Raw genomic sequence first — 252,223 nt, forward strand, 5'->3', positions numbered from 1 at the left:
GGCCTGAGGGGAGCTTGAGGAATGAGGGCTGGGGGAGCGCCAGGGATGTGGAGGAGCCGGGGTTGGAAGGGCCATGAGGGGTTGCGAGAGTCCTGGAGGGGCTGCAGGTGCACTGGTGTGCCCTGAGCTCAAGGGGTGGTTTTGGGGCAGCCCAGGGGGCTCGGGGAGCCCCTCAATGGTGTGCCCTGAGCTCAAGGGGTGGTTTTGGGGCAGCCCAGGGGGCTCGGGGAGCCCCTCAATAGTGTGCCCTGAGCTCAAAGGTTGCTCTGAGGGTAGCAGGATAAATCAGGATAAACGTGAGCTTAAAATGTACCACTTCCCCCAGCGGTCCCTGTCAGCCGGCAATTTGAACTCAGTAAAACTGAGAGACATGAAGAGCACGGAGGAGAGGGGATAAAATAAGCTATGTGGTTTGTTTTTCCTTAAAGCATCACTGATTTGCATCATAGAGAAGTGCAGAAGCCTTTCTTGCTTTGCCTTTAAACTTGCTGCTGGTATTTGAATCCAGAATGTTTTTCTGCCCCTGGATTTGATATTCCATCCCCTGTTCTGTTCACAAACTGCTGCCCTGTGACCCATTTCCCTTCATACAGGAAGGATTAAATTAATACAGTCTTTTTCTTTCGCAGTGACTCCTTTCCACATCCCAGACTGTGATGGATTGATTCAGTGACCCAGCTTACAAGGAAGCAGGCACTGTGAAGGCCTTTCAGGAGAGATGTGGCCTGAAAATGGCATTAGATTGTTGTGCTGGTAAATAAGAGGTTGAAGTGGAGATGTTTTAGAGTTTTCAGTGCTTAAGAATAGTGATAATAAATACAGATTTTTACAGGAGTGATGCTGGAAGAGTGGTAGGAGCTAAATAGAGCTCTTAGGTTATGAAGCACTCATAGCTGTGCAGGGAAGAGCCTGGTAGGATAGAGTAAAATCCTTTATTCCATCTGTGGAAAGGAGTAGCTCAGAGATACCCTTGTGTTTTCAGATGAAAGAAAATCAGCATTGATCTAACCTCCTACATCACTATTTTTTTTCTTTCTTTTTTATTTCTTTTTTTTTTTTTTTCTTTTTTCCTCCTCGATTCTCCTGACCTGGCCCAATTTCTGTTTTTTATTACTCTTATTAACTGGAGAAGTCTCATCCTCTTCTCTGGTTTGTGACATGAGCAGAACCAGCTGCAGATTAACAACTCCTGTGAGTTTTGTTTTCTGTCAGAGCAGATTTCTCAGCACCAGCACCTGGGTGGTGAATCCAGCTGTGAGGCTGCTCCCAAAGCAGCCCTGGGTGCTGGGAAAAGCTTGTGCCTGTCAGTTAGTCAGGATTTGGGTGTTCTCTTGGGAACCCTGGGGGCTGGATGTCGATTAACCATTGACAACATTTCTTTATTAGGGAAGAAAGTAAAAATATAAATAATGCAGTACACTAGAACAACACTGACAGAGTCAGAGCCCAACCTGACACCCCGTGGGTCAGGGTGCTGTTGCAGTCCCATTGGAATTGGGGCTCAGCCCTCCTGCAGTGTCAGGGGTGGCTCTGCTGGAGCAGGATCCTGTAGAAAATCCATCCCAGGAAGCTGCCACCAGCACCAAGTGCCATCACTGTGAAACAGAGAGAGGAGGGAGAGGAAAATGACATTTTGCAGCTCGTTTCTGTGCTGTGATTGCCCTGGTGGTGTGTGAACCCCGCGTCTGTGCCAGGAGCACGATGAGGTTCCTGCACCATATCTAGGTCAGTGTGTGCTGCTGTTGTCCTGGCGACTGAGTGACCCACTTTCCCCTCATTTGTGGAAGCAGCTGCCAATGGGGCCGGGGCACGGCCAGCACAAAGGCACAGCACCTTCCTCCTGCCTTTGTCTGCAAGCTGGCTCCTGCACAAACAGGGCTTTTTTTAATTTTTGTGTTTCTTGCAGAGAAAATCCCTCATTTTCTGAGCCATTCTCTTATTTGATAGGTGAGGTGTGTGGATGGGTTGTGCTGGTTCTGCTGCCGTGGATGGCAGTCTGCACATCTGGAATTTGATTTCTGGCAGAGGCAGGTTCATTATCCAGGATTTGCATCCTCACATCACCTTGCTGTGGATGAGGGGCACAGGGACTCTGAGATCTCCAAGGAAATCAGGGATCTGATGGTGTGGGTGGACCTGTGGATCTGCAAGGACTAAAATCATCCTGTGCTGTGGCAAACTGCTGCTCCTGCCTCTTGGTTGCCATGTGCTTGACTGGTTTCTGTGTTCCTCAGATGAGGAATTCTTCCTTCTTCCTCAATTCTTCCTTTCTGTTCATTGTGTTTCTTGCATCTCATTCATAACAGGTGGATAATTAGAAATATTTTTGGGCTGTGTCTGCCCCAGGAATGATGCTAGCTTTGAGGAGAGGGCTTTTCTCCTCCAAATTTATTTTTGTGCTTCTTGCAGAGAAAATCCCTCATTTTCTGAGCCCCTCTTTTTTTTGATAGCCGAGGTGTGTGGAAGAGTTTGAAAAAGGAGCCTGTGCTGTTTCTGCTGCCGTGGATGGCAGCCTGCACATCTGGAATTTGATTTCTGGCAGAGGCAGGTTCATTATCCAGGATTTGCATCCCAAAGAACAATCCCTACATCACCTTCCTGTGGCTGAGGGGCACAGGATTGCCTGTTCTTCCTCAGAACAACACAATCAATTCTTCCTTCCTGTTTGTTGTGTTTATGGTGTTGATTATCCACCATTCATAACAGGTGGATAATTAGAAATATTTTTGGGCTGTGTCTGACCCAGGAGTGATCCTACCTTTGAGGATAGGTAGGATCCTGCACACAACCCTGAGGAATCCACAGAGTGGGATGAGCACGGGGTAGGGACAGAGCCTGGAAAACATTTCTGTGTGGATTTTCCTCATCCCTGAGAGGGCAGAGACAGAAAAACCTTTTGGGATCTGGCTCTGGTGAGCCTGTGAGAGCAGCCAGAGCTGCTGCATTTCTGTGGTGAGCAAAGTGAAATGATCTGGATGGCTCCAGTGTAAAACCTGGAAATGTCATGGTGTGGATTTTTCCCTGGGGAAAATTCTTTTATACCCCCTGAGACTTGGTGATTTTATTCTCTTGGTTCAGCAAAATTTTCTCCCTTTTTAAAGCCAAAACAGCCTGAGGCAGCCACCTGGCACTTGTGTGTGAATTATCCTCATCCCTGAGAGGGCAGAGACAGAAAAACCTTTTGGGACCTGGCTCTGGTGAGCCTGTGAGAGCAGCCAGAGCTGCTGCGTTTCTGTGGTGAGCAAAGTGAAATTGTCTGGAGAGAGATCATGAAGATCATGAGAAATCATGAGAAAATCATGAAGATTTCTCTTCATGGCTGTCCCCAAAGTGCACTGAGCAGGGCTGGGGAGCTCTCAGGGTTTAGGAGTGAGCAGAGGGTTGCAGACAGAAGCAGGAGCTGGTGCCAGCCTGCAGTGCCAGCCTGCAGTGCCAGCCTGCTCTGTCCCTGCTGGTTGCTATGGCATTTCCATTTCTGCTCCTTTGCAAGGGGGATTTGTGGATTTTCCCTGGTTGCTGAGCAAACCTCAGCAGTGTGGAGTCACCACTAATGTAAAAACAGGGATGTGGGGAAAATGAAGTTGGATTTTTAGACGAGTCTGAACATCAGGGAATAACAGAATGGCTTGGGTTGGAAAGGACCTTAAAGACAATCCCATTCCAATGTGAACAAGGACATGCAACTCTGATTGCCAGAACTCTGCAAGAAACTGAAATATTAAAAATCTCTTGCTAAGGGTTTCTCCTGTGAAAAACCTGGGGATTTTGGACCATGGATGGCCCAATAAACAACTTGGTCTTTCAGGACAAGGAACCTCATGACTGCAGCTGCAACATTTCAAGCCTATACACTGCCACAGAATGATCCCTCATGTTTTAATGGCCTCTTTTATGGTAGAAATTCTGTGCAAATCAGTCTAATTAGGAATAAATTACCCCTGAAATATATCCAGTGGGATTTTTACATGGCTTTTTTTTTCCCAGTTGAATACAGAAATGAAAATATTCTATAACCCTCATGTCCAGGTGTTTGAAGGTGATGATCCACCTCAATCAAGCCACCTCAGCCTTGAAATCCAGACAACTCAATCATACAAATGCATTTTATTCAAAGGTTCTAGGAAATTGGTACAGCAGTATTTGACTTCTGAGGAGATGGAAAGTCTATGAGTGTCACCATGATATTTTCAGAAAAATCCCTTCACCAGGATTTCTTCTCCTGGCAAGATGAGAAGCCTCAGCTTCTCCATTATTTGCCCCTCTGGAATGTGGTTTGGAGAATTGTTTACCCAGCATGTGAATTGGTTTTGAATAATGTTTTTAATCAATTGTTTTTAATTAATTGTATCAATTGTTTTTAATTAATTAATAAATAATATATAATTATATAATATATAAAATATAGACAATGTATATATTTTATATATTATATAATTATATACTTATATACTTATACTTACTTACATATACTTACTTACATATACTTATATTATACTTATATATACTTTTACTTACTTACATATACTTATATAAGTAATATGTAGTATATGATATGTAATATATAATAATATTATATATATTATATTATATTATATTATATTATTATATTATATTATATTTTATTATATTATATTATATTATATTATATATATTATATTATATTTATATAAAATAAAATAATAAATCAAGCCTTCTGAAACATGGAGTCAGATCCTTGTGTCTTCCCTCATCCTGAGACCCCTGTGAAAACCTGCTCCCCCTCCTTGGGAGGCATTTTTGTGCAACTCAGAGCCTTTCTTATTTAAAATGGAGTCTGAGGGAATGATTTCCACCAGGGAGAAGCTGAGTTTTGCAATTCCCGAAAATCTGAGTCACTGCTGCCCACTGCCAGCTGCCATTCAGGAGCTCAGTCTGGCAACTGCTCCCAGTGGGCAGAGGAAGTGGGAAATGTCTGGGCATTGTCCAACAGGAGAAGTTCTGCACACACACTTCTGGATGGGAATGCAGCTTGTGTTGTCCAGGATTTTGGGAAAGAGCAGTTATAAAAAATAAAAAATTCAGTGTACCATAATGCACTTAATTAAAGAGCACTGCCCAGACAGAACTGTAATGGGCAAATCAAGAGCCTTAAACCTTCATGCAAATGAAGGATCCAAAATGAAAAAAAGAAAAAAAGACGCCAATAATTTTTTTTTTTTTTTTAATTTTTAAAGTTTAATGATAATAAGATGGTTATAAAAATAGCAATAGAATTAGAGTAATAATAATTTGGACAATTTGAATTAGGACAATATGAGACAATAGAAACAAAGAGTTATGGACAGTCTGGGTACCTCTTTCTGGGCAAAATAAGCCTGAAAAAGGACACAGTTAACAGAGGATTAACCCTTAAAAACAATAACCTGTTGCATATTCATACAGCTCATACATGATGCATAAATTCCATTCAAACACAGGATTCTGTCTGGTCATTGTCAACTTCTTCCTCTGAATCTTCATGGGTGAGCAAGGTGGGAAGAAGTTCGTTTCTCCTGATAATGGGGCAATAAATTCTCTTTCTCTGAAAGATTCAGGTGTCCTGTGGCTGCTACCTCGCTGCAATTCCTTTCTTTAAAAAAAGTCTTACATATCATAGTTTCTATTTAAACATTTTGTTATAACCCAAAACTATATTTACCACACTACTTAAGAAAATTAATACAGCATTACTTTCTAATACAACACATATAATATTCATTTGAATATTTGCAAAAAGCCAATCATAAAATACATGCATTTTTCACAAAAAGGACAAAAAACAGGATAAAAAGGGGACTTCTGATTGAGAGGAATGGCAGATTTGTCTTTCCAAACAAGCTGGGAGATAAAACCAGCACTGGGAGATAAAAGAAACAATGGGAAGGATTCCACTGATTGATGAATGGAAAAAGAGATATTTGCTTTTACAAATAAACTTTAGGTTTGCTGATTAAATTAAATTAGACATTGAAAGATGAAAGAAACATGGAGAAGCAAAACCCCTAAATTCTTTAAGAATTAAAAATTAAAAGGGAGGGTTGTAGATTAGAGGGAAATCTTTGGTATCAGGGATTCTGGGAAGTGTGAACCTCAGAAATGGGGAAAGAGAGAAGGAAATTGGGATAAAAAGGAAGGCTTGCATCCTCCAAAAATTTTAGAGATCCCAGGGGATGCCCCATGGCCTCTCCCTTTATTTCAATAAACTCAAAGGACTTCATTGAAATAAAATCTCTGTCTTCTTTTTGGACATAAACCTCTGGTGTTTGTGGGTTAATTTTCCTGTCACAAAAGCCCATAATCTATAATTTCTGTGGATTTTTGCCTTTTTCAGGCAACTGAACTGAGCATGTGAGAGACAACCAATATCAGCTGCTGTGCTTTTCCTGGTTCTCTCATGAAATGAGATTTCAGGGGCTGCTGTCTGTCCCTGGCTGGATCCCTCTGGCATACAGAGGAATAATTAATGAAAAATTAGTAATCTGCATTTATGGGCTCCTTTTGCAGACAACACTTGATTAATCTCCACAGTTATTTACCCAAATAAGAGGAGATTAACCAACATCCTAATCTGTCATAAATCAAACGGGCAGGGAGCCTTACAAACAGCACAGAGCCTACACTGGGGTTTAGCCTACATTATTCTAAATCTAATTTAAGCCAACACCAGCACTCTGAAAATGGATTTTTAGGCTGCATTTCATGGCATCAAAATCTGGGATGTTTTCCCTGTTTCTCCCACTGCATCTCCCTGCCATTGTCGCCAATTCTTGTCACACACACAAAGAAAATCAGTGGCACAGAGGTCCCCAAGCCTGCAGAGGTTTTTTTGGGAATGCCAAGAGCTGCCAGCTCCATTGGGGGAAATGTAGAAAATAAAAATGTAACCGCTAGCAAAGAGCCCAGCAAGACAGAAATCAGAAGGAGAGAAGAAAATTCCCTTTGCTGAGGGACCCTGCAGCTGCCAGGAACTTGTGATTCCTCTGAGGAGCACCAGGGCTGGTGTGAAAAACGCCCAATCACTTGTTTTTAAAATTTTAAAAGTTTAATAGCAATAAAATGGTTATAAAAATAGTAATACAATTAGGGTAATAATAATTTGGACAATTTGAATTAGGACAATATGAGACATAGAAACAAAGACTTAGGGACAGTCTGGGTACCTCTTTCTGGGCAAAATAAGCCTGAAAAAGGACACAGTTAACAGAGGATTAACTCTTAAAAGCAGTAACCTGTTGCATATTCATACAGCTCATACAAGATGCATAAATTCCATTCAAACACAGGATTCTGTTTGGTCATCTTCAATTCTTCCTCATAATCTTAATGGCATCTTCGTGGCTGAGCGAGGTGGGAAGAAGTTCTTTTCTCCTGATAATGGGGCAATAAATTCCCTTTCTCTGAAAGGTTCAGGTGTCCTGTGGCTGCTACCTCAGTGTGAGTCCTTTCTTTAAAAAAAGAAGTATCTTACATAACATTGTTTCTATTTTAACATTTTTTATCACTTTAAACTCTATTTACCACACTACTTAAGAGAATTAATACAGCATCACTCTCTAACACAACACATATAACATTCATTTGAATATTTGCCAAAAGCCAATTATAAAGCACCCGTTTTTCACAGCTGGGATCACGGGGCAGCAGCAGTTTGGAATGCCGACTTTTGGGGGAGCTCGCTGTAATTTGCAAATCAAAACCAAACAAAATCAGACAAGGAAATCTTTTCCGGGCACATTCTGGATTTCCTCGGGCTATGAAAATGCTGAAGCCTCCGAACATCTCCGACTCGTTTTCCTGCATTCCAGGGCTATGGCCTACCTGTACCCTGAGGCTACGATGGAATCTCTGTCTCACACCGATCCTCCCTGACACTCACCAGCTCCTTAAACAAAAAAAATCCCTCCCAGATTCGCTTTTGGCAAGCCAAGGAAGCAGATAAGGAAATACAAACTGTGGAGAGCCTGGTTCAAGCATGGCTTAAAGAAAGAGGCCATGAAGGGATCCAGCTAAGGGAAAAAAGCAGCCTTTCCCAGGCTTGATTCTGTAAATAATTAAGGTTCTCAGCCACCTTTTATATAAACAACAAGATTCTCAGACCGTTCTGTCCTTGGCTGCTACTGGGAACAGACAGTCAGTCTGGGAATAGAGATGAAGGTTTTGAGAACCTTTCATATCATGGTGGGAACACTGATCTTGGTTTCAGTAAACTAACTTCAGGTATTGGAAACAAAAGGAGGAGCTGAAGTTTTCTCTACAGCCTATCAGGAGCTCAGATTTTGCAATATGCATGAAGTGAATTAACACTGTTATAAAAAGTGCCTGATTGATGAATAAAGGGGAGTGATGCTGATCAATAAAGGTGGATCTCTCCCTCCGACTTCAATAACAAACTGCATTTATTTGCTGAGGATAACGTGCGAAAGATGCAAATGCACAAGCGTGAAAGACAGCCCAGACTCCGAGGTGTTGCTGAGCTTTGATCTTCGCACCATCAGCATCTTTTTGTGGCAGATGTCAGCGCAGAGGCGAAGCGAGGGCCAGCCGTGACTCGGGATGGCAGCGTGGGCAGGATGGAGGAGATTCCTCATTTTCTGCCTTTCTCGGAGCCTCCAGCCCCCAAAAGCTCCCTCACAGCGCGCTGCCCTCGGAGCGGGACGGAATCCTCGGCTGCGAGGTGATTCTGTGGGCGTTCACCAGGTAATGTCGGTGTCTGATGGAATTCCAGCCCCTCTCATTGGCGTTTCCTTGCTGGGCGCCGCGGGATGCGCCAGAGCCTTGGGGGCAATGCTGGGAGCATCCTAAAGAGGAAAATATCAACGCACTGTGCAGAGGGTTTGGCATCAACAGTGGGATTTCTCTGTTCTGAGTGGTTTGCCTTGTCTGTGTCCCGTTTTCCTCACACTAAATCCAAACTCCCCTTGAGACCTTTCTGGGAAGTCTTGTATAGATGTATATTCTGATTTCTCGTTATTTGGACGAAGGATTAAAATTTGAGGCCGTAGGAAATGCCATTTTATCCCAGATTTACCTTCCTTAGCATCCTCACAGGAACCATTTAAACCATTTACACCCTCAGTGAAAAATGCATGTATTTTATGATTTACACCCTCTGTGTAAAATACAATCATGTATTTTATGATTGGCTTTTCGCAAATATTCAAATGAATATTATATGTGTTGTGTTAGAAAGTAGTGCTGTATTAATTCTCTTAAGTACTGTGTTAAATATAGTTTTAGGTTATAAAAAATTGTTAAAATAGAAACTGTGCTGTGTAAGATGCTTTGTTTAAAAGAAAAGACTTGAAGCGAGATAGCAGCCACAGGACACCTAAATCTTTCAGAGAAAAAGAATTTATTGCCCTCTTATCAGAAAAAAAGAACTTCTTCCCACCTCGAAGGCGCTGTTAGGATTCAGAGGAAGAAGCTGACACTGATCAGACAGAATCCTGTTTGAATGGAATTTATGCATCATGTATGAGGTGTATGAATATGCAACAGGTTATTGTTTTTAAGGGTTAATCCTCTGTTAACTTTTCCCAGAAAAAGGTACCCGGATGTCCGCAACTCTTTCTTTTTATTGTCTCATATTGTCCTAATTCAAATTGTCCAAATTGTTATTACTCTAATTGCGTTACTATTTTTTTAACCATTTTACTACTATCCAACTTTTAAAATTTTAAAAACAAGTGATTGGCGTTTTTCACGCCCTCTAAAGAACAGCACAAGAACCATAAAACACAGAATCGTAGCTAAGGGCCAGAAAAAACTGAAACACACCAAGCTCTAATTTTTAATGCTTTTTTTTGTGCCCTTAAAGCACCATGAAGAGGCTGCAGGAAGGAGCAGGCATTTGGCAGCTCATCACCTGGCAAGTGATAAAAGGAAAAACTTCTGTAGGGCTCAGGAGGCTGCCAAGGTAACTTCCACCTTTATCCTCTGGGTCTTTCTGCTTTGCTGCATTATATAATTCGTTTATTCTTTGGACAAAGCGTGCAATAATGTAAATATTGGCGTAATAACAAAAGGAAAAGTGGAAACCAAGAACAACTGGTTGCTCTGGCTTGGTGCTCTCGCACGGGCTTTGCCCTTTCTGAAATTCCTCCCTTTGCCCTCCTCTTTTTGTTACCTCATTTACTGTGAAGAATTATTAATGCTCTGTGTAAAATGATCCCCTGGGTTTGTTTGTTTGTTGTTTTTTTTTTCTTTTTGTTTTAAATTACAAACACACGAGGCCTGTGGAGCTTTCCCTATCTGTGGAGCTGATCTGCCGCCATGGAAAAGCTGCAGGCACCGGGTTTGGCTCTGCAAGAGGGAAAGGGAAACCTGTCAATCCTCATGAAATGCTGAAACAGCAACTGAAACATTTGCTTTTCCCAGCAGGCACCCGGGGCCTCTTTGAGGATTAAACCTGCAGCTAAATTTAGCCTGGTCTCACTGGAGTCGGTATCAGAAGTTATCAGATCAGGACATCTCTGGAGGGAATGACGTCTGTCCCTGCGGGCTGAGCCCTGCCAGGCTCCTGTCCTGGAGCTGGGAATGCTCTGTGGAGCCACAGACTCCGGGGGAATAATTAATGAGAAATTATTTATCGTGGGACTCTTCATAGGATGTGAAAAACCTGCTCTCATCAGCCTGCTCACTGAGCAAAATAACCCTGACCTGAATGTCACAGGGCAGAATGGTTAAACCACCTGAAATATTGTCACCCATTCTTTTCTGAGCTAATTTAAGTGCAATTTACACTCTCATCTGCTCTAAATTAAGGAGCGTTTATGAACATTTTAAGGGTTAAATCTGTGCGGAAGAGAAACCCTTCAAAATATCTTGTCAGTATCAGAAGTTATCAGATCAAGCTCCTGTCCTGCCCTGGGTTGGGAACTTGGAATATTCTGTGGAGCCAGAGACTCCAGAGCAATAATTAATGAGAAATTATTTATTTATTATTTATCCCCATATCGTGGGACTCTTCATAGGGTGTGAAAAACCTGCTCTCATCAGCCTGCTCACTGAGCAAAATAACCCTGACCTGAATGACCTGAATGGTTAAACCACCTGAAATATTGTCACCCATTCTTTTCTGAGCTGGTTTTTACAGTTTAAATGCAATTTACACTCTCATCTGCTCTAAATTAAGGAGCGTTTATGAACATTCTAAAAGAGTCAAACCCTTCAAAATATCTTGTGAGTATCAGAAATTATCAGATCAAGCTCCTGTCCTGCCCTGGGTTGGGAACTTGGAATATTCTGTGGAGCCAGAGACTCCAGAGCAATAATTAATGAGAAATTATTTATTTATTATTTATTATTTGTTTTTTATTATTTATTATTTGTTATTTATTATTTATCCCCACATCGTGGGATTCTTCATAGGATGTGAAAAACCTGCTCTCATCAACCTGCTCACTGAGCAAAATAACCCTGACCTGAATGACCTGAATGGTTAAACCACCTGAAATATTGTCACCCATTCTTTTCTGAGCTGGTTTTCTTAGTTTAAATGCAATTTACACTCTCATCTGCTCTAAATTAAGGAGTGTTTATGAACATTCTAAAAGAGTCAAACCCTTCAAAATATCTTGTCAGTATCAGAAGTTATCAGATCAAGCTCCTGTCCTGCCCTGGGCTGGGAGCTGGGAATATTCTGTGGAGCCAGAGACTCCAGAGCAATAATTAATGAGAAATTATTTATTTATTATTTATCCCCATATTGTGGGACTCTTCATAGGGTGTGTGAAAAACCTGCTCTCATCAGCCTGCTCACTGAGCAGAATAACCCTGACCTGAATGACCTGAATGGTTAAACCACCTGAAATATTGTCACCCATTCTTTTCTGAGCTGGTTTTTTTAGTTTAAGTGCAATTTACACTCTCATCTGCTCTAAATTAAGGAGTGTTTATGAACATTCTAAAAGAGTCAAACCCTTCAAAATATCTTGTCAGTATCAGAAGTTATCAGATCAAGCTCCTGTCCTGCCCTGGGTTGGGAACTTGGAATATTCTGTGGAGCCAGAGACTCCAGAGCAATAATTAATGAGAAATTATTTATTTATTATTTATTATTTATCCCCATATCGTGGGATTCTTCCGAGGATGTGAAAAACCTGCTCTCATCAGCCTGCTCACTGAGCAGAATAACCCTGACCTGAATGCCACAGGGTTAAACCACCTGAAACATTGTGACCCATTCTTTTCTGAGCTTTTTTAGTGTTTTTCACTGACCTTTTCCATCGGTGGACCATGCCAATGGAAATTCCCTTTTCCAGTGCAATTTACACTCTCATCTGCTCTAAATTAAGAAGTGTTTATGAACATTTTAAAAGAGTTAAGTCTGTGGGAGAGGAAGGGAAGGGAAGGGAAGGGAAGGGAAGGGAAGGAAGAGAAGGAAGGAAGGAGAAGGAGAAGGGAAGAGAAGGAAGGAAGAGAAGGAGAAGGAAGGAAGGAAGGGAAGGGAAGGGAAGAGAAGAGAAGAGAAGAGAAGAGAAGCCCTTCAAAATATAAACAGGCTTTGCAGATTCTTGTTTGGGTCGATTGGCTGTCATAATTTCCACCTCTGAACTCTGGAAATAAATTAAATTATTTCATCCCTTCAGGAAAACACCCCACTCCCATTTTCTTTCTGTTTGGAGCAGAACCTGAAGGAAGGGAGGGTCTGGAAAGGGCAGCTCAGTGTCCCCACAGCTGAGGTTAAATTTTCAGCTTCTTCAAATCCCATTTTTGCCCCTTGGGATGAAGGACAGCAGGCTGGAATTGCACCAGCCTGGCAGTGCTGAGCCATGGAAATTCAAGACAAGTTCCATTTTCTCTCACTGGGAAAGGCTTCACCAAATGGAACTTGTGATTCCTCTGTGGGTTTTTATTCTCAGAACCAATCCTGCTCCTGTTGGGCACTCTGAAGTGTTCAGAGCTTAAATTTTAACCTCCTTTGGGATATTTATTCTCTCTGTGTTTGATTAGAAACTGTGATTTGATTCCGTTTGATTTGATTCAGGGTCCAAAGACTCTGAAGAGTAAAGAATGAACTCAGAGGGCAGACAAGCAGTGAGTATTCAGTCACACTAAATATTCACTCATGCAGAGAATTTTGATTTTTTTCCAGTTTTCAATACTGATACTCCACATAAATCTGCTGGAACTCTGTGTGTGTGTATTTACCAGTCACAGGTGAATGCCCTCCTCCCTCTTACAGTGACAAAAGGAAAAATAGAGACATGGTATAAACACCAAAGGAGGCAATTCATTTTTTTTCAAGGAATAAGGAAATCTCAAGGGAATAAGGAAATTTCTAATTTATTCTTATATTTCCAATTTCTTTATTTCCTTCCCTGAAATCTAAAGCTGTCTGCTCTGAGAACAACACCACAAACAGCATTTATTTCCATTTATAACAGTTTCAGGACATTCATTCTGATCTCCTCCTTCCACCAGAACCATTTTGTGCCCAGGTCCTGCTGCCACAGAGCTCCTGTGTGGCTGGGAATAAAACAAACACAGAGATTTATTTCCTCAGGTGCCACTGGACAACCAGAATCACTTCACCATTTTTTTTATTTGTTGACAGCTTTTATAAAACAAAATTCCCCTTGGATCAGACGCCTCGTAGAACATTTATTTCAGTCTCGTGCATGCTCGTGACACATCAGGGTCCAGCAGAGCTGAAAGCAGAATTCCTGCTCTCTGCTCAAGGGGAGGGAAACTCACAACATTAAGGCACTGTCAAACCCCAAACCCACACATCTGACTTTTCCTCCTGCTTGCACACACAAGGAGGGTTTCTTATCTTTAATCAATTAATTAACCATCAGCAGTTTTGAACAGGGACACACACACACAAACCCTCTTTTCTCTCCAATCCCGTTTCCATTCCCAGCAAGCAAAACCTCAGTGCCAGGGATGGAAAATGCCCAGTGCTGCATCCCCAGGTTTGCCACTGCCCCTGGGGTGATGCCAGCCCTTGGAAGATGCCGTTGATAAGAAGAAAACCAGTGATAAGAACAGCTTTGGACTACTCTAAAAGCCAGTGTAACACAAACGAGCTGGCAGAGCCCTCCTGAGCCACGCAGGGCAGTTCAGGTTCTTCACTCACTGGGCACAAGCTGCATCCACAGCCCAGCAGTTTGGCCCCAGGGCACCTGCAGAAGGTAATCAGGATTTTCAGCTGATTTTTATCAGTCCTTTAAGGTAGTTTTATCATCAGCTGGTGTGAAATGCCCTGCTTCAGCCTTTTAATGTGAATTTAAGAATGTAGGAAAGGTTTTTTCCTGCCCCCAGGGAGTGTTCAGGATGTCCTGGAGCACTCCAGGATCACCAAACCAGCTGTGGGCTCAGGGCCACAACTAAAAGTTCAAAAAAAAAAAAAGCCAGATTCAGGTCCTTGCCTTAGGTGCCCTGGCAATTACAAATAAATAATAATAAATACTTACACTCACACACACTCTTCCTGCATCCCAGAGGGTCACAAACAAACCAGAGCCATGCTTCTCCCCTGGTTCAAGGTTTTGAGGTTGGGCTGGGACTCAGCAATGCCACACAGAGCCCAGCACGGTGACAGTGCCAACACAGCCTCAGAGCTCCTGCAAACACAGGGCTGGCTGAGCAAATCAATGGCCTGACCATCAGAACCTGAGGGAGCTGAGGTGAACAGGGTTTGGCTCAAAGGCCACGTCATTATTGCATTTAAAATGTCACATGATGTGGAGATATGGCAGCTGTGGGAGCTGGGATAAACCAGAGCAGGCTCATACCAGAACATTTCATTTCCTTGAGTATGAAACCTGATTTTCACATTGTGGCCTTAACAGTTTGTTGTTTTGGCAGACACTGAGAAGGTCAGTGAAAATTCCAAGGAGCTTAAGAGTTGCAGGAGCACAAACCATTCATAAATAAACACAGTGAAAGATTTTACACCAATTGAAAATGCTGCATCAGATTTGCTGCCAGTTTGGGAAGTGGCACCCACGTCCCACCCTGGCACAAACCTCCAAATCCCTGAAAACCTGATCAGAATAGAGAGAGGCAGAGACCAAGAAGCAAGCAGCAGCACAGAGAGCAAAAATGAAATTCAGGGACCCAGCTGGCAGTGTCCTGGCTTCCCCCTCTCCTCTGGGAGTCTGAGAGAGAAGGGCTGGAGCATAAAGGAGGTCACAGGTGGCTTTGAGACTCAGCTCTGGAAGAATTTTCTTGGCCTATTTTCTGCGCCGTCGCTTTTTTTATTCAGCTTTCTTTGCCTTCCTTTTCCTGGTGCCTTCGTTCAGCTCCTCTTTGGACTTGGCAGGAGGAGGAGGAGGAGGAGGGTGGGAAACCTCGTGGTGGTCGTGGTGGTGGCTTGGGTGGCCGCTGGGGACAGAGCCAAAGAGGACAGGGCAGAGGAGGTTCTCCAGAGGAGCAAAGGGTGAGGCGTGGGAGTGAGTGGCCGTCATGAAAACCTGCCAGGCAGAAAGCAGCACCCAGAGATCACACAGAGCAGGGAAATTCTGACCTGAGAGCATCCTCCTGACCCCACAGAACCTCCCTGCTGCTGCACGACCCCAGGCACGAGGAGCTGCTTGTGTGATGGAGGATTTAGCATTGAGTTTCCCGAGCAGATCCTACAGCCAGTGAATCCTGCAGTGGCTCAGGAAAGTGAATATTCCCACTTGAGGTTCTGTCATTTGCTGCTGTAAACTTACCTTGCAGACTATCATGAACATGCTGAAAAAGAAGATGAGGTTGGCTTCAGAGATGGGGAGCCAGTGGGTCTGCTGCAGGGTGAAGAGGACTGTGCCATACAGACTGGCCTTTGTAGGGCTGCAAGAGAAAAAAAGGAGATTTTTCTGGAAGGTTTGCACCCAGCCCTGCCTGGTTCTTTCATTCCATTCTTCACCTGGCTGGGAACTTCCAGGCTGCTGACTTACAAGGACATATGAAGAATTTCATTTGTTTCAGGCTTCCAGACCCCACGCAGCAGCTGCTCAAAGTTTGACATCAAGGCCACACCAGAACCTGGCAGAGAGAGAAACCTGTCAGGGCTGGAGCTGCCACAGGCTCTGGAGCCTCAGGGGGACAAAGGGCTCTTGACATTCTCCCCAGATTTAGAAGGCAGCCGAAGCCAACAGAGCAGGGCAAATGCTCCCCTGACTTTCCACCAAGTGGATCCTGACTCAGGGAAAAGGCATTTGCCTCTTGCAGACACTGATGCTCCAGTGCTTGCTCCAAACACACCCTTAAAGGAAAACTGACTGGCAGAACGCCCTGAAACGCCCAGGTGAGGTCAGAGCTCACAGGAGAAAGAATAAAGAACTCCTGACTCCAGCTCTTCAACCCCCCTGTGAGGCTGCACAAACACCTGCACGGTGAGAACCGGAGCCCACGCCTGTCACTGTCACATTTTCTGAAAAATTCCTTTGCTAGGATTTCTCCTCCTGGGAAGCTGAGCAGCCTCAGAGAAAAATGAAAACAATATTATCTCCTTTGCTTCTCCTGTGTTTTGCTGCTTTGGAATGTGGTTTGGACATTGTTTACCAACAGATAAATGTTTGATTGGTTTCATGTGAATTGTTTTTGCTTAATGACCAATCACTGTCAGGCTGTGTCAGACTCTGGAAAGGGTCAAGGGTTTTCATGATCATTCTTCGTAGCCTTCTGTCTGTATCCTTTCTCTACTCTTTAGTATAGTTTTAGCATGATAAAATATGATAGAATATGATAGAATATGATATATATAATTTCACCTCTGGAAGGAGTAATGGGTTTTCATGATCATTCTGTCTGTATCCTTTCTGTATTCTTTACTATAGTTTTAGTACAGCATTCTATAATATAATAATTCTGTTCTATTCTAATTGTAATATATATGATATATTATATAGATAGTATATATTATAATAATTATATTATAACTCTATTTAATTATATTATATATTATAGTAAATATATATTAGTATATATATTAGTAAATATATATTAGTATAGCATATAGTATTACAGTATATTCTATAATATAATAATTCTGTTCTATTCTAATTGTAATATATATGATATATTATATAGATAGTATATATTATAATAATTATATTATAATTCTATTTAATTATATTATATATTATAGTAAATATAATAAAATATAATAACATTTTATTACATTACCATTGTAATATATATTATATATAATATAGATATTAGATACCATAGTAATATAATAACTATACTGCAATATATCTATTAAAATTATATTATATATTATAATATATAGAATAATATATAATAGATAATACAATATTATATATTAGAATAATTTATAATATAATAATTATATTATATTATATTACGATTGTAATGTATATTATACGTGGCATATTATATTATATTAATATAGAATAATGTATAAATATGATATTATTGACATGACACAATATAATTTATAATATAATAATTATATTATATTACAATTGTAATGTATACTATACACGACATATTATATTATCTTATATTATCTTATATTGTATTATATTATATTATATTATTCTATATTATAATAATATAGAATAATGTATAAATATGATATTATTATGACATGATACAATATAATTTATAATATAATAATTATATTATATTACAATTGTAATGTATATTATACACGACATATTATATTATATTATATTATATTATATTATATTATATTATATTATATTATATTATATTATATTATATTATATTATATTATATATTATAATAGTTTAGAATAATGTATAAATATGATATTATTATGACATGACACAATATAATTTATCAGCCTTCTAAGAACACGGCTTCAGATTCCTCATCCCTGCCACCATCGGGGCACCCCAGAAAACACAACACCCTCCCTGCTGCTCCCCCTGAGCTGTCCCCACGCTGTCCCAGCCCTCCCTGCAGGCCCTGGAGCACCCCAGGTGTCACCTTTGAGCCACCCCGTGGCCACCATGACGAACCAGCCGTGGTGGTACAGGTGGTGAGCGTGGTGCACCCCGGCCGAGATCTTGCGCACCCGCACCACCTCCTTCATGGCCACCAGGATCAGCTTCACGGGCAGGAAGCTGACACACTTGTAGAAGAGGTTCATGGGGCAGAAGAATATCAGGTACCTGCAAAAAAAAACCAAAAAACCCCACGGGTTTGTTCTGGTCTGGGATGTGCGGAGGGTGGCGGGTTGAGTTGTGGCAGGTGAAGGAGAAGGAAAATCTAAAAATAAAATGTTTCTGATTTTATAGCTAATTCTGAAAGGAAACCATCATGCAAAAAAGCCTCTCTACAGGAAGAGCTGAGTGAGCCCTCAGTAACTCAGAGGGCCCTCACTACTAACACTCTACCTTGAATAAAACTCAATAATTTTAATTCAGAATTTTTTAGAGTTTTGTGTCTTGTACATCTTGTCTTGTACATTGTGTCAGAAGCATCAGTTCATACAGAACAAGAAGCTACATATACTGAAATGATATTACAGACAGAGGAAAGATATCAAATACTCTTTTTTCCAGAAGACTGCCATATTTTTCAGCCCTGAAAGCAGATATTTCTCTTTATTTCTCAAGTGTAGAAAACTAGATGGCTGAGGGATTAACCCCGAGACTTCTGTTTATGAAAACTTCATTCACAATATTTCCCAACAATGCTCATTCTGCCAGGCAAAAGCACCTACAGCCCACACACACTGGGGAAATTAAAGCCCCATTTGTGCACAACAAATAAAATGCCCCCAAACCTCCAGGATGTGCCACCCCTTGCCCTGTGTGGGACCCGTGGGTGCTGCTGCTCCTGGCTCAGCAGTGCCTGCTATGAATAGAAGTGCCCCAGCCCAGATAATCACAGCATTAGGCAACTGGGCAGGGAAACTGGGAACCAGAGCCAGGAGCGCCTCAAAGGCAGCCTCAGCCCACCTCTGGTGTCCCCAGTTAATCCCAGTGGGATCAGAGCCGTGTCCCACAGGGAGAACATTTCCCCCCACACCCCACAGTGTAGTAAACCCCTCAGGTTTAGCCAGGGCCCCTTGGAGAACAGAATGCTGACACAGCGGCAAAGAAGTTTCCTGTCTCCAGGGACATCCGCCTTGTACCTTATCCCTATAGCCATGTAAGGCAATATTGTGTTAAACCCTACCATTGGTCACTTATGGTCACTCTAACTCCTTTGCCATTGGTCAGGATTGGATCCAGGGGGTATAAAAGTAGCACACTGTACCCCTACTAACTGGGAAGAAGAAGAGCTGAGACCCTTCACGGACCCTACAATAAAGCCATACTCGTGGAACAGCCAGCGTCTTCTGCTTCTCCTCTCTCTACCCTCTGCTGGAGCCTTAGGCCAAGGGAAAAGCTACCTAGCAAGCAAAGCTGAAATCACAAGAGCTGCCTGATCACTAAGAGCTGAATATTCCCTGCTTGCTAGGGGCTGACCCGTGGCCTTGGTCTGAGAGCGAGCTGGCTTCTGGCACCCAGTGCCCTTGGGGGCTGAGCTCTGGAGCTGTAACAGCTTGCATAGGATAAGACCAAGAAAGGCTCATTTACCACAGGGCACTCACCACACTGCTGTGGCCAGGATGACGCTGGAGTTGTGGCTGAAGTAGGCGACGGGAGCCTCTCCCAGCAGCAGGTCAGCCAGGATGTAGCTCCCAAAGCAGTGGAGCATGGCACAGAGCCAGGAGGCAAAAGGGCTCCTCCGGGACATCTCCACGGCTCCTGTGGAAAAAATGGGGAATTACAGAGTACCACTGGTGGAAGGGACCCTCAAGGCCATCTCAGAGAGAAGCAGGAACTTCAAGATCCATGTGGTAGATAGGGTCAAGCGTTCAGAAGATCTCCCGATGTTACAAGAAGACAGGGCCCCTGTTCCCTTAGATAAGAAAATTAACATAAGAATGCAGCCCCCCAAACCACATGCCAGTAATTTTCCATTTCTACCCAGTAAATTTCTATTGAAGTTGGAGGGAGAAGACCCAACTTCCTTGTTCAGCATCGACTCCGTTTATTCACTCAATCAATCACTTTTTATAACCGTGTTAATTAAGTTCATGCATATTGCAAACCCGAGCTCACAATAGGTCAGAGATAACACACCAACTCCTCCTTATGTTTCCAATACCAAGATTTGTTGGTATTGGAAGTTCTCAAAATAAGTTCTCAAAATTATTTTTGCTTTCCCAAAACAGCCAAAGATAGAATATCTACTTGTTATGAGAAAGCTGCCTGAGAACTCTGGTATGCAAGGTTCTCAAGGCCTTCATGTTTGTCACTTTTACTTGTAATTAAAAACAACCTGAGAACTTCTGCTGTTTACAGAAACCGGCTGTGAGAATTTTACTCCTCACAGCTGCCTTCTAAGCCATTTCTGAAAAAATCTCCAACAAATTTCCACTCCTTACTAACCATAAATAGTAAAGACAGACCCCCTCTGACGTAGAGAAGCCCCTTAGACTATAAAACCCCACGAGAAGAGATAATAAAAGCCTTTTTTGACCGTCCACCACATTGGTGTCTGCGTGCTCTTTAACTCAAGCGACCCTAAAGAATTTAAGTCGCCTTTGCCTTGTATCAAAAAACAACAGACCCAGGAAGACAGCGGCTGGAGGTGCGAGATCTCCCACAAAGCAGCTCAAAGAAAAGCGCTTGTAAAACAAAACACCAAAGTGTGAAACCCAAACAAGCACCAGAGATGGCCAAGAAATGATCACAACCTGCAGATCCCCCAAAGAACAGAGCCATTAGAAGTTGATGAACTGGCTGAGAGATTCTCTCCTTCATTCTGCTACCATAAAGAACATTTTTTTTTCCCCTTGAAATCAGTGTCTTTTTACAGTCTAAAAATAAAATGCATACTGGTACCATTCTCTCCACTGCTTCAACCTAGGTGCCCTCAAGAATTCATGAACAATCTGTTCAGCTCTTTCATTCATAAGATTACCTGCAAAAATAGAACAGGAATTCTTAATCTTTATTTGAGAGAAGGGGATTTGAGGGTTCTACCCCACTCCTGTGCTAGTCTGGAAATACTTTGTGGTCTCCTCCCACAATCTGCTATGGCCTTTTTTTAAATTCCTGTAGCAATTTTCGTCCACCTTTGTACTTTTTCAGGGAAACCTCCCAATAACATCAATTCTGCGAAGTTCTTTCATCACCTTAAAATACTCCAGAATTTTTTGTGATTTTTTTTTTTTCAGATACAAAACTGTTCGGTGAGCAGACAAAGAGTGAAAACGTTAAAAATGTTATATCAACACGATTACCTGGTACCCTTTAAACAGCAGTAAGTGGATCAGCATGAGCCAAAGCTGTGAGTGCCCAGGCTCTTCCATCCTCGGGGACATTTGAACCAGCTGAAAACACAGCGGCAGCGAGACAGCTGCAACAGCCGGGACACGAAACTGGTTCTATAGGAACCTGAGGTTTAGCTTGAGGCTTAAATTTAGCAACACTTGTTTTTCCTTGGCTCCACGAAGCCATGCTGTCTCCAAGGGGGAAACAGGACGGTTCTGTCCTGACACTGATCCCCAGCCCATAGCTGTGGGATGGGAGCAGTGCAGGAATCTGGGGAAAAGCACACCCCGGCCTTCTCCAGTCCCAAGGGGATTGCTGGGCTTGCATATGTTTAAAAGCTATTTTTGTGAGGGCTGCCTGTTAATTGCTCGGTTCAGGGTTCCATGCTGGAAGGCAGCTGGGAGTGATCAGGGCTGGAAAGGCAGCGCTTGTTTACAGGAGTTTAACAGGAACAGCGCGTGGATTGTACGGCTCGGAGGTCACACAACATGAGGTTTGAAAATCACTCCTGAGCTCAGGGGTGGTTTTCCCTTCAGTCACTGTGTAATCACCGGGGAACTGCTCAAAACAGAGCATGAGGAGCGCACACATTGTCAAAAACAGAGGGAAAGGGGCGTTCGGGAAAGAGCGAGGCACAGCCAGGCCGTGACAAAGGCAGAAGGTGAAAGCCAAGGCACGGGTCTATCGATCTGTGCAAGATAAGCCCAAGAGAACAAATAAAGCAAGGTCAGTTATGGTTCCTGAGAACAGCTCAGGGCATGGTCCAGAGGGTGGGAAAAAACCAAGGTTTTACTTCCAGCCTTTTTGTATATAAATAGGAGGAAGGTGCTGCCATAGAAATATTCACGCCAAGGGATTGGCCAGAAACGCAACTCTGAGTCCTGGGGCGGCAGCCAAGTGACCGAACTGAAATACCTCAGTGCTGCCGGAATCCAGCCTCAAATAAAACCCAGGATTATTGCTCAAAATCAGAGTCACGGGTTCGCGGGGGTTTTTCCTGCTTTATATTTAGGCACAGGTGTCGCAGCTGTGACACCGCCTGTGACAGGCGGCACAGGAGAGGCACGGGCAGGTGTCAGGACCTGTTGGTGCGGGCTCTGTGCTGGTACCGGAGCTCCCCCCGGGGCCCCCCGGCCAAGGGCCGCACTCACCGGGCTCGTACTTGAGGTAGAGGACGGAGATGATGAAGTAGGCGGTGTCGAAGAGCGGGAACACCGGCAGCGCGGCGAAGGCGGCCGCCAGCTCCCCGAGGGGCAGCGCCTCCGCCAGATCCATCGCGGCCCCGGAGCGCGGCTCTCAGTCCCCGGTTCTCAATTCCCTGCCCCGGCCCGGCAGCTCCGTGCGGGAGCTGCGGGGGATGCGGCCGGCGCTGCCCGGGCCGGGCCGCTCGCTCCCCGCCGTGTCCGGGCGCGGAGCCGCCGCCGCTGCGGAGCCGCCGCGGGGAGCGCAGGCGCCGCCGGCCCGGGCAGCGCCCGCCCCTTCCGCTTCCCCCCGGCCCCCGGAGCCGCCGCCGCCGGAGCCATGATCGGGGATCTGCTGCTCTGCGGGTACCGGGGCCGGGAACCGGGAGCGGCTCGGCCGGGTTTGCCTGGCCCGGCTGTGCCTGACCCTGTTCCTGTCCTGCTTCTCGGCCCCTTTCCCCCTTCCTGACGCTTCCCATCCCCGTTCTCCCTTCCCGACCCGCTTCCCCGGCCTGACTCCCTTTCCCCGTCTCACTTTTCCCGTCCTTTCCCCTTCTCCCCCATCCTGACCCTTTCCCCGGCCTCACTCTTCCCGTCCTTTCCACTTCTCCGTCCTCCTGACCCTTTCCCCGTTTCCCTTCCCCGACCCTTTTCCCATTCTCCATCCCCGTTTCCCCGTCCTCACTCCCTATCTCTCTCTTTTCCCGTGCCTGTTTCGTTCTTCCCTTGCCTTCCCTCTTTCCTCGTCCCCCTTCCTCCCTCCCCAATTCCCCCTTCCCCATCCTCATTCCCCTTTCCCGACCCTTTTTCCCGTTCCCCATCCCCTCTCCTTGCCCCTCTCCATCCCCTTTCACCATCCCCGACCCTTTCCCCATTCTCCATCCCTGTCCTCACTCCCCTTCTCTCTCCCTCTTTTCCCGCGCCCCTTTCGTTTTTCTCTTTCCTCGTTCCCCTTCCACCATCCCCAATCCCTCCTTCTCCATCCTCATTCCCCTTCCCCAACCCCTTTTCCCCATCCCCTCTCCTTGCCCCTCTCCATCCCCGTCTCTCCCGCAGGACGCTGCTGGTGAACGCCGGTGCCGTGCTCAACTTCAGGCTGTGAGCGACCGGGGAAGGGCGGGCAGGGGAACGGGGAGGGTTTTTTTGGGGTTCACCTGCCTGACACGCCCCCTGTGCCCCGCAGGAGGAGGAGGGACACGGAGGGATTCGGAGAGGAGCAGAGGGAACCCACGACCGGTAACGGAGGGGATGCGGGAGACGGGCACGGCACACGCACAGGAATGGGATTTTCTGGAGGAAATCCTTGGCCGAAACACAAATTTTCCACCTCTTTTTGTTGGATGTGAATTGCTGTGGGGCTGGAGTAACTGGTTTATTAATTGTAAACTGAAACGAGAAGTCTACAAAAAGCACATTTCTTTCAGCATTTCTGACCTGTAGGTACCTGTGCTATAGAGGTAACGCTCTGCTCACTCCCTGATTGCCATTTCCATATGGATCTACCTGTGTTGCTCCCTTGTAGCTCTGTTTGCTGGTTAAAAATCCCAGAAAACATTTTCTGGTCTTCCCTTTTTCACAGTGTGACCCGTTTTTATAATTTTTTGGTAATTTTCCCACATCTCCTTACAAAGTTACACCAAGCAGAGCATCCATCCTTCACCTACAACCTCAAATTTCAATCCAAACTTTTTGTTGTGTTTTTTAATTTTTTTTTCCCCTCTCAGAGTTGCTTGTGATTTTCAGGCAGAGCTGAAAATATGGCTTTTCAAGTGTGTTTTTCATATCAAAAGCTTCTCCTCTTGGATTCTAGGTGACAATATCAGAGAGTTCTTGCTGAGTCTCAGGTATTTCCGAATCTTCATTGCCCTGTGGAATATCTTCATGATGTTCTGCATGATTGTGTGAGTAACCCTGTGCAGCATCTTCTCACTTATTGGCACTTTTCTTGCACATACATCTCTTTTCACATCTGTCTCTCCCACTCGATTTTTCCACAATTCTTTTTCACTTCTTTATTTCGATTTTCAAATATGGGTTGATCTCATGGGGGTTTTTATGCTAATGTGAGCATCTGTAGTGCATGAAAACCACCTGTGCCAGCACCTGAGCCATTCAGCCTCATGCTGAACGTTGTTTTTTGGGTGTTACTCAAAACAAAAATCACCTGGGTTTAAATTTAGGGATGTTTTTCATTTGGGGGTGGGGGTGGAAACCCACCAAGTAAATCAGCCTTGCACTGGTGTGGCTGTTTCTCACCTCCTTTTGTTTAATTTTTTTTTTTTAATCCTCCAGGTTATTTGGATCTTGAAAGCCACTCATGGACACGTTGGAAGAAACTTTTGGCTGGCAACAAACTTTTCTAGAAGTAAAAGATCCTGCTGCTCTCCAGCTGCAGCCCCGTGGGGAGCTGGGACACGCTCGTCCCCTCCAGGTTCCTGCTCTGCCAGGGCTTGGAGCCACAACCTTCACACAAATTATCTCAGCTTCACTCAAAGAGAATTTGGACTTGGTTTTCTAAGCTCTGAGTGGAGAGCAATGGAGAATTGAAGCCAATTTTAAACCTCTGCCTTGCCAGTCCCAGCTGGGGCTGTGCCAGCTCGAGTTGCCCCTGTCCAAGTCACACTCCTGAGTTCTCAGTTTTGTGTAAAAGTTGAGCAGAGTGTTCTTGTAACTTCTCACTATTCCATTTGTTTTGTTGGAGGTGTTAAAAAGGAATATTCAAGGGAAAAAAAAAAGTCCATTCTCACTTTCTCCCTGTTTTTCCAGAAAAAAAAAAACTTTTTAAAATAATATTTCAAAGATTTTTTTTTCCTAAGCAATATGTAGGGGATTTTGAATGGGGGAAAATGGCAAAAATAATTCTCTAAGCCAATGTCAAGAGATAATTTTGGAATAATCTTGGATTTGGTTGAATAAAGTTCTGTTTAAGGGTAAAATATATATTTCATGCCGTGTTCATTCTGTTACAGGAGAAATTGATTCTGTATTGGTGTATTTTGGGAAATTGTAGCTATTCCTGTAATCTGTCTGGAGTCTTGTGTTATTTATATTAAGTTGGGCTTTCTGACCAACAGCTTTTCCCCAGAATCACCAAAATAATTTAAGAGAGTGAAGTACTGAGTATCTTTTAAATCAAACTATAAACTGTTAGTGGGGCTTACACAGCTTCAGTTTCTTCAACTGTTGAGGAGAAATCTGATTTAAATGATTCCCTGGATAGGTTTTAGGGAGTATTTTGAATTTTTCCTGATTGGGAGATGCAAGTGTTGGGCACCTGCAGCATTTTACTTGAGTCATCCTCTTGGTTGAACTGAAGTTTTCACCTTAATGAAACATGACAGGGGAAGGGTCATTTGAGGGAGGCTGTAATGAACCCAGAAAAATGTACAGACAGGTTCCTTCAACTGTGGGTTGAGCCATCCAGAAATATGTACAACCTTTGGTTAAATTTAAGCATATTTATTGCCTGTAATTTTGGTATATTTTAACCCTTTCCTGATTCTTTAGAATGAGACAAAAAAAAAATGTACTGGCAAATACAACACTGTGATTTAACCAATATAATTCTTGGAAAACATTTAGTGCCTAATCTTCATTAAACCCAGTGTGAAGAGAAGGGTGGATGTGGCATCACTGTGTGTGTGAGACCTGCTGGACACCCCTGGGCTCAGCTTTTTTAATTCTCCTTAGATAAATGATGACTTCATGATGACAGAGTTCTACTGACAAAGGAATTCAAACAGTTTTATCACCCTGCACACACCGTGTGGCTCCAGAGCGTGCTGTCCCCACAAGACTCCAGTTGTGATTCAGCTTTGAAGCAGCTGCTTAAAATAACGAAATCATAAGTCAATTTTGAGCTGCTCTTAAATGCCGTGAACCACTTCTACGTGCTTTGCTGAGCACAACACCCCTCACCTTCCCGGCCTGCAGGGGGTTTATTCCCATTATTTATTGCCATTATTTATTTCTCTCTGCAGGGTTCTTGGTGGGGGTCCACTCTCCCCTCATAGCTCCCCGCGGCAGCGCCGTCTCCTCCAGCTTCTTCCTGCTGCCTCCATGTCCTCCAGCATAGCCCCTGTCCCCTCAGGGGTCCCTGTTTGCTGCCGCCATGTCACCCCTGTCCCCTCAGGGGTCCCTGTTCGTCTTCGCTGTCCCCATGTCCTCCAGCATGGCCCCTGTCCCCTCGGGGGTCCCCGTTTGCTGTCCCCAGTGTCCCCTCAGTGGTGCCAGTTCGCTGTCCCCGTGTCCTCCAGCATCACCCCTGTCCCCTCAGGGGTCCCTGTTCACTGTCCCCATGTCCCCTCAGGGGTCCCCGTTCGCGATCCCCATGTCCCCCAGCATTGCCCCGTCCCCTCAGGGGTCCCTGTTCGCTGTCCCCATGCTCCCCCCCTCCCCTCAGGGGTCCCTGTTCGCTGTCCCCATGCTCCCCCTCTCCCCTCAGGGCTCCCCGTTCACTGCCCCCATGCCCCCCCCGCGTAGCCCGGGTGCCCGTTCGCTGTTCCCATGTCCCCCAGCGTCACCCCCGCGTCCCTCTCTCCCCGTGTCCCCCTTTCCCCCCTCACGGCGCCCCAGCCCCGCCCCTCTCCCCGGACGGCGCACGCGCGTTCCCGCCGCCGCCCGCCCTCCCCCGCGCACGCGCGGTGCGCGCCCCCGGCGGTGCGGGCAGGCGGGCGGGGGCCGGGGCGCGGCGCGCGCACGTCACGGCGTCGGGCGCGTCCCAGGGAGCCGCGCGCGGCGCCGGCCCTGCCCCCAGCGCGCCCCGCGTTCGGCCCGAGCGGAGCGGAGCGGAGCGCTGGGCTCGCCCGCTCCCCCCGGCCCCCCGCGCCGCCCCCGCCCCGCGGGGAGCGAACATGCTCCTCCGGCTCCCCGAGGCCGCCGCCGCCGGCGAGTGAGGAGCCGCCGCCGCCGCCGCCCCGGCCCGGCCCGGCCCCGCCGCCCGCCCGCCCCGGCCGCAGCCGCAGCCGCCCCGCTTCGCCCAGGCAATGACAGCGGCTCCGGCCCCGTCCCCGCAGCAGATCAGGGACCGGCTGCTGCAGGCCATCGACCCGCAGAGCAACGTGAGTACGGGCCCCGCGGGCCCCCGCCGCTCCGGGCCGACCCCCGCCCGCCGCTCCCGCCGCGACGCCTTTCTCCCCCTCCCGGGGCCTCCGGGGCTCCCGCCGGGGCCGCCCCGGCCGCCGCGGAGCCTCCTGTGCGGGCGGTAGCGCGGAGCTCCCGGCGCGCCGTCTGCCCGGGGTCCCGCAGCCGGCGGCGCCTCCCGCCCGCGCCCCCCGGGCCGGGAGCTCAGGGCCGCCCCGCTGGGGGCTCCGGAGGCCGCTCCCCGCCCGCCCGGGGCCGCGGCCGCCCCCGCCCCGCCGCCGCTCGGCGCCCCGGGCCCGGCCGGTGCTGCCCGGCCATGCGGCGGGCGGCCCGGCCGCCTCCCCACGCCAGGCCGCGGCTCGGGCGCGGCCTGCAGGGGGCTCTGGGCCGGCCCCGCCGCCGCTCGCCGGGACCTTCCGGGGCGCCCACCTGTTCCTCGGGCCCTGCGGCCGCTCCGGCCGCGACCGGGGGCACCCCGGGCTGCGGGGACGCCGGGAGGGCTCCGGCGGTGGCTGCGGGGCTCTGGAGCTGCTCCAGCACCGAGCAGCCTCGGTCTTCGCTTTTATCCCTTCCTGCAGCGCCGTAATGAGCTTATGGGCTCCTTCTGGGATGTGGTGTAAGCACAGAAGTCAGCGTGTATTTTACCTGTAAGTGGCCTTAAGCGGCGGTTATCCAAAGGATCATTTGCTCCTTTTAAGGGTTTTTTGGCTCATCCGAGCAGTTCTCCGCTTAGGTGTTTATTACTGTGAGAGGACTGCAGGGCCCTCAATCTGTCCAGTTTTTGAGTCTTAGATCAACATTCACTGCCGCAGGATGCCGAGGTGGGTCTGTCTTGGCCATCTGCAGTTTGTGGGGGCAGCCTCTGGTGCATCAGGCTGAATGTGTACATGTTATTTTAGGGTGAAATGGTGCTTTGGTTCCATCAAAGTCATACCTGCTCCTGTCCGAACAAGTGCTTTTTTGTGATAGACCTGCATCAAAGTGCTAAAGTAGCCAATAAAGTTATTGTCATTTGGAACCCCTCCCGGAGCAGCCTGCCTGTGTCATGGGGACTGAAGAAAAATCACTCTGGCCTTGTAGGTTCTGTAGAACTCCCTGGGCTGGGCATCTGAGGGGAGCTGCAGTGTTACACATTGGAGTAACAGTAACAAATCCTGGTGGTAATTGTGAGCTGTTAAATGTCAGCGTTGTCTGAGTTTGCAGTACTTTAACGTGGATCTTGCTGAAATGTCAGTTAGTGCACTTCATGAATCCTGTTTGCTCTGAGCTCTCTTTCTGTGGCTGCAGATTTTTCACTCTATGCGTGAGACCGAGTGCCAACCTACTTTAATAAAATTCTAGCAGATCTGTGGTGTCTTTTGACTTGAGAACTGTCAGCTGCAGTGGTTACCCTAATTCTGGTGTTACTTTGTCAGACACTGTGGCTGGGCAGAGCTAAGCAGCCAGGAAGTCATTTTTGTGATGGATACTCTTCCCTTTCTCCACACGCTGATGTTTCAGGACGCTGTTGTGTTGTGAGAGGACCCAAAATAACCAGGCAGCTCCCTGCTCCCAACAGGTCAGTAGCCCCTTAAATTTAGGAGTGATGTATGTTAAATTATAATTCTACATACTTGATACTTATCCAGGGCAATAATCGGTGGCAGAAAAATCAGCCCATTGTTGCAAAGTGCCTGTAGGCAGGGTCTGTCTTCCAGTTTAACCTTTTCTTGGAGGAGAGCAGAGGTGGTGTAGCTGAGGTTCATTGTGCAGGCTGAGAGCTCAGACTCTTGGCTCCAGAGCACATGGAATATGTGGTGGTGTTGACTGTTCACTACCTGGCACGTCACTGGCACAGAGGGAAGAAAAACTTACATTTTGAACACGCTTAAAAAGCAGATTTTGAGTTTAATCACAGTTGGGCACCATCATGAGAGTACAAGGAGCTGCTGTGGTGTTTTCCTGCTGGGAGAGTCAGTGCAGCCATGAGCTGCTGGGCCTGCAGGGACTCATGGAAAGCTCCAGCTGCTTTCTGCTGGCTCTCAGAATCCTCTCCTGACAGCATTACTTGTGTTCAAACCTACAGCAGACATTGTTGCCACTGACTTCCTCATTTACCAAGAAGGTCAAGCTTTGAGGCCTAGATTTAATTCAAGTTTTTCAGTGTGTGTGTTTCTGGAGAAGGTGAAACCTCAGGTGGGCAAAACCAGCCCAGTTCTATGGGGCTGAAGAGGGAGAAGATTGTTGGTTCTTCATGGTGCTTTACTTTAGGGGTCTGTAAATTTAACCTTCACTTAAATTCCCTAACACAAACTGCCATTGTGGATATTTATTCTGAGTGGTTAGTTGGATCTTGGTCAACTCACAGGTGAAAAAAAAAAACAACCAGGACATAAGTTTCTCTACCTCTGTTGGGTTGAACTGGTCAAAAGAATGGTTTCCCCAAGCTTGCAGAACCTGCTGGCCTCAGGAAATCATCTCCTGTGCTGATTGTTCATCTCCAGCTGCTCCATAAAGCCCTGCTGACTCGGGAGCAATATTGAATTTACACACGTTTAGCACTTGAACCTCCTCTAGTAATTGCTGCAGAATGTATTTATAACTTAGTTTCTCACACTTAGAGGTTACCTGTGTAAATTCTGAACTATTTCAAAGGAGACCTATAAGAAATAAGCTATTTTTAAAAGAACTTACATCATCCTAGAAGCCACCCGGGATGTCTGGTATTGTGTCTTCATTTATTCAGCCTTTTCTCCTCGAGGAAACATATGGGCAAACCACTTCTGCTCCATGACCTAAGCACTGAGTACCAGCATCACTTTCCTTCCAAGGCTTCTGGGAGAACATAGCAGGAGGTGGAGGAGAGCAGGAGTTCTGTTCTGTGAGGTCTCACAGGGAAGATGTTCCTTGATTCTGGTGGGAACAAAGCTGAGAAACCACCACTTCAGAACCCCTTTGCCTTGGTAACTCGTGCTCTGTGCTGCTGGGGGAGTTTATTCCCTGATAAAAGTCAGGAGTAATGAAAAATGTTGATTTTTTTTTGCTCTGTGGACAAGCCTGTCGTTTCCAGCCAGCTGCTAGAATTGTGCTTGCAATTAAATGGTTCCTCATGCTGAATATGTAGCAATCTGTTCCTGTTTTTAAATATTAGATAATAACTTCATTATTTGCCATTAGTACCCCTCTGTGACACAAACCCAGCTTTGGTTTGAGTGAGAGCCTGCATTGTGTGCTCCCTGTGAGCTTGGGCTTGGCTCTAACTCAGCCTGTGCTTCGTGCAGTACCTCAGGACCTTCAGCAGTGGTCCATGGCCTCAATTATTAATAATTAATTAGCCTGTGTGTTGGAATATGTTGGGTGGTGCATTGGCACGGGCTGATCTCCCAGCTGGCACAGATTGCATGGTTAAAGATGCTTTAAAGGCTGTTTTCTCTGTTGGTTTTACCAAGGTGCAGGAGGCAAAGCCCCCCTCACCAGTGCTACAGGTGCTTTCCAATAGTGTCCTAAGAAGGTGTAATAAAATAAATGTAATAAAATAATAAATATATGTAGAAATCAGGGGAAGCTGCTGCTTCACTTCCTGAGGGTCCCAGAGATTTCTTTGGGTGCAGAAGTGTTCTGTGTGGGCGAAAGTAGACTAGGAATGGCTCTTGCTTGAGCTTTATCCTTTTCTGTGAGCCCTAATGAGCTTAGCAGTTTTGAGGGAGGTGCAGAGAACCTGTTGTACCTCTTGCCCTCTTTGTCCCTTTCCTCACTTGCAGCTCATCTCGTTCCAGCCTCACATTTTGTGCAGGAGGGCAGCAGGTTGTTCCAGGTGTGTGACAAAATCCAGGGGGCTGGGGAGCATTTCTGAATGTGCAAGGTCTAAAGTGTTGTTATCATGTCAAGCTTTAGTTTCAGATAAAGATTTGGGCCTGATGGAGAGAGTCCCATTGCATTCAGTTTTTTAATAATAACTTTAAATGAGATCTGTATTTCTTAATGCTCTTTATTATAAACACTTGGATTCACTTGAATTCACTGTGTGGGGGTGGTGATGCAGTTGGTTTGAATATTGCTTGTCCAGTTCTTTCTGAACCAGCTTATTTGGTTTAGTGGCAGTGCAGGCTGTCACTTCTTGAGAGGAGTTGGAGATTTAAAAACTTCTAATTTACACAGTGCCCCTTGTAGCAGTGAGACCATTCTGAACTTTGAGGCTGCTGAGAAAAATCTGAGTGAACAGAGATATCAGAGAGGTCAAAGCAAGGGGAATGCCAGACTGCTTTTCAGTTGTTAATTCCTTGAAACTCCCCAGGTTGCAGTGATGATGGCAGTAGTCATTTGCTCTGAAGCTCTAATTTGAGTGTTTGTTTCGGCAGCAGTGACAATTTAAATAACACCCACTTCTTATTCCTGCTACACACACCCATTTTATGTGCACACGATGGTGTGGTGAACTGAACCGAGGAATTGATCAGGGTTTAAAGAAGAAAAAAAGCAATATATGGATCTTTTCCTAGGTAGTTTTTGATGTAGCTCAATTATTTGATAAAATTTCTGGTGCATCACAAGTAGTTTTGGCAGCAGAATTGGGTCTAAAAGTGTTTAAGTGAGTTTGGAAGCAGCAAAGAGCATCCTGTGAGGGTGGGGAGGCTCTGGATCCCTGGAAATGCCCAAGGTCAGGTTGGACAGGGCTTGGGGCAACCTGGGACAGGGGAAGGTGTGGGAGGGGAATGGGATGGGATGGGATGGGAGGGGATGGGATGGGATGGGATGGGATGGGCTTTAAGGTCCCTTCCAGCCCAGCCCAGAGTGTGATCCCGTGAGGACTGGAATGCTGCTGCTTCCTGGGTGCTTCCCTGCTGCCTTGGGAGCTGCAGGAGGGAGGTGCTGTCACCTGGAAAAGTCAACCACGCCTGTCTGGGTTTTTTGAGGTGACAGTGGCTGCCTTCTGGTCAAGTTGCACTTGCAGAGCCTTTTTTTGTTGCTGTCACTTGCGTGTGGCTCACAGATGTCTGGAATTATCCTGTGTTTGTGGGCATGCAGCAATGCAGGGGCTCTGAATGTGTCCTGGAATAACTGGGAAACATCTTCACAGCCAGCCAGGAGGATGCTCCTGAGTGCAAGTCATGAGTGAGCTCTGCAACTCATGAGTAAACCACCACCTTCCACTAAAGGCTGTGTGGACAATGCTCCAAATGATCAAAAATTGGATTGATTTGGCTTGAATCCCTGAAGCTGCCAGTGGAGCTGGGAGAGCTGCTGGGATCACATCCCCACCTCCAGCTGTTGTTGATCCCTCCCTTGTGCTGACCCAAGCAAGGAACTCACCTGGCCAAGCCCTGCCTGAGCAGGGGCTCCTCAGGGACCCCTCCCCATGGCCCAGCTCCTCCTGGGCTCACAGAGGGGAATGTGTGGCAAGGAGAGGTCACAGAGGTGGTGGCAGCTCAGGCTGTCCTAGAGCAGCTTGAGCCCCCTCACATTGTCAGACTGGATCATCAAAAAGCTTTTAAAATCCAAATGATAAAACTTTGCAGCAAGCACCCATCTGCACGTGCTGTATGTGAGTCCTTGGTGGGAAACAAACCCTGAAGCTCAGAGGCTGCAGGGAAGGAACTCATGAAGACATTTTTATTGCTGTAGCCATGAAACAGCTCCTGAATGGAAGAACCAACTTTTTGTAGGGAATATAAATACAGGGAACAACCTCTGGCAGTCACCAGGAGCCACAGCTTGGAACAGGCTCCTTCCAGGAGAGATGTGCAGGAACAAACTTCCCAGAGAGCAGAGGGGCTGTGGTTGGTGCTGCTCTGATTGGGGATGTTCTGGACCCTGTGTGAGGCCATTGGAGTGCACCTTGGCACACCTTGAGCCAAGGGAGCTGAGCTGAGCTGAGCTGCCATCCTGGGCATGGGATGGGCATGGGATCCTGGATCAGCTCCTGCTGCCAGGGCACTGGAGCCTGGCACCAGAGGGGCCTCAGGAAAACTCTGCAAAGCTCCCACTGCAGAGGGACCCAAGCTGTGCCTTGGGAAACAGGAAAACTTTCAGCTCAGGCTGTCTCAGAACTCTGGGGCTGGGCTGGGAATTCCAATTTGTCTTTTTGGGGTGGTTTCTCTGATAAGTTGAGGTGAGCCCAGTTTAGGGGTGGTAAGCTGGGCATGGGTGCCTCTTTTTGGGGTTTTGCTGTGGCCACAAGACATCAGCACTGTCATCCTGGCACCTTTGGCTCCTGATCAGAGCAGCTCCACTGCAGCTGAAGCTTTCTCTCCCTCTAAAATCCTTTCCCAGTTTCTTCAAGAAGCTGCTGCAGGTGACAATTAGGTTTTTTTTTTTTTTCAGGAACCACAAAAGTTTCAGGAGAGGGGAAGGAGGAATTGATTCTGCCTACTGCAGAAGTTTGATGTTAGTCAAGATTCACAGCTTTTAAGGCATAGTTACCTCAATTTATTAAGCTTGGAGTTAATTTTAACTTACTATTAAATTACTACTTCAGTGTAGTTTTTTTTACATAAAAACATGTCTGTTTTGGCTGATAATATTTTACTGCTATCTCTTCTCACCAGTTATGTGCTGATAACACCAAATATACTCCTTAGGTCTGTGTAATGTGGGAGGATGTGGCCCCACTTTTACACTTGGTTTTTAAAGAAATAATTTAAGGTAAAGGTAAGTAAGTACCTCATATTCAATTTAATGTAAATGTAGGTTTGTTTATTCAGTGTTCTAACAGCTAAATTACTCTTTCTGAGGGTAATTCATGCTTTTGGTGTTTGGAATAATCTTTAAGTGCCAGCAAATTGCTTTAATTTGAGGTACAATCTGCTCAAACTCTGCAGAGAATTGGTGTTTTCAGGGGCATGGCTTTCACAGGGCAGCCATGCATGCCCGAGTGCGATTGTTAATATCAAAGTGTACAATTTTCAGCATGTCCAAACAGTCAGTGGCAGCAATTTCTGCTGAGGAGTCACTGGAAATAAAACACAATTAGCAGTGTTTTAGTGAACAGCTTCTAACCCAGCAGCTGGGGAGGAGGGATCCTGCATCCAAGGGATTCAGGGACACGCTCAGCTGGGCGTGTTTTCAAACTTGGAGACTGCAGAGGTGGAAGTCTTGTCTCAGAGTGACAGCCAGTGCTTCTGTGAGCTGCTTTCTCACATAGTTTCCATGCAGGATCAGCTTGCAGAGTATCACAGTTATAGTACAGATCTGGAGGCTTTGATTTGTATTTTTTTTTAAGGAGTGTAAAGCTGTGGAAGGTAGAGGAACATGGGGTTTTTTCCCAGGTGGTGATGCACAGTCATAAATTGTCTTTGGTGAACAAATTTGCAGCACATCTACAAATGGCTGGAACTCAAGGCATCACTTTCTGAGCAGGTCAGTACAAAAAACTCCTCGTGCTCTGAAAATTAACTGCAGCAGGAACTTGTCATCCTGAAAATTCCAGGAAAAGCATTATTTCAGTATTTAATGCTTGGAGAAACCACAGCTGATTCTTGAATAGAGTTGAACACAGTGAGGTGAAGATGCAAGAGGTGATGTTTCAGATTTCTTTGTGAAATTGGGTCCCTGCAGCTCATGGATTTGGATTTATTTGGATTGAACCCCTGTGCTTGCACTGCTCAGGAGCCTGGCTGTGTCCTGGAAAACTCAGGGTCCCTTTGAGGAGGAGTTTGTCTGTCAAAATTGGGGCTTTGGGGTTTTGAATTTGTATTCTCTTTGCTGGACTTTTCTCTATATAATTTGGCATCCTGAAAGTTCCAGGAAAAAATAATATCCCAATATTGTATTTAATCCTTGGAGAAACCACAGTTGATTCTTGAATAGAATTGAGCACGGTGAGGTGGAGGAGGAGATGCAAGAGGTGATGTTTCAGAATTCAGATTTCTTTGTGAAATTGGGTGCCTGCAGCTCATGGATTTGGATTGATTTGGATTGATTTGGATTGATTTGGATTGGTTTGGATTGATTTGGATTGATTTGGTTTGAACCCCTGTGCTTGCACTGCTCAGGAGCCTGGCTGTGTCCTGGAAAATTCAGTGTCCCTTGTCTTGTGAGGAGGAGTTTGTCAAAATTTGGGCTTTGGGGTTCTGACTTGGTATTCTCTTTGCTGGACTTTTCAAGACAGGCTGCCAAGGGGCTTCAACCTCACTGGGACTTTCTGAGCTGGAAATTGAGAGGTTTTTGCCCCCAGGTTAGAGATAAGCAGGCCAGGTTGGAGCTGCCCCATCCCTGGAAGCGCTCAAGGCCAGGGACAGTGGAAGGTGCTCCTGCCCAAGGCACGGGGATGGAATGAGATGGATTTTAATGTCCTTTCCAACCCAAACCACTCTGGGATTCCACAATTCCATATTCTGTATTTAAATATTGAAAAAATGCTGCTGAATCCTGAGTTCTCTGCTCCTGCCATGACCACACAGGGCACTTGGCTGGAGTGGAGCTGCTTTTACAAACCCTGAGCTGAGAATGCTCCATTCCCACCTTCCTTTATTCCCCAGCCAAGGTAGAAAAGGGAATTTTGTTTCCAAGGAGCTGCTGAGGATGTGTCAGTGGCTGGAATGGCCCAAAATCCTCCAGGGATTGCTGAGGGGCTTTGCTTTGCTGAGAGGTGACATCGTCCTGAGGTGACACAGCCCTCAGGGAACAGAGGTTTGGAAATGGCTGCCTGGCAGCAGTGTTGAATGCAGAGTTTGGACAGCAGTAATTCTAGCAGATTTAAATTGATTTCAATTGATTAGCAGATGTAAATTGATTTCAATTTTTTTCCTTCCATATCCATAAAATTTGTTCGTGGTGGGTGCTGACAAGAATTCACTATTGGGAACAGTTGTTGGAAGGATACAGTGACTTCTCCACAAACTTTCTCGGTTTGTAACACTTATTTTTCTCAGGTTTTGTGAACAAACACACCAGGCCTAAACTCTCATGAGCAGTCACATGAGTATCTTGCATTTCTGTGTGATTAAATTAATATATTCCACAAAGAATTCAACATTGTATTCACCTCAGCCTTCTCTATCATTTAAGGAATCAGCTGAGAAACTTGCCTAGAAATTTGAGGAAAGTTGGCCTGCAGCATTTAAAGTACACTGGGATGGTGGTAAATGGTTTTACTTTTTAAAAAGAGTGAAAATTCTGTGTTGTGGGGACATTAGTAGGGCCTTTCTGCATTGCACTCAGATATAAACTGCTCTCTGTTAGCAGCTTTAAGGGATGGGTAAAATAATATTTAATAAATATCAATAAAGGGGTTAATAACAATATTTAATAAATATCAATAAATGGATGAGTAATAAATATCAATAAAATGATTAAATAATATTAAATAAATATAAATAAATTATACTCTAATAAATATTGAATATTTATTAATTATATTTATTGAAATATAATTTAATGAATATTTAATAAATAGTTAAGTATCTGGGTAGATACTTTAAGAGATGGGCAAAATAATATTTAATAAATATCAATAAAGGAGTGGGTAAAATAAAATATTACTTAATAAATATTAATAAAATGATCAAATAATATTTAATAAATAAAATAAATGAAATTTTAATAAAGACACTTTAATAAATACTAAATTAATTTATTTAATAAATACTTAAGTGTGTGAGTAGGTACTTTAAGGGTTGGGTAAAATAATATTTAATAAATATCAGTAAAGGGGTTAACAATAATGTTTAATACATATAAATAAAAATATTAAATAATATTTAATAGATATAAATTATATTTTAATAACTATAATTTAATAAATATTTATTTAATAAATATTTAAGTACCTGGGTAGATACTTTAAGGGGTGGGTAAAATAAGGGGAGGTACCAGCAGTGAGTTCAGGTGAGTTCCTTAAGCAGAAAGCCCCAAGATGAATCAGAAGGGGCACATTTTAAGGCTGGATTTTCTCCATATTCTGTATTATTCTGCCTGAATAATCACCCAACTGCATTTCTGGCTCGTTGAAGTAGCACCAGTTGTCCCCGTGACTTTGCACAGCAACCTCATTTTCTGGCTCTCTCAATTTTGAAGCAATCATTTTGGACTTCAGTTCGTGGCTTATAATAAATAGTAACTCCCAAGATTTGTCTGGTTGAAGTTTCTGTACAGGAGGAAGAGGAGGAGAAATGATTTTCCTGTAGAAAAGGAAAATTTATCATAGTTTGGTGTGGGGTTGAGGGGTTTGAGGGTCAGTGTGAGGTGGCTGAAATGGTGACAGTGCAGGAGTGGGGACAAACTTTGGGCATTTTTGGGGTCACATGGAGCACAGTGCTGGGCAGTGAGGTTGGAAGTGTTGAATTTTTAGGTCTTTTACAAAACAATTTTTAGGTCTTTTACAAAACAATTTTTAGATCTTTTACAAAACAAGCCGTTTCCTAGGGTTACCTGTATGGATCTTTTTGAGAGGACAATCCTGAATTGCTGCTCTGAGTTTAGTTTGGAGTAGATGGGAATGGTGGGATGTGATTGTGCTCCTTGAGTGTGTCCTGCAATGCTGGAAGGGACTCCCTGTGTTCCTTCTGGACTTGTCTAATCTGCTCTTAAATCTCCATCGAGGCTCAGGAGACTGTGCAGAGATTATTTGGCAGCTCACTGGTTATTTCTGTATGCAATCAGTATTTGTCTTGTTGCAAATTAGGCCACTGAGCATAAAAACAGTTGATTAACATTTCTTTATTATGACTAATAACTCAGAGGAAGGTTTATTTCAAGCTTCATGTGTCTCTTTGCTATTTTTTTTTCAATGTGGTATGAAATGAAAAGTTCAACTTTATGTTAAGCATGTTTTCAGAGCATGGTTATCCTGCTGTCCTCTGACCTGCTCTTGGTGTATGTTCTTGCACTGTTGCAGTTTGATATAAAAATGGAATTCCAGCTGAATTTGATTCCTCTGCCGTTCATTACAACTTGGAAAACAACACCAAATTATCTTGATTGTAGTGTGCTGTGGTGGATGCCACCAGGAGTGGCAGTGGCTGCCTGGGGTTTTGCTCCGTTCCTTCAGCAGGAATTTTTACCAATTAAATCTTATTTCATGGAGCCTCTTTGGCTAAAATCAGGCTAATTAATTTTTATTTGTCCACCTTCACAGTCTGGTGGGGTGGGTTTGTTGTGGGGTGTGGAAAAAGAATTTAGGGGATGATATTGCAGTGAATCTTTGTAAATCTGCAGCTCAGGGCTGGCACTGCAGGCACGTTTCCTATGGTCTCACACAAAATGTTTAGTAACTGTTGAAACCAACAGGTTTTTCTTTCTGTAGTAACAAAAATGTCTTTCAGTTGCTGGCTAATAAACGTGAATGGAGAAAAGTGTTTCACTGTTGCTGTTTTCTGTTTGCCTTCAAGACATTTTCCTGTAGCACAGGGAGCTGGGGGTGTGCCTGCTGTTCATAGTTTGTATTTTACTTTTTACTACCCCTTGTACCTCCTCCTCCAGTGGATTCTCCTTTTGTTGGGTGGTTTCTCCTGCCTGGGGTTTGTTCCTGCTGAGCTTTGGGTGCCTCCCTGGGGATGGGGAGAGAGAATTTGAGAATTTCTCCCTGCAGAGCTGGGATTTGTGTCTGGAGGCCCTTTGTGCTCTCTTGGCTGCTCTGGTGTCTGCCCAGCTCAGGTTTGTGCACGGGCACTGCTCAGGGAAAGATTTCAGCTCCACTGGTTCCTTCACACTGCAGAATTGTATTTCTGACCTTCCTCTCGTTTGCTGATCCTGCCTTTGTAAAGCATATACAGGAGAGTATCTGTATAATCTTAATTTGCCATTAAATTAAGCCTCAGTACGAATAAAATAGATGTAGATTGGTTTGATTCTTTAAAGTAGACCTGGGAGTTGGAAATCTGGAGGTACAGGTGATGTTTCCTGTGCCTGATCACTCTTTGGACTCTTCTTGGTGCTCAAGGAGCATTTTATCTCCCCCTTGTTTTGCAGCAAAAAATTTCTGATCAGTTTTCAAAGCATGAATTTCTCTGTCATAGAAGATTCTCCAAGTGAATGAATTATTGAATTATTTTCAACCCAAATAATTGATTCCTTCATGTTTAAAGATGTGTTTTACCAAATACCATTAGAAAACTGGCTTCCAGATTTAAGAATATTTTTGTGTACTGGTTAATGTTGGAGCTTTGCTTGACTTTCAGACATTTTCAATAATGTGAGCAAAGTAGTATGTTGTGTTTTACCAAATACCATTAGAAAACTGGCCTCTACCTTTAAAAATATTTTTTGTGTACTGGTTAATGTTGGATCTTTGCTTGGCAAACTGGCTTTCAGACATTTTCAATAATGTGAGCAAAGTAGTATGTTGTGTTTTACCAAATACCATTAGAAAACTGGCCTCTACCTTTAAGAATATTTTTGTGTACTGGTTGATATTGGAGCTTTGCTTGACTTTCAGACATTTTCAATAATGTGAGCCAACTAGTATTTAGTGTTTTACCAAATACCATTAGAAAACTGGCCTCTAAGAATATTTTTTGTGTACTGGTTAATGTTGGACCTATGCTTGGCAAACTGACTTTCAGACATTTTCAATGTGAGCAAAGTAGTATGTTGTGTTTTACCAAATACCATTAGAAAACTGGCCTCTACCTTTAAGAATATTTTTGTGTACTGGTTAATATTGGAGCTTTGCTTGGCAAACTGACTTTCAGACATTTTCAATAATGTGAGCAAAGTAGTATTTAGTGTTTTACCAAATACCATTAGAAAACTGCCTTCCAGATTTAAGAATATTTTTGTGTACTGGTTGATATTGGAGCTTTGCTTGACTTTCAGACATTTTCAGTAATGTGAACAAAGTATTATTTAGTGTTTTACCAAATACCATTAGAAAACTGGCCTCTAAGAATATTTTTTGTGTACTGGTTAATGTTGGATCTTTGCTTGGCAAACTGACTTTCAGACATTTTCAATAATGTGAGCAAAGTAGTATTTGGTGTTTTACCAAATACCATTAGAAAACTGGCCTCTACCTTTAAGAATATTTTTGTGTACTGGTTGATATTGGAGCTTTGCTTGACTTTCAGACATTTTCAATAATGTGAGCAAAGTAGTATTTTGTGTTTTACCAAATACCATTAGAAAACTGCCTTCCAGATTTAAGAATATTTTTGTGTACTGGTTAATATTGGAGCTTTGCTTGGCAAACTGACTTTCAGACATTTTCAATGTGAGTAAAGTAGTATTTAGTGTTTTACCAAATACCATTAGAAAACTGCCTTCCAGATTTAAGAATATTTTTGTGTACTGGTTAATATTGGAGCTTTGCTTGACTTTCAGACATTTTCAATAATGTGAGCCAACTAGTATTTAGTGTTTTACCAAATACTATTAGAAAACTGCCTTCCAGATTTAAGAATATTTTTGTGTACTGGTTGATATTGGAGCTTTGCTTGGCAAACTGACTCTCAGACATTTTCAATGTGAGTAAAGTAGTATTTGGTGTTTTACCAAATACCATTAGAAAACTGGCCTCTAAGAATATTTTTTGTGTACTGGTTAATGTTGGATCTTTGCTTGGCAAACTGACTTTCAGACATTTTCAATAGTGTGAGCAAAGTAGTGCATGGTCATCTTTTTGGTATGTTGTGTCTGTGAATAGTATCTGGTGTTCCCTATCTTTAGACAACATCATGTCACACTGGGGCTGGGGGGAACTGTTAATAGATCAGCTGCAAGGGAACTGAACTAAATACCAGCAGGTTGTAACCTGAATTCCAGCTTGGTGTGTTTGGTCTGTCCCTTTGAACAAATGACACGACAATTTTCTGTTGCTGTGTGTGTATGATCAGTGTCTGGTGTCTCATAGTTCCTCCACAAAATGCTAAATAAACTCTGCACTGCTGTATTGCTGTTGTCACATTTAAATAAAGCCTGCTGTGAATAGCAACTTTTCTCTCCTCACTTCTTATTCTATATTTTAGATTATTGTGAAGTGGGTTTTGTACAAAAGCAGTGGTGGGGCAGGGGTGCCATCACCCCTGGCACCTCTGACAATCAGCTCTGCCTCCCCAGCCACATTCACCTGCAACCTGGAATGTTCTTGAACATTTTCCTGCCCTCCCTGAGGAGATTCATGGCCCTGGAGCAGGGGAAAGACAAAAAATGTTCCTGTGAGCTTCTGTCTGGAGCCTACTGCCTCCAGAAACTCCAGCTTGGCAATGGACGCCTGGATTTGTGTTTGTAGGAAGAAAAAGATCCCTGGATCTCCCCAACCATATTCCCCTTCAGTCTGGGATTTTCTTGAATATTTTCCTGCACTCCTTGAGGAGATTCATGGCCCTGGAGCAAGAGTAGGACAAAAAATGTTCCTGTGAACTTCTGTCTGGAGCCTACTGCCTCCAGAAACTCCAGCTTGGCAATGGACACCTGGATTTGGGTTTGTAGGAAGAAAAAGATCCATGGATCTCCCCAGTAAAATTCCCCTTCAACCTGGGATGTTCTTGAACATTTTCCTGCACTCCTTGAGGAGATTCACGGCCCTGGAGCAGGGGAAAGACAAAAAATGTTCCTGTGAGCTTCTGTCTGCCACCAGAAACTCCAGCTTGGCAATGGACACCTGGATTTGGGTTTGTAGGAGTAAGAGATCCCTGGATCTCCCCAGCCATATTCACCTTCAATCTGGGATTTTCTTGAAGATTTTCCTGCACTCCCTGAGTAGATTCATGGCCCTGGAGCAAGAGTAGGACAAAAAATGTTCCTGTGGATGTCTGGACCCTGATGTTGCCAGAAACTCCAGCTTGGCAATGGACGCCTGGATTTGTGTTTGTAGGAAGATGATGATCTATGGCCCCCTCAGCAAGATTCCCCTTCAGTCTGGGATTTTCTTGAATATTTTCCTGCACTCCTTGAGGAGATTCATGGCCCTGGAGCAAGAGTAGGACAAAAAATGTTCCTGTGAATTTCTGTCTGGACCTACTGCCACCAAAACCTCCAGTTGGCAATGGACACCTGGATTTGGGTTTGTAGGAAGAAAAAGATCTGTTCAGTCTCCCACAGTGTCTCCACTTCTCTGCTTGCTTCTGTCACACTGCTTGGTGCTACAGGTGGGACAGTGCTGCAGAACTTTCTCTGAAAATATAAAAATTTGGATATTTATGGATATTCTGATGGAGTAGTTTAGTATGATGGGAAATCCATTCTCTGCAAAGCAGTGTGCTGTGCTCACCATGCCCATGGTGGAGCCAGGCTGGGATTGTTGTGAGTTCTGATTTCAGGAGGGTTGATGGTGTCACACTTTGGTTGTAGAGGATTGTCAGTGATGGGCAACTCCAGGCCAAGTTTAAATATCCTTTAGAAACTTGTGAAAGCTCTAATGTGACTCAGAAGGATGATGTTACTGTATTAAATGATGCCTTTTTGAATTTTGTGGTTGAAAAGAGCCTTTCTGCCTGAAAGGCAGGGATCTGCATGAGCAAGGTGTTTTGGAATTGTGCATTGAGTTTTTCATGTTGCACAGAAAGAGCTGCTCCTTCTACTCCAGGTAACTCAAAGCTGGTTTGTCATTTATCACAGTCTAGTCAGGCATGCAGAAATCTTTGAAAACATCCCTGTGAAATATTGAAAAAAGAAAATCATTGCTTTATCTGAGCGTCTGCAATAGGAAATTTCTGTACCATTTGTTTTTCAGGCTGTGTGAGAGAGTGCAGGCTGTGCTGTGTGTGCAGGCAGGGCAGGAAGGTGCTCTGGGGGTGCTCATGTTGATTTTGGGGTCTGGGCTGGTGTGTAAGCAAAGGAAGGGAATCAAAGATCCCACAGAAAACATCCCAGCACCTGGAAGGGGTGGCAGAGTTTGGATGGGTGCTGAATTTGCTGCTGCTTTCAGATTTCCTGTGGAAATGGAACTGGGAGGGAACAGCTCAGCCTTCCCCAAAACCCCTCAGAACTGCTGTGTAACACCTGAAATCAGTCACTGACTTACCCCTGCTTTAGAAATGCTGAAATAAGATCAAGGTAGCAGTTAAGAAAAGAAAATTGAGCTTCTTGATCTTTTCCTGAGAGTTCAGAAACCGCTGCTTTTGTCTGAGGCTGGAGTAGAAGCATTCAGTGCTTAACTTGGAAAAGATCTCAGCAATAGTGTGGCTGAATGGCTGGATCGCTGAAGGAGCCTTGCATGGAATAAATAAGATTTGTTTTCTGTGCCTGTCATTAGGGTTGGCTGGAAAGGATTATCGTGGATGACTCAAAGCAGATGTTCTCAGTAAACTTTGAGTGAATTAGTGTGTGTGCCCTCAGTGCTCTCAGCATGGGAGAGTTTGGAACACCTTATCAATTCCTTATCAATTATTTGGAGCTGTTTGCTGCAAGATCCTAAATGGGGGTCCTGGAATTGTTTTGGGGGGTACTAAGGGGTTGCAGTGTGAGCAGAAAAAGAAACTAAAATGTGAATTCCTGAGTTGCTGACCTGGGGCTGCTGAATTCCCTGTGCTGCTCTGCTCCCTTTACCTGTTCTGTTCCCAATAAGCATCTGCAGTAGCCCTTTGTGTTAATAAATGATCATTTCTGGTGCTGCTCAAAGCAGCTTTGCTAACATTATTGTCGCTTTGGTTATGTGGCAATGCATGAATTTTATTGTTACAGTTGGTTTAAGGTGAATTGGTGTGCAGGATGGGTGTGCTGCTGTGAGCAGGTGATATTTGAGGTGTTTTAGGAGCTTTGTCACTGTATTTAACTGCACTACAAGAAATTTCATCATCTGTGTTATTTTAAAATAATCAAATATGATTTTTACTATAAGCTCCTCTTTATGGCACTGCTACCTTGATCTTATTTCAGCATTTCTAAAGCAGGGGTAAGTCAGTGACTGATTTCAGGTGTTACACAGCAGTTCTGAGGGGTTTTGGGGAAGGTTGAGCTGTTCCCTCCCAGTTCCATTTCCACAGCAAATCTGAAAGCAGCAGCAAATTCAGCACCCATCCAAACTCTGCCACCCCTTCCAGGTGCTGGGATGTTTTCTGTGGGATCTTTGATTCCCTTCCTTTGCTTACACACCAGCCCAGACCCCAAAATCAACATGAGCACCCCCAGAGCACCTTCCTGCCCTGCCTGCACTCTCTCACACAGCCTGAGAAACACACAAGGGGAAGGGAGGACGAGTTGTTAAACGTGCTTGAACATTTTATGGATTTATTTTCAAAGAATTAAGCTTCCCTACAGGTCAAACACAAGAGAACAGGAGAGGAGCTGCAGGCAGCTGTGGGGTGTGAGGGGTCGGTGCTGTGCTCAGCAGTTGCTCGGTGACAGCCCGTTCTCAGTTGGTTACAATGTGTGAGGGCTCCACAAGGGCCGGTTTGTGCTCCCGCAGGGGCTGAGGGGGCGAGGCCGCTGTCGGTGCCCGGGGTTGGCACCGCTGTGCCCAGGGCAGGGAGGGGATCCGGGCTGGCACTGCGGCCGGGCCGGGGCAGCTCCGCTGAGGGCACGGCTGGGGCTGGCAATGCCTGAGCTGGGCGTGCGCGGGAATGTGGCGCTTTCCCCATCTGCACCTGCTGATAAGGTGAATTTTGCCATCTTTTTTTGCCATCATAATCTTTTTTTGCCATCAATTCTTCATTTAGGAAATGAATATTTGGTATCGCTTTCCCCATCCTCATCTTCTGATAGGCCAATAACCTTTTTTGCCATCAGTTTTTTACTTAGATAATGAATATTTGGTCTCACTTTCCCCATATTCACCTTCTGATAAACCAATGAACCTTTTTTTGCCATCAGATTTTTATATAGATAATGAATATTTGGTATCATTTTCCCCATATTCACATTCTGATAGGCCAGTGACTCTTTTTTTATCATCAGATTTTTATGTAGATAATGAATATTTGGTATCATTTTCCTCATCTTCACCTTCTGATAGGCCAATAACCTTTTTTGCCATCAGATTTTTATATAGATAATGAATATTTGGTATCATTTTCCTCATCTTCACCTTCTCATAGGCCAATAACCCTTTTTTGCCATCAGTTTTTCATGTAGATAATGAATATTTGGTCTCACTTTCCCCATCTTCACCTTCTGATAGGCCAATTACCCCTTTTTTTTTTTTTGCCATCAGTTTTTCATGTAGATAATGAATATTTGGTCTCACTTTCCCCATCTTCACCTTCTGATAGGCCAGTGACCCGTTTTTTTTGCCAGCATTTAGATAATGAATATTTGGGGATTACCAGTAACTGCAAAAATAATGTAGTAGTTAATGGTGTGTGCAACAGAGCCTTTTTCACTCTGGTAATTCATGGTCTAAAATATGTGGTGGGAAGGAGAGTATCGTGTTTTGCAAGTTTAAAAATATTTGTCTGGAAACTCCCAGAATTGAGCTTTAGAACCAGAGCCCTTAGAACAGTTAAAAACTGAAAAAACCAACCCTGATGTTGTGTATTGCTTAAACTGTGGTGCTAAATTGTCCTTCCTGGGCTCTGAGGGCAGGGCAAGGGTTGAAACAGGGAATAAAGTGCACTGAAGTGAAATAAAAACTAAAATATATAGAATATATTCTATATAATTCTATATCAGAATAGGTGCTCTTGCTGCTCTAAAAGTTAAGCAGAGTTTTACCAGGCCTGACCTCATGGTAGGGCTTGAAATATCTGCAGAATGAAGAAAGAACCAGGACAAATTAATTCATCTTTGGCCTGGAGTTGGTTTTACACCCTATAGGAGTTGGAATCATTCAAAGCCTGCATGGACTTTAAATATAAATTTGATAAAATTGAATGTAAAAATCAGGACAAGTGTTTGACCACTAACCGGGTATCTCCTAAATAACACAAAAATTCTAAATAGCATTTAACAGTCCTAAAGGGATGGATAAAATATGGTGTGAGCCCAAGGATTTCTAAAGGGAGGAGATTTCAGCTCCTGGTGTTCCCATGGGATCTTAGTGCAGGGCTAGAACTGACTTGGAAAAACCAATTCTTACACAAATCAGTGTTTTAACAGAGGGGTTGTGCTGGGAGGGCAGAGCTGCTGGTGATGATGATGATGATGATGATGATGATGAGGTTTCAGGATGATGCAGGATCCCTGCAGAGGTTCTTGCTGCGAGATTTTTCTCACATGCACTTCACATCCAGTTGAGTCATAAATGCAATTAAGCAATAAATGAGACTGTGATTCAAGTTTTCCTTTGCTTATCTTTTAAATCTGTCTCCAAAGGCGAATTAGAAATTCCAGCTTTCAGCTCTCTTAACATCAGGTAATGGAAACAAAGATCTCTCTATAGGATCATAAACTGGTGTGGGTTGGAAAAACTCCCCAAGATTAAAGAATCCAACCCAGCAGTGCCATGTTTGCCCCTAAAACATGCAGTGTGTGGTTTCTGATGGAAACCATGGAAATCAGACATGTGCTGAGGATGTGACCAGAGAAGCTGATCCTGGAGCTGATCCTGGAGCTGATCCTGGAGCTGCTCCTCGCCTCCTGAGGGGATGTGGGGTTGTGCAGTTCCTCCTGCCCGTGCCCAGCCCAGCCAGGGGTGGCTGATGGGCTGGGGACACCTGCTGGGCACAGCCCGGCCCAGGGAGGGAGCTGCAGGCTGGGCCTGCTGTGTGCAGAGCAGGAAAAGTGGGGTTTGCCATCAAAAAAATCAATTTAAATGATTCTGGGAATGGAACTGCAGAGCAGAGCCCTGGGTCAGTCTGCACTGAGGTCTCAACTCCACATTTGCCACTGCTGCCCCTGCTCTTGCTCCCATCAGGTGTGCCCAGTTATTCACTGATGCTTTGCACAGGGGTCTCAGAACTTTGTTGCTCAGTTTTATTGCCACTGTTTCCTTGGGTTTTACATAAGAGTGTGTTTGTTACAGCTCCTGCAGTTTCCAACTAGGTCACTAAAAGTGTCCTTGTCCCTATTCCTTGAACAATCAGCTCCCTAAAGCCAGACAGTCTGATAGCAGTTTGTGATTAATGCTCCCAGCAATTATAAAGTGGAAGGTCTTAAATTACATTTGTTAACTAAGACCAGTACATGAAACATGAAGTGACTTTGTCTTCCTTGTTGCAGATCCATAACATGGTGGCAGTGCTGGAAGTGATCTCCAGCCTGGAGAAATATCCCATTACCAAAGAGGCACTTGAGGTATGTCACCCTCTAAACATGATTTTTTTATATGTATAAAAGGACTTTTCCTTGCCTTTCTCATTTCCATCAGAGCTTTTTCTGGAAACAATAGATGGATTGCAAAGGATTCACAATTAAGATATTATTTTGTCATCTAGCTGAACACAGGGATCCTTTCTGGGCCCAGATCAGTATTCTGGGCAGCACAGTTCCTGTTTGTGCAGGCCACTACATTAATCATCACTTGCCACTGATTAATTCTGTTGCACTCAGCAATATCACCCTGCACTTGTGGTCACCTTTGTAGACATTTGGTGACAAAGCACCTAAAATCTGAACCAGGAAAATCAATCTTAAATGCAGTTAAGCAGGTTTCAAGGCCTGATATTTGTGGTGAGGTCAGGTGTAGGGAGAGCTGAACTCTCACTGGTCACTTGTAGAAACAGCCCAAAGAAGTTTTATGGCTGAATTAGAGATTTCTTTTTCACTCTTTGTATTGAAATTAGCGGTGTTCTTGCTTTTAACTGTTGCTTAATTACAACTCCGCCTGTATTTCAACATATCTGTGACAACAGGTTGCATATTTCTCTCACAGTCTGGTCTGTGTTCTCCTTTGAAGTACTTTCCTTAAGAAATCTGACTTGTGGAACAATTCTTTGTTTTCAAATGTGCTTTGGGAACAATCAAACATTTCCTTCCGCTCACGAAACCACCTTGGGACTCCCTGGGAATGGTGCTTAAATGGCTTTTTCATGCATTTCCACAAGGCTGGAGAGTGAAGGGAGAGGAGAGAGGTGGAGGAAAGAGGTAGGACACAACTCACACCTGGTAGTCAGGTTTGTCAAATGGAAATCTTTATTGTTAACAAGTTGCTGTGACAGGCAAAGATCCTGGAATTCTTTTCTCTTGGCTCTCTCTGCAGATCTTTTACTTCCCTTGTGATAAGCACACACCTTTGGGTGCTGCATTTCCCCTCAAATCTGAACCTGCACCTTCATTCTTATGGGTTTTCCTCATTAAAAAATTCCTTTCTGATGTTTTCCCAGCTCTCCTGCTTTTACCAGGGAATAAAGACAGCGTGACTTGAAACCTACAGTCAGTTTCATGTGGCAGAGCACTGGACTAATCCTTTCCAAAAAGATTAACTCAACCCTTAAATCTTTAGTGTTTTTAACCAGGTGTTTCTCAGCATTACAAAGCAGAACCATTCCTTAAGAATTTTGCTTGGAATGATGTTTGTAAAGCACCTTGTCTGTCTTTGTAGGAAACCAGACTCGGGAGGCTTATCAATGAGGTGAGGAAGAAGACATCCAATGAGGAACTTGCCAAACGTGCCAAGAAATTGCTGAGGAATTGGCAGAAGCTGATAGAACCCGTAACCCAGAACGAGCCAGTGCCAAGGGGGCTGCCCAACCCGCCAGGATCAGCAAATGGAGGTGCCCACAACTGCAAACCAGACTCGCAGCTCCCTGCTGTGCCCGGCGCCAAGCCCATCAGCGAACTGAAAAGCAGGAATGACATCCAGAAACTCAATTCTCCAAAAACAGAGAAACTGGGAAATAGGAAAAGGAAAGGTGATCACAGGGACGGGCATCAGGGCCCTCCTCCCCCAAAGGTCTCCAAAGCTAGTCATGAAGTATTACAAAACTCTTCACCCCCTCCAACCAATGGGATTGGAGGTAGTCCTGAAAATTTTCCTAGTCCTGTAGACATAAACCTCCATGCAGGGCCTGAAAGCAGCAGGACAGATCTCAGTGAAAACGATAAACACAATAAGATCCCAGTAAACGCTGTCAAACCTCACACCAGTTCTCCAGGACTTGTAAAACCTTCAAGCACTTCCTCGTTACTAAAGACTGCAGTGCTTCAGCAGCATGATAAATCAGAAGAAGCCACGGGCCCCCACCAGCCCAAGAGCCCACGCTGCTCCTCCTTTAGCCCCAGGAACGTTAGGCATGATACTTTTGCTCGGCAGCACACCACGTACTCACCAAAGGATTCGATGCCCAGTCCATCTCAAAGGTCTCAGCTCGCGGACGCCGCGCCGGTGCCGTCGCCGCCTCCATCCCTGATGCAGCCATCCACACCTCCCGTGCCAGCCAAGAGACTGGAGTTCCCTGCTCAGGCGGCCCCCGAGGTGGCACAGCACTGGCAGGAGCAGCAGGGAGCCCCCGAGGGCCAGCACAGGCACACAGCAGGGACACTTCAGCAGCAGCACACGGCTCCCGGCTGCAAAGGCCACCCCGGGGAATCGCACACGGGCTTCCCACAGGACGCTTCCAGAATGGACAGTGACGATGCTGCTTCAGGGTCTGATAGCAAAAAGAAGAAAAGGTACCGACCCAGAGACTATACAGTCAACTTGGATGGGCACGTGATAGAAGGGGGTGTGAAACCTGTGAGGTTAAAAGAGAGAAAACTCACTTTTGATCCCATGACAGGACAGATAAAACCTTTAACACCGAAAGATCCTTTGCAGGTAGAAATCCCTGCACTAACCGAACAGCACAGGACAGAAACGGAAAAGCAGGAGCAAAAACCCAACCTGCAAAGCCCCTTTGAACAAACGAACTGGAAAGAGTTGTCCAGAAATGAAATCATTCAGTCATATTTAAACAGACAGAGTAGCTTGCTGTCTTCATCAGGAGTACAGACTCCAGGAGCTCACTACTTCATGTCTGAGTATTTAAAGCAGGAGGAAAGCACTAGAAAAGAGGCTAGAAAGACTCACGTTCTAGCTCCTAACAGCAAACCTACAGACTTGCCTGGGGTCACCAGAGAGGTCACGGGCGATGACCTCGACAGAATACGTGACCACAACTGGCCGGGCGTGAACGGTTGTTATGACACACAGGGTAACTGGTATGATTGGACACAGTGCATATCCTTAGATCCACACGGGGATGATGGGAGATTGAACATCCTGCCTTACGTCTGCCTAGACTGAGAGCAGTCCTGCTAAGCACGCTTTTCCCACCTGCACTTAGCAGAACTGGCAGACACTGATGCCACTTCCAGCTGGAGAGAGCCTCCTGTCCTGGACAAACAGGCCCCACGAGCAGAGGGGGGGAGGGAGCTGGGCCTTTTCCAGCTCTTTCCTTTAAATTCTCCTTTTTGTGAAATGCTGCTACCAGTTTACTAACAATTGCAAAAGGAAGGCATACGAAGGTTTGATCAGTTGAGTTTAAAACTCTTATAGCGAGCCAGCTATAAAAAGTGTTAGTCCCCAAGAAGTGAAGAGGATTTCCAGCACTTTCTGAATGCCGGAATCTTATTACAGGCAGGTACAGAGAAAACAAAAAAAAAATTGTGGAAGTTACCTTAACAAAATATGCATCTATTTATTTGACTTGATTTGGGTTTTTATTTGGCAGTGAGATATTCGAGAGACAATGTGCAAAAACTGTAGTTTTATTTCTATCACATCTCTGAAACATGATTGAGTTAAGAGTCATGTGGTACGGAGATTGGGTTTTAAACAGCAGGTGTTGCACTGCAGGCTGGGCCACCAGCTTCAGCTCAACATTCCATAGGCATCCACATATTTTAGTCTGGTTTCAGTTTAAATCCAGTCTCTGAGAAATGCTGCAAAAACTAGATGTTTAACGATATTTTTTGATCCCACCACCACCAGCCAAATATTTTTCCTCCTTTTCCCTTCCTGCAAACTTATAGGTAAAAAAGTAAAAAGACAAAAAAAACAAAAAGACAAAAAGAAAAAAAAAAAAAGAAAAAAAAATCACCTTTTTTAGAATCTAAATGTAATGAGGGTGCTACAAGTTTGTAACTGTACTGTGAGAGGGAAAAAGGAAGCCTGTTTGTATGCTGGAAATATACTTGTTACCATTCCTTTAGATATTGTTTGCCTTATGGATATCCATCATAAACGCAATTTGCAAAAACAAAGAGCCTTAGTGAATGTACAGTAACTAGACTTCTGTGTTCCTGGGATGCAGAAGGGAGCAACTTTGCTATTTGGTCCTTTAAGTGGACACGTTGTGATATAAATGTGGAAATAAAAAAAATTTGCACAAACCAGTTTGTGAATTATTTATATACACACTCCACTCGTTTTTGTCCCCTAAGTCTGCTCAGTTCAGCCCAGCCAGGGGAGCCCTGGCACCAGGGACCCCTCAGAGCAGGGAGGTGGAGCTGAATCCCTTGGACACTGCCCCAGGGAGAACAGGAATGTCTTCCAAGAACCTCGCTGTGCTGTCCAGTCACACAGGGTGGATCTGTTTTAACTCTGGAGACTGATAACCCAACTGCTGATAATGTACCTCAAAGTCTAAAGAGATCAGATTTCATCTTTGTAATGTTTTATTCCTGTTTGTTACAGTGCTTTCTGAAGCAGCCTGGGGTGTAGAAAGTGAAGGATTATTTCTATTAACTGTAATTGCTTTAATATTTGGGACTGTGCTGTTTGATGCAGTCCCCACTGTTGGGTTTTTGTTCAGGGGGTTGGGGAGGGGACACTATACCAAAAATATTCCTGGGTTTAGTGATGTTAACTCTGTTAACTCATCTGTGCTGGAGGTGAGCCCTGGCAGGAGCTGCCCTGCCTTTGAGGGTAGAGTGAAGCTCTTCCCTGATTTTTCAAAGGAAGGTGCTCCTGGCCAGGCCTGCATGGTGTTGGTTCATTCCCTGGAATACAACTGATGAAGTCTGGTTTTATTTTTAAGTCATTCTTGTTCATCATTTATGATCTGACTGTTACTGAAATGTGTGGGTATCTCAGAAATAACAATGTCTGTGTGCTTCCATTTCTGAAATCTGAGGTCTGAGAGTGAAACCAGAAGTGGTTACCAAAAAAATGCATCCAAGTATATTTTCAGTTTACTTCCATTTTGTCCTTCTGCAGTTGCTGAGGTTGAGCAGTGTGGTTTAGAGCTCCTGTCCTGCAGCTCAGATGGGATGGCAGAGGGCTAAGCTGCTGGTCATTTTGGAAATGCTTAAGTTTTGTTTATGTAAAAAAAGTACTGTGCATCTTATCTCCTCCTGCCCTTCCTCCCTCCTTCCCTGAATGGTCCCATTTAGGAACAGGGTCCGTGCTCTTTGGAGGCCTTTGAATTCAGGAAATGACAAAGTATTACTTGATAAATTCCATCTTTTTCTCCACTGCTTCCATTTCTGATGCAATTGATGGCCCTTGACTGCACTGGGTGAGGTGATACCCAAAGCTCATCACAGCTTTCAGATTCCACCCAAACTGCCTGTGCTGGTGCTCCTCTGTTTGGGGAAGCATCAGGAATCAGACCCAGCCCTTTCCCTGGTGGTACAAAAACTGCTGGAGAAATTCCCTCCCAATGCAAGCTTTAAATCTTGTTCCTTGCTGAGTTTGTTGCTGCTGTAAGGGGTCAGCTCACTTGTGTGTCCTCCAGGGTGAGATGAGGCTTGACAATCTTTATTTCAGCATGCCAGTATAACCAGTTCTGTGAGCTCCAACAAATGTGAATAAGTTTACAAGGTGATATTTTTTTGTCAATTTTGTAAACAAGTTCAAATGAAGTTTACCATGTGCGTACCTGCTGTGTACTCTCATTTGTGCATGACTCAGTTTCTCTGCTACTGCCTTCTCCTACCTCTCTTGCAAAATTTCTCCTTCTAATCCTAAAACCTGAAGTTAAAACACTGCCATTTCTTCCTTGTGACGGGATGACACGAAATGGCTCATCAGCAAATCTCTGGGGAGTCACCATCACCTAAAATGCGTGTTTTTAAGTGTCTCTTGACAGGGTGCATGGATGAACCGGGCTCTCCAACACCCCCTCCTGCCTGCCAGGTACTCACCCATCCTTTACCCCGGCCGGCGCTACGCCTTCCTCGCTTTAGTTTTAAAGGTCGGGAGCGCTGGTGTCGGTGCCTGCGAGCCCGCGACCTTCGCTCCGTCCCTGCCCGGCGCTCCAAGGGCCGGTTCTGCCTCCCTGGAGGCGGCTCCGCTCCCCGAGCGCTGTCCCGGCTCACGGCAGCCCTGGGGCTCCCGGGGCCATGAAGGGCCGGTACCGAGGGCACGGGGGCTGTGAGGGGCCGGGCCCGGCTCACGGCAGCTCCCGGGGCCATGAGGGGCCGCGTCACGGCAACCCCTGGGGCTCCCGGGGCCATGAGGGGCCGGCACCGAGGGCACGGGGGCTGTGAGGGGCCGGGCCCGGCTCACGGCAGCTCCTGGGGCTCCCGGGGCCATGAAGGGCCGGTACCGAGGGCACGGGGGCTGTGAGGGGCCGGGCCCGGCTCACGGCAACCCTGGGGCTCCATCGCCTTCGGACCCCGGGGGGCCGGGCCCGGCTCACGGCAACCCTGGGGCTCCCGGGGCCATGAGGGGCCGGCACCGAGGGCACGGGGGCTGTGAGGGGCCGGGCCCGGCTCACGGCAGCTCCTGGGGCTCCCGGGGCTGTGAGGGGCCGGCACCGAGGGCGTGGGGATCCCGCGGGGCCGGTCCCGGCTCACGGCAACCCTGGGGCTCCATCGCCCCGGAGCCGGCACCGAGGGCACGGGGACCGTGGGGAGCCGAGCCCGGCTCACGGCAGCCCCTGGGGCTCCATCGCCCCGGGACGGGCACGGAGGGCGCGGGGATACCGCGGGGCCGAGCCCGGCTCACAGTAACCCTGGGGCTCCATCGCCCTGTGCGGGGCTGGGCCCGGCTCACGGCAACCCCTTGGGCTCCCTCGCCCCGAAGCCGGTACCAGGAGCGCGGGGATCCCGCGGGGCCGGGCCCGGGCCGGGCGGGGCGGAGGCAGCCAAGCGCCGGAGGAACGGAGGAAGTGACGCCCGGGTCCCGCCGTGGCCCCGCGGCCGCCCCGCCCCAGGAAGCGACGCGCCGGGGCCGCGCTGACGTTCGGCGGCGGCTGCGGAGCGATGGCGGCGCCGCTGGCGGCTCCGGGCGGCGCCGGGGCCGGTGGCGGGCCCGGGGCGGGGGCGGCGCGGGGCGGGCGCGGGCCGGCGCTGCGGGAGGGGGCGCGGGTGTCGGCGCTGTGCCTCGCCTGGTACGGGCTGAGCGCCGGCGGGAACGTGGTCAACAAGCTGCTGCTGGGCGGCTTCCCGCGGCCCGTCACCGTGTCGCTGTTCCACATCCTGGGGCTGTGCGGGCTCCTGCCGCCGCTGCTCCGCGCCTGGCGCGTCCCGCCCGCCGGGCCCGCGCAGCTGCCGCCCCGCGCCTACCCCCGCTACATCCTCCCGCTCGCCTTCGGCAAGTACTTCGCCTCCGTGTCCGCGCACGTCTCGCTCTGGAGGGTGCCCGTGTCCTACGCGCACACAGGTGAGGGATGCGGCTGTCCCGGGGGTGTCCCGGGGCCGGCTGTGCTCGTACGGAGGTGCCCGGGGGGTGCCCTGGGGGTCAGAGTGGATTCGTGCCCAGGGGGGTGACCTGAAACCCGGTGTGTGCCTGTATGGGCACCTGGTGCAGTGTCCCGGTACCCAGTGTGGGTGCCCAGTGCAGTGTCCCGGTACCTTCTCTGTGCTCCTACAGCTATCCATTGCAGTGTCCCAGTACTCTCTCTGTGTTATGAATGTCCAGTGCAGTGTCCCCGTGCCCAGTGTGGTGTCCCAGTACCCACCCTGTGCTCGTACCGGTGCCCAGTGCAGTGTCCCCGTGCCCAGTGTGTGCTGTTGGCACCCAGTGCAGTGTCCCAGTGCTCACTGTGTGTCCTGCAGGTCCCCAGAGCTGTGCCCCTGTCCCCAGTGGGTGCTGGCAGCAGATCCAGGGGCAGTGCCCCAGAGTGTGCCCTGTGGGTGCCCAGAGCACCAAGGTCCTGCTGGTACAAGTGTCCAGGACAGTGACAGGGATGGAGCACCCATCCTAGGCTGGGCTCCATCCCTGTGCTGGTGGTGGTTGCTGGAGCTGTCCCAGTCCCCAGTGATGTTTTCGTGGTTGCTGGAGCTGTCCCAGTCCCCAGTGATGTTTTCTTGCTGTCCCCAGTGAAAGCCACCATGCCCATCTGGGTGGTTCTGCTGTCCCGGATCATCATGAAGGAGAAGCAGACGACGAAGGTGCGGACAGGTTTGCTGAGGTTTCTTCTCTTGGTGCTGCTTGGGGGGTTCTCTGCTGGCTTGGGGTGGATCTTGTGACTGGAATTAGATTTTTAAAATCCCTTTTCCCTTTATTGTGAGTGAACAATGACCAGGGTGATGCTGTGTGATGCACTGGAGTTGTGTCTACTGCAGTCACTTAAATTTCCTTAAAAAAAAATGGTTGATCCCTAAATCAGCAGGATGTATAAACTGGTGGAAAGCTCTTAGCAGATGGAATTTACCCCTCTGTCCGTGCTGCAGGTGTACCTGTCCCTGATCCCCATCATCACTGGGGTCCTGCTGGCCACGGTCACAGAGCTGTCCTTTGACATGTGGGGACTCATCAGTGCCCTCGCTGCTACGCTGTGCTTTTCTCTTCAGAACATCTTCTCAAAGAAGGTACAGCTCTGCTCCCAGCCCTGCTGTCACCCTTCTGCAGGACAGGCTGTCATTTCTATTACATAAATGGATTTTTTTTAGTTGGCTTTGCAATCAGACAAGCCCAGAGGGTTGGTTGTTATTTTGTGTGTTCCCTGCAGCTCTTCCTACCTGTTGAAGCTGTTACACTGAGTTTATCCTGAGCCCTTTCTTTACTCTTCAATGTGGATTTTTTTTTCTGGTGGCAATTCAATAGTGCTCAAATTAAACAGTTCATGTAATGCATCTTGTTATATCAAAATCATTCCTCTGTGCTGAGCAAGTCACTGTCAACACTGAGCACTCCTTGCAACCACAGAAACAAAATTAAAGTGTGTGGTTTGGCTCTGCTTAGTTACAAAATGGTTTCTGGTTTGTAGAGCTATCAATATATATTATTACATTATATATTATATTATATTATATTATATTATATTATATTATATTATATTATATTATATTATATTATATTATATTATATTATATTATATTATATTATATTATATTATATTATATTACATTATATTATATTATATTATTTATATTATATTATATTATATTATATTATATTATATTATATTATATTACATTACATTATATTATATTGTTATCTTATATTGTTATATTATAATAATATTATAATAATATATATTATAATTATATATTATATAGATTATATCAATTAATATTAATTTTAATATCTTGTTAGTACTAAGAGCCACCACTCAAAAAAACATTGTTTTTCAATAAGACTTCAATTTTCTTTTGGCCACCCTAATGGGAAATAAATACTATAAGGATATTTACTTATTTTCCTAATTTACCTGCCCCCTGGAGCAGTTTGTTTCCTGACTGCTGTTCAATAATGGCTCTTGCCAGGTGTTGAGGGATTCCAGAATTCATCACCTTCGCTTGCTGAACATCCTTGGCTGCCACGCTGTGTTCTTCATGATCCCAACCTGGGTCCTGGTGGATCTTTCTTCCTTCTTGGTAGAGAATGACTTGGTAAGTGCAGAATTTGGAGAACTGTTTGCTATTATGAAAGAAAATAGAAACAAAACCCCAAACAACTCCAGCACCCAACCAGAAAAGTGCTCTGAAGCGTTTCAGTGTGGAAGGAAGTGTTGTGAAACACCTGCAAGTTGTTTCACAGGAGTTAACAAAGTGTTTATTGTGAGAACAATATTATTATTATTATTATTATTGTTATTGTTATTGTTATTGTTATTGTTATTGTTATTGTTATTGTTATTGTTATTGTTATTGTTATTGTTATTGTTATTGTTATTGTTATTGTTATTATTCATGTCAGGGTTAGCAGGGGCAGTTCATGGACAGCAGAAATGTCAGGATTTGGGAGCTGGAGGCAGAACAAACACTCCCAATGTGCTCCTCTGGTTTCTCTGAGCTGGGAATTGCATAAAGCAAAGAGCTGGGGGCCTCTCCAGAGCTCAGTGCAGACATTCCTGCTCCAATGGCAGCTCAAAGTGCCTCAGGCTGTGTTTGTGTTGTTACCTGAAACCCAAGATAATTTTTTTCCCTCCTGCTGTTTACTTTTCCACAGAGCTCCATGTCCCATTGGTCCTGGACCTTGATGCTGCTTATAATCAGTGGATTCTGTAATTTTGCCCAGAATGTGATTGCCTTCAGCATCCTGAACCTGATCAGCCCCCTGAGTTACTCGGTGGCCAATGCCACCAAGAGGATCATGGTGATCACCGTGTCCCTGATCATGCTGCGCAACCCCGTCACCAGCACCAACGTCCTGGGCATGATGACAGCCATCCTGGGGGTCTTCCTCTACAACAAGGTGGGCTTTGTTCACCAGGAAACACAGCTGGGGCAGCCCAGCAGCTTGGAATTATTGTTGGTACGAGTTGAGCGAAAATAGACAACACAAAAGGCACAAAGTTCCATTGGACAGGGGGGATGAGCACGGCCCAAGGTGGAGATTTGGGTCACAGCAGCTGCTGGGCCTCTCACACAATCAAATTTTGATCTCCAGCTCTTTTTGAAAAGTAACTCAGAATCTCTTGAGCAAAAGTTTGGCATGTGAGAGGAGTGAGGTTTTCATTAGAAGGCACTGATATTTTAAGGTTGTAACAAAAAAAGTGATGTGGCTGTAGAACTGGCTGCTTTTTCTGGGTATGGAAATGTGTCTGGGTGGTATCTTAGGTGATATCTGAGAAAATCTGCCTGCACTGAAGGGTTGTGAGGCTTTGGAAGGGGCTGCCCAGGGAGGTTTGGAGTGTCCATCCCTGGAGGTGTCCAAGGAAGGCCCTCAGTGCCACAGGGATGGGGCAGAGCTTGCACTTGGTCATCTCAGATTTTCCTGTGGGAATCTTTAAAATCAGAGGGTTTTGGGAAAACTGCAAAAGGGAGGTTTTAGAGACAGCAGAACTGCAATTAGGGCTAAGCAGTAGCCATGAGATTTGTCAGCAGAAAAGTTCTATGAGAAGAAAGGACAGCTAGAACAATGGTCTGTGTATTAATGCTTGGCTAGAATAACTCTCTAAACTACAGAAAAGTTTATCTAGTGAGATATTATGGACTTCTAGTAATAAGTAATATTATTAGAGTAATATTACTGATTAATAAAGTAATATTAATTAATTATTAAGATAATATTAATTAATTATTAAAGTAATATTAATTAATACAGATTATTAAAGTAAATATTAATAAATTAATACTGATTATTACTAAGTAATATTAGTATATTAGTGAGATATTAGGAAGTTTTAAGCTTAATAATGGAGCTCTGTGCATTGAGTTTGAAGGCTTGCAAGCAGATGTTGTATTTGAAATAAGCAAGAATTGTTTTAACCAAAGGTAGGTGTTATTATAGTGACTGAATAGAATTGCTGTCAATATAGAATATATACTATAAGAATATGTACTATAGATTATATACTATACATATAAATACTGTCAATATACTATTCTATTCTATAGTGTATACTATAGAATATACACTATAGAATATACACTATAGAATATACACTATAGAATATACACTATACAGATATAAATGCTGTCAATAAAGTTTTGCTTTGTGTGATTGGTCAAAAAATCACTTTTAAGGGAGTTGTAACATTAAGTTCTTTCTGAATATGTGAGCTGAAGGCATCTTCCCATTGCCATAACCCTGTAATGAGGCAGATGCTGGAAAATAAAACAGCTTGGGAAGTGTCCCCAGCAAATCCCATCTGTGATTTGTACACAGAGCCCTGCCCAGCCTAAATGATTCTGTGACAAACTTTCCTTCCTTCCCCAGACAAAATACGATGCAAACCAAGAGGCAAAGAAGCAGCAGCTTCTCCCAGTGACCACTGGAGACCTGGTGAGCTTGGAGAGGCACCGAAACGCTGCTGAGAAATCCCAGAATGGACTCGCAGCCTTTGGCCAGCACGGGGACTTCCTGCGCAGCAACGCCCTCACAGAGCACTTCCAGTTCAGCAGGCAGAGCTACCCCACAGCCTACAACCTCAACAGGTTTGACATTTAGCATCTCCTGGCACACAGGTACAGACTGTGACATCAAAGTGTCCCCAGCATTATCAGAACACTTCCAGTACATCCATGAATGTCACGGAGCCATTGGGGTGTGCAGCTTTGCAGGGCAGGGCAGGGGAGTGGTGCAGGAGCTGCTGGGCTGAGCTTTAAACCTGGGACAGCCAGACCTGGAACAGCTTTAAAGCAGAGCTGGAACAGCTTTAAAGCAGAGCTGACACTGGAACCAGCCCCACCGAGCAGGTGCTGCTGAGGTGGGAGTGACACTGCTCAGTGCAACATCTGCCTCTGCTCCCTTCAGACTCTGCCAGCTCCTTGTTCTCTTGGCAGCTGAATTCTGGCCAGTATCTCCTTTCCATGCTGGTAATGTCACCTTTAACTTGTTCTCTAATAACGGTTCAATGATTCTTTTAATGAAGAAAACAAGGGGTGTTTGTGCTGATCAGGATTTGCCCGGGGAGGATCAGCTGCAGGCAGGTAAGGGCGAGTTCATCTCCAGCATCTGAGCAGCTCCTTGTGGATTTTCACAATTCCTGTGCCTCTGCCTCCAGCCCTGGGTGGGAAAGCAGAGGTGTTTCTGCAGGAGCAGGCAGTGGAAGGATTGATTTCTCCCAGAACTGCTTCAGGAAAAACACAGTTCTCCAAATCACTGCTGGTGGCAGAGAACAGCCAAGCCCAACCTAAAATCATCGTTGTTTTCTGAATCGTGTAGTCCAGACATTGCTATCCCCTGGCCATGCAGGAAACTCCTTCAATAAAAAGTGTTTGGAATAACATGATTTTATTTTTTTACTTGCTTCACACCTGTTCTTTCAAAACTGTTTTGTTGCTTTAGAAATTGAAAGGTGAAAGATGTTTTGTTCTCACTTTTATGCTCTCTTATATGAGTTATATCTTTTCAATGCATTGATTTGAACAATCATCATTATTCATTGTTTCTTAAATCTTTTTAGCCCCTAATTTGGGTTTTTTAAATTTCTTCATCACTGCTGTTGGAGTAGCTGTGTGGGTTTAGGCTGACTTCCATTTCCTGCTGAAAGAAATTAAATTTTGTACCCTGTGCTGTTCCTGCAACTCCCCTGGCTCGAATAGGAAATGAAAGAAAAACTGAAAAACCGTTTGAATCAGCAGTAAATAGATAATTTATGGCTGAAAACTGATTCAGAATCAATTCTAGACAAGGTGATTGTGTGTGTCAGGTACAGATTTGTGCATGGAAGGGATGAACCTTGGCTTTCCTTCCTTTGAATGAAATTCCTTGGAATGAAGTGAGACCCAACTTGGAACTTGGGTTTTGCTGAATCAGAATTTTCTGTCCTTGCTTTAGTAAAAGATTTTAGGGGCCTTCTTTCCTTGCCAGACTGTTGTACAGTGAGACTTTGGTAGCATAACTTTTATGCTTTTAACCAGAGAGGTACCAGGGACAAAACCCAGGGTGTGTCCCAGAACACTCCTCTTATTTATTGCTCTCAAATGACCATTTCCATGATGTGAGATGATGATTTGGCTCCTTTCTGGATAATAAAGGATTTATTTTTAAGTGCAAAATCAAGCTGATCTTATTCTTTTGGCTGCTGGGGTGGTAGTTACACGAACAGCATGTGAGAGGAGTGAGGTTTTTGTTATTCCACCAGAGTCCAAAAGAGGAAATGTTCCTTCTGAAACTTAAAAATGGGTTAAAAATGCTGCTGCTGCTGGGTGTGAGCAGAACTTCTTGCCTTGACTGGAGTTCAGTGTTAATGCCAGCTGAGAATTTGGGATTTTGGCAGAAAATCTAAATAAACCTGAACAAAGTCATGAGGAAATCTTTCCTTCAGGTGAAATTTCTTCTGCCTGTTCCAGTATTAATGAGTGTACAATTACTTCTTTTGAATATGGGGAAAATGCCAAATGTGGATTTCTAGGGCTCATTTGCCAACATTTCAATGTTTTTACTTACAAGTAACAAGGATTTGGTGCTGATTGGATTGGTGGACTCTGGATTTGGATTTGGTGAACTCTGGATTTGGATTTGGTGAACTCTGGATTTGGATTTGGTGCTGACCCTGCAGAGACTGATTTGAGGCTGAGCTTTCAGGAGGGGCTGAAATTTTCCAGCTGCTCTCAAAGGCTGGGACCTGGTGAATCCTGCAAACCCTGAATTGTGTCTTTGTGCCTCAGTTTCCCTTTTAGAAAAAGGAGATGATTCTTCTTTAATCTTCTTTTTAGGGGGGAAAATACCAGAAAAAGTGGCAGTGGGGATGTGCAGGGATCCTCTGAGTTCATCTCTCCATCCTCTGCTGTGCCAGGTTCCTACAACCTCAGCTGCCACAGGGAATAAATACAAACCAGACCAGATGTTTTATTAAATATATTCAGATTTTTTTCCTTTTAAAGAACATAACCAAACCTTTTCTGGCCAGTGTTTTCACAGTGAGCTTGCCCTGCACACTTCCCAGAGAAGATTTAAGCTCAGTTTTTTTCTGTAGTCTTGCCAGCAGCTGAAAGTTTCCTGTTCAGAACTGTCCCAAATTCCAGTCTGGCCCAAAATGAGGATTTCCCAGGAGGATAAAGGATCTTTTTTAGGGCTCAGGAATGAATCTGCTCCAGGTCTGTGGGCAGCAGGGCGGGCTGGGTGTGGTGCAGGGGAACATTGAACCTGCCAGGTTCCACAGGGTGGATTTGCTGGATCCCAAATCCCAGTCCTTAAGCAATACTGCCCACATCGAGGGAAAGGAACTTGCTGGCATTGCTGAAATAAATATTTGAATCTTGGAGCTGTGCAAGGTTTTTTGTTTGGCCAAGTGGGATGTTTGTTTTAAGCTGGTTTGTAAATGAGGGGTGTGTTTGGCTCTGTACACAGGGCTGGGGGAAGGACAGAAAAGCTGGAATAAAGAGGGCAAAGTCTGCACAATGTGTACAATGACCCTGTTATTAAATCAAAGGCTTTGGGTTCATTCCTTGCAGGAAGCTCTGGGAGTGTCATAATGGGCACTGCTGAGGAGCTGGGTGGATGTTCTCACTCACAAATGCTGGAACCAGGGTTAGAACTGGACTTCTTGAGATATTTTGATTTTTACTATGCATTTTTTACACAGAAATTCATCACAACATGGAAAAACTTCTTCCCCAAGCAGCCCTGGGTAGTTGTGGAAATAAGAAAACCAAATTCTCCCCACTCCATGTGGGTGTTCTGTTGGCAGTTCCAAAGAGTATTTGGTGCTCTTTAAAAATATTCCCCCTGCAGGTTCAATTTTGGTATTTTAATAATCTGGTAAAATGCTCGTGGTTCTTAAATAACTGAATGCTAAATAAAATGGAGGCAAGACTTAGGCTTTGTAAGTGCACAGTGATTTGTAAAAACAGTGTTGGTATTTTGGGGTCAACTCATGATGATTTCCAAAGCTCAGTTTTCCTTTCTAATCTGTTCAAACCCATTTTTTTTCTGATGCAGCATTTTGCAGCAGAAGGAGTTTCTGCCATGTGGCTCTTTGTGAAACAGGTGCAATATAAATAAAGGGAAAATTTTGTTTTTCCAAGGCTTAAATTTCTGGGTCGTGCTGTGAGCTGTTAAAAATAATTCTGAAATCTCTTTGTGGTGATGTGCAGGGCAGTGAAAGGAATTTGTTAACCCTGAAGTGACAGGTGGTGCAGATACCCAAGGGGTACCCAGCTTTTTTTGTTGGTATTTTATATTAATCTCCTATAAATTGATGGGAATATGGGTGAGTTTCCCAAAAAACCCCTATGTGGAGTCCTGCCCTCCTTCAGCAAATGAACTTTTTGGTGTTGTTTTCCTGTTTAGTTGTTCTGTGATGTTCTGGATGTCCCTGTGGATCCTGCTGGGATTCCTTTGGAACAAAAAGGAGCTGTGACACCGGGACAGAACGGTCACACTGGGACTGCAGCTCCTCCCTGCCCTCACCAGGAGCTCACACAGCTTTTGGTGGATCCCTCTGTGGTAAATCCCCAATGTCACTGGGCTGGGGACACTGCTGAGTCCCCAATGTCACTGGGCTGGGGACAGCAGTGAATCCCCAATGTCACTGGGCTGGGGACAGCAGTGAGCCCCCAGTGTCACTGTGCTGGGGACACCAGCAAATCCCCAATGTCACTGGGATGGGGACACCAGTGAATCCCTGATGCCACTGGACTGGGCACAGCAGAAAATTCCTGATGTCACTGTGCTGGGGAGAGCAGTGAGCCCCCAGTGTCACTGGGATGGGGACACCAGTGAATCGCTGATGTCACTGTGCTGGTGACAGCAGCAAATCCCCAATGTCACTGTGCTGGGGAGAGCAGTGATGTCCCCAGTGTCACTGTGCTGAGGACAGCAGAAAATTCCTGATGTCACTGTGCTCTGGACACCAGTGAGTCCCCAGTGTCACTGTGCTGAGGGACACCAGTGAATCCCTGATGCCACTGGACTGGGCACAGCAGAAAATTCCTGATGTCACCGTGATGGGGACACCACTGAGCCCCCAGTGTCACTGTGCTGGGGACAGCAGCAAATCCCGTGTCACTGTGCTGGGGACAGCAGTGAGTCCCCAGTGTCACTGGGATGGGGACACCAGTGAATCCCTGATGTCACTGTGCTGAGGACAGCAGCAAATCCCTGATGTCACTGTGCTGGAGACACAAGCAAATCCCTGATGTCACTGTGCTCTGGAGACCAGTGAGCCCCCAGTGTCACTGTGCTGAGGGACACCAGTGAATCCCTGATGTCACTGCACTGGGGAAAGCAGAAAATCCCTGATGTCACTGTGCTGGGGACAGCAGCAAGCTCCTGCTGTCACCATGCTGGGCACAGCAGTAAATACCCGGTGTCACTGTGCTGGGGGACACCAGTGAGTCCCTGGTGTCACTGTGCTGGGGACAGCAGCAATTCCCCAATATCACTGTGCTAGAGACAGCAGTGAATCCCTGATGTCACTGTGGCAGTGCCACCAGCGAGTCCCTAATGTCACTGTGCTGGGGCCACCAGAGAATGCTCACTGTCACTGTTCAGGGGACACCCGTGAGTCCCCAAAGTTACTCCCCCAGTGCCACCAGCGAGTCCCCGCTGTCACCCCCGTTCCTGCCCTGCAGTTCCACCTTTACCCAGCAGGCGGCGCAGCGAGCGAGCCCTCAGGACGCTGCAGTTCCTCCCCGTCACCACCAGGCGGCGACAGCAGCGACTGAGATAGAACCAAAATCTCAGACTTCAGTTTGTTAGACAGGAAAAAATAAACACAGAAACTTCGATTTCCTCCTTAGACAACCGATTTTCTTACAAATTCAAGGTCTTTATGCTTTACTTTTATATATATATATATATAAATATATATATATATATAAAAGTTATATTTGTATGTTCAAGAGCTATATGTATCTGTACTCAGAATTCCTTACCTTCTAAAATTTCTGTGTATTATACAGATGAACAGGGTTATTTGGAAAAACCCTCAGTTATTATATAAATTAATATTATTTTTCAGTATGTGTATGAATAAGAAGTTTTAAAGGGAAGAATTAAAACACAGGGACACAGGGAAGCCAGAGGTGGATGGGAAAAAATTCTCATTGAATTCTCAAGCATTCTCATGTTTGGCTTTTAGGTTTTTATGCTGAAGATGCAAAGCAATGAACAGCAGGCTATGAGCATCAGAGGGAGGTGAACAAGGTGAGCACTGAGCCCTAGACTGAACTCAATCCTACTTTTCAGGCCTCCTTCCTTCTTCTTCATCCTCTCTCTCCTTCCCCCTTTCTCCTCCTCTTTCTACTCCTGTAATGACAGAAAACTAAAATGGAAATGTAGAAAGAATATTTAAACTTAATGGCAGAAAGGAAACAATTAAGGACAGGCAGGGTCTGCCAGGCCCCAGATTTATCAGTTCTCTTCAAATCTCACATTGCTAAAAGCAGATTGTCTCTTTAATGATTTTTAAACCTCTCATGAGGTCACCAAAGACTCCACAAACAAAAAGAACCAGTAGCCATAAACCAATTTTATTATTTCTGAAAAATGGAATGTTTCACTTACAGAAACTTAAAAGCGATGTCTGACCAACACCATGTTCATTACAAACAAACAAACAAAAAACCAAACCAAACCAAACCAAAGCTGACACGGGATTTGGCTACAGCGCAGCAGCAGTCTGGCATTTTTAGAATCCCGACCTCAAGGTGACCCTGGGTGAATGAAACTCCCAGCCCCGGGCAGGCGGCAGTGAATCCCCCGGGGCACGGGGGGCGTCAGTAGCGGCGGCTGAAGCGCGGCTCAGCCAGCCGGGGGCTCCTCGGGGCGCCCCCAAACACCCCGGGCACGGCCTGGCCCTGCACGGCCGCACCCTGGCTCCCGGAGAAAGCTCCGCGCCTGCAACGAGAGCGGGGCAGCGCTGAGCGGACAGACAGACACACAGACAGACAGACAGACAGACACACAGACACACAGACACACACATAGAGGCTCCCGGAGAAAGCTCCGCGCCTGCAATGAGAGCAGGGCAGTGCTGAGCGGACAGACAGACACACAGACAGACTGACAGACAGACTGACAGACAGACAGAGGCTCCCGGAGAAAGCTCCGCGCCTGCAACGACAGTGGGGCAGCGCTGAGCGGACAGACAGACAGACAGACTGACTGACACACAGACTGACAGACACACAGACTGACACACAGACAGAGGCTCCCAGAGAAAACTGCGCCTGCAACGACAGCGGGGCAGCGCTGAGCGGACAGACAGACACACAGACAGACACAGCTCCCTGCCAGGGCATCACTGAACAGACAGACAGACGGACACAGCTCCCTGCCAGGGCATCACTGAACAGACACACAGACACACAGACAGACAGAGCTCCCTGCTGGGGCAGCGCTGAACAGACAGACAGACAGACACAGCTCCTGCCAGGGCACATGAACAGACAGACAGGACACACAACACAGACAGACAGAGACTCCTGCCGGGCCAGCGCTGAACAGACACACAGACAGACACACAGACAGACACACAGACAGACAGAGCTCCCTGCCAGGGCGCTCCTGGGGAGCTGAGACAGCTCAGGGAAAATGAGACACAATTCTTCTCTTGGTGCACGTGTGGAATGGGTTATGGAGATTTGTTCAGCAAAGGTGATGAAGAAATCGGAGGGTGATTAAGAAAAGGGTGTTAAGAAATCACCCTTTGCTGAACAAATCTGAACTGGACACTGATGGTGTTTGGAGGGTGTTCCTGGGAAGCTGTGAGAAAGCTCAGGGAAAATGAGAATATTCTCATCTTGCTGCATCTGTTGTTGTGCACATATGGAATGTGTTAAGAAATCACCCTTTGCTAAACAAATCTCCATAACCCATTCCACATGTGCACACAACAGGTGCAGCAAGTGAAGGTAAGAATTGTTTCTTACCTTCCAGTTAAGGAGATTTGTTTAGCAAAGGGTGATTTCATAGCTGGACTCTGGGGATGATGTTTGGAGGGTTTTCCTGAGTAAGCTCAGAGAAAAATGAGAAACAATTTTTATCACTTGCTGCACATCTGTTGTGCACATGTGGAATTGGTTAAGGAGATTTGTTAAGCAAAAAGTGATTTCTTAATTGGACTCTGGATGGTGTTTGGAGGGACTGACCAATTACATCAAAGCTGTGTTGGACTGTGTGGCAAGGGTGATGGGTTTTTCTGAAGAGTAAAATTTAGTATTGGTACAATAAAGTGATTGTTCAGCCTTTTGCAATCATGGACAGAAACTTCTGGGCTTTTTGCCTTTTTAAGCAGACAAAGAATCATTTAGTCACTCCATCAACAGGGGGCACATTCCTACACTCTGAAAGGTGTTTCTTTTATTTGTTGGGGTTTTTTCCCCCTTGCTTATACAGATCAAAGTACTATAAAAGCATTATAAACATTCTGACAGAAGTTCTTACCCTGATGTCCCTCCTCGAGTCATCCCATGGCCTGGTCCTGACTGACCAGGCATGCTTCTATCACCACCTAATTCAAAAAGAGAAAAAAAAAAAGGGAGAAAAAGAAAAAAGAAAAAGACAAGTTTTTGTGTTTCCCTAATACAAATGTCACCTTGTTCCCAGAATTTCATTTGATTTCTCTGTAATTTAACTACCACTAGAAGGTTGAGCAGCAGTAATTCACAGAAAAGAACCACAATCACACTGGTAAGCAGCAAGTGTACCTTGCCATCTCTCATGATCCCGTCCCATCACTCCTCCATCCACATTTCCCTGCCATGTACGATCTTGATGCCCCTCTAACTTTCGACCATGATCTCCCCAGTCACGTCCATCTCTTAAAAAAATAAAAGAACATCTTCTAGGTATGTCCCCTACCCACTGAGCAGCACAGGGTAAAGCCAAACACCATACCCCATGCCAAAGTGTGTTAAATGGTTAATCAAGCTAGAGCTGTAGCCACCCAACCACTCCAAGAGAAACAATGACAGACACTTGCTGAACAGCATCCTTCACACAACAAAACTGGGCTTTTTCCATCCAGAGACATCATGGATATTGTAAAGGACTGGAATACTTGGGCATGGATGAATTCATTGGCTGCCACTCCTCTGTCTGAAAGTCATGCAGCTGGAATAAGCCCAGCTTGATTCACTGGTTTAAAGAGAAACCACTACAATTCAGGTGAGTCCAAGTTCTCTACCCCCACCACTGCAGAGACTTCTCACTCAATTTCCTCTAAAACCTGACCACTGGCCATGAATGAGACTTGTGTAGCCCTTACTGTAGAAACAGAGTGAATCTCATCTGTAGAAATGGAAGTTATTTACAGGAGAAGCAGAGGCAGGAGCTGAGCTAACTGAGCAGCTCTTTACTCACTACAGAGCTTCACGTGGCAATTCCCTGCTCCTGCAGATGCTCCAAGATCTGGAGAGAGGATTCACACTTGTCAAGCTCCTTCTGCTGTCACCCTCCAAAGGCTCACTGAGGAGATGTGAAGAGCCCCAAATCACTTCCCTGCTGTGGGAGGCACTAACCGGGTCTGTGGGGGGATCCCTCTTCCCTCACTCATCCTCCTGTCGGAGCCGTAGCCCCCCCAGCTGTCCCGCGAGTGCCGCTCGGGGCCCCCGTGCCGCTCGTCGGGGTAGTGCTGCAAGGCAAGCAGGACACGGTCACAGACACCAGCACGGCCTTTCTGCTGGTGGGAGAGCCTCAATGAGGCTTGTGGGACTCCAGGTGGCTCTTCAAAAATCATCCAAGGCATTACAGCAGTCCAGGGTGGTGGGTGACAGAGCTGCAGCTGCAGCCATGCCTGGAGTCCCACATCCCTCATTCAGGGCCTTACTAATGGTGCCCCGCATTGGGCGCCACTGTAAGAGCCAAACTCAGGGATGTGGGACTCCAGGCAGCTCCTCAAAATGCAGTTTATTGTATCCAAGACATTACAGCAGTCCAGGGTGGTGGGTGACAGAGCCTGTGCCCACAGCTGTCAGCTCCACCTGCCTGGAGACCTGCATCCCTTTCAGGCTCTTTCTAATGGTGCCTCACGTTGGGCGCCACTGTAAGAGCCTAAATCAGAGATGTGGGACTCCAGGCAGCTTTTCAAAATGCAATTTATTGTATCTGAGACATTACAGGGTCATGGGTGACAGAGCCTGTGCCTACAGCTGTCAGCTCCAGCTGCAGGCAGGCCTGGAGTCCCACATCCCTCATTCAGGGACTTACTAATGGTGCCCCACGTTGGGCGCCACTGTAAGAGCCTAAATGAGAGATGTGGGACTCCAGGGGCTCTTCAAAATGCAATTTATTGTATCTGAGACATTACAGCAGTCCAGGCTTGTGGGTGACACAGCCTGTGCCCACAGCTGTCAGCTCCAGCTGCAGGCAGGCCTGGAGACCTGCATCCCTTTTCAGGCTCTTATTGATGGTGCCTCACGTTGGGCGCCACTGTAAGAGCCAAAATCAGTGATGTGGGACTCCAGGCAGCTCTTCAAAATTCAGTTTATTGTATCCAAGACATTACAGCAGTCCAGGGTGGTGGGTGACAGAGCCTGTGCCTACAGCTGTCAGCTCCAGCTGCACACAGGCCTGGAGACCCGCATCCCTCATTAAGGCTCTTTTTGATGGCACTGCACGTTGGGCGCCACTGTAAGAGCCCAAATGAGAGATGAGGCCAGGGGCTCTTCAAAATGCAATTTATTGTATCTGGGACATTACAGCAGTCCAGGCTTGTGGGTGACACAGCCTGTGACACATCTATCAGCTCCAGCTGCAGCCAGGCCTGCAGACCTGCATCCCTCATTCAGGCTCTTACCAATCCCTCTTCCTAATGGTGCCCCACGTTGGGCGCCACCATAACAGCCTAAATGAGAGATGTGGGACTCCAGGGGCTCCTCAAAATGCAGTTTATTACATCTAAGACATTACAGGTCATGGGTGACAAGCCTGTGCCACAGCTGTCAGCCCCAGCAGCAGGCCATGCTGGAGTCCCACATCCCTCATTCAGGCTCTTTTGATGGCACCGCACGTTGGGCGCCACTGTAACAGCCTGAATGAGAGATGTGGGACTCCAGGGGCTCTTCAAAATCCAGTTTATTGTATCTGAGACATTACAGGGTCATGGGTGACAGAGCCTGTGCCCACAGCTGTCAGCTCCAGCAGCAGGCAGGCCTGGAGTCCCACATCCCTCATTCAGGCTCTTTTTGATGGTGCCCCACATTGGGCGCCACTGTAACAGCCTGAATGAGAGATGTGGGAGTCCAGGCAGCTCTTCAAAATGCAATTTATTGTATCTGAGACATTACAGCAGTCCAGGGTGGTGGGTGACAGAGCCTGTGCCTACAGCTGTCAGCTCCTGCTGCACACAGCCTGGAGATCCAATCCCTCATTCAGGCTCTTATTATGGTGCCCCGCTTGGGCACCACTGTGAGAGCCTAATGAAGATGTGGGAGTCCAGGCAGCTCTTCAAAATGCAGTTTATTGTATCCAAATTATAGCATCCAGGATTGTGGGTGACAGAGCTGTGCCCACATCTATCAGCTCCAGCTGCAGGCAGGCCTGCAGACCTGCATCCCTCATTAAGGCTCTTACTTATCTCTCTTGCTAATGGTGCCCCACGTTGGGCGCCACCATAAGAGCCAAAATGAGAGATGTGGGACTCCAGGCAGCTCCTCAAAATGCAGTTTATTACATCTAAGACATTACAGGGTCATGGGTGACAGAGCCTGTGCCTACAGCTGTCAGCTCCAGCTGCACACAGGCCTGGAGACCCCTCAATTTTGGTTACAATGTATTCTACACTTTTCTTTTGGTTACAATGCATTATATACTTTTCTTCGCTGAGCATCTTGACACAGTAGAACCAAACTATACCTTAGCTTTTATTTATAGCTTATCATAACTACTGTTAATTACCATATTCATGTTGCTGTTCTCCAATCACTAAAAGTCAGTACATTACAGTTTTAGCTAGAAGTTGGTTTTCAGTTTTCTTGCAGTGGATAAGTCTGAGACTTTTTTTCTGCTTGCAGCTTTGCTGACTTGTTTGCCTGTGCTCTCTTTCTGCTCAGTAAAAACATCTTTGAGGTGGGTTTATCCTTTGCTCTAAGCCATAAAAACTCCTAACTAACACACCCTTTGCCTCTTTGGTTATCCAGCAAGACTGGCTCAGCAATTCTTTTCTTCTATATCAAAACTTGCTTCCATCTCTATTCCTTCATCAGACTCTACATTAAAAAATCTTTCTGCTAAGTATACATATCTGTGAGATTTTCTTGTCACACTTTCATTCTTCTCAACATTCTAGGATTGCAAAAATTTGGCTTTTTGGTAAAAAATTTATAGCTGTCTCATTTTTTCAAGGTTCTGCTGTAGGGCATGGCTCATTCCAGATGTTTATTTTTCGCTGGTGGGAGAGATCTTTTTTGTTTGCTAAGGTTTTTTAAGGTTTATGTTCTTGGCTTCAGGTTTTAAATTTTCATATTGAATATCTGCTCACTTCCTACCTCTCTTCAGAAATGAAAGGGTTTGAATCTCATTGTGGCATTGATTTTCACACCTGTCCTTTTACAGCCTTGTTTCATTTAGATAAATGTGAGAGAAGGCATCCATTGCCAGCTAAGTAAGTACAGCAGCTCTCTCTTAACCCCTGAGATGGTCAATCAAAAAGCTTTTACTGCCACACACCACCCTGAAAAGATGCTCCCATCACTCACAGGTTTCCCCTTGCCTGTATTTGAGGTTACCACCCCAGCAAGCAGATAACCTAATAATTTATTTTATGCTCATTAGCACACAAAATTAGTTCTGTTCAAGTATCTCAGCTGAAACGTTTGTGCTGTGTGCACACTGTGTCCTTTCTGCTTTGGGGTTTTTAGCTTTCACCTTCTTTTGGTTTTTAACTGAAGCAGTAATTTGGTTGTAACATACCTGCCCATCTCGATCTGGAATTCCCCTTGCACAGTCTCTCCTGGAACAAAAATGAAAAGTTTTCAGTTGAATCAGCACTGTAATTATAATTCCAGGGTCTGCATGAAATAACACATGAAAAGTTAACTTTCATTAGGCTGTAAATCTGGATGCTAATGTTCAGTGGCAAGATAACTCAAAAGAGTTCATATTTCATAGTATAAAAAGAGATCAAACTAACACCTATCACTGTAATATGGGTAAAAAAAGGCAGCACTGAGGATGGCCAGGTACTCAGTGACACCAAGGGAGAACACTGAGTGAATCTGCCAGTGTCAGAAATGAGTTACAAGCAAAAACAAACAGCACAGTTTTCACCAGAGATCCCTTGAGAGCAAACAGAAATCTCAATGGCACCACACAGAAAGTATTTCCATTCTGTGGTGCTAAAAACCTGCATTAGCCAGGCTGCCAAGATGAAAATAGGGAAAGTTTTAAAGCAAAAGGAAACAGCTAAATCTCAGGGGCTCATAAAGCAACTTCCATAGACCTTGAGAGGAGCTGCTGTATCTCCATCAGCATCATGGCAGACTGCATTAGGACTTGGCAATAATCTTTATGCAGCCTCTATGTCCCTTATAGCCACATTTCTCTTCACAGAGAAAAGCAAGGCACAATTCTTCCCAAGAATATTTCTGAGATTCATATTCTCTGAACCTCAGAGAAAGAAAAAACAATTCTAATCTTATTTGCTGTGGCTGTGTTGTATCAAAGTACAATGCAATATGGAGATTGTTTAGCCAAAGTGATGGTGTTTTGGTTCCTTGGCCTGTCAGGGCCAGGTGTGTGTGTGTGTGTGTGTCAGGACTGTGGGCTGGCAGTCGTGAGATTCTGGGCAGTTGTGTGCAGAGCTGAGTGCTTGGCAGATTCAGTTTAGATATAACGTAATATAATGTAATATAGAATAGAATAATATAGTACAATAAAATAATTAATTAGCCTTCTGATAAGATGGAGAGCTTCTCATCACTCCTCCCTGCCACATGGGTCATCCTGTTTCCATAGTCCCTAACCCACGGAAACAAAGGATTGCAAGCACGTGTGAAATCAGACACGAGAAATGCACAGGAGTGATTCCTTTTACTCTGCTGACACCATCCAAGCCGCTACAAGACACCAAATTTCCCTGAAGACATAGGAAGGAGAAGGAGGAGAAGCAGAAGAAGGAGGAGAAGCAGAAGGAGAAGGAGAAGAAGCAGAAGGAGAAGAAGCAGAAGAAGAAGCAGGAGCAGAAGCAGGAGGAGAAGCAGAAGCAGGAGGAGAAGCAGAAGCAGGAGGAGAAGCAGAAGCAGGAGCAGAAGGAGGAGAAGCAGAAGGAGGAGAAGCAGAAGGAGGAGAAGCAGAAGGAGGAGAAGCAGAAGCAGCAGAAGCAGAAGAAGCAGAAGAAGCAGAAGAAGAAGCAGCAGAAGCAGAAGAAGCAGAAGAAGCAGAAGAAGCAGAAGAAGCAGAAGAAGCAGAAGAAGCAGAAGAAGCAGAAGAAGCAGAAGAAGCAGAAGAAGCAGAAGAAGCAGAAGAAGAAGAAGCAGCAGAAGAAGAAGAAGCAGAAGAAGAAGAAGAAGAAGAAGCAGAAGAAGCAGAAGAAGCAGAAGAGGCAGTGCCTTGCCCACCTGTCCAAGCAGTGCTCCTGGTAGCGGCCGCGGTCGCGGTGGTCGAAGTCGTGGAAGCGATCCTGGCGGCCGAAGTCCGAGTGGTAGCGGTCATCGAGCGCCAGGCGCTTGGCCTCGGGCCAGTAGGGGTCATCCCTCCTGCACACACAGGGCTCACATCAGCAGCAGCCCCAGAAACACCTCCCCTTTCCTGCTCTCTCAAACCTCAGCCAACCCAGGAATTAAAAATCTATGTGTGTTAAGCAAGGAGTCGCGTTTCGGTTTCAGAGAAAATTTGGTTTGCAAAAAACAGCTTAATTTCAGTATGTGGTGATGTGAGAAGAGAATGAGTATCTTTTCCTTTACCATTTACAGTCGATACAAACAACTCTACTATTCTATTAACTCTATTAGTACTACTCTATTAACTCTAATCGTACTACTCTACTACTACTCCATTAGCACAACTCTACTACTCTATTAACCCTATTATTATGACTTTACTACTACTACTCTATTAACTCTATTATTACTACTCTACTACTACTACTCCATTAGCACAACTCTACTACTCTATTAACCCTATTATTATGACTTTACTACTCCTCCTCTATTATTACAGCTCGACTACTCTATTAACTCTGTTATTGCTACTCTACTACTACTACTCCTCCTCTATTATTACAACTCCATTACTCTATTATTGCTACTCTACTACTACTACTCCTCCTCTATTATTACAGCTCGACTACTCTATTAACTCTGTTATTGCTACTCTACTACTACTCCTCCTCCTCTATTATTACAACTCCATTACTCTATTATTGCTACTCTACTACTCCTCCTCCTCCTCTATTATTACAACTCCATTACTCTATTATTGCTACTCTACTACTACTACTCCTCCTCTATTATTACAACTCCATTACTCTATTATTGCTAATCTACTACTACTCCTCCTCTATTATTACAACTCCATTACTCTATTATTGCTACTCTACTACTCCTCCTCCTCTATTATTACAACTCCATTACTCTATTATTGCTACTCTGCTACTCCTCCTCCTCTATTATTACAACTCCATTACTCTATTATTGCTACTCTGCTACTCCTCCTCCTCTATTATTACAACTCCATTACTCTATTATTGCTACTCTGCTACTCCTCCTCCTCTATTATTACAACTCCATTACTCTATTATTGCTACTCTACTACTACTCCTCCTCCTCTATTATTACAACTCCATTACTCTATTATTGCTACTCTACTACTACTACTCCTCCTCTATTATTACAACTCCATTACTCTATTATTGCTACTCTACTACTACTACTCCTCCTCTATTATTACAACTCCATTACTCTATTATTGCTACTCTACTACTACTCCTCCTCCTCTATTATTACAACTCCATTACTCTATTATTGCTACTCTACTACTACTCCTCCTCCTCTATTATTACAACTCCATTACTCTATTATTACTACTCTACTACTACTACTCCTCCTCTATTATTACAACTCCATTACTCTATTATTGCTACTCTACTACTACTACTCCTCCTCTATTATTACAACTCCATTACTCTATTATTGCTACTCTACTACTACTACTCCTCCTCTATTATTACAACTCCATTACTCTATTATTACTACTCTACTACTACTACTCCTCCTCTATTATTACAACTCCATTACTCTATTATTACTATTCTACTCTATTGCTCAAAGAAGTAACAGCTCTAGGTTGTTACTACTCTTGTTCATCCCTCTTTGGGAAAGAAGAGTAGACCCAAACAGGGCTTACAAGTGGACACGCACGGTATTTGCTCTTCTTCAAATTGTTATTAGCGTTAAAAGCAGCAACTACAGAGTCTTTCAGGTGTGAGCCCCCATGAGTGCTTTATCCAGAGGGCTCCCCAGGGGATGTGGCTGAGGAGTTTGGAGCCCCCATGAGTGCTTTATCCAGAGGGCTCCCCAGGGGATGTGGCTGAGGAGTCTGGAGCCCCCATGAGTGCTTTATCCAGAGGGGTCCCCAGGGGATGTGGCTGAGGAGTCTGGAGCCCCCATGAGTGCTTTATCCAGAGGGGTCCCCAGGGGATGTGGCTGAGGAGTCTGGAGCCCCCATGAGTGCTTTATCCAGAGGGGTCCCCAGGGGATGTGGCTGAGGAGTCTGGAGCCCCCATGAGTGCTTTATCCAGAGGGGTCCCCAGGGGATGTGGCTGAGGAGTTTGGAGCCCCCATGAGTGCTTTATCCAGAGGGCTCTCCAGGGGATGTGGCTGAGGAGTTTGGAGCCCCCATGAGTGCTTTATCCAGAGGGCTCCCCAGGGGATGTGGCTGAGGAGTTTGGAGCCCCCATGAGTGCTTTATCCAGAGGGCTCCCCAGGGGATGTGGCTGAGGAGTTTGGAGCCCCCATGAGTGCTTTATCCAGAGGGCTCCCCAGGGGATGTGGCTGAGGAGTCTGGAGCCCCCCTGCCCTGCTCCTCACCTGCTGTCAGGATCATAAGGCCTCCTCATGGCGGATCTGCGCTCCTGCTCGTAGCGCAGCTGCTCCTGCTGCCGCCGCAGCTCCTCCCTCTCCCTCTGGATCCTCTCCTGCTCGCGCCTCCTCTCCTGCTCGATGTGCATCCTCTCCCTCTCCAGCCTCTCCCTCTCCAGGCGCTCTCTGTCCAGGCGCTGCCGTTGGAATTCCAGCCGCTCGCGCTCCCTCTGCAGCCTCTGTCTCTCGTCGCGTTCATGGATGGCTGCCAGGCGCTGCTCCCGGTCCCGCCTCTCTCTCTCTCTGATTTCAAAGAGATATTTCGTTTTTAATTGAGATTCTTCAGTCCAAGCTTTACTGCTTCTTTGTTTTTGGTTGTGTTTCTTGTTTGGTTTTGCCTTTTTTTTTTATTAAGAAGTTTCTATGTTCTCCCCCTTCTTGCCAATTAAGTAACAGCTCAGGGGAAAATAAAAAACTCCATAAAAATGACAGATGCAAAGGTGAAAAATTCTGCATGAGTAACATAGTATCTACTCTTAGATACTAATAGTAGATAGTACTACTATCTACTCTTAGATACTAATAGTAGATAGTACTACTATCTACTCTTAGATACTAATAGTAGATAGTACTACTATCTACTCTTAGATACTAACAGTAGATAGTACTACTATCTACTCTTAGATACTAATAGTAGATACTACTACTATCTACTTAAGTAGACAGTCAGGTCTGAAAAAGCTTTCAGAGAGTACAGCAAGTCCTAAGACAGAAATCTGATGTAGAAAAAGTATTTACAAGCTTCTGGGGAAAAATCAAGGAAATTCAAATCTAGTCAAGTGGAAGACAAAGCCTGAAAGCACCTATCTTAAGTATCTACTTAAGTAGATAGTCAGGTCTGAAAAAGCTTTCAGAGAGTACAGCAAGTCCTAAGACAGAAATCTGATGTACAACAAATATTTAAAAGCTTCTGGGGCAAAAAAACCAAGTAAGTATCTACTTAAGATATCTACTTAAGTAGATAGTCAGGTCTGAAAAAGCTTTCAGAGAGTACAGCAAGTCCTAAGACAGAAATCTGATCTACAACAAATATTTAAAAGCTTCTGGGGAAAAAAAAAAAATCAAGAAAATTCAAATCCAGTCAAGTGGAAGACAAAGCCTGAAAGCATCCATGGAAGTCTGATGAGAACACTGATTTCAGCAGTAAAATCCTCCATCACTTGGCATTAATGTCTGTTCTAGCAGTAATCAGTATGAAATCAATCTGAGATAGTAAATAATATGAAATCAATCTGAGATATCACTGTTGGAGCAGCACAGCACTGCTTTGAACAAAACCACAGAAAGGTAAGGGAGTTAAAGGTACAGGTAAGAGGTAAAAAATGCCATTTAACGTTCAGAGGTGCTGGGGACTCACCGGCGCCTCTCCGTCTCCCTGATTTCTCTCTCCCTCTGCCTCTGCCGTTCCCGTTCTCGCTGCTCCTTGATTTTATCAAAGGATAAAATATCCTGCTTTTCCTTGCTCTCCGATTTGCGGTCCTGGCTCTTGGTGCTCTGAGATGAATCACAACAAGGCATGAGCTGAACACGGTGCATTTCCTAGGAAACACCTACACTGTGCCAACCTGAACAGAACAGGCTGCCATGCCTTCCCCAGAGGTAAAAACCAGTGGAATTCCAGGGGAAAGTATCCCCAATTTGAGCAGAACTTCAAATATTACAAATAAATACTAGAGGAACACAACCTGACCTGCACAATAACATCCCATACTCAGGGAAACACATCATCCTAAAACCATTTCCATACTGCAACTCTACTTCTTGCACTAGGTAAAAGTATAAAAAAGGTGAAACAGAAGCATTTCCCCTCTGCCACATCATTAAAATCCTGATGCTTTTCCAAAAGGATAATTGTACCAAATTGTACCCCTTCATCTCTGAGCACATAAATCTATTTGACACCTATTTTTACACAAAAGCTTCTCTGGAAGTTGGCCTTACCCTCTCTTTTGATGCAGAAGTTTTCACACTAATAACTGGCTCTCCTTTAGATTTATCCATCACCACTGTCCTCTCTGTTCCTCTGCTTGCTAGAAAACAAAACAGAGCCAAAAATAAATGGTACAAAAGACATTCAACAATTCTTGCAAGATTCAAAACTGTGAGGATACTAAATAGTAAAAAGTTATTTTAATGAGGTTTTTAATAACTTATGGAACTTATTCATGATTTAAATGATTTGGCCAACATGAGGATGGGAGCAGTAAATTTATCAAAAATTACAGCAGTATTTTCTGGCAGGGATGACAGCTAAAAGAACACAAATTTAATTTAATTCTTCTGTCCACAAAATACATTCTTTGCCAGTTTAAAAAAAAAGCCCAAAAAGGAACACAAGCCACATACAGTGTCAGGTCTAAACCCAGTGACAATTCCATAAGAATTATGGAAACTGTTTTAAGTCATTAGAAATTGAAGCCAAAATTTTCAAGGTGTTTTCTGATGTTTGTGTCAGTTTTACTAAGTAAGCTCCTTTTTACTGAATTATCAATCACATCTAATCATGTACAAGTATCCTTGAAAACATTCCTGAAAGACAGCCAGCATCACCTGATTTGCTTGCCCTGGATCTATCAGAAGATCCAGTCTTTTGTTCATCCTTTTCTTTTCCTTCTTTTTCATCTTTTTCTGATTTCTTAGCATCATCTTTTTTATCGATCTTCTCCTCCTTCTTAATACCAGCAGATCTACAAAAAGCAGGAAAGCAAAATGCCTCTTTCAAAAGCAACAAACCACTTGAAAAACCAATGTTGGAAGTACCACTCACTAACCACACAGTCCACCAGAAAGACTTACTAAATCCTAGAAATATTTGTCAATTAAAAGTAGAGTCCAAGACAGAGCAAGATCAGAGGACAAACAACTGGTAAAAATAATGGTTTATCTATAAATAATTTGATTTAGCATCTCCTTATGTAGCTAACAAGTTTTTATACTAACACTAAAGAGCTTTTTATTTCTGAACAGAGAACCAGTTAAGATGCTCTTACTACTGTAAAACATAAACTTTTGAAGCATTATTCCTATTTCAAATGCAGGATAGAACATTAAATCAAGATTTATTACAGTTATTTGGTTAGATTTGAAATAAGTGGTCTTTAAGTATCATAAAACACAAAACAACACTTTACTTCTCAGATTTGGACTCTGCAGAATGGTGCCTGTCTTTTTCCTTCCTTGTTTCACCTTCCTTTTTGTCAGAAGGTTTTTTTCCTGCTGGTTCATTTTTAGCCTAGAAATTCAGCCAGAAAGAATTCCATAGTCAGAGACAGAGATTAAAACTGCATGCTTTTATTTCAATTACATTGTCATGAAACAGCTGCCACTCACCTTTTCCACAGAAATCATTTTACCATGCAGCTCAGTTCTGTGGAGGTGATTGATGCACTTGGTGGCCTCCTCAGAAGTTGACATTGTCACAAAGCCATAGCAGCGAGCGCCAGGGCTGCGAGCATTTGTCACCACTTTTGCACCAACCACCTTTGGGAAAAACCAAAATATTCTGCGTTTGCAGGTCTGTCAAGAAATAAATTCTAACTTAATGACCATTTCTTAGAAAGATTTGGATGGGAAAGGATTTCTAAAAGGCATTTAGTTCAATCAATGCCCCCTTCAATAATTCATCTTCAAGTTGCTGAGCATGTCAAGGGCTTAAGGCAGATATACACAGAGAAGGGTGAGTGGGATTATAAAAAACAAAATAAAATTGAATAAAAATTACTACCACTTTGTGGTTTGTTAATTTACATATCCACTACATACCTTTCCATACTTGCTGAAAAGATTCTTCAAATCTGTAGCTCTAGTAGAGGAGGAAAGTCCACTAACCCACAAATTTCTGCCAGAACCACTCCCCACACGGCCTGAGGCACAAGAAACATAAAAAACCACATGAAACACAAATGCAGGAGAACAAAATTCAGAACCCTAACTCCTCCACATTTTTCCTTCATAAAACTCTCCATAGTAAATGTACATTTGAAAACTCTGAAAAAGTTTGTAGCTACAGATTTTCTTCCTGCACTTCAATCACTTTAAGGAGAATTACAAAGTATCATATGTTAAATCACAAAAAAATACTTATTTAAAACAAACCTCAACTCTGTTTGTTAATAATGTTACAGAAGTTACAAAGAACTGATATTTTAGTTATATTTTGAAGGGCTGTGTTACAACTGCACTGAGGGGTCATTGAATTAACAGTCCTCTTTTTTACTCCAGCTCCTTTGAAAATAAAGCCCAAAAAAACCCCAAACATGCACCTACCTTTCTCATCTTTTGTGACTGCCTTTGTATCTTTGTCTTCAACAGGGCTAAAGACAAAACACCACATTATTCAAGAGATCATATGCAAAAAGACCATTAATTCTAGACAGCACAACTAAAATTGGATACCTACCAGTAAATTAGTTCCAAAATAAACACTATTATTGGCAATTTTCTAGAAGAGTGACAGGAAATAGGGATTTGTACCCCTAAACGGACAATTCTGTTTCCCATTTCTTCCTGGCCAAACCAGCACATTAGATGACAGAAATAAGAGTAATTTGGGGAAAACAACCTTTGAAGGTTGAGGAAGGACAAGAAATCAAACCCACTGTTCTTTAGGAAAAAAAAAAATATATCTACACATGGAGAAATAAAAGAGACCTTTAGGAATAGGCTACAATTTCATCAGTCTCGGAGGCCAATTGAAGGAAACAGCTTATTCGCATCACTTAAGGACCAATGATAAAAGATAGCATCTGGTCTAGAACGGAGAAAAAACAAACCTCTTTTTCTGATCAGCGCCCTCACTGGCTGAGGACTCTTTAGTGGCAGGGGAAGATTCCTCAGAATTAGCTTTGTCTTCTGCTCTCTTGCCATCTTCTTTGCTAGCTCTGGCTTCGGCACCTGCGCCTTTCTCCGCTGCCTCCCCACTAGAGGCTTCCAGGCCTTGGGAGCGTTTGCTACTCTGATCGCTTAGGGTCTCTACCACTACACCTTCAGAGTCCGGGGCCTCTTCCTCGGGGCTCTGTTCACTTGTCTCCCCTTTTGCTACCACTAAACGCTTTGCTTCCTTCCTTGCCAAAGCTTGGGCCGATTTGCTGTCCAAAGCTAAAGCATCTTCCTCCAGCTGAGCGGCAGCGAGAGCGTCCTCTTCCTCAGCCAGCCTCTTGCCTGGCCCCGCGTTACTGGCTTCCTGCGCACGCGGCCGCTCCGCTTCGGGAGGTTGTTCTTCGTTAAGTAGCTCAGATTTACAAGTTTCCCCCAAAATGTCGAGTATTTTCTCATTTTCTACGGATTTAACAGGAATAGAATGGCACAAGATTTAATCACCAGGGAAATACAGCAAATCACAAATGTGGAACTGGCATGGCTGCCACACTAACACCAAGAGAACTGCTAAGCTACACAGAGATTGGAAAACCCTAGTGTACACAGTGTTACACCTACCACGCTCACTGCTCTCTCACACCCTGCCAAATCAGCCCTAGCACCTCAACAGCCAAGAAAAATGCCCCCACAGATTTAACAAAAAACTTCAGGCTCAGCCTTCATATTCTTCAGCAAATCGTTCAGCTCTGTTTCTTCTCTAGTTAGCTTCCAGAGTCCGAGATGCTTAACTGAACGTATCAAGGCACTGAGAGTTCAATTTTTCCAACTTTCTGTTGAGTTCTTTTAGCAGAGACAGTCCAACATGAGAACTGGGCATCTTCTGATGTTCTGAGTGTGTTTGCAGTCCAGACAGCGAGTGGGATCTGTAGCAAATTCCTGATGGCAGCGTGCTCCTTCTTCTGAAGTCCAGGCACTCCTGAATTCCTGTTCTGCACCAGAGCTTTGCGCTGCCTACACTCCTGTATTTATATTTATTCACAGAACCACTGTACAGTGTGATATCACAAGATCTGTTTTCAGAACCTTTACATCTTTAAGGCTCGTTCCTTAACTTCACTCTGCAGTAACAGCTCTAGGGAACCATTTCATGGCATTAAACAAGTTTTCCAAGGGTGGTTATTCACAGATCTGGTGATATGACTGGGTTTCCAATCTCTATGACCCTGCATGACCTGGATTTTCCACCATAATAACGTACACTACAGTAATGCATTAAAAAAAAAGAACCAATAAAAACCAAACAGGGACGCAAAAAGCCTAAATGAAGAATGAAACTGTTTAAATACCCAGGAATTTTTTTTTCATTTAAAAAAAAAATAAATCAAAGTAACCAAACAAAAGCAAACAGTACCTGGCTCCAAAGGTAACTCTTCAAGTTCCTGTAGTGAAAAAGATTTTGAAAAGGAGAAATATCACTATTTCATAAGCAGGATGCTATTCTGAATGACTTTTTTTATCCATTTGTACAGGAGAGTATTTAGTGAAAGCATTACTATAATTTAGCCTATTTCAGCTTTGAAAACATTGAAATTCAAATAAATTCTCAGAAGAAAAATTTAAGATGAGTTTTTAACATCCTCAAACTTTATGAAGTCTGTGAAAACTTTAAAACCTCTCAAATTCAGCCTCCTGTTGAACACACGTTACACATTCACACGGATAAATAAATCAATAAATGCAAGCAGCACAGAGGAAAGATTATCTTCATGTTACCCTTCTCTACCCTGTGTTTTTTGAAATCTCCTTTCTGAAAACAGCATCAACAGAAACACCAGCTTCACCTGGGGCTGGTGCTCTTAACCTACCAGGAATGATCTGGAAACAAGGGCAGCATTTCAGGAATAGTTGCAGCTTTCTTCTCACCCTGGGATATGCACATTTTTAATGGAAGTTAAACACAATGGAAGGCACTGAGCTGGTATTTACAGCAGATAAAAGGAATCTACCATCAAACTCAGTGTGATACATCATAAATAAATTTTTATATATGTATATACATATTTATATACATATATGATCTGATAAAGAAATCTTGGTTTCTATGAATAAATCCAAAGGCATTAATTCCCATTTTTTGCAGAGGAAGAATGCATCCACTATACACACACAGTATTATACAGTGCATTATTTTATGCTTTTTTTGTTTGTAAAGAAAAACTGGCCACCATTTACCTTTATTATGGTTAATTCTGATGAAGAAGCATCTAAACTGTTCCCAACATCTTCAAACTCTACCTTTAAAAAAATAAACAGGAGACACCTTGTTATTTATAAAGGAATATTGTGAGTGAAACCTGAGTGAGAAAATGAAGATTTGTATTTGCACTGACAGCTGTTACCCAGCACCCAAAACAACCAATAATGGTAAAAACTGAGTGATAACCACCACTAACTGAATAAAATCTCTCATTATTTCTTAACCATGATGGTAAGCTCACAAAAATCTTTCAAGTACAGGGATTCCAACAGCAAAATATCTGATTTTTATCCCTGTCATTTACAGCAACAACAGAGCCAAAAAACCTACAGGACTTGGTAATTATTTCCTTTACTGATGAAAGCAGATCATGGGAGCCAACCTGGCCTCAAGATATTTACTACTCAAAAATAACCCCCTTTTTTCTGAGTATTTCCATTTGATTTGTGTAGGACAAGGATATGCCTGGGGATAGGGGGCCAAGCTTATTTGTGCAGCTTTAGAAAAAAAATATATAAATTTAGAATCTCAGTTAATGTGGACACACAACACAGAGCAATACTCCCCCATTAAATGGGGCAGAAAGAACTTTTTTTAAATGCTGCTGTACATTTCAGGAGATAAAGCACTTGATTTATCTCAAGGGGATAGGGATTATCCTCTAGCCCAGGGTCAACAGCCAGATAAACACAGAAAGTCAACATAATAACATTTTCAGCAACTGAATAACTGCAAGACCCAATCTTAGCAGAAAAATAACATTGAATATAATTCCCTGGATGGTGCTGTTGAGTTGAGAAGAAAGTAAGTTACACTATTTGTATGCCTCACATGTTCTCTAAAATAAAAATATGAAAATAGGAATAATATATACATTATGATTAATAGGGTGAAGCAGAGTTCAAAGCATGATTAAAAACAAATGCTCTGTAAACTGCTATTAATGCAATCACATATGTACAAACAACATTTAGGTATTTTAAAAATTAAGACATGCCTTTCCACAAATATGTTAGAAGAAAAGCAACGACCATTAAGAACCAGTACAGCTCCAAATTTTCCCAAGTACTCTTTAGCTCTTTTCCCAAGTACTCTTTTAGCTTTAGCATTTTGCTGTTTAACCCAGAAATAAATAAATTTAAAAAAGAAAACCCTGATTCCACACACAAAAGAGATGCATACCATCACTATTGGTATTTCTCTTGATTCTTCTTTAATTTCTGAAAATTGTGGGGATGCCTCCAAGTTACCTACAGCAAACTCTGTAGGCTGATCTGGAAATTCTTTCACTTCTGCATCTGCATTTTCTTTGCTATCAGACAGTGAGTCAAGAATGTTATGGGCACTGTAATCATCTCCACAATCTACTGCATTGCCATTATCTATCTCAGCTTCATCTAACACACTGATATCCATCATGTCAATGTCCTGCAAGGTGTCCAAACTTGCTTCAATATCGTCCTGTGAAAAGAAAAAAAGCACATTGTCACAGTCAGGGTGGCTTGAGAGCCACCATCACCCCCTCCAGAGGCAGCCCCTGTACCTGTCCATCTCCAGAATCCTCCTCCAGGCCGTTGTCCTCCACTCCTTCTTCATCTGCTCGACGTCCTAACAACATCAGCAGCATTAGAATCACAGCAGAAATTAGAATTGTACCCCTCCAGCTTTGCTTTTTTATCAGAGTTGGTGTTTCCTTCAGGTTTTGCCCTGTTTGTGAGCACCCAGTAAGTGACAAACAAGTCACAGTGCAGCAGCTGGCAGCAGCTCAAGCTCTGTGACCTCCCCAGAACATTGGGCTCAGCTCAGATTGCAGCAATTTATTACCTCAACATTTATGAGAAGAAAAATAAACCAACCAAACAAAACACAGCATAAAGTACTGAAATAACCCCACTCTAGCTGGGGGTTTCATTCCAGTGCTCTGCCCACCAGATGGATGGGAATTATCCAAATTAATGAATTACTGAAAACGCTACACAGCCTCAGCACCAAGGAGCAACTCCTCAAATTCAGAGCAGCTGTTTGACCTTTTATGAATTTGATTTTCCTCAAAAACACAACACAAAATATGGAAATAACCCCACTTTACCTGTGGATAAGCATCAGGGCAGAAACTGATGCACAAAAAATTCTACCTCAATAGGAGCATAAAATTCTTTACAGTGCAAGTAAGCATGCACTGGAATAGATTGCCCAGGGAGGGTGTGCAGTAATGCCCACCAGCTGGATGGGAATTATCCCAATTAATTAATTACTGAAATCACTAAAGAGACTACACCGGCCTCAGCACCAAGGAGCAACTCCTCAAATTCAGAGCAGCTGTTTGACCTTTTATGAATTTGATTTTCCTCAAAAACACAACACAAAATACTGAAATAACCCCACTTTACCTGTGGGTTTCACTGCAGTGCTCTGCCCACCAGCTGGATGGGAATTATCCCAATTAATTAATTACTGAAATCGCTAAAAAGACTACACCAGCTTCAGCACCAAGGAGCAACTCCTCAAACTCAGAGCTAAGCAGCTGTTTGACCTTTTATGAATTTGATTTTCCTCAAAAACTACAAGCACATTACAACCGAAAAGTGAGAAGGATTTTAGAGCCAAGAGGAATATTTCATCTATTTCCATCCCCACATTAAAGGTGCTGTATTAGACATCAGGTGTTTTTCTGAGACTTGGAAATGAATATGATTTAAAAGATCTCTTTCACCCAGAGTTGTGACATTCAAGATTTCACATTTTAGCCTGCATTTTAGCAATTGCACCATCACTCCAAATCAGAGGTAATGATAAAAATCAAACTAATTAGCTGGCAAAACAGTCGAGTCTCATCTCCCAAATTTACATTTCATGTAAACCAAATTTAGTAATAAAAAGTCTCTCTAACTACCTTTGTTGCTTCTTTTTGGAGTTTTCTTCATGATATTTTCTGAAACCACTGGAATTTCATCAGGATTCCCTCCTTCCTCCTCAATAGCCTAATAGGGGCAAAAGAGAAAGATACAAAAATAGACATTAAAAACTTCATTAGTACATTTTTGTAGAGTTTGAGAACTGCACACCAGAGGCTGAAAAATTCCAAACAATGAATCAGCAACTTGGATACACAAATGAAAAACCATCAGAGCAAAGCAACAAGCAGGGAGAAGGCAGTGACATGTTGGTGTAAGGTTTTGGGAAAACTGTCAGCAAAAAAAGCCAATCCTACAGCATTTGGAATTGTTTATCATCAATCCTACAGATGAAAGTGTAAATTGCAGGTGTTTCTGTATTTGTGACCATGAGTAGAATTGTGTCAAGTACACAGCAAGCAGCTGCAGCATAAGCTCCATGGAAAGTCTCTATAATTATATTTGTTATATGTAAACTATAACTATATTTAACTATATGTTGCTTCAAAATATTAAATATACATGCCACTTTACACGTGGCTTACTTGAGTCACTGATAACTCCTAAAGTTTTTCAAAATGCTTTCTGATGAGAAACAGATTATTAAGCTGCTTCTTTTAAGACAGAGTGGCTAAAATAGAAAAAGAGCTGTTGTTTTTAAATAGCAGTACGAGTTTGGGGGTGACAGATGTGAATAAATGCGATTTGTATGTCCAAGATCTTGAAAGTGAACAGCATTTGGAACTGATCACAGACACACGGGTTGTTTTGACAGGGTAAAAACCTCGGCTCTGAGACACAGCAAGGAGATCAGAGAAGGGATTCCTCGTGGGATTAACGCGCTCAGCGGTGTGATGAGGACACAGCGAAAGGGCTGGTAGCTACATTGCCAGAAAAACGCAGCAAAAATCCCGACAGACGGCGCACAGAACCATAAACCCAGCAGCTCAGAGAACAGCAGAACCCTGTGGTGCACGAAGCTGGAAATACCCGGACCGAGCGCTGGGATCGGAGCGGGCTCGGTGACAGCAGCAGCGGTCACAGGGTGAGCCCGGGCCGGCGCAGCCCAGCCGGGCCCCGAACGCTCGCACCGATCCTCTCAGGGCGCCAAACGCTCGCACTGAACCCGGCGGGGCCCCGAATGCTCGCACCGATCCCGGCGGGCCCAGAACGCTCGCACCGATCCCCTCAGGGACCCCTTACGCGCGCACCGATCCCCTCAGGGCGCCGAACGCTCTTTGGCGCCATTTTCCTCAGCGGTGCCGCCGGGCCGGGGTCGCAGCCGCTCCACGCACCCCGAGGTAGCCCCAGCGCCCTCACCTTCCTCAGGCGCTCCATGAGGACGCTCTTGTTGCCGCCGCTGTCCAGGTTGCGCTGCCTGAGCTCGGCCCGCAGGTCGATCACGCGCAGCTCGCTCAGCGGCCGCCGCCGGCTTTCCGACTCCGAACCGGGGACGCCAGGCCCAGCCAGGGACGCAGCCTCCGCCAGCCCGGCCGGTGAGTGACTCTCCGCCATGGGCCGCGGTTTGGACTCGTTCGTGCGGGGCGAGGCGGAGAGAAGGCGAGGCGGGAGAGCCGCAGCTGCCGCCGCAGCACAAAATGGAGGAGACCCGGGGCGCAGGGGAGAGCGAGGGGGCGGGAAAGGGAGGGAGGCGCAGCGCGCATGCGCACCGGGACCCGGGCGGGCCACTCGCGCCGCGGCGCCGCCAACTCCGGAGCGGCGATTACGTCACGCGGCAGGCCGGCCCCCGGTCCCCTCTCCCACGCATGCGCGAGAGCTCGCGAGCCGTCCTTGGACGCGGGCGACGCCTTTTGCGCCTGCGCGGGGCGATTCTCCCGCCAGGCCCCGCCCGCTCAGTCCCGCTCGCGCATGCGCACAGCGCGCTTTGTTTCCCCCTCCCCTCGGCGCGTCTCGCTCCCCACCATTTTGTGCCGTGATCGCCAGGTTCGCTGCTGGGTTGCGCCGTGTTCTGCTGCGCGTTCGGGCTCGAGGCCAAATATCGAAGGGGCCTTGATGGCGGAGAGTCAATCAGCGGCCGGACTGGGGGATTTCACATCCCTTGGTGGGTCCGCAGCTTTTGGCTCGGAACCTGAAACCCGGCGGCTGAGCGAGCTGCGAGTCATCGACCTGCGGGCTGAGCTCAAGCGGCGTAACCTGGACAGCGGCGGCAACAAGAGCGTCCTCATGGAGCGGCTGAGGAAGGTGAGGGCGAAGCGCGGCGGGGGAAGCGGGGGGGGAGAGCGGCGTGCGGCCATCCGGGTCCTTTGTCTGTGGCGCTCTGGGCGCGTGCGCAGTCGGGCCCGGGACCCTGAGGGGAGCGCGGCCGGCGCTGAGGGCTGAGGGGAACCGGGCCGGCGCTGAAGTCTGAGGGGGGAGCGGGACCAGCGCTGAGGGCTGAAGGGAGTGTGGCCGGCGCTGAGGGCTGAGGGGAGCGGGGCTCCGCTGCTGCTGCGGGCACCCGCGGGGTGTTGTTGGCCTGTCCCCTTTGCTGCCTTCGCGCTGTTTTGTGGCACCGCTCTGTGGTGTGGGCGCCTGTTCTCCATCGCTGCTCTGAGGGCGGCTCGGGTTGCGCTGGGTGCAATGTGAGATGGCCTCGGCCTGTCCGTCACCGCCTGACCCCGGTGTCCGCGCGTCCTTCCCCGCATTACTCTCCGGTTCCCCCGACCCACACACACGGGCCTCTTCCCCGTACCCGTTCTCGTGTTTCTCTGAGCCGTTCGCGGAATCGGTAAGCTGGGAAGGAATCACACTGGGTCATTGCTCCAGCAGGGTTTTGTCCTAGAACCCATGGTACAGTACTTTCATCCAGTGAGAGAGACTGCACACCCTCCCTGGGCAATCTATTCCAGTGCATGCTTACTTGCACTGTAAAGAATTTTATGCTCCTATTGAGGTAGAACTTTCTGTGCATCAGTTTCTGCCCTGATGCTTGGCACCGCTACACTTGACCTTGTTCCATCTCTCTGACCTCTCTGGAATGTGTTCCCACAGACTTCCATGAGGCCAGAACAGTACGCTCAGCCTTGGCTCTTTTAAGGTGTCTAACAAGCCTGCATATTAAAAAAAACCCTCATTCTCCTGATCTCCTGTGAGAGTCTCTCCCGGTTTTATACTGTTAATGTGTTTATCTGCAGAGCAGGGAGCTTTGCTCCCCAGCTGTAGCTTGATTTGCCTGTGGGGATGTGTTGCACCCTGTTATTTAGCATTTCTGACAGGTGATACAGCTGCCTGGCTGTATGTCCTGAGCTAGGGAGGGACACCAATATTTCTCTCTGAAAAATCCTAAAGAATGCAGTTGTGATTAAACCCTAGCAGGAAGCCAAGCACCACATAACTCTGTTATCAGCACAAACTCCAACCACAGCCCCCTGTCAGCTGTTGTGAAGGGAATTAACTGGCCCATCCAAAGCCAGTAGAAATGCACAGCAGCAAATCATACTGGATATCATCCTGCTGTCTCCAACAGGCCATTGAGGAGGAAGGAGGAGATCCTGATGAAATTCCTGTGGCCTCAGAGCTGACCACAAAGAGAATGCCAAAAAGAACTAGCAAAGGTACAGTGTCTGGATGCTTGCACTTCCACTGTTTGCATCTGTTTGCATGGTGCTAGAACTTGGCATACAAACTTGTTTTCTCCTGTTGAATTGGTTTAATTTGAAAAAAAAATTACGTTTTACTTTGTGGAAAATGGCAAAACTCTCTTGCATTAATGAGCAATCACAACTTTAAACCTGTGTTTTATTAGGAAGTTTTGAAACTCAAAGCTGAAACTGTAAATTGTAGGTGTTGCTGTATTTGTGACCATGAGTAGAATTGTGTCAAGCACAGAGCAAGCAACTGCAGCATAAGCTTCATGGAAGCCTCTATAATTTGTAAACTTTAATTATATTTAACTATATATTGCTTCAAAATATTAAGTGTTGTACATACCGTTTTACATGTGGCTTATTGAGTTGCTGATAACTAGTTCTTAAAATATTTTCTGATGAGAAACAGATTATTAAGCTGCTTTTTTAAGACAGAGGGGCTAAAAATAGAAAAAGAGCTGTTGTCTTTGAATAGCAGTACGAGATGGAGGTGACAGATGTGCATAAATGTGATTTGTACGTTCAAGATCTTGAAAGTGAACACTTAATTCTTAAATCCGTTTAATTAAGGGAGGTGTTTTCATAACAATCTTAAGGTGTTACTTTTAAATGGATTACCCAGAGGCTGTTGTGTCTTTTTAGGTATTGAAGTGTTGTGCAATGAGACTGTAGCTTTAGAAAAATACTGTAGCATTTAAAAAAAAATACTGCTGGTAGTTCATGCTGTTTGCTTTTATGGGGTGGCCAGGGGGCCTCAGTTACATCCACACAGACCCAGACTTTGAATCAGCTTTTTCAAGGATTACTTTTTGTAACAGATAATTCACAAAAGCTTAAACAAAGTACAAAATGTAGTGCTACATCTCACTGCAGTGCTACTGTTTGTAGGAAGAAAGCCAGAAGAAGAAGGTGTGGAAGACAATGGTCTAGAAGAAAACTCCAGAGATGGGCAGGTCAGTGAAATGATGATTGTATTTACTAAGAATGTGCCTTTTGTGACCTGCAATAAACACACATTTACATTTTTCTCTGTGTAGGAGGATATTGAAGCAAATCTGGACACCTTGCAGGACATTGACATGATGGATATCAGTGTGCTTGATGAAGCTGAGATAGATAACAGCAGTGCTGTGGACTGTGGGGAAGATTACAGTCCTGACAATATTCTCGATTCCCTGTCTGATAACAAAGATAATGTTGAAGCAGAAATGAAAGAGCTTCCTGATCAGCTAACAGAAAATGAGGTGAGTGAGGAGAGGTCTTTGTAATTTTTCAGAAGATATTTGATGGAGATATGGGCACATGAAGAAGGGATTTCAGTGCAGTAGAACACAGGACATGAATGTGATCTGGTTTGTATTCCCCATTCACAGCTCTCATGTCCTATTCTTGTAAATATTCTTGAGGCTTGAAATGTTCTCAGTAGACAAATCACCATCTTCCTTACCTTGCAGCTTTGCTTGCTGTGAAAGGAGCCTGGAGTTGAAAATGCTGTTTTAGTTTCTGTATTCCCTCTTCTGTCTGTATGTTATACATGTTAAAGTGTATATGTGCACACACCTAGGCATTTATATATATGGGGAGAGAGAAATAAATGTTCAACTCAGGTAATTTGGATATTTTTTTCTGCAGAAATAATGCTCTGGTTTAAGGAAGCTGTGGTGTTCTGTTTTCTCATAGAGAGTGATAAAACAAGAACTTCCTGTGTTGCCCTGTTCTGGCATTGTCAGGCTTTTATTTGGTTTTGAGAGCAGCTTGCAATGTCATTTGCAGACAGCACAGGGTTATCCATGTGTCACATTCACTCCCCAAATATCCTTTTTGGATTCTTGTGGGTTTGTTTTTATTTGTTTTAGGTTGTTCAGTCATTGAACAGAACATATTTTTTCTTTGGTGCCTGTGTATCTGCTTCAACTTCTTATTTACTTTCTGTCACCTGAAAAGGGAGATTTTCTCCAAGCCTTTGAGTTTGATTGGTCTGTCAGTGCCACAGGAAAGCCAAAACCCACAAAATCAGCATCGTGTTCTGGGCACCCCTCACTGGGAGTGCCCTGGGGAGGGGGACCCAGTCCCAGCCCCCTGTCCCAGCTCTCCTCAGCTGAGTCTCTTACTCACTGCAGGCACATCAGGACTCACACTGATCCCTTTATGGAATAACAGCATTAATTTAATGAAAAATCACAGCAGGTTAAGGTTCCAGGATTGCTGGTGGTATCTGTAAAACAACCCCCCATATTAACCAGCTTTAATTCCTACCAGAAGCTGCCTGGAGTTCATCATTCATCACACTCAGAGTACAATTCTTACCCACCAGACATCCCTAAAGGGGAAAAGTCAGGTTCAGAGTGTGGCAGTGGAGCCTTCCTTAACTTCTCCCCACTTTTAACTCACTTTTACACTATTTGTACATTCAGGTGGAGTTTGTGTGACTCTGGTTTTCCATCAGTGAGGGTGGGTGACACCAGTGTGACATCTGAGGTGACCCTTGGCACAGAGCTGGGTCAACAACCAGAAATCTTCTGTCTTTTCCTTGGGCTGACAGCTGCTCTGTGGCTTAGCAGCTGCAATTTTCCACTGAGTCCCCCCTAGCAGGGATTTCAGTGCCCCAACAGACCAAACAAACACAAAGGCTTGGAGAGAATCTCCCCTTTTGTGGGACTAAACAGAGTGGCAACAGCATTCCCTTAACTTGAAATTAATTTTGTGATATTCTGTAAATTAACTTCATCTAATGGATGAGTTTTGGTTGCATCTTACCCTCCCCTCATTAAAGAAAAAAAGATTTTTGGGGTATATTTTCATTTCATAAACCTAAGTCAGCTTCATTTCTAACTTTTTTTCATTTAGAAATTAAAGTTAAAAAGTGGGAAAGTGAAAAAAAACATGTTCAGTAACAACAGAAATGTGAAATAAGACTCTAAGAGTAACTTTGAAATAGACAATGTCCTGTTGAAATTAAAATGAAAATTAATTGGAGAAAGATATTTAAATATCAGGTATGTTCACACATTGCTCCTCATTTCTGGGTCACACTCTGAAGTATCAATTGAGATTAAAATATTTCTGCTTTAAGTACAGGTGTATTCTCCTTAAGCTGCTTTTGGTAAGAAATACTTTCATTCCTTTTTTACTCTTTTAGGAAGATTATGATGAGATTGAAAACAATTTAGAAGCCTCTTCAGATTTAATTGAAATGAAGGTAAACTGAAAATGTAGCTCTATTTCATAGCTGTATGTTTTAATATTAATATTTACTGAGTTCTCATACTGCAAAAAACCAAAATTGACCATAATGAAAATTAAATTATACCAGAATCCAAGACCTTGCCCAGCACAGTGTGTGAATTGAGGGTGCCCTGGGGTTTTTTCCCTACTTTTCAGTCAGCTCTCAAGATTTCCTTCACTTTCAGGCAGATAAAAAGGGGCTGTACTGCTGATTTCTTCTCTCTCCCACAATTATATGCAGTAGTAGCTGGGTTTGTTTTTTACTCTGTAGTTGGAGTGGTGGTACACAAAGATACTTTATTGGTCTCTTTATAATTCAGATTTATTTTGGAGAATGCAGTTATGGCTGATATTTTGATGTGGCTTTATTGTGCCAGAAAGGAAAATATAAAATACTCCTTATATAAAATATTCCTTTCCAGTGGATGGTGAGAAAAAAGAGCTAAATGTGATAAATGAATTTATTTAGTATTCAATTCTGGGATTGAGCAGGGAATTGTTATTACTCTGTGTTAGAAAATACATTTTATAAAATCCTCATTCTGTGGTCTTTTTTTCCTAAACAGAAAATGGAGAAGCTACACTTGGAGCCAGGTACTGTTAAAGAAAAACATATTCCTGTCTTTTCAACTAATACTTTTTAAACCATTAACTATTAAAAAACCCAAGCAAACAAACATAATTTGCATTATTTTTATAATGGACAATCCAGATCATGCAGGGTCATAGAGATTGGAAACCCAATCATATCCCCAGATCTGTGAAGTGATGCTTGAAATACTTCCAGTGAAATGAAATGGTTTAAAAACCTGTTAAACTACATAAGTGGATTTAGAGAAGTTTAATCACAGTTATAAAAGCTAAATATTCTACTTGTAAACAGATCTTGTGATATTGCACACACCTTAACTCTGTTACTATGTAGAGAGCAGTGAAAGCAGTAAAAAGATATTGTAGGGCATTAAAGTGTAAAGATTAGTTACTGGATACAGAAGAAAGAAGAGAGTTTCTTCATGGAAATTTCATACAGATACTTTTCCCTTTCTGGACTGCAAACACACTCATGCACCATCAGAAGATGCCCAGTTCTCATGTTGGACTGTCTCTGCTAAAAGAATTTCACAGAAATTTAAAAATTGAACTCTCAGTGCCTTGATACGTTCAGTTAAGCATCTCGGACTCTGGAAGCTAACTAGAGAAGAAACAGAGCTGAACGATTTGCTGAAGAATATGAAGGCTGAGCCTGAAGTTTTTTGTTAAATCTGTGGGGGCATTTTTCTTGGCTGTTGAGGTGCTAGGGCTGATTTGGCAGGGTGTGAGAGAGCAGTGAGCGTGGTAGGTGTAACACTGTGTACACTAGGGTTTTCCAATCTCTGTGTAGCTTAGCAGTTCTCTTGGTGTTAGTGTGGCAGCCATGCCAGTTCCACATTTGTGATTTGCTGTATTTCCCTGGTGATTAAATCTTGTGCCATTCTATTCCTGTTAAATCCGTAGAAAATGAGAAAATACTCGACATTTTGGGGGAAACTTGTAAATCTGAGCTACTTAACGAAGAACAACCTCCCGAAGCGGAGCGGCCGCGTGCGCAGGAAGCCAGTAACGCGGGGCCAGGCAAGAGGCTGGCTGAGGAAGAGGACGCTCTCGCTGCCGCTCAGCTGGAGGAAGATGCTTTAGCTTTGGACAGCAAATCGGCCCAAGCTTTGGCAAGGAAGGAAGCAAAGCGTTTAGTGGTAGCAAAAGGGGAGACAAGTGAACAGAGCCCCGAGGAAGAGGCCCCGGACTCTGAAGGTGTAGTGGTAGAGACCCTAAGCGATCAGAGTAGCAAACGCTCCCAAGGCCTGGAAGCCTCTAGTGGGGAGGCAGCGGAGAAAGGCGCAGGTGCCGAAGCCAGAGCTAGCAAAGAAGATGGCAAGAGAGCAGAAGACAAAGCTAATTCTGAGGAATCTTCCCCTGCCACTAAAGAGTCCTCAGCCAGTGAGGGCGCTGATCAGAAAAAGAGGTTTGTTTTTTCTCCGTTCTAGACCAGATGCTATCTTTTATCATTGGTCCTTAAGTGATGCGAATAAGCTGTTTCCTTCAATTGGCCTCCGAGACTGATGAAATTGTAGCCTATTCCTAAAGGTCTCTTTTATTTCTCCATGTGCAGATATTTTTTATTTTTTTTAAACGCAGTGGGTTTGATTTCTTTCCTTCATCAACCTTCAAAGGTTGTTTTCCCAAATTAGTCTTATTTGTAATCATCTTCTTAATGTAAGTCTGTTTAAGAATCTGACTTCGTTATTTCTTGTCAGATTTCTTAAATCCAGTATACAAAGGTGTGTTTTTGTTTCCAACATATTTTCTGGTAGGTATTTAATTTTAGCTTTTTTCATAGTTTATATTTAGTCACTTTTCTTTCTGACTTGAATAATGTGGTGTTTTGTCTTTAGCCCTGTTGAGGAGGACAGAGATACAAAGATAATCTCAAAAGATGAGAAAGGTATGTTTGTTTTTAGATGTAGAACTTGAATGATTGTTTGGATGGCTGTTTGTCTTGGATGGGTTATTTCAGTAGAAATTGATTGCAATCTATGCAGCTGTTAAATAACATAAATTCACCTCTTTCTGCATAGTAATGTCTAAATAAGTATTTTCCTTTTATGCATTTTTCAGGACATGTGCATTGCACTGTTGTGTTTGTAGCTTGATTTTGAAAGGTCAATGTTAATACATGACAATTATGGTTATTTGGCACTGGAGATGCCCACTAACAGCTGTTAGGAACCTTTTTCAATTGTTTGCTTTACTATACACTTGGAATTCTCCTTCCCATTTTCTGTTTTGCTGAAGTAATTTGGGATCCAGTATTCACATATTTCAATGCCACAAATATTACAGCTTCATGTTGCCTTGAAATTATATTGATTTTATTAAACTTCTTAATTTATTTATATAATTTAATATATATATTAATAAAAAATTTAATAAACTTTATTAAACTTCCACACAGATCCTATCTATGGTGCAAATAGGCATCATAAACAAGAAGAATTTATTTTAATCAATGACAGATTCCTTTATACTTCTTGCTTTTAATAACCAAGCAGCTGAGTCTTTGCAGCTCTGTTCTCTTACATGCTGCTGGCAGGACTTCAGCACTTTAAACTATGGAAGTTCCAGCATTTCCTATAAAAATCAAGAAACTCATTATGAGGAGGAATTGGGTTGGTTTGAGTTGGGTTTTACAACCCAGACTCACCTCCCTGTCAGCTGCTTTTTCCCAGATCTGGGTTATTCCTGTTTGCACAAGCTGCAATTCACCTCTTGCTTCCAGTCTGCAATCTCAAGTTCTCTTATTTCAGAATATTTCAAGGAGTTTTCTGTGCATGCTGTCCTTTACTTGAGGATTTAAGTGCATTATTTTTGTGGCCTGAGAACACCCTTCCATGAGTTTGCTTTCAGAGCAGCCTTCAGGAATTTGGGTGTCTGGAATCCCCTTGTTCCTGCATTCCTCTGTGCTCCACAATATTTGTTTTATTCATGTTCTGGCTTTGTGAGCAGCAGTGAGAGGGAGCTGCTTGGCTGTGGAACATTCTCTGCAAAGTGACTGAGCCAGAAAAAACCTAAAATAATCTGTACAATTCAGGTGGGACTCATCCATTGCTTTTTGCCCATTTGTATGAGAGGGTTTTATTTAGGATGAAGAGTTTTCCATATTCCATGCAAGAATTCTAAAAACTGTCAACAAGAGTGCAGAAAAAGAAATTTATGAGCTCACCCTGCTGGGTTTGGCTGTTGATGGATGCACAGCTGAAAGATTTCTCCAGTGTTGATGGTTCACTCCCAATACCTGCATTGTTCTTGGTTCAAAGTTCAATATTTTCATGTTTTAAAAGTGCAGAACCATTGCAGGAGCACTTTTTAAAGTCTTGTAGGAGGGCAAAACCTGACATTAAGACTGATCAATCCTTAATCAAAAAAGATATTAACATGATTTTAAAAATCTTAAAAAACTCATTGGTAAAATAGAAAAGACAAAAAGGAGCACTTTTTTCTTTCTCCAGGATTCTGGTGCCAGACAGTAATTTTTAAATTGTAAAAATGTGTGGAATAAAAGCTTCAAAGCCTTTGGCTCAGCTTTTTAAAAATACCAGCACAATGCATCTCCCATGTGTTTGTGTGCATGCACTTCTGAGATAAATGATGGCACAAGTGTGCTCACCTTTATACAAAAATCACCTCTTTTTGGATATTTTGTAAGAGATTGATACAAATCACTGCATTCTTCCCTAGGAAACCTGTTTAAATATTAGTTTAATTAAATATAAAATATTTATTATTTATTAATAAAATAATTAAATATAAATTTAATGTTAACTGTGTTCTCAGTTACTTGTGCCAGTGACTGAAATTATCAGGTTGTAAAAGATGGAAAGGCACCCAAATAAAATAACATTTTGGAAAGGTTCTGGGAAAAATGACTTCTGTAAAATTCCATTTATCACCAAAAAAACCCCCAAAACAGAAATATAGAAGCAGGGAGTTGGATTGAAACCCATTCACTGAGGCCTTGCAGCTGCCCAGACTGACAGAAGGACAGACAGACATTTCAGAGGGAGCAGAATCCTTGTGTGAGTGCTTCATGCAAACACTGAACCTTGGCCTGAAGTTCATCTTTAATCACTTCATGGTGGCTGTTCAGACTTGGCAAATTCATCAGCATTAATTAAATCACTTTTGTAGGTAATTTAATCACAATTCCCCAGGGATTTGCTGGAATTCTTGCATGGTTTCAGCAGGCCAGGTCTGATTTCCTAAATTCCTAGGTCAGACTGAATCCCAGCTATGGATCTGTGTGGGCAGAAAGAGAAATTCTTGGTTTCTTAGTGGTGACTTTTTCCTTGAGGAATTCTGCATCAGCATTCCCTTGGAGTTAAGATAAAAATGAGAGAAGATAAAAATTAATTCATATAAAAAGCACATGTGGGGTGCAGACACAGTTCCCACAACTCTTCTGTGTTCTGTAAATTACTTGGATTTATCCTGGCATGTTTTTAAGGACCTCATTAATTCAGAGGTGCCCTAATCCAGTTGCTTTCTTGAAGAATGATATAAAATATTTCTATATCAAATCTCATAGTTCCACCCAAATTTTTGCACTTGTACTGCTCCTTACCTTCAGCAAAGCAAATCATGGGAGCAGAATATCACACAATGCATTTCACTTGCTCTGTGATTTTAAAAAATTAAAAATTTGTGATCCTGCTCTGTTTAAATTCACATAATTAATCCCAATAATTAGGATTTGGGGTATGTTTTGGTTTTTCTGTTTGTTTTCCCACCCAGGTCGCAGTGCTGGCAGTTCTGGTAGAAACTTTTGGGTGAGTGGATTGGCTTCCACCACCAGAGCTACAGATCTGAAGAATCTGTTCAGCAAATATGGCAAGGTAAGGAGTTCTTTTTGTTGGTTTGTTTTTTATTTTGCTGTGTGGTTTGTTTGCACAAGTTTATTTGAAATTGTTAATAAAACTTTTAAAACTCTCATCACTGAAAGTACCCATGAAAAGATTCCAGTTACCAAAAATACTGTGGGATATCAAGGTAAATACACACTGAATGACTGGAGGTTTTTTATTCTGTTGCCCAGAATATATAAAAATAAATATAAAATTCCATTTGAAATAGTAACTATACACACACTTCTGTGCTGCAGTGTGGTATTTTCACCTGAAAATTCTCAGGCAATTGAATTAAATGCTTATTAAAGATTTCCTTAGGACTAAGTAAATATGCAGTAAATGTTGAGACAGAATTACTGGGGAAAATCTTAGAAATTGCCTCAGTAACTTAAATTTTAATTTATCAGGAGTTGGCAGTTCCTTTGAAAAACACTTGTTTGGTTTTGCAGTTGCTGTTAAGGACAGACAAAATATCAATATCAACTGGAAAATTGAAAGAATTCAATAAAAAGCTGATACCAAAGCCATGAATGAGGATTTTTGTCAGACCTCTGAATCCTATTTACAGATTACTACCAGCAGATTGTAATAAAAACAAATTGTGTGTGCTGCCAATCAACCATTGGATGTTTTACTGATAAAAATTCTCTGGAACTTCAATATGATTTTACAAATAGGTACAAAAATTAATGGTTGTAGCACAGCTTGGAGTTTGAAAGTCATGGCACTGATAAAACCTTGTAAGATTTGCTTAGAATTCCATCTGGTAACCTAAATTGTTGGTCATGGAGAAGTGCCACAAAACTTTTAATTTAATTAAAAATTAAACAGCCAGCCTAGCATTTGGCCCTAATAGATGTCCTGGTACCATTGAGTCATTTAAATAAAATATTGTTATTTTCTTTAGGGTGTTAACAGAGGCAGAGCTTCCTGGAAGTAGATGTGCAATAAAGCAAATGCTCAGAAGTTGGTTCTTTATTCAGCTGTACTAAAACATCTCTCCTAAAATAGGATTGATTTCTGTATTACAAAGTGAGCTGTACTGAATATCTGAGCATCTATAAACATTATTTGTGTGACTTTTTCAAGCTCTAATTTTTGAGGGAACTTCATGTTTCCTAAAGATTGCAGATAACATTGTTGGTCTGCCTCAGCAGGAACACATAAACAGGTTTTGAAGGGAAGGTGCCACTCAGCAGCTGAGCATTAATGTGGAAATTGCTTTAAAATTTATATTGATATTTACTATTTTATACTAAAGCCAAATGATGTTGATGTAAAGCTAGATGCCTTTTAAAACAAACTTATTTTCATCTGGGGGGTCTTTCTCAGGAAAAGAATTCAATCTTTAGCTCCCACCTCTTGGTTCAGCTTTTGTAGCATTCCATCAGTAACAGAAGCATGGTTGGCTCCAAGCATTGCACCCTTGTTAATCAGAATCAAAATCTGAATCTCAAAAGCAAAACTTTCCTGCCTGGTAATTAAAAAAGCAGAAATGGAGTTTGCAGTTGGTGCTGTTTAACCTTGGAGACTTTTCACCAGGGAGACTAATTCCATTTTTTTTCACACTTAGCAGCTGAGCATTAATGTGGAAATTGCTTTAAAATTTATATTGATATTTATTGTTTTATACTAAAGCAATGTGATGTTGTTAATGCAAGGTTTGATGCCTTTTAAAACAAATTTATTGTCAGCTGGGAGGTCTTTCCCTGGAAAAGAATTCAATTTTTAGCTCCATCTCTTGGTTCAGCTTTTGTAGCATTCCATCAGTAACAGAAGCATGGTTGGCTCCGAACAATGCAAAACAAGAACTTTCCTGCCTGGTAGTGCCCAGGAATTAAAAAAGCAGAAATGGAGTTTGCAGTTGGTGCTGTTTAACCTTAAGGAATTGTCCCAGGGAGAGTAATTCCATTTTTTTCAGCACTTAGCAGCTGAGCATTAATGTGGAAATCTGCTTAAAAATTTGTATTGATTTTTACTATTTTATACTAAAGCCAAATGATGTTGGTGTAAAGCTAGATGCCTTTTAAAACAAACTTATTTTCTTCTGGGGGGTCTTTCCCTGGAAAAGAATTCAATCTTTAGCTCCCATCTCTTGGTTCAGCTTTTGTAGCATTCCATCAGTAACAGAAGCATGGTTGGCTCCAAGCATTGCATCCTTGTTAATCAAAATCAGAATCTCAAAAGCAAAACTCTCCTGCCTGGTAATTAAAAAAGCAGAAATGGAGTTTGCAGTTGGTGCTGTTTAACCTTGGGGACTTGTCCCAGGGAGAGTAATTCCATTTTTTTGGCACTTAGCAGCTGAGCATTAATGTGGAAATCTGCTTTAAAATTTATATTGATATTTACTCTTTTATACTAAAGCAATGTGATGTTGTTGATGTAAAGTTAGATGCCTTTTAAAACAAATTTATTGTCACTTAGGAGGTCTTTCCCTGGAAAAGAATTCAATCTTTAGCTCTCATCTCTTGGTTCAGCTTTTGTAGCATTCCATCAGTAACAGAAGCATGGTTGGCTCCGAACAATGCAAAACAAGAACTTTCCTGCCTGGTAGTGGCCAGGAATAAAAAAGCAGAAATGGAGCTTGTAGTTGGTGCTGTTTAACCTTGGGGATCTGTCTCAGGGAGAATAATTCCATTTTTTTTCGCACTTAGCAGCTGAGCATTAATGTGGAAATTGCTTTAAAATTTGTATTGATATTTACTATTTTATACTAAAGCAATGTGATGTTGTTAATGCAAGGTTTGATGCCTTTTAAAACAAACTTATTTTCATCTGGGGGGTCTTTCTCAGGAAAAGAATTCAATCTTTAGCTCTCATCTCTTGGTTCAGCTTTTGTAGCATTCCATCAGTAACAGAAGCATGGTTGGCTCCAAGCATTGCATCCTTCTTAAGCAGAATCAAAATCAGAATCTCAAAAGCAAAACTTTCCTGCCTGGTAATTAAAAAAGCAGAAATGGAGTTTGCAGTTGGTGCTGTTTAACCTTGGAGACTTTTCACCAGGGAGAGTAATTCCATTTTTTTTCGCACTTAGCAGCTGAGCATTAATGTGGAAATCTGCTTTAAAATATGTATTGATATTTACTATTTTATACTAAAGCAAAATGATGTTGTTGATGTAAAGTTAGATGCCTTTTAAATAAATTTTATTGTCACCTGGGGGGGTCTTTCTCAGGAAAAGAATTCAATCTTTAGCTCCCATCTCTTGGTTCAGCTTTTGTAGCATTCCATCAGTAACAGAAGCATGGTTGGCTCCGAACAATGCAAAACAAGAACTTTCCTGCCTGGTAGTGGCCAGGAATTAAAAAAGCAGAAATGGAGTTTGCAGTTGATGCTGTTTAACCTTGGGGACTTGTCCCAGGAAGAGTAATTCCAATTTTTTGGTACTTAGCAGCTGAGCATTAATGTGGAAATTGCTTTAAAATTTATATTGATATTTACTGTTTTATACTAAAGTAATGTGATGTTGTTAATGCAAGGTTTAAAACAAATTTATTGTCAGCTAGGAGGTCTTTCTCAGGAAAAGAATTCAATCTTTAGCTCCCATCTCTTGGTTCAGCTTTTGTAGCATTCCATCAGTAACAGAAGCATGGTTGGCTCCGAACAATGCAAAACAAGAACTTTCCTGCCTGGTAGTGCCCAGGAATTAAAAAAGCAGAAATGGAGCTTGTAGTTGATGCTGTTTAACCCTGGGGATCTGTCTCAGGGAGAATAATTCCATTTTTTTTTGGGAAGGTGGTGGGGGCCAAGGTGGTGACCAACGCTCGCAGCCCCGGCGCTCGCTGCTACGGCTTTGTCACCATGTCCACGGCTGAGGAGGCCACCAAGTGCATCACCCACCTGCACAAGACAGAGCTGCATGGCAAGATCATTTCTGTGGAAAAAGTGAGTACTGGGCCTCAGAGATGCTGAATTCCCAGCAGATTGTGCAAATGATCGAGGCCACATTCTCAGCTGATGATGTGCAAAATAAATTTCAGGCAAAAAATGAACCCGCTGGGAAGAAGACAAGTGAGAAAAAAGAGAGTGAAGCAAAGAGAGAAACAGTCAGTGAGAGGTACTGTGTTCAAAATTCTCCTACCAAAGGTGTTTTGCTGTGCTTCAGCCTGTGTTGATGTCAGAGAAAAGTTAAATTACAGTAAGAATTTCTGTGGCAAAAATTGAAAAAAGAAATACAGCTTTTACTACAAGACAGAGTTGAGTTGATGTGCAGTGCCTAAATTAAAATGTTCCTATTGTGTGCTTTAAAGTAGGCATTGAAAGGTTGCATTTTCAAGCACATCGTTAAATTTTAATTTTAATTTTTAATTTAGCCATATTTGAGGTTTAGGAATGATTGTGGGGCTTTCATGTCTTAAATCTGTAGGAAAGATATGAGAATTTTGATCTGTGTGTCACTGTTTCCTCATTACCTCCTGTCTCACTGGAATAGGGTTTCCTCCAGGTCTCAAACAGTTAAAACAGAATTATCTAAGATCTGTTCCAGATCTGTTCCTCTTCCTCTCTAGCATTGCTGAAAGAGGCACTAGGAGTGAATTAAACACTGAGAACTTTGCCTTCTTGAGGCATAACTTCTGTTCAATGCTGCTTGCTGAGAATTTCTTGCTATTATTTCACCCACTTGCCTGACAAAAATGGTTCATTGTCCTGTTGGGTAAGAAACTCTGTGGGTATTAAGCACAAAGTGGGGTGAATTTGTCTTCATGCTTCCATTGAGATCCTGAATCCTTGGCAAGTTTGACTACTTGGATAGTCTGAATATGGTGCAGGAAGTTGTGGAAGTAAATATTTGGAAATCTCATTATAATTGTTATCACATCAGAATTCTACTTTGTTGCTGGCATTTCCCTTGATTTTTTTTTTTCTCTTACTCTGTATTAATCTCATCTGTATCAATATTTATCCACAGACCTGGTGGTGCTAAAAGAGATGAGAAATCTGATCAAAAAGATGATTCCAAAAAAACAGAAGATAAAGATGAAAAAGAAAAAAAAGATAAAGATGACCAGAAGTCTGGTTCATCAGATCAGTCTAAAACTATTAAATCAGGTAATTGGATTGTTGGTTTTTTATACAGATATGTTGATGTAGGAATATTTAATTGTAGGTAGTTCTTTCTAAAGATACTGGGATTGTTTCAGATTCTTGGGTGGAAATTCAGAATGAATAAGGGGAAGGGGAGATGTTTGACATTGTGCAATCCATAGAAGAGGTGCCTGGATTAGGTGGAGTGAAAAAATTGATTTTGAAGAGAGAGTTAAATGTCAATTTTCACATTTTAGTGAGCATGGTGTAGCAATGAGTGCTGTAGGTCATAAAATTCCTTTCTTTCTACTTCTGATTCATTTAGGAAGTAAAGGAACAGAGAGAACAGTAGTCATGGATAAATCCAAAGGAGAACCTGTTATTAGTGTGAAAACCTCCACTACATCCAAGGACAGAGTAAGTGATGCTTCTGCATGGAAAATAAATCCTGAATCCTGCCAGGCTCTGTATAACCCACACTTGTCTTGCCAGTTTGTCCAATTAGAGTTTCTATAAAATGGTTTTAATTAATAAAATCCCTCTTATTTGGCTGATACAGCACTCAAATCCTGCCTAATAAATGGGGCAAGGTATCACTGTTTAATATATGGTGTCTGTAATGTGAAAAAACAGCTTTTGGAAAAAAGCAGAGACCAAGCTTTGAGATGTGAAATGGAAACAGAGCTCAGAGTGATGCTTGTTCAGTTGTGATGTTTGTTCTTTGATAAATTAAAGTTTCTCTTTTAAATACAGAGTGTGAAGAGCCAGGACCGGAAATCAGAGAGCAGAGAGAGACAGGGGATTGTTCCCTTTGACAAAATCAAAGCCCAGAGGAAAATGAGGGAGGCAGAGCAGCGCCGGTAAGAGCAGCACTGACACTGTGAGGGCTTTCATCCTAAAATAGATACAATTTTCCTTTCTAATCAAACAAAACATGGTTTTTTTACAGTTTCTTTTCCCCATTTGTAATTATGTTATATTTTTATGGGTATCTGTTGAACTGAACTTAGGTATTTAATTATTTTTGATAGGGCTTTTTTTGTTTTGTTTTCATATTCTTCATAGGTTTCATAATGTTTAAAGGTGATAGTTTCCATCCTTCAATTGCTTGACCTGGATTCCATGTTCTCCACACATTACAAAACTTCTATTTCTCACCTAAAAGTAGTCAGATTAAACAGGAGGAAAATGGTTTTTTATTTTTACAGAGGAGGAAAAACTTTCTCCCTTCTAGTTAAATTCCTGAGCTTTAACTCAGGAATCATTATCCACAATACCATCCTGCCTTTCTTCACAAAAATAAAATATTCTTCACAGATACTTTATTTCAATGTAAGAAATGAACTGTGAGCATTTGAATTCAGACTCTTGTGACCATATAGAAATATTTGTGGGCGTTTGGATTCAGATTCTCCTGATCCTATAGCAGTATTTGTGGGCATTTGGATTCAGATTCTCCTGATCCTATAGGAGTATTTGTGAGCATTTGGATTCAGATTCTCCTGATCCTATAGAAGTATTTGTGAGCATTTGGATTCAGAATCTCCTGATCCTATAGGAGTATTTGTGTGTATTTAGATTCAGATTCTCCTGATCCTATAGAAGTATTTGTGAGCATTTGGATTCAGATTCTCCTGTTCCCAAAGCAGTATTTTTGGGCATTTGAATTCAGATTCTCCTGACCATATAGAAATATTTGTGAGCATTTGGATTCAGAATCTCCTGATCCTATAGGAGTATTTGTGTGTATTTGGATTCAGATTCTCCTGTTCCCAAAGCTGTATTTTTGGGCATTTGGATTCAGATTCTCCTGATCCTATAGAAGTATTTGTGAGCATTTGGATTCAGATTCTCCTGATCCTATAGAAGTATTTGTGGGCATTTGGATTCAGATTCTCCTGTTCCCAAAGCAGTATTTTTGGGCATTTGGATTCAGATTCTCCTGGCCATATAGGAGTATTTGTGTGTATTTGGATTCAGATTCTCCTGGCCATATAGCAGATTTTTTAGGCATTTGGATTCAGATTCTCCTGATCCTATAGAAGTATTTGTGGGCATTTGGATTCAGATTCTCCTGATCCTATAGAAGTATTTGTGGGCATTTGGATTCAGAATCTCCTGATACTATAGGAGTATTTGTGTGTATTTGGATTCAGATTCTCCTGACCATATAGCAGTATTTTTGGGCATTTGAATTCAGATTCTCCTGACTATATAGAAATATTTGTGAGTATTTGGATTCAGATTCTCCTGATCCCATAGCAGTCTTTTTGGGCATTTGAATTCAGATTCTCCTGATCCTATAGAAGTATTTGTGAGCATTTGGATTCAGATTCTCCTGATCCTATAGCAGTATTTGTGTGTATTTGGATTCAGATTCTCCTGACCATATAGAAATATTTGTGAGCATTTGGATTCAGATTCTCCTGTTCCCAAAGCAGTATTTTTAGGCATTTGGATTCAGATTCTCCTGATCTTATAGGAGTATTTTTGAACATTTGAATTCAGATTCTCCTGATCCTATAGAAGTATTTGTGGGCATTTGGGTTCAGATTCTCCTGACTATATAGAAATATTTGTGAGTATTTGGATTCAGATTCTCCTGATCTTATAGCAGTATTTGTGTGTATTTGGATTCAGATTCTCCTGACCATATAGAAGTATTTGTGTGTATTTGGATTCAGATTCTCCTGACCATATAGCAGTATTTGTGAGCATTTGGGTTCAGATTCTCCTGACCATATAGAATATTTCCCTGTGGGTTTTGTGGGAATCATTTGATCAATCTCTAAATAAATCTGTGTACACTGCGTGTCTTCCCTCCACACGTATTAATTTCAAGGGGATGATGCAAGTTTGCAGCCACTGTAATTTGAATTTTTAGCACTCTTTTGGCTGAAGCATTGCCTGTGTCCCTTCTGTCTCTGCTCCGCAGCACCCGCGAGCGCCGCGAGCGGCAGCAGCACCTGCAGAGCATCCGCGAGCGCGAGGAGAGGGAGCGGCTGGAGATCGCTCGCGAGAGGCTGGAGATCGAACGGCAGCGCCTGGAGCGCGAGCGCATGGAGAGGGAGAGGCTGGAGAGGGAGAGGATGCACATCGAGCACGAGAGGAGGCGCGAGCAGGACCGCATCCAGCGCGAGAGGGAGGAGCTGCGGCGGCAGCACGAGCAGCTGCGCTACGAGCAGGAGCGCAGATCCGCCATGAGGAGACCCTATGACATAGATGGCAGGTGAGTGTTGTGCTCTGAGTGCCACTGAGTGCTGTGGTGTGTTCTTAAGTTCGTTAGTTTGCTCCCCCCATTTTCTGTATTACTTCCTGCTGCTACCCTGCCAGTTATGTTGCTATGGAAATGAAACTGCTCCTCCCTTGGTTTCTCTTATAAAGTGAAAGTTGTTTCCTCCTTGGGGTCAGTCAATCACTCTTTTTCTCCTCCCAGGTTTCGAGAATTTTCCTTTCTCTGGGAGTTATGGTTGGCTGTAGCCCCGGAGCCCCTCCTATGATTTATAACAGTTGGTTACTTTAGTGTATCAGTTATGTTTCGTACCTCCAAATATGTATTTCTATTGGATAGCCGGGTTTCCCTGCCTTCTTCCCCCCTTTTCCCTTAAAACCCTCTCCTGCCCCTTGTTCGGGGCCATTTGCTGGGAGGTCCCCTCTTTGTTGGTCCTTCTGTAATAAACCAACAGTTTACCCCCAGCAAGTGGTCGCCTCCTAATTCGTCTCTCACCGCGCTGCTCTGAGCTATCACCCAGCTCAGCCTGAGGCCAAAGCCGCCGAGGGGGGCTGGCTTCGGATGCACAGGGGCCCTGGCCTTCACCCCTCACCAGAGAGTCGGATCCAGGGCCGTTCACGCCCCCGCGCAACTGAGGGAACCCCAGCCAGCCCCAAGCCACTGAACAGCAGGGGAAACACTCTCTCAGTGTTTCCAGGGAACAGTCCAGGGGAAACACTCTCTCAGTGTTTCCAGGGAACAGTCCAGGGATTAGGAGGCGACCACTTGCTGGGGGTAAACTGTCGGTTTATTACAGAAGAACCAACAAGGAGGGGACCTCCCAGCAAATGGCCCCAAACAGGGGGCAGGAGAGGGTTTTAAGGGAAAAGGGGGGAAGAAGGCAGGGAAACCCGGCTATCCAATAGAAATACATATTTGGAGGTACGAAACATAGCTAGCTAACACTAACTAAAAAGCAAAAGAAGAGCTCTCTGTCCCGCTGTCTGTCCGCAGACAACACAGTCAGCAGCAGGAATGTGGAGGAGTGAGTGCAGTGTCTGAAAACAAACTGCTGCTTCTTCTCTCTCCCCCTTCACTCTCTGGAACACTCTTAAAGGTACAAAACTTATTATTATTCAACATAAACAGAATGAGATGATTGGGGATAAAAGCATCATATAGTCAACCCAGGACAGTACCAAAGGCAGCCAAGCTGATCACCTGCACAAGAGACACTGGAACAACAGCAGAAAATGAAGGGGCCGACTCTTAGCAGGGTTAATCCAAGGTTTATTCAGGAGCTCTTTAGGAACCTCAAGGGGCTCCTGCTGACAGCCCTGGGAGAGGTGCCAAGGTTACATTTAAAGGGAGATGGAAACCTAAAGTAGATAACCTTTTATTAACCCTAAGGGATGGATACTGGGAAATGGACATTTAGGTCAGTTTATGGGGGCTGACCCCTGGCCTCTGGCTGATCACTCAACATCCTGGACTGAAAGTTCTGGATGGAGGGGATGGGATGCTGAGTGAGTGACACAGAGCCAGGGTGGGGATTTGGGGATGATCTCAGCAAAGGAAAGGGATTACACAGGTAAAGGGAGGGGGTACAATCTGGGGTAAACAATTTGGGAAAAATACAAGGATACAAAAATAAAACTATTACAAAGTATAAAAACACACTACAACAGGTAAAGCCACCAAATCCTGATGGGGCCAGTGGGAAATGTCACTGCCAGGTTCTGTCTCATCTGCCTGGACTGGAAAAAGCCATACAAGTGCTCTCAGCAGTTGCTGTTGCATTGAGATGGTTGTGTTTAATAGCTCAGTTTTTTTTCAATGCCCTTTTGAACTTAATTTGCCTTCTTTTGATCTGGGAGGAGGAACAATATCAAAAGGCATTTATTGAGTATCAAAGATACCCTTGTGGCAGGGAGAAATGACACATCTGACTCCATTGATATCAGAAGGCTAATTAACTACTTTATGATACTGTATTTCACTACATCTTGACTGAATCTGCACAAGCACTCACAAATCTCGTGACTGTCAGCCGACAGTCCTGACACACACGGATTCAATTGGTCAATGAATCCAAACACACCAAAATCCAGTTACCAATTCCCTTCAGGTAAACTCTCTTGTGAGAGAGAATTCCACTTGTGCACAACAAGAGGAGCAGCAATTGAGATAAGAATTGTTATTTCTTTCTCTGAGGTTCCTCGCTGCGATTCCCAGAAAATATCCTTGGGAAGTTGTGCCTTGCTTTTCTCTGTGGAGAGAAATGCAGCCACGGGCAGTTATTCTGTGGGCTGAAATGAGTCTGTTCTTTGTTCCAGGAGGGATGATCCATACTGGCCAGAGGCAAAACGAATGGCCATGAATGACAGGTACCACTCCGACTTCAGCCGCCAGGATCGCTTCCATGACTTCGACCACAGGGACCGTGGCCGCTACCAGGAGCACTCAATAGACAGGTTGGTGTCTCACCTCTGCTGACACAAATATGGATTTCATGTCACATTTTGCTCCTATACTCTCTGCTTAGTTTGCATTTTATTTTTCAAGTGGCTCCTTAGTGGCTGTGGAATTTCTTTTCTAAAACCATGAAAATATCTGTACTGTGCCATGAGTTAAAGCTTCTCCCAGGCTTGGTCAGAGTGTTTTTCCAATGCTGTTTCACACATTCATAGGATTCTGAAAAATAATATTGTAGGCACCTAGAATTTTAACAAGAATGTTTTGGTTTATACATTAGGACTAACTCTGTTTCCCAGGAATCCAAAATGTGGCACATTTTCCATATGTGCTGTTTATGCCTTTTGTGGATAATATGGCACAATGTGAGAGCAGGATTTTTCATCTGTGTTGTTAAATAAATGGATTTTTATAAACTGCTGTGTGTTTTACTATCACAGTCTGATTCTAATTGTCTGTTTCTAGGAGAGATGGATCCAGAACAATGATGGGAGATCGGGATGGACAAGTGAGTTGCTTTATAGAGCTACAGAAATATCTTTATATCTTATAACCTGCTTTTCTATAGTGAAAGCATAGAAAGCCTTATAGAGCTACAGAAATATCTTTACATCTTATAACCTGCTTTTCTATAGTGAAAGCATAGAAAGCTTTATAGAGCTACAGAAATATCTTTACATCTTATAACCTGCTTTTCTATAGTGAAAGCATAGAAAGCTTTATAGAGCTACAGAAATATCTTTACATCTTATAACCTGCTTTTCTATAGTATGTGTGTGTCAGATTACATTTAAGTAGTTGAGAATTACATTATATCTACCAAAATATGTTGGAATAATCAGATTGTTTTCAATAAGATTAAATTAAATTTGAGTATTTGTTTATTATAAAAGATATAGTTGTTCTGATAGAAATCAAAGCAAGTGAGTTGTGTCAAAATACAGTGTTCTGAAAGAATGCATAGAAGAGGCAAAGGTACAAAGTACAAATTCACTCTGTGAGGTTACATGGTAATAAGAGCTGAATTGTAGAGATGTTTGTGGTTGAGGGCTGGGGGAAAGACTTTCAGGCCTCATTCAAGCAGTGACTTGAATTTCATAGAATCCTTAGTGGCCTTTCCTGTGAGGTTTGGAGGGAGCTGGGTGAGTTGGGCTGATGGGAATATCCTGAAGGTCAAGAGCAGGAAATGCAAAGTCCTGGGCTGATCTTCCCAATGTGCATCAATAACTGATGGGAGGGAGGATGAGGGTGAGATGTAACAAGGTGCCACAAACTGGAACACAGTTGCATCTGAAGAGGATTCCAGTCCCCTTTAACCGGGAGCTCTGTAAGAGGCTGCCTGGAGAGCCTGTGATGTCTCTGGCTGGGGAGATCCTCAGAACCCCCTGGGAAAGTGTGGGATCTCAGCATCTCAGGACTGAGGTGCCACCGAGAGCACCCTTGGGGGGCTCGGGAGTCCTGGAATGTTCCAGAAGTGTCTGGTGGCTGCACTTTGATCCCACACAGGAGACGACACCTGTATGAGGACAGGAGGGTTTCACCGGGTGAATGGTGAAGGGATTGGTTAATTAGAGAGTGAAACACAGGGTTTAGGATTTCTGTACAGGGGGGTTTAGAGAAGTAAGATGGAGGAATTGGGGCCTGTCCTGTCCTTCTTCTTCTTCTTCTTCTCCTCCATCTTCTGTGGTGATGGTGGCACTTTAGGATTGGTCATTACTAAAAGTGCACTGGGCAATAAGGGTGAAAGGTATTGGGGAAAAATGATAAATATTGTACACGTAACCATGGGTATAAAGATAGGTGACTGTCCGGAGGGCAGGACAGTGTGCTCATGGCTGGCTGCTGAGCAGAGCTCTGTCGGGCTGAAAGAAAATCTTTTAGATAAACAATTAATAAACATAAAAACCGAAAGAAGAACTGAAGCCTCTTCTCGTCCTTCGATACGCGGGCTGCCCCAAGGCCACCCCGGGCCTTTCCAGGCCCTCCAAACAGCCGAAAACCGACAGGAAAGCCTGAGCAGCTGTGAGGAGGTGCCTGCCCTCGCAGCTGAGGGTGAATGGAGGTCCCAGCTGAGCAGGTGTGTGACAGCTCTGTCCTTGCAGCACTACCCAGACGAGCGGCACGGGGGCCCCGAGCGGCACTCGCGGGACTCGCGGGAGAGCTGGGGCAGCTACGGCTCCGACAGGAGGATGAGTGAGAGCAGAGGGATCCCCCCACAGTCACGGTTAGTGCTGCCAGCACCTCTTCAAAGCCCTTCTCCTGCACCTAAGGAGTGTTCCCACATGTCAGAGTTTTTGGAATATGTTATTTTTTTTTCCAGTTTTCACCAAAGGTGTGTTGGATGGACTGCAGATATTTGATGCCTTATGCATCAAAACATGCACTCACCTGATCTTTTTAATAACTTCACATCTTAAAGTCATAATGCTTGCCATTAATTTTTGTGATGGTGTTCACAGCGGGCTTAGGATGAGGGAAGAGATGAGAATGTTGACTCCATGTTTCAGAAGGCTTGATTTATTATTTTATGATATATATTATATTAAAACTATACTAAAAGAATAGAAGAAAGGATTTCATCAGAAGGCTAGCTAAGAATAGAAAGGAATGAAATGATAATAAAATCCTGTGACTGACCAGAGAGTCTGAGCCAGCTGACTGTGATTGTTCGTTAATTAGAAACAACCACATGAGACCAATCACAGATGCACCTGGTGCATCCACAGCAGCAGATAATCATTCTTTACATTTTGTTCCTGAGGCCTCTCAGCTTCTCAGGAGGAAAAATCCTAAGGAAAGGATTTTTCATAAAATGAGTCTGTGACAAATTTTAACTAGCATTCCTATAAACCTTGCTAGTTTCAGGATAGTGGTTCTCCCCCAGTATCTTTTTTATTCATCATCTTAGTTGGTTCGAGCAGAAAAATTCTTCTGAGATTTTACTTAACAGATAGCAATATAAATATAAGATTCACATGAGCCTTGGTAAGACATTTGAGTAAGTCTGTGACTTAGATTCAAACACAAATCTATTCCATGTGCTGTGGCTGGTGTGAGAAGATGGGAATTTCACGTTTTCACAGGGATGGACGTGACTGGGGAGATCACAGTCGGAAGTTTGAGGGGCACCAAGATCGTTCGTGGCAGAGCAGCGTGGATGGAGGGATGATAGGACGGGATCATGAGAGATGGCAAGGTAGGCTCCTGTGTGAAAAAGAAAATTCAGACATTATCCTTGAAGTAAAACTCTTGCTGTGGATATAAAGGGATTGTTTGAACTTTTTTAGGTGGCGGTAGAGGCAGACCTGGCCATGTGATGCATCGTGGAGGCATGTCAGGGTAAGAACTTTAAAAGGAGCAAAGTGTTGGTTTTCCTGTTAAGGGACATTCCTTCTATTTAAATTGGCAAAAGAAAACTGATATTCCCATAAAATCTATCTGATTTGTTATTTAAATATCAATGAATAATTAAATATCCCCATGGTTTTTATCTAATGCAATTTATGGAAGAATGAAAACAAATAGAACACCCATTCTAGCAACCTGAGTGTACCAGCCTGAGAATACTGAAATGTGTGAATCCCTTTGCAGGCGTGGCAGTTTCATGCAGGGTGGCAATCAGAGTCAGATCATGCACGGAGGAGGAATGCAAGGAGAAGGATTTGCTGGCCAGGAAAGGGCAAACAGACCCAACGATCCTCGGTTCAACCGTCGCTACTGACTGGGTTTGGTTTTTAATGCAAGGTGGCAAAAGTGAAACAAATCTGTTACCCCAGGGTTACCATTAATTGTAACTTATGGGCTACTGTAAGTGTAATTTTTTTTAAGCTGCTGCCATATTATGTCACTCAATCCAATGTGAACTCATTTGTTTTGTAAGGTGTTGTTCATATCCCATTTAAAAATGTTTGTTAATGAAGCATTCCATTTTCCATGAATAAACACCAGTTTACAGTTACTTTGTTTCAGCAGTTCCTGTCAAACAGATTTCTTCAGCTTAACATTGTTTCAAAGATGAAGTGTCAAAATGCCTTACAGGTGTCCATTTGCACTCCCAGAAATAGTGAAATATTGTGTTTTACCACAGCTGCCAGTTACCAACCCATGAGAGAACGTTTGTGGATCACAGCTGCCAAAGTCTGATGCCCTGCCACTGCAGAATTGCCACAGGAGCTTGCAGGGCAAGTGGTGAAGAATTCTATTCATCTGCTGTCATGTGTAATATAATGTCTGAAAAAGGAGTTAAATTCTGTGATGGCAGCACAGCTTCTGTCAGAGACAGCTCAGAGGTGCTTGTCAGGATTGCTTTATTCAGCTTCTGATAGATCAGGGTAATCCAAAACTCCACCAGTCTTACACCCCACTAATTTTACCTAGCAGTTCATAATTTCTGTTTAAGCAGAAATTTCAAAAATTCTGTTTGAGCAGAATTTTTCTGCTCAAACCAACTAAGATTATGAATAAAAAAAGATATTGGGGCTGCTGCATAATTTTGTTTTGAGGAACTGACATGATCAAGATTGGTGCAAATGATGTTGCTTTGTCATATCCATGTTGTAATTTGTCTTTGTGCAGACATCTCTGGAGCAACACGACCTTAGCCTTACCCTAAAATGGTTTTCATGATGCCAAGAGGAAAAAAGCCTCCTGTTATTTCATTTGTAGGGTCACTGGGGTTTTTCTATCTTTAGAGAAAGGGTTTTTTATGACTTGCATGAAGATTTTTTTTCATTCATCAATGGAAAAAGCAAATTACAGTGATAAAGCTTTGGAGAGCAAACATCAAAGAATTGGTACAGAAGATCCTGAAAAGTGTGCAGCAAGTTCTGAGCATAGCAGAGGTGCAGTGTCCTGTTTGTACATGCTGGGCTTTGCTCCAAGTGCTTCCATTTGGTTTGTAGCAAAGCCAGAGAGAGGAAAACTCTCCAGATCAATGTCAGGAATTCCTTAGAGAATGGGGAACAGACCTGGAAGCAAAGCTGTGCTGCCTCAAGAGCAGTGGACATTGCAAATTTAGAGAGGAACTGGGGCATTGATGGAGGTTATCTGGGTTTGGGTGCTGTGAAGCATCTGGCACCTGCAGGAACAACTCCAGAGTGTGCTGAGCTTGAAGCTTCCATCTGCACCAGAGCTGCTGCTGGACCCATCCTTCAGGAATTAACTTAAACACTTTTTAAAGGCATTTGCATCTCAGCCAAATCCTCTGAAATCTCTGGGCAGTTGGCTTCATCATTTATCTATTTGTTAAAAAAAGGAAACAAAACTGCAAATCTTTCTTCATCCTCATGTTCTGTATTTGCTTCCTGATTTGAGTAAGGACTCATCCTGCTGTTCCCTGTTCTGCAGCTGTTTTGGCACATTCTAAATGACAGCAATCCTATCAAAGAGGGTTAAAACCACAGAATCAGTTTGTAACTTTATTTTACAAGTGGTGTCCTCCTTATATTTGCCTGTGAAAAGTGACAATGTTCTACCTTTTGCACCTACTTTATATTGCAGGAAAAAGCAAAACCTGTGACTGCAAAGTGATCTTGTGTAAGTTTCCATCCACATTAAAATGAAAATGTGCACAGTCTGCCAACTGGGCCATGGTGCAAGCTAACAAAAGGTTTCATGCAGATAAACTTTGCTCAGTTATGTATCATCCTCCCAGGCCATCATCATTTACTGTTACCTCGGAATTTTTAATTTTTTTTTGAACTCTTGTTGGCTTGGTTTGAATTAGAATGCATTTATCTTCAAGATTCATTCAGCTTCAGAATAATTATTTTATTTCCAAGCTTTAGAACAGAAGCTGTTCTCAGCACTTCATCACAGCTATCTGTGATTCCTGAAGCCTTGGATCAGTGCTAAGACAAAGCAGATTAAAAATTCCATTCTGCAGCCTAAAACCAACCCAAACACAAATGAAAGTTCCACCAAAGTCTTTTATTGTAGCCCTTACACGGCTGAGCTGCCCTCCAGAGGTGGAGATGGAGAGAATCCTGAGCTCTGGAGAACGTTTTCATTTCATCAGATCCTTCACATATTTCCAGCCTTCCACTGTGTACTCACAGGCCCTGCTGGGAGCTGCAGACAAGGCACCCATGACTGTGTGCACCCCTGCAAGCAAAGCAGAGAAAAATTACCCCAAAATCATCATCCAAGCCAAATTTCCCCATTTCCAACAGATCTTGTTAAGCCCTGAGCATTTGTGACACAGAAATTCCTAAGACAATTACAGGACTGAGCTCAGCTCTTTGTTTAATTCCTGTTTTATTTCTGACTCCATGGGTGATGCTGGACATGTCACAGTTATTTGTGGATTGTGTTTCCCCACAATTACATGAAGATTCTTTCCTGCACCATAAAACCTATATATTACTAGGTATTTATAACCCAGTATAGGTATTAATTACTTGGTATTTATAGGTTTGGCCTTCAAACAAAAATGTCTAAAATTCTAATAGCAATAGGAATGCTCATCCCTTCTGAAAAACTGAGCTCAGACTCAGTTAATGAGCAGTTATTTTACCTTTATTCCAGGAAGCAGAGAGGGAAAAGTCAATTTTTGGAGTGGCTGGGAGCTAGAAAGAAAGAGAGAGACAAAATATCAGCATTTGAGGGGTTTCACTTGGAATTCACATCACCTTGGCAAAGCCTCTTGACCTCAGATCTCAAAAACACTTAGGTGCCACAAGCCTCAAAAGGGACCAGACATGATGTTTAAAGTCTGGATTTTACTTTTCCCTGCAATATAAAGTAGGTGCAAAAAGTACAACATATGATTTAGGTGCTCCTGAAAAAGCATCTCAATGGCTGTCTCTGTTAGTTTGTAATATGAAAAAATTTTCTCAAACTTTAAGCAAAGGTTTCTTATTTTCTGAGGATTTTTAAAACTAAGAACAACTCACAGAGGAGGGGCCTCTTCAAGCAATTTAAATTCAACTTGAACTGTTAGCAATGTGAAAAATTGGGAGGATAATATTTTCATTGTTTTTCTTAAAAACAAGTGGGATCCTTCAGAAGAAAACTGCACAGTGGATTACCTCCCAGAGCATGTTTGCAGTCCTTCCCTTGACCCTCTGCTTACCCATTTCCTTTGAAATTACATCTGTGAGCAATATCTCTGCCCCAAATTTAGCATTTTATTCACTTTCCATTTCAATCCTCCTCAAAATATTTGCCATGTGGAACCCAGTTTCAACAATAAAACTCCTGCCAGCCTCACTGGAATCAGAATATCAGCCCCATATTTTCTCCCCCTGATTCAGGGGGGTGTTTGAGCAGCCCTCACCTCCCAGCCCAGGTAATCTGTCCACTCTTGGATAGCTGGAGGCAGCGTCTCTTGAGCTTTTTTCAGGGCTTCAGCACCTTCAATGCCACTGCCCAGCAGCCCCTGGTCGTATGCCACGTACACAGCAGCTCCAGCCAGGCCTCCTTTGACCAGAAACCTGAAAAAATTGAAAACACAACACTTCAGTTCTTGTTCTGACCATCAGTGCATCTCTCAGTGGTTGGGACTGCCTCATGTCTTACTGTAAGTAAAAAATCAGAAAAACACCTTCCTATGTTCCTTGCCTCCCCAGGACAACTATTCCCTGTCAGCCCCTTGAAACTACTCCTAATTCACATTTTATCAATGGTGGTTTTCAATATAGAAAGTGTCAAGTTCCTCAAGAGCTCGTGCCACTTTTTAAAGCCTGAGAATCCCTGGCACATTCCTCTGCTAAAAGCAACTCAAGGGTTCTGCAGTGAGCAAGCCATCTATGTTAATTCTTCCTGATAAATCTGATATTTATCTAATAAATCTGACAGACACCAATATCTTGTTAAGCTCATTACAGCCCAGTGAACACCTGGCCACGGCTTTTAACGTTTCCCTGCATGATGTGCAGTCACCAGTTTTACAGCTGTGATGGCAACCTACAAAAGGGAAGATGGGAAGAGAATATTTGGCATTTATTGACATTTTTATTATAAATCAGAGATCTGAGGTAAGCGATTTTCCCAGACTCACAGAGAGATGTTTTCCCTTTAAGAAAACAGCAAAAGCTGTACAAGGGGACAACCCAAGACAACGGCACTGCAGTAATAGGGCATAGGACAGATACAAGAGAGCTGAGAAGAGAGAACCAATCTTTAAAGTCGTGTATTCACACGCATTTTGGATAAAAGCGATTTCTCTGCTGAAATACCCGGCTGGCCCCCAAGGATACCCTTCTGCCCTGCCTCGCTGTGGGTGTACGGGAGCTCCGAGCTACTCCGGCTTTGTTACGTGTCCGTGCCCGCAGAGAGCGGCGGGGCCCTCCCGGCCGGTGCAGACACGCTCGGGGAGCCGCGGGGGCAGGCGAGGCCAAGGGCGCGGAGCGAGGCGAGCAGAGCCGCGGGACGGGGAGGCCGCGGGCCTGGGGACGGGCCGGGGATAGCCCGGGCACTGAGCACTGAGGGGCGGGCAGGGAGTACCGAGGGGAAAGCGCCGTGCGGAGGGTGCGGGAGGGCCGGCCGGGAGGGCGGGCAGGGCCTGCGGGACTCACTTGGCAGCGGGCAGCAGCCGGGCGGCCATGGCGGCGGCGGGGCCGGAACCGTCACGTGCGCGCGAGGCCCCGCCCGCGCCGCCGGCGTGAGGGACGGGAGGGGCGTGAGGGGCTCGAGAGGCGTGAGGGGCTCGAGAGGGACGGGCAGGGTAGAACAGAACAGAACAGAGCAGAGCAGGGCCGGACAGGGCTTGAGGGGCTTGAGGGAACCGGGCAGGGCCGGGCCGGGCAGGGCTTGAAGGGGCCAGGCAGGGCTGAGGGCGTGAGGGGGCCGGGCCGGGCCGGGCAGGGCGTAAGGGGCGTGACAAGGATGGACAGGGCTGAGGGAGTGAGGGGCATGAGGGGGCCGAGCAGAGCAGGGGAGGGGAGGGGAGGGGAGGGCAGGGCTGGGCTGGGCTTGGCTTGGCTTGAGGAGCGTGAGAGGGATGGACAGGGCTGAGGGCGTGAGGGGCGTGAGAGGGACGGGCAGGGCCGAGCCGAGGGTCTGAGGGGGCCGGCCAGAGCTGAAGGGGCTGGGCAGGACTTGAGGGGCGTGAGGGGGTCGGGCAGGGCTGAAGGAGCCGGGCAGGGCTGAAGGAGCCGGGTAGGACTTGAGGGGTGTGAGGGGGTCGGGCAAGGCTGAAGGAACCGGGCAGGGCTGAAGCTGTGAGGGTGCCGGGCAGGACTTGAGGGCGTGAGGAACGTGAGGGCGCCGGGCTGGGCTGAGCCGAGCCGAGCTGAGCTGAGGGGAGTGAGGGAACCAGGCATGGCTGAGGCTGTGAGGGGGCCGAACGTGGCTCCTGCGCCTTTGTGGCGCTGTCCCCGCCGCTCTGTGTTTTGTCACGCTGTGTCGCAGCGTGGTGGCGGAGCAGCTCATCCCGCTGCTCTTCCTATCCAGACACGGCTCCGTCCTGTGGGCTCTGCCGCCGCCTCCCTCCCGAGATCCCGCTGCTTTGGGGTCACTGCTGCCAGCTGTCGTTAGTCTTTAATGAATTAAGAGCTCTCTAAGATTAGACACGAAGGGTTTTTTTCCTCCTGTAGGCTCTGAGTGCAGAGGGCTGTGGGAATTGCCAGTGAAAAATCCTTTTTATTCTTGACCAAGGTGGCTGTGGCTCTCAGGGGAAAGACACTTCAGGTGGGCTTTCGGTTCTACAAAAGCCTCTCCCAGGCTGGCTCCAGGCATCAGAGGAAGGAGAACACGGTGTTGTTTTGGCTGAAGTGCTCAGCTTCAAGACTTCACTTTGTTCCTCACAGCTTGGAGGGATATGAAGCCAATTGGAAAAGTGCTTTGTGCTACAGGGGTTGTAGCTGGGCTCGTAGCTTTCTTCTGGAAAGACGACTTTAACCCAGGTAGGCTCGCCAGGGGGAGGATTTCAAGCTGAAATGTAAGTCACACAAGGGAAGAGGTTGAATTTCCAAACTTTGATGGTCTCATTCCTGCCTGTAGTTTTACTAGAGTTGGTGACCCCAAGGCAATGTTTCATTCCCAGAAACAAAGAGAAACTTGAAACAAAGAGAAAGATGAAATTATCTAAGAGCAGGGATCCTGCTGTCTCTCTCGAGGGGCGGGGGGGGGAATGGCACTTTGCTACTGCCTTGCTCTTTTTATGTTTTGGTTGTAAATTCCTTGTTACAAATTCAAGAACCATCTCTGGAGGTGTGCAGTGCCTGGCACAAGAGGGCTGATGTGCCTCCAGACTGATGGCAAAAAAATGATTTGCATAAGATGCACAGCCTGGTTTCTGTTGTAAGCTTCTCAGAAGGTGAAAACCAACTTGGCTTTTGAAAGATTTTGGTCTAGCAACCAAAATCTAGACCCTGTGACACAGCTAGCTGGCATCATCATGTCATTGCATCACCAGTCCTGCCTCTTCTAGTTGTGGAGAAGCACCAAGAATTTTGAGCACTCAGGTGCATCTTTAAATCTTCTTTAAAGCTCTGCCAGCAGTTAAGGGCAGCTCCTCTGCTGCTTCTTCACTTAATTCTGTATACTTTATTCTCTTTCCCATAAAAAGAGAGCCTGTCTGGTGCCCGTGTTCTCGTGACTGGAGCCAGTGCTGGGATTGGAGAGCAGATAGCATATCACTATGCCAGGTTTGGTGCTGAGATTGTGTTGACTGCCAGGAGGGAAGCTGTGCTGCAGAAGGTGAGAACCTCATCCTTGTATGGGGGAACACATGAGAGACTCAGGCTTTTACCAAACCAACAAAAAAATGAGTTGTCAGCATGTAGATTTTCCTTCAGAACTGTCAAGCATGGACCCAGAAGAGGATGCAAATTCAGGGCCTGAGCTTTTAACTGCCTGAACATTTATTTATATGAGGGAATGGTGTGAAGCTGCATCAGGGATAAATTCAGGCTGGACATTAAGAAAATGTCCAAAAAATATTGTGCAACTTTTCAGAGTCCAAATTATTCTATTTGTAGCTGTTTTGTTAAAAACTCAAGACTTTTTGTAGGTTAAATGCCTTTTCACCAACTCCAACAGATGAGACTTCTTCATCTTTATGAAATGGGGCAATATTTAGAAAGGGGAACTCTTTAATTGTGGGGATTTGTGACTTCCAAGGAAAGTTCTTCCCTGTGAAATGGTGCCAAAGGTGAGCTGGGGACAGTGAGCATAATAATAGCTCCTAATGACTGGAAGGCATTATTTCAAAACTGCATATCATTGTCAGGCACATTCACACACTCAACATAGCAAAGGAATTATGAAAGATGAATTCTTTTCCAGTTATTTTGGAAAAAAGAGAAGAATTTAATGTAAAGCATACCCCTCGTTCCAGAAGATTTCTCCTGAAGAAGATTGGGGATTTTTTCCAGTGAATCTTGATCCTGTCCCAGGCAGATCATTTAAGCAGACAGTTAAATAGAGGTAACTCTTTGCAGGATGCAGATTCAGTCTGGATGCAGAATGAGCTCTCCATGGCCCAAACAGCAATAAACTTTAAATTAAAGTGTGTCTCTGTCCAGAACTGACTCTCACTGACTGTAGTTTGTGCTTTATAGTGCCCTTTTGCCCTACTCTTTTTTCAAATATTTTAATCTTTGGGGTGTGTTCTTTTCAAGGTAATGGAGAAATGCCTGACACTTGGAGCAAAGAAAATATTTTACATCCCTGCAGATATGTCTTCCCCTTCAGAGCCTGAAAGGGTGGTGCAGTTTGCTGTCCAAAAGCTGGGTAAGCATCCTGAGCATCTCTGGCTTTCAGGTGTGTGCCCAGTTCTCATTCTAGCAGGAGCTTCCTGCTTCAGTTCCCTGAACTGAGAATGGTGTTAAGGACATAGATGAACAACAGAGCTAAATTCTGCTCCTGAATCATGCTGAAACATCATTTCAGGGAGTTATTGTCAAAGTCAAACAGTTTTCCTTTCAGTTCTACCCCTGAGGAGCAGCCAAAGCTGCCCCAGATGAGCAAATTTAACCTCTCTTCATGGTAAAGCACTTCCATCCTTCTGAGGGAGTGTTGGAGCCCTCCTGGCATTCCTGAGCTCCCTGGTTGATGCTCAGGGATGGGTCCTTTGTGTCACTGCTCTTTCTGCTCTCCAAGGGGGCCTGGATTACCTGGTGCTGAACCACATCGGCACCAACCGCTTCCAGGAGTGGGCTGGGGATGTGGAGTACACGCGCTGGCTGCTGCAGGTGAGGCTCCCTGGCTCCCCTCAGCTTCCTGGGTCCCCTCAGCTTCCTGGGTCCCCTCAACTTCCTGGGTCCCCTGCAGCTCCCAGCAGCTCCCCAGCTTCCTGAGCTCCCAGCTCCTGCAGGTGAGCTCCCTGGGTCCCCTGCAGCTCCCCAGCTCCCCTGCAACTTCCTGGGTCCCCTGAACTTCCTGGGTCCCCTCAACTTCCCAGCTCCCCTGCAGGTGAGGGTTCCCGGGTCCCCTGAGCTTCCTAGGTCCCCTGCAACTTCCCAGCTCCCCTGAATTTCCTGGGTCCCCTCAACTTCCCAGCTCCCCTGAGCTTCCCAGCTCCCCTTCAACTTCCCACCTCCCCTGCAGGTGAGGCTCCCCAGCTCCCCTGAGCTTCCTGGGTCCCCTGAACTTCCCAGCTCCCCTGAGCTTCCCGGGTCCCCTGAACTTCCCAGCTCCCCTGAATTTCCTGGGTCCCCTGAACTTCCCAGCTCCCCTGCAGGTGAGGCTCCCCAGCTCCCCTGAACTTTCTGGGTCCCCTGAGCTTCCCAGCTCCCCTACAACTTCCCACCTCCCCTGCACGTGAGGCTCCCCAGCTCCCCTGAGCTTCCTGGCTCCCCTGCAACTTCCCAGCTCCCTTGAACTTCCTGGGTCCCCTGAGCTTCCCACCTCCCCTTCAACTTCCCACCTCCCCTGCAGGTGAGGCTCCCCAGCTCCCCTGAGCTTCCTGGGTCCCCTGAGCTTCCCAGCTCCCCTGCAACTTCCCAGCTCCCTTGAACTTTCTGGGTCCCCTGAACTTCCCAGCTCCCCTGCAGGTGAGGCTCCCATCCCCTGAGCTTCCTGGGTCCCTGAGTTCCACAACTTCCAGCTCCCTGAATTTCTGGGTCCCCTGAGCTTCCCAGCTCCCCTGAAGATGAGGCTCCTTATCTTCCCTGCAGCTTCCCAGCTCCCCTGAACTTCCTGGGTCCCCTGAGCTTCCCAGCTCCCCTGCAATTCTCCCAACTCCCCAGGACAGCCTGGCTTCTCCTGGGATTTTGGGACTTCTGCTGCTCAGAGTGATCCCAAGATGCATTAGAAAGTCTCTTTTCCCAGCCTGGCAGTCAAAGAAGGAGTCAGAACTCTTCTGGTTTTGTTCTCGAGGCTGTTTATTGTTTCTTATCTATAAAATTCTTTCTCTGACCTGCCGAAGTCTGTGTGGCAGGTCAGGTTGAGGAGAGTGGGAACTTAGGAACATAGGGAAGACATTAATATAATTTAAGAGAGCAGTCAAGCTCTGAAGAGATGCTGAATTTTGTGCCTCATAGTCTGAGCTCAGTCAGGAGAAACTTAGAAGGGGAGCAAACTGAGAGTGCTGTCTTTGACAGGGATTGCAGAGTAAAGAAAAGCATAAAGAAAAAGCAGGGACAGCCAGTTGTCTCTTGTTAGGAAATCTGTATGTTAAAGCCCAGGAGTAAGCTTTGCTCTGGATCTTCTTCACTGCTTTTTCTGGAATCTGAAAGACTCAGGGATGCAAAGTTTGCCCCCATCCTTAGAGATGATTTCTCTCACTTGATGTTTGAAAATGCAATTCCAAACCACGCTCCTTTCCATTTCTGACCACTCTATTGACTTTCTTGGCTCATGCTTCCAAACCCTCTTGCTTCCTCCATGTCTACATTTATCATTCCAGGTGAATTTTTTGAGTTATGTGGCTCTTGCAACAGCAGCTCTGCCCAGCCTGGAGAAGAACAGAGGTGCTCTGGTGGTTGTTTCTTCCCTCACAGGTTGGTGACTTTACCTGGAGTAAGTGCTGGCCTTGTGGAAACAATGATTCCCAATGCTGTTCATATTTCTCTGTTGTTCAACTCCTAAACATTTTCAAACTGTGCTTTTCATAGTATATAATATTATAATAAATAGATAATAATATAGTAATATATTATTACTATAGTAGTATATATTTTACTATGTTATATATATTATTATATATATATGTATGTATATATATATACATATGTATATGTATGTGTATATGTATATATATACATATGTATATATATATGTATATATAATATATATACTATATTATATATATTACTATATATAATATAATATATTATATATATTGCTATATTATTAAATATATATATTTAATAATATAGTAATATATATTACTACAGTAATATGTATTTTACTATATATATAATATATATTACTATATTATATATTATATATATAATATATATAATATATTATTATATATATGTATATATACATATGTATATATACGTATATATATACATGTGTATATGTATGTATATATATAATATATGACTATATTATATATATTACTATATATATAATATAATATATATTACTATATTATTAAATATATAAAAATATATATATTTAATAATATAGTAATATATATGACTACAGTAATATGTATTTTAATATCCTTACAGAAAGGCAGACTCACCTGAACAGGAGTTGAGATACAGTATGACAAAGCCCCCATCTTTTCCCAGATTCCTTCTCCATGGATCCTCCTTACACCCATTTTCCTGGGGTTTTCCATTCTCTCTTCTCCCTTTCCAGGGAAAATGCCCACTCCCTTCACCACTTCCTACTCTGCCACCAAGTTTGCCCTGGATGGATTCTTCAGCTCGCTGCGCCACGAGCTCATCATGCAGAGCAGGGATGTGTCGGTCACCCTGTGCATCCTGGGCCTGATTGACACTGACTCGGCGCTGGAGCACACCAGGTGTGTGTTTGTCTGCAATCTCTTCTTGAAAACGTGCAAAACAATGCACAGCAGCTCTGAGGGGGTGTGGGGAGAGTGCACCTGCCTGGGCACACCCAGGGGGTGTTCACTGTGGGGTCAGGTGTGTGACCCCGTGCCCGCTGCCTTGCAGGGGCAAAGTGCTGCTCAGCGCCTCCCCCGCTCCCGAGGCCGCGCTCGCCATCGTCCGCGGCGGAGCCGCTCGGGCGCCCGAGATTTTCTACCCGCGGTGGCTGCGGCCGCTCTGCTGCCTCTGGGCTCTGTTCCCCAGCAGCGGGAACCAGGTGCTGCGGGCTTTCTACAACTACAGCAGCCCCTGAGGGGCGCTCAGGCTCATCCTACAGCCCTGTAATCCCATTCCTGCCATCCTAAATGAGCTTTGCTTGGTCGTATCCTATGCAAGCTGTTACAGCTCCAGAGCTCAGTCCCCAAGGGCACTGGGTGCCAGAAGCCAGCTCGCTCTCAGACCAAGGCCACGGGTCAGCCCCTAGCAAGCAGGGAGATATTCAGCTCTTAGTCATTAGGCAGCTCTTGTGATTTCAGCTTTGCTTGCTAGGTAGCTTTTCCCTTGGCCTAAGGCTCCAGCAGACGGTAGAGAGAGGAGAAGCAGAAGACGCTGGCTGTTCCACGAGTATGGCTTTATTGGAGGGTCTGTGAAGGGTCTCAGCTCTTCTTCTTCCCAGTTAGTAGGGGTACAGTGTGCTACTTTTATACCCCCTGGATCCAATCCTGACCAATGGCAAAGGTGTTAGAGTGACCATAAGTGACCAATGGTAGGGTTAACACAATATTGCCTTACATGGCTATAGGGATAAGGTACAAGGCGGATGTCCCTGGAGACAGGAAACTTCTTTGCCGCTGTGTCAGCATTCTATTCTCCAACGGGCCCTGGCTAAACCTGAGGGGTTTACTACACCATCCCACTGAGCACTGCTGTCAGTCAGGAGCAGGGCAGAGTGCTGGCAAAATCCCATTTTCCTAACGTGACTCATGGTGTGTCATCCTCCTTGAACCACGGTTCTGCTGCTGCCACCCATCAGTCAGAGGCCTTCCTCCCATCTCCCTCCTCCTTCAGCCTCACCTGTGTGCTCTGACTGCACCCAGTCTTTGCTCAGCCCCAGTTTAACCCCTGTGTGTCTGCATAGGATGTCCTGGCATGGCTGCACCTCATTTTGGATACCATGAACCCTCTTGCTTCCTCTAAGTACAATTTTTTATCTCTATTTTAATTAAACAAGTTTTTAATGTCTTGGTGTTATGTGTTGATGCTTCCTCTGTGATGAAATATTGCTCCCCTGGGTTCTGTGGGCCAAGGGCTGTTTGCTGACCCCATGTGAAATGTTAAATTAGCCCAGGGCTTTGGCAATGTCTTCAAGTGTAAGCATTACCTAACAACAACAGGAATTAGAGCCCCAGTTACTTAGCAAGTAAAACTTTTATTAAATAAATTTAGGATTTTTTTTTTTTGACCAGAGTGAGGAATTTGACATTGACAAAGCTTGTATCGCACCTGTAACATTGTACAGTCACATCAGTAACTGTGATGGAAGAAACTGTAAATGCTTGTTTTAAACCAGCTTGATCTAGGATTCCCAAAGTCCTTTTTTTTTCCCATTTTGCATTTGTTCATATTTTTTCTTTTTTTTTTTTGTTTTGTTCAAAATTAGACTAAGTTTAAACTTCATGAAATTACTTGTAGCAGAAATAAAGTACATTATACAAATCACATACATAATAGATGTTAAGTATAAAAATGGTATTTACAATAAGTAAACATGGACTATAGAAACACACAGACTCTCACAGCTTCATTCACCTCTCATAAACTCTCAGCATCAGACACAGAAGGGTGGTTGAGGAGATCTGAAGGTACTTAAAGGACTGTGCCACAAACACCTGAACAAAGGGCAAACTGGAGGAGAATGAGAGTTGGCCGAGATTCTCCAAAATCCCCATAGCTCACTTCAGTATCAATTGCACCAACTCTGCCCCACCAACTCTCTTGTCCCTATTTCAATGTGCTCACACACCCTCACACACACACAATGTTTGTGGTACCTTATCAAACTCTGACTATTGAAATCGTTCATTCCTTATCACTCTGGGGTTTGTTGGTCTGTTCTGCCTTGCTTTCCTTTCCTTTCTTTTGTAGAAACTTGAAGAGACTGTTCCAAACTGTTCCAGGGATGTGTCTTGGCAGGATGACACACACCCCCCACTCCCAGGGGATCTTTTTAAAATCCAGTTCTGAACTACATTCTGTGCTTTAGAGTTGTGTATCTAGTGTACAGAGCTGTCCCTACATATATATATGTGTGTATATATATATGTATATGCTGCATAATGTAAAATCTGTCTCTTGGAGGGGGTGCTGGGGGGAAATCCCAGAATGGAACCCTCTTTCATCCTGTTTTCCTTGCATCTGCTGGGGAAAGCTGCTGAATTCAGAGGGAGAAAACGTCCTGTGTCACCTGGAAGGAACGTGCCCAGTGCCCAGTGCTGGTATCGGACACAGGGAGGCAGTGTGCAGCCCTGGGAGCCTCCTCTGCATCTGCTCCCGCCTGCACCAGGAAAATGCAGTTGCCATGGAGAGCTGTGCACCGCGATCTGTGCCGTGTGTGGGGAGGCAGCGCAGCTCCTCTCTGTGCTTTCAGCCCGATCACAGCGAGCTCAGGGCAGGGGCTGCCACCACATCCCAGGAGCTTGGTCTGCAGGAGCCCTTGGAAAGGCAGGACAGAGCTCTCCAGATCCTGAACCAGGCTGGTGCTAAGGTGGGTGAGTGACTCAAGCTGAGCAGCTGACTGTGCCCTAATCCTGCAGGAATGTATTTCTCCTTTTTGCTCATGCTGAGCAGAGATGTGCTCTCCCTCTCCCTCTCCCTCTCTCTCTCTCTCTCTTTTTCTCTCCCCAACCCACCCCCAGCTCCCTCTCTCCAAAATGTTCAGGCCTGTCTGCAGTGCATGCTGAGAAGACACTGTTGCAAAGGCAAACCCCTCAATTTCCAACACCTCTTGCAAGCAGTCACTCTCTGAATGGAAAAGTTTGGTCCTGTGAGCTAGTTTAAAAAAAAAATAGAGACTGTATATATTTATAGTTATCTATGAAAGGGCCAGAAACAGAGCAGGAGGGAGGGAGGGAGGGAAATAAATTTCCACACATCACTGCAGTAACCTAGAGACACACCATGGGTTTGCTTGGTCCATGTTCTCCAGCCACACCCCAAGGAAGAGCTCCGTGCCCCAGGGGCTGCTGGTTTGCTGGTCCCTTTGCTTTGCACCACGTTAGCAGCAAATATGCGAGTCCAGGCGTGGCAAGAATCTTCCTCCTGGGCAGATATTGAGCCTTCTCTTTAATTGCATGTCTTGGAGAGGAGGGGAGGAGGAAGATGGGGTGGGAAAGGTGGGAAGCCGAGGAAGGAAAGGGGTGGTGTCAAAAGAGTCGATAAATTTACTGGCCTCTCTGAAAATCAACCTGAAGCAGAAATTCTTCCTCTGGACTTTCCCTTCACCTGAACAGAAATGGAGGAGGGAGGGAATTGGGAGATTAGGAGGGCATCTGTGCAAACCTCAGGCTTTGAGCTGCTGCTTAAACACGGAGGGCTCTGACCCAGATCAGATCAGCCCTCCCCTGCTCCCCATCTGCAGGCTGGCAGGAGCTGGCTCTTGGACAGCAGCCCAACAGTTCTCACCTTTTCTCTGCTTTTCTGTGATCCCTGTGAAGCATGGGATTGTCTCTTCTCACCCCAGAAAGCACAGTTTGCAGACTAACTACTGGGGTTTAATACCTTTTTAGGCAGTCAAAAGCTTTTTGGGAGCAGTTGGACAGCACAGAAAAACCTTGCTTAGAGCACAAACAGTGCAATGGAACCATCTGCCTGTCAGGGCACTCACAGGCCTTGAACTGGACCAGTCCCACCAGTGTCTGTCTGTCCACACTGCCCACAGCTCCAGGAGTCTCCTCAGAGCCCTGTGCCTTCACCCTCTGTCTGACACTGTGGAAGTGCCAGTCCCACCTGCCCAAGGACCTGTGCTGCCCATGGATCTCATCACCCGGGCTCCAACCCCTGCACTGCCTTCCCACCTCCATGTTTATTATGGTCATTACAGACCTGCCTGGCAATCACTGAACTCTGATCCTGTTCACCTTCCTGGCCTGGCTTTGGGCTTGCCCCACAGCCACAGATTTCCCTGATTGATGATTGTTTTGATGATTGCTGAACCTGGCCATCATCTCCAGGCCTGCTCTGCTCACCCTGTGCCCCACCAGCTGTCACTGCCTCCCACCCTGCAGGGAGCAGCTGGAGCCTGGCAGAGCTGTGCCCTGCTGGGGACACTGTACCTGTGCTGCAGAAGTGACTCCTGCTGGCTCCCTGCTGTCAGTAGGGGTGGTTGGCATCCTTGGGCCGTTTTAGCTGCACCTTCAAGCGTTTCATGCCAATCTGGAAGCCATTCATGGCCTGGATTGCAGTCTGTGCACTGGATGGGTTGTCAAAGCTCACAAAACCTGAAGGAAGGACACAGGATGGGTGAGAGTGGCACTGCTGGTGCCATGCCCAGTGTGTCATTGTCACTGATCATGCTTCCCCTGCCTGCACTTACCAAAACACTTGCTCTGGTTGGTGGCACGGTCCATGAACACCTTTGAGGAGATGATATTGCCAAAGGGCAGGAACATCTGCATCAGCTCGTTGTCTCCAAACTCCTGGGGGAGATGGTAGATGAAGAGATTGCAGCCTTCAGGACCTGCAGGTATGGGGTGATGGAGGAGGACAAAACAGAAAGGCCCCAAAGGGCAGGGGAAGAGAAATGGGCTCAACTCACAGCTCAGCACTGGAGGAGAGCCCAAGCACTGCCTCCCTCTGCTCTGACCCCCCTTGCTCGTCCCTGCCACTGGTCCATCCAGGGATCTGAGGGCTCTCAAAGAGCAACTGGGAGACTCTATACAAAAACTGGGAGACTCTATACAAAAACTGGGAGACTCTATACAAGATCTGGAGAGCAGATTCTCTTCCAAAGCTTGCCCAGCTCCTACACAGGGTGTAGGAACTCACAGGGTGTAGGAACTCTGTGAGTGTCTGGGTGCTGTTTTGCTGGAAGGAAATCAGCTGAGGTGAGAGCTCAGAGCTGTCCCAGTCCTTGGAGAGTGGCAGGCACTGCTGCTGCAGCACTGCCTTCAGCCCAGAGGCCACAGCCTTAACTGGAAACCTCTGGATTGCCACACTCCCAATTGATGGACCTGGTGCTGTTCACTCCTTCACTTGCTGCTCCCTTGCTGACACTTGCTCTACCAACCAGGTGCAGAGAGACAATGCCTTTGCCTCCAAATTGTATTCAAGCCAGTTTTGAAGTTGAAAATAAACTCAGTAAGCTGTGAAGGCTGAAGAGAGGAGAGCACATTGCAGAGGCTGCTCTGACTGGCTGCACTGTGGCTCTGGCACCAGCAAAGAGGGGATGAGTGCTCTGCACAGGGAAGGTTCTCTTTGAGCCTGTCCCTGCTCTTTGCAAGGGGAAGGTGCTGATTCCCATCCCCTTTGGTGTGAAAGGTGTTCCAGGGCCTCCTGCCCCTCTGCACCTGGCCAGATGTGAGGTCAGGAAACATCCTGTGATCCTTCCCACTCACTGCAGACATGTGGTTGTTTCCATACCCCAGCTCCAGCATTAAATATCAGTGCACAAAAATCAGTGCTACCTCCTCTCCACTGGCTCTGTTGTGCAGCAGATGAACTCCACAAATCCCACCCACACCTCTGGCCACCCCATTCCCAGGGTGATCCTCACCTTCTCTCTGCTGCTGCTGCAGGATGGGAGGCTGCTGGGGGATGCTCTGTGCAATGGGGGTGATGGTGGTGGTTGGATACACAGCTGTAGCCCAAGGAGACAGAACAAAGCATTTACCTGAGGATCTGGTCAGCCACACAAAGGGCTGAGGGAGACAAGGGAAGCTGGTACCTGCATACTGCTGAACTCCTGTGAAGGCTGGGTGCAAAGTCTCTGCTACTGAAGGGCTCTGGGCTGCAGAGAAAAACACAATCAGGACAGCAAAGGAACCACTCATGCATTCTGTGTGTTTGTGTGTTGTGTCGTTTCCCACCCTCACCCTGGGTGGGAAGGAGCTACAAAAGTGTGGGGAATCCAGAAAAGAGGAACTAACTGCAGTTCCTCAGGTGGGTTTTTTACTGCTCTCAATACCTGAATATGGCACAAGGCCATTGGTGTAAACTGTTTCCAAGGTTGGATGCCCATTTGGGAATGGTACCACTCCAGTGAATCCATTGGAAATGGGAGCCACCAGGCCTGGCATGGCTGCTGTGCCCAGGAGAGGTGGTGAATGTAGCCCTGCAGAACAAGAACAGAGGACAGCCCATGAAATCAAGGTCCCACAGAGCCCCTGCTGCCAACACTGCTGTGTCTGAAGCCATTAACTCTTGTATTTGGCACATGGAGATGGCAGACTGGTGCTGGAGCCTTCACTAAATGAAGAGGCAGCACTGGTGGGAAGTGTGAGAAGAACTGAGTGCTGTCAGAGCTTTGGGTGGGGGAACATCTCTGATCTGGGCTTGCTCAGCACCTGGCAGGACATGAGCCTGCTCTGACAGGGTTGAACCCAACATTGATTATTGCTGTGGGGTGAGGATCATGAACAGCCAAGTGCAATGCTGGGAACCCAGGCCTTCTTTACTAAAACTGCAGCAAGAAAGCACAGCCACAGGGCAGGAGGATGTGCTGAACATGTGAGGCTGTCAGAGGACTGCAGGAATTGTGCAGAGCAGAGGCTGCACTGCTGGAAAGCAGCGAGCTGCAGCAGCTGCTGAGCTGGAGCTGCAGAATTCCGTGCCCTGAGGGGACCCTGCGAGTGCCGGAGCTCCCAGCGGGGGGAGCCTCACCTGACGCGGGCGCGATGGGAGTGGCCGGCAGCCCGTTGAGACTGACGGCGCCGATCTGCTGGATGTGGCACGGCGAGAAGGCGACGCCCGGGCTCAGGTAGCTGCCGTGGGACGTGGAGAGAACCGTGGTCTGCTGCTGCATCAGCTGCAAGGCAGGAGCGGGCACTCAGGGCCTCCCTGTGCCAGGCCCTGCGCAGCTGGGGGAGGCTGGGCACAGCAGCCTGGCTGGCACCGCCCCCGGCTGCTGCCACCTGCCCTGGAGCTTCCCCCAAAGCCACTGCTGGGTGGCAGTGCTGGCTGTGCTCCCCTGGCACTGCCAGGGCTGCTGGGATGGGCAGTGCTGGCTGTGCTCCCCTGGCACTGCCAGGGCTGCTGTGTGTCTGGCACTGCAGGGCTGCTGGGTGGGTGCTCTCCTGGCACTGCCAGGATTATTGTGGGTGGCAGTGCTGGCTGTGCTCCCCTGGCACTGCCAGGCTGGGGATGGCAGTGCTCTCTGGCTCGGCTGCTGGTGCAGTGGTGCACTGTCCCCACGCAGGCTGCTGGGGTGGCAGTGCTGGCTGTGCTCCCCTGGCACTGCCAGGGGTCCCTGCAGCTCTGTTCTCACACAGCTGCTGTCCCTGCCAGCGTGGGACAGTGAGAGCCAGCCCTGAGGGCCACCCTGTGCTGCAGGCAGGGGACACAGCCCAGATGCCAGGGCCACAGCTGGGCACCCCCATGCTCACCCTCTCGGAGGGGCTGTGGCTCACCCAGCTGGGCAGGGCAGCAGGACAGGCCCTGGGGCTCTGAGAGCTCCTGCAGAGGGCAGGGAGCAGCTCAGGGTGTGCCCCTGGCACCAGCAGCACCTGCCACCTGCACTGCCAGGCACAGGCCCCTCTCCCTGTCACTTGTGCCAGGACAGTGGCACATTCAGTAACAGCTTTGCCTCCAGGAACAGGGCCCAGGTCCCTCTGCTGCTGCCCAGCCTCCAGGAGCAGATCCAGCTCTGGCACGGGCAGGGCTCTGTGCCAGGCCCAGCTCTGGTGCCCTGCTTTGCCCTCAGAGCCCTGAAGCCCTGAGCTCAGCTGTGCCCTGGCACTGCCCTGTGTGGAGAGCCTGGTTCAAGCATGGCTTAAAGAAAGAGGCCATGAGGGGATCCAGCTAAGGGAAAAAAGCAGCCTTTCCCAGGCTTGATCCTGTAAATAATTAAGGTTCTCAGCCACCTTCTATATAAACAACAAGGTTCTCAGACCGTTCTGTCCTTGGCTGCTCTGGGAGCAGATGGCCGGTCTGGGAATAGAGATGAAGGTTTTGAGAACCTTTCATATCATGGTGGGAACACTGATCTTGGTTTCAGTAAACTAACTTCAGGTATTGGAAACAAAAGGAGGAGCTGAAGTTTTCTCTACAGCCTATCAGGAGCTCAGATTTTGCAATATGCATGAAGTGAATTAACACTGTTATAAAAGGTGCCTGATTGATGAATCAAGGGGAGTGATGCTGATCAATAAGGGTGGATCTCTCCCTCCGACTTCAATAGCCCTGCACCCTGGCTGGGGCCAGGGGACATCAGCTCCTCATGCCAAGGTGGGGATGCACAGTACAGAAGGAAGGGTGGGAGGAGGGTTAAGAGAAGAAAAAAAATCCTTCTGCTCCTATCTGACCATCAGTGGGAGCACAAGATGCCCTCAGAGTGCAGTGGCAAAAATGGCTCAGCTCTGGATGCAAAATTATCCAGCCCTTTATCAGCTCTGTCCTCACACCAAGCAACAAGAGCAGGGGAGGCCCTCAGGGCTCTCAGGAAACCTGAGCTCCTCACGAGGAGCTGAGGGGGCAAAACCCAAGGAAACACCAAAAAAATCTTCCTGACATTGCCACACAAGCACAGAGCTCTCCTGGAACCCACCCTGCCCAGTAAGGCAGGAGGATCTGCTAACTCTGAGAGGTTTGTGGCCAGCTAAACCTGCCCATCTCCTCACCCAGCAGCTGATCGTGGCTTCAGCACAAAGACAACAGGGATATATATATATATATATATATATATATATATATATATATATGTTGGAGATTTTTTCAGAAATGGCTTAGAAGGCAGCTGTGAGGAGTAAAATTCTCACAGCCGGTTTCTGTAAACAGCAGAAGTTCTCAGGTTGTTTTTAATTACAAGTAAAAGTGACAAACATGAAGGCCTTGAGAACCTTGCATACCAGAGTTCTCAGGCAGCTTTCTCATAACAAGTGGATGTTCTATCTTTGGCTGTTTTGGGAAAGCAAAAATAATTTTGAGAACCCAAATCTTGGTATTGGAAACATAAGGAGGAGTTGGTGTGTTATCTCTGACCTATTGTGAGCTCGGGTTTGCAATATGCATGAACTTAATTAACACGGTTATAAAAAGTGATTGATTGATGAATAAAGGGAGTCGATGCTGAACAAGGAAGTTGGGTCTCTCCCTCCATCTTCATATATATATATATATATATATATATATATATATATATTTCCCACTCACTATGGGAATATTGATCTTTTTTCTCATTTCTGTGCCACGCTCTGGCTGGACCAAGGCTACAGCAGCACCAAATTGCCACTCTGGAATTCTTCACTTACATAAAATTATCATAATGAACCATAAGAGCAGAAATAAAAGGAGGGGAGGTGTGAACAAATTATGGTTTGTATTTGGAACTAATTGATTTATGATAGACAAGAAATTTTCAAGCATTATTAGCACTTAGTAAATTGCTATAGTTTCTTTTTTAAGACTTCAGGCCTCTTTTTTATTGATAAATTTTTTTTCAGCTCCCAAACTTTTCCCTGAGTCCACCTGAACTAAGTTGCTGAATAAAATGAACTCATTTGCAGAAGCAAATGATCATTTTTTGGGATCAAAACCTGATTTAAGCACTGAAATAAACTGATTTCAGATGCTTGGCCAGTTGTACTTCCCAATGAGACTTTTCCATACAGTTTCAGCTCACATGCACTGTTTGCCATTTTAAGCCCCTTATTTTACATATTTGCATAGATCTGAATAACTTCAGACTAAACTTAGTGTATGATTATTTCACGTTTGAGATAGATTTTGAAGAATAAAGTTATCAATATAAATTTAAAACAGACAACTGAAAACAAAACAAAAATAAACCCAAGCTCCAAATTTCTTCCTAAACCTTTGGGGACCACTTTGGTTTGGTAACTCAGGGAGAGGAAACTGCTGGGGATGAAATTATGGCTACAAGAAATGTTGTATATGAAATTATGGCTACGAGAACTGTGATGCCTCTGATGCACCAGCTCACCCCAGCAGCTCTTGCTCCTGTCAGTGTGGTTCAGAATGGTCAGAAAGGTCAGAATTCAAAATTGTCAGAATGCAGAATGGTCAAAATCCAGAATTCCAGAATGCTCAGAATCCAGAACTGTCAAAATCCAGAATTCTCAGCTGCATCTCCCAGCCCTGGAGGGACCCTGGGTGCAGCATTTCCCCCTCCAAACCCAGAATGAGGAAAGCATGAAGGATTTTGGGTTTCTCCCTCACCAGAGGTCCCAGCTCTGCCCATGGCAGAGCATTTTGAGGAACCATAAGGAGATTCTGCATGGAAATTCCTCTATTTTAGCCCCCACTTTCAGAGATGTCAGGTGGAATTCAAGGGGCTGATTCCCTCTCCCTCTGATGGTGTGTGAGGACTGGCTGGGATCTCTCCTCCAAAAAGGAGAGCAAAGATGGGGATGGCACAAGAAAAGAAGGAATCAGGTGTGAGGTCAGTGCCTCAGGGAAAAAAACAGAACCAAACCCAATGGAAAGTAAAAGGAAAAGAAGGAAAAAATCCTAAAAAAGTGGGAGACAGGCTGAGCCTTGAGTCAAGGGGAAAGCCAAAACAGAGGCAGAGAGGGAAGGCCAGTGAAGAATCAGAGAGAAACAGCCACAGCTGAGGAGAAAGAAGATGCAGATAAGGAAGAAGGCAAAGCTCAGACCTGACTTGGCATCAGCAGGGTTGGTGAGTCTGGAAGCTCTCACTGCTCTTGCTCCTTTCACAGCCTGGAGCTCAGGCTCATAAAGCAGCTCCTGGCACCAAATCCTCACTGTGTGCTCCCTCCCTGCCCTCAGCACCACACCATGCCCACATGGACACCTGGATCATCATCTCATGGTGGCCACAGCTCTGCCCTCAGCTGCAGCTGGCTCCTGGCTGCACAGAAAAGGATCCTGGCAAAAGGTCACAAAGGGCTCTTCAAATAATCTGTGTTGGATCAATTCTTTGTTTGGCTTGAGAATTTCCCCAAAGTTGTAGAGCCTCATATGCATTTCCTTTTTATCTCATCCATACTCTTGCCACACACTTAAAATGCATTTGGCAGTTTTTGGGGAATCTTTGAGGATTGAGCCAACAATTGAGATGCAGCTCCTCCTCTGCCATGTGAATGAAAGGCACAGCAAGGAGCTGCTGAAGGCAGAGGTGTCCACAAACACAAAACCAGGTTTATTTGCACTCCCCCCTAGGAAATTACTTTCAGTAACAATATCTACTTTGGACTCCTTTGTCAGCACAAGAATCTCTCATTCCTTGAGCAATTTCTGAGCCTCCTCCCATGGGCTTTACCCTTGGCAGCAGAGACCTGAAGGTGACAGTCACCAAGGAGGCTCAGACGATGCTCCAGCACAGCAGATCTGGGACTTGCTGAGTTTGGGACCTATCAATGGCCACTGCCACCATCCTCCAGGGCAAGGAGGGTCTCTCACTAAACCCCAGAGCACAGCCAGGCTGCTGAAACACCTCTGGCTCTCTGCTCCCTCTGCAGCCCCTTCCAAACTCCCACTGGCCAAGTGAGAGAACCTGGGAGCAAGGACAGCACTGAGGGAACTTCCAGGGAATTTCAGCAGAGAAATGAACTCCTGAAGCTGGGTGCCAGAGCTCTCCTGCTGCTCCAAACCCAGACACACATTTGTGTCACACAGAGGAAGGGTTCACAGGCTGGTACTGCAGGAACCAACGCTCTGAGCTCTCCTCATAACAAGCCACAAAGGAAATGGGTCATGACTGACCTGCCCCAACACCTCCAACAACATCAGAGAAATCCCAGGCTCACTCTGAGCAGCCCTCCCAAGCAGCCTTCCTGCTCTGTGACTCTGTTTTGGCTTTCCCCTTGACTCAAGACTCAGCCTGTCTCCCACTTCTTGGGGATTTTTTTCCTTCCTTTCCTTTTACTTTCCACTGGGTTTGGTTCTCCCATTTTTTTTCCTTAAGCACTGACCTCACACTGACTCTCCTCTTGTGCCATCCCCATCTTTGCTCTCCCTTCTGGAGGAGAGATCCCAGGCTTCACACCTGTTCCAGATTGCAAGGCAAGATGTATTTTATTACCATCTGTATGGCAGTTGTCTTTTGTCAAGTGGGCAGTTTGCCTTATCTCTCTCTGAGGACCACAATCACACCTCCCTGGGGAGGGGACACCTGCTGATAACAGCTATGGAATGTCCCTGCATGGCTGATAAGAACTACAACATCCCATTGGGAGATGTGAGCCCAGAGGGAGGAGCCAAGCATTCCTGCCTGGATATAATCTGGAGATTCTGGAACACCAGCACGGCTTCTGCACTGGATTCCCCAGAGGAACAGCAGCTGCCTCTGCCACTGGATCCTCAGAGGAAGAATCCATCCTTCTCTACAGATTCCTGCTCCTGACACTGCAGGAGGGCTGCAGCCACAATTCCAATGGGACTGCCACCAACACCCTGACCCACAGGTGTCAGGTGTGTTCTGACTCTGGCAGTGTTGTTCTAGTGTACTGCATTGTTTATTTTATCCCTTTTTTTTCCTCTTCCCTATTAAAGAACTGTTATTTCCTGCTCCCATATTTTTTACCAGAGAGCCCCTTAATTTAAAATTTACAGCAATTCAGAGGGATGGGGAGGGTTTACATTCTCCATTTCAGGGGAGGCTCCTGCCTTCCTTAGCAGACTCCTGCCTTTCCAAACCACGACAACACCTTTGCTGTTCCCTTGCCCCTCCCTCCATTTCCAGCAGAAAAACCACACAGAAACTCTGCAAGACGAGGCAGCTGAGTGCTGAAAGGAGGCAGTGAGTGCTGAAAGGAGGCAGCCAGCTGCTGGGGAGCTCTCCCAGGGGCTGCAATCCCCCCTTCCCCCGTGGATACTCACAGCCTGCGCATAGGCGCTGTATGGGCTGAACGGCAGGGAGAGAGATGGAGTGAGAATGCCCAGCTGCCCCACCATTTGCTGCATACGGCGCAGGGTCCTCTCCTTATCTGTGTCAGCAAACTTCACCACTAGACTGGAGGAGGCACCCTAGGCACAGAGAGAGGAGACAGAGGAGGCAGGAGAGAAGGAAGAGGCGTGGGACAGCCAGAGCGGTCAGGCAAGGGAGGACGGGGCAGGACAGGCAGCAGAGAGGAGTGGGAAGAGGAGCAGAAGAGCAAATATCGGTGTGGAAGTGCTGGGGAGCTGCCTGGAACCTGGGCTGTGCCTTTCCCCGTCTGTCTGTCCATCCAACCCTTCCCTCTCACACCCTGAGCCTCACACAGCTGCCTAAGCAAGCACAAATCCCTGGCTGTGCTCAGCAGGTGATGCTGCAGCCAGGAACACCCCGGGGATTGATGGCCACAAGCACCACCATGAGCTTGGCTGGATATTGCCAGAGCAGCTCCTGGCAGCTGGGAATGCCCTGGCTGCACTGTCCTGTCCCTGAGGTGCCCCAAATTCAGGTTGGACATTTCCAGAGCAGCTCTCCCTGGCTGCAGCAGTGCACTGTCCTGTCCCTGAGGTGCCCCAAATTGAGGTTGGTGCAGCCAGGGCAGCTCCTGGGAATTCCCTGGCTGCACTGTCCTGTCCCTGAGGTGCCCCAAATTCAAATTGGACATTGCCAGAGCAGCTCCTGGGAATGCCCTGGCTGCAGGAGTGCACTGTCCTGTCCATCAGGTGCCCCAAATTCAGGTTGGTGCAGCCACAGCAGCTCCTGGGAATGCCCTGGCTGCACTGTCCTGTCCATCAGGTACCCCAAATTCAGGTTGGACATTGCCAGAGCAACTCCTGGGAATTCCCTGGCTGCAGGAGTGCACTGTCCTGTCCCTGAGGTGCCCCAAATTCAGGTTGGAGCAGCCACAGCAGCTCCTGGGAATGCCCTGGCTGCACTGTCCTGTCCATCAGGTGCCTCAAATTCAGGTTGGTGCAGCCACAGCAGTTCCTGGAGCTGGGAATTCCCTGGCTGCACTGTCCTGTCCCTGAGGTGCCCCAAATTCAGGTTGGACATTGCCAGAGCAGCTCCTGGGAATGCCCTGGCTGCAGCAGTGCACTGTCCTGTCCATCAGGTATCCCAAACTGAGGTTGGACATTGCCAGAGCAGCTCCTGGGAATTCCCTGGCTGCACTGTCCTGTCCCTGAGGTGCCCCAAATTGAGGTTGGTGCAGCCACAGCAGTTCCTGGAGCTGGGAATTCCCTGGCTGCACTGTCCTGTCCATCAGGTGCCCCAAATTCAGGTTGGTGCAGCCAGAGCAGCTCCTGGGAATTCCCTGGCTGCACTGTCCTGTCCCTGAGGTGCCCCAAATTCAGGCTGGAGGTTGCCAGAGATGAGGCCACAGCTGCAGCCCCACGTGCACAGCTCCAGCCACACAACCCCACACAGGCACAAAGGGTTCCCACCCACAGCCAGCCCACCCCAGGGGTCTCCTCTGCTGCCTGAACCAGAGCAGCCAAGGAGAGCTCACACACTGAAGCCCTGAGCACCCATGTTGGCTGAACTGTCAGCTTTCACCCTGCTCAGTTTTGAACAGGGAGCTGCTTCTAAGACAAAATCATGGCCTGATTTTTGGTTCTCTTTTTATCCAGCTTTTACAGCTGTGAGTGCTGTCCCTCCCAGTGTGGAGGAACACAGGCACAAAGAGCAGCCCAGGGGACAGGATGGTCACTGAGAGGAGCACACACACACACACACACACACACAGCTCCCAGCCACACCAAACACTGCTGCTGAACCTGTTGGGGTTTTTGGAGAGTGTGGGGAGGTGCCTGGAACAGGGAAATGGGACAAGGATGAGGAAGAGGGAAGCTCCCCTGGCCTTATACTCACGGGCATTGTCTGGCTGCCATGGAGGGCGTGGATTGCTGCCTGAGCCTCTGTGTGAGATGAGAACTTTACAAAAGCACAGCCTGGAAAGGGACAGAAAGAGCACAGGAGATTGCAGTGACAGGAGTGCTGTGAAAGTGCCATCACTCAAGAGACAGTGTCTGTATCTCAGGTAAGGCAAAGGAAAGCCACCCCAAGGAAGCAGGGAACAAAAAGGATGCCTCATCCCAAGTCCTCTAGCCTGGAAAAAAGAGGAAGGGTCTCAAATTATTAATTCAATGATATATTCTGCAGATGATGACACCATCTCCACCCTCACCCCTGATCACCTCTTCCCCAAATTCTCTGTGGACTGAGTACAAACACTTCAACCTGCAGCCCCAGCTGGACAGGACAGGCTCAGGACAGAGCAGTGACAGCTCAGCTGCTCATCCTGCTCTGCCTCCCTCCTGCTCTGCCCACCCTCCCCAACCCCTCCTGGCAGCACAGGGATCCTGCCCTGCTCCCTATTCCTGCCTGCTTTATGGGTTCCCCAAATCCAGGGTGCCCCAGGGGGGAGCTGAGGCTGGTGAGCAGCACCCAGGGCAGGGACAAAGGGCAGGACACACACACACAGGGTGGGTTCACACCTTTGCTGTTCCCATCAGGTCCACGGAGCACCGTGCATTCATCAATGACCCCAAACGGTTCAAAGAGCCGGAGCACGTCATCCTCAGACTGCTGCTTATTTAACATGCCCACAAAGAGCTTCCTGTCCCCTAGGGGCAAACACAGAAACATCAACCTGCTATGAGGCTTGCAGTCCAGGGCAGGAGGAGAGGAACACTTGTGCACAGAACAGCCTGCTGTTGGAAACACGCCTGCCATGGAAATGCTTCCAGGGTTTGCCCAAGCTCCTCACACCTTCAAGGGTTTGTGTGGCTTCCCCTGTCCTACCCTCCCCAATGGAAAATAAAGGATTAATAATTTCATTCATTAGCTTTTTCCTTTGAATAATCCAAAAGAAATGACAGTAAGAAAATCTGTCTGGGCAATCCCATTTCTATTGATCAGCAGGTGAAGTCCAACAGGTGCAGGGTGATACATCCCAGGATCTTTTACCTGTTTCCTTTTCCTTCTCTCCAAGCCACCATTTCCTTGGCTGCCATGTAACCAAGCACCCTGATTTCCATCCACCCTTCCCCACTCCAGCCTAACCAGCTGCCTCCCAAAGCCTGGGATAAATCCTGGCATAAAATCCCAATCTGCCTCACTGCGGGATCATCCAAATCCTACAGGTGAGCTCCATGGGCCCTGTTCCTCTCTCTCCCTGTGCACCCATGTCACACTGGCAGGGAGATGGAAGAGTGACCAAATCCAGCACTTGGAGCTCAGCCTCCCTCTGGGTTCCTCCTCAAAGAGAGAGTGAGGATTATGGTTTGTTGGGATGGGTAAGGTGCAGAGAGCTTTCTCCCACTCTCTCCCCACCTCAGCACCCACAGGAGCCCATCCCATGCCTGGTGCTGCCCAGCCAAGCACAACCACAACCACAGCAGTGTTTGGGGCAGAATCCTCCCCTGCTTGATGTGAACAGCACTAAAACAGCACAAAACTGAAAAATCCCAGCCCAAACTGCATGCCAGGCTCAGTTTTAGCCAGCAAACAGAGCTAACCCTCCCCCAGTGGGCCAGATGTGGGTGGGGAGACAGAACCCACAGGAGGGGCCGTGCCAGGAGCTGCAGTGCCAGAGGATTCCTTATTGTCAGCGACAGGATCCGAGGGGCTGGCGCCTCACACAGCGATGCAATGTGACAGGGGCAAGAGCCAGGGAGCTGCTCTCTGCCTCAGAGTGCACTGACCTGGAAAACAACAGCTCTGGGAGCTACAGCAGCACTGCAGCTCCAGGGGCTGCTGGGGAGGGATGCCAGGCAAGGATGGCACAGGACACATCCACACAGCCCCTGTGTGACCGTGCTCTCTGGGGTCTGAGGGTGAGGCAGGAGGATCTGACTCCATGGTTCAGAAGGATTGATTTATTATTTTATTATACATATATTTTATATATTTATTTTATATATTAGTGATATATGTTATTTTATAATATATACTATATAAAATTATATATATTGTATATTATTATATTTATTATTTTATTATATATTATATACTATTATATTATATTAATTATATACTATTATATATTATATTATATACTATTATATATTAATTATATTATATTAATTATATACGATTATATACTATACTATACTGTAATATTATATTATATTATATTATATATATTATATATATTATTATATTATTTTATATATATTATATATTTTTATATATTATATTTAATATTATTTATATTATATATTGTATATATATATTATGGTTTTATATATTTACATATTAGGTATTATTATATATTATATAATTATATATTATATATTATATATTATATATTATATATTATATATTATATATTATATATTATATATTATATATTATATATTATATATTATATCTATACTAAAGAATAGAAGAAAGGATTTCATCAGAAGGCTAGCTAAGCTAAGAATAGAAAAAAAAGGAATGAATAACAAAGGTTTGTGTCTCAGACAGAGTCCAAGCCAGCTGACTGTGATTGGTCATTAATTAGAAACAACCACATGAGACCAATCACAGATCCACCTGTTGCATTCCACAGCAGCAGATAATCAATGTTTACATTTTGTTCCTGAGGCCTCTCAGCTTCTCAGGAGGAAAAATCCTAAAGAATCTAGAAGTGGCTGAAATATTTGGGCCAGGTTTCCCATTTTCATGAATCCCTGGGTAACTACACCTACACCCATGGGAATTTCATCCCCTTCTGTTTTCCTTGTGATTCTTTCCACATTCCTCCCTGCACCTGCATGGCACTGGCTGCCTTTGCAGACATTATTTCAGCTGATTGAGTCCATTCAAATTGGTGATGCCCAATAATCCCCAGCCAAGGCACAGGAGTTCATAAAGTTCAAAAAGGAGCTCACAGCTGCTGCTCAGCTGCCTTCTGAGCAGGGAGACAGCACCTGCCCCACAAGGGAGAGAGCAGGAGGGCTGAAAACAGCACCCAGAGGAGGTGAAAAATCAGATTGGAACAGAGGGGGTGAAAAAAGGGGGGCTGGATAGGAAGAGATTGACTGGGCAGTGAAGAGGAGCATGGAAACGAAAGGAGCAGCAGCTCTGTGGTGTGACTGAGGTGCCAGATGTGAGCCCAGCTTGGCCATCCAGGGGACACTGGAGGTCTGGAAGGTTCCTCCTTCCTCCACCCTGAATCTCCATTGCAGCTGCAGCCAGGCCTTTATGGATATTCTGCAGCCTTTGGGGGCCAAACATGGAGAGATCCTTAAAAAATCATCAACAAAGGGGAGAAATACATTGGGAAACATTTGCACTGACTTTAGGTGCTGTGAAATAATCCTCTGTTCTTTGAAATAACTGTGGGCTGAGATGTGACAGCCAGAAATGCTCCTGATGGTTTTGCCTTTCTCTTCAAGGACCCCTGGCTGGCTGGGACAGGGGTGTTGAGATGTTTTGAGTTATCCTACACATTGCAATCAAATCAACATCAAATTACAAGTTACTCATTATTTTCTCCTTCAGATTTCCCGGGTAATTCCTGTGGTTTCTTCCTCACACCATTTCTGTTGAATCAAAAGCATTTTTCTTTACCCTGTGATCCTAAAACCCTTCCACAGGTTCTTCTGCTGTCTCAGGGCTCACTGACAGAACCTTTTGGATGTGGGAATTTCAGCTTTCCTTTTTGGAATTTGGAAGGAAAAATTAAAAAGCCAGTCTTCCTATGTGCTATGCAGCACAGGTTAAAACTGTGAGAGCTTAGGGACTCAAGCTATAAATATAAATACACAAATAATACAAATATAAATGCACACAGCTATGGGTTTGGAATATTTGCAGAATAAGAAGAGCAATAGTAAAAGGGAATTTAATCACTGGCAATATAAGATATTTTTCATAGTGAATATCCTGCTTCTGAAGATCACATGAAGGAAAATGATCCATTCTGTTCCCTTTGGATGCCTCTGCAGCAGCTGGGGACCTCTGAAAGGGATTTCTGCTGCTGACCCCTACATCCCTGCATCCTGCAGCCCAAGCCATGATCAGGGATCCTCTGGATCCTGCCAGCTCCCAAGCAGGGCTGTTCTCCCACGGCCTCCAGGCTGACTCATCCCTCCCAGCAGGGCTGGAATGCTGCAAACCCTTCCTTCCACCTGAGCTGTGCTCCTAAAACCACCCATCCCAAACCCTCTGGCACTCTCAGAGCTGTTCCCAAACCCTCTGGCATTTTCAGGGACCCTTTGGCACTCTCAAGGCTGCTCCCAAACCCTCTGGCACTCTCAGGGACTCTCTGGCACTCTCAGGGATCCTTTGGCATGCTCAGGGCAGGTCCTAAACCCTCTGGCATCCTCAGGGCTGATTCCAAACCCTCTGACACTCTCAAGATTGATCCTAAATCTGCTAGCATTCTCAGGGACCCTCTGGCACTCTCAAAGCTGATCCCAAACCCTCTGGGATTCTCAGAGCTGATCCCAAACCCTCTGGCACTCTCAGGGACTCTCTGGCACTCCCAGGGACCCTCTGGCACTCTCAGAGCTGATCCCAAACCCTCTGGCACTCTCAGGGCTGATCCCAAATCCCCTGGCTCTCAGGGGCTGTTCCCAAACCCTCTGGCACTCTCAGGAATGATCCCAAACCCCTCTGGCTCTCAGGGCTGATCCCAAACCCCTCTGGCTCTCAAGGCTGCTCCCAAACCCTCTGGCATCCTCAGAGCTGATCCCAAACCCTTTGGCACTCTCAAGATTGATCCCAAATCTGCTAGCATTCTCAGGGACCCTCTGGCACTCTCAGGGATGATCCCAAACCCTCTGGCACTCTCAGAGACTGATCTGAAATCTGCTGGCACTCTCAGGGCTGTTCCCAAACCCTTTGGCACTCTCAGGGACCCTCTGGCATCCTCAGGGCTGATCCCAAACCCTCTGGCACTCTCAGTCATCACCTCCCTGGCTCTCCAGCTCCCCACAGGGGTTCCTGCAGCACTGGAAGTTCTCCTCTCCCCTCCTGAGCACAGCCCACCCTCCCCTCCTGCTGTTTTCCCCTTCACTTTCCCTACATCTCCAGCTTTTCACCCTCTGATTGGCAATTTCCCGAGCTGTCCAGCGAGCAGGGAAATTCACTGTGAGCTCTGACTGTCGAGTTCCCATGGAAACGTGCTCTGGGCAGCAGGAGGAGCCAGCAGCGAGCTCAGAGCTGCTGATGGAGGTACCAGGGAACAATCCAGGGGCTGAGGCTGAATTCTGTGACCAGGGGAGAGCAAACAAGCACAGGATCCCACAAAGGCAGGATCAGGGAGGGAAGGCAGCTCCTGGTGTGGATGGGATGCAGCAAATTTTGGAAGCACAGAGAGTTTCCTTGTCCCTGGGTGGTGCTGAAGCCTTGGGGTGCCCTCATGCCCATCCCTGCATCCCAGAGCTCCAGACAAGCACAAAAACCCCTCTGCCCTTTCCTCCTGGCACTGCAGGCTCACAGCAGGAAAAGCTGACAGTGTCTGGTCCAGAATCACAAGTCCCACTCTGAACTAATGCAGGAAACAACTTTTCCATGCAGAAAACAAATCCTCCATAGAATTCAGGTTATCTGGCCAGCAGATAGAATTCATAGAATTTCCACAGAATTCAGATATCTGGGCAGGATCAGGGAGAGAGGGAAGGAAGCTCCTGGTGTGGATGGGATGCAGCAAATTTTGGAAGCAGAGAGAGTTTCCTTGTCCCTGGGTGGTGCTGGAGCCTTGGGGTGCCCTCATGCCCATCCCTGCATCCCAGAGCTCCAGACAAGCACAAAAACCCCTCTGCCCTTTCCTCCTGGCACTGCAGGCTCACAGCAGGAAAAGCTGACAATGTCTGGCCCAGCATCCCAAATCCCACTCTGAACTAATGCAGAAAACAATTTTTCTGTCGTGAATTTCTTCACTGAGCATCCAGATATTCCCACACAGCCCCTGCAGGGCTTGGCCAAAACTGCCCCTTTGAAAATTAGAATGTCTCAGAAAAACGAGCGTCTCTCAGACCAAGAGATAAATTCTGGTGTTCCAACTTCATTTTCTAAGTTCAGGGTGCTTCACTTGAGAAATGTCAGTGCCTGGTGAGTACAAAGGAGGTTCCCTTCAAGGGAAATGCAGAGCTGTGCCTCAGTGATGCATGGAGTTATTCCTTGATAAATTCCTGCCCCAAATCTTTGTTTCACCTCCTGCCACTGGGCGTTATTGCTGTAGGGATATTCCTCTTCTCATATCTGCAAAGTTCAGCCACTTCTCTGACAAGTGGAGCATCAGGACAGAAACATTTCAGGAGAGAAACCTGTCCCAGACAAACACAGGGAGCTGCTCCTGCCTCAGGAAACACTCCAGTTTGTCATGGATGCTGTGGGAGCTTTATCGATTTATTATACATATATTTTATATATTTATTTATATATTATTATATATGTTATTTTTAATATATACTATATAAGGAGCCTGCAGGGAGGTGCTCAGAGCCCAAAGGTTTCTGTTCTTGTCCATGGGAAGGAGAGTTGATGTTCTGACATTTGTAACCATTAGGGAATTGTGGTACTTTTCATAAACTTAGAGATTTCCTTGGCCAAACACAACCAGAAATACACACATTCACATAAAATATTATCAAATATATCTCATGATCTTGACAGTGACAGTCACTACAAACTGTTTGGGAATGTAAAATAAAAGCCTTTGAAATCGAAATAAAATTCTGTCCCACAGCACAAACAGCAGCACACAAACCCTCCCCTGGCCTCTACTAAACTGCTTTCAGGGGCAGCACCAACAGCACAGGGCATGGAGAGAAAAGGAGAAGAAACAGATCAGTAAAGCAAGGAAAAGAGGCAAAATGAGTTAATGGATTTGGAAAGGGCTGAAGTTGCAAACCTTCTCCACCTGGAGGAGGCATTTGAGCTGCTGAGAGCTCCCCATTAAATTACCAGCTTCTCTTGTTCCCAGCTCTGAACTTCTCAGCAAATGCTGCTCGGCCCAAGCTGTCCCCTGCAGGCTGACAGCACCTCCATCTCAGGATCCTTTCCCTTCAGACATTATTTCCCCATCATGTGATCTTTTCTGCAACAGCATTTTGGCCTTGACAATGTGCTGGGGGCTGCTGCAGGACCGAGGCAGCTCAGCAGTGATGGGGGAGGCAGTGGAGGGAGCTGCAGACAGGAGAATCAGCTGCAGACCAGTGAGCTGAACACATTAAAAAGCCAGTGCTGCTGCAGGGATCTGCCTCTTAGTGGGCTGAGCAGGTGTAGGAATGAAGGAATCTCTTCCCAAAGGCTGCAGGAGCCCCAGTGCCACACAGTAATGTCCTGGGGAAGACACTGCCAGGCTGATGGCACCCAAAGTGTTGGAGAAGGTGAAATGGGAAAGCCTTATAAATATGATTGCCTGGCAAAAGATTTTGAGAATATGGAAACTATAAGTGAGATGGAAATGAAAGCAAGCTTTGAGATCCTTCAGTTACTGAACAACGGGAAAACAATGGTGTGGCTGACTGAAGGTGATCCCCTTTTGATGGAACAACACCCTCTGCTTGCAGACAGGCCCAAGGGTCAGAGCAGACCCTACAGCTTGGCAGAAGGGGCCCAAAGAGGAGTTTTTAGGGTTTAAAATGTAACACAGTATGGTAATGTAATGATTCTTATAGGCTGTATGGAAATGCTACAGGATTTGTATATTGTACTAGATTGGTTAGTGAGAATCAGAACATTCAACACAGAAGAAGATTTATTGTATTGTAATGGGAACTTCGCTCTCTTACCCTTTTGCTCTCTTACCTTTTTTACTCCCTTACTCTCTCCCCCTCTCTCCTCTCAGTCCTGCTCTGAGCTGTGGCTGCAGCTCCCAGCAGGGCCCTGCACCCAGGCCCTTTGCAATAAACCCCAAATTCCATGCCCTGGCTGCAGAGATCTCTCATCTCTGTCCATCCTACCCCCGATGCTCCTACAGGAAAGTGAGGAGGGGGCAGCCACACCATCACCCTCAGCACCTGCTGTGTCCCTGCACTGCCCTCCTGCCCCCAGCCCTCTGCCACACACAGAGCCAGGACCCCGTGTCTCATTTCCTGGTCCCCCTCACAAGCCCAGGGCCACCAAAGGAGAAACAAGGAGAGATGACAACTACCTCCACGGCTCTCGCTGTCCGCAGGCTTCACCTGGATCGGGCGTGCCATCTGCAAGGGAACAGAAATGCAGAGGTTATTGCTTGGCCCAGTGCCCAGCACAGGCTGCTGAGGGCACTGGCAACAGGGCACAGGAAGGGGAGAGGCAGAAGGGAAACCAAGGCATTGTGATGGCCAGCAGTACCCTTGAAGAAGGGAGCATTTTATTCCAAAAGGAACCTGGCGCTTTTCCCCTCTCTGCTCTCCTGGAAATGCCCACCATGCACAAAGCTCTGCCTCCTCAGCACTGAGAGGACTCTGAGGAAGCAGCTCAGCACCATGTGACTGGAGCCTGAGCAGTGGCCTGAGGTGAGGCTGTGCCTGGGAGCTCTTCCTGTGCGTGCCCTGACTCAGTGCAGGCACGGCCACGTCACCCACTGAGCCACCACGGACTGTCCTTGCAGCAGGGAGGGGACACTGAACGTGGCCAGGAGCAGCAGGGCAAGCAGAGCTGTCTGTCCCCCTTCCCCAGCCCTCACACAGACACCAGAGAAGCTCTTGAGGAATTGTCCAGGAGCAGCACAGCAAGCAGGGCTGTGTGTCCCCCCTTCCCCAGCCCTCACACTGACAGCTCTGTGCACCAGAGAAACTCTTGAGGACTTGTCCAGGAGCAGCACAGCAAGCAGGGCTGTGCTGTCTCCACTTCCCCAGCCCTCACACAGACACCAGAGAAGCTCTTGAGGACTTGAGAACATGGCCAGGAGCAGCAGGGCAAGCAGAGCTGTGTGTCCCCCATTCCCCAGCCCTCACACAGATACCAGAGAAGCTCTTGAGGACTTGTCCAAGAGCAGCACAGCAAGCAGGGCTGTCTGTCCACCCTTCCCCAGCCCTCACACTGACAGCTCTGTGCACCAGAGAAGCTCTTGAGGACTTGAGAACTTGGCCAGGAGCAGCACAGCAAGCAGGGCTGTGTGTCCCCCATTCCCCAGCCCTCACACAGATACCAGAGAAGCTCTTGAGGACTTGTCCAGGAGCAGCAGGGCAAGCAGGGCTGTCTGTCCCCCTTCCCAGCCCTCACACAGACAGCCCTGTGCACCAGAGAAGCTCCTGAGAACATGGCCAGGAGCAGCAGGGCAAGCAGGGCTGTCTGTCCCCCCTTCCCCAGCCCTCACACAGATACCAGAGAAGCTCTTGAGGACTTGGCCAGGAGCAGCACAGCAAGCAGGGCTGTGCTTTTCCCCTTCCCCAGCCCTCACACTGACAGCCCTGTGCACCAGAGAAGCTCTTGAGGACTTGGCCAGGAGCAGCAGGGCAAGCAGGGCTGTGCTGTTCCCCCTTCCCCAGCCCTCACACAAACACCAGAGAAGCTCTTGAGAAGGGCAGTGCTGCTCTCCAACATCTCTCATGGCCCTCAGGGAAAATGCTCTGGTTGAAAGTGGCAAAACTCCTCTTGTTTGAGTGTGGAGAAGAGGTTTTTCCTTCTCTTGCAGCCATTAGTGTCAGCAGCAATAATCCAAGCACAAACAAGCCTCAAGGGTAGCTTAGCTCACATGGTTTGGGGACTCTCCAGGTGAGACAGAAGCAGCTGCATTAGGAACACACAGCTTTAAGTGTCTGCTTTGAAAAGCAGGGCAAAACTCATCTGCTGGCAGGGCTGTGTGTCCTGTGCTGCCCAGAGAGGCAGCTGACAAGCTGTAGCCTCCTTTCCCAGCTAGCAGGATCCAAGTGCACCAGAATATCCTCCAAGGAACGGCGCACAGGGCAGATTTCCACATTCACAGCACATCTCACTCCATGGCTCTCAGCATCACTCACAGAGGCTGACAGTGACCTGAATCAGTGACATTCATCATAAAAAAACAACCAGAATATTGCAGGCAAGGCCTGCACACGAGCTGCAGGTCCAGGCACAGCCTGCCCCCTCTTTTAGGAAACCCCTGAGGAAAAACAGCAACAAAACAGAAAATGAAATCAAGCCATAAAAGTCACCAAGTGAGATGTGTTTAAAAGCCAGCATGCAATATGTGGAAGGCTTGTCAGTCTCCACATCCCCAAGAGCTGGAGGAAACCTGTGAGGTGGCTCTGCAGTTCACAGGGCAGAGATGCCAACCAGGAGGTGACAGCTGGCATGGCCTGGCATGGCACACAGCCTGGCAGCTGGGGGTGCCTGGCATGGCCTGGCATGGCACACAGCCTGGCAGCTGGGGGTGCCTGGCATGGCCTGGCATGGCACACAGCCTGGCAGCTGAGGGGTTCTGAAGCTGTTTTCCTCTGGCTGAAGGACCCCAGGCAGGATAAGCAGAGGCTGGAGCAGACCCACACCATTCCTGCCTCAAGGATTGACCATGGGGCTGCTGAGAACGGCCCCAGGGATGGGCTGGCAGCTCCCCAAAGGAAGGCCCAGCTGGTGCCATGCTGCACCTTGACAAAAACAGCCCCAAGAGCTGCTGAATCATTTAGGGAAGAGGGAGAGCTGCAGGTCTGTTGGGGAAGATGAAACAGGAAAGAATTATAAATATGATTGTCTGGCAAAAGATTTTGAGAATATAGAAACTGTAAGCGAGATTGAAATGAAAGCAAGCTTTGAGATCCCTCAGTTACTGAACAACTGGAAAACAATGGTGAGGCTGCTGAAGGTGATCCCCTTTTGATGGAACAACACCCTCTGCTTGCAGACAGGCCCAAGGGTCAGAGCAGACCCTCCAGCTTGGCAGAAGGGCCCAAAGAGGAGTTTTTAGGGTTTAAAATGTAACACAGTATGGTAATGATTCTTATAGGCTGTATGGAAATGCTACAGGATTTGTATCTTGTACTAGATTGGTTAGTGAGAATCAGAATATTCAACACAGAAGATGATTTATGGTATTGGAATGGGAACTTGGCTCTCTTAGGTCTTACTCTTAGCTCTTGCCTTTTACTCTCTTACCCCTTTTATGCTTTTACTCTCTTTCCCTCTCATCCTCTCTCCCCCTCTCTCCTCTCAGTCCTGCCCTGAGCTGCGGCTGCAGCTCCCAGCAGGGCCCTGCACTTGGCCCTTTGCAATAAACCCCAAATTCCATGCCCTGGCTGCAGAGATCTCTCATCTCCATCTGTCCTGACTGTGCTACCTCCATCAATCCTACCCAGCTCCTTTCCCCACCCTTGCTCAGCTGCAGGGATCTGCAGAGCTCCTGATGTCCTGCTGCTGCTGCCATGTGGCCCCAGCACTTGCAGCACTGCTGAGGGCCCAGCAGCCCTTTGCTGAGCCGAGTGGGACGTGGGGCAGGGATTCAGGAGCCTGAGGTCAGGGATTGCTGCACAAAGCCTCCGATTTCCTTGCTGAGAGGCTGCTGTGGGTGCTCACGGGCCCTGGCACGCTGCCTGTGTGAGCTGAGGCTGGCAGAGGCTGAGTGGGAGAGGGCAGGCAGCCCAGATGTGTGCTCAGAACAGAGAGAGCTCCCTGCAGAGCCAGCAGAGGCAGCTGGCCACGTCACATCCAGGACATGGATTCCCCCAGCACCAAGGAATGGTTTTGTTTCTACCCAGGATGCAAAACCAACTGAGCTGATGGGGAGGGAGGTGAGGCACAGACTCAGATCTCAGCTGCTGCGAGGAAGGCAAAGCCCCAGAGCCCTGTGGGGGTAGGAGGGGCAGCAGGGATGCTGTGGAAATGCAGGGCACTCACACCCAGCAGCTCCCTGCCAGGGATGCAGGGGCTGAGGGCAGCATGGGGGAGCAGAGGGGGAGGTTAAAGTACCTGAGGCCATCTCCCTGTCCCCTCCCCCAACAGGGCTGTCACTCCAGCTCCCAGCACCTAGGATAAAGGAGGTGTTGTCATGGAAACGGTTATTCACCACATGGAACCTGACATTTGCAGTTGCCATGGAAACCAGCTCTTGGGGGCATTCCCTGTGCTTTGCACAAAAGAGACATTTTGATATGATCTCTGGGGAAGGGGCCCCCTCTCCCCATCTGTCCATCCCTGTCCTTTCCCCCAGACCCCAGGGGTGGTGACCCCACCAAAGCTGAAATCCTGGGGGAGCATTTCAGTGGCATCCCTCAGGGCCACTGAGCCTGTGAGCTGATGTGCCCACAGCTGGGCACAGCACGGTGCCCTGGCAGTGGTGGCAGTGCCAGCACAGCAAAGGTGCAAACCCAGAGGCAGCTCCTGATTGGGAGTACAAGAGGAATCAGGGCTGCCCTGCACCCCCAGCTGTGGCCACAGCTCCTCTCTTGCCCACCTGAAACAGCACCTGGGGTGGGCATTGAAAGACTTTCCCTGCCCATGTCAGATCAAGCCCTGCCCATTTCCAGAGGCTCTGAGCTGCTCTTTATCTGCTCTGAAAGACAAGGGGAAAGAGAAGGAAACAAGATACAAGAAATTTGTCCAGATGCTGAGGCTTGGAGAAGAGCAGCAGGATTGTCTGGCAGATTTGTCTCCCAGCTGAGGCAGAAGGAGCCCTGGTCCTCCTTGCACACAAGAGGCTGCCATCACCACTCTCATGTTGCCACCAAAGATGAACAAATTATCAAAGGCCTCTCAAACATAGGGAGTCCACAGCAGCTTTAACTAAACCAACTTAAGGCCTTAAGCACTGTCCCTAAATTCTGTGTACAGGTCTCAGACAAAGAGCTCTGTCCCCTACAGGACACACAGTAGGGATGGTCAAGTTTTACCTCTCTTATTTGAGGGAGAAAGAGAAGAACAGCAGTGGAGGACCCACTTCTGGAAGTACAAATTCTCCTGGCCTCCAGTCAGCACCTGAGGCTGCACAGTAATCAGAGAGCACACCTGAATAAGAAAATTGTATTTATATATACCCAGCTCAGTAATCAGAGAGCACACCTGAATAAGAAAATTGTATTTGTACATACCCAGCTGTCAGGATGTGCCTGCCTTAAATTCCCAGAGTGGAAGGACATGGATGCCTTTTACCACACAGGAACACAGAGGTGAGCACATGTGTAGGATGGAGAATTCCAGCAAATGATTCATGAGCCTGCACCTGCCTCACAAGCTGAGCTTCATCTTCCCTGTTCAATTATTCAGCTGAGCATTATTAGCCTTCATTTCTTAAGAATATCACACTAACATTTAGCACAAGCTGTCAGGACACCATGGGCCAAATGTCCCCTGTCCCTCACACCTCAGGGTCCTCCTCACCCACTGCTGCTGGCACTGCAAGGGCTGGCAGCTCCATGACCCAGTGCACTCAGGAAATCCTCTGCAGCAGCACTGGGCACCAGATGGGCAGCAAAGCTCCTGCTCCAGCTTTTCCCTCCCATTTCCCTCCTGGCTGGATACACAACACAGCTGTCCCTGCTCTCAGCTCTCACCGAGGCTTCTCTGCCTGCACCACTGCCCCTCTCAGGAGCCTTGCTGGATTTCTGAGGGGGTTCCTGGTGGGAAGCAAAGGCAGCCAAGCTCAGGAGCATCACACAGCAGCCATGTCCTGTGCAGCCCTCTGAGAACAGAGAGGAGACACCCACAGGGAGGGTCACAGAATCACAAAATCACAGAATTTCTAGGTTGGAAGAGACCTTTAAGATCATCGAGTCCAACCCATGTTACTGCAGCCCTGGGGACTTTCCCCAGAGCCTCCCTAAGAGGCCTTGGGGAAAGTGTCTGGATTACATCAAACCCAAATCCCAGGATTTGGGCAGCACAGAGAAGCAGGGAACCCTTCCCCTCTGCTTTTGAGGAAATGCTCCCCACCTTTGTAGAACAAGAATCTGGCATCAAACATCCTGGCACCCTAAAATCAGAGGAAGTTTTGCTATTGGTCTCACCAAAGCCAAAATGCACCACTTTTCTCACCACCAAATAAAGACTTGTGGAGGTGAACTGGCTCCCCATGTTCAATCAGTGCCCAGCATGAGCTGGCAGTCAGCTCAGCAATCTGGTAGCCCTGTTCTTCAAGGAGAAGATTCCCAGATTCCCCTTTCTTCAGCTTTCAAATTGCAAAAGCTGGATGGAAGGAAAAAGCCCCCTGAGACAGCAGGGCAAGCCTCTCTATTAATTACAAGTAAGTGATGTAAAATAGCCCCTAAGGTGCAATGCAGGGGAACCTCAGAGTGTTAAGAGGGTCAGAAGCAGAGTGTACAAAGCACACAATGCAGGCTGGCTCCTCTGGGATGGCAAAAACCAAAAGGCATCCAAGGCCACTGGCAGAATTAGGTCCTAGGCTCTCCACTTTACAAATTGTGGGCTTGTCCTCCTCTGGCCAGTTCAAAATGCCCTGCCTGAATGATCATAATCACTTCTAAGTGGGCAGAGCTCATAAATCTAAATGCTGATTTGTTCATTTGGATTCTGTTTCTGACTGGGGATGGATTAGTGCCAGTCTCAGTGCTCAAGTGTCCTGCTTGCATCTTCCCTGTGACATCTCAGTGTGCCTCAGTCCTGTCCAGGAGAACCATCCTTCCTGAGAAAGAGGGGCTGTCCCATACAGAAACATGAGCAACATTAGCACCAAGTTCTGGCACAGCTCTACAGGCTGCTTATGAATTCACCTCATTCAATCCTGCCATGGAGGAGACAAGGATAATTATGAGCAGTGTGTGTTCCAGGTGGAGGAATTGAGGCATGTGGTGATGAAGATCATGCAGAAAGTCTGTGGCAGAAGCAGGATGTGAATCCCAGAGTGCAAACCACACAGCTTCTGCCTGCAAGGCTCAGCTACATCTTTATGCACAAGCAAGGGAGATTGCTGAAGGACTGATGAAACTGAAAACCCCAAAAACTCCTCTAGAAAGTTCATCAAGACCACAAGAGATCATTCTGGCCTCCAGAATGTTGTCATGGGACAACACTCAGGCATGGCTGGGTGCTCAGATCCACAGTCCTGTGTCAGCTGCAGCATCTGGCTTGAGACTTGCCCAAGATTGTCACATTTGTCAAGGAATTGCTCAGACACACAGTCCTGTGTCAGCTGCAGCATCTTGCTTCAGAGATTTGCCCAAGATTGTCACATTTGCCAAGGAATTGCTCAGACACACAGTCCTGTGTCAGCTGCAGCATCTTGCTTCAGAGATTTGCCCGAGATTGCCACATTTGTCAAGGAATTGCCCCAAGGAATGCTCAGGGCTTAAGGCCTGCAAAAAGCAGCAGTAAGATGGGTCACCAAATTATGCAAGTAAGCTGCAGAGGGAAAAGCTGGGAGCACATCAGCTGGCTTTGATCTCTCCACTGAAAGGACCCCCAGCACCCTGAGCCTCTCCCACTGGTCCAGGGAGCACCTTCAGGGGTTCTCTGTGCACAAGCTGCAGCCTCCAAGGACCCCAAAAAAGCAGAGAAGGGAAGAACCAGGGGCAGCAGCTCTGCAGAGCCTGCACAAACCTCTCCTGGCTGTGCTGGCAGGTTCAGTGCTGCACCATTCCCTCCTCCTGCCCCATGGCAGGTAATGGCAGTGGCCAGGAAAAGCCATTTCTGGTGATGTAACAGAGGGGGGAGGCACAGGGACCCTCTCTCTGCACACACAGAGCGGCTGTGCCAGTTCCCTTGGCAACCACTAACACTGACAATCCCAGCAGAGCAAAACCTCCGTGGATACTGACACACCCACGGGAAAATCCACCCCAAACCCCAAATAAATCCCCTGAGCCTGCTCTGGGCTGATAGGAGATAAGCTGTTTCCCTTTAGGGGTGCTGGCAGACGAGAAAAGAGGCCCCAGGTGACTGCAGGATGGCCCTGGAGACAGTAAAATCCCATTTGGAGAAGGCCCTCAGTGATGTGGTGTAGTCAGCCCTGCTTTGAGTGGGTTTGAGCACAGACCCCAGGGGTCTCTTGCACCATAAATTATCCTGTGATCCCACCCACATCCATGTTCACAAACATTTGTGTGCAGGCTCCCAGCCCAAATGACCCCAGGGAGGGGGGAATGTGGAGCCCTGTGGGCTGGTGTGCAGGTACAGGGGAGTTCAGCAGCACAGGAAAGTGAGACCAGCAGGGAAGACCCAGCTCTGGGAGGCAAAAATCAAAGCTTTGTGCTGCAAGGAGATGCCAGGGCCTGGCTGTGCAATTCCTCTGGAGAAAGGAAGAGCCCTCGTGCACAGGACAGAGCCTGAACGTGTCCACTTGGTCAGCATGTGGGAATGGGTGCTGATCTTTAATTTCACTGTTTTTCCAATTCCACAGGGAACAGGAGGCAATGTCTGCTTTGGCAGCTTCATCTTCAGTGCAGGCACTTCAGTGGGCTTTGCCTCACTGAGAGTTCTCAGCCCCTCAAGTCAAACCCTCACCAGCACAAGTATTTTCAATTCCCTCTGCACTGAACAGGCACTTCTGCTGCTTCTGGGCTGCTTTAGCCCAGCACCTTCATGTCATTTCCACAAGACAGCCTTGCCATGCTCTCTGTGTCTCTAACTGATAATGCTGCATGGCTCTCAGCAATGGGATTGTCTCAAACCTGCAGCATGGACATGGGAGAAACTTCTCCATCCTGCCCTGCACAAGGGCTCAAACTGCAAAGATTAATGAGCAGGGCACAGCTTCAAACCTCAGCTAGATCCTCAACAGCACAAGTATTTTCAATTCTCTCTGCACTGAACAGACATTTCTGCTGTTTCTTGCCCAGGGGCTGCTTTAGCCCAGCACCTTCATGTCCTGGTGCTGCCATTTCCATGAGATAGCCTGGAAATGTATTTCTCTGTATTTCTAACTGATAATGCTGCATGGCTCTCAGCAATGGGATTGTCTATCAAACCTGCAGCATGGACATGGGAAAAACTTCTCCACCCTGCCCTGCTCAAGGGTTCAAACTGCAAAGATTAATGAGCAGGGCACAGCTTCAAACCTCAGCTAGATCCTCAACAGCACAAGTATTTTCAATTCCCTCTGAACAGGCATTTCTGCTGCTGCTTCTTGCCCAGGAGCTACTTTAGTCCAGCACCTTCATGTCCTGGTGCTGCCATTTCCATGAGAGCCTTGCCATGCTCTCTGTGTCTGCATGGTTCTCAGCAATGGGATTGTCTCTCAAACCTGCAGCATGGACATGGGAAAAACTTCTCCATCCTGCCCTGTTCAAGGGTTCAAACTGCAAAGATTAATGAGCAGGGCACAGCTTCAAACTTCACCAAACATTTAGACCACCTGAAACTTTCAGAAATACTGGTCCAGGCTGGTTTCACACCAGTATTGCAGAAATGAGAGGGGAAGGAAGAATGAGATGCTCTGCCCTCTCCACCCAAGTGCCTCCTGTGCTCCCTGCTGCCACCACCACGGGCTGTGGATGCTGCCAGATGGCCCAGCACAGGACACAGCCCTCTGCTCCATGCACGACGCTGGTGCCCAACCACCTGAATTAGTGCTGCAGCATCTCAACCCCTGGTGCATTCCCAGAGCCTGTGTCTGCTCTCATGCTGCTGCTCTCTGTAATTTTCCATTCCTGTGTCCCTGCATCCATGAGTTCTCCCTATGATGTAGCCACATTTCAGTACCCTCATCACTGCTCTTAAACTGCCCTTATTCCCAGCTTGGATCAATACCAATTTCTGCCACTTACTTGCCTACCTTTCAGCAGGCCTTTCTTTGTTCTGCATAGAAATAAAACTGGAACTGTACCTTGCCAAAAGAATTACTTTTTTAAACCTCCCCCCCTCCACTTCCTCCCTCTATTCTTCTTCCTCTTCTTCTTCAGGAGCAATTTTATGTAATTTGCAACTGTCTGGCTGCAAATGAAAAGAGACATAAAGCGTTTCTGCGAAATATTGAAAAGCTGCATGCTTTTCCCTCAAATTTCACTTAGCAAGAGGCTTTAACTTGCTGTGTGATCACTGTGTGTCATTAATAACCTCTCCAATTCCTTTCAGAACTCAGCAAAGTGAAGGCACAATCACGAATCAAAGGCATGGGTTATTGAGATATTATATCATTTCAATGAGGCAGGGAGTGGGGAGAAGGTGAAACACTGCACTGCTGGGCTGGCTGGCAGCTGGAGAGGGCACCACATTTAGGAAATAGCCTTAAAGGCCTGATTTCAACAATTCAGCAGCTCTGAGGGCAGCACAGGTGTGTTAGATAATACACTATGTACAGGTGAGGCTGGTTGAGTCACCATCAAATGTGGCATTTAAGGACATTAAGGTTCAGTGCACTTGGCAGTGCTGGGTTAATGTTGGATTCAATAATCTCAGAGGTCCTCCCCAACATGATGTTCTATCAGAGTCTTGCTCCTTTACACCCTGAGCACATTGGTCCATATAAAAGAATGTAAAAGCCAAAATTCTGTCTACCTCAGGATAAGATGCTGAGCCTTACTGTTAAAAAATGAGCTTTTTAGAGTTTAAATTCCATTCAGTTACCATATATCCAACAGCACTCAAATTCAGAGACAAAACAGAATTTTGACCTCATACAAAGAGAACTTGCCCCAAATGCCACAAGAATAAATACAGACAACAGTGATTCCTACTGATTTATGTGGAAAACCTAAAATATAAATATAACTATATATAAAAGCTTAGGTAAGCTACACTGCACTCATGGCCCTGCAGGTGGGCTGACATTGCTGGCATCAGACCTGGAGGATCCCAGCAACTCCTCTGTGAGCCCACACCTACCCAGTGACAGCCTGGAAGAGAACCCAGAAATCCTGCTCCAGATGCCTGATCACAGCCTGAGTGTCTCAGAAAAACCATATCAGAGCATTTCCATAACTCTGTCCTTACCAAAAATCTCATTTGTCTCTATTCAGGTCCATGAAGTGTTGAGTTCAAGCACAGTTCCCTGCACTGAGGCAAACAAAGGAAGGTGTTTTGGTGCTTGTGGCATCTGCAGCTGCTTGGTGGTACAACAGCAAGTGTAGGATCAGCACAAGATCCTTCCTCTGCCAGTTTGATCCCCTGATGTCTCTAAACCTCCTGTCATGCACTCAGGTGGCAATTTGTGTCACCCTACACTTCATAACCCTTCAGCTTTGTTTCTTCTCCTGCTATGTGCAATGCAGAGAAAGGATATGGGTAAAATGCACAAGAAATCAGAGTGTGGCCCATTGACTGAAATCTCAGTGGTGTGCTCAGAACTTTCTGTCCCTGCCCTGTGCTGGGGCCTGGATGAACTCCTGGGGATGGGCTCAGAGATCACCAGGAGATGATCCAGATGTGAATAAACAGAGATGAAATTTTACATCCTTGTTCCTAAAACAGGGAAGAACTGCCTGGCTCTGCTGTGTGTGATTCATTTCCAAAGGGCTGCCCACAAGGACAGGTGATGCCACCAAACCAAACCAAACCAAACCAAACCAAACCATGGCTGGAAGTCACCTCAGCTCACCCAGCCCATGGCCATGCCAAGCAACATCTCCACATGCCCAAAAAGAGAGAGAGAATTGTGCCTTCTTGGTCACTGAGGGACTGAACAAAAGAGAAACTAAATGTGATGAAGTGCTATATTGGCAGCCTGAAAATAGCTCCAAATGCAGCACAGCTCATCTTCATCCTAATCCTGAAACATAATTACACCACACTGCTCATTAACTGTCTCCAGACAAGGATGTTCAAAAGTACTCACCTACCACAGATTTCTTACTGTTCCCAGGCAGTGTCTTACACCTCCCTTAACATAAAAAGCCTTTAGATCACCACATCATAGATAAATTGCTGCTTTAAACACTGCTCCATGCAGTTCTTACAACCCCTGAGAGCACAGACAGCAGAGAACACAGTGAAACAAGCAACAAATCCCCCATGTAGAACTGTAGCAAACCTGAGATTGCCTTGAATGCACCAAAACTCCCATGAATAATTTTTCAGAGACACATCTGACTTCCCCACTGCATTAAAATGACTCTTCTCAACTGCTCCTCCATCCTTTGACTTGTTCTTATAGAACTGTCAGCTCTGCCCTGGACCAACACATGAGGTTTAGTTTAAAAATCCAACCATTTCCCACCACACAAAAATATCTCAGGCAGATTTGTGCTGGTTATTTGTACTCTTCCCCCTGGCTGGCCTGAGATAAGGACCTTGTTAAGTGATAATTAAGTCACATGCATTTTCCAGCCCATGCCAAAAAAGCAGAGATAAACAAATATAGAAAATGATGTGTGTGTGTGTGTGGAGGTCTTGAGGGCAGCTGGGAGAGGTGAGAGAAGCTCTTTGGACCTGTATGGGTTAAAGAAAAAATGTTATGGTTAAGAATTCCTAACCACCCTCCAGAGACCCCTGGTTTACATTAATTATTCTGTTGCCTTGAGCACTCAGGGCCTCCTGTGAGCTTCTATCTATAAGTACCCAACTCCTCCTCCTACTCACCTCCAAATGAATCCTTTCAATGTGCTTGATCAACCCCCTCAGTACAGCAAGGGAACTGCCCAGTCAAAGCTCTTAAATCACACCAAAATGGGAAGGGCAACAATCCAGCTCTCCAGCAGGTCCCAGGGAGGCAGAGGAGGGACCTGATCCACAGGGCCCAGCCTCCCTCAAATCCCACTGAACTCTGCTCCCAAACCAGCAAGACCCAGGAACAGACCAGCAGAACTTCTCTCACCTATAAATAACTCATTTCTCTTCCAAACAATGGCTTGTGGCAAGTGTGTATTTTATTTTTGAGAGGCTGATCCAATTCAGCCACTGCATCAGAGCCCCATCCAGGCACCCTGCAGGGCAATGGCAGAGTGGAACTGGATGCACCAGGAGGTTCTGCACACCTGGAAAAAGGCTCTGGTATTTTATCTTGTGGGAGTTTTTCAGCAGTGCCCACTGTGCACCCACACACTTCACCCCAAAGCCCACAGGGACAGAAAGCTGAAGGAGTGCTGCCACACCACAGAGGGAAAAGAGCAGCACAGAAACAGGAAAAAAAGCAGAAAAGCAGCAGCTCTGAGGAGCAGTGCTGTGCTTCCACTCCCTTATCCCTGAAACAAACACCCTTCTCTTCCACAAGCAGGAAAACTGATCTAAGCCACTTCTCACCCTCATTCCCTCCCCTGAAAATTCCCCATCATCCTGCCCACAGCAACTGCAGACAATTCACACAATTCACTGGGACTTACCCCTGGCAAAGTCTTCTGTTCATGCAGGGCTGTCTGGGCTTTGATGGCAGAGTCTCTGGCACAGTACGTGAGGAATGCACAACCTGCAGCAGATACACACAGTGTCAACTTAGGCACTTGCAGATGAACATCAACACAAATGTTACATAATTTGGATGTGTCTAAAGCTCCAGGGGGAAAAAAAAAGACAAAGAAACAACGTGAAAGGATTGGCAGGCCACATCTGAAGTCTGTTAAGAGGTGGAGAAGGGTCCCAGTGAATAAAGGGGCTTGACACAGGTGTTGAACAAGGTGACACAAAGGGGGAGCAAAAGGAAAGCTGAGCCTGTCTGTGGCACAAACAGCCCCAAACACGAGGATCAGGACAGAGGCAAGGACCAGCATGATTACTGATTAAAAGAAGAAAAGCAGCAAGGAAAGAAGAGAAGTATCTGGGATTTTAGGCTTATACAAAAGCTCCATGATCCAGATTGATGACAAATCAGGGAGCTGTGGCAGGAGAGGCCTGGCCCTGTGTGATGCACACAAACACCCACCAAAGTACACAAGGACAATACAGAGCCCAGCAGAGCATCCTGCATTCTGCAAGGGCCAGCCTAAGAAGCCAGACAAAAAGCACAGAGAAAAGGCCAGATCCTGACATTCTCAGTCAAGATATGACTCAACACCTCAGACGAAAGCTGGAGCCAAGGGAGGAGGGGGAGGAGTTGTAGCCCCTCCAGGAAGAAGAGGGATCATCTTTGGGTGCTCTGATGCTAAGAATAAGCAAAGGAAAAAATCTGGCTGGTTATCAAGAAACATTTCCTAGCAGAAAGAGATTTAGACTGTGGAATGATCTCCCCAGGGAAGTGCCTGGAGCTCTGTCACTTGAGTTGTTTCAGATGAGGGTAGGCAAAGCACTGGAGAATAGACTCAGAATGCATCTGACCCCCTCACTCGTGCCCCTCCTATCCACAGTGGCATTTCACATCCCAGGCAGAGGCAGGATGAGTCCCTCTGCCTGGCTGATGAATATCCCTGTCCTCACTGCTGTGCTGGGGCTGCAGATGCATTGTTATGGTCAGAAAAGCTCATTTTTCTGCCTCTACATTCTTGTGCCTGGCTTGGGGTACCCCAAAGCTTCAGCTCTCCATGAGCTGCACCCAAAGGTGGTGCAGGGACTGCCTGCACCTCTCTCCCCTCCACCCCAGCTCCTCAGGACAATCCCAACCACAGCAACACCATTATCCTGCTCTTCCATCCCAGCTCCAAGGAACTGCTGCAGGTAAGCACATCACATCTGTCCTGACACTCACATCTGTCCTCACACTCACATCTGTCCTGACACATCTGTCCTCACACTCACATCTGTCCTCACACCTCTTGCTAGGGGAAAAAAACCTTCCCTAAACAGCACACAAGCACTAGGTATCTTCTGAGAGCTCATGAAAGCTCCTCATTGCCCAGGTTTTGAATGGGCAATCAGGCTGGGGCTTATTGTCCATTTTTGGGGCTGCACCAAAGTCAAACGTGGGACCAAGAGGTAATTTAACAAATATAGTGAGGTCAGGAAAAATGCAGGTAAACTTCCCTGCTCCTGGCAAAGGCAGCTGGCTCTAAAAGCTCCCTTCAGCTTTCACTCTTCCCATGGACTGCTCTGACATCAAACCTCAAAAGCAGCTCTATAACCAGAGAGACCAAACTCTATAACCTATTTCTGACAGATTATAATCTATTTCTGACAGATTTGAAGGCCTGGTCACCAAAGCCTCAAGCACAGATACCCAATTCCACCTGCTGCTCCAGGCTGCTACTTTGCAAGTCATACAAGAGTCAGAATTCTGAGATAATTTGGGCCAGGTTTAGCTCACAAAACTCCCAAGTCAGCACTTGGAAATAAGCAATTTATTCCACTAAAAGCTTCAATGCATTGGTACTATGCCCACGTGCAGTGAAGGCACTATTCTTGCCTCAGGAGCATCAGCCATCAACCTCAGAAAACTCAGGATAGGAGCAGAGTTATGTCCACATGAAGCATGCAAACCCTAATTCCCATATTCCTGTGCTCAGCAATGGCAAAACTGAGGGAAAGCACCCTCAAAAACGCCAATCCATGGGAGGACAAGCTGAAAATGAGAACTGGACAAAGGCACATCATTTAGTGGGATAAAGGAGAGACACTCCTCACACAGGGAAGTGTCATATGCCAGATCAGGGATTTGGAAAGGCCAGCAACACCTAGGTCCACCAGCAGCAATGACAAAGTGCCCTGAATCCCCTCCCTAGAGCCCTCTGGTCCTTCCCTACATCAAAGGCAGAAACATTGCTCACCTTTCAGCAGCTCAGCTACCAAGAGGCAGCACCTTCCAGAGAAACACCCTGTAACTGTGGGGCCTGAAGATGCCTCATTCCAACTCCAACCCAAATGCAATCCCCACTGCTGCTCTGCTTTCCAAGGGGGTGGGGATTTGCTCAGCAGAAGCCACTTGTGCTCCTTCTCCTCACTCAAGCATGGAGCAGCACTCAGGCAGCCTCTGAAGTCCTGTCTGGACTGGGGCTGCAGGTACAGGACAGCCTGGTCCACTGCTCTCCATGTCTCTAAGCTTTGAGGACATTCCTCTCATTCCTACTTCCCCAACTGCAGCAACCTGGGAAGCTGCACTGGCTCTGGAAAGGAGGGAGATAAAGATGTTGGAAAATATGATTACTGCCTTCCACAACCAGGTGTTTTGGAGGTTATCAATTCCATTCTCTTTGCAAAGCCCTGGTCAGAAACAGAGGAAAAGGTTTGGCAGAAACACTGTGCTCTAATTGTGTAAATAAATATTTGGGGGAAATAAACTTCCTTCCTGAAGAGCCATTATCTATTGTGCAGCCTCTCCTGGGATGCTGGGACAGGATTCTGCTCACCCTGTCCTTCATGGGTTCTTTGGGCTCCTAAAACTTTGAGTTGACAGAGCCACCCAAGGATCTGAAGAGATGTGCAGAGGTGCAGAGGGCCTGTCACTCTCACTGGGCTTTCTCACTTCCACATTTCCTGCTTTATTTAACAGCCAGCTCAGACAGGCTCAGGCCCCTTTGGGCACTTCTCACACCAAGGCAGCTGTGCCTGCTGAGACACAGGACGTGGTGTTAGAAAGCGCTCAGGGTGTTCAGAAGTGTCAGCCTGGAAGGTTCCAGGCAGTGCCAATGATCCATTCCCAGCACAGGGATGCAGGACAGCACCCAGAGCACTGCCTGCAAAGCCAGGTCTCTCTGCAAAGCCACATCCCCATCATTCTGCCAAAAATCCCTCTATGTCCCACCAGTGTTGTCCCACCAGAGAGACCAAACTCTATAACCTCTATAATTTATTTCTGACAGATTTGAAGGCCTGGTCACCAAAGCCTCAAACACAGATACCCAATTCCACCTGCTGTTTGAGGCTTTGGTGACCTGGCCTTCGAATCTATTAGAAAACCAGTGTTGGTGGTACCACCCTACTTCCATGGGCTCCAAGAGGGTTTCCAGCTCCCTGAAGGCAGAACCCAGCCTAGTTTCACTTGAAAGAGACTGCATAAAAAATAATATATATATTCAGAGCCTGATCCTCCCTACAAACTACACATTGACTCTGGAATTTACAGTCCCTTCAGATCCTAAATATTACTCCACACATCAGCAGTCTAAAGCCTTGAGCAAGAAAAGGCTGCTGGTGTGCAGGAGGGAGGGATCTCGAGATTCTGCTTAGCATCAGAAATCACATTAAACACTTCAGCAGGGGAAGTGAGGAGTCAGTGGGGAGCTAATCTACAAGGCTGCAGAAGCTGAGTCAAAACTGGGCTGCCAGGGAGGCAACTTGGGCTGAGGGTGGTGTTGTATCCTTCTGTATCCCTCTGGAAAATCCACCTATCTGTCCACACACTGGGAGAGGGCTGCTCCTGCCCCTGCTGAATATTTCCCTGCAATTCATTTTGGCACCTCACACTCCTTAATGGCTCCACTTTCCCTCCCATGAGCACTCCTAGGAAACCCATCCAGTTGACACTTGTGAAGGAAATGCCTTCTGCCTAATCCTGGAACACAAGGCCAAAAAATTTCCACTTGATTCTGCCCACTCAGCCTCCCCTGACCCATTCCAAAAGCCTGTTCAAACACCTCCCCTCTCTTCCCATGAAAATATTAGCTTTGAGACAAACACTGCCATTAACATGCAAATGGATCTGTGATTAACATAAATAGAAAAACTGCCTCATGAATAATATTAGGCTGGAACAGTATCAGCTACCAGTAGCCAGGTTGCTGAGACATGACTAGTCAGGTACTAACAAAACCATGAAAATAGCAGGGCTCTTATTTTTAAATCTCTAAGATTCTCCTCTGCCTCCACCAAATTCATCCATTCTCAGCACCCATAGAGGAGCTGCAGCCCAACTCACATCCTCCAGCCCCTGGCAGGCCTTTTCCACCCTTTCTTGCTCCCTGGAGGCAGAGGTGGCTGCTCAGCTCCATATTCCTGCAGGGGAATACAAGGGGACACGCTGGGCATCACCAGCAGTGCTGGCTTCTCACACAACTGCTTCCTCCCCTTTGGGGAGAGAAAGGGGAAAAAAAAGCAGATGGAAGCTGCATGTGAGCTGTCAATTGGATCTCACTGCAGATCAGGAAGGTGGGGAGGGAAAACTGAGTCTGCTGTTAGAACTGCCCCAGAAAGGTGGCTTGTGCTCACTGCAGCCAAAGCGTCCCCAGTTTGGGGGCTGTGACAGTGCTGTGACACTGCAGCTCCTGGGTCAGGCCTGGCACCTTGCAGGCCTGCAGATGCCAGCAGCAGCTCCTCACCAGGATGAGCGTGGAGCACAGGCACTGCAGCCAGAGCTGGTAAATGAGAGTGAGCAGGCACCAGGGTGGGCTGGATTGTGGATCCGTTCCCTGGCTGCACGATAAACCCCCACACACTTCCTTGTCAAGGGATGACTTCTCTGGAGAGGCTGTTCCAAAACAGGCTGAGGATCTGCATGCAAACTCATGGCACCAGGAAAGGAATCCCAGCCTCTCACTTGGTACAAAACAGGACAGGGAGGGGCATAGGGAGCTGAAGAGGTCTGGAAATAAACCCCAAAAAACACCCAGACAACCTCACATCTCAACAGCATCTTCTGGACAGAACCCCTGACCAACAACACCCACATTCACTCAAATAAAATGTTAGAACCCAAAGGATGTATTTATCTTGCTGCAGAAATCCTGCTTTTAACAGCAAGTTAATATCACACACATCTGGCTAATACCACTGCTGCCCCCTCTAATTTCCATACCTAAGCAGATCCCTAGAATTTGTCTCCTGCTTGGAAGCTGACCTCAGACCACACAGTCTATATTTAAGATGTCAACTGGAATGAAATGTGCAATTGTCTCTTGCCTTAGGCCCATTCTCCTCCTTGCTGGGTTTGAAACCTTGCAACTCACCAGCCCCTGGCAGCAGGTTTGGATGCAGTTCCTTGCACACAAGCACATGGCATCCTCGTTTTTCACTCACAACCAGACACACTCCTTCACCTAAATTCATGCCAGCCCAGCCCCCACGGGCTTCAATGAGAAAGTGTTTTCCTTTTGTGCTGAAGAGTTAGATTTGGCCTTTTGTTTGAAAATACACTTGTTTTTTTCTTGTCCTCTTCCCTCTCCGTTCAGTCTAGAACGGTTCACGTTGCCAAGGCACTGGATTTTTCCTACCCTTCCTCCTAAATCTGAAGCATCACGACTGAGCGTTGCACACTCCCTCCAGCATGCACCAACACATGGCCCCACTACAGATCATTTTAGGGCACAGCAGTCCATGCTGAGCACCGACAGCTCTCAGGGCACTCACTGTCGGCTCCCTGCAGGCTGTTCTACCTGCGCCAGGGAGCGATGCTGCCATCACCCCCTGGGATCCTCCAGCAAACAACTCCGTGAGTTCCTTTCCTGGCTGGAGCCGCGCTGGTCACAAGATCCCAAACACCTGCTGGGGTGGGGTAGAGCCGCTCCACCGAAGGGAGCCGCCACGCCGAACGCGGCACCTCTTCAGCGTAAAAACACAACAATAAGCGAGGCTAAAGGAGCCTCCTCAAACTTTTCAGCACCCATTCAAGGTCCTCCTTCAGCGATGGAAGACCCCTCATCTCCCCGTGTGCCATCACCGAGGCCCCTCACCTACCCCACACGCCACTGACAGCAGCACGTTCGCGGCCGATATTCTTTGTTGCACGGATTTTAGAACCGCAGCGCCGGAGCCGTGCCCGGGCTCGGTGTGAGCCCCCTCGGGGACGGCCCAGCGAGGGTCGGTCCCGCTGCGGCCCCCGCGCTCCGCGGCAGCCTCGGCCCGGCCCGCGCTGCCCATCGCCGCCTTTGTCACCGCACCCCACGCGGGGCCACAGGCCCGGGGCTGCCGGAGGGGCCGAGGGATGGAGACCCCGCCCGTGGGCGCTGGGGATGCGGACGCGTTCCCGGGTAGCGGATCGGGGCTGCCAGTCCCCGCTGAGGGACGCGGGGCTGTGGGAGAGCAGCACACCGCGGTGGGTCACGCGTGGAGCGACCCGGGGCCCGCCGCCCCTTTGTGCGCGCCGCGCCGCGCTCACCCTTGTGCATGCCGGTGTAGCGGTCCTTGAGCACGGTGAGCTCGTAGATCTTGCCGAACTGCTCGAAGAGCGGCTTGAGGTCCTTCTCCTCCAGGTTGCGCGGGATCTGCCCCACGAAGAGCTTGATGGCATCCAGGTCCTTCATGCTGTCGGGCTGCGCCGGGGGCTCCGCGCCGCCGCTGCTGCTCATGGGGGAGGCTCGGCGCGGCGGCGGCGGCGGGGGCGGCTGCGGCGCTGGCGGGAGCGGCGGCGGCTGCCTCCTCGCCTCGCCCTCGGTGAGTCTGGCCATGCCCCGCGCCCGGCGCGGCTGCGGGCGGGCGGGCGGGCGGGCGGGGGAGGCAGCGCGGCGGGAACGGCCCCGCCGCCAGCGCCGCCGCCGCGGCGCCACAAAGAGCCGCGCCACAGCGCCCCCTGCCGCGCCCCGCGCCCCCTTACGAACGGGGGGCAGCGGGGACGGCACCGGAGACCCCCGGGAGCGACCCGGGGGGGTCACTCAGGACCGGCTGGGACAAGAGGGTGGTGAAGGCAACAAGGCGGCAGTGATCGCTGCAATGCCCGTCCCCTTTGTGCTTTTAGGGCCCAGGAGCGCTGAGGGCCCTGGGAGCAAGGGAGAGCTCAGAGCACCCACGAAGGCAGAGCCGCTCCACATCCGTGTCAGAAATTAGCATTCGGCCCATTTTCTTGGTGCCTCAGCATAAGGGTCTGGAGGCGAAGAGATTATTTAAAGCTGAAAATTTTGTAATGCAGCCGTGACCCAGCAGCGAGCACGGGGGCTGGAGGGGGCTAAGCTGGAAGGGGAAGCCACACACGGCCCCAGCTCTACAAACCCGGGCAGGCTTCTCTCTCTGTCTGTCTGTCCCTGCCTTTCTAGGGAAAGTCCCCTTATTTCCAAGCAGCTCAGCTCTCTCCTGTCTGGGGCTGGGTGGAGGATCCCCAGCCCGGTTCTGTGTCAGACCGTGCCAGATGGTCAGGTTGTGTATCCATGTTGGTTGGAGCAGCCATTATTGCTGAGGGGACCGGCTCTCCCTCATGGTGTGAGGGAGGCTCTGCATCGCTCTCCCACCGCTTTCCTCCAGCTCTGCCAGATGCTGTAAGGCACTGAGGGGATGTCAGTGCTCAGGTGGCCTCGGGGCTGTGTCACCTCCGTGCCCCACCTCTGTCACGCCAGGCTGACGCTGAGGCACAGCCGAGGCTCCATCGGGAGCTGCAGGGACGCAGCCCAGCCCCGCTCCGCCGCCCACAGCCACACGCTGCCTGCATCTCCTACGGAGCATTCCCTCCGCAGCAGCGTGCACGGCTTTTGTCGTCACAGCACACATTTCAGCCTGTCATGCTGCCCCAGTGTCCCTGAGGATGAACGCTGGGAGGAGGGAGGGGGTTTGGCTGGGTTGTTTGCGGAGAGAGCTGTGGCAGAGTCAGGTGCTCGGCTGCTCTGAGCAATGCCAGGCTGTGCCTGTGAGAGGACCTGGTGCAGACACAGCCTGGCCTTGCTTCCCCTTGTGCAGTCTCTGCTGAGAGCTTTCTGCCTTTCCCTTTTCTCCTGCCCTGGATCCTGCTCAGGGAGGGCAGCAGAGAGCGGAGAGGTGACCCTACTCCACAGCACAACATAACCAGGGCAGCCACAGCTCTGTGCTCCTCTGCAGCCCAATTCAGCATTCTCCAGCCTGCTCCCCAAATCCCATCCTTCCTCCTATCCTCTCCCTATATGCCAGAGCCTCAAACCCTACCCAGATCTCTCAGGTGTGATTTTACCTAGGCCTCTTCACCGGGAGATACAGCAGGAAAAGGCAGGTTAGGAAAAAGGGGGATGTGTTACCTGGGGGGAAGAGGGAGCCCAATCCTACAGAGCAGAGGGAAGAATGGATATTATATATCTATATCTATATCTATCTATCTATCTGTTATACTGGTGGTGTATGAGCACCCACCTGGCTCCCAGGCTGAAGTCATGGCAAGAAGGAGAGAGGCAGAGCCAGAGGGATTGGGGATTCCTCTTCACTCTCTGCAGCACTGCCTGTCATGCCCAGCTGTGTGTGGAGCTGCAAGAACACTCACCGAGGGCCAGCAAGAGCCTGGGATTTGCATCCAGGCTTTTCATGGGAATGGACTCACAAAAGCCTGCAGATTTCTGCAGCTTGCTCTGAACCCAGGGATGCTGCAAGGCTGGAGAGCTGTCTTGTGTTTGATGGTGTTACCACCCCTAAAATTCACCCTAACCCCCCCCCCACACCGGTCAAACTTTCTGTTGACATATCCTGCAGAGGCTGCCAGGGTTCTGCCATCTCTTTGGAAGGCACAGATGCATCAGCTAGGAAGCCTATGGCAAGTCAAGCTGTTCTCATTTTTAACAGCTGCAAGCAGAGAAGGCAATGTCTAAAACAAGAGAGCTTTATGGCAACAGCAGCAATCCTCACCTTGGATGAATCACACCTAAGCAAGTCAAGTTTTCAGGCACCTTTGCATGCCTAGCTTGCTTTTTCTCATCAGCTGCTGCAGCACAAGCTGCTCTAGGCTTTTGTTACAGCTCAAGGGACTCAGTGCCTCGGGTAGAAAATGTCTGTTTAGAAGGAAAGATAAATCCAGTCTCTTTTGGAGTCCATGAATGGACATACTAAAACCACCCTGACTGCAGTAAAGAACAACAGACACGAAAATGCTGCTGGTAAATGAAAAACAGAACAGCTGTCAATCAGCACCAGACAGAGAATTATATACCAGAATAACAAGATTAAGGGGAAAATAAAAGGAATCTTAGCACCAAGACAGAGAAAAAGGGAAATGAGAGGTCACCTGTGCAGAGGGAGAAGAAACATGTTGCATCTGTCATGGAGTCTACACAAGAATGCTTGGAAGAACACAACAGAGTTCAGATGCACAATTCCCAGGGGATGAGGGAACAGATTCTGCCCAAACCTGAGATGCTGCTTCAAAAAAGAATTGTTAGAAGAAAACCACATTGTATACCCAACAAATTTCTCTTTTGCAGAGATGTGTGCTAGTGAAAAACACCCAAAATATTTTCCTTACACACATCTAGACTTGCCTGGAATATGAATTTGAATTCAATTTCTTGTGGAATATGAATATTTGTATTTAGATGGGGCAGCTTAAGAAGAAATGTGAAGAGGTCCAGTCTCAAGGGCTCAAACAAAGGGTGCAGGAGCAGCCAGGTACATTTTGCCTTAGGAGTGCCTGCCTAGTCCTTCCAGCTCCTAAATGCAGTGAGGGATGGAGAAAATACAAGCTGGAGCTCTGAATTTCCACATCACCTAGGAGACACCATTTAAGGCAGAAAATCCTCACCACAGCCCAGAAAAAAAAAAAAAAAGAGGGAGGGAGGGGAAGAAAAAAAGGTCCTTTAAAACAATCTGCCTTTCCTTACCTATTTGTTCCCCAGGCAGAAAAGGCAAGGACTAGGTAGGACAGTCCTGGCAGGAAATATCCAAGCAATAAGACAGTATCTCAGGGAGATAAAAGTTATCCCTCTAATGTGATTGCTTCTTGTCTGGTGTAAAAGATTCTGCAGCCAGGCTGCCAGCCTAAGAGAAAAATATCCTGTGCAAAAGGATTTAACTTGCCATCAGCTTTTATCCTCTCTTGTCCACCAAGACCTTGCTGTTTAGCTTTCACTGAATATCTGTATTACCAACCAGACAGGGAGTTTTAACATTTTAACTTTGCAAGAACCCAAAAATTAACTAAGTTTTGAGGTTTGGAGATTTTTTTGACCTGAATTGTCACAGTGGGTGAATTGGAAGTGACCATCACAGATTCCAGCTATCTTTGTGCAGATACCAAAAGCAGCTGTTCTGTGAGGATTGATTTCAAAAACAAAACCAAACCCAAATAAACAAATAAAAACACACCACCTTGTGGAAGAAGTTTGGGTTGTGTGCAGTTTATTCCAATGCTTGAAAGGAAGTTGGTCAGGAAAGAATGGCACAGGGCTGTCCTTTCCCAAATCATCAGAGGCAACTCCTCAGCTCTACAATCCTGCAATACTCAATTAAGCTGATTGAGTTCAGTTTGGACCTGGTTTTAATCAGCAAAGATATTGAGCTGTGATGATTTAATCTGGCTTCTCCCCCTGCTCCCCAAACACTCCTGGAGCACAGAGATGGTCATTTCTGTCACATGCTGTCATCTGGGTACCCCTTAAAAAGAAAAAGCATTCCTGGAATCTTGGGGTCATCCTTACAGCATCTGCTTCTCACTCATCTCTTTCTTTTTGGTAAATTCTCTATCTTGCCATTACTCCCCATTACGCTGTAATTATATGATATTATTTATATTATATTATATTATATTATATTATATTATATTATATTATATTATATTATATTATATTATATTATATTATATTATATGATATGATATTATATTATATTATATTATATTATATTATATTATATTATAGATATATTAAAATATATTATTATATATTCTATTTAAAATATTCCACAGGAATAAGCTCACAACATTAACAACCTGGCTTCAGGACACAACCTTGTTGTCCTCACGTTCTCATAACCTGAGAGAAAGAAATGTGGCACCTGAATAAAGCAGAGAGGATTAGAGGAGAGTGTGGCAATCACCACATCATCTCCACCCCTGCTCCCAGCACCACACCACTGAGCCCTTCACATGTTTGGAAGTTTTATGAGGATTTCTTTTCTCCTGCTATGACAAACCCAGCCTCTAGAAAAGCACATTTTCCACTCAGGACTCCACCCCACATCTTCCACACATCCCCAGGCTATTCCAGCTCCAGCAGCTCCAAAGAGCAAAGCCCTTTGTACCTCCTACTTCAGCAAGGTGCTGCAAGTGTCAGATATATTTAAGAGCATGAAGCATTCAGATACTATGGAAACCAGGGCAAGAGAAAAACCAAAAATAGATGGAAGACGCAAGCTGTTGTAAGGTCTGGAAAAGCCTTGCTGAGGGAGGCTGTGCTTGCTGCAGCTGATTGCAGAGTGGGATCCATTTAGAGCTTGAGCATAAAATATCCTCTCTCCATTCTTTCTGTAGTTTGTCATTTTTCTCTGCCACAGGGAAAGGGATATTCTTTAACTTCCCTTCTATTTAACAGGCCTCCTAATTAGCAGTTCCTTTGAATGATTCATATTCTAGTGTGCCCTTCCCATGACCTGGAGTAGACTGCTGCCTGAGTGCTGCTGTAGAGCAGGAGTGTTTGGGAACACACCATGAGGAAAAACCACCACAGAGCATTCTCCTAAAAGGGAAATCCAACAGCAACCCACAGAGAAGGGTGTCTTGTTAATTAGCCAATCCCAGAATCACTGGGTTGGGAGAGACCTCCAAGATCAAATCCAACCCAGCCCCAACCCCTCAGCTGAACCCTGGCACCCAGTGCCACATCCAGGCTTTGTTAAACACACCCAGGGGTGGGGACTGCACCACCTCCCTGGGCAGCCATTGCAGAACTTATCAACCTTTCTGTAAAAAACCTTTTCCTGATATCCAACCTGTATTTTTTTCCCAATATCCAACCTGTATTTCCCTTGGTGCAGCTTGAGGCTGTGTGCTCTGGTTCTGTCAGGAGAAAGAGCCCAGCCCAGCTGAGCACAGGCACCTTGCAGGGAGTTTGGAGTGATGGGGGCACCCCTGAGTCTCCTTTTCTCCAAGCTGAGCACCCCCAGCTCCCTCAGCTGTTCCTCAAATGTATTTTGAGGATATCTGATTTCCAATCAGATGAAATGTATTGATTAAATGACCAATCAGGCCCAGCTGTATTGATCAGTGTATGAAAGAAGTGGTTCCAAGGAAAGACAACACATTTTATGCCACTCAGCTTTCTGATGATTGTGTCATTTCTTATTAACCAGTGACACAGGGCTGCCTGTGTCACTGTGGGGACATCACAAAGCCCCACATGCTGCTGGTTCTGGGTTTCCCAAGGAGAATCCCTCAGGGTTGTGATGCTGAACTCAGCACCACGGTGAGTGCACATCCAGCTCTCCCCTTCTGCCACTCCACACCTCTGACAAACGCAGGGAACAGATCTCTTGCAATGCTTATAATTGGAATAAATAGTTCAGTGTTCACACAGGCACTGGGGAAGGACAGAGGCACAGCAATCTCCATGAGCACACAGTGCTGCCTGCTGAGGTCACCAGTTTTTCACAGTCCCAAAGCTGTTTTGCATAGAATCTTTAATTGCTTCACATGAGCACAAACCTTCAGAATAAACAGGAATTTGCTCACCTCAAGGTGCTGGAATCATGCTTGGAGTGTGTAAATGTTTTCTGTCATACTATTTTGACTAGACAGGATGAAGCTTTTAAATACATAGATTTTCTCCCATTTTGTAGAGGTGTCTATTCCTCCAAATAATGCAAGGAGATTCCATTTTTGTGAGCAAATAGTTCTCTGACAAATCTATCCACCAATCCTATTCACTTGGTTTATTTTCCAAGGGAAAAAGGGACAAACAAATAAAAAAAAACCCCAAAGTTAAAATACTTAAATATTATTACATTTACAGTCCTAAAATATGTAAATCAACTGCATTGAATTTTCTATTAGCTTTTAAATATTCACCTCAATATACATTTTTTCTTCAGGGCACACAAGAGATAAATAATTGAGTTAACATTGCTAGATAAATCAAATCATTTTCCTGAGCTGCAAATATTCCAGATTATAACCTTGGAGTTGCTATGCAGTAACTACAAATAGAAACTAAACAGATTAAAGTGAGCAAGCAGGAGTCTACACTCAAAAATTCTGCCCAATTTTCTGAGACATCCAGGAGCAGCCCCAGCATTTCAGATTGGTGAGTCAAGACCAAATCAAATGTAAAACCCAGCTTAAACATGGGGTTTAAGGAGCAGCCTGGGATTTGGGCTTGGGCCATGAACAATGTAAGAGCATGAGATTTAAAACAAACAAAACACCCTCAAAACCAAGCCCCACAGCAATTTTGGGTATTCCTGTGGTTTTGAATGTCTGAATAGACTGTGGTGACTTCCAGCCACAGATAGTGAGACCTAATTCCATCCTGGCTTCAGGGTTTTCTCTGCACTGAGTAGGAGTGGAGTTCATATTGCACAGCATTACTTCTCTCCCAACAATAAACCAACCCCTCTCATGTGGGAGATGAACTACAATAATCCAAATTACTCCCAAACAATTCCCAATAGTGCCCATGCAGGTGGAAGTGGACAAAAGGAATTAACAGCTTCACTTAAAACCTGCTGGAAAATCTTTTTTTGTGAGCTGCAGACTCTTAACAGCAGCAGGACAACAGGTGAAGTCAGATAAATAGCAAAGAAAATGGATTTCTGGCTAGGAGTATCAACTGCCAGCCACTAGTGTGTGGATGTGGATATAATGCTTTCCATGCTCTTCCCTACAGGTCAGGCAAACTCCTCAAAAAAAGAGGATATGTAAAAAAAAAAGGGCAACAAGAATCAGCTACACAGAGCTCTTCTGCAATTTTGTGGAGAACTTTTATTTTATCACAACACCTGTTGGATTTCTGCCTTTGTGTTGGTGACTGAATTGATCAGTTATGCTGCAGTGCAGATCAGCTCCAGGGGCTCCTTGCAAGCTTCTCTCTTGATTTACCCAAGGAAACAAAAATGTGGGAACTAAACTCAATCCCAGGATGGGCACTCTGCTCCAGCTATGAGGAAATTGGGATTTAAATTCAATCCCAGGATGGGCACTCTGCTCCAGCTATGAGGAAATTGGGATTTAAATTCAATCCCAGGATGGGCACTCTGCTCCAGCCATAAGGAAGTTGGGATTTAAATTCAATCCCAGGATGGACACTCTGCTCTAGTTATGAGGAAGTTGGGATTTAAATTCAGTCCCAGGATGGGCACTCTGCTCCAGCTATGAGGAAATTGGGATTTAAATTCAATCCCAGGATGGGCACTCTGCTCCAGCTATGAGGAAATTGGGATTTAAACTCAATCCCAGGATGGGCACTCTGCTCCAGCTATGAGGAAATTGGGATTTAAACTCAGTCCCAGGATGGGCACTCTGCTCCAGCCATAAGGAAGTTGGGATTTGACTATCTCAGATTTGAGCATTTATGTTTCAGTGCACGTGTACTTTGATCAAAAGCAAAAACTCTTTGATCTGTTGTAAAAACTACTTTTTATGGCAGCCAGGGAGAGAGACACAAAAGGACTGCAGGACAAACTAATATTGTGTGGGAGAGAGCAATGAACCATCCCAACTGCCCCTCAGGTTTATGAACTCTCCTCATTATTTTTTTTAGGTTGTTTCCACTGGCTTCTGGCACTGCATCAGGAGTGCTAACAGTTCACTGCTGACACCACACAGAGCTAAAAGTGTTTTCTTTGTGCTAAACAGACTGGGTGGAAGTTTTTCACTCTGAACTTGGAGTTTCTCACCTGGAAGACTGAAGGCTGGCAGCTTCCACAGCAAGGAACAAGCTCCAGGTCTGTTCTGCTCACTCTTGCCCACTACTGCCAAATTTTACACACATCAACTCAAGCTGCAGCAGCATTGCTGATATTATTTTCCTATTTTTCTCAGCAAAGTAATGGTGAAATAATCTGCTAGACTGGAGGGAACATCACCTCCTTAAGTGTAACACACCAGAAATTGATGCTGCAGCTGGAGGACTCAAACTACTCTCAAATATTCAGAGCCTACAGAGTTCTTCACTGCACCATGTGTGTTCTAAACCCACCCAGCCCAGGGCCTGCAGCTCCCCAGGGCACAGCAGATGCAGTCTCTATGGGCAGAGCATAAAAACCAGTGGAAAACAATCAAGGCTTGCCTTGCAGCCACTCCAGCAACTTCTGAAGTCATTATAAATTCATTTGGCAGAGGAGTGCCACGAGCACCTCAGGCATGCAGAGAGACACATTTCAGATGAGCACTCAGAGGATGAGGAAAAGGCAGAGACACATTTCAGATGAGCACTCAGAAGATGAGGAAAAGGCAGAGACACATTTCAGATGAGCACTCAGAGGATGAGGAAAAGGCAGAGACACATTTCAGATGAGCACTCAGAAGATGAGGAAAAGGCAGAGACACATTTCAGATGAGCACTCAGAAGATGAGGAAAAGGCAGATTTCCCTGGGTGGCTGATGGTTCTGGAGTGCTTGGCACCATGCTGGCACCATGGTGAGCCACTGACACCAGCAGGCTTTCCTGGAAAACACAAGATCCTTTAAAGAACAAATTGCTACATATTTAAAGTAGCAGAAAGGACAAATCATGGGATAAGAATACTCCAAGAAGGAGATTAGAGTAAAATAAACGAAGGAGGATGGAAATCAGGGTTTGGTGCCCATCCAAAGGACAGTGACTGGCCACAACAATCCCTTTTCTAACAAGCAGACAGGAATCCACAGCTGGAATTTTCCTTGCATTCCAAAGAAAAAAGGTCCACCTCAATTCAAAAATAGCTTTTCAGCCTGAGATATGCTGCTTTAATTACAAGTAGTAGCTTAAATTTATAAAAAATTGTCACTGTGGCATGTGAAGAGACCTCAGGTACACAGAAGAGGTTACAGAAAAGGACTCAAAACTTGCTGGGTGGCAGGGCAGTGCTCAGGGTTATCTTCTAGATCTAAAACTAGCCTAGGGCTTGTGGTATTTCAATAAAATTTTCAGGTCTGAGCTGCTCTTCTCTTGTTATCAACAGATCCAGCTTGTGTAAGTACATGGAGCAGCACAGAACATGATCCTGCAGCAGCTGGAGAAGGGAACACCCCTCAAAAATCAAGCAAGAGTTTAGCACAGAGTGGTGACAGCTGTGAACTGTTCAAGGACCAAAAACCTCCAGAGAAATCAAATACACAGCAAAATGCATCCTGCAGGAGAGACAGGACAGAGCCTGTCCCTGGCAGAAGCCTGATGCCAGAAACCCATCTTAAATCTTTCCTCATCCTGTAAAAACACTCAAGATCCCCCTAAAAGGGGCAGAGTTTGAATAAAATGCAAGAAGGTGCTTGCTGCAGACACTGCTTGCTCAGCACAACTCCCTGAAGCCAGGCAGTGAACTCAAGGAAGAGGTGCCATAAGGAAACATGCTAATTGCTAATTGCATTCTCTTTAATTTGCATGTGCACTTTTTGGTTTTTTCTCCTTTTTAAAAACTGCTCCAAGTCCTTGTTTGCTGGGCAGAGATGCTGTAGCTTCAGTTTCCAGGTTGGCTGTGTGACAGTGTCCACGAAGGTGCTGGACTTTGGGTGACACTCAAGAGAAGCTGCTCAAAAATCAAAACTGCAGGAATTGCTGAAGTCTCTCAGCCTCTCCCTCACCAAAATGCAAAGGAAAAACCAGACATGGTGCAAGTCAGGGGAAGAAGGTGAAGAAAAGCACTTCAGAGGTGCACAGGAGTTAAAATTTCATTTTCTTTATGCCTTCCTCCCCTCTGTACAGTAGCAAAGAGGAGACAAAGGGAAAGGAGCAGCGGGGTTCAGTGGAAGGCAGAAGGTTCCCAATGGGCTCACCGATGGCTCAGTGCTGCTGGGTGGGGGATTGGTGCTTCACTGCTGCTTGGTTTTAAGGGATAATCTCTGTATCAACTTGTAAAGGAGACCAAAGTGCTGCAAACAGAAGGGAAAAAAAGTAACCATGACAGCTCTGAACACACAGCTCAGCAGAAGGCTTAAAACAATAGCAGTAAATGCAGTGCCTTGTTTGCATCAACCACTCATCCTGGAGATGGAGTGGGACTTGATGGATGAGGAATTATGACAAGGAAGCCAAGTTATCCAGAAAATGATGGCTTACAGAAGTGTTTGTGCAGGTCTGCACCACCTCACTGTGAAGATGTGTTCAAGATTTTGGAAATTTTTATTTTTAATGTAATTCTGTTCCTTCTGAAGGCGAGGAGATTTCAACACATGCAGGTTCCTGGTCTCTATAGAAACACTGCTGCCAGCAGATCCAGGAAGGTAAAAATCAACCAGGCAAACAGAGATTCCAGCAAGTCACAATTCTTTAACTGGATCCTCTCTTTTACCATTTCCCCAATGACTTAGAAATTTACTTAATTCTTCTTTTGATTTTGCTGGGGTTGATTGTATTTTGATTTGATATTTGACAGATGTAACAAGACCCAGGCTTCAAATAATTTCAAATTCAAATAACAGAACTAATGAAGATTGCTAATAGAAATCAAAGTATGTTTTTCCCTTTGTTTATATCCTTACACATTTTAAATGCTTGTGGTTTCCCTAAACAAATAATAGACACAGAGTGATCAAAATTGAGAGTGACCTAAAAAGCTTCACTTTCATTCATGTCCTTCATGAATCCAGGCAGGAAAAAAGCTTTTCTCATACTGTCTTGGTTAACACTGACACAAAAATTACATTTAATTTGGCTGTATTATTTCTGGTTTCATTGAAAAAAGAAAGCAAAACTCTGAAGATGCATTTCTAAGCTGCATCCCAAGTTCAGCTATTTCCTAATAGTACAAGCTACAAATCTTTAAATTACCAAGGTAAATTTTGTTGTAAAGTTTGAGTTTGGAGCCAAAATAGGTTAGCAAGTGAGTTATGCATGTCCTTGAGTACAAGAAACAGCTCTAAAAACCAAGTTTGCATTAGAATGGCAAGAGATTGCCTAGAGCACAGGTAAGTGGCATTATTATTCCAGCTTTAGTGCTGGCACTGTGTGAATTTCTGGATTTAAATTGTTTTAGAAGGAAAATAATCCATCAGTGTCTCTTACCTGCACTGCAACATAGGCAACACCAAGGTAGGCTGCAATACAGACAGCCAGGAGCAGGTCAAAGATTGCTGGCTTGACCCTGGAATAAGGAAAAGGGAACATGAAATTGCTGCAGCAGTTCCTGCCAGGGGGTGAGACAACAGCCCAGCATGCCCAAAGGAATTCCATACCTGTATGCATTCATCACCTGCTTCAGCTGGTCATAGAAAACAAACTCAGGGTCCCTGTGCAAAGGAGAAATTTGTTCAGATTTTGCTGCATTTCTTGACCCTGCAGTCAGGACAGCTCAGAGCTGTTCCCAAGTTCACCCACCCAGGCAAGCATGACCACCCCCCACACTGGTTTTGAGCTGGTTTTAGTCATCAGGACTTTGTTTTCCTACTCTCAGAAGCCCCAGGACACAATTCAGAACTCATGCTGGTGTTCAGCTGTCTCCAAAGAGGCTGAACATGAAAGATTCCTCCCTCTGTTCACTAAAACAGCTTCAGCCTGAGCAGGTTCCACAGGATGGAAGCTGCCTTTTTGTAATTAACCAAAAATTAGCCTTCTCCTGCTCTCAGAGTGGGAACAGTGGAACCAAAAGAGTTTAAAACCAAGCTTTTCAGACAGAGGGAGCTGCTGGGCTTTGTTCCTGTGCTGTGAGGAATCACAAGCAGCTTTCTCTGGGAGAACACCAAGCATGAACCAAAACTGACAGGAGAGCAGAAAAGAACAAAGCTGCATGTCAAGAAATCAGGAAACTGCAGCTCAGAAACAAAATTCTGTCCAGGGGGAAGCCAGTTTGCATGTCCTGGCTGGTTTTTCATGTTTTTTTCTCACCGTTTGTCTGCCTTCACATGGTGCTGCTTGACATCCTTCAGGTAACGTCCCATGTAATATTCTAAGGTGTTGAGGAAGGTGCTGTCCTTATCAATCAGCTGGGCAGCCCTGGGCTGGCTGCTCAGCCAGTCCATCACTGACTCCAGCTGCTCCTGCTGGATTTCCTGCAAAAAAATACCACCAGAGAAAAGGAGTCAATCACACATCAGAGCTCTCTCTCTCCCAGACTCTAGGTTATAAAAATAATGCACTGTGCTTACCATCTGATCTGTGAAGATCTGCATATCTGCAGGTGCTCCCTGCAAGGGAAAATGGAAAAAAGAATTAACTCAGGTTGTTGTTGAGCTTGGCTGGGCAGGACAAGTCTGGCCAGCACTGCCACAGTGGGCATCTCTTACCTTTTCTGTTAGATTGTAGATGACCCTTGTCAAAGCCTCAGCAATGATCTGAGTATTCCTGGTCAGTGCTTTAGTGTCTATTCGTGCCCTAAAGCAGAAGAGGAAATAATGAACCTGCCAATGGCATCACTCCCTCCACAAACACCAACTTTTCACTGAGCCTGAACACAGAGCCCAACTCCCAACATTTGCCACCTGTACCCTGACCACCAGAACAGCACAAACAGTTGTGAGGGCAGGTTTTTGGGCTGGATTTGGAGCCCCTCACCTCCTGTCCATGATGCTGTTGCGCAGGCTGTCCCTGTGGCTCTCCAGGTGGGAGATGGTGAAGGCGGGCAGGCGCCGGATGGCGAAGCGCTCGTGCTCCCACGCCAGCATGTCCTCTGCCAGGTTGATCTTCTTGTGCACCATGGAGAACTTCACCTCTGGGAACTGGTTGGCAACAACCTGAGGACAAAGGGAAACCATTCAGGGTGTGGTGAAATCACATTCAGGGGTGCTGCCCACTGCAGAGTCCCACCCTGCACTGCCCTGCCTGCCTACACCCACTTCTGTGTGCTCCAGAACATAAGGAGCAGTTACTGATATTATTAAACCTGGTTTATTGTTATTTTCAGGTCCAAAAGAGCTGTTTTAATGTCTGTACAGACTGTGGCATGAGGATTTGTCTGCACTTCAAGTGATGCTAAACAATACATGAATTATTGCAGAGTCCCACCCTGCACTGCCCTGCCTGCCTGCACCCACTCCTGTGTGCTCCACAACGTAAGGTGCAGTTATTGATATTATTAAAGTTGGTTTATTATTATTATTTTCAGGTCAAAAAGAGCTGTTTTAATGTCTGTACAGGGTAGCATTTGCAGACCTAGTCTGCTTCATTTGAAACTGTGGCATGAGGATCTGTCTGCACCTCAAATTGTGTAATCCCAAATAACACATGAATTATTGCAGAGTCCCACCCTGCACTGCCCTGCCTGCCTACACCCACTCCTGTGTGCTCCACAACATAAGGTGCAGTTATTGATATTATTAAAGCTGGTTTATTATTATTATTATTATTATTATTATTATTATTATTATTATTATTATTATTATTATTATTATTATTATTATTATTATTATTGTTATTGTTATTATTGTTATTATTATTTTCATGTCAAAAAGAGCTGTTTTAATATCTGTACAGGGTAGCATTTGTAGATCTGCTTCACTTGGGACTGTGGCATGAGGATCTGTCTGCACCTCAAATCAAGTGATGCTAAACAATACATGAATTATTTAACAGCACACCTTTCTTCATATCTTCCTTCCTCTCATGGAGAGCTCTATAGTAAGTCCCAAATCCCCAGGAATTTTTCCTTACCATCTCCAGTTCTCTCAGAAATGCATGCTGCAAGGTGCCCTCCTTGGGAGGCTTTGAGACATGGAGATGAAGGCTATTGCCTCTGCCCAGGGTGTCAAGGCAGAGAACAAATGCTACATTGTCCTGCAGCAGGCTGGAATCTGGAACAGAAAAATCCAAAAACCTTTATTGCTATGTCTTGTGCTGGGATTTCCACCTCCCTAAAAAAGCAAGGATTCTCACAGGAGAGCTGATTAATTATAAACTTTCAACACAACCAGCCCCTTACTCACCAGTGTGGTCCAAATTATCCTCCAGCCACCTCTTAGTTCCTTGATAATTAAACTTGCCACCTCCAGATGCAAAGAACAGCAAGTTATACCTGCCCATCCAAGAAGAAAAGGGTTAGCATGCTGCACTCCAAGAATTCCTGCACTCAGGAACTGAAATTGCACTCAGGGATTCCTGCACTTGGAGGTGTGGTGAAATCACAACCACAAAGCAAACTGGCCATCACCACTTCCCACATGGCACATACTCAGGAGAAATTAAAACTGAGGAGCTCCCAGTGCTTGAGGATGGAATCTGCTCCTCACATCATCCCCTCCACGTGTCAGCTACACATATTAAACCCCAAACAGAGCAGTTCCTCACCCAGCATGGGTCCTCCTGTAGGTGTAGAGCCGAGAGAAGAGCCTGGCCAGTTCCAGCAGCACCGAGATCCCACTGCCATTGGAGTCAGCCCCGTGGGACAGCCACTGCAGGGGGAGGTGGCACAGACACAAGGTGACACAGCTGCACTGGCTCTGCCACCAGAACAGCTGCAGGACAGCACTGGGCTCCACTTGTAACTGCCCCACGGCCTTAAGGCCAAGGAAAGACACAGAAACTGCCCCACGGCCTTAAGGCCAAGGAAAGACACAGAAACTGCCCCACAGCCTTAAGGCCAAGGAAAGACACAGAAACTGCCCCACAGACCTAAGGCAGAGGAGAAAAGGACAGAAATAGAGAGTTCCAGGAAAAAAATACTCACTGGAGCCACTCCAAAGGAATCATAGTGGGCAACTATCACAACAGTGGGCAGGTCTTCTCCACCCAGCCCTGTCAGCCTTCCCTGCAGAGGAAAGAGAGAGAGCATGGTCAGTCCCCATCACCTCCTGTGTGCCTGTACAAGGACAGACTGGCTTCTACATTCCTGCTGAGTCAGTTGAGAGGACTTCAGATACCTGGCTGAGACCCCCCTGATAAAATCCCAATCAAAGAAGTCACCTCACCCATCCACAACTCACCTCCACACTGGGGATGAGCCAGTCATTGATAGCTTTGCTTTGAGCCCCACTGGTCACCATCTGGAAGCCATTGGCAGTTGCTGTGTGCAGCAGAACTGAAACAAAAACACCAAAAAAACCTCACAATGTACATCTGGGGATGTTTCATCCATTCCTTTCCCCTGCTAACTGAGCTTTGGAGAGACCAGCTTTAAACCATTGAAGCCCTCTCAGTTGTCACTGGTGTTTATGCAATGACACAGAATCTTGGTGCTTTTTCATTCTGTACTAAAATCCCAGTTTTTTGGCTGGTCAAAAACTTTTCCCCAGTAGTGCTAAAATTAGTCATAAGCAGCAGATAAATAAAGACAGTCATATTATTTACATGGAAGCATCAAACTGACTTGTGGTCAGACAAAAAGTTTCAGCTTCTACCAGCACACCATCATCACTTAACAGTTATGTTGATTTAACCTAGTTTTGATTTCTACCTTACTTGAAACAGGGTGAAACTGAGAACTTCCTGCAACTGTATATCCAAATATAGTCAAGTATTGCTTTCTTATCCTGTGCTTTTCTTCCACTGAATCTCTAAACACTTTGACAAAGAATAAACACAAAGGTGACAGAACACTGGTTCGTGGTGCACAGCAGACTCCTCCCAGAGGTGGGAACAGCCCTGTCTTCCTCAAAACTTGTTTCTCCTTGCTGGAACTCACCTTCTGCAGCTGAGGCAGAACCCTGTGATGCAGAAGCAGCCCGTGTTTGTTCATAGATAGACAGCAGCTCCTCATCCTCCACTGCAAAGTAGACTGGCACAATGGTTTCCATAGCAAGCATTTCTGGCTCTATCTCCATGAATTGCTGAAGATTTAAGTGAGACACAAACTTAACATCTGCTAAACACGACAGGTGTCCCTATGATATTTTATGAAAAATCTTTTTATTAAGATTTTTTCTCCTGAGAATCTAAGAAGCCTCAGAAAGGAAATTTAAACAATGATTATCTGCTGCTGTAAAATGCAACAAGTGCATCTTTGATTGGTCTCATGTGGTTGTTTTTAATTAATGGCCAATCACAGTCCAGCTGTCTCAGACTATCTGGTCAGTCACAAGATTTTATTATCATTCCATTCCTTCCTATTCCTTGCTTGCCTTCTGATAAAATCCTTTCTTCTATTCTGTTAGTATAGTTTTAATATAATATATATAATAAAATAATAAATCAAGCCTTCTGAAACATGGAGTCAAGATTCTCATCTCTTCCCTCATCCTGGGACCCCTGTGCACACCACCACAATTGGTGACCCCAAGTGAGGAACATTCCTTTTCCCTTTTCCTGCTGTCTTGGATTCTCTGGTCAGTCACAAGATTTTATTATCATTCCTTTCAATTCCTTTCATGCCTTCTGATGAAATCCTTTCTTCTATTCTTTTAGTATAGTTCCAATATATCATTTTCTTTCAATATAATATATATCATAAAATAATAGATCAGCCTTCTGAAACAAAGCCAAAATTCTCATCTCTTCCCTCATCCTGGGACCCCTGCAAACACCACCACAGAGAGGAAGAAAAAATCAACAACCAGAGAGAGAAGTTTTAAAATTAGAATACGATCTTCCAACCCTGCAGCAACCAAGCTTCCCTTCAACACACCTCCCATGGGAAGGGAAAGAAAACTTTTTTGCTTACCCTCACCACATCCTGGGGGACAGAGGAGATGGATTTTGGCAGGATGATGACCACAGCCCCGGCTGACTGGCGCAGAGCCTTCTGGTACTGCTCGTAGGAGAAGTCCACCAGCCTCATCATGACGCAGCGGCGGCTCAGCACGTCCGCTTCCACGGTGCGCGCCTCCGTGTTGAGCACGGCGCTCCTGGTGCCTGCCAGCAGGGAAAGCAGGAGGGCTGATAAGGAACTGCATCCCAACCCCCTTGATCCAGCCTGCCTCCTGCTCAGAACGCTCCTAGGGACAGTCTGAGGGGCTGCAGGAAGGTGAGTTCGCCTCCTTGGCTGAGGCAGAGATGGGGCAGAGGTCTGTGGGTTTTCCTGTGCAGCCACATCCTGCCAGACCCCTTGTTCCACACCTACAGCCTCACCTTCCAGTCTAAACCCTGCCAGACCCCTTGTTCCACACCTACAGCCTCACCTTCCAGTCTAAATCCTGCCAGACCCCTTGTTCCACACCTACAGCCCCACCTTCCAGTCTAAATCCTGCCAGACCCCTTGTTCCATGTCCTACAGCCTCACCTTCCAGTCTAAATCCTGCCAGATCCCTTGTTCCACACCTACAGCCTCACCTTCCAGTCTACACCCTGCCAGACCCCCTTTGTTGCACACCACAGCCTCACCTTCCAGTCTAAATCCTGCCAGACCCCCTTTGTTGCACACCACAGCCTCACCTTCCAGTTCTATGCTCTGCCAGACCCCTTGTTCCATGTCCTACAGCCTCACCTTCCAGTCTAAATCCTGCCAAACCCCCCTTGTTCTACACCCTACAGCTTCACCTTCCAGTCTAAATCTTACCAGACCTCTTGCTCCATGTCCCACAGCTGCAACTCTCAGTCTAAACCCTGCCAGACCCCCTTTGTTCCACACCCCACAGCTTCACCTTCCAGTCTAAATCTTGCCAAACACCCCTGTTCCACACCCCACAACTTTACCTTCTAATCTAAATCCTCTACAAAACATTCAGGTCACCTGTCTGCTCACCTGCACCTGATAACCAACACACCTGGACACAGCCTGGCCTCTCCAGAGCCTCCCCCAGCTGGAGGATTGAGCTGCAGAAGCCCCTGATGAAAGGACACCAGCCTGCCCCATGTCACCCTGAGGACACCAGAGTGCCCCAGGTAACCCCAAGGAAGGTTCTGGAAGAGCAGGCTGCTCCTCAGGGCTCGCCCTCTCCTGCTCTCAGTTGCAGCAGATCAAATCCCCCACTGGAAATGCAATCCCCTGGGAGCACAGCAAGCTTGCCAGAAGCTGCTGCATTCCCCAAGGGAGGGCCAAAAGGACATCTTGTGAAATTAGAGAGGGTCAAATCCACCCTATAATTTATAATTCAATTTATTCTTCTATAATTTTGATACCTCCACTGGAGAGCTCATTGTTCTGGGACAGACAGCAGCATTGCTAAGAACTACATTTAAACCTGGCTTAACTTAACTCTAACATTAGTTTGGTCACAGAAACACCTAAACAAGAAAAATCTGCATTTCCCCTGCACAGTATCAGTGAGGGCCACACACCCAGAAACAGGCCAGGCACAATGTGCATTCTCCCCACAGAGCTCTGACACCAAACAAATAAATATTAACAGGACCACCACTCCAACCAGAGAAAAACAATTGAAAAGGAGGATAATCCCTCCACCATTCCCAAAGGAATGATGTGTAAAACGATGTGTGCACCTGAAGTTCTGCTCTCTCTGATATCTGAGCAGAGCAGACAAAACAGTATTTTCCTGACAGGTTGATTTTCTGTAGCTTTTCTACAAAGAGCTGTGTGTAAATGTAAAAAACTCATTCACAAACTAAAGAATTCTCATTCTATCAGTATCAGAGGAAGTCCAAGCTTGTTCTTAAATTGCTCCACGAGTGATGCTGACAGAAAACTCTTCCCTCTGCAAGAGGAGGCTGAGCAGCAACCCGTTCCTTGGTATTTTTGGAAATAAAAATACAAGAATCTGGAACAACAAATGAGCTCAGCTGGTCAGAGTATGGTGCTAATAACACCAAGGGTATGGGTTTGATCCCTCTGTGGGTAATTCTCTCTGAGAGTTGGACTCTGTGCTTCTTGTGGGTCCTTTCCAATTCAGACTGCTCTGAAATGCAGCTTTTATCCTGAAGGACATCTCAGAACACACAGGGAACACGAACAGCAGCAAGAAGGAACAAAGGAAACAGCCCACCAAGCTAAAAGGCTCCAGGAAAGGAAACAGCAGAAAAAGTAAACTGGAAGCATCTTAAAAATATAACACCTGGCTTTTCAAGAGGTCACAAAATTGTGAGCACTTGGGTAGAGGGGACATTCAGGCAAGCAAAGTGAAAGGCAGCTGAATCAGATCCCTGCTAAGGCTGCCAGCAAACAGCTCCCAGAACCTGAGGAAAGAAAGAAAGAGAGAGTCCTATCCCAATGCAGGGCCTGCCCTGGAGCTCCTGAGGCTGCCAGAGCCCTCAAGGTGTGGACACCTTCCTAGAAACTGTGATGGAAGAACCCAGAATTAATTTCATTTATTTAGAAGCCAGCAGAAGCATGAAGTGTTTGAGAAGTACACAGGCACAGCTGCAATTCATATCTCCTATATTTGAACTTATTAAGATCTGAAAGAATGAGAGGTGGTGTCTCATGGACAGCACAAATGAAAAGTGAGGCTGTTCATTGTTAAATCCATAGGAAGAGTCACTCAGACAGAAGACACGCCCTGGCCTGGAATAAAATCTCTACAGAAGACCCAGAAACAACCTTTGGCTCTGGGCTTGTGGGCACACAGGGGAGGAGGCTGAGGGCTGCAGCACCTCAAGGACTCCAGCACAGGGCGTGTCTCTGACCCAGAGAAAGGTGTTGCACAAGCAGCAGGCTGCGAGTGAGAGAACAGAGGAAGTAAAGGTCAGCTGTAACACGGGGGGGGACTGGCTCTGAAATGGAGCCACTGGAGCAATACAGAGCTGAGGATGAGGAGGATGAACAGCAGAGAGGAATCAACCTGTCAATAAAGGAGTCAAAGGCAAAAGGACAAAGCTGAGCTCACACCCGAGTTTATCACAATGCAGGAGCCCAGAACACAGAGCCCTCAGCCCACAGATCGGGGCACCTTGGCTACCTCTGGGTCACCCCCATGGAGCTCCAGCCCCTCTCCCGCTCGTACCGAGCCTGGGCAGTGAGACCCGGCCTGCGGGGCCCTTTGGGCAGTGAGACCCGGCCGGACCGGGCCCTCTGGGCAGTGAGACCCGGCCGGACGGAACCCCTGGGCAGTGAGTCCCGGCCTGCGGGGCCCTTTGGGCAGTGAGACCCGGCCTGCGGGGCCCTTTGGGCAGTGAGACCCGGCCGGACCGGGCCCTTTGGGCAGTGAGACCCGGCCGGACCGGGACCCTCTGGGCAGTGAGACCCGGCCGGACCGGGCCCTTTGGGCAGTGAGACCCGGCCAGCGGGGCCCTCTGGGCAGTGAGACCCGGCCGGACCCGGGGCCCTCCTGCGCCCTCCCCGCGCCTGGGCCCGGCCGCTGCCGCCTCCCAGACCCCCCGAGCCCTCCCCTAGGCCGGGCCGCCCTACCCTGGGTTCTCCCCGGGCCCTTCCCACGGCCCCACCAGCCCTGAGGGAGCCGCTGCCGGCAGCACCGGGCCCGGCCGGGCCGTGCCGTTCCTCACCGTAGGGCTGCCCGCCCAGCTCATACTGCTGCATGCGGTAGACCGTGAACTCGTGCGCCGCCTCGGCGGCAGGCGGCGGCCCCAGCAGCAGGAGCACGGCGGGCACGAAGAGCAGGACGCTGAGCGGGAGGCATGAGGCCTTGAGCACCGACTCCAGCACCTCGCCCGCCTCCTCCAGCATCGCCGCGGCCCCGGCCCGCACTGCGGCCTGCTCGGCACGCACGGCGCGCCCCGCGCCGCACACCGCGACCCGTAGTTCGCTGGCGGCCGCGAGGGGCGCTGGGAGTTGTAGTCGCAGTGGCCTCGTGCGGGCCGCGGTGCCGCCACGGCTTGGCCTGCAGGGGGCGCGCTCATCCCGGCCTGGAGCTCCAGAGCGCCCCTCAGCGGATGGGATGGGATAATGGGATGAAATGGGATCCATGGGATGGGATCAATGGGATGGGATGGGATGGGATCCATAGAATGGGATAGGACAGGATGCATGGGATGGGATAGGATCCATGGGATGGGATGGGATCCATACGATGGGATCCATACAATGGGAAAGGAGAGGATGGGATGAACAGGACCTGTTGCCCCCTGAGCAGGGCAATCCCCCTGTCCCAAGAACAGGAGGGCAGCTCCAGATGTCCCCAGACTACAAAAGCATCCCCAGGCAGTACCTGGCCTCCAGAGGAAAAAAAATCGAAGCAAATCACCCCAAGGCTTTCTGATTACCCTGATTTATTAATGCAAAACAAACGAGCTGCACGCTCAGCTCCTGCACAGGGGCTGGGCCAGCACTGTGAGTCCCCAGTGCTTCTGTGTCCTTCTGGCACCGTGAGAGGAGGCATTTGGGTGCTGCTCTGGTTATTCCCCACATGGGAGAACAGAAGAGCAGGGATCTGAGGCACAAACTGGCTGTGTCTTCATGCTCAGGATGGCACCAGGCTCCCTAGTCCCTCTGGGCACCTCCTTGTGCCCGTGCCAGTGCCAGCCCTGTCACTGCAGCTTGGTCACAGCATTTGTCCTGGCTCAGTGCCCAGTCTGCACCCTGGGGAGAGTCTGGGCTGTGGCTGCAGCTCTCTGCCATCCTCAGGCTGGGAAGGACATCAAGCTTGCATTCCTTCCCACCAGCTGTGCCCATCACAGAAGGTCCAAAAGAATTCCAAAGCCTTGGAAGGGCCACCTGGTTGGGGAAATCCATCCTATGGGACAAAACACCCTCAGGTGGGCAGCTACAGCACCTCTGCACACCCAAAGCTCACATACAAAACCTGAGCACTGCAGCTGTCCCAGCACAGCATCCATCCCGAAATGTCCCTGTGTCTTTCACTCAAATCTAGGAGCAATCTCTGTCCCTGGGCTGCACCAGTCTGGTGGTGCAGTTCACAACTGCTCAGCCTCGCTACAGCCCTGCCAGGCCAGGAGCAGCCCCATGAGCTCCCGGGGGCTGTCTGGCACCTCTTTTCCCCTCACAGGCTGGGCAGATTGCTCATCATGCTGGAGTTGCTGGACAGAGGCGCCCTGGGCCGAGCGCTCTGGGCCGTGGGGCCTCGGAAGCTGTCCCGGCAGCGCAGGGAGCTCTCCGTGGAGGAACCAGAGTTGATGTCTGAGATGGTCACGCAGCTGCCAGGCCTGCAGAGCCCAGCCCTGACACAGCAGCAGCACAGCAGGCTGCCCACGGCCCGGCGAACCTCCACGCTGCGCAGCGAGTAAATGACGGGGTTGATGCCCGAGTTGAGCAGCGCCAGAGCCAGGGTCCAGTCCAGGCTGCGCAGGTGGTTGCAGGCCCCGGTGTCACAGAACACATCCAAGAGCAGCAGCACGAAGAGAGGGCTCCAGCACACGATGAAAGCCCCCAGGATCATCAGCACCGTCTTCAGCAAGCGCAGCGAGCGCCGGCGGCCATTCCGCGAGCAGCTTTGCCTGGAGCTGGCCTGCACCAGGAGGAAGATGGAGATGTAGAGCCCGATGATCCCCAGGAGGATCACGCTGAACATCACCACAGAAAACAGGATATAATTCTTGGAGTAGAGCGGCAGGAGCACGGAGCAGGCCTGGAAATCACAGAGGCAGTTCCACCCCAGCATGGGCAGCAGGCCGATGGCGAGGGCCAGCAGCCAGCAGGCCGCGATGAGGCCGCGCAGCCGCAGCGTCTTGCTGGCCTCGCTCTCCGCGATGGGCCTCACCATGGCGCTGTAGCGCTCCACCGCCGTCACCAGCAGGCTGAAGGTGGAGGCGGCCAAAGCCACGAAGAGGATGCCCTCCCTGAGGAACCAGAGCTGAGGGGACAGCTGGAAGGTCTTGCTGCCCGACAGGCAGAGGTTGCAGAGGTAGGCGATGCCCGCCAGGAGGTCACTGAGGGTGATGCTGGCGATGCAGGAGTAGACCCAGCGGCGGCCCCGCAGGCAGCGCAGCACGGCCAGCAGCACCAGCAGGTTCTCCACGATGATGAGGCAGCTGATGGCGACGAAGGCCGTGCGCAGAGGCCCCATGCCCTCGTCGGCGGAGTGGCGCTTGCTGAGCTTGCCCGAGAAGTTGTAGTGCTGCAGGATGATGTTGATGTTCCCGGTGGCAGCCAGCTGCAGGCAGGAGGCTTTGGGGGTAAGCAGGTGAGCAGAGTCCAGGGGAAGGAGGAGGGAGCGATTCACCAGCCAGCTCAGCACTGGAGCAGCCATCTTCTGAGCCTGGGTCTGCACTCAGCGGGTGCTCGATGCAGGAAGGGTCAGGTGAGGCTTGGAGCAGAGCAGATCCTCTGTTTGAGGGCTGCAGCCAGCCCTGCTCAACGGAGGGGAGAGTCAGAGCCCTGTCTGCCAGCCCTGCAGCACTGAAAGAGCAAAAGGGAGAGGAGGGTGAGGTGTTTTGTAAGTCCACCCATGAGCATGGGCTTCCTGTTGTTTAATAAAGTTTCCTGTTGTGACTGCCACTATTGACATCTCTTCTAACAACTGTCATTTCTTGGTAAGGGTCTGGTTATTCTGAGCTTTGCTGTGGTTGTGAAGGTGTGAAGAAACGTGCCAGGGTTGGAGCAGGCTGTGTCAAACAGGGACAACACCTTGATGGGTGGGGTCTGGGAGCCAGAACAGATCCCAGTGCTGGTAAGAGCACCCAGACAGCTCGAGACACAAAATGCTTTGCTTGCAGAGCCTGGCAGAGAGCCACTGCCTGTTCCTCAGCTGCCCTGTGCTCAGATCATCCCTCTTCCCTCTTCAGGAGGAAGATCCATGCTGTCACTCCATGAGCCCAGCTCCTGCCACTGTCTCAGAACACATCCAGGCACATCCATCCTGTCTGTGCAGCTCCTGGCACCTGAGGGGTGCCTCCACTCCAAAGCAATCCAGCTGCTCCAAGCTGACACTGTGCCCTGACACTGCAGCTACACCTTCAACTCACCAAGCACCTGCTAGGGATGGGTGAGGATCCTCCCACAGGCAGGGAAGGAGGCAAAAATGCTGCTGCTTCCCACCTTTGAGGTGCTGAGAGCAGAACCAAGAAACCAGAGCATGGCTGAAATGTTCATTTCTAGCATTGGCCTAAGTCCTTATGTTTGCAAAACTCAACAGGAAAGCCTTGGAACGTGCTGTACCCAACTGTGGATGTGAATTTGCCTTTGCACTCACCTGCCATGGCTTGTGGGAGGCTCTTGCTGCCCCAGGGAGGTTCAGCAATGCTCTCCAGCTCCTCATCTGAGGCCCAGCACGGTGCAGGTAGTGGGGACAGCTCCTCGTGCAAAACAAGTGAGGCTTCTACCTACGAAAATGAAAAAAGGGGAAGTTACACCATCAACCACATTTCTGTGCAGGGTGGACCCCACCCAAATCAGCTGCAGAGTGGCAGAGATGAAAGAAAAGCAGAGCACCCTTTAAATCAGGGTCTCAGCAGAAGCTGAGCCCTGCTGGCCCTGGGCTGTCACTCCAGACTGTCAGGGAGCCATGGAAATGTCACCAAGATGAGAGAAAAGAGCAGGGAGCTGTCCAGGGAGCCCATGGACTGATCCCAGCCTGGATGGCAGCTCAGACAAGAGGAAAATGCAAAGGTGGCTCCTGCAGAAAGCCACGTGCAAGCAAGAGTGGTTCTCATCAAAAGCTGAGGGCTCCATCCTCCACCCTCACCCTTTCAGCTGAGGTTTTGGCTTTTTCTATCAGCAGAGTGGAAAGAAAGTCACACTGATAAGGTCAGCAGATGACCCCAGATTGAAGGAGAGGAAATCAGCAGGAAGGCCGAGCCACGAGTGCAGGGCTGCACGTTCAGCACCAGGAGATCACCCCAAATTCCCCCCAAATCTGGAATCCCTGGCACATCACCCCTGTGAGCTTTCCTCTTGCCTCAGGGGGAACCTCCAGCTCATGGGTCTGTTCAGGACACAGCTGGTGGAATGTGGGAAGTGGATTTGTAGGGAGTTTTTAGGGTTTGATTTGGGGAATGGATTTGTAGAGAGTTTTAGGGCTTGATAGAAAGTTCTGGGTCTCTGTGTCTGGGTCTGGGTAATCTCTGGGTCAGGAAAAGGGTATTGTCCAACAGTGGAATGTTCCTGGAAGATCAGAGAATGGAGAAACTTGCCTTGTCAGGGGCTCTAAGCAGCTGCTCCAAGAGCTGGCAATGTTTGAGTCTCAGGGATTCCTGAGAGATCTGTGGAGAGGATGGGACTGGGGCAGGCAAACCTTTTGCTCAAGGCAGATGAGCTGCTGGGACAGCTTGAGCCCCTCACCCCTGGTGTTCTGCTTCTCTGGACCAGCAAAACATGGAAAGATCTTTCTAAAAACTGCCCCTTCCACAAACACATCCAAGGCAAGGAGTGCCCAGCTCATGACTGAGGGTTAATGGGGTCTGAGCCCCCACGTGAAGAAGAATTCCTGCTCTGCCTCATCCCCATTGCTCTCTGCAGCCACAGCCTGAGCTGGATCTCGGCCTTTCTCCCCTACTGCCATCCCAGTTCAGATGTTCTGATTTTGAAGCCAAGTGGGGCAGAGGAGGGACACCCCCTCCTGCAACATTTCTCATATTTTCCCTTCAAATCAGAGCCAGAATCTGCCTGAAACTGCTTGACACTGCCTGAAACTGTCTGGTGGCTCCTTGTGCTGGGCTGGGAAAGGTCAGGGGACACACAGGGGGGCACACAAAGGTCAGGGGGCACCTGAATCCCTGTGGATCTCTCCAGCTCCATGCCTAAAGCAGGTATTGATGGATGAGGCACCTCAGCATCCCTGGCACCTTCCAGAGGACAGCAGGAAGGCCAAAACACCTTGGCCTCAGAGAGAGGAACTGGTCTGCACTCAGAGAGGAGCAGGAGAGCAGCTCAGCTCCCTGTGCCCATGGCCTGTCCCCCCTGTCCTGGGGCTGCTGCTCCCAGCAGGGTTTCCACCCACAGATTGTGGGAGACCCACAAGTAACTGCAAGGCAAAAAGAGCAAACTACAAACACAAGATAAAATATCGATGATTCCTCTTGAGGTTTTCCTGCTGTGCTGCTGCAAAGTCCTGATTAAAGCTCGTGCTTTCAGATATTAAGATTTAAAATACCAAACCATGGGTTCAGCTCTGTGGAGAGCTCAGTGTCAGGCTGCATGGCCCCAGCACAGCCCAAGGCATCCACTTGCAGGTGTTTTTGTGCTCCAGGAAGGGTGGAGCAGATTTGGTTTAAAAATGACTGAGCACTCACTCCTGGCAGTTGGGTGGTTGCACTTCCCCGCTTTGGTCTCTTCTGGTGCACAGAGCATTTCCCACATCCCAGTCCCCAGCTGGCAGGATGCTTCTGCCCCCAGAGGAGCCAAGAAGAGTCAGAAAAGCCCCTCTGACATGGGCTGACCCAAAACCCTGCAGATTTGACTTTTCACAGTGCTCAAAACCAGCTCAGCTGTTTGCCCTTTCATTTAAATTGGTGATGGTGAATCTGTAGAAAAAGAGGCTCTGCAGAGCATTTCTCAAAGGAAAACAAGAATATGAAAGACCAAATTTCACATTGTCTCCTCTAGACCACAGTCACAACTTTAAATGGCCAAGTTTTTCTGGTTGTTTTTTTTAAGTGGCTTTTTTTTTAGAACCTTACATTTCCTCAGGGCAAAAAACATTAAAGAGAAAGTGTGAGAGAATTATGAAATCACACCTCAAAACCACCTCTAATCTTGCTTCCAGCACCCCCTGAGGCTGTGACTGTGCTGTGCCAGGCTCTATCTGCCCTGGCATTTCCACCCTGGGCTGTATCACCCATCAGTGCCAGTCAGGGGGACGTGGGCATTGAGCTGGCCAGGCCAAAGATGCCCTGATTAACCCAATCAGCCCTTTGCACATGGTTTCCCGGCTGCTGGGCACAGCTATAAAAGCAGCTCCTGGCCAGGGGCAAACTCAGGATTGCACCCAAGTGGGCAAAGATGTGCCAGCTTTGGACAATGCCAGCCCTGCTGCTGCTGCTCTGCTGCCCATGGGCCAGTGCCAGTGAGTCAGGGCTGTGCTTTGGGGCTGCTTTGGGGGTCTCAGAAGCCCCTGGCTCATATTAGGCTGGGTTTCTTTTGCAGGTGCTCTGCGGGGTGAGATTGTGGGGGGCCACGAGGCACGGCCCCACTCGCACCCCTACATGGCATACCTGAAGATCGTAGAGCATGGGTACTGTGGGGGCTTCCTGGTGGCCCCTGACTGGGTGATGTCAGCTGCACACTGCCTGGGGTGAGTATTGATACAGGGGTTTATCCCTGTTTTTCTCCCCTAGTCTTCCCTGGAGTGATTTTGGAGCAGATCCCTCCTGTGCTGGGCAGCTCTCTGCACCTGCCTGTTAAATGAAATATATCAAATAAGGGAGGGAGGGGGTGACACCCAGGCTGATTTCCCCTTTCCCCAGCCTGATTTCCCCTTTCCCCAGCCTGATTTCCCCTTTCCCCCTCCTTCTGCCATGGCCAGGAACACCACAGTCATCCTGGGGGCTCATGACATCTTTGAACCAGAAAAATCCCAGCAGGTCCGGGGAGTGCTCAAGTACTACAAGCACCCTGAGTACAACCCCATCACCTATGCAAATGACATCATGCTGCTGCAGGCAAGGAGTTCTGAGGGGACAGAGGGGCTGGGGGGCCACCAGGGGCTGGGTAGAGCTTGTGGGGCTCCTTCCCCAAAGCTGCTTCTGCCCCAGGTGCTGGAGGTTGGGAGGGATCTGGGAAGGAGCCATGGGCAGGGCTGGAGCCTCGTGCGGCTCTCACAGCAGCTGGCAGAGCCTGCTAGACCCTGCCTGCCTCTGCAGAGCAAATATCCTGCTCACAACCCTCTCTGAACCCCCTCTAGCTGACATCAAAGGCCACTCTCAATGAATACGTGCAGCCCATCCGTCTGCCCAGGACTGGCAGCGACCTCCCCACGGGCACCAAGTGCATGATTGCAGGCTGGGGTCTGATCGACCAGGACAGGCTCACCAGCAAGCTCTTTGAGACCCAGGTGTCCATCTACAGCCGCAGGAAATGCAGCCTCTTCTACCCACAGCTGAATTCTGGCATGATCTGTGCAGGCAGCTTCCACCAGCTGAGGGATTCCAGCCAGGTAGGAGAGGGCACAGGGGATGTTCTGGAAGATGGTGACAAGTGTTTGAGCACAGGGTTTGGCTCTCTGGGTGTGCTGGCACCAGCCACAGGGGTAGAGATCAGCCCAGTTGGGAAACGGGGCAGGAATGGAGCCCCAGGGCAGGGAGGGAGCAAATCTGTTACCACAGGCAAGAAAAAAAATAAAAATCTGCTGTCTCTAAAATCACTTTCATCTCTCTCCAGGGAGATTCTGGTGGGCCCCTGGTGTGCAATAACGTGGCACAAGGAGTTGTTTCCTTTGGCTATGATTCCCCACCCGGGGTCTACGCCCGCATCTCCAACTACCTGCCCTGGATCAGAAGAGTCATGAATAAATAGTGGCAGTGGCAGTGGGAGCATTTCTCCAGCTCTGCTGTGCCCTGGACACTGCAAATCTTCCTTCCTGCCCCTGCTGAAGGCTCAAATCCCTGCTGTCTCCTCAGGAACCCAAATGACTTGCTCAGGGCACCTTCACTGTGTTCTGGGGCTGCTGTCTGTCCTTGCCTGCTGTCTGTCCCCCTGGCAGGGGCAGAGATGGCCCCAGATGGCACAAAAAGAGGCTGTGCCACAAGAAACCCCACTTCCTTCAGAGATAACCCTGTTCCTGCTTGAACCCTGCTTGCACTTCGAGTAAACTCAAAGCTGCCCCTCCCAGCGCGTGTTGTGTGTTTTTTTGTGGCCTTGCCACAGAGAGAAGTGTTTAAATCCCATGTTTAATGTTTAAATGTTTAAATCACATGTTTAATGTTTAAATCCCATTTAACAGGAGGGAGGCTCTGGCTGCTGCACCTGAGAGGTGCAGAAATCACAGCTCTGCATCCTCAGTCTGTGGCAGAATCAGAAATAAGAGCTGAGCTTGCCCTTCTTGGGGTGATGAGTATGGGAATGTGCCTCCTATTGATGGAGTGACAAAATTGTCCTTTGTCCCCTCAAAAAGGAAAGAAGCCCAGAAATTTCTCTCTTCCATTAGGTGAAAAATCCACCTCATAGTCCCTGGGGAATTTCACCTTAAATTTAAGGATAGCTAATTAGACAGAAGCCAAAAAATCCTGCTTGGGCAATTTACTAGAAAAAGAAGAGAACTAAGAAACTAAAACTAATCACTTTTGTGAGGTGTTTTAGCAGGAGCAAGGACCTCTTGCATCTAGCTCAGTTTTTCCCTGTTTGTTATTTTGCCTTTTATTAAACCTTTTTGTTCCCAACACTGCCACAGAAGCCCATCCTGCTGATTTTATGCCCCCAAAAGCAGCTGAGCTACCTTGGGTGAGTAACAGACCTGCAAGAACTTATGAGACCTGACTCGAAGAAGCTGCAATCACTGATGGGGAGTAAAACTGCCCAGGTAGGAATGGGCAGGATGATGGGCACAGATCCCATCACCAACTTCAGAGCGGTGCCACCCTCCTGGGAGCATGGGCAGAAGGGATGTGGGCACCAGCAGTGCCCAGGGCTCTGAGGGTTCCATCTCCAGGGCACAGAGCAGCTGCACAGCAAGGCCACAGGGCACTCTTGGGTTTTCTGTGGTTGAGATGACCCCTGAGGTATTAAAAGTCTTTTTTTCCCAGCCCCACAACCGAAGAAGAAATCAGATCTGCTTTTCAAGGTTGTTTATTTTCTCATATCTATTCCATTCTTTCTCTGACCTGCTGAGATCTGTCCAGCAGGTTGGGTTGAGACACAGTGCCTGTCCTTGGGGTGGTGTTAACTTTTTATACTAAAAACTGTGTGTACTTTATTTACAATAATTTTCCAATACCTATCACCTATGTTAGACAGTCTGTCTCTACTCTACACCAATCCAAAAGTGCCACCATCACAGCAGAAGATGGAGGACAAGAAGAAGGAGAAGAAGGACAGGACACACCCAGATTCCTCCATCTTGTCTCTTGAACCCATATTCTAAAAACCCCAAAATTCTGCTTTTTCACCCTGTGACAAATTAACCATCATTCTACTCAAACTTTTGTGGCTTGTAAATCTTCACACAAAGTTGGTATTGGTTCCATGGGCTAAAATGGAAGGCACAGGTGTTTGTGACTCTGTGCCAAGGTCTTAAATCACTCAGGGCAGCCAGAGGAATGTCCTGGTCCTGACAGGGCACAGCAGGCTGATCTCTCTGAGCTGCAAGAGGCTCCACGGGCTGCAGGGAGCTGGATTTTCTGTGTTCTGAGCCCTTGGGTGTGGGCAGTGGCTGGTAAAACACCAGGTCAGGGCTTTGGGATCCCAGAGAGGAGGCACATCCCAAATCCCAGCTGTCACACACTCACTGCTCCCACAATCCATCCCCATTTCTGGGGTAGAAGCACAGGAAGGTTTGAGCTGAAAGGGTTTTGAAGGAGCTGGGTTCACAGAAGTGCCTGACCCCAAAGCCACATCCTCCTCTCCTCCCTGCAGGGCCCGGACCTGGCTGGTGCTGGGCACATCCTTGTCCCCCGGTAACCCAAACCTCTCCCTGCACCTTTGGGTGATGCCCAAAGATGAGTTCTCTCCTCAAAGGATGCTCAAGGGCTCATTTCAGACATTGGAGTCTGAATTTCCTCCCATCTCCTTCCTTCCAGCTCCTTCCTGGTGGCTTCTCTTGAGTACACAGAGAGCCAAGAGTTCCCAGGGGGAGGTGATGGGGACAGAGGTTAAATGAAGTTGTTTTTTCTAAAATTAATCACCAATCTTTATTCAATATGTTACTAAAATTATAAAATACAATTTGACAACACACTGAATCATATTTTAAAATATGTATTCAAATCACACTTCTCTTCCAATATTTTTCACCACAAAAAATATGCTATAACTAATACTCTCATTGCCAACATTACCTTAGCAATTCCTAACCACAAACAACAATCTCATCAATTTTACCATTAATATTCAAACTTTACAACAACAATTTAACCTTAATAACAATAATACTCATTCAACTATTATTACATCCCCTAAAAAAAAAGTTCCACAATTAGAATTTTTCACCAAAAAAATGCTATAACTAATACTCTCATTGCCAACCATTAAAATATTCAAACTTTATACCATTAAATACCATAAAATATTCTCATTATACCATTAAAATATTCAAACTTTACAAGAACAATTTTACCTTAATAACAATAATACTCATTCAATTACTACTACATAGCCTAAAAAAAGTTCCACAATTAGAATTTTTCACCAAAAAAATGCTATAACTAATACTGTCATTGCCAACATTACCTTAGCAATTCCTAACCACAAACAACAATCTCATCAATTTTACCCTTAAAATATTCAAACTTTACAACAACAATTTAACCTCAATAACAATAATATTCATTCAATTATTATTACATATCCTAAAAAAAAGTTCCACAGTTAGAATTTTTCACCAAAAAAAATTTTTAACTTTATTACTAATACTCTCATTACCAACATTGCCTTAACAATTCCTAACCATAAACAAAAATCTCATCAATTTTACCATCAAAATATTCAAACTTTACAAGAACAATTTAACTTTAATAACAATAATACTCATTTGATTGTTACTACATACCCTAAAAAAAATGTTCCACAATTAGAATTTTCCACCAAAAAAAAGTTATAACTAATGCTCTCATTACCTTAACAAATCTTAACCACAAACAACAATCTCATCAATTTTACCATCAAAATATTCAAACTTTACAACAACAATTTAACCTTAATAACAACAATATTCATTCAATTATTACTACATGCCCTAAAAAATAAAAAGTTCCACAATTAGAATTTTTCACAAAAAAAAAATTAACTTCATAACCAATACTCTCATTGTCAACATTACCTTAACTATTCCTCACCACAAACAACAATCTCATCAATTTTACCATTAATATTCAAACTTAAAACAACAATTTAACCTTAATAACAACAATACTCATTTGATTATTACTGCATACCCAAAAAAAAGTTCCACAATTAGAATTTTCCACCAAAAAAAAGTTATAACTAATGCTCTCATTCCCTTAACAAATCTTAACCACAAACAACAATCTCATCAATTTTACCATCAAAATATTCAAACTTTACAACAACAATTTAACCTTAATAACAATAATGCTTGTTCAATTATTACTACATGCCCTAAAAAATAAAAAGTTCCACAATTAGAATTTTTCACAAAAAAAAAAATTAACTTTATAACCAATACTCTCATTGCCAACATTACCTTAACTATTCCTCACCACAAACAACAATCTCATCAGTTTTGCCATTAAAATATTCAAACTTACAACAACAATTTAACCTTAATAACAACAATACTCATTTGATTATTACTACATACCCAAAAAAAGTTCCACAACTAGAATTTTCCACCAAAAAAAAGTTATAACTAATACTCTCATTCCCTTAACAAATCCTAACCACAAACAACAATCTCATCAATTTTACCATCAAAATATTCAAACTTTACAACAACAATTTAACCTTAATAACAATAATGCTTGTTCAATTGTACTACATACCCTAAAAAAATTAAAATTCCACAATTAGAGTTCCACTAATTAGCTCTGATGAATGAGTGAGTGCAGAAGTCCCTGGCAGGGGTGAGGATGTTCTGTGATGTCAGGGGGAGACTTTGTGGGTTGGTTTGTGGTGGGAAAAACCAGTGGGGAATTTTAAATATACAAAACCATTCTGCAGTGCAGGGGCAAAGGTGCCTGCCCTGCTCTCAGGGCCTTTCCCACTGCTCAGGACGAGGTTCCCCCAGCCCAGCTCGGATTTCTGCTCACAAATCCTCCAAATTCTTGCCTGGGATGGAGGGAAACTGAGTCAGCTCAGCCTCCAGCAGAAGGGTCCATGTTTGGGCTGCTGCTCAGAGCTGCTATCGGCTCACAAATCTGCAAGTGAACAGGCTGCAGCTGCTTATCTGTGCTGCATGAATCTCTGTCACGTCAGGGTTTTCCTTGAAGCTCCAGCTGCTGCAGGCTTTGCACGAGAATGGCAGCTTGGTAAATTCAAACTGGGGTTTGCCCACTTGGCACGGGAGGCAGAGGGGGAAACTGATTTACCGGCAGTGAGGGCAGCGAGGAAACATCAGCCCTGCTTCGTCACAGGTGAGATGGGGATGCTCAGGGTTGGATTTTTCTGGAAAATGCCAGAATTTGGGCTGGAAGGGACCTTAGGGATCATCTCATTCCATCCCTGGACACTTTCACCATCCCAGGCTGCTCCAATCCCATCCAGCCTGGCCTTGGACATTCCAGGGATCCAGGGGCAGCCACAGCTGCTCTGGGAATTCTGAATTCCATCCCAGGGAAAGATTTCTTCCCAGTATCATCACAACCATGTCACAAACACATTCATGGCCATTTTCCTCCATTAGCCAAGACAGGGGTTACTGAAGGAGGGCAGAAGGGTCCTCACCTGCCATTCACAGCCTTTGGTGATGCCTCAGGTTTGAGTTTTTATATTTTTCAGGTTCTGTGCTGCTTTAGTGTGTATTTTATTTACACAGGGTAAATAAGGTACACACTAAAGTGTCTGGGTTTCCTATCAGGGGATGGTGAGCTCAGAGCAGGGAGACAAAACAATTCCTGCCCCAGCTGGGGACCAAAGACAAATGATCCAAATCTCAGGCCCAAGAGCACAAACAACAGAGAAAAACAAGCAGGATGGGACTGCATGGGCTGGAGCTGGCATTGGACAATTAACTCCAATATAAAAATGGAGCAGAAGTTATAAAAGTGACAGACCCCATGACCTGTTGTCCATTTTTGTGACTTTTTGGGTTTTATCTTGGGTGCAGCCCTGCATGGGCTGGGGCTGCAGTTGGACAATGAACTGCAAGATGCAAATGGGGCAGAACTTGGGGACAACAGACCCCATGACCTGTTGTCCATTTTTGTGACCATTTTGGTTCATCTTGGGTTCATTTTGTGACCATTTTGGTTCATCTTGGGTTCATTTTGTGACCATTTTGGGTTCATTTTGTGTTCACTTTGTGACCATTTTGGTTCATCTTTTGTTCATTTTGTGACCATTTTAGTTCATCTTGGGTTCATTTTGTGACAGTTTTGGTTCATCTTGGGTTCATTTTGTGACCGTTTTAGTTCGTCTCGGGCTCAGCCCTGGCTGGGCCCTTGTGCTGCCCAAGATGGATCCATTGAGGCCTCCTATTAAATAAATAAATTAATTAACTCTGTCTGGTTTCACAAGGCATCATTAGAACCGATGGAAGTGATGCATCAGGTGAAAGAAATCTCATTCATGTGGGGCTCCTGATAAAAATCAAGAGGCTTTCCAAGAAGAGAAGCTGCAAAGGAAGAGCTCACTGGAAGTCAAAGAGGTGAGGGTGGCTGCATTGCCCACAGCTCCCAGAACAAACACAGAGTTCTAAAATTGCCTTTAGAAGGACGTCAGATCCCTCAGATCAGCCCGTGATGGAGGTGGGCTGGTGCCCAAAGCCAGAAGTGACTGAATTCCCCTCTCGCCCTGCTGAACATGCAACTTGTGGAGAGATTCTTCAGATGAGTCTGCCTTCTGTGGTTTCCTGGAGTCTGGTGCGGGGCTATAAAACCCTGCTGGGAGCGGGGTGAGACCCCAGAAGCTCGAAGGGACCCACAGCAGGCTGGGATGGAGCACCTGCAGAGCCTCCTGCTGCCCCTCGTGCTGGTGATGTGCCCCCCAGCCAGCAGCAGTAAGTAGAGTGGGTTGGGAATTTATAAAATCAGAGGGTTTTGGGGAAAGCTGCAAAAGGCAGGCGTCAGATACAGCAGAATTGTGATCAGAGCTAAGCAGCAGCCATGAGATTGGTCAGCAGAAAAACTATTTAAACTGTAGAAAAGCAAGGATGAATAGAACAATGATCTGTGTATTAATGCTTGTCTGAACAGCTCTCTAAGCTGCAGAAAGTTTATCTAGCAAGATATTAGGAAGGTTAAAGCTTAATAATGGAGCTCTGTGTGTTGTGTTTTAAGGCTTACAAGCAGGTGTTGTATTTGAAATAAGCAAGCATTGTTTTAACCAAAGGTACCTGTGCTTATAGTGGTTGGATAGAACTACTGTCAATATAGAATATATACTATACAGATATAAATACTGTCAATGTGCTTTTGCTTTGTGTGATTGGTCAAGAAGGTTATAAAGTGAGTTGTAACATTAAGTTTTCTGGTCTGCTGCCTAGATTGTGAGCTGCTGGCATCTTCCCATTGCCATAGCCATGTAATGAGACTGATGCTGGAAAATAAAACAGCTCAAGGCATGTTCCCCAGCAGTCTTGTCTCATTCACATCTGTAAATAGCCCCTTGCTGGTGTCAGAGTGGGTTGGGGATGGATAAATCTCATCTCTGTGCCCTCCAAAATCCTCATTCCCATCCCCATCCGTTGCAGGTTACCCCTGGAGGTGGAGGGAGAGAGGAGAAGCCAGGCCCCAGCCTGCTCCCTACGTGGCCTTTCTGCAGGGCAAGGACAACCACAGCTGTGGGGGCTTCCTGGTGGCCCCAGCCTGGGTGATGACGGCGGCTCAGTGCCTGCAGTGAGTCCCTGCCGTGCCCTGCACCGAGGGCTCTGCACCTCCAGGGCCTGGGGAGCAACAGCTCCTCTGGGGAGGGGTCACAGCTGGAGGCACCTCAGCCAACAGCTGGAAATGTCCTGGGTGGCAGGACAGGCTTGGGGACAGCCTGGGGACAGATTGGGGACAGCTTGGGGATAGACTGGGGACAGATTGGGGATAGCCCTGGGCCCCATCTCCCTCCCAGCCCTTGGGACAGGCTTGGGGACAGATTGGGGACAGCCCTGAACCCCATCTCCCTCCCCAGCCTTGGGGACACTTTGGGGACAGCTCTGAGCCCCATTTCCCTCCCAGCCCTGGGGACAGATTGGGGACAGCCCTGGGGACAGCTCTGAGCCCCATTTCCCTGGGGACCAGCTTGGGGACATCTTGGGGACAGTTTGGGGACAGTGCTGAGCCCCATCTCCTTCCCCAGCCCTGGGGACAGGTTTGGGGACAGACTGGGGACAGATTTGGGAAAGCCCTGAGATCCATCTCCCTCCCAGTCCTTGAGACAGCCCTGGGGACAGCTTGGGGACAGCCCTGAGCCCCATCTCCCTCCCAGCCTTGGGGACAGCTTGGGGACAGCCCTGAGCCTCATATCCATCCCTGCCCTGAGCTTAGGGACAGCTCTGAGCCCCATTTCCCTCCCAGCCCTGGGGACAGATTGGGGACACTTTGGGGACAGCTCTGAGCCCCATCTCCCTCCCAGCCCTGGGGACAGATTGGGAACAGCCCTGGGGACAGCTCTGAGCCCCATTTCCCTGGGGACAGGCTTGGGGACACTTTGGGGACAGTCTTGAGCCCCATCTCCCTCCCCAACCTTTGGGACAGCCTTGGGGACAGCCCTGAGCCCCATTTTCCTGGGGACACACGTGGGACAGCCCTGAGCTCCATTTCCATCCCCAGCCCTGAGCCCCATCTCCCTCCCAGCCCACCCTCAGGTATTTTCCCTGATTTTTCCCCCTCCATGACCTGTTTTGTCTTCCCCAGCTATCAGCAATGGGAGCTCAGGGTGGTTTCTCCCCTCGCTGTCAGGCTTTGTCCTTTCTGCCATCAAAATCTCTGCTGGCAGAATTGTTCCCTATGAAATAAATTCCTGTATTCCTAAGAATATTCCAGTTCCTTGCCCAGCCCTTTTCTACCCCTCTGGCTGGGGTATGGATGGACAGGAGGATTTTTCCAGGTGTGGCTCCCACACAGCTCAGGGCTGATTTGGAAATAAATATCCTGATTTAGAAATAAATGATAAATGATTTAGAAATAAATATTCGGATTTAGAAATAAATGATAAATGATTTAGAAATAAATATCCTGATTTAGAAAGCCCCGGACTTCCAAGGGCTTGTGGAGCCCAGAACAAGGAGAACATTGGAACAAATGTGGCCAGCTTGAGGTCTGGGCACTGAAATAAAGGAGATAAAGGAGGGATAAAGGAGATAAAGGAGAAAAAGGAGATAAAGGAGCCCTTGCTCTGCCTCTTGGCTGGGCAGATTCACTGGCAGAGCTCCTTGGTTTCACCGTTCTTCTTTAAAAAATTATACATATAATATATTTATATATTAATTATATCTATATAAATATAGAATATATATGTTTATATATAATATATATTATATATATTATATTATATATATTATATATAATATATAATATATAATATATAATATATAATATATTATATATTATATATTATATAATGTATATTGTATATTGTATATTATTATTGTTATATAAATATATATATTTATATAATATACATAAATACATATATTTTTATATATATATAAATTATATATATAATTATATATATCATTATATAATGATATAATATGTACAATATAATATACAATATATTCTGTAATATATACTATAATATATAATATAATTTAATTATATATATAATAATATATAATAATATATATTATATATTATAATATATAATATTACGTATTATAGAATATATTGTATATTATATTGTACATATGATATAATTATTGTTATATAAATATATATTTATATAATGTACATAAATACATATATTTATATTATATATATATAAATTATATATATAATTCTATATATAATTATGTATATAAATATGTATCTTTATATAATGATATAATATATTTTGTGCATGGGGAATATCTATTTACACTGCATTGTGTAATTACACTGTCCTGGCCATGCCCTGGGGGATGAACCTCAGTGTCCCCAGGTGGGACAGGGACAGGCTGGTGACCCCCCTGTGCTCGATGTCACCAGGCACAAACCTCTGAGTGTCATCCTGGGAGCCCAAAGCCTGCAGAGGAGAGAGGGAGGCTGGCAAACCTTCCAGGTGAAGGAGTACCACAGCTACCCCGGCTTTTCCAGCCCCAAGGAGGGCAAGGACATCCTCCTGCTGAAGGTAACCATCAGCACCCTGAGCTGCAGCCCTGGGGCACCAGGGGATGGTAGATCCCAGGGCAAACACTCATCTCTGTGTTTTCTCCTCTCTTTTTATCTCTGTTTTTTGTGTCCTCACCCAGCTGAATGGCAATGCCAGCAGCAATGGCCACGTCAGGCCCATTTCCTTGGAGAAATCCAAAATTCGGGGCGGCACCGAGTGCAGCCTGGCTGGCTGGGGGGACAGGACAGCCACTGTCACCATCACCAGGCAGAGGGACTGCCTCAACCACTACCCAGGCCTTGCTGACAACCTCATTTGTGGCCAGAGCTCATCCTCCAAGGTACCTGGAAAGGTCAGTGTGCTCGGGGAGGGGAGGCTTGAGGAACTGACAACAGGATCTTTGTGGATCCTTGTGGTTCCCTGTGGATCCTTGTGGTTCCCTGTGGATCCTTGTGGATCCTTGTGGTTCCTTGTGGTTCCATGTGGATCCTTGTGGATCCTTGTGGATCCTTGTGGTTCCTTGTGGTTCCCTGTGGATCCTTGTGGTTCCCTGTGGATCCCTGTGGATCCTTGTGGAACCTTGTGGAACCTTGTGGATCCTTGTGGTTCCTTGTGCTCTCCCATGGCACAGGAGGAGCTGGCAGTCCCAGCAATGGCTCACCCTGAGCCTCACTGTTGGTCTGAGTGAGTTTTGTGTCTGGAGCCAGCAGAAAGGCAGAAATGGAATTTTATTGTTCCCAATAGAACTTGTTGTTGTCACCACCAGCCCCTTGTGTGGCTGGAGAAGAGGAGGCTCAGAGGTGACCTTATTAGAGGTCACCCCATTGCTCTCTACACCTTCCTGAAGGGAGGCTGCAGACAGGTGGGGTTGGTCTCTTCCACCAGGCAGCACTGACAGAACCAGAGGACACAGTGGATATTGGATATTAGGAAGAAATTTTTCACCAAAAGAATAATAAAGCACTGGGATGCTCTTCCCAGGGAGGTGGTGGAATCACCATCTCTGGATGTGTTTTAAAAAAGATTGGACATGGCACTTGGTGCTATAGAATAGTTGAAATGTTGATGATCTTAGAGGTCTCTTTTAACCTCATTATTCTGGAATTCTGGGATTCTGTGATTCTGATTCTCAGTGATTCTGGGACTCTGGGATTCTGGGATTCTCAGTGATTCTGTGATTTTGGGATTCTGTGATTCTGATTTTCAGTGATTCTGGGATTCTTTGATTCTGAGATTCTGATTCTCAGTGATTGTGGGACTCTGGGATTCTGGGATTCTCAGTGATTCTGGGATTCTGATTTTCAGTGATTCTGGGATTCTGGGATTTTGGGATTCTGTGATTCTGTTATCCCCGCCCACTGCAGTCCAGGCTCTGCTGGGCAAATCCTGCCCTGAATTTGCAGCCTCCCTCCCTCCTTCCCTGCAGCTCCACCACCCAGCCCTGATCTCTCTCCTCTTTTTCACAGGGTGATGCTGGGGATCCTCTGGTCTGCAACAACAAAGCCTTTGCCATCTTCTCCTACCGGCACAACAACTGGCCTGGCTTCTACACCCACATTGCTCCTTACCTGCCCTGGGTCCACAGTGTCATCAAATCCTTGTGACGCTGCAGAGCTCACCCTGCAGAGCCCCGTCCTCACCAGCTTTTATTTCCATTTTTCTCTGCCGCAGCTCCTGGTGGATGTGGCAGGGGTTTCTCTGTGAGCTCTGCCCGCCCTGGGGCTGGCACAGAGGAGCTGCCTGGGCTGGGTTGGTGCCCTGGGCTCCTGCCCTGCTGTGGCTCCAGCTGTGGAGGGGAGCAGCAGCACAGCCCCAGAGAGGAGCCAGCAGCTCAGGGGGTGCCTGGGACCCTCGGGGGTTCCAAACCCTGCATGAGGAGATCAGAGGGATGCAGGGAGCAGCCTGGCATTCCTGCTGTTTGTGGCATGTCTGGGTGTCCTCTGCCCCATTCCTGGGCTCCAAGGACACCCCCAGTGCTTCACTGCTGCTCTCCCAACCTCTGAACCCTGCTGCCTCCTTCCTCCCCTCCTCTGCAGCCCCAGTGTTGTGAGAACACATAAAACCAATAAATCTCATCAGCATTTCCAAGCATTTTCCTGGTGCTGTTTGGATTTCTCTGGGGCCCTGGCTCCAGAGCTGAGCAGCTCAGGAGGAAGCCACAGCTCCAAGAGCTGAATCCCAAACTGGAGATTTCCACCCCAAACCAGTGACCTCCATTTCTCCATTTTCTGCCAGAAACCTCCAGAAGAGAGCTCCAGTCTGGATTTCAGATTGGACTCTCTTCACTCCCTCCAGGGATCTCCAAGCTGGTCCTTGGGTGGGATTTTTCTGTCCCATCCTCTCCCCCCTCTCAATTCTACCCCATCCCACCTCTGGCTGCCACTCCACACCAAACCAGCACCTTCCTTCCCCTCAGGGCACCTCTGGCACTCCCAGGGCTCATTGTGGCACCCTGAGTCATCTTTTAGCAAAGAGAGGAACCTCACAGTCCCACCACGGCCTGACAAGTCAGGAAATATTTTATTTCTGGTTGTGGTTTTTAAGACAAAAATATATAAACCCCTGCCTTTTCTACAATAGAGCTTAAACATATTGCAACCTGAGGGAATTAATCTGGAGAATTTGGAAAGAGACCAAGCGAGAGGAGCTCAAACACTTCCGTCAGATGTTTGGGATTTCATTTACAGAAACATTTCTGGGGAGTGTTTGCCTTTCCTTGTGCTCACCTTTGCCCAAAGGTGACTTGTCAGAGGCCATTCCAACATCTGTGGCAGCGCTGGATACAAAACACAAGGACAAAGATGTGAAGACTCCAAATATTTTCCAAACCTTATCATTCAAAATGTCTAAAAGTCCCCAGGTCACTCACCTGACCAAGAAAAGCTGCAGCTGAGCAGAGTTATCAGTGTGGTTTTTGCTGTGGGTGGTGTTGCACAAGGAAAGCACCTCGAGCAAATTTCTGCTGGGTTTTCCATGCCCAGAGTGCCCTCTTTGGGTTGGCAACAGGGTTTGTTCTTCAGGGTTCTGTCTCAAACAAATTCCAAACTGATCCAACAAAATTCACCTCTTCCAGTTTGGAAGGAAATTCATGGCTGAGCTGAGGAAAGGCCCCTCTTATCCCCAGGGCTCTTTACATCATTTAATCTGCTCTGAATCAAGGGTTGCAAAGCTGATATTGAGATTTCTTTTTTCCTGAGGCTGCCAAATCCTGCCCAGAAGAATCTATTCTAATTCTATTCTATTCTATTCTATTCTATTCTATCTATTCTATTCTATTCTATTCTATCTATTATTTCTATCATTTCTATTCTTTCTATTCATTCTATTCTATTCATTCTATTCTATTCTACTCTATTCAACCCCCAGGGTTCTTTACATCATTTAATCTGCTCTGAATCAAGGGTTGTAAAGCTGATATTGAGATTTCTTTTTTTTCTGAGGCTGCCAAATCCTTCCCAGAAGATATCTATTCATTCATCCATTCCATTCCATTCCATTCCATTCCATCTATTCTATTTCTTATGCTATTCATTTCTATTCTATTTATTCTATTCTATTTCTATTCTATCTATTCTATTCTATTATTCTATCTATTCTATTTCTCTGTTTATTCTATTCTATTCTATTCTATTCTATTCTATTCTATTCTATTCTATTCTATTCTATTCTATTCTATTCTAACCCCCAGGGTTCTTTACATCATTTAATCTGCTCTGAATCAAGGGTTGCAAAGCTGATATTGAGATTTCTTTTTTTTCTGAGGCTGCCAAATCCTGCCCAGAAGAATCTATTCTATTCCATTCCATTCCATTGCATTCTATTCTAATTCTATTCTTATGCTATTTCATTTCTAATTCTATTCTATTCTATTCTATTCCATTCCATTCCATTCCACTCTATTCTAATTCTATTCTTATGCTATTTCATTTCTTATTCTATTCTATTCTATTCTATTCTATTCTATTCTATTCTATTCTATTCTATTCTATTCTATTCTATTCTATTCTATTCTATTCTATTCTATTCCGTTCCCAGTGCTCCTCCTGTGCCACCTCTTGGGGAGCTGGAATTCCTGACTCGCTGGGAGGGAGGATGGAAGCAGCAGAGCAGGAGGGACCTGTCCTTGGGGAGCTCCATCATTTCTTTCCATGGCCAGGAGCTGCAGATCTCCCCTGAGATGAAGCAGGAGCAGCTCCAGGACAGGGAACAGCCCAGGGCAGAGCTGAGGTCCCTGAGAAGCCACATCCTCACCCAGCCCAGCAGCTGGGGTTACCCAGAAGCTCCACACTGCCCAATGTGGAGGCTTTGTCACACATTTCAGCCACAAAAACTCTTTAAAAGCCATGAGTTCTCCAGCCACAGGGGTGGAGATGGTACAAAAATTAAATATAGCTGGACTTCCTGGTCAGGCTGCATGGCAGGAGATAAAGCAGCTCCAGGACAATGATACCAAACTGGTGTCACTGGGAGAGCACACAGGAAACAGCTTGGGGTGGGATAAGCCCTGGCTGAGCCCAGGGCTCAAAAAACTCTTGACAGAAATGTTCCAACAGCAGCTGCCATTGCACAGGCCAGGCTGCCCCTGAGCCCTGTGTGGGACCAGGAAAACACAGGGCACAAACCTGGGGTACAGGAGGGAGGCTTTATATTCCTGCTTTATAAATTCCACATGGCATTTTACTGTTATACTGGACAGATGTTTCCCTCTCTTCCCCAGAGGGCAAAGGGAAAGCTCAGAGGAAAGAGGAGGATGATGTTTGTCCAAGGACAAGGCAAATCCCAAATTCTTTCTTCTTTGCCCTTTTTCTTGCACATGGGATTTTTTAAATATGAAAAATAAAAAAAAAATAAAATATTTCCTTCATGCTTTACCCATGTGCACAACCCAAAGGAGCTGCTTTGGTAGGGCAGGGACATGCAGGGGCCAGGCTTGAAGTGATCTGCAGCAGTCCCTGGGCCAGCTCACCTTCTCAGGACACTCCCCTGGCCCACAGCCCAGCCCTGGCAGCTTTCTTGGCTCAGTCCCTCCCTCTGGGGCAGGCTGGAGGCCAAAGGAATTATCCAGGCACTGGAGGAGCCTGATGACACAGCTTCCCATGCTCCCAGACCTCTCTGTGCAGGGTGGGCACAGGAGGAGCTGAGAGCTTCAGCCTGACTGCAGAGATGGAGCTCTCTGTGCTGCTGGGGAAGCTTTTCCAGCCTGCATTGATGCCTCAGGTTTTGGTTTTTATAGTTTTCAGATTCTATTCTATTCTATTCTATTCTATTCATTTCTGTTCTTATTCCTATTCTGCTCCCAGCCCTGTCCAGCCTGGCCTTGGACATTTCAGGGATCCAGGGGCAGCCACAGCTGCTCTGGGAATTCTGAATTCTATTCCAGCTTCTCCCAACCCTCCCAGGGAAGGATTTCTTCCCACTATCATCAGTTCCATGTTACAAACACTTTCATGGCAATTTTCCTCCATTAGCCAAGAGTGAGGGAGAGCAGAAGGGTCCTCACCTGCCATTCACAGCCTTTAGTGAGGCCTCAGGTTTGAGTTTTTATATTTTTCAGGTTCTGTGCTGCTTTAGTGTGTATTTTATTTGCACAGGGTAAATAAGGTACACACTAAAGTGTATTTTAGTTTGTGTGTGGGTCTGGGTTTCATATCAGGGGATGGTGAGCTCAGAGCAGGGAGACAAAACAATTCCTGCTCCAGCTGGGCACCAAGGACAAATGATCCAAATCTCAGCCCAGAGCACAAACACCGTGGGCTGGAGAGAGAAAAACAAGCAGGGTGGGACTGCCTGGGCCAAAGCTGGAATGGGACAATGAACTGCAAGGTGCAAATGGAGCAGAACTGATCAAAGTGAGAGACCCTGTGATGTGTTGTCCATTTTGTGGCCATTCTGGGTTGTGCTGCCCAAGGTGGATACATTGAGGCCTCTGAATAAATCCCAATTTTATTCTTTAGCTCAGTCTAGGGTCTGTTCAGGTCACCCTTCACAAGGCCCCAGGGCTGGATGGTCCTTGGGAAAGCAGCAAGTGTGATCCTGCTGTTCCTGGGCTGTTCCCTCAGCTGCCTCCTTCCCTGGGCTGCTCCAGGAACAGCCCCACTCACACCTGAGGCTGCAAAAGGCCTTTGACACCCAGGATTTGCCCCCAGCTGGAAATGGCTGTTAAAACTTCATTTTTTCCCCCTCAACTTGTTGCTTTGCTTTATTTAAACAGAGCAGATTTGGCTCTTTGCAGAGAACACAACACATGATTGAGGACACAAACACTGACGCTGCTCCCCAGCTGCTGAGGGGACAGAACCTCTGAGAAAAGCAACAAAAACTCACCCAAAAAGCTAGAAAAATGACAATTTAAATCCTTGCCAGGGCTCTGGCCACCACACCATTGTTCCCTTCCTGGTGGGAGCCAACAAAATGTCTCAGGAGCTGCAGTTTCACCTGGGCTAAGTGACCTTGGAGGGAGCAGAACATCCTCAGTTGCAGCTTCCTGAAAACACAGGAAACCTTTACAGAGAGGAAATTGGCCATCTCTACCCACTCCCAGCTGATTTAGTGCAACATTCCTGGAGAATGAGCCCAGAGAAAAGGAATTAAGCTCTATAAACTCCATGTCAGGAAATCTCTCTGTGGAAGTTTTAGTTTTCACAGTCAGGGATGATTTTAAGCCATGTTTTGTATTTCTGTTTCTAACAGACAAGACTGGAAGCAGTTCTGGTCCCACCAGCATTCCTGCTATTGGCAGCAAGATTTCCTGCTTGGAATTGTGCCTGCAAGGGGCTGACAGCACAGCAAGAGGCAGCAGCAAACACCAACCCTCAGCAATCCTGCTCCAAAAATCCTGGAAAACTTCAAATCAAGGTGCCACCATTGCATCCCTGCACCTTAAACCCCCAGGCAGACCCTGCTCACATTTCAGAGTTAATGGTAAAATGCATGATATGTAATTATGGCCTATTATATCTTTTATTTACCAAAACATGCTTTGTTTCTATGTCTCAGAATGCTGATTTTCTGACAGGAGACAGAGCTGCAGATCCCACAGGGTACCAGGGAGGAAGAGGAGAGAAGAAACACACACACAACCACCACACGGCTTTTAGGAACAAAATTTATTCCAATTTCAAACAGAGAGTTTATTTCAGGAGAAAGATATGAAAATCAATTTCCATCAGATATTTCTGTAATAAGCGTGAGTTGCCCAGCAGTCAGAGTGGGATCATTCCAAGAAACAATCCCACTCCTGGACTGGAATGAGACAGTTTGGAGTCTGAATAGATCCTGACACTGGGCATCTTATTCAGAAACTCCTTTCCCCTACCCTCTTCCCTCCCCGCCCCCCAACACGCACAACAATACATGCATTGCAAATGACAAGGTTTAAAAACAGCATTTTATATAGTATTCTTTTTAAATAGGATAATGTTTAAATTGTCTTAAATCAGGATCCTATAATATACAAGTATAACCAAATAATTTCCACCACATTGGCACTTGTAAAGAGTCTCTGGCACTACTAAAAGAAGGGGCATTGGCACAAACCATACTCTTAAAAAACTGGGTGCTGCATAACACACTTTATCTCTGCTGGACTCTAACGACCTGGGCTCTGTACAGGACAATACAATGGTCAGCACACTCTGGAAGTACTTTTTTTTTTTTTTGTCTTTTTTAAATGTTTGTTTGTTTTTTTAAGTATTTTTGTCTTTTTTTTTTTTTTTAAACCAATAAAACACATGAAGAAAAACCATAGTTGAACGCAAGGCCAACATTGCTAGGAAGCAACAACAAGAGACCAAAGAATCCAAGTGGAGGAGAAGGGAGGGAGGAAGGGCAGGAGCTGACACGCTGCAGCTGGAAGGGGCTTTTGCTCACCAGGTAGCCAAATCCACATGGGATGGTGAAGGAAAAGGGATGCTCCTCTGCTCACTGGCTTCAAGTTTCAAACTAGTTCCAAGTCTGTTGGTTTCTTCGACAGAACAAAGGTTAAAAGTGCACAAGGAGCAGAGGTTAGCAAGGAGAGCCAACTCCTCAGGCTCTGGATTCCCTACAACAACCCAATTTTTACCTTTCTTCTGAAAGTCACTCTCAGCCTGCAGAGAACTCTGACAGGCCTCACTTTCAGAAAGGTTGATACAGGCAAATTTGGTTTGAAGGTTTGGCACTTTTGCATTTGCCAGCCAACAGAGACAGGAGCCAGTTGTGCAGGAACACTGCACTGGCCAAGCTGGAGGCACACGAGCAGCTGCTCACTAAGGAAAGCACGTGCTGATAACGCTGCAATCTTCTCACCCATGGTACAGCCACACACAGCTCCAGGTGACAGGTACAGCTCTGACCCAGTCCAGGAGGAGTTTCACAACTCAACAAGAGCCACTGAGCAAAGCTCAGCCCTTCCCTCCCCTCCCTGAGCCAACCCTCAGGCCAACCCAAGCAGGTGCCCCACAAGGTGCAGCATTTCCCAAAGCCTCGTGCCCACAGCTCCCCACCATGCAGAGTCACTCTGCAAGAGACAGATGCCAAGATCCCTCCTCCTGTGCCAGGGCAGCAGCTCTTAAAGAAAGGGGAAGGTACAAAACAAGACAAAAAAAAAAAAAAAAAAAAAAAAAGTTTCTGATTCAAGTGGAAGTACCACCATCATTCACCTTGGAAAAGAGAAACTTCTGGGAAGTTATTTTCCAAGAACCTGTGTATCTCAGTGCCAGGCTCACTGCTGGCAACAGCTGTAGTGTGAACCATTTACAAAAGGATCACAGAAGCAGAAGAGGTTGGTGCTGCTGTCTGCTTCAGAGGAACAGCACTTAGAATACATGAAGATGATTATAAATTCCTCTTTATAAGACAATTTCTACAAACTGGATCATTTTGGCATAAAGATGAAAACAAAAAAAAAAAGCAAACCAAAAAAATAAAAAAGCAGTAAAATTGATGCAAAGCTGTCTGACACATGGGAATCCCTCCTCATTCCTCCCAAGGGTTAAATGCAGTCCAGAGCATGGCTAGTCTAAAGAGATGCTATGTTTCCCTCAGACTGGCTCTTCAGCTGTTGGTCCCATGGCTACTGTTCCACCTCGAGCTCTGGAATCACCTGGAGCAGAGCTGGCTTTGCTCTGCAGCACTCTGAGCACACAGAGGCTTCTGGAAAATGAGGGAACTAGCAACAGAATGATTCAAAATCATGTCCCTCCATGATTTAGTGTTCTAGATCAAAGCATCTTAAGCATCTCAGACAGTTAGATTTACTCTTACAACGTTGTGCAAAACACTGATGTAGTGCTCTGTCTACAAAAGAGACAAAATATCAACAGCCCCCTCCAACAGTGCAGCTCCTTTTGGCTTTTTTTTTTCTACTGGCAGCCTTCGAGGGGGCAAATCTGGTTGATCCAGAGAATTTGGACCCAATTCTTCTTGTTGGAATTGAAACAGGAGCATCAGTGACTGACACACACCCAGTGGGTCTCACCTCCTGCTTCCCTCTCTCTCCCTGCCTTGCCAATGCACTTCTGGCAGCAGCACCTTCATTTGCCTCAGCTCCTGCAAAACCAAACTCTCCTCCTGCTCTGTGGAGATTCAGAATCCACAATTTCACCCACTCTGCCTTCAAACTGGTGCTGCTGCCTCTGTCCTCTCCCTCAGCACCTTGATTTGCCTCAGCTCCTGCAAAATCAAACTCTCCTATGTGCAAAGGCTTCCTCTCCTGCTCAGTGGAGATTCAGGTGGCATTGAGAATCCACAATTTCATCTGTTCTGCCTTCACATGGTGCTGCTGCCTCTCTCCTCTCCCTCAGCACCATGATTTGCCTCAGCTCCTGCAAAATAAAGCTTTAAAGCTCTTCTATGTGCAAAGACTTCTCCTCCTGCTCTGTGGAGATTCAGTGGCACTGAGAATCCACAATTTCATCTCTTCTGCTTTCCAGCTGGTGCTGCTGCCTCTCTCCTCTCCCTCAGCACCTTGATTTGCCTCAGCTCCTGCAAAATACAGCTTTAAAGCTCTCCTGTGTGCAAAGGCTTCCTCTCCTGCTCAGTGGAGATTCAGAATCCACAATTTCACCCACTCTGCCTTCAAACTGGTGCTGCTGCCTCTCTCCTCTCCTTTCAGCACCTTGATTTGCCTCAGCTCCTGAAAAATCAAACTCTCCTATGTGCAAAGGCTTCATCTCCTGCTCTGTGGAGATTCAGTGGCACTGAGAATCCACAATTTCATCTGTTCTGCTTTCCAGCTGGTGCTGCTGCCTCTGTCCTCCTCTCCTGCTGCACCAAGTGCAGCCAGGGCAGGGCTCTCTGCATTCTGCAGCAGCCCCTGCTAACAATTAATTAATTAATTCATTAACCACTGCTACCACCCTGCAGCAAGGATGGGTGCAAATCCTCCAAAGAGGGGAATGCATCAACAGGAGGGACAGAACTCCCTCCCCAAGAGCCATCCTCAAGCTCCAAAAGGAACAATCCTGGCAGAGCCTCTCACCCTCCAGCTCTGGTCCTCTCAGACTCTGCAAAGCTGAGGAATTCCTACAAACTCATTCACACACTGGCACAAAATGCAATTAAAACAAGGCTTGATTGCTATTAGGCAGCAAGAAAAGACCTAGAGGATGGCACAAGATTAAGGTTTTCAATGCAGGCAAAGTCTGATGTTGGAATGCCACAATCACTCAGTGTGCTTTGGGTAACTGCTGCATAGAGAAGTTGCTCATTGATGTCAAAAAACTCTTCCCAACAAAAACAGTTCCTCTCTGCAGACTGAGCCTTGTGCACACGTGGCCACGTGCTTGTGGTGTGGGTGGGATGTGTTTGTGTGGGGAAAAAAAAATAAAAAAAGGAATAAAAGTGAAATAAAAATGAAATAAAAAAGAACAATTACAGTCAGGCACTTCCCCAGGCTCAGCAGCTATTGCTCCAAGAGCTTCCATCAATTGTAGTCCATGAACAAAATACAGCAACACATAGCAAACTATGTATAGAACATCAATAATTTAAAAAAAAAGAAAAAAATCACAGTCTCCATACCTTTTATAATTGATAACAAAAAATTACTCAGAACATATAAAGAATGGAAAAGTGATGGCTTTTTTTTTGTTTGTTTGTTTTGCCTTTTTCTTTTTTTTTTTTTGCACAATAGTTGGAGAGCAATTGCTCCTCCCCAACATTTCATCACAGTGAACCATGGAGCGTGTCCTGGGGAAGGAAAGGGAAAATAGGAAGGGAAAGAAGCAGGATTAGCAAATTAATTACACCAGAGGCACCCTAGAGCACAAGGCAAAGGGACCAGTAGCATTCTGCACTCCCACAGTCCAGTGAATTCACAATCTCAGCTGGAAAGTGTTGGGGATTTTTTGTTTTTCTCTACATATACCACGGGAATGAAAGGGGGAAAAAAATAAAATTAAAACAAAAAAAAATAAAAGTGGCTTAGCAACAAAAGAAAGATCAAGATGAGGCTGCCTTAGCTGCTTGGCAAAAATTAAGAAGTAAGCAAGGTGCTGAAGAAATGAGGCATATCCCCGTTAACTGTGACATAAAAGCAATTTGTTAAAAATATGAAATCAACTACTCTGTGGACAGAGACATGAGACTCCAGGGTAACACCGAGCACTTGCCACTCCACAGATCAGACAATTTGCAATCATTACATCATCAAAAATTAAAACTTTTTTTTTTATCCTGTCATATTTAAAATTTCTTTTTTTTTTTTTCTTTTTTTTTTTTTTTTTTTGTCTTTTCTTCACAAAGAAGCCTCTCAAGGGGCAAGAGCAGAGCAGGTCAAACCAGGTTATATTCCTTCAGGTTGAGCTGTAGGATGGTGTCCTTGACAGCTGCAAAGACGAAACGGATGTTTTCTGTGTCTGTGGCACATGTGAAATGGGAATAGATGATTTTATCACTGTCGGGATTTAAATCCACAAACATCTTGAGGATGAACTCACGGGCTGCCTGGGCATCCCTCTGTGGGCCTGCAGCAAACAGAGACACCAGTGAATGCTTGCACTCCCTCACATCCAGCAGCACTTTTGTCCTATGGTTTACAGAGCTTTAAAGACAAAATTAAGATTATTTATGGGATCAAAGCTCCAGGAGATGAAGTGCTTTATGGTTTTCAGGTGTTTAAACAAATTCCTGGGCATTTTGCAGTTTTGATGGGTCAGTTCAGAGCCTGGCTGGGAGCATCCACTGGGGAACAGTGGCAGGTGCTGGACAGACACCCCTAAATGCTCTCCCATGGAAATGGGGTGTACATTTCTTCCTAATGTACATTTCTTCCTAATATACAGTGAAACCAGTGAATGGTTTCACTCCCATGATCCAGCAGCACTTTTGTCCTATGGGCTACAGAGCTTTAAAGATGAAATTAAGATTATTTATGGGATTAAAGCTCCAGGAGATGAAGTATCCTATGGTTTTCTGGGCACTCTGCAGTTTTGATGGGTCAGTTCAGACCCTGGGTGGGAGCATCCACTGGGAAACAGTGACACCCCTAAATGCCCTCCCATGGAAAAGGGGTGCACATTTCTTCCTAATACAGAGTGAAACCAGTGAATGGTTTCAGCAGCACTTTTTTCCTAAGGGTTACACAGCTTTAAAGACGAAATTAAGATTATTTATGGGATCAAAGCTCCCATAGTGAAGTGTCTTATGGTTTTCTGGGCACTCTGCAGTTTTGATGGGTCAGTTCAGACCCAGGGTGGGAGCATCCACTGGGAAACAGTGACACCCCTAAATGCCCTCCCATGGAAATGGAGTTTACATTTCTTCCCAACATACATTTCTTCCTAATATACAGTGAAACCAGTGAATGGTTTCACTCCCATGATCCAGCAGCACTTTTGTCCTATGGGTTACAGAGCTTTAAAGACAAAATTAAGATTATTTATGGGATTAAAGCTCCCATAGTGAAGTATCTTATGGTTTTCTGGGCACTCTGCAGTTTTGATGGGTCAGTTCAGACCCAGGGTGGGAGCATCCACTGGGAAACAGTGACACCCCTAAATGCTCTCCCATGGAAATGGAGTTTACATTTCTTCCTAATATACAGTGAAACCAATGAATGGTTCCATTCCCATGCATCCCCCAGATCCAGCAGCACTTTTGTCTTATGGGTTACAGAGCTTTAAAGACAAAATTAAGATTATTTATGGCATCAAAGCTCCAAGAGATGAAGTGCCTTATGGTTTTCAGGTGTTTAAACAAATTCCTGGGCACTTTGCAGTTTTGATGGGTCAGTTCAGACCCTGCTTTGGAATTCAGGCCCAGGGTGGGAGCATCCACTGGGAAACAGTGACACCCCTAAATGCTCTCCCATGGAAATGGGGTGCACATTTCTTCCTATTATACAGGTGGATCTCACAGGCTGAAAGACACAAGTGTGAATTTTGGCAACAAGGGTTATTGCCAGTCAAAATACAAATCAGTCTGATCCAGCTGGTCGCCTCACAGGAGCTAAAAATGAGGATTTTGGCCAGTTTTTAATTCACATTGCTGACAAGTCCCCAGAAAATAATCACCTACTACAATTTCTTTCACTGCTGTTGTTGCATGGCAAATGCCATCCCTTGAGAGGAAATCTGATGGGCAACCTCCCACTCCCAGGCCATGCTGCATCCCTGAAGGAGCTGCTTGCAGGATAAAATGGAAGCACAGGACAGCCCTGGAAGCTGGGATGTGTCTCCAGCTGTTAAAGCTCCATCTGAAGTTTGGAACCCAACAAACTCCATCCCCTGTTTGGGAAGCAGCTCCTCACCCATTCCCAGCCTGCTGGAAAAACCTGAGCTCCAAGCAGGAACTCCAGATGTGGGAGGACACACCAATACAATTCCACTGGTCCTCTAAATAACAAAAGCTGTTTGCAAGATGGTAATTCTCCCTTTACCTCATATTTTTTAAGCAAATAATTGCAGAATTAGAGCATGGCAAGAAGAGTAATGCCTGATTTATCCTCCACCACTTTGATTTTATTTTCAGCCCTGTACAGATGTGTTACCAGCCAGCTTTAAATGCACTCAGCTGAAGAGCCTGAAATAATATTTTGGCTAAGGAGTTTTGTTTCAGATGGGAAATTCTCTGTTTCACATAGATATTATTTCCCCACAACAGCAGATGGATTTCTGCTAATAAGAATTTCAAACTGCAGGAAGATTTTTTTTTTTAGCACCATCATTTAAACAACTTGACCAGTTGGTTTCTCAAAACAAAGACTGAAATCACCTCTTAACTAGAGGGTTAAAAGATCCAGAATATCAGGAAATTGTCATGGGTATGAAACTGGTTTTATGTACAAGTTAGACTTCCATTGTGCATATTGGAGGGGATAATTCTTCATTTAGGAGAACCTCATTATTTGATCATCTTATCAGATTCCACTTCTCTATGCACAATTAAGATATTTTTGTGATGTTTTCTTATTGCTGTAGTCACTCTTTCTCCAATTCATGCTTTTTCCACTTCTAGATCTGAGTGTTCTTTAAAAAATAAATAAATTTTAACCAAATCACCTCCACCCCACCAAGTGTTCCCTCTTAAAATCCACTCACCATCAAACTCTGGGAAATAGTCAACAAGGTGGGAATACAGGATCTTGTCTTCCAACAAATCTTTCTTGTTGAGAAAGAGGATAACAGAAGAGTTTTGGAACCATGGATAAGTTATAATGGTTCGAAAGAGAGCTTTGCTCTCTTCCATCCGGTTCTGAAAGCAGAAAAACAAAACCCTGTTTGCACAGAGGAGCACTAAAATCCCTTTTTGCCGTAGGAATTCAGCATCTCAAACATTATACACAAAATATTTTGGTCCCAGGTAGATTCTGGTTCAAGCTGGATCAGTAAATGGAAAGGAAATGCAAAATCTGAGGGACTCAAGGTTCATTTATTTGCCAAGCCTTCCACATCAAAAGACTTAAAAAGTCATTTTATGCTTTAACAGTCATGTGAGAGCACTGTCCAATGGTACCTTGTGAGCATATTTTGTCTACTAGAAAAAGAGCAACTATTTTTATCTAATAGCATGTTTTTGATCTATTAGCAAGTGCTAAAATTCAGATTTACACCTTCAAAGAGTGCAGCCAGCACCTCCCAGGACAGCAAAGCCTGAATAACTCAGTGCAGGAGGGGAAGGGGTGATGTGGGAGCACAAGGGACTTGGAAACTGCAGATAATTTCATTTTTCACTTGACAAGTCCAGATGATTTGAATGCCCTCTGCCTCTTCCATCCTCAGGGACATCATGACCTGTGGAGGCTCATGTTCCTTTTGCAACAAGAACTGAAGGCCAAAACCAATAAGAGCAGCTAATCCAACTTGGCACCAAGCAGCTGGGTACCAGCCTTCAAGGAAATATAAAAATTCCTCCCTCTTTCCCTTTCTTCCTCCCTCCTGCAGGGTTCCCACTCTTTGGCTCACCTCATTATCAGATTCCACCAGAACTTGGTCATATTCACTAAGTGCTACTAAAAACATGATGGAAGTCACATTTTCAAAGCAATGGATCCACTTCCTTCGTTCTGATCTCTGACCTCCAACATCCACCATTCTAAGGAAGAGAAGTAAATAAGAATATCACAGAGGTAGCTGCAGTTCTCTGAATGCAAAGGAGCAGCAAACAATGAGAAATAATTTGGTTTTTTACCATTCCTGTTAACCTGGCACAGGGGTGTGACAGCATCTCTCTGTTAAAAAACCATCAAATTTACAAAATACAGCAAACTGCAAGAATGGCCACAGGTGAGTGATGCCAAATTCACCTTTCAGCATTTTTGTTGCATTCTGCTCTGGTTTGCTCAGCAGCAGCCCTGAGTCTGAAAAGACAAGTCCTTCAAAACTGTGCTCTGTCACGTGAGCAAACTATTTTTATTTTTAATTAAAGCACCTGCTTGCCTCAAAGCTTCTCCCCCACCCAAATCTTTCTTTAGTTGTTACACTTTCATTGGAATGTGCTGTTTAACTGTCAAGCATTCCAGCCTCTCAATTTCAAGTTCTACCTGTACACTAAAGTTATTCTGGCACTCACCTGAAGTGCCACACGTGGTTCACCTTTGAGAAAATCCTACACCTACTCACAGTTTTGGTTTTTTGCTGTTTTTCTACTCAGCAAACAGAACAGGGAGAGGAGAATTCTGCATTTCTGTAACCAAATGGTTTAAAAGAGGGGATGCAGGTTCTTTTATTCCTCTCTGGCAATGCCACAGTGTGGTGGGGAAGGGCAGAGAGAAACACAGGAATATTGCTGGGTTCAGCCTGGTCATGCCAGGCTTAATTTCTGGCTTAAGCTTGCAAAAACCCTCTGTTGCTGCAGCAGCAAGTTTTGGTGCCACCCTGAGAACACAAGGTGGGCACAGAAAACCAGCTCTCAAGGCAGGTGCTGTGTACAAAGAAGAATTTCTGCACAAAAAGTGTCAGCCCTTGGTGGCTTCAGCCTTCAACACATCCCTCAGCTGCCTCACAAATCCCAATTTCAGCAGTGCAATCTTTCCCAAGAAGGACACCAAGATGGCTTCAAAAGCAAGTTGAGTTGTGAATTTTGAGTTGTGAATTTTGAGTTTTCTGACAGTCAAAACATCAGACCACCCCAATTAGAGCATCACACATCCACTGAAAAAAGCCCCAATTTATCCTTCCTGAAACCATGTCCCAGCTGAGCTGTAACATGAGGACACCTCAGTACCTGAAGATAATGTTCTCTAGGCCAAAGGGATATTCTATAATCCTGATTGTAGGGACTCTAACCTGTGGCACATCTTGCTGAGCTGCCTCAAAAATCACAATTTCAGCAGTGCAATCTTTCCCAGGAAGGACACCAAGATGGTTCCCTGGGTTGTGAAGCAGGTTGAGTTTTGAATGTTGAGTTTTGAATTTTGAGTTTTCTGAGTTTCCAAAACATCAGACCACCCCAATTAGAGCAGCACCCACCACACATCCACTGAAAAAAGCCCCAATTTTTCCTTCCTGAAACCATTTCCCAGCTGAGCTGTAACATGAGGACACCTCAGTACCTGAAGATAATGTTCTCTAGGTCAAAGGGGTACTCTATGATCCCGGTTGTAGGGACTCTAACCCGTAGCACATCTTGCTGAGTTGGTAGATATCCTGGGGTGGCAATACGATCCACATCGCTGAGATAGCTGCAAACAGGACAGTGGAAAAAAAAATAACAAAGGAAAAAGGAAAAAAAACTACCTTAGGTTGAAGCATATAAAGATACAGATGTACAAATTGCTACATGAAGTGTTTCTGTAGAGTAATGAGAAAGGCAGAAGTTGTCTGAATGATTTTAAATATGGTGTGGAAAGTAACAGAAAATATTTTTGGGGAACAGTAATTCACCAAAAACAACTTTATCCACTCTGTATAAGAGTGGGGAATACAATCTTTACAACAGAGGAAGTTTAAATGCTTTATGTTTCAGGATCAAGTCTCATCTGAGGTTTTCTACTTATAAATGTAGAAACATCCTCTGTACATTGCCAAACTTAATGGATTTGTAATTAATAAAATCTGAGTTACACATGGCAAACTTGATGAGAAGGAGCAGCACTCCTGCTGCCCAAGAGCCAGGATCAATACAAATGGAATAATGTGGAGATTCTGGGCTCAGGTACATCCTGAAGCAGACGCATGAACACCTCAGACTCCCAGGAAAAGCAGCAAATAATAAGGAAACAAACTCTGGACTTTAATAAATAAATAAATAAATTTGTTGGAGCATCACTCCCACCACAAGCACGCCAGTGATTGTGTACTTACTATTTAGCTGAGTCAGAAAGTTGATATTCTCTTCTCCTGTCATAACACTCTTGTATTCCAGGGTCATTCCACAATGTTTTAATTGCACTTACATATGGCTGCTCAAATGTCATGACCTTTTCTACATCCACTTCTCTGATCAGCACTGCATTGGCCTGGAGATTGAAAAGAAGAAGAAAAGAGAGAAAAATTAAAAAAACCCCAAAACTAGGGGGTATAAAACCCCTACAATGGCTAAGCAAAGTAACTACCATAGCTTGTGGTGTTTGTGAGGTGATTATCCACACCTAGGGGCTTTTCCCAATGCCCCCAATAAATAAAAACAAAAATGAAGTTCTGCACAGGTTACAGCAAGCAAAATCTTGCAGATTTGATTTATCAGAACCCCTCCACCATGCCTCACATAAAGCACAGGGAAAGCTTTCTCACACTCTGCCTATTCTCACCACAGACAGGAAAGGGACACCATCTAATCCCTACAAACAATTATTCAAAATTAAATATTCAAAATTCAAAGCTCCAAGACATTCTGTGATAGGTCAGATAAAACACAGCTTCAAAATATTAAGGATACTAAGCATTAAAAAAAGCAAAATATGCTAAAAAAAAATCTATTTTCCTGGCATGCCCTCACTCTCACTGTCCTCCCCCTCAAAAAGAGAAAATAATTTAGATCAGATCTGTCTAAAATTAATTCCTGGTCCCAAAATCAGCATGTTTCTGTGGTTGAGACCAAAATTCTTCAGGAAAGGTTTGCACCCTTGGTCAGTAGCTATCAGAAAAACAGAAGGATTGCAGAAACAGGGGTAACTACCAGCACAGGTCTGTGTCTTTTGGGTCCAGCATGGATTTTGCCAGCTTCAAGTTGCAATAAGAAAAGGAACACATGCAAAGAAACACATTTAATAACTCTGAATCCTTGAAATGAGTAAAAATAACACCTCTCCTACCCCTTCCTATCCCAATCCCTTGCTCCCATCACTCACTATGCACATCATGCACCAACCATGCAAAGTTCTTCTGTCCCTTAACACAACCAAGGAAAAGGAGTTGGGTATCAAGAAAATGCCATAAAAAGTTTATAGAAAAGAGTTCAGGGAGGTTGAGGTTGCAACGCAGAAAGACACAAAGAAACAAAACCTCAAAATCCTCACTGACTAAAGATTTGTCCAAAAACTGACCAACTTACCTTGTTCTGTTCATATTTATACAGAATCTTCAGGGTTTCCATGGCTCTTATCATAGACTGCATGGCAGTGAAGATGTTTTGGTACACCAGCTTGGTGAAGCCTTTTTTGTCCTCTTCAGAGTAGCCTGAGCCATGAATTATACGCATTTGCTTAATGAACGTGCTCTTCCCACTCTCCCCAGTGCCTACAGGATGTAAAAAAGTGAATTAGGAGCCACCAGCAGCAAAATCCACCACAGATAAAAGCTCTTATCACTACACCCAAGCACACAACCCTCTTTTTGTCACTTAAAAGGCAGCCTGGAAGGAAGACACCTTTGTCCTTTGCAGCAGCCTTCAAAAGTAGCTCTGGTACTTATTCCAAATCTCACGTTACAGCCACTCCCACACGTCCTGCGTCAAGGGGCCCTTGCCCGTCACACCTGACCTATTCCCAGATACTCCAGCAAGATGCTACAACAGCCAGGAAGGGCCTGGACACACTCTCAAGGCAGGAAAAGTGCTACGAACCCAGCAGTGAATGGTCAGGAGAAGCCCAGCAACCAGCAAATTTTGTTTTTGTTCTAATTTGGCACAAAACGTTTTCTACGCGGGAAGGGGAAAAGCAAACGCAACAGGAAAAAAATAAATCAGCTCTAAAAGAGAACTGAGCTGAAGAAACTCTGAAGAAGGCAGGCAGCACATGTGCCTTGTAGCCCCAAATTTTTGCTCCCTGTGGCAGGATTGCTGTGGGTGGGAGAGAGTTAAAAATGGCGTCTGGCAGGGAGAGCAGAGTAGGCCACTGCTCCAGCTGTCGGTGCCGTGCCTGGGTCCCCACGGGCTGCAGCCTGCTCTGCAAGGCCACTGCTTCCTTCTCCTCCTTCTTTTGCAGGTTTTACTGCCGGGCTGGGAGCAGATGGGAGGGCAGGACGCGGCGCAGGGCAGCGCTTCCTGCACCGTCACTCGGGCAGGTCCTTTCCACTCCTACATTTATGGCCCCGCACAGGAGTGTCACTCGGCATGTGAAGGCCACCAGATGATACCAAAGGACAGCGGGAACTTTCTAACAGGGTGAGCAGGAGGGAAAAAACGCCGTCAGAGGGTATACAGGCAGTTAGAGAGAATTGCTAAATTCACAATTCAACTCCTGGTGACATCGCCCCGTGAGGGGACAGCCAGGCCAGGTCTCACTTGGGATCAGCTCAACTCCACATTTCAGCAGCCTGAATGGACACCACTACATTTCTGTGGAGTGCTTTTGCTCAATCTTCTAAAATTTCTTATCATTATGGAGGATATTGATAAAAACCCCACACCTCTCTAACACAGTGGCCCAGCTCACCTGGCTACAGAGACCAAAAACTCAAAAAACTCAAAATATATCATGTCAGTGATACAAATCCTTTTGACCTAGAGTTAAAATGCTGGCAAGAGCATTTTAACTGATCTCCCCACAGGCACCACCAGCTCCTCCTCACACTAAGGAAGAGATGGATTCAGACAGGATCTCATTCATCTCAATACACAGTTAATACTCCCATGTAGATACTCAGTTACTCATTTTATCTTGGTAGGTTAAAAGGCAAACAAATAAAAAATGCTCAGATAAAAAGCAACAAGCACCTAACTATGTTGAAATGAACAGCAAGAACTGACAGAAATCACCTCAGCACAACCAGAAATTAACATTATAGACACTATCAATATGCAGCAAACTATCTCCATCTTGAATACAAAGGTGCACCCCAAGTGGGGGAAAAACTGGAAACTCAGATCTTTTGTGGTTTCTGTCACTGTGGTGAGAAATACTTCCTTGTCTTTTACCACAGTGACCAAAACTGAGAGGAAAAAAAAAAAAAGGTGGTGCTTCAAAGCATTTCAACAATGAAAATATAAAAGAAACCTCAACACCAGACCTTTGCTTGCCTCAGGACTTAAAGGTTCAAACACAGATTCTTCCTGTCACTCCATCACTGCCCTTTTTTGGTTTGGGGGTTGGTTTTGCTCATTGATGGTGGGTTTTTGGTTTGGTTTTGGGTTTTTTTTAAAGTTGCCTTTTGCTCTCCCTGAGGCACAGCACTACACCAGCAGGTGACAAGCTCTGGTGGGCAAGATTTACAACTCTCAGGGCACAAAATCCTTTTTTAATATGACAGGAGATAAGCTGAATTCATCACTTCTTCTTCCAATATATGTAAGCAGCAGAGTGTTTACAGTAACTTCCTCATGATCCCCCAGTAAATACATTGCTCAGTCAACAATATCCCACGCTTAATCACAAATAATTTTTGTACAAAACATCCTCCCCACCCAGTAAAAAGACAAATTCCTACTTTGTACCAGATGGCAATGTCCAACACCTGGAATTTCTTATTTACAGGTTCATCATTGATTAGCACTGTTATTCTTCACCTTAATTTTCTTTTTTAGGCTTCAACAAACTGTCACCAGATGTAGTGACAAGAAAAACGTAACAGTTTCTACAAGGTGGAAACTCCCTCCACACACACAAAATTTTGGAGGTTTTGGGAAAATCCTCTCACTAAGCCAATCATTAATATTTGTAAATATAAGAACTGCATAAAACAGAGAACACAGGTTACCTGTGCCAGCTGAAGGTGGGCAATGTGATGTGACCAGTGAAAAGCATCCTGCAAAAATTGTCTACACCCAAAAGTGTTGCTTATTCATTAATAACCACCTTCTATATGTTTTTTTATTTAATCTGATGCAGAATCTGTATCTTTTAGAAAAGCAGAAAGGATTCTTGAGCAATTTGAATTCTTTCTAAAGTGAAATATTTAGATCCAGTGGGATCTTCTTAACCCAGATCCATCCTATAGCGACAACCTATTTTGACACAGCTGCTTCTGTGGGACTGCTTTTAGGGAAGCATGAGAGTGAGGGACAAGAAGCCTTACAGAAACTGCCACAGCATCCCCAAAGAGCAGAAATGTGAAGCCCTCGATTTTACCTTTCACACAAAGAATAGCAATACATTAATTGTGAAGGGTTTGGGGTGAAAAGGAAAGCCCTGGGGTTTATTTGACATTTATCACCAGGTATCAGTGTTGGTACTGGAGCCCTCCAAGGGGCTGGGCACACAGAGTCTCCCCCCACTTCTGCAAGGTATTTTTATTTTTTTTTTTTCACAAGGGTCAGCCTCCTTCCTCAGCTGGACCTTAATGGCTTGCCAACAGATCCATCAGCTCTGCTTCAGATTTCATCTCAAGATAATACAATATTCATGACACAAAGCAGGATATATCTGACACACAAGCAACGCTAAATCACGGCATGCACGAAAACTGAAACTTCAGTTTAAATTTTGGGGCTACCTAGGCACGAACACCAAACTCACGCCTGCAAGCCTCAGTTTGCAGCTGATTACCCATCCCTGGAAACTCATCTGAGCACGGCACAGATGAAACTCCTGTTTCCAGCCTCAGACCTAGATTCTCAGGGCTGCACAGGTGATCTGCACCTTCGAACACCACGGGCATCTCCCCACTGTGCATTCCCACTAACAGGGGAATGTCTGTCCCCTCCAGAACCTCCACACCGCCCTGCCCAGCCCTTGCCCCAGGGGAAACTCTGCCTTTAGGAGCTGCAGGCCCGTTTTTCCACACATCCTGACAAGCACCAAATTACAATTACACCAAATCCACCAGCGGATTCCCAGCACACTGCTGAGAATCCTCTCCCCGAGACAAATTCACAAATTCGTGCGTGCCCGCCCTCAGCACCAGGAATTCCAGCCGCTTAGTTCCTGCTCGTGTCAAAACCCATTTTGACAGCGAACGCATCACAAAATCAAACAAAGGGCAGCCAATGAGGCGGCCGCCCCGCACGGCTCGGGAGCGGCCCCGAGCGCCGGGCTTGAGGCGGGGATGGCTCCCGCCGCTTCCCCGCCACACCCGCTCCCCGCCCGGCCCGGCCACCCGGACCTGCCGAGCCCCGGGCCGGGCCCCGCGGCAGCGGCTGAGGCGGGACCGGCGCCGCGCTCCGCACGGACTCGCTCCCTCACTCACCCAGCAGCAGCAGCTTCAGCTCGCGGCGAGCGTCGCGCTTGTCCCTCCGCAGCTGCTTCTCGATCTCGGCGTTGATGCGCTTCGACTCCTTCACCTCGTCGCTCAGGCAACAGGCCATCATGGACTCCAGAGTCATGGTCGCGCCGCGGCCGGGACGCCCCCGCCCCCCCCCCCCCCCCCCCGGCACCGACCACCGTTCTCCGCACGGCCGGCAGCGCCCGGCCCGGCCCGGTCCCGCGTCCCGCGCCCCCTTCCCTCCCCACCCTCCCGCCCTGCGCGGCGCCGGCCCGGCCCGGCCTCGCCCCGGCCCCGAGTGCTGCGGCCGGGCCCAGCGCCAGCGCCGCCGCCGCCGCCCCCGCGCCGCTCTCGCCCGGCTGCGCCGCCGCTCCCTCCGCACGGCTCCGCCGAGACACCGACGAGCCGGCGCAACCCAACCCGCTGCCGCCGAAAACAAGCGCTGACTGACAGCGGCCGGGGCCAATGGGAGAGAGCGGCGGGCAGCGGGGCGGGCCCGGACGGGCGGGACGCGGCGCCGCGACCAATGGGAGCGCAGGGTTTGGTTGGCCGGTCGCGGGGGGGGGGCGCACGGACGCGCGTTCCTGGAGCGGGGCGGGGCCGCCGGGCATTGTGGGAAGGTGGCGGACCGGGCGCCCATGGCGGGGCGGGCCGGGATGGGAGCGGAGCCTCCCGTGACCGGGCGCGGCCAGGCCCAGCGCGGAGCCGCCGCCTCCCCTCGCCCGCTACGGGCCCGCGGTTGGGCCGCGCCGGGCGGGTGGGGCCTTGGAGGCCGCTGGGATGGCGGCACAGGGCGGGCCCGGGGCTACCGCGGTGCCCGGAGCGGGCCGGGCCCGAGCTGTGGGGGACGGGCGCGGCTCAGCCCGCAGACCCCGCCAGCCCAGCCCTCAGGGCCGAGCAGCGAGAGGCTGAGGCCTCACGGGCCGGCCCTGTGCTCCCGGCTCCGGCCGTGTCCCGGCAGAGCTCTCGGTGCCCCTCCCGTGCTCTCCAGCTTTCCACAAGCGTCTCAGGGCTGCCTTCATCACAGGTCTCCTCATTGCTTCCTACCAGGCTGATCTGTAGCAGCTCCTCCAGCCAGCAGCCTGATGCATCCCCTCATGGCACAGCCTTGGTTGGTTCTTGTGCTCCAGGGCAGCCTCACCTGTCAGAGCATCCCCCGTGCCCTGTGGGACCATGCCCCAAGCAGAGCAGCTTCACCTGGACTCTCCCCACACACACACTCCCCCCGCTTGCATACCTCTTACCCTGAGGTCTAGATCTAAACAATCTTTTTGAAGGTCCAGAAAAGCACCACGGAGCTGTTCCACACCTGCCTTCCTTGTTACCAGTCTGGCTCATGCAGTGCTTTGCCAGTCCTTACCTCTTGGCAGTTTGGCTGAGACAGGAACACAAGATACTCACAAACAGCAGGTTCTATTTCCACTTAAATTCTCCCTTATACCTGTGCTATTCCCATGAGTTATTTGCCTCAGTTAAAATAAGTTTCTACTTTTTTTTTTTTTTTATAGTTTGGCCTTTAACAGCATCAATACTGACCTCCCTTAGTTCCATTCTCTTATTTCCCTCCCAGGGAACAGCCAGGAGAACTGTTCCTCCCTCATCACACACCTCTGGCAAAGGCCTCATGTTTATTTTGCTTTGGCAGCTGGAAATTACTCAGCAGACACCCAGGATCCCAACCACAGTGGCTGCTCCCTGTGACCTGCTGCCCTTTGGAACTCCTGGACAGTCCTAAAGGAGACTGAGGGTGACACAGGTGACACTCTGGGGCTGCTAAAGAGCCCCAAGATGGGATTGCTGGGCTGCTCTGTGTGTTGGAAGTTTGTTTTGGTTGCCTTCTCTTAAGCAGGATGAAAATCTAAAGGCCAGCAGATCTTGAGGAAATTTCCACAGTTTGCCAAAAGAAAAGAAGAAATAAAATTTGCATCCAGCCTCTGGAGCACCTGCTTGGCTCCTGCTGATGGGAAGTTTGGGTCCACAGATGTTGAGCTTTGATAAATCCTGCTCAAAGTGTGATTTAAGAATGACAGCTGCCAGACTGCAAGCAACATCAGCCCATCCACTCCCTCCCTTTCTGCCCTAATGGAAAAGTTTTGGTGCTCAGAGGCTTCCCAGGAGATCTGAGATTTCCCTCAGCTGTGTCACCAGCGTGCTGTGCAATTCCCTGGGCTCCACGTCCCTGTTCCTGCAGAAAGCTGATCCTGAATGTGCCAGGCCACTTCCACAGCAGCTGTGCCCATGGCCCACATTTGCAGCAGTTAATGCTGAGCCCAAAAATCTCCACCATTTGTTTATAGAGAGGAAGAGCCCGTGGAGATGCAGACACATCCCAGTCCCATCTCTTTTCTCCATTCTGGCCCCATTTCTTACCTGGTTTTGAGTTGGCATTGCCAGCAGGTCAGGGAGGAGATCCTGCCATACCATGGCAATGTCCCCAGGTGATAATTGGCATAAACTCCATGATTCACAGAAGGCTGATCAATAATAATCCTTATTTAAAAACCCATTGTTCTTTTAGAGACAGTTATGATACAGGTGTACTTGATTGGTCCTTTAATTAAAACACCATCACCATTAGTTAATTAGGAAACCACTCTTTGATAAACAAATCTCCATAACCCATTCCACATGTTCACAATACCAGGCACAACAATTTAATAATTTTTTCTCTTTTTTTTTCTCTGATCTGCTCACAGACTTTCCCAGAATAATACCTGGGAAATTTATCTGTTTCTCTCTGTGGCCAAAGAGAGAAACTTTTTGAAACTCGTGGCTGCTGCCACACTGCCAGGCTGAGGGAGCTGGTTGTGCTCAGCCTGGAGAAGACCAAGAGGGGATTTTACCAATTTTACCAATTTTCCCATAAATATCTGAAGGGAACTGCCAGAGGATGGAGCAGTTTCTGCTCAGCAATAGGACAATGAACAGAAGCTGATGCACAGCAAGTTCTACCTTGAACACGAGGAATAATTTAAAACACCATCACCATTAGTTAATTAGGAAACCACTCTTTGATAAACAAATCTCCATAACCCATTCCACATGTTCACAATACCAGGCACAACAATTTAAGTATTGGTTTTTGTATTTTTCTCTGATCTTCTCAGAGACTTTCCCAGAATAATACCTGGGAATTTATCTATTTCTCTCTGTGGCCAAAGAGCTGCTGCCACACTGCTCAGCCTGGAGAAGACCAAGAGAGGATTTTACCAATTTTCCCATAAATATCTGAAGGGAACTGCCAGGGGATGGAACAATTTCTGCTCAGCTGCTGAGCAACAGGACAATGAGCAGAAGCTGATGCACAAGTTCCACCTTGAACATGAGGAAGAACTTTTCTGTGCTGCTGACACAGCACAGGTTGCCCAGAGTGCTTGCAGAGCCTCCTTCTCCTGTGATATTCAAAGCAGGAATGTGTCTGGGCTGATGGGGACCAGGGACCCAGCTGCAGAGCACGTGGCAAATGTTTCATCCTCCCCCAAAATTAATTTTACAAGTTCTTCAATTGCCTGTCACAGGAAGATGCCACGAGATTGGAGCTCTCTGAACAGAGGAGGAAAGGCACTGAGATCAAACAGCACTGACAAATGCAGCCCGTGACAGCAATTGCTGCATTAGTTTTTTTAAACCTTATGTTTCACATCTGGTTTGTCATGGTGTTGTAGGTGGGCTCAGTGCACAGTAAACTAGGATAACAAACCTACATTTTCTGTGATCCTTTCATCCCCTACCATCCCAAAACACATCATTTAATTGCACTCAACCTGCACAGAGATTTCATAAATAAAGGAATGATGAATTAGCATAGCTGCTGCAGCATTCACACAAGTTACTAAGACACAATCTCCTTGTGCAATCAATCCAGCCTCATGCTTCAGTGTTTGTCATAAATTGAGGTCAGGAAGAAATGTTCTCCCTACCTGGAGGAGCGCACAGAACACAAAGACTCTTAAGGGTGCAGCAATCTGTCCTCCCTGCAAACCTCAGAAAATGCTGCAAATTGCATTTGCTGCAGCTCCAGTGCAGTAGGTGAACACTGATCCTGCACAGGGGCAGCAGGAGAGCCTGGCTGATCCTTTTAACCCTAAAATTGGTGTTTGGCTCCTCCCTTCGTCCAGCCAGGGAGGCAGAGAAGAGAGAGGAGAGCCCTGGAGCTGCCCATGCCCACAGCACAGCTGGGGCTGCTCAGGAAGCTGCTGCTGTGCCCATTCCAGCCCTGGGGTCGCTCCCTCCAGGCTCAGTTTAGGTTTCACATGCAAAGGGATTCACACACTGCTTCTGCAAAGATTGTTAAGGGTGTAGCAATCTGTCCTCCCTGTGCAAACCTCAGAAAACGCTGCAAATCTGCATTTGCTGCAGCTCCAGTGCAGTAGATGAACACTGATCCTGCACAGGGGCAGGAGGAGAGCCTGGCTGATCCTTTTGACCCTAAAATTGGTATTTGGCTCCTCCCAAATACCAGGGAGGTATTTGGGGGTGCTCAGGAAGCTGCTCCTGTGCCCATTCCAGCCCTGGGGTCGCTCCCTCCAGGCTCAGTTTAGGTTTCACATGCAGAGGGATTCACACACTGCTTCTGCAAACTGGGAAGCTTCTCACGACCAAAGGGTCAGCGGATTCCCCTGCACCTCCTGACTGTCTCACAGCTCCAAATTTGCTGCTTATCTCCCACCAAATGCCTCAGGGACACCACCCAGGGAGCAAGCAGGTTCAGGCATCCCTGCCATGTGCTTCCTAATCACGGCTCAGCTGCAAAATCCCTTTCCTGCTTCCTGCAAGGAGTGTGAACTGTTCCTTGCACTTTGGCTGGTAAAAAGGATGATAATTACCCCTAATCAGTGTGCAGCAAAAACACAGGCCACAGCAGAAGGGAGGGGTGGGGGGCAGCCACCATGAGGAATGGAGCCCAATTATTCCAAGTCACTGATAAAACGGGATCAAAGAGGGTAGGAATGTTTTACCAGCTGTAAAAAGCCTGCCTGGACCAAGGCTGCTCTTGGAGAAATGCCCTTGCTGCCTACAGGCCATTCCTGGCTGGGACCTTATGCACATCCAGGGACAATTTCTCATTTTTCTTCTCGGTGTAGGCGAGGAATTTGGGCTGCTGCTCATTTCTGCCTCTCAGAGCAAGCAGCAAGGCAATTTCAGCAGGAAATGAGCAGAGAACCGTGGGCATACAGAGCAGAACAAATGCCCTGCCTGCTGCCCATATGGGCACTGAGATTCTGCTGTGTCCCATCAGGGCACCTGGGTGTGCCAGGGGATGGAGCAGCTGGGGCTGGGGGGTGATGGGGACAAGGGACAGTGCTGCTGGTGGCATTTGTGCCCTGCCAGTGCCATGTTTGTGTCTCTTCTGGCTCCCTGGGAACCCCACTGCTCATTCCAGCCTTTTTCTGCAGCAGGGAGACCTGCACAGCTCCTAACAGCAACAGGAGAGTTAGGAAGTGGTGAGGGAGAGAAGAAAAACAGCTCTTTAGATGGAAGAGGGGTTTCAGAGGCAAGTTGTGTGTAAATCACTGCCAGGCCTGCCCAGCCCTTGCCTGGTGTCTGGCTGATTGTGTTATGCTATCTGGAGAAAGTTTAATATCAAAAGCCAATAATCCCTGTGATAGGAGGGGTGATAAGGGACAATCCGGCCTGGATGTGGCAGGGGGCCAAGGTCCAGTGCCTGGCCTGCCCATCCCATCCCAAACGTGGCAGGGCTGGGCAAAACCAAAAAAATAAAATCAGGAACCAGCTCTGCTGTGTGGCATGGGCTGGCTGTGGCTAATAACCTACAAAATGGCCCTTATAAAATGCCTCACAGATGCCTGAATATAGGGTAGAAGTGGGGGATTGCAGCTCAGGGAGAGATTGGGGGTTTTTTTGGCAGGTGGGGTATCCAGGGCAGCTGAAGTTTAATGAGTTTGGTGGGTCTCAGCCCTGTTTCTGCTGGAAGGAGGGCACAGCATTCAAAGCAAAGTGAGAAGCAAAGGAGTTGCTGGCTGAGCCACCCCACACCCTGCAGGGTCCTGTGTGTGGTCAGCTTGAGGTGATGGCACTCTACAGACACGCTGAGGACGTGGAGAAAGGGAAAAAAACCTTCCTTGTCTCAGTGCCTGAATTGCTGCTGTGCCTTTTTTTATTTCTTCCTCTTTAATTCCAGGTAAAAGAGAGAGTATTCTCAGGGTAAAAGCAGGATCTCAGAGCCTACATTTTCATAATAACGACAGCATGGCTTTCACCTTGTGTCCAGAGCTTCAGAGCAGAAAATGTCTGTACAACCTCTCTCCTTGAACCAGTGCTGGAGTGGGATATAATATCTGAATAATTTACAAAGGCTCTTCATTACACAGATTTATTTTTGGCAGCTTTGTTAGACTGCTCCTTTTAGGAACTAATAGGAAGTTTCTCTGGTTTCATTAGGACATCCCTGTATGAATTGTTCCAGCGGGGCCAGGGACTGGGACAGTTCTTGCTCCATTAGAAATGCAAAATGTTCCTGCCCTTTCTGTCCCCTGGGGCTTTCTGGAAACCCACCTGCATGCCCTGGTTGTAGCAAGAGTCCAGCAAATTTTCATTCCTGGCCAAAATGTTGAAAGAGTGAGGGGTTTCCCCACATTGCCTTCAAACAGCTTTGCAGACAAATGTTGGTTCACTTGGAGAGCTCCTACACAGAACTCCCTTTCCTGTGCTGGAAAAACCTTCATTTCTCAAGTGATGGGCTGTGGGAACCCCCCACTGTTCACCAGGCTGTGTTTGGGGCCACCTCCTCTGTGCCCAGACCACATCCAGCCCCTGACTCAGCCTGGGCCAGGCTCAAATCCCCTCTTCTTCACATGCAGGTGCATTGCCCAGCTGGAAACAAGCCCATTAAAAAGTCATTTACCAGGCACAAGCGAGTTTGTGTTCCCCTGGATTGGGATTTGCCAAGATTATACCATAAATTAGAGTGTTTCCTGGAAGAATGTAAGGAGAGAGGAGGGGAGGAAAAAAAAAAAAACCAACAAGATAAAATGGAACATTTTGTAGCCAACAGCAATGCCAATAAAGGAGCATTTCATTTCCCACTTGGAAGGGAGTGACTGCAAGCTGTTGCAAGGGTAGGGCAGGGTGCCTGTGCTGCTCCAGGACCAGGGGAAGGGGACAACGGGGACCTGACTATAAATTGCATTTCTCTGCAGAAATGCAGAGCCTAAGCTGGGGTGACTCAGTTTCTCTCCATGTAAAAAGGGGGACCAGCATGCCAACCCCACTGGGGGAAGACTGTCTGCCCTGTTTTCCAACCCTTATTCTGCAGGGACACAAAGCCTGCCTGCACTATTAATAATCCTTGGCATGAAGCTGTCACAGTTTCCACTAATATGGAGATGTTGAAGTGAAAAAGCTACTGCACAATATGCAGGAGGTGTCACAATAACTCAGCTGCTATATTGTTCTTTTTAAAAATAAATACCACAACAGGCCAGCCCACATTGCTGGAGTCATGACGTGCAGGGTTTTATTTTTAATCAGAAAATGTACTGATTTTTAAAGATAGACATGGAACAACATCCAAAATTTATGAAAGCTCCCTGTGTGCTCACACGTACCAACCGTGCTCCTGCCCGAATGGCTTCAGAGGACCTGATCTTACTCCAGCACGGGCACATTTGTGAGTGTGGCTTTGCAAGTGGCCCCATGGCAACAAAATTCTTCCAGAAATAAAGCCTGTGGCTGAATTCCCCACCCCACTGCTCTCTGGGGGGATGCAATCGATCCCACAGGACATGAACTGCAGGGTCTGCTCAAGGCAGCAGGTTTAGGACCAAAGTTTGCATCCAGAGCAGAATATCGCATTGTTTGGAGATCAGAGCTTTCTCTGGAGGCCACTTGTAGGCGAATTACCTTTCTCCTTTGCCTTCCCTCACGCTTAGCCGAGGGCAACGCTGAAATAAAGCAGAACGAAACTCTGGGTTAAAAAATGCCTGCTCTGCTTGGAGAAGGGCGAGAAAACGAGCTGGGAAGGGCGAGGAGCTCAGTGCCCGGCAAGGGCTGGTCTGGGGCTACGGATGCGCCTCAGGCCGGCCGGACCCTGGGCTCTGAGGGGTTCGGGCAGGGACACCCGGCGGGCCCGGGGGCTCGGAGGGCCCGAGGCTCGGGCAGGGACATCGGAGGGGTCGGAGGTCTCGGGCAGGGACACCCGACGGGCCTTGGGCTCGGAGGGGCTCGGGCAGGGACACCCGGCGGGCCGCGCACCGGAGGCTGAGGGGAGCAAAGCCCGGCGGGGCAAGGCCCGTGCCGACCACAGGGCTGCATCCCCCGAGCCCCGCCACAGTGAGGGCACGGAACGGGGCCGGGCCCGGTGCCCGCGGCCGGCGGCGCCGCTTGGCGGGGGCGGGGACCGGCGGGGGCGGGCGCGGCCGTGGGCCCGCCCGGGCCGGGGAGGCGGCGGCGGCGGCAGGTGGTGCCGAGCAGCCGCAGGACGGAGCCGGAGCCGCAGCCGCCATTAGACAATAGGCGCCGGCGGCGGGAGCGGCGCGGGGCGAGCGGCGCGGCCGGGGCGGGGCGGCCGCGGGGCCGGGGCGGCCGGACCCGGCGCGGACAAAGGCGGCGGCGGCGGCGCGGGGAGCCGCGGCGGGGGCGGCAGGCGGCAGCGGGCCGCTCCGTGAGGGGACCGAGCCGCAACCTGACATGATGTTTCCACAAAGCCGGCACTCGGTACGGCGCGGCCCGGGGCCGGAGCGGCCGCGGGGCGGGGCCGGGCGCCGGCGGGGCCGAGGGGGCTGCCCGGGGGCTGCCCGGCCTCCCTCGGCCCCGCGGGCTCCGGGGGATCGAGCGCCTCCCGCCGCCGGTGCCGAGGGGCGGCGGCAGGCGGGGAAGGGGCCCCACGGGTGACCTTGGGCGCGTCCCGGGCACGGGCGCTGCCCCCCGGCGGGGGCTCGGGCCCCGGGGCGGCGAGAGCGGGGCGGGCTCGGGGCCCGGCGGGCGCCGGTTCCGGCCCCAGCGCTGTCTCCTGTTGTTCAAGGGCTCCTCTCACCTGCCTCAGCAGCTGAAGTTCACGACCTCCGACTCGTGCGACCGCATCAAGGACGAGTTCCAGCTGCTGCAGGCCCAGTACCACAGGTACGTGCTGCCCACGGGGCCGTCCCGGTGCACGGGAATCGCTCCGGTTCTTCCGCTCGTTGCTTCCCTCCCGGGACCGGGTGAGGATTTGGGGAAGGGGAGCCGGTGGTGTAGCTTGGGACAGCTTTGGCGTTGGTGGTGTCCACATGGGAGCCCGGCGAGGAGAACGCCCATTCCCTTCCCCAGCCAAGGTCTTTCCTCCAAGTGCTGCTCAGCCAGGACTGCACAGACACTTGCCAGGCCTCCTGCCTCTTGCTGGGAGTTTTCCTCAGTTTTTCTCGCTGGCTGCCATTCCTGGACTGCAAATGCTGCAGGGAGTACTTAAAATCCAAAAGCATCTACTTTTCTGTGAACGTGTGTGGAAATAGTGCTGCTGACCCAAAAGCTGGCTTGAGACAATCTGTTGCTTTGCATGTGTGTGTGTGTCTGACATAAACACGAAGCCCTTTGGTTTAAATTATCTGGGTGATGCCCTCTGCCACAGCCTGGTGCTGGTTTTGGTGTGTGCATTGGTGCCATGTGGCTGCAAATGTCCCCCAGCCCGGGCTCTGCCTGCGAGTTTGTGGTGGTTTCATTTTGGCAGGAGCAGGCAGAAAAACTGCTGGGAAGTGGCCATTTCCTTGTGTCTCTGTGCCTTGGCAGTGCCAGCAGGGGAGAAGGGGCTCCTGCTGAAAGGGAAGCTTTCCCCCCATGCCGCTCCACCCCCTCGGACTTAATCTGCTCAAGAAGGAGCAGGTTTTGTGTAGGTGAAGCTGTTTCTTGTTTGAAACATAAAACCACAGCACATGCTGGCTGCAGTTGCTCGGCTGGTGAGTTGGAGTCTCATAAAACACTGGGAGCAGCGGCACTTTCTCTGAAGGGTGTGAAGAATCTGGGAGAGAGGAAAAAAATCCTTGCTTCTGGAGGGATGTGCTGCACTTGGGCCTCCCCCCCTTCCACCCCCATCCATCCAGAAGTGGGTCTGGCTTTGGTTTTGATGTTGTATTGGAACATCTCTTGAGTGCTGCAGACAGGTTCTGTGCCAGAAACTGTCCCCAGCTGCCAGCGAGCTGTTGAGGAAAGGCAAACCCCTCCCTGGGCAGCCAACTCTGCTTCTCCCCAGCTTCCTGTGGAATGGATTTGCCTGCAGGGAGGTCAGTGCTCTGCTGGTGGATAGCCTTGTGTCCTTTTCCTGAGTGTGTGCTGAGAAACTGGGAGCAAGGCTCTGTGTGGTCACCACAGCCTGTCTGGGCTCTGCTCTGGCCGCCCCTTGAAAAATCCAGATAATGATATCCAAGAATCCAGCCTGGCCGGGATGAGGCCGTGCAGGAAGCAGCTGCTCTGTGGAGATCAACTCTCTCACCTCCTGTTTGTGGTTTTTTCCTTACTGTTTTCTGGCTTTTCAGCTTGAAGTTGGAATGTGACAAACTAGCCAGCGAGAAATCGGAGATGCAGCGTCACTACGTCATGGTAAGGAGCAGCCCAGAGCAGAGTGTGTGGGTGGCAACACCAGCAGGTGCCTGTGCCTGGGCTCTGCCAGAGCTCCAGGGCTCTCAGCAGGGCTGGAATTGGCTCTTTTCTGAAAATTGGGTTGTTTTGTGTTGGCTGCATGCAGGGGGTTGTTGAAATGCACGGTGGGAGGGAGTTTTTTTGATGGATTGCTTGGTGAGTGCTTGGCTCAAAGGAAGTGACAGCTCTTACACACCTGAGGAGGTGATGCAAGGTGCTGGTGTGCAGGGGTTTGGGGACTCTGGGAAGGTCATGGCCAGTGCAGGTGGTTGGGGATAAAACACCTGGTGAGAGATAAAGCAATACTCTGGGAAGTCATGAAACTGGGAAATTCCATGAGCCAGCTGTGAGTTAGAAGCAGAAATCAACTTTCTGTGCCCTGTGCACCTTGTGGTGACCCCACAGCCTTGCTGAGCCGTGGTGCTGAGTGCTGGCACGTGTGTCCCAGGCATGAGGAATGGTGCCACGTGTGGGCAGCAGGCTTGGCTGTGGCTTTCCAAGCAAACAGCCACGTTCTGGTGAGCAGGGTGAGGGTTTTGCCTGTCAGGTAATGCCTCAGGAGCCCTTGTGGCACAGCCAGGCAGGGCTGTGGTCTCTTCCTTTCCTATCATGGAGTTAATGATAGGAGGCTGCAATACTGTCCGTGAAGATGAGCTGGTTCCTGCTTGCCAGCTGCTGCACCTGCCCTGGAAAGAAGAGATAAGATGTTGAAATTAATAGAGCAGCTCTTCAGAGCAGAGTTAAGACTTAAAAAAGCAGAAATAAGGGAAGCTAGCTGGCCCCTTCTCTGCTGTTGTGGCCAGGCTCTGAGGCTGTGGGGAGCAATGTGTGCTTGGGGCTGGGGACAAGGAGAAGAGCTCACAGCTTTCCTGGTGTGCTCATGGGGAAGCCTGCCCCGTTCTCACTGGTAAACAATTGCTTCCTGTGCAGTCTGCACAGAATCCCTCATCTCCAGCAGTGGCCAAGATACATTTTATTTATTTATTTTTATTTTTTTTTCCCCCTTAATGCTGGCAGTCACCAGAATTGATTCAGGTTGCTGTCAGCAGCAGAGGGAAGGGCTGCTGCTCGTGGTGCAGTGCTGGAGGCTCTGCAGGCACAGCAGCTCCAGCACGGGGAGGGCTCCTGTGAATGTGCAAAGCTGCTACAGCTGCTCTGGTTTTTTTGAATAAAGTCACAATTGGCAGCTTGGGGGACGGGCTCCTGCTTCCTGCTCGGTCTTCAGAATGCAAAGAAGCCTCGAGAGCCCGCAGCAGGCTGAGATCATCCTGATACCGAGCCGGGCTCCATCGCCCGTACCAGGGTGCCAGTGATCTTCAGCTAAATGAGCACAGATGTGGATTGTTCTTTTTTCCCTTTGCAAGAACCAGGATTGCAGGCTGCAGGAGGAGGTTTCTAAACTCTCAAAACATCAGCTTGCTAACAGCTTCTTCCAGGGGTCAGGAATTAGCTGCTTGTGCCAATAGATTGTCTGTAGCTGCCTGTTGCTGCTGTGCAGGGGTTTTCTGGGTGGATTGTTTTTGTGTGTGGAGAGGGGAGGTTTCCACATAACTCCTTCCTAAACAGCTGGAGCTGTGTGCAGCTGGATGTGTTACTTGCTAGATCAAGTCCAGTTGTGATCTCTCCCATTTGCTGCTGAAGGAGTCATGTGGGCTTTAGGACCCTGGCCAGGCAGAGCTCTCAGAGCCAGGCTGCCTCTCTCTCTCCTGGCTGTGCTTAGGGGAGTCTGGAGCCCTGAGCCTTTTTCCAGGTTTGACACAGCATCACTCACTCTCACCTCGGTGCAGACTGTGGGGAAGTGTCTGTGAGGGGAATCCTGTGGGGCAAAACTCCAGTCTGGAGCAGGGTGGGCAGGGAGCACCTGGAGGGGGTCTCTGTGCTTGCCTTTGTTTCCTAGGGCTTGCCTCTGCTCCCCTTTGTAGAAAACCCTGCCAGGGATGCAGTGGTGGTTCCCAGCACTTAAAATTAATTTTGTTCTCTTCTCTCCTGCTCTGCAGTACTATGAGATGTCCTACGGGCTGAATATTGAAATGCACAAACAGGTAGGGGGGAAAACATCTCCAGTGCTGCATTTCCTGGAGAAGGTGGGCTGTCTGCTCTGAGCTTCCCTCTGTCACTTCAGTTGCCTTTCAGGAGCTAGAAATGCCATCAGCCTGTAAAATGTCAGAGCTGCCTTTGAGATGCAGGGCCCCCCCACATCTCAGGATCACAATGGGATCCCATCCTGGGCTCTGGGCACCCCATGGTTCTCCCCAGGATCTGAACAGGTATTTGAGCACCAGGAGGGGTCTGGAGCTGCAGCTTGGAGACTCTGTGGCAGCCTGGATAAGTTTGCTCATTACCCTCAGTGGTGGTTAAGTTGTTAATTATCCCCAGTGACTAATTACCTGTGGTGTTAACAACATGAGCCTCCTCTGAGCCTGTCTCTATCTGGCTTCAGCTCCAGCCACAAAGTCCTGGCTCAGTTTAAGCCTCTTAGCACAGTTCTGTTCCTCACAAAGGCACTTGGTGCTTCTGATCCCATTGCCCTTGTTGCTAAGCCCATGAGACTGGCTTCCATGGGAAAACCTGCATCTTGGAGAAGAATCTGAGCCACAAATCCTCCCACAAACATCTCCCAGCCTGATCTGTTCCCTGTGCTGCTGTTGGGGTTGGTGTGTCCCTGTACCCTTTGGCTCTGTGTTTTGAGTCCTTTAGAAAGTGATTTGTAAAGGACTGGAAGCTTCATTATTTACCAGGAGAAAAATCATTTAACACCCCAGAAGGTGCCAGTGCTGCTGTGAGGGTGCTGAGGAGGCTGAACAGCCATGAATGTGTCTGTCTGTCTGTCCACATGGCAGATGTAATTCAGCACATCCCCACCTGGCTCTGCAGGAACTCTGCTCTCTGGTTGTTCCCAATTTATTAAATAAATTTCAAGGGCCTGGAGAGGAAGAGGAATAATGAAACTTTGCTCTTTGCAGTCAACAACATCCCTTCATTTAACCATGCAGGGAGGAGCCTCAGGGGGGAAGGGGGTCCCCATGGCACCAGGGTGCTGCCAGGAGGGTGGGTTTTGCCCCAGAAGAGGAGGGAAGGGGCAGCTGATGCTGTGCCTACTCAATCCTGATCTCTCTCACTTTTCCTCTCTATTTCTCCCACCTTTTAGGCTGAAATTGTCAAGAGGCTAAATGGGATTTGTGCCCAGGTTCTGCCCTACCTTTCACAAGAGGTGAGTCCCCAGTTTTTGGGGTGTGTTGGCATGGAGGCTGCTGTCCCTCTGCAGTGTCACAGCCCTGCAGCACTGACACCCCTGGCTGGCAAACCCTGGCTTGCCCTCAGCCCAGCCCTTCAGGGCAGTGTTGGCTCCTGGAGCACTGTGTGGTGCTCTGTTGGTCCACCTTAAAACTTCTGTCTTGCTCTATTTATATTCTAAAGTTTTATATTCCAAAGTTGTATTTATATTCTAGAGTTTTATATTCTAAATCTCTAAACTCTTAAGTTTTTTACCCTGTGATATTCCACACTTCTAATCAAACTACACATCCATAATCCCAGTGTTCTCAATCAATTTTGGAAGGTTTCTCCACACTCTCAGTTCAAATGCAGTGGGGTCAGAGTCTGTCAGCACAGAAAGTGTAAAATTCTCAGTATCCAGAACTCCAGTTCCCTTTTGTGGGACAAAGCTGCTCCTGCTCTCTCCATCAGCCACGTCAGCAGTGGTAACTGGGGGAGAAGGACACTTAAAAAAAATACCTCCATATGGAGGATACCTCCTCTCATCCTCTTTGAGATCTGGTTCCTCTGCCTCATTAATTAATGCAGCTGATGGGCTCCTCCCACTCCCCGGAGACATTAATTGAGGGAGGGGGTGCTTGGGAGTCTCTGTCTGAGGCAGGGGAGGATTAAGCACTTCCAGAGCTGCATTTTCTGTCTCCCCATGGAGGCTGAGCCCTGAGCAGCTCTCCTGGCCCTTTGGGGGTTGGAGGATTCTTGCTTGGGCTCAGTGCTGGGCTTGGGGCACAGGTTCTGCTTTTCCCACCCACCTGTTCTTAGGACAGACAGTCTCTTGCTGATCAGATCAGGGTTGCCTAATAACTAAGCCCCAGCTAAATCTTTTACATCTTAATGCAATCCTTAACCCTGTCCCTGCTGCCAAAATGAAAAGAAAAATCCTCCTTGCTGAAGTGCAGTGGGCAGTCCTGGTGTTTCAGAGACCTTGTGCTCTGCAAGGAGCAAATACAGCTCTCCTTTATTTATTTTTAAGTATATGATCCATCCATTTTTCCTGCTGTGTTTGGAACACCCAGCTGCTGCTGAAGTTGGTATTCAGGATGTGTCCCAAGGAGTTTCACAAGAGATTCTGATTTTTAGGGTTTGTTTTGTGTAGGTGAAGGGTGGCAGGATGAGGCACTGCCCACCCTGCAGCCTTTTGGCCAAGGATCTCTGGGTGTGTGGAGAGCAGGACAAGGGTGGGGATAAGAGGGAACCTGTTTGACCCTGTGGTGAGGAAGAGGAGGAGACAAAGGTGTTTCCTTGTCTGGGTGTGTGCAGGTGTAACCAGCCTGACAGTGTGGACTTGATCCCTGTCCTGCTTCCCTGTGGCACTCCAAGTGACCCCAAATCCCTCTGTTTTCTCCTTGCCAGCATCAGCAGCAAGTCTTGGGAGCCATTGAACGAGCTAAGCAGGTCACAGCACCAGAACTGAACTCCATCATCCGTGTACGTGAGGGTTGGGTTGGGAGGGAATTCTGGCCTCTGGGATGTGGATTCGTGACCTGGGGACATCAGGGGACCCTGCTCTGATCCTGAGGCTGCAAGGCTGGGCTGGCACAGGCTGGTTGGTGTGTGCAGGGATCCCTGCTCTGCCCCAGCAGAGCAGCTTTGGTTTTGAGCAGGAACCAGAGCAGGCACTCAGCATGAAAACACCATCTGCTCTTGGTCAGAGTTGTGACTGAGGGCTTTATCTGCAGCCTTGGGACTGCCAGAGCCTGGGGCCAGATGTCCTGTGGGGTAGGGGCTGTGTGTCCTGCTGGGGACACGGTGTTGAGTCTTCCCTTGAGGCTGTCACAGCAGCAGGACTGAGAACCTCAGGGTTGGGTGGGAAAAGAGCTTCAAGCTTATTTAAACCCCTTTTAACCCATGTGCCACATCATGACAATCTGGTATTTTGTCTGTGTGTCTGTCCATCCGTTCCCTACAGCAGCAGCACTCAGGGTTAGGTGGGAAAAGAGCTTCAAGCTTTTTAAACCCTTTTTATCCATTGCTGCACAAATGACAATTTATCGCCATGTATGTCTGTGTGTCTGTCCATGTTCCCTACACAGCAGCACTTCAGGTTGGGTGGGAAAAGACTTCAAGCTTGTTTAAACCCGCTTTTAACTCGAAAGTGCACTCAGAAGACAATTACCTGTGTGTCTGTGTGTCTGTCCATCCTTCCCTACAGCAGCAGCACTTCAGGGTTGGGTGGGAAAAGACCTTGAAGCTTATTTAAACCCCTTTTGAACCTCCATTGCTGCTGCACTCTGACCAAATGCACTCAAAATGACAATTTGAGTGACATTGTGTCTGTGTGTCTTTCCATCATTCCCTACAGCAGCAGCACCTCAGGGTTGGGTGGGAAAAGAGCTTCAAGCTTGTTTAAACCCCTTTTTAACCTCCATTGCTGCCACACTCATGACAATTTGAGTGCCATTGTGTCTGTGTGTCCCTTGTAGCAGCACCTCAGGGTTAGGTGGGAAAAGAGCTTCAAGCTTATTTAAACCCCTACTTTAACCAAGTGCACTCAAAATGACAATACCCCTGTTGTGTCTGTGTGTCTGTCCATGGTTCCCTACAGCAGCACCTCAGGGTTGGGTGGGAAAAGAGCTTCAAGCTTGTTTAAACCCCTGTTTTAACCTCAGTCCGACCAAGTGCACTCAGAATGACAATCCCCCGTTGTGTCTGTGTGTCTGTCCATGGTTCCCTACAGCAGCAGCTCCAGGCTCACCAGCTGTCCCAGCTCCAAGCCCTCGCTCTGCCCCTGACCCCGCTGCCCGTGGGGCTCCAGCCTCCCTCTCTGCCCGCTGTCAGCGCCGGCACCGGGCTCCTGTCGCTGTCAGCCCTGGGCTCTCAGGCTCACCTCTCCAAGGAGGACAAGAACGGCCACGATGGGGATGCCCACCAAGATGATGACGGCGAGAAATCGGATTAGAGAGCGCCCGTGGGGCCGGGGGAAGGGGCTGGGCTGGGGAGGGAGGGAGGGAGGAGGGAGGGAGGGGCGGGTTAGTGCAAAATGCAGTATCTCTCTCTGCTCGCTGTGCAGCAGGGCCGTGGTGACCCGTGCTGGGTGGCACCTGGCCAAGGCCTGTCCCCAAGGGCGGCTGGCAGTGCCTGGGGGTGTCCCCAGCGCCGTCCCCGGCTGCTGCACAGCGATGCAAAGCGCCATAGCATTACCCGTGTGGCCAATCGTGCTGTCCCTGTGCCCGGCCTGCCTTCCCTGTCCCTCCTCCTCCTCCTCCTCACGGAGCAGACTCTGCCTGCTCTGGGGCCACCTTGCCCCCTGGCTGTCCCTCGGTGCCATGTGGCCCCATCCCTCCACCTGCTGCTCCCCCTCTCGGTATTTAAAGATTGCCCCTTGATCCTAACGGTTCTGCACAACTCCCTGCTAGGATCCCTGGCCCAGAACAATCTCCTCCTTCCCTCCCCCAGGTGCTCTTGGTCTCGTGTCCCCCACGTCCCTCCTGCACTAATACCAGGCCTAATAACAGCCTTGCTGTTCTGCATGTACCTGTTCTCAACCAGGGGCTTCACCCTGGGCTGGAGGGGGTCCAGGTGGGCTGGGCAGAGGGGGCAGGCAGACCAAGAGCCTTCCCCAGCCTCCCCCTCCCTGTGCCCCTGCCCTGTGTAGAGGATACAGCAGCTTTCTCTGTTCTTATCTCCGTGCGCTAGCGTGTCTTCTTAAAAAACAAAAATGGTAAAAAAAAAAATAAAATAAATAATAATCTGGTGTTTGTATATAGTTCTTTAGAAAGATCTTGTTTTGCTTTTTGTGTTTAATCACTTGACCTATAATAAGAGGAACTGAAAATGCTGTATCAAGGACGTACAAGCTGTGCCTTTCAAATAAAGAAATAAGAAGGTTGGTTAAAACAGTGACTTGGTGCTGCTTTCTTGTTGCCTTTGGGAGGACTTTAAAATACTTCCCTGTGTGTCCTGTCCCTTCAGAAGCTGGTGTGTGAAGTGTCTGGAGGTGCAGCCCTCCTTCCTCCAGGTGCTAGCAAATCCCAGATTATTCTTTCTTGTTGGATGTGCTGCTCTCCCTCTCTGGAGGTTTCTCTGGGAGTGGGGTTAACATTCACAGCTCTGGCTTCTCTTGTAGGGGCTGATGGACTGGTTAAAACCATGATTGTGACTTGCTGCTGCTTTCTTGTTGCCTTTGGGAGGACTTTAAAATACTTCCCTGTGCCTCCTGTCCCTTCAGAATCAGCTGGGGAGAACTGAGTTTTCCTGGTGTAGGAGGTGTCTGGAGGTGCAGCAAATCCCAGATTATTTTTATTATTATCCCTTTCCTCTTGGATGTGCTGCTCTCCCTGGAGGTTCCTCTGGGAGCAGGGTTAACACTCACACCTCTGCCTCTGGCTTCTCCTCTAGGGGCTGATGGAATGGGACAGCCCCTGTGGCTGGTTAAAACCATGACTGTGACTTGCTGCTGCTTTCTTGTTGCCTTTGGGATGACTTTAAAATACTTCCCTGTGCCTTCTGTCCCTTCAGATGGGGGAATCAGCTGGGGAGAACTGAGTTTTCCTGGTGTGAGAAGTGTCTGGAGGTGCAGCTCTCCTTCCTGCAGGTGCAGCAAATCCCAGATTATTCCTTTCCTGTTGGATGTGCTGCTCTCCCTCCCTGGAGGATTCTCTGGGAGCCAGGACGAGCAGGGTTAACATTCACAGCTCTGCCTTCTCTAGGGGCTGGTGGAATGGGGCAGTCCCTGTGGCTGGTTAAAACAGACTTGCTGTTTTAACCAGGCACATGGTTAAAATATGGTTAAAACCATGACTTGCTGTTGCTTTCTTGTTGCCTTTGGGATGACTTTAAAACACTTCCCTGTGCCTGCTGTCCCTTCAGAATCAGCTGGGGAGAACTGATTTTTTCCTGGTGTGGGAAATGTCTGGGGGTTCAGCAAATCTCAGATTATTCCTTCCCTGTTGGATGTGCTGCTCTCCATCGCTGGAGGTTTTTCTGGGAGCAGGGTTAACATTCACAGCTCTGCCTCTGGCTTCTCCTCTAGGGGCAGCTCCTGTGCCCTTGGTGGCTCTGGGACACCCGTGCAGAGGTGAGGGCAGTGCCACATCCTCAATCTGCAGGAACCAGGGCCAGGAGGATGCTCGGGCAAAGCCAGAACAAACGAGCTCAAGGTGAAAAGCGGTGGGTGGTGAAAAGGGAGCGGGGGATTCTCCAGAAGAAAAGCAAGGAGCAAAGTGCCCCCGAGGCGCTTTGGTAACACATGTGGAGGTCCCTGGGGCTGCCACAGCTCTGCTCTGCTGTGCATAATTCATTTTTCCTCTGGGCACTGAGGATAAGCTGCTTCTGTGGCTCTCAAGCCCCTCTGGAAAATCCGGCCCGCGGTGCCCTGGGGCTGAGATTGCTGTAATGGAATTGGCTCTCGATAATTAGAGCTGTCCTCTGGCTTCAGAGCTGCTCCAGCCCGATAACATCTTCCCCTCTGCTATCTCTTAGGCCACTTGGAGTGGGAAAATTTCCTTCCTCTGGGGAGGAATCGGTGCTGGGGGAGTCCTGGAGCATCCAGCGCTGAGGTGTGGAGGGGCTGGTGGGTTACAGAGAGAGAAAAGTGAGTTTTTAGGAGCCTATGGTACAAGAGAGACTCCTCTCTTCTTGATGAACTGAGAATTGATTATCTGAGGAGTGGTGATGGACTGAGAGTTGGTTATCTGAGGGGTGGTAACTGAATTGAGAATCCAAGGTTTTGTCTTACTGTGATGTGTTAGAAATTTGGTGGGGGGAGGAGGAATGTTTTTAAAATGTTTTCATTCTGAGTGTGTTTCTTTTTACGTGTAGTTGTAAGTTAATAAAGTTAGTTTTAAATATATATATATATATATATATACATATATATATACACATATATATTATAATATATTATAATATAACACTATTATATTATATTATATTATATTATATTATATTATATTATATTATATTATATTATATTATATTATATTATATTATATTATATTATATATGAAAATGATACACTAAAACTATACTAAAGAATAGAAGAAAATATTTCATTAGAAGACTTAAAAAGAAAAGAATTATTATAAAATCTTGTGACTGCTCACAGCCTCGACACAGCTGGCTGTCATTGGTCATCAAGTGAGAACAATTTCACAGGTAAACAATTCTCCAAATCACATTCCAAAGCAGCAAAACGTGGAGAAGGTGAAACTCCTCAAGAGAAAAGATCCTAATGAAAGGATTTTTCATAAAATACATCTGTGACATCCTCCCTTCCACCTGCCTGGCACTGGAGGCTCAAACCCAGCCTCCTTCCTCCATGCAGGGAGCAGCTGGGAATTTTTCACTGGATTTCAGCTCTTTGGGTCCTTCCTGCAGGACAGAACCCCCAGAGGGAGAATCGGTGCCTCCCACCCTCCTCATTTTCAGCCCTGCCTGAAACAAGGGCAGGGGAATGCAGGAGGAGCAGGGCTCCCTTCCCAGCTGCTGCTAATGCAGGAATGCCGAGCTCTTCCTGGCTGCAGCAGCAGCAGCGCCAGATAAAAGCTAAAGGAGGCATCAATAATTAAAAACCACTCAGAGCTGGTAAGTGCAAACAGCAGCCAGCACAGGGATCAGATCGAAGGCAGAGAGCAGAGCTGGGCTGCTCTGAGGGCTCCCACTGCTCCTCTGCAGCCCTGGAACCGGGGACACCTGGAGGGGACACCTGGAGGGGACATTTGTCCCCAGAGGTGAGGGATATGTGGATTTGGAGAGTGGACATTGGGATTTTGGGGATGAGGGGCTGCAGTTTGGTCCCAGAAGTGGAGCTTTGGCTTAGATCTCACTGGTTTGGAACCCAGGGACACTTGAAGGGGACATCTGTCCCCAGGGGTCAGATGTGTGTGTGGCTTTGGAGAAGCCACCAGCTGGACACCAGCACTGGGATTTTAGGGATAAGGAGCTCGAGTTTGGTCCTGGAAGTGGAGCTCAGGAAACTGGGGAATCCTAATTTCCAGTGCAGCTTTGTCTTAGATCTCAGTGGTTTGGAACCCAGGGACACCTGGAGGGGACACCTGTCCCCAAGGGGTCAGGGACGTGTGGATTTGGAGAGTGGACACTGAGGGTTTGGGGATGAGGAGCTGCAGTTTGGTCCTTGAAGTGGAGCTCAGGGAACTGGGGAATCTTAATTTCCAGTGCAGCTTTGTCTTAGATCTAGCTGGACACCGAGGACTCTGGAGGGGACATTTGTCCCCAGAGGTGAGGGATAAGTGGCTTTGGAGAGTGGACATTGGGATTTTGGGGATGAGGGGCTGCAGTTTGGTCCTGGAAAGGGAGCTTTGGCTTTGATCTCACTGGTTTGGAACCCAGGGACACTTGAAGGGGGACATCTGTCCCCAGGGGTCAGTGTATGATGTGGCTTTGAGAAGCCACAGCTGGACACCAGCACTGGAATTTTGGGGATGGGGAGCTGCAGTTTGGTCCTGGAAGTGGAGCTCAGGAAACTGGGGAATCTTAATTTCCAGTGCAGCTTTGTCTTAGATCTCACTGGTTTGGAACCCAGGGACACCTGGAGGGGACACCTGTCCCCAAGGTGTCAGGGACATGTGGATTTGGAGAGTGGACACTGGGATTTTGGGGATGAGGGGCTGCAGTTTGGTCCTGGAAAGGGAGCTCAAGAAACTGGGGAACCTTGGTTTCAGTGCAACTTTGGCTTAGATCTAGCTGGACACCTGGAGGGGACATCTGGAGGGGACATTTGTCCCCAGAGGTGAGGGATAAGTGCCTTTGGAGAGTGGACATTGGGATTTTGGGGATGAGGGGCTGCAGTTTGGTCCTAGAAGTGCAGCTTTGTCTTAGATCTCACTGGTTTGGAACCCAGGGACACCTGGAGGGGACACCTGGAGAGGACATCTGTCCCCAAGGGGTCAGGGACATGTGGCTTGGAGAGTGGACACTGGGATTTTGGGGATCAGGAGCTGCTGTTTGGTCCTGGAAGTGGAGCTCAGGAAACTGGGGAATTTTGGTTTCCAGTGCAGCTTTGTCTTAGATCTCACTGGTTTGGAATCCAGGGACACCTGGAGGGGACACCTGTCCCCAGGGCTCAGGGACATGTGGCTTTGGAGAGTGGACACCAGCACTGGGATTTTGGGGATGAGGAGCTGCAGTTTGATCCTTGAAGTGGAGCTCAGGGAACTGGGGAATATTAATTTCCAGCACAGCTTTGGCTCAGATCTCACCGCTTTGCTGCCAGATCCTTTCCTCAGCTCCCCTTCCCATCTCATGCTCATTCCAGGACTGACTCCAGCCAGGATGAGGTCGCTGCCTGTGCCAGCTGCCCTGGGAGATTCACACGGGCTGAGGGTGCCAGGAACCACTCTGTGCTGAGCTCATTCAAGCAGGCAAGCTGAGAATGGGATGGTTTGTGAGCCACAGCCACCCCTGGTGTGTCTGCAGAGCGAGGTGGGCTCTGCCCTGGAGCACCCACAGCTGCCCTGTGCCAGGCTGGCACTCAGGGAGGAGCTGAAACACAAAATCCCTGAGGAAATCCCAGCAGCTGCAGCTTCTCCTGCTGGGATCCAGCCTCAGATGGAGCTCCTGGCTGTCCCTGTGTTGGTTTGATTTCTCTGCTGCTGTTCAGAGCATTTCTCTCTTGATCCCAGCATGGATTTCAAACACTTTCATCCCTTGGGGCTCTCCCAGGCTGTGCCACCACCAGGCACGAGTGTGGCTGAGCATCCTGCAGTGGTGACAGCCAGCTCTGGGCTGTGCCCACTGCCCAGCACCTTCCCTGTGAAAAATGCATATTTTATGATTGGCTTTTTGCAAATATTCAAATGAATATTATGTGTGTTGTGTTAGAAAGCGATGCTGTATTAATTCTCTTAAGTAGTGTGGTAAATATAGTTTTGGGTTATTAAAAAATAATTAAAATAGAAACGGTGCTATGGAGGATACTTGCAGGGAAATAGCAGCCACAGGACACCTGAATCTTTCAGAGAAAGAGAATTTATTGCCCCATTATCAGAAGAAATTAACATCTTCCCACCTTGAAGGCGCTGTTGGGGTTCAGAGGAAGAAGTTGACACTGACCAGACAGAATCCTGTGTTTGAATGGAATTTATGTATCATGTATGAAGTGTATGAATATGCAACAGGTTATTGCTTTTAAGGATTAATCCTCTGTTAACTGTGTCCTTTTTCGGGCTTATTTTACCCAGAAAAAGGTACCCGGACATCCATAACTCTTAAATTTTATTATCTCATATTGTCCTAATCCAAAATGTCCAAATTATTATTACTTTAACTATATTACTATTTTAATAACCATTTTATTACTATTAAACTTTAAAAATTTTAAAAACAAGCGATTGGCGTTTTTCACATTCCCCACGCCCGGGACAGCAGCAGGACCATCTCCTCTCGCTGCTGGGCGTGCCAAGGGTTAAGTGCCGCTGTTTTCTGCCATCCAAACACAAATTAATCTCTGGGTTACAGGCTGTGCTGCTCCAGGGCTCGTGTCAATCACTGCTGGAGGCTGATCAGGACACGTGTGACACCCGTCACTCCACCAGCTTTACCTGTGTCACTCTCCCGAGGCAGGAGCACAGAGATTGCCCAAGGAAAACCGGCAATTTTCAGAAAGGAGTTTTGAAAAATGCTGCAAAACATCTCCCTCCAGTCTATCCTTCCCCTGGAAACACGATCTGAAATGTTTCCAGCCTTTGAAAATACACTTTCAAAAAATCTTCAACTCTCCCAATAAGGCAACAGAGGGAGGGGGGAAACCCCTTTAAAACTTTACATTTGGATTAAAATATGCAGATATATGATGTAAACAGAGAAAATATCTATGTGACTGAATAGAAGGGAGAGTTTTGGAGGGTTTGAAGTTGGTGTCCATCACTGAGTGAGTGAACACCTGTGGCCAGGGAAAGGTAAAGGGGAAAAACGGCTGGGATGGAGGGATGGAGGGATGGATGGATGGATGGATGGATGGATGGATGGATGCCATGAGGGCAAAAACAGGGAGAGCCTCCAGTGCCCAGCACCTTGTCCCTGCCACCATGCAGCACGTAAATAACACAATGAATAAAATATCAGGCTGAAATGTGAGGCATTAAATATTTAACCTCGCGCCTGCCCGCGCAGCGCCCAGGTACAGCTGGGTCCTGCAATATTTAAACGTTGCTCCTCACTCGCTTTTACCGACCCCGAGCGCGGTCACTTCACGGCAGCCGCGGCCGGAGGGGTCTCGGGGGAGCGGGAAGGGGCTCTCGGTGGGTTCCCCGGGCGGAGCAGCCCCGCGGAGCCCGAGCCCGGCGGCTCCGTCTCCGCCCGCCTCAGCCGCCCCACGTTACTTTGAGTGGCAGCTGGCGGCAGCCGCAAGGCCTCGTGGGCCGCGCAGTCCGCCTGCCCGTGCCGCCCGCGGCGGGAGCCCCGCCTGCTCTCAGTGCTGGGCCGGACCCCGCGGCAGAGCCGGTCCGGGCCGCTCCCCGGGCCCGCGGCGGCGGTAGGGACCGCACGGACCGGCCCGGGGCGCCGCGGCCATGAGGGCGTAGCCAAGGGCTGACTACAACTCCCAGCGTGCCCCGCGGCCTCTCTTTGGGGGCTCTGGCCGCCCGCTCGCTTCTCATTAGTGGATATGTTTCTTGCGTCACGAGCCCATGTGGGAACCGCGCAGGGCGATTGGCTGGCGCTCCCGCAGCGGCAGCCAATGGCCG

At 46.8% G+C, this 252,223-nt stretch overlaps 15 protein-coding genes across 24 annotated transcripts; 8 read left to right on the plus strand and 7 right to left on the minus strand.

Moving 5' to 3' along the window:
- Positions 1–13,544: 13,544 nt before the first annotated feature.
- TMEM38A (transmembrane protein 38A) lies at positions 13,545–22,712 on the minus strand. Of its 2 annotated transcripts, none has more exons than XM_064734153.1 (6): positions 22,430–22,712; positions 19,547–19,703; positions 17,932–18,116; positions 15,909–15,996; positions 15,684–15,801; positions 13,545–15,440 (listed from the first exon to the last, which is right to left on the minus strand). In XM_064734153.1, exons 1-6 carry the CDS (start codon positions 22,551–22,553, stop codon positions 15,225–15,227), a joined length of 888 nt encoding a protein of 295 aa, XP_064590223.1. In that variant the 5' UTR covers positions 22,554–22,712; the 3' UTR covers positions 13,545–15,224. The 2 variants fall into 2 exon arrangements, with proteins under 2 accessions (XP_064590223.1, XP_064590224.1); XM_064734154.1 differs by lacking the exon at positions 22,430–22,712 and adding an exon at positions 20,847–22,374.
- Positions 22,713–22,718: 6 nt separating this feature from the next.
- SMIM7 (small integral membrane protein 7) lies at positions 22,719–25,397 on the plus strand. Its single transcript, XM_064734155.1, has 5 exons — positions 22,719–22,825; positions 23,516–23,557; positions 23,643–23,695; positions 24,270–24,360; positions 24,752–25,397. The coding sequence occupies exons 1-5, from the start codon at positions 22,800–22,802 to the stop codon at positions 24,765–24,767; spliced, it is 228 nt and encodes a 75-aa protein (XP_064590225.1). The 5' UTR covers positions 22,719–22,799; the 3' UTR covers positions 24,768–25,397.
- A 2,004-nt stretch (positions 25,398–27,401) lies between these two features.
- On the plus strand, positions 27,402–53,072 carry MED26 (mediator complex subunit 26). Its single transcript, XM_064734330.1, has 3 exons — positions 27,402–27,519; positions 47,492–47,566; positions 48,813–53,072. Exons 1-3 carry the CDS (start codon positions 27,445–27,447, stop codon positions 50,493–50,495), a joined length of 1,833 nt encoding a protein of 610 aa, XP_064590400.1. The 5' UTR covers positions 27,402–27,444; the 3' UTR covers positions 50,496–53,072.
- Positions 53,073–54,400: 1,328 nt separating this feature from the next.
- On the plus strand, positions 54,401–62,375 carry SLC35E1 (solute carrier family 35 member E1). Its single transcript, XM_064734359.1, has 6 exons — positions 54,401–54,800; positions 55,461–55,531; positions 55,814–55,951; positions 56,849–56,974; positions 57,534–57,779; positions 59,247–62,375. The coding sequence occupies exons 1-6, from the start codon at positions 54,401–54,403 to the stop codon at positions 59,475–59,477; spliced, it is 1,212 nt and encodes a 403-aa protein (XP_064590429.1). The 3' UTR covers positions 59,478–62,375.
- A 3,058-nt stretch (positions 62,376–65,433) lies between these two features.
- LOC135458951 (scaffold attachment factor B1-like) lies at positions 65,434–87,681 on the minus strand. Of its 3 annotated transcripts, XM_064734466.1 has the most exons (21): positions 87,287–87,681; positions 85,966–86,053; positions 84,616–84,680; positions 84,255–84,533; positions 83,048–83,110; positions 82,227–82,254; positions 80,770–81,274; positions 80,264–80,310; positions 79,760–79,860; positions 79,328–79,477; positions 79,129–79,229; positions 78,548–78,684; positions 77,939–78,027; positions 77,355–77,491; positions 75,947–76,240; positions 73,478–73,615; positions 71,832–71,871; positions 68,441–68,553; positions 67,628–67,740; positions 67,365–67,431; positions 65,434–65,816 (listed from the first exon to the last, which is right to left on the minus strand). In XM_064734466.1, the coding sequence occupies exons 1-21, from the start codon at positions 87,479–87,481 to the stop codon at positions 65,696–65,698; spliced, it is 2,871 nt and encodes a 956-aa protein (XP_064590536.1). In that variant the 5' UTR covers positions 87,482–87,681; the 3' UTR covers positions 65,434–65,695. The 3 variants fall into 3 exon arrangements, 1 of the variants encoding a protein (XP_064590536.1); XR_010442950.1 differs by lacking the exon at positions 67,628–67,740 and having other exon boundaries at positions 65,753–65,816; XR_010442949.1 differs by lacking the exons at positions 65,434–65,816; positions 67,628–67,740 and adding an exon at positions 66,011–66,032.
- Positions 87,682–87,728: 47 nt separating this feature from the next.
- On the plus strand, positions 87,729–112,885 carry LOC135458950 (scaffold attachment factor B1-like). Its single transcript, XM_064734464.1, has 21 exons — positions 87,729–88,168; positions 89,433–89,520; positions 90,442–90,506; positions 90,591–90,797; positions 92,693–92,752; positions 93,345–93,372; positions 94,273–94,777; positions 95,208–95,257; positions 98,104–98,204; positions 101,952–102,101; positions 102,197–102,273; positions 103,126–103,265; positions 103,567–103,658; positions 103,995–104,101; positions 106,177–106,470; positions 108,789–108,926; positions 109,393–109,435; positions 111,030–111,151; positions 112,011–112,123; positions 112,215–112,266; positions 112,519–112,885. Exons 1-21 carry the CDS (start codon positions 87,836–87,838, stop codon positions 112,646–112,648), a joined length of 2,895 nt encoding a protein of 964 aa, XP_064590534.1. The 5' UTR covers positions 87,729–87,835; the 3' UTR covers positions 112,649–112,885.
- A 1,949-nt stretch (positions 112,886–114,834) lies between these two features.
- Positions 114,835–117,599, minus strand: MICOS13 (mitochondrial contact site and cristae organizing system subunit 13). Its single transcript, XM_064734472.1, has 4 exons — positions 117,444–117,599; positions 116,204–116,360; positions 115,442–115,493; positions 114,835–115,029 (listed from the first exon to the last, which is right to left on the minus strand). Exons 1-4 carry the CDS (start codon positions 117,470–117,472, stop codon positions 114,932–114,934), a joined length of 336 nt encoding a protein of 111 aa, XP_064590542.1. The 5' UTR covers positions 117,473–117,599; the 3' UTR covers positions 114,835–114,931.
- An 18-nt stretch (positions 117,600–117,617) lies between these two features.
- HSD11B1L (hydroxysteroid 11-beta dehydrogenase 1 like) lies at positions 117,618–125,235 on the plus strand. Of its 3 annotated transcripts, XM_064734470.1 has the most exons (8): positions 117,618–118,557; positions 118,677–118,772; positions 119,438–119,568; positions 120,492–120,603; positions 120,973–121,064; positions 122,720–122,813; positions 123,628–123,793; positions 123,945–125,235. In XM_064734470.1, the coding sequence occupies exons 2-8, from the start codon at positions 118,688–118,690 to the stop codon at positions 124,129–124,131; spliced, it is 867 nt and encodes a 288-aa protein (XP_064590540.1). In that variant the 5' UTR covers positions 117,618–118,557; positions 118,677–118,687; the 3' UTR covers positions 124,132–125,235. The 3 variants fall into 3 exon arrangements, with proteins under 3 accessions (XP_064590540.1, XP_064590539.1, XP_064590541.1); XM_064734469.1 differs by having other exon boundaries at positions 117,618–118,772; XM_064734471.1 differs by having other exon boundaries at positions 117,618–118,772; positions 124,621–125,235.
- On the minus strand, positions 125,228–166,855 carry CELF5 (CUGBP Elav-like family member 5). 2 transcript variants are annotated; one of them, XM_064734468.1, is made up of 13 exons: positions 166,499–166,855; positions 159,927–160,009; positions 146,978–147,026; positions 139,380–139,508; positions 138,754–138,833; positions 136,830–136,976; positions 130,695–130,839; positions 130,000–130,146; positions 129,760–129,822; positions 129,589–129,672; positions 128,410–128,553; positions 128,150–128,314; positions 125,228–127,319 (listed from the first exon to the last, which is right to left on the minus strand). In XM_064734468.1, exons 1-12 carry the CDS (start codon positions 166,785–166,787, stop codon positions 128,187–128,189), a joined length of 1,488 nt encoding a protein of 495 aa, XP_064590538.1. In that variant the 5' UTR covers positions 166,788–166,855; the 3' UTR covers positions 125,228–127,319; positions 128,150–128,186. The 2 variants fall into 2 exon arrangements, with proteins under 2 accessions (XP_064590538.1, XP_064590537.1); XM_064734467.1 differs by having other exon boundaries at positions 146,975–147,026.
- Positions 166,856–176,841: 9,986 nt separating this feature from the next.
- Positions 176,842–187,641, minus strand: NCLN (nicalin). Its single transcript, XM_064734152.1, has 15 exons — positions 187,386–187,641; positions 183,712–183,902; positions 182,737–182,881; positions 182,039–182,133; positions 181,783–181,863; positions 181,404–181,507; positions 181,043–181,131; positions 180,771–180,910; positions 179,676–179,854; positions 179,408–179,495; positions 179,270–179,308; positions 179,010–179,173; positions 178,361–178,414; positions 178,191–178,269; positions 176,842–177,058 (listed from the first exon to the last, which is right to left on the minus strand). The coding sequence occupies exons 1-15, from the start codon at positions 187,564–187,566 to the stop codon at positions 176,999–177,001; spliced, it is 1,689 nt and encodes a 562-aa protein (XP_064590222.1). The 5' UTR covers positions 187,567–187,641; the 3' UTR covers positions 176,842–176,998.
- A 488-nt stretch (positions 187,642–188,129) lies between these two features.
- S1PR4 (sphingosine-1-phosphate receptor 4) lies at positions 188,130–194,883 on the minus strand. Its single transcript, XM_064734248.1, has 4 exons — positions 194,764–194,883; positions 193,947–194,129; positions 190,988–191,117; positions 188,130–190,194 (listed from the first exon to the last, which is right to left on the minus strand). Exon 4 carries the CDS (start codon positions 190,043–190,045, stop codon positions 188,840–188,842), a length of 1,206 nt encoding a protein of 401 aa, XP_064590318.1. The 5' UTR covers positions 190,046–190,194; positions 190,988–191,117; positions 193,947–194,129; positions 194,764–194,883; the 3' UTR covers positions 188,130–188,839.
- LOC135458845 (mast cell protease 1A-like) lies at positions 193,529–195,564 on the plus strand. The gene is made up of 5 exons (XM_064734250.1): positions 193,529–193,798; positions 193,879–194,026; positions 194,258–194,393; positions 194,636–194,887; positions 195,112–195,564. The coding sequence occupies exons 1-5, from the start codon at positions 193,735–193,737 to the stop codon at positions 195,244–195,246; spliced, it is 735 nt and encodes a 244-aa protein (XP_064590320.1). The 5' UTR covers positions 193,529–193,734; the 3' UTR covers positions 195,247–195,564.
- A 5,885-nt stretch (positions 195,565–201,449) lies between these two features.
- On the plus strand, positions 201,450–206,405 carry GZMM (granzyme M). The gene is made up of 5 exons (XM_064733982.1): positions 201,450–201,559; positions 202,253–202,397; positions 204,678–204,819; positions 204,941–205,153; positions 206,268–206,405. The coding sequence occupies exons 1-5, from the start codon at positions 201,496–201,498 to the stop codon at positions 206,403–206,405; spliced, it is 702 nt and encodes a 233-aa protein (XP_064590052.1). The 5' UTR covers positions 201,450–201,495.
- Positions 206,406–211,892: 5,487 nt separating this feature from the next.
- Positions 211,893–227,890, minus strand: GNA11 (G protein subunit alpha 11). 3 transcript variants are annotated; one of them, XR_010442918.1, is made up of 8 exons: positions 227,724–227,890; positions 223,714–223,898; positions 222,525–222,679; positions 221,774–221,902; positions 220,185–220,314; positions 219,321–219,474; positions 214,898–216,746; positions 211,893–214,746 (listed from the first exon to the last, which is right to left on the minus strand). XR_010442918.1 is itself a non-coding variant. In XM_064734029.1 (7 exons), the coding sequence occupies exons 1-7, from the start codon at positions 227,857–227,859 to the stop codon at positions 216,556–216,558; spliced, it is 1,080 nt and encodes a 359-aa protein (XP_064590099.1). In that variant the 5' UTR covers positions 227,860–227,890; the 3' UTR covers positions 211,893–216,555. The 3 variants fall into 3 exon arrangements, 1 of the variants encoding a protein (XP_064590099.1); XR_010442919.1 differs by having other exon boundaries at positions 211,893–214,393; positions 214,856–216,746; XM_064734029.1 differs by having other exon boundaries at positions 211,893–216,746.
- Positions 227,891–236,258: 8,368 nt separating this feature from the next.
- TLE5 (TLE family member 5, transcriptional modulator) lies at positions 236,259–245,423 on the plus strand. Of its 2 annotated transcripts, none has more exons than XM_064734105.1 (7): positions 236,259–236,414; positions 236,722–236,819; positions 238,205–238,268; positions 240,305–240,349; positions 241,456–241,518; positions 242,934–243,008; positions 244,258–245,423. In XM_064734105.1, the coding sequence occupies exons 1-7, from the start codon at positions 236,388–236,390 to the stop codon at positions 244,477–244,479; spliced, it is 594 nt and encodes a 197-aa protein (XP_064590175.1). In that variant the 5' UTR covers positions 236,259–236,387; the 3' UTR covers positions 244,480–245,423. The 2 variants fall into 2 exon arrangements, with proteins under 2 accessions (XP_064590175.1, XP_064590176.1); XM_064734106.1 differs by having other exon boundaries at positions 244,261–245,423.
- Positions 245,424–252,223: the final 6,800 nt, after the last annotated feature.

This window comes from Zonotrichia leucophrys, chromosome 28 (genome assembly GCF_028769735.1).
Source record: "Zonotrichia leucophrys gambelii isolate GWCS_2022_RI chromosome 28, RI_Zleu_2.0, whole genome shotgun sequence".
In the NCBI taxonomy this organism is placed as follows: Eukaryota; Metazoa; Chordata; class Aves; order Passeriformes; family Passerellidae; genus Zonotrichia; species Zonotrichia leucophrys.

Bases quoted from the DNA above. Each gene is read 5' to 3' on its own strand.
- S1PR4 (XM_064734248.1), bottom strand. From the start codon at position 190,045: ATGGCTGCTCCAGTGCTGAGCTGGCTGGTGAATCGCTCCCTCCTCCTT.
- HSD11B1L (XM_064734469.1), top strand. From the start codon at position 118,688: ATGAAGCCAATTGGAAAAGTGCTTTGTGCTACAGGGGTTGTAGCTGGG. The intron at 118,773-119,437 runs GTAGGCTCGCCA...TCCCATAAAAAG, and splicing joins GAAAGACGACTTTAACCCAG to AGAGCCTGTCTGGTGCCCGT. The intron at 122,814-123,627 runs GTTGGTGACTTT...CTCCCTTTCCAG, and splicing joins GGTTGTTTCTTCCCTCACAG to GGAAAATGCCCACTCCCTTC.
- SMIM7 (XM_064734155.1), top strand. From the start codon at position 22,800: ATGATCGGGGATCTGCTGCTCTGCGG. The intron at 22,826-23,515 runs GTACCGGGGCCG...TCTCTCCCGCAG, and splicing joins GGGGATCTGCTGCTCTGCGG to GACGCTGCTGGTGAACGCCG. The intron at 23,696-24,269 runs GTAACGGAGGGG...CTTGGATTCTAG, and splicing joins GCAGAGGGAACCCACGACCG to GTGACAATATCAGAGAGTTC.
- MED26 (XM_064734330.1), top strand. From the start codon at position 27,445: ATGACAGCGGCTCCGGCCCCGTCCCCGCAGCAGATCAGGGACCGGCTG. The intron at 27,520-47,491 runs GTGAGTACGGGC...TCCTTGTTGCAG, and splicing joins CCATCGACCCGCAGAGCAAC to ATCCATAACATGGTGGCAGT. The intron at 47,567-48,812 runs GTATGTCACCCT...CTGTCTTTGTAG, and splicing joins TTACCAAAGAGGCACTTGAG to GAAACCAGACTCGGGAGGCT.
- NCLN (XM_064734152.1), bottom strand. From the start codon at position 187,566: ATGCTGGAGGAGGCGGGCGAGGTGCTGGAGTCGGTGCTCAAGGCCTCA. The intron at 182,882-183,711 runs GTAAGCAAAAAA...TTAAATCTTCAG, and splicing joins TCCCCCAGGATGTGGTGAGG to CAATTCATGGAGATAGAGCC. The intron at 180,911-181,042 runs GTGAGTAAGGGG...TTTCTGTTCCAG, and splicing joins GGATAATTTGGACCACACTG to ATTCCAGCCTGCTGCAGGAC.
- MICOS13 (XM_064734472.1), bottom strand. From the start codon at position 117,472: ATGGCCGCCCGGCTGCTGCCCGCTGCCAA. The intron at 115,494-116,203 runs GTGAGGGCTGCT...CTTTCTTTCTAG, and splicing joins CAGATTACCTGGGCTGGGAG to CTCCCAGCCACTCCAAAAAT. The intron at 115,030-115,441 runs GTAAAATAACTG...CTTTGCTTGCAG, and splicing joins CTCTGCTTCCTGGAATAAAG to GGGTGCACACAGTCATGGGT.
- TLE5 (XM_064734105.1), top strand. From the start codon at position 236,388: ATGATGTTTCCACAAAGCCGGCACTCG. The intron at 236,820-238,204 runs GTACGTGCTGCC...CTGGCTTTTCAG, and splicing joins CTGCAGGCCCAGTACCACAG to CTTGAAGTTGGAATGTGACA. The intron at 238,269-240,304 runs GTAAGGAGCAGC...CCTGCTCTGCAG, and splicing joins TGCAGCGTCACTACGTCATG to TACTATGAGATGTCCTACGG.
- CELF5 (XM_064734467.1), bottom strand. From the start codon at position 166,787: ATGGCCAGACTCACCGAGGGCGAGGCGAGGAGGCAGCCGCCGCCGCTC. The intron at 138,834-139,379 runs GTGTGAACCCAC...GTCCCTTTCCAG, and splicing joins ACCTGATGGGAACAGCAAAG to GCTGTGCTTTTGTAAAGTTC. The intron at 136,977-138,753 runs GTGAGTATAAGG...CTCTGTGCCTAG, and splicing joins ATGGCAGCCAGACAATGCCC to GGTGCCTCCTCCAGTCTAGT.
- LOC135458845 (XM_064734250.1), top strand. From the start codon at position 193,735: ATGTGCCAGCTTTGGACAATGCCAGCCCTGCTGCTGCTGCTCTGCTGC. The intron at 193,799-193,878 runs GTGAGTCAGGGC...TTTCTTTTGCAG, and splicing joins CTGCCCATGGGCCAGTGCCA to GTGCTCTGCGGGGTGAGATT. The intron at 194,027-194,257 runs GTGAGTATTGAT...TGCCATGGCCAG, and splicing joins TCAGCTGCACACTGCCTGGG to GAACACCACAGTCATCCTGG.
- LOC135458950 (XM_064734464.1), top strand. From the start codon at position 87,836: ATGCGCACAGCGCGCTTTGTTTCCCCCTCCCCTCGGCGCGTCTCGCTC. The intron at 93,373-94,272 runs GTACTGTTAAAG...TTAAATCCGTAG, and splicing joins GAAGCTACACTTGGAGCCAG to AAAATGAGAAAATACTCGAC. The intron at 112,267-112,518 runs GTAAGAACTTTA...ATCCCTTTGCAG, and splicing joins CATCGTGGAGGCATGTCAGG to GCGTGGCAGTTTCATGCAGG.
- LOC135458951 (XM_064734466.1), bottom strand. From the start codon at position 87,481: ATGGCGGAGAGTCACTCACCGGCCGGGCTGGCGGAGGCTGCGTCCCTG. The intron at 84,681-85,965 runs GTAGTTAGAGAG...TGATGTTGTTAG, and splicing joins TCCAAAAAGAAGCAACAAAG to GACGTCGAGCAGATGAAGAA. The intron at 76,241-77,354 runs GTGAGTCCCCAG...CTTTGAAATCAG, and splicing joins AGGGAGACGGAGAGGCGCCG to AGAGAGAGAGAGGCGGGACC.
- SLC35E1 (XM_064734359.1), top strand. From the start codon at position 54,401: ATGGCGGCGCCGCTGGCGGCTCCGGGCGGCGCCGGGGCCGGTGGCGGG. The intron at 54,801-55,460 runs GTGAGGGATGCG...TGCTGTCCCCAG, and splicing joins CGTGTCCTACGCGCACACAG to TGAAAGCCACCATGCCCATC. The intron at 55,952-56,848 runs GTACAGCTCTGC...GGCTCTTGCCAG, and splicing joins AGAACATCTTCTCAAAGAAG to GTGTTGAGGGATTCCAGAAT.
- GNA11 (XM_064734029.1), bottom strand. From the start codon at position 227,859: ATGACTCTGGAGTCCATGATGGCCTGTTGCCTGAGCGACGAGGTGAAG. The intron at 223,899-227,723 runs GTGAGTGAGGGA...TACATCCTGTAG, and splicing joins GCTGAAGCTGCTGCTGCTGG to GCACTGGGGAGAGTGGGAAG. The intron at 219,475-220,184 runs GTGAGCCAAAGA...TTCTGCTTTCAG, and splicing joins TGGTGGAATCTGATAATGAG to AACCGGATGGAAGAGAGCAA.
- TMEM38A (XM_064734153.1), bottom strand. From the start codon at position 22,553: ATGGATCTGGCGGAGGCGCTGCCCCTCGGGGAGCTGGCGGCCGCCTTC. The intron at 19,704-22,429 runs GTGAGTGCGGCC...TTTTTTCCACAG, and splicing joins CTACCTCAAGTACGAGCCCG to GAGCCGTGGAGATGTCCCGG. The intron at 18,117-19,546 runs GTGAGTGCCCTG...TTTTTTTTGCAG, and splicing joins ATCCTGGCCACAGCAGTGTG to GTACCTGATATTCTTCTGCC.
- GZMM (XM_064733982.1), top strand. From the start codon at position 201,496: ATGGAGCACCTGCAGAGCCTCCTGCTGCCCCTCGTGCTGGTGATGTGC. The intron at 201,560-202,252 runs GTAAGTAGAGTG...CATCCGTTGCAG, and splicing joins GTGCCCCCCAGCCAGCAGCA to GTTACCCCTGGAGGTGGAGG. The intron at 205,154-206,267 runs GTCAGTGTGCTC...TCTTTTTCACAG, and splicing joins CCTCCAAGGTACCTGGAAAG to GGTGATGCTGGGGATCCTCT.